Source organism: Tachypleus tridentatus, chromosome 8 (genome assembly GCF_004210375.1).
Source record: "Tachypleus tridentatus isolate NWPU-2018 chromosome 8, ASM421037v1, whole genome shotgun sequence".
Classification (NCBI taxonomy): Eukaryota; Metazoa; Arthropoda; class Merostomata; order Xiphosura; family Limulidae; genus Tachypleus; species Tachypleus tridentatus.
In genome coordinates, this window is record NC_134832.1 from 59,929,284 (window position 1) to 60,147,100 (window position 217,817).

At 32.3% G+C, this 217,817-nt stretch overlaps 4 protein-coding genes across 16 annotated transcripts; 3 read left to right on the plus strand and 1 right to left on the minus strand.

Moving 5' to 3' along the window:
- Window positions 1-5,461: 5,461 nt before the first annotated feature.
- Window positions 5,462-31,364, minus strand: LOC143222466 (calexcitin-2-like). Of its 5 annotated transcripts, none has more exons than XM_076449025.1 (7): window positions 31,214-31,364; window positions 30,174-30,308; window positions 18,166-18,218; window positions 16,664-16,801; window positions 14,910-15,021; window positions 11,495-11,592; window positions 5,462-8,549 (listed from the first exon to the last, which is right to left on the minus strand). In XM_076449025.1, exons 2-7 carry the CDS (start codon window positions 30,268-30,270, stop codon window positions 8,436-8,438), a joined length of 612 nt encoding a protein of 203 aa, XP_076305140.1. In that variant the 5' UTR covers window positions 30,271-30,308; window positions 31,214-31,364; the 3' UTR covers window positions 5,462-8,435. The 5 variants fall into 5 exon arrangements, with proteins under 5 accessions (XP_076305140.1, XP_076305138.1, XP_076305142.1 ...); XM_076449023.1 differs by having other exon boundaries at window positions 30,174-30,330; XM_076449027.1 differs by lacking the exon at window positions 31,214-31,364 and adding an exon at window positions 30,975-31,181.
- Window positions 31,365-46,804: 15,440 nt separating this feature from the next.
- LOC143222467 (uncharacterized) lies at window positions 46,805-114,214 on the plus strand. 2 transcript variants are annotated; one of them, XM_076449029.1, is made up of 17 exons: window positions 46,805-47,019; window positions 52,324-52,400; window positions 62,795-62,933; window positions 64,336-64,437; window positions 65,214-65,267; window positions 76,383-76,451; window positions 78,156-78,444; window positions 89,965-90,019; window positions 92,983-93,067; window positions 96,293-96,469; window positions 96,620-96,663; window positions 107,955-108,022; window positions 108,258-108,328; window positions 108,814-108,915; window positions 109,368-109,472; window positions 109,936-110,011; window positions 111,806-114,214. In XM_076449029.1, the coding sequence occupies exons 1-17, from the start codon at window positions 46,942-46,944 to the stop codon at window positions 112,024-112,026; spliced, it is 1,812 nt and encodes a 603-aa protein (XP_076305144.1). In that variant the 5' UTR covers window positions 46,805-46,941; the 3' UTR covers window positions 112,027-114,214. The 2 variants fall into 2 exon arrangements, with proteins under 2 accessions (XP_076305144.1, XP_076305145.1); XM_076449030.1 differs by having other exon boundaries at window positions 47,002-47,138.
- Window positions 114,215-117,461: 3,247 nt separating this feature from the next.
- LOC143222468 (uncharacterized) lies at window positions 117,462-130,243 on the plus strand. The gene is made up of 8 exons (XM_076449031.1): window positions 117,462-117,750; window positions 117,934-118,049; window positions 119,752-120,694; window positions 121,644-121,745; window positions 122,703-122,875; window positions 125,199-125,439; window positions 125,930-126,155; window positions 126,638-130,243. Exons 1-8 carry the CDS (start codon window positions 117,624-117,626, stop codon window positions 126,717-126,719), a joined length of 2,010 nt encoding a protein of 669 aa, XP_076305146.1. The 5' UTR covers window positions 117,462-117,623; the 3' UTR covers window positions 126,720-130,243.
- A 5,684-nt stretch (window positions 130,244-135,927) lies between these two features.
- LOC143222469 (mothers against decapentaplegic homolog 3-like) lies at window positions 135,928-211,036 on the plus strand. Of its 8 annotated transcripts, none has more exons than XR_013012251.1 (10): window positions 135,928-136,566; window positions 149,424-149,504; window positions 179,422-179,615; window positions 193,176-193,313; window positions 194,628-194,696; window positions 196,917-196,952; window positions 198,525-198,737; window positions 201,845-201,982; window positions 203,996-204,362; window positions 209,985-211,036. XR_013012251.1 is itself a non-coding variant. In XM_076449033.1 (10 exons), exons 1-9 carry the CDS (start codon window positions 136,370-136,372, stop codon window positions 204,262-204,264), a joined length of 1,335 nt encoding a protein of 444 aa, XP_076305148.1. In that variant the 5' UTR covers window positions 135,928-136,369; the 3' UTR covers window positions 204,265-204,312; window positions 209,985-211,036. The 8 variants fall into 8 exon arrangements, 7 of the variants coding, with proteins under 7 accessions (XP_076305148.1, XP_076305147.1, XP_076305151.1 ...); XM_076449033.1 differs by having other exon boundaries at window positions 203,996-204,312; XM_076449032.1 differs by having other exon boundaries at window positions 203,996-211,036.
- Window positions 211,037-217,817: the final 6,781 nt, after the last annotated feature.

A 217,817-nucleotide genomic window follows, 5' to 3' on the forward strand; every position in this document is an offset into this window, starting at 1 on the left:
AGTTTTGAGAGAATGCTTGGAATTATGCTGATTGGTTCACTCGAATCTAATAATTGAGCGCTGGGAACTGACATTCAATCGAAGGTAGGATGAGGGCTCCTAATCAAAAGGGTGAATTTCATCTGCAGTGTTTCAGTTCCAGTATGTACTGAATATGTAACAGCAGGTCTCGTCACCCACTAAGGTGACGGATCAACCCCACAGTTTTGTAAATAGTGTGAGGAGGCCACTTCTCACAGAAAGGCAACATATCTACTCCATTGGTAGTGAAAAATAATAGTAGATGGCTGCGGTAGGGTAAATGTTACAGGGAAGCCAGGTCCGCTTGTAAAGTGACGGGTCTATTTCATTGATCAATGATCAGGAGACTACGTAAACCTGTAAGGAAACAGATCAACTTCATATATTGTGATTAGGAGGTCTCGTCTATCATCGAGGAAATAGATTATCTACGCTAGCACAACACCAGTGTCATACTCTCACTTGAATAGTGAAAGTCAACTTTTAGTGGAGCCCTTTCAGGAGGGTATCTCCATGATAAGCCACCTCAGTGGCTTAGAACTGGAAAATGGTAAAAATTTCCATGCTTCATTCGAGAAAAGAAGTGAGAATACAATGGAGAATCTAGAGGAAAGTTATCACTGGAGGCAATGCAATGGGTAACAATAAAACCCCAGTTGGAAAAGCAGACCATACTAGGTTATTCACTCAAACCATGGCAGGGGCAGGCAGCTATGTCCTTCTGCTTTATTCATGCCAGAACAGACATGTTTTATGAAGTAATTATTACGAGATAGATGGCTTTTCAGCAATCATATGGAACACACCATCTCGATAGTAAGCGTGCAGAGCCATGGGCAGGAGAGCGTGAATCAACGTGACTTATAGTACAGAGTTAAAGTTAAAGAATAACTGATGAGGCACCATTTGCCACAAAGTGGAATTCGTGGGATAAAAATGGAAGGAAAAGGGCCCTCGAAAAATAAGAAAATGGATAAAACTGACAATTTAAAGTCACATGAAAGTCTAGAGTATGGCCACAGGTGGAAGAGAAAACACGACGCAGACAAAAGCGCGATGATATGAAGCTAGTTGGAGGGTGTGGGCCACATATCAGCTTGTAGAATCTCATCCAATGGACGACGACGAAGAGAAGTGATGGAAAATGTTTGTTTATTCGTTTTTGAATTTTGCACAAAACTATACAAGGGCTATCTGTCCATAATTTAAGTGTAAGACTAGAGAGAAAGCAGCTAGCCATCACCACCTATCGCAAATTCTTGTGCTACTATTTTAACAACGAATTGTGCGACTTACCGTAATATTATAACGTCTTCACGGCTGAAAGGGCGAACATATTTGGTGTGACATGGATTCGAACCCGCGTCCCTCAGATTACGAGTGGAGCATCCTAACCACCTAACCATGACAGCATAAAAACAGAGAGCCCTGACTGAACACAGAAGTTTACTGGAGTCCAGATGAGAGGAAAGATGGGAGATAGAAGGAAGGGTTTGTTTGTTTTGAATTTCGCACAAAGCTACTCGAGGGCTATCTGTGCTAGCCATCCCTAATTTAGCAGTGTAAGACTAGAGGGAAGGCAGCTAGTCATCACCACCCACCTCCAACTCTTGGTCTACTCTTTCACCAACGAATAGTGGGATTGACCGTCACATAATAACGACCCCACGGCCTGGAGAGCGAGCATGTTTGGCGCGACGGGGATGGGATCCCGCGACCCTCAGATTACGAGTCACACGACTTAACACGCTTGGCCATGCCAGGCCAAGAAGGAAGGGGAAATAAGAAAGAGGGAGGACAACCTCCTGAGCCACCATGGTATAAGGGAGAAAGGAATGATTGGGATAAAGGAAAAAACAAGTAGGGTGATAAAGTGTATGTGAAGTATCAACAGCAAACAAAATCAAACTGCCAATGTCCACAGTCCAAGAGAAGAAGGAAATATGTATTAAGTGACACATGAAACAATGAGAACAAGTGGTTTAAACAGAGGTAGTAAGGGCATGATGGACCACATTAATATCCCAATCTCAAAGGGCAGGATGCCTTGATTGCCTCTAAATCTATAAGGAACTAAAGAACACTGTAATAACAGGGGAGGTAAAATTCCTACGGTATAAAGGAAAGGTATGGTAGAGAGCCATCCAATATCAAGAAAGCAAGGAGACTAAAGACATACAGTGAGAGCCAGATAAGAAATTATCCCACCCCAGTCATAAAAAGCTTGTCTGCAGGCATTCCCTTTCAGCAGACCAATAGTGGAAGACTTTTCACTTGCACTGATACACTTCCATGGAAAAATGGGCATAGGAAAGTAGCTAACGAGTAAGCAACTCTACATGTGAAGCCAGATATTCTCGCCAAGGACCAAACAAAGGTTAGACATGAAGATGCAGGACAGGTAAATTGGGATGTAGAACAGGGAGCATGAGGTTGATGAAAAAGGGAGAGAAACAGTGGAAGAAGGACAGGTGGTGAGACAAACAAGTACTGTAAACTCAAAAACCAAGGTTATGTTGGTCAACAGGGTGCACTTGGGAAGACCCAACAAAAAGTGAAGTGTAACAGAGTAATCACCCAAGAAATCAATCAGATGTGAAGGTACACACAAAGTTATTTGTGAACACAATCCTGGCTGAAGACATCGACAGCCAGAGCCTTTGAATGTGGCACAAGTGCCAAAAGAGGGGCAAAACTTGGTATTTGGGTCAGTGGCAAATGCATTTTAGTTGGGGAGAACTGCACTGAAGGTAAAAGTATCTATAAATGAATGAATCTAATGACTAGTCCATGAGATAGACTTGGTGTGGGTGTGAAAGACGATTTGTGAGTATATTGAAAGCACCTGGAATATGACATGTGATAAGACAGATGTGATGTGCATGGGCCCAGTATGAAAGATCCAAAGTCAAATAGAGAGATCTCTGGGAGATCTTGGTGGTTGATATGAGCCACTTTGTAGAACCGAATAAATGAACCATATAGGATAGACAAGAGTGCTGAAGTGAAGTAATGCCAAATGAACCATTAGAAGTTCAAAACCTTCATCTGCAGACCAATGGCCCAAAGCTTCTTAGTGGCTAATTGAAGCCACCATCTCTGAGTGGAAGCATCTGTGAACAGATGTATATCCAGATGTGAGGGAAAAAGTGGCACATTCATTGTCTTATGAGCTTTATCTAGTCACCTCTGCAGATCATCAGGGAAAAAGATGGAAAATGGTGGCATAAAGTGGATCCCATGCAAAGTTTCATCATTCGTGAAGTGTCTACTGCAAGGATCTCATGCAGTCAAGAAAGTCTTTATGTTACTTTTGCTCTAATTATTCGAAATACAGAGATTTCTTCAGTGGTAGGTCAAATGATACTACAAGGTTACAACATTCCATATTTTCTAATGGGAATGACAAGTCATATGTGTAGTACTTTTGGTTCTGGGAAAGTATGTTGTTATAGATTTTAAGTATCAGCATAAAGCCTTCTCAAACTGAAAGAGATTTCCAGATTTATGCACATATTCATAGATTTTATACCAGTATATAAAGCTACAAAAATCACAAGTTAACATTTTCCTTGAAAAAAATAGAAAAACCTGAACAAACAGAAGCATGGTTTGTTAAAACTGGTAAACTAAGCTGTTAAGTTTAATCCTTCGATAAAATGAGACAGTATACCATTCATCCTAGTGATCTTATATTGTAAAAAAACAATCCCTTTTCAAAGACACATGGAATGTAGGTTTGTTTGAAGCCATAAAATGTTTTATAAAAACTAAATTTGGTTAAAAGACTGGCTGGTTAGAGTAATAACCACTTTGGTGTTAATAGGCTGGTTAGACTAATAACAAAAAAAATAAATTGTACTTTATTTATAAATGTGTAGTATAAAACACACAGAATGAAATCGCACAGTTTTAATAAAACAACACTTTTACCAGTATTAATCAGCTAATGACAAATAAAGGAAAACAGATAAATATGAAAGAAAATGATATTCCCTTTAAAAGTTCACAATTCTCCCAAAGTTTAATGGAGGTTTAGGATCAGGTGTGTAATCTCTTTCATTTTTTGGTTGGTCAATATACAGTTACTTGGAGAACTGGAGAGTTGCTACATTACTCCTTTCCTTAAAGGAAGCTATAAAGAGTTGCCCAAAAAATTACAAACCAGTTAGTCTTACTTCTGTAGAAAGGTAGCAGAAGCTTTATGAAATCTTTTAGGTAAATATGATATAAACAAAAGCCACAAAGATTCACCAAATTTTCCTACTAATGGGTTATAAATTTTGGAGAATGTCACTTGTTATCTGAATCTTATAAAATTAATTTTCATACAAAACTAACTGAGGGTTACCTGTACAAGCTGTCCCTAATTTTGCAGCAATATAATAGAGAGAAAGCAACTAGTTGACACCATCTACTACCCACTCTTTAGCTAACTGTTCTAAAGGATAATAGGTTGACCATCATACTGTAATGCCTCCATGGCTGAAATGGCAAGCATATTTGGTGAGAGGTGGGGGTTGGTTTCATGTCCTAACTATCAAGTCATTTTCAAAAACATTTTCAATAAGGTGCTCCATGAAAGTCTAGTTAAGAATACTGCAAAGTGATTTGATGGGAGAAACTCAAAGATTGTTAGTGATAGGTCTGGTCAAATTGAACTTTTGTTACTAGAGTGCCTCTATATTCAGCATTTGTGGCTTTGCCTTTTTGTATTTACATTTATGATATTGATAGGAGGCACTGTTAGTAAATTAGGAAAGTTTGCTGTTGGGCATTTCTAAATATGATGTGGAAGCTAAAGGTATTAAATAATTATTTGAATAAACTGAACACATTCATTGTAAATGAACTTTAATTATAGTAAGTATAAGGGTTATAATTTGGACCATATATTTAGTATAGACATGAACCCAATTAACACCATGAACTAAGAATATCATTCTTGGCATAATGGTGGTGAATAATTGAAACAGTTGTGTGTTGCTTGTAGTAAGACTAATAAAAGATTTATGTATTTAAAATATACCGATTACAACTAAAAAATGTAATTAACCCTGTATACAAATGACTAGCTAGGCCTAACTTGGAATACAGTGTACAAGTCTCTTTATCAAATAAAAAAAATACTAACTTATTGTTAAAGGTTTAGAGATGGATTACTGGTATGAATCTGAAGATGAAAAAGGTTACATGGAAATGATAAGTGGTGATTTTTAAAAATTTTCTCTTAAGTAAAAAAAAAAAAGTAAGATGTGGTATAAATTGAAGGATATCAAATTATCATTAATGTTTCTATTTCTTTATACTATATTCTCAAGATAAATGGATGAGAAAAAGATGGTTAAGGTAGTTTTATTTTTCTAACAGGGTGACAGCCCAGTTCCAATTTTAATAAATGAAAAATTTAAAGGAGTTTTAAGAAAATAATTTCATGAAATTTCATCAGTTTATTTTTATTTGTAAGAGATTACAACAGAATTTCAAGTGAGAATTTTACTTGAAAATATATTACATGCACTTAGATACTCTCTCATTATGAAAATATATGAAACTCTCCAACTAGATTTATAAAGATTTCTTAAGTTACTTTTGCAGGAAATTTTGAAAGTTTTTTCTTTTACAAAAAGAATGTCAAAGACAGAACCTACACCAAAATAACAAAAACTTTACAAACATAGATTATATAAAGTCCCTTGAAGTGATTTTTATTCTCATCATATGATGTGAGTAAGCTTACTATGTTAAATATATTACAGATTAATCACATCGTTACTTGGTTTTAGTAAATAGATCTAATATAGCTAATGGTTCTGGATAATAATTTGAATAAATACTTCTTTATTTCAGTAGTAAAAAAAACATGATATTAACTTTAATGTTTGTGAATTATAATACAACACAATTTTTTCTTCATAAAAAATCTGAATTGAGTAAGTAGTTTTAGTACAAATTACATAAAGACTAAAATATCAGATACTGCATAAAACAATACTTAACCATATTTGAAAATTATCACAAAAAAGTGTATAATAGAATTATGATGACATATTTCTCATAAAAGTACATCCATGATTACACCTGTATGATCAATGTGATTAATAAGTTACTTCTGAGCTCCAATAATGTTGATTAACATTAGGTAAAATTAACAATGTTATCAAAATGAGAAGTAAATGGATTAATACAACTAAAATAAACAACTAATCAAAATTAGCATTTCCAACTGTTATTTTTTATAATTATTTCTAATATCCAAGTAAATGAAATATTGTCATTATGATTTCTTATTAATATTTTGTAATAATTAAAAAGTTTTTCAATTTCATGGCTCATAAAAAATAATCAACTAATCAAAATTAATATTTCAGGTTATTATTTTCAATTATTACTATTTAAGTAAACAAAACTTTGTCATTATAGTTTCTGATTACTGTTTTTCAATTAAATCTTGTTTGTTCAGCTTTGGACTAGAGTGAACTGGTAATCGAGAGGTTATATCATTACCTGAGAACTTAAATCTTGCTGTTACAAGCCGTGATTGCCCTTTCAGTTACAGGAACATTACACGTTTCTTTTTTTTTTGCGTTATGGCAAAGCTACTAAAGCTGTTTAGTACTGTCCCTAATGTTGATTGTTTGTTTGTTTGTTTTTGAATTTCACGCAAAGCTACTTGAGGGCTATTTGCACCAGCCATCCCTAATTTAGCAGTGTAAGACTAGAGGGAAGGCAGCTAGTCACCACAGCCCACCGCCAACTCTTGGGCTACTCTTTTACCAACGAATAGTGGGATTGACCGTAACATTATAATGCCCCCACGGCTGAAAAGGCGAGCATGTTTGGTGCAACGGGGATGCGAACCCACAACCCTCAGATTACGAGTCACACATCTTAACCCACCTGGTCATGCCAGGCCTCTTAATTTTGAATTGCTGACCAGAGGGAAAATAACTTGCCAAAAAAACCTCACTGCTAACTCTTGTGCTAGTATTTAAAATGACTAGGACTGACTCATAACAGCACCTTAATAGCTTAGTCTTAACTGAAACACATTTTTAGCTTTGAATACATGCCCACTGAGCTCATGCAGAACAAGAGAACTAATACTACATCACAAATACAATTTATAAATGTGAGAACGTGGACAAGAGACTGCTGGTTACAAAACTAGCCATACTGATGCCTACTGTTTGTGTTTATCTGTTTAATTAAACTAACTTTACATATTGTTCACTTATTATAAACTACAAACAGAATGAGTATCACTTTGGCTAAAATTGCTTTAATAAATAAAAATTACAGTAGGTTAATATTCATTATTCTTCACTTGCTTAAAAAAATTGATTGTTTACTTAACCCTGTCCAGACCAATAACAGTCTAACAACATATAACGTCTATTTTAATTATTGACTAGCTCTAGCTAGACTGAAAGCACTGAAAAAGAAAATGCAAGCTCAACTGACACCACATGCCTCTCTGTCTACTTGGTATGATAAGTTTTATGCATCTGATTTATTTAGTTCTCAGCATGCAGGTGTATTTCTCTAGTTTCTTCCAGCCTGTAAATATACTAATCAATTTAAGGTATTCTTTCTAAGTGTCTATCATTATCAACTTCTTGCTTAAGAGCACATTATTTTGTTTTATACTTAAGAAGTTGCTAATTATTTTTGTGCTTTCCATGCTGATGACAGAATTAGAAAAAATTATGAAATGTTGGGAATTAAATGTATCTTTTCCCGACTTTATAATAATTTTAATATTCTGTAACTTTTATTTCTGTCTTAAGAATAAGTTAAGTCTCTGCAAAAGTCATCTAGCATAAGCACAAGCTTTATTGTGAAATAATAAATGATTTACTATTTTTGTGGGATCAGAGTGAATTTATTGAGTTACATTACCTATCATACACTATGACAAAAAAAAATACTAGCTTTATCAAACGAAATGTAAAGGCAATTACTTTTAATCAAAATTAGTTTATTTCTAATAGAGTAGCCTTGTGAAAACTTGTAGAGAGAAGTTTGCAGCCCAACATCAATCCTATTACCAGCTTGTTACAAATTTTGCACTAGACTGCCTGCATGATACACTTTAATATACAACAGTGTAAAAATAAAAATAGCTTAATCCTAACTTGTTGTACATGAAGATGTTTATAATATTAAATGAAGGTTAGTTTGTAAATGTCTTTAGAAAATCCAACACAAGCTAAAAACTAGGAGGAATAGTCTTATAAAGACAACTGATTAAAGTAATCAATTAATAAATTTGATGATTAAATTAATTGCAATATCAAAAAATCATCCAGGCTTCTCAATGATATTGAGTAAAATAGTCTATTAGAAGCTATCTTAGTAAAGATATTTTTTTAGGCTTAGCATACTGGACGACTTCAAGTAAACTTCTATTTTTAAAAAGTCAGTCTACCCGTAATGAAGTTTCCCAGAGCACTTGGATCATCACTTCGGTAATACTCTCCTGCAAGTTTGCAGAAGTAATCAAAATTGAGAGGTTTAGTTTCATTCTGGAAAAAAAGTTAAAAGTTAGTACAAACTCAAAGAAAACTAATTAACAAGTACAAATTAAAATACAAGTTATAAATATTTATTAAATACTTAAAATAACTAAAGATATTTTAATCTGACCAGCTATAACAGTCTTCCACTTCCATCCTAAATATTGTTAAACCTGAAGGTTTCAATTATTTTTTCACCAAGTATTCAGAAGTTGAATGCTTTATGTCAACACAGTTATTTCAGTGATAACTTTTTAACGTCAATTACCCATGATTACACTTCTATCATATTGCCCTTTGTATCTTATTGTGATTTACTGGACACATATCTTGCATAAACTTTGCAGAGCAAAAGGGCAAAACAGAACAAAAAGTACAGGGTAAGAAATACTGGGTACTTGATACTGGGAAAGAAGACCCATGGACATGGATACCAAATAACTAAAATAGATTGAGAATCATTTGATGAAAAAGCTGGTAAGAAAGGTAAAAAGGTGATATACAGAATTACCACCTGTATAGTTAATGTTAGAAGACAAAAGGCTTTTGAATAAGAGTCACAAAGATGGTTAGAGCAAAGAAAGGCTAGGGAAAAGACTGAAAGGAAAATAATCAAGTGAACTGTCAGTTGCACCAAAAATGGGAACACGCCTGATAAAGAAAGAAACGGTCAACCACGTTGATGGGGAGCAAATACTAATCCAACATACAAATGTTGTAAGACTTGTCCCACAAAAAATATACCTCAACCTGAGAGAGAAGCATCGAAGAACTGAGACATCTGGTTTGAGATATGGTAAAATAATGTAAAAAGTAAGATAGGCATGGTCCAATCACTGTGGTAATTTTCAGAGGAGATGCTCACAAAAGAGGAAAAAGGACCTCAAGAGAGAAAACTCAGACTTTGTTAGGTCTGTAGAGATATATGAAGACATGCCCCAAATTTGAGAATGGGTTCTGGAGAATGTAGGATTCCTAAAAGGGAAAGAACCTGTCAGGTAGGTAGAGAATAAGAAGTGTAAAACTCATTGATTAGATAAGCTAGAGAAGCTGAAACCAGTTGACAAGATAAGGAAATATCCAAAAGCACCCAATATCAAGTGAGTGGGAGAAGGATCCAGATTCCAAGACAAGTTGACTTCTCATTCCCAACTAAGCAGCTACTATAAAAAAAAAGGGGTAGGAGAAACGGAAATATTCCAGAATTGGTTAACAGATATAAATAACTATAGAAAATAATGCTAACCAAGAATCATGAGTACGACAAGCAAAGACCCACGTGATAACAATGAATATGAGAGGGGGATGATCTGAGGCAAAGGGAAAAGCAATGAACGGGAAGATGCAAGAAAAGATCAACGGGACAGAGAAAACAAACAAAGGACAGGCTACAAGAAACAAATAAGAAGGTGTCCATTATATTAATCATGACTAATCATAAACCAAGTGAAACACACTATAGATAGAAGAGAAAGGAAAATGGAAAGAAAGGCAAAGAAAAGAGGAATGAGTAAAGATACCAAGGTGGAGAAATGGGAAACAGCTGTTGACAGAAAGTGAGAACAACAGCTACAGGAGGAGGCAAAGAGGAAAGAAAAAGTGTCATCAGAATCATACATGTGTGATAATCATTGACAAAAAGAGTAATTATCAACACTACTGTAAGATGAGAAAAAGATGTCCTGCAATGGATGGGTGAGAAGTCTTATCTAAATGATGAATAGGAGCAAACAGCAACATTGAGAAAGGAGAAACAACCTTGGAATAAAATAAAAGAAAATGTTATATTATCATACCTAGTCATAAGGAAAAATGAACACCACAGCAGATGCCAGAGCAAAGAAAGAGAGCCAGAGTAATATATACACACACACACAAAGGAAGGGGTACAGTTAAGAGAAATTAGCTCAATGAGTCATGACAGCAAGAGAACAAAGTATGGAAAAAGAGAGTGGTAGAAGTGGAACAGACTAAACAGAAAAAAGTATTGAAAAATTTCTAGAAGCTATCAGAAGCATGAGGTGGCACAGATAAAAGTTAGAGGTAAGAAAGGGAATACAGAAAGATAAAGAGAAAAACCTGATCATATAAAAAGCAATGACAAGAAATTTTGGAAAAAGAAGGAAAGAAATTCAACAAGTCTTGACAAATGTGGAAGGAGATGAGGTATTTGTCATGAGAAAAAGCTATTACAGAAAGGAAATAGTATGTATCCTAATGAAAAACAGAGAGAAAAAAAAAAGATAAACCCAGGAATTGTGGGTCATAAAGAGAGAAAACATAAAAATAAAGAACATATCCGAGAAAGAAATCCAGAGAAAGGTGGAAATGTTATGGTCATTTAACAAATGATAAAACAAAACAAAGTAGGTGGAGGATATGCATCATTTCCAATTGAGGAGATCCATTAAACATGTAATATTCCACAATACAGTGAACAATGATTACTAAGATCCTGACAGTTAAAAGGCCTCCAAAAATCACAGAGGAATAAGGCATGGATGTGAACATCTCACACTGAGAACTGAATATAAAACACTGTCATTTTAAAAGTCATGATAAAGTGTTAGACTTTTTTAAACAAATGATAAAGAAAACAAAAATCAAAGTTGTCATTCATGATGCAAAAGTTCATTAAGTTGAATACAGGCAAATAATTTAAACATGTCTGGTAAATACAATGTTGAGAAGAACAATGAAGGTTCACAAGTTCAAATGTATAGGGGGAGTTGGTGTACATGGAGGTTTGTTGCCCTCCTGTTGGTGGAGGTATTTTGCTGCATGATGGAAGTCTTCATAAAGTTAGTGGCATATGGATCTCTTTGACAGAACCTGAGGAAGAGCTGAGGAAAATATCTAAACTGTGTGCAGGAACAAACATTCATTTTGTAAACTATTGTAATATTTAATAGTCAATAAAAATGATGATTTTCTTCCATAACGATCACACTCACTTGCGTAATAATAATAAAACACTGGCGTGACTGGCGTTCCGAGATTCCAAAGCTCTCTAAAACATAACAAAATTCCTCCACATCAACTACACCATCACCTGGAAACATGATAATAATCATTAGGTTTGTTTTTTTACAATATAATTTTATTTATATTATTTTGAAGTTCATAAATAAATACTATGTGTCAGTTCTGTCATGCCCCTCCCTAGCTAAATGATACTGTATCCCCCTGAAAACTAAAATCCAACTCCATGGAGTAAGTTTTAAATACAGCTAAAGATTTATTATCTTCAACTCTCATCATAATAAAAGCCTCACTACTCTAATACTTTCTAGAATGATATGACTAATTAAAATAAAGTAAAGGCTACAGTAACTGAAAAACTGGATAAATAAATATCCAAAAAAAAATCCATTCAAGATTTTCTCACTGCAAATGGTTTGTGCAATAGCTTTTCTATCAACATGGTTGAAAGTCATGCATCAACCACAGAAGCAGTATGTAATCTGTTTATAACAATTTCTAACTTGCTCAAGTACCTCTCCATAGTACCAGTAGTTATTTTATGAGTTAAAGTTCTTATCGAAAACTCGCAGTTTCAAAATCTTAGATAACCAGTGAAGAAGCATTGTTGGAGCAAATATTTTCTTGATTCACTCATAGTTACAATATCCTCATCATTACTGTCACCTCTGTCTTCTGCTGCAATATTTTGCCCTTTCTGTTACAAAAGTTAAACACTGTCCACAGATATACATTTTCTCCCAAGTTCTGTATACTACTTTATAACTCTACAATTCATTTGCCTAATCTATTAGATCTGAGCCCATAGGAAGCAACTAACTTTTCAGTGTTGGTGAATATTACAAGAGATGCAACCAAAATAAAGTTTCTTGATGTGAATTTGACATTGCTAACACAACATTGTAAAGAAACTTGTCTACAAGTTGAGTTCTTTTTGTTAATTTTTAAACCCTTCCTGCCACTTCATATAGTACTTCCACTAACATATTCCACTGTTTGACCAATCAAAGCTTTTGAAACACAACTTGTCACTCCTCTGGCTTCAAACTGTTATAGTTTGTTTCTTTAGTTTCCATTTGATAAAATTCATTATGATAAAAACACACATTGTTGAAATGAATGGTTTAAAATTTATCACCTTCTGATGCAACATACATCCTTTTATAGAATGAATTTATCAAATCTCAGGACTTAGTGTCACTTTTGATATTTGTCAACAATCATAAAATACTACCTTTTCAAAGTATGAATACCAAAATACAGTTTGAACTTTTGAAATAAGTTTCAGTCACAGCTTATGAAGTGATACAAGCTTTTCTTCTCTAATATTCTTACTACTAAAAGCTACATTTTCTCCTGACAGAACTGGCAAAACTTAATAATGACACTGAATATTTCTTGACAATGTTTCAATAATCTTCTTAACTTCCACATTCATTTGAAATTTGCCACAGCGCTTTGTTGAACAATATATTTTTCATCCCAAATAATTTGATTGTGAGTTATTTTATTTCTTGGCAATTGCATTATGCATAGTTTTTTTTACATGATAAATAATGGGGAAAAGTTAGTGATTGTGAAACACAGACACATGGTAGGGTGTTGTGCAGCCAAAACAATCTGCAGGATACACTATGCATTCCTAACAGGAGTGATAGTTTATCAATTTTTTCACTTTCTGTATCTCAAACTGTGGTAATTAAAACTATCACATATTTTCAGTGTATGTATTCAACTGAACCATCAGTTTATGTAAGAAACTTAAAAGCAATTCATAAAGAAATACAGGAGATATAAATCTTTATATTTGGTTAAATTTCTTCCCTTTTGTTCACCTAAAGTACAGAAACTGTATTTGATATAAAAACATTTTGCTGTTGTAGATTTATTTTCAGATTTGGCACACTGATAGATCTTAACAACTTTCTGTTAAGTGTCAAATTTGCTCTAAATATAAGCCACATGTACAAATTTTTAAACAAACATTGCTTAATTTTGACCAAATGTTTTGTGCAGACCAGCACAAAATAAGTCTGAAATGTTTACTACAGCTTCACTTAAGAGAAATGATGAACCATTTTTAATTTGTCATTTGTATTAAAGACATCTAATTTAGAGCAGTAAAATTATAGGGTGAAAGTACATGCAAATAAATAAGTAGCAGTTAGGGCAAGCAAACTAACAGTTCCTAATTCCAGTTTTCAAAAGAATCATAAGGGTGGGGAGTTATTGTTCATTGCGAGTTTTTAAGCACACATTTGCTAAATTTGAAATTTTCCTAATTAAAGACCATTTTGAATCACTTAATATTAATTTAACTAATAAGTGTAAATAATGATTCTTGATATGACTGTACCAAGTGTATGGGGTGATGAAGAGAAACTTGTAATCTAGTTTCTATGAAGTTACTATAAAATAACTTATTAATACTGTTTTAGAAAAGAAAAACTAGCAACATATATTTTAAAGAATTTGGTTGGTTCTGTAAAGTAAAGGTCTATTCTGAATAATAGGGTTGCAATCAAGTGTTGTTTTCCGACTTGCTGTGGTTTGTGTGGATTGATAAAAAGTTACAATATTGAACTAAAACACCTTAAGGGTGAAAAAAGATACAACCAAAAAAGTGAAAAAAGAGTGTGTGTCTTAAAGGAATGACAAAGTGGTAGCTACAAAACTGATGATAATTTTACACCAAATATTTATTGGTTAGCTCACTAGGCCTAATATTGTTTTACCAGTCATCATGCACAAAGTTAAACAAAACATGTAGCTTCCAGTTTGGCTACTAGTTTTGGTTTTATTCCTTTAAGTTCCACGCTCAAACCTTGTCCTCCCCCCTCCCCTTTTGTTTTTTTTACACCTAAGGTGTTTTCTATTAGGTGTGATACACATTATGTTCAAGTATTTGATATTGTGGCAGAAATATCTTCTGAAATACTAAATGGACTGTTCTTGTTTACTAGTTCTGGAATCATGACACTTGGATCAGCTAACCAGAACAGCAAGCAGACAACTTCTGGAATTCATTATCTAACTTTTTAAATTCTCTGAACAATAATATTATTGATTTTCTTTCACTGCAGAGCACCTTCCACTAGCCACCATGTAGTTCCAAAAAGAAGAGGATCAAAATAGAAACACTTGACCTCTCACAATTGTAAAAAGGTGTGCATGATGCTCTTGTAATTCAAGTGAAAGAGCTCTTAAGCTTTTCTAAATGAGAAAATAAGCTTACAAAATTTAAAATACTTCAAATACTTATTACTACAGTACTTATGACTTTATACAAGAAAGCACATTCTGATGAAAGTTGTTATAGCATCAGATCTGTACAGAGAGTTTTATGCCCTTTCATAATGCTGGAATTATAACAACCATCATACTTACATGTTCTGTCATACATGTTAAACCTGTACCATAAATATGATGTTAGCCAATGGGGAAACTTATTAATTTTCCCTTGAGACTCAGCTTCATTTATTTGCTCCCACATCTTAATCTGAGAGGAATAAAAAAAACAAAAAAACACTTAGTCATCTGAGGCTTCCAACCATTTTTTTTCTTCTCTATAGTAACAAACTGAAGAAGTTTAAATGTTTTAAAATATTTTAAGATAATTTTCAAAGTCCAGCAGAACAACTGGCTGAATTTCCACTTCTTTCAGTATCAAAAACATAAAATCTATTTAAAAAAAACAAAAGACTTACGATTCAAAAACTTAGTTGATTATAATTTAAACAATCAAAATTATATAATCTCCCCATGATTGAAGCTAAATCTATCCCTCAATAATTTATTACAACTTTATAAAACATTTCTGGGTAAAATGCAAACTTTAATTATTCATTTGTGTTCACAAGTTACTCTTTTAATGTCTTGTCTTTTCCCAAAAGTTTCTTGAAAAGTTCTTAGAAAGTCTTGGAAATTAGACTTAATTTATTGAAAACATATGTATGAATGAAACAAAATATAAATATTAAACATTAGCATCATAGACTTAAAAGCTTAAAAAGACACAGTCAATGTTTTTGCTTTGTTACTAATAAGTGTACTAGAAGCATTATTTAAAAAAAGGTATACATAAAAGAAATTCTACAAGCAAAAAATTATCACTTCAGCTGTCAGTCTTTGTAACCTTCTTTACATAATCAGTAAAAATCAAAATCTGACTTCAAAAATAGAAAAAATAGTTAAATATTGAAAGTCTGTAATTAATTCATCATGATTAAATATGATGTTCATGCTGCATTTTAAGTTAACCTGTTAAATTCAATATATAGTAATTAAACATGTATTAATAAATATATTATTCTGTGGACCTAGAATGATTCTAACAAGTAAAAAACAACATTCCATAACATTACTACTAACTTGTATATTTATTCTTTTTTAAAGAGGGTTAATTCTGAAGTGACACACAGCATGTTCCAGAGCTACTTAACAATTAGCTGTACTTAGTGTCAACTCTTATTAAATTGAATAGTAGGATGTGATTATCAAAAGACACCCACAAGCTAAGAATCTATATTGTTATTTTTTTTCTTTGGTAATGGGATGAAATAAGGAAATTTTGATCCATAATCTGACACACTAGACACTTTGCTATATCTGACACATTTAAAAAATGACAAAGCATGCAGAAAAAAAGCATTATTTCCTGGCAACTGAATACTTTTCTTAAATCCTTTTTAGTTTTAGTTTTATGAATTGTGCTTAGAAAAACAAATTTTAAGAGCAGGTGAGTAATATTGGTGAAGTTTGCTTTTTTGAAGCATACTGCCCAAATATTGCTCAAATTTCAATGAGTTTTCTTTCTTTGAGGTTACTTATTCATTTCACAGTATATCAAAAAACCTTTTATCAATTTTCTTCATTTATTTACATAATAAATGTTCAAATTTTAGTTTTTACTCCCTTCTAGTTAACTGTACATGTCAATTATTTTCCTACCTACCTTCTCTAGTTTTTTTCTTATCTACTCCAATTAAAAAATTAAAGATATTGTAAATGCATACTCAAAATATTTTTAAGAATCATCTCAGTCATAAATGATCTCTTCTGGACTAAAATATATATTTTTAAAGAAAGATAATATTCCCTCCACATATCTTGGATGGAAGAATCCATTTTAACAAACTGACCCATTCATCTTGAGTTATCTTGTTATCTTGATTAGAATCAGCCTGCTCCTTAAGTGACTCCCAAATTTCACGAAATAATTCCTCAGTCTTGTCATACTTGTCACTTCCTGGTTTCCAACCATTTAATTTACAAATGTGCTGCATAATTAGAAAAATAATGGAAAGTGTACAACATAAAAGTTAATTTCAAAGGTTTATTCACATAAGCACTTTCTTGTGTGCTTATTTTACTTCACAATTTTAAACATAAATGAATAACATTAAACCAAAAGGTATTTAACCCTAAAATTATCCATTTGTAAATTCTTACACTTTTCACTATAATCAGGTTTGTTTGTTTTAGCATATAGCTACATGTAGGGCTGTTAAACACCAGTAAATGGTTACTGGAATAAGTTGGTGAAATCATACATTTTCAATTTAAAATATCTACATAAACCATTATGGATCATGTAGCCATAAAAAGTTACAACTCACAAGCAAGTTCACGCATATATAGTTAAGAAAAATCTATTTGAAAAGACAATATCATGAACCCTATTATTAACACTACAGTAAATGAGATGAAAACCAAAAAAATGTTTAAAATTAATCAGTATAATTGTGTTTAACTTCTTTACAAGCATAGAATGTTTATTAAATATCAGTTTTCCACAGTGACTCACAAGGCTTCTTTCAGTTTACTTCTTACTACACATATTACCTTATTTGAAATGTTTTGTTTTACAACAAAAGAAATTAAATTATTTTAAGTTTAATCTATACATAAATAGTAATGTGGCTAATGTCTGGCATTAACCTTTATAGTTATTTATATAAGCCAACTTCTGTGTAGGTTTTTATTTGTAGTTTTAAAGCATAACTTTTGCATTAACATACACTATTCGATATAGGACATGTTTATAAAATAGTCAACTTTTACCACACGTTATAAAATTCCCACTATAAAATATCATTGCTCTCAAATCTGACAAAGTTTCAGAAATATTCATTATATTAATCAGCTATCTGAACTAGAATGGTGAATAAATCCATTTTGTGTCTAGTCATCCTAACATTAAGATACTAGAAAATGAATTTATTCTCAGTTTACTGTGTTTAACATTAAATGTGTGAAGCTTATATTTAAAATTATCTAACTTGTGCTCATAATATCCCGTTTCCAAGCAACTGGTTGCCTTAGCTATCCTGTTAATTTATTTATTTTGAATTTCCCAAACTCCCTCATCACTATTCATATTTAGTTTAAGCTATCTTTAATGAATATATTTACAGTTTCCTCAAACATTTGACAACCTACTTGTTTAAGTTTCTCTAACATATGATATAGTTTATAGTTACCTTATATCACAGGCCAAAAATAACAATCTGTTGCTCAAACATCACATTCGACTTATTTTTACTTTAGGTTGATATTGAGAATGAAACAAAGTAGTCTCACTTGTCATAAAGTATTCGTATGTTGAGATTATTTATTCAAATGAATAATAAGAAAAACTTACCTCTCGAACACTATGAAAGTCACTCAGAGTGATGACACCATCTTTGTTAAGATCTGTTAAAAATTCCAGATTGTCCTCAAAAGATATTTTTTATATATTAATTATAACATAAAATCAATACGAATTCATAACTTGCTTCATTATTTGTTATGGTTGTCTAGTTCACAAAGTATTTATGTACACTAAATTGGAGCAAAGTAACATTTTTGAATAAAAATTGGGACAATAATGTCCTTTAACTTAAGTCCAAATAAACTAGTTACCTATAATTTCTATGTTTTTAACACATAGATTTTCTTATGGTATTAATACGAATAAGAATATAAGATGGAAGTTGAAGGCCCACCTGTGGCACGGTGGTATGTGGACTTACAATGCGAGAAAGCAAATCTTGATACCCATATTGGGCAGAGCACAAATAGCCCATTGTGTAGCTTTGTGCTTAACTTCAAACAGAAGTTAAAGTGATAGTTTTAAGTTTTATTTTTGTACATATTGATATCCAATAACTTTATTAATTTTATATAATATACAAGTTTGGTTTATGAATATTACTTAAAAACAGTGTCGTTGTCAAACACTGATGAGTCTGGGAATGTTTTTTAAAGTTTCACCACGTATTGGTTTTTTATTATTTTTACGACCTACCTGGAGTACCCGTCCACTGGATGGATAAAATAGAAACTCGATTGTAACAAGGGATAGGAAATTGTGCTTTACTAATTATTTTTTAATATAGTTCACATTAAGTGCAATAAAAATATATATAAAGGTACCAATACTAAAAATTAAGATGTATTGTTTTTAAAAATTCTAACACTAATGGATATATTCTAATATTGAGGGATATACAACATTGGTAATTCTTCCAAAATTAAATATGAAATTAGACTGTTTTCCTATGGTTGTTCATGTGATATATACATTCATATGCATTGTAATTGATACAAATGACCATCACATGCTACGCCTACGTGACTGTGGGTAGATACAATATTTCTTGTAAACTGAGGAATGTTGCATTTGAACAGGTCGGTAAATAATTGCAGTTTGCTTGGTTAGAAATGGAAGGAAACTGCCAATAAAAGATACAGTCCTGGGTAATTTGTAAGGAAATAGCGAGTACACATACCAAGTCTGTTTCACAGCAATAACAGAGTGCATTTTGTTTTACATATTGTGTCTTGCCTTGTTATTATATCCCATGTGCAATTTTGTGCCAAAAATGTCAACAAACGTTAAAATTTCCCTAAATTGAAAATGTATTTGTAATAAATAATATTTACCTTCACTGACATTTATACATATTATCCTAACTCTAGAATTTCTACTTCTCTGCCAATCTACGGATTAATCCGATTATTTTCTAAAGTTATCTAAGCGGTCCAGTCTTTCATAACCTGCTCGATAAATTACCCTTACCGATATACTTCATTTACATCAATGCGCTCTCTATCCTATTATTGTATATTTTGGTTTGGTTTGATTAGTTTTAAATTTCGCGCAAAGCTACTCGAGGGTTATCTGCGCTAGCTGTCCTTATTTAGCAGTGTATGACTAGAGGGAAGGCAGCTAGTCATAACCACCCACCGCCAACTCTTGGTAAAACTCTTTTTAACAACGAATTGTGAGACTGACCGAAACATCATAACGCCCCCACGGCTGAAAGGGCGAGCATATTTGGTGTGACGGGGTTTCGAACCTGTGACCTTCGGATTATGAGCCGAGTGCCTTAACCACCCGGCCATGCCGAGCCTTTGTAAGGTGGCGAGGCCAGCGAGGGCATTATTTGTACAGAAAGCGTCAGCGTAGATCATGGGTACACTAATATAAGTGTTACACGAGTAGGGCAACTACACTGCATCGAAGACATGTATGCTCTTTAGCTGTAAGTTAGTTCCTGTATAAGGAGTGGAATATAACATGAGTAATTTCACTACAGACCAGCCCCAGCCGAATAGCTATGGTTCCACAACTCGAGGTTGGAATTAAGGAGTCTTGATACGTACATCCCACGTTTGTAGCTTGGGTAACTAGACTGCAACATTATACACAGATGTATTTTTGATTGGATACTACCATGTAACCATAGAACGCACCACAGTGGTAAAAGACAACATTCTAGGCTCAGAATGACAGAACTCTGTTTGCCTTACTCAACCAAAGGAAGAGAACTTGTTTAGTCTGAGTTATGAACATTCATCTTCACTTCTCAATCAAGTGGAAAAGGAGCATTCCACTTGCCCTCGAAATTGTGGAGAGGATATGGAATACTGTACTCAACCAAGGACCAAGGAAGGGACCACTTTGTATTCGGAATTATAAAGAGATAGTGGACCGCCCCTTTTATGAACAATATACTAAAATGTGATTGATAAAAAAAAAGCTAGATACACCTAAACCGGAAAGTATAGTGTAAAATCTAAACCAGTATTATGAATAAGCTCCCGAGTAGACTTATACTCTCCAACTTGCATCTGGGAAAACATCCAGGAACCTGAGTAGGAGTGTTCCAACTTTACCCACGTCTTCAAGAGTGGATAAATTTATTTGAACACTATGGATAAAAACCTTTGTTCAAGATCCCAATGACTGGAATCTGGGTGTGATGAAGCCTCCCTCACTCCACTAGTAGAATCGAAGGAAGGGGAGAAACAGTGTAATAGGTAAACAAAATTTTCTATATTGAAACAAAAAACAAACTGGCCCAGACTTATTTGATTTGATGCTTGGCAAAAATGGGTTTGATTCATTTTAGCTTTACTCGTGATAGTCCATGAGTAGCTGTCTGGCATGAAATAGTAATACCACCTGGTGAGCTCCTAGGTGACCTTACTGAACACATCATTTTTACACAGTCTGTTGCAACTGGTACTAATAATGTTTGTGTTTCAATTTCGCGCAAAGCTACACGAGAGCTATCTGTGCTAGCCGTCCTATTTAGCAGTGTAAGACTAGAGGAAAGGCAGCTAGTAATCACCACCCACCGCCAACTCTTGGGCTACTCTTTTACCAAGGAATAGTTGGATTTATTGTATAATTATTACGTCCTCATGGTTGAAAGGGCGAGATTGTTTGATGTGATGGGGATTCGAACCCGCGATCCTCAGATTATGAGTCGATCGTCCTATCCCTCTAGCTATGCTGGGCCAGTAATAGTGAAAAAGTGGATGTTAGTGTGGCTTTGCAATAATGAAAATATACCTGCCTGGGCAATACTCACTACAGAGTGAGATCCAGTGAAAAAATAAATAAAGTGACCCTAGACAGTAAAAGATACCATAGTAAGAAGAAAATATTCATTTCTTGTTATAAACTAGCAGGCATGGTCAAAGCAACCACAAGGGGTAGGCAAAAATTCTTTAGAGGAAACTGTCAGATGATGTAAATAATGAAAGAAAAGTATTGAGAAAAGTCCATACACCAGCCAGCACAGTGTTCTCCAGTGGGCAATTCGAAGAAGCAGCTAATGATACAAAAATATGACAAATCTGATGACATGAAACTCATAGCAAATTACTCTTCTACAAAGATATCTAGAATAGGCAATGTGGATCAATTTGCAAAGCCATCTTGTCAAGGTAATTGGAGATTCCTAGTATTTTAAAAGAAGGTAGTGTGAGCCACATAACATCTGAGGGCCCTGACCAGACATAATAAACACTGTAAAGGTAAGAAATAGCCAGCAATCAGTATTTGGAAAAAATAATCTATATTGGAATAGCAGAACATAGGTAGAGTAATAAAGTGTCCTCTGCACATGAAGTGCAACAACTCAGACTGACGACACCCACACTCCAAACACAACAAAAATGCACATTAAGAAAAAGGTGACACGCAGAACAAGAGGCTAAAGGCTCAAATGGATGACTAAAATGATGTAAAATTACCTTACAATCCCAGTTAGGCAACTGAGAACCCCTTTCGTGCTAAAAGACGTAAAAGACTTAAGTGGGTTAGATACCACTGGGATGTCAGAAATATTTCAATGTTTATAATACCAAAAAGTAGTAGATAAAGACATTTTATATAAGGCAACTGTTGAAGAAGCAAGACCTTTTCCATAAAGCCAAATCAAAAAATGGAATATGATAGACACATTAGGCTGAAATGGGTTTAATTTTTTTTGATACACCACTTGTGAAAATGTGCAATTTACATTAATAGAGGGACAGTGATTTTATGGAGAGATTTAGCCAAATAGAAAACAACTTTAGAAGTTAAACCCTATGTCTTCCAAGCACGAAGTTTGAGCTCTTGAATAAGGAAACTGGATGATTCAGTGGAATGTATCTAATGATTCATTGGTTGTGCAGTGCCAACTGAAAATATTGCATATGTGCTCATCCCAAAGGAATGATAGATTAAATGGATGCCTACAGCCACATAAAAGGATCATCCAAACAGTAAAAGAAGAAGGCGTGAACAAAAGCCTGACTACTTATTCCATAGCTTGGAGCCTGATTAGAGTTCGATGAGTCCGACTGAAGTACATGTTGAAATTATTCCCAAATTAACAATATAAATTAGTTAGGAAAAGAATGGATTTCCTTGTTCTAATAAGAAAAAATGCCTTGGTGACTTCTGAAAGGATAATCTAAGTGTGTTGTTCCACAAACCAATGAGATGGTGCCAGAAATAACCAATTGTCCATATAATGATGCATGCATAGATCCAAATAATGCACGTAACGATAAAAAAGCCTGTAACCCTTTACAGAACACATACAGTGTGTTTGATGGGCCAATAGACAGAACCCTGAACTGCAGAACCTGACCCTTGTGAACAAAATGTAAATATTCATGAATGATTCATTATGGGAATGTGGGGATATGAGCTGGTAGCATTGAAGCTAGTCATCCAAAGACCTGGTGAAAATGTAATTTTAGGTTAAAAAAATACTACATCATGCACCGAGAAGGATCCAAGAATTGGTAGCTGAGAAAGATTGGTTGATTGTCAATCTTTTATTTTCTTGGTCACAATAAAAGATTGGAATAAAATCATAAAAGAATAGGATTGACCCTCTGTAATGCACTTTGTGCAACAATTCCCTTATAGCCTGGAAACAAAGATCCACTCTCTGTAAATCTGTTGGAGGTGGAAACGACACAGTTTGGAAGGATAATAAAGATAAAGAAGTGAACTGAATAACTAACTCGAATGCCAGAACCTGGAGTACTCATGGGTCAATGGTGAAGAAATTCCAAATCTCCAGAAATGATGTAATTGTGCTTCCACAAATCCTAATGGCATAAAATAGTCACCGATACTTTTAACGCCTGTCCAGCTAAGCAGAGGAACCTCAAGAATAAGGAAGGATAAAACTGTGAGAACCATTAGTTTGAGGCATTGAAGTTGGAAGTCAGGACACATGACGAGCTGACACGTCAAGACTTCCAGCTGGCACAGACGAAAGTTCAGAGGCCAGTGGTAATAAGGAATAATGTACGTGGACAAGAGCAATATGCTATTACAACAATTTTGGTATGCCAGCAAACAACAAGAAGTGGGGAAGGGGAACCTCTCGTAACTCGCAGAAGGCGACAGCAGGTAGACAAACTCCTTCTAACAAGGGGTTTTTACCCAATAAATCTCAATAACATACAAACCAGGTAACCAACACAAGAACAAAAGACAATAATCTGACCATAAAATAAGTCTGCAAAGGCGCCAACTCATTCTAAAATTGATACGGAGAACACTGAAAGGCTCCTGACAAAAGTTGAATGGAAGATAAGTACCTCAGAAACCTTTCAATGTTCTCCATATCAATATGAGAACAAGCTGGGGCTTTTGCAGACTTATTTTGATCTGTTGAAAATGATTACAGTTTACACTCTGGAACCCCACATTTACAAAGGGAGGCCCAGTCCTCTTGGCGGTGATAAGCCAAAGAATGCTGTTCCAAAAACGTTGGGAACAATCATAGTCATTCCCTCATATAACTGAATGGCAAACCCTTTTACACGAACAGCAATATCAAGTGAATGAGGATAAAGTAAGTCGTCACACTCATACTTTATACTATCAAGGAAAGAGTAAACTTAAAGGCAATTAGGGAAATCCTTCACACCTCACAAACATAATTCACGAACTGGAGGTGGTGATCACAATTGCCTCATGAGAAGCCAACATAGTAAACAAAGTAAAAATTTTCCCCAGGATCCTCTGGATCATTGGCAAAAGCTGTCACAGAACATAAGTCCAAAAATGTCTCTCTCTCATAACAAATCAAACTATGGACAATATTAATTGAGGTGGGTGTGAGACTGGAGCAAACTAAAAAATCGGACCTATGCTTAGATGGGCTAAGAAATAGAAATGATAGAGGTCGATTTAATAATTGTATCATCATGATAAATATGTTTAGGAAAAGGTTATCTCATTGTACAGAATATTTTTATATGGTTATCATGCATCACCTTTAAAGATTCTTTTAGTAATATAGGGTGATATGTATATAATCACTTCTACCAGAAACCTCATAAGCATATTCAATAAAAATTACAATTAGTAACAATCAGTTCTGATAACACAAGCTGCAAAGGCTTTATTATCTTGATTGCTTTTCATTTTTTACACTAATTCCTGTACGCTGAATCTATATCCCATTTTCTCCTCCACTTACGGTTCGTTTTTTGTTTTTTTAATTTCGCGCAAAGTTACTCGAGGGCTATCTGCGCTTGTTTAGCAGTTTAAGACAAGAGGAAAGGCAGCTAGTAATCACCATCCACCGCCAACTCTTGGACTACTCTTTTACTAACGAATAGTGGGATTGACCGTCACATTATAATGCCCCCATGAGCATGTTTGGTGTGATGGGGATTCGAACCCGCGACCCTCAAATTACGAGTCGAACGTCTTAACCCAACTGGCCATGCCGGGCCATCCCACTTACATATTTTTCATAAAATGTCATATGTACTTTCACACAAGTGAGTAATTTTCACTGAAATCGAGTCACATTTTGTCGTGTTTAAAATGTTGGCAACCGTTCTCTATACGATTTATTTACAGAATACTCGCAACCTGAGGCTCACCAGTGGCGGGCTGGGCGCAGGTGGCCCACTGTGTGGCTTTCTGCTTGGTTCTAAAATATAAATAAATAATCGTAACTTTCGTACCTCGCTGGGACAGCGGTAAGTCTATGAATTTACAATGCTAAAATCAGCGGTTCGATTCCCCTCAGTGGACACAGCAGATAGCCTGATGTGGCTTTGCTATTAAAAAACAACACGCAAAGTGAGTGGCGTATCGATCGTTCTAGACTTGAACGTAATAGTAAATGTTTATTGTGGTGGTCAGTTTTTTATCTTCCCGATTTGAAAAAAAACGTGATAGAAAAAAGTATATAATTTTCGAAATCTCTATAGCTGAGTTATAGAAAATTCATTATTGAAAACAAAACAATTTTTATGAAGTTTAAATTCGCAGGCCAATCAGTGACAATTATACTACCAAAAGCCTATATGACCAGTCGGCCTTAGGTTATTAATTGGGTATTCTCACTGTTAACAGTGTTTACTGCCATGGTTACCTAAACCAAAGTTATTCAAAGATCCTCGGCCCGGCATGGCCTAGCGCGTAAGGCGTGCGACTCGTAATCCGAGGGTCGCGGGTTCGCGCCTGCGTCGCGTTAAACATGCTCTCCCTCCCAGCCGTGGGGGTGTATAATGTGACGGTCAATCCCACTATTCGTTGGTAAAAGAGTAGCCCAAGAGTTGGCGGTGGGTGGTGATGACTAGCTGCCTTCCTTCTAGTCTTACACTGCTAAATTAGGGACGGCTAGCACAGATAGCCCTCGAGTAGCTTTGTGCGAAATTTCCAAACAAAGATTCTCACTATTTAAAAATATATTTCAGGTGTAGGTATGAGCGTATAATTCAGTTTTAACTAAAAATTACAATATTCAATGTCTTCACTTCACGAGAAAAAGAAAATCCTACAAATAATCTCCATTATACATATTTTAGTTATACTTTCGTAAAATGTTTTTAATTTTAATATGTGGTAGAAATAAAGGCTTGTACATATACTATTTTCCTTATTTAAATTAGCACTGAAGGTATGAACTATATGTACATGTAATAACATATATGTATATATAGGATACTGTTGTGATGAGGTTCTTTCAAATTCTCAGGTCAGAATAAATAAACGTCTAGCGAATCCACTTAAATCATTTCTTTTTGACGTTATTACAAGCTCTAAAATTAATTTGTAAATGTCCCCTGCTGGTACAGCGGTAATTCAACGGATTTACAACGCTAAGGACAAGGGTTCGATTCCCATCGATGGACTCAGCAGATAGCCCGAGGTGGCTTTGCTATAAGAAAACAAACACACACAAATATGTAGATCTGTTTCAGCCTTTCTTAGTATATTACATACTGTAAAACAAACTCGTGAAACTTACCAAGATAGCTAACACAGATTCACATTTGAAACAACTCTCTTTCTATTCAATTTAAACTCTAAAAACAAAAAGTATTAACATTTCAAGAAATGTTCTTGTATAATCTATGTTTGAATATGATAGAACTGTACATCATGGTCTCAAAACGTTTCAGATGATTAAGATCACTAGCGGAACAAGCTGTTCATGGCCCTCAGGGTAAAGAATCGATCTGGGCCTGCATTAGTTCTACCCCTGAGTCAGGCCTATATTAAGTTAACATTAGGTTGACGATGTTAATTATTATTATCAACGACCCTCAGCACCTCTAGCTAACAAATAATATTTTGAAAAATGTATATCTTACAACATTACTCCTTCCTGGATTGTGAAGCTTGTTTTACGATCACAATAAACGATAAAACACTGCACTAAGTTGGCCATTTACAAATTATTTTTGATAGGTTATATGTGGATCGCGGATTCGAATCTCTGTCACATCAAACATGCTCACCCTTATAGTCGTGGGAGCGTTATAATATGACGGTCAATCCCACTATTAATTGGTAAAGGGGGAGCTCAAATGTTGGCGGTGATGACTAGCTGCTTTCCCTCTAGTCTTACACTGCTAAATTAGGGACGGCTAGCGCAAATAGCCCTCGTGTAGCTTTGCGCGAAATTAAAACCTCTTCCAAACCCATGATATATATTGACAAGATAACATTCTCCCTTGTTGTCAATGGTCATTCAGTCGACGAGGAACTCCTTGCTAGATAATTGGTCATGTTTATCCATTTATGGTCTAGTTTTGATCTTCTAGAAGCAGTGTCATTAAAAATATCAAGGTCTTCTGCAGGTTGAGGTTTAGCTAACAAGTGTTTATCTGTAGCAATCCAGTTGGCCTTTCTTTCTTTGTTGTACCTCCAAAGATGATAATGGTGAATGACCTTTGGTTTGTTGCATCTATTTTTTGAAGACCTACTTGAATTTGGAGCTTGTGTCCCCTCTCGCAAGAAGAACTGTCAAGATATATCAGTTCAGCTTTATGTAAATCCATTTAATCAACACTCGTAACATTATTTTCTTTTATTTTGTTTCCAACTGATATTAGTCTTTTCTATATACTATCTAACATATCCATGAGTGTTCCAACCATCAAATCCTAAAAACATTTCAGAGTATTTTATTGCACTACACTTCAGTCATTAGATGAAAAATTGTTCGTGTTTCGCTTGTTGTTTTTGTAATGACTACTGTCCCTCTTTGCAATGAAAGTTTAACTTTTGTTGTAGTAAGTGCCATGTAGTACATGGGAATTTCTCAACCACTAACTCTCAAGCTATCTGAAACTAGCCTAACTCCCCATTAATGTATCCTCTTGAAATCATTTCTCAAGATACACTCTTCTTCAATGCCAATCACCAACACATAAGGTGTATAAATGTTTTCTTTGGTAAGGGCAATTTCCAACTTTCATTTTGCTGAAACTCTGTGTTCATCTGTTATTCACATGAATCCACATTCTTTCTTTGTATTTGGAGACAATTTCTCATATTTCGTTACCAAACTGGATCAAATAAATTATTGTAGCTGTTGAACCAATGTCAATCGGTATACTGAAAGATTTTACATAAATAAGCTCATGGGCTGGTGTACAATTTTCCTCAAATAATAAGCTACTCTTATTTGGGATAGATGATGTATTATCAGCTCATGATTCCTTATAATGTTAACTATAGTGGTCATTTTCCTAAAATTATAAGAGTTACTTCTTCCTAGTATCCTTGAAATTGGTTCTTATTCCACACTGAGTTTTGTTTGCAATTCCTGACAGTATGTCCCTTCAAGTAATACGTGAAACATGTTTGTCTTGTGGGCTATTTCTTCTGTTCTGTTTAACTAGCTTGTTAATATTTTCAAATATTCAAGTATATCTTTAGGAAGAGTTGATGTTTCAATATTACAGCATCTAATATGCCCACAACCCCTAGATGGCCTCATTAACAGCTTAACTGCAATATTAATGTATTATAGCTCCTTTGCTAAATGCAGATCTACCTTTAAAATGTGCATTTAATCTGCTTCAGTCTAATCCTGATATTCTTTTCTTTTAACATCTATAAATTTATCACAGTTCATCATCTCATAATGACCATTTGTGTGGGACAGCCGGATAAGCCTTTTCATATCTTCTACAAGTTTAAGATCTCTTCTTTCCTCTACACTCCGTTCTAGAATTTTGCTCTTGATATTTTTTTTCTGGAACAACACTCTGAACCTGTTGAACAAGGCAGCTAATAATGGTGGATATTTGTTATGACTTCAGTTGGCTGGTTATTATCAAAGTTCGTCTTTTTAGATGGCATCAAGATGGATGGCATGTTATTCACTATTTCACTCCTTCATTTCGGAAATGATTTGAAATCGAGTCTTGTATGACTCTTGTGGTTTTTTTAGATCATAGTCTGTTGGTTCCTCAATTTGTCAATGTTAAACTGGGCTGAATCTGTAACTGGATTTTGTAATGTTATAGCTGGAGCAGTTGAGGAAGGTCCTCATTCTGTCTCATTCTATTTTATCGTTTAATTTTCTATCTTCTTCTTGGTTTTGTCATCATCTTAAGTAATACCTGAATTTCTCTACTTGACTTCGAGATCGCCATCTTAACAGGTGAAGTTTAGTCAAAATTATATTTTACTTTGACTTTATTTTCACCGGATGATCCTACTGCTGGCACATAAATTTGTAATGTGGTTCTTTCTTTGCAGTTTATTTCAAATTATCAGGTGAAAATACTTCAATGTCTAGTTTGTTTTTTTGTTTTTTTGGAATTTCGCACAAAGCTACTCGAGGGCTATCTGTGCTAGCCGTCCCTAATTTAGCAGTGTAAGACTAGAGGGAAGGCAGCTAGTCATCACCACCCACCGCGAACTCTTGGGCTACTCTTTTACCAACGAAAAGTGGGATTGACCGTAACATTATAACGCCCCCACGGCTGGGAGGGCGAGCATGTTTAGCGCGACGCGGGCGCGAACCCGCGACCCTCAAATTACGAGGGTAAAACGAAAACATTTGACTATTTCTTTTTTTAAGGTTATTTTAAGATCGAACGAACACTTTTGAATTTTTAGGCCTAAGTTTCAACCACTCTAACTAAACTAACTTTATATTTGTACAATAACTAACATAGATTAACTATTGAAACAACTTGCTTTCTGTCTAGCTTCAACACAAACGCTTCAAGGAACGCTACTGTTTAATCTGTGTTCGAACATACCAGAACTTTACACTTATGTTTACATTACATCCTTACAAAGTTCCAGGAGTTCCCAAATTCATTATAACCGATATCCCTCTAGCTAGAAAACAACTTTAGAAATGTATAGTTTTAAACAATATTATAAAGTTATTCATTGAATAGAAAAACGTTATCTATTATGTGGTATTTGCAAAATAAAAATACTAAAATATTTTTCGTAGAATTAGTTATAATGTTTGTGTAAATGTGTAGTATATAATGTGTATTTCAATCTAAAGCACCTATGTGTTTACTTGCCTAATAAAATATATATTATTTAAGGGCTTTTAGTAACATAAACATATACTTTACCAAAAAATGTGTTGAACTCACAAAGGAGTTTCTTTTTCCTGAGCTGTGACAATTGAAAGGAACTTTTTTCCGCTTGTCTGTCCAAGTTCTGACCCATGTCGAAGCTTCAAAGAGATGTAGAAACGCTTACACCATCTATGTGTTGGGTAAGTTTCATCTATGAACAGTTATGTAAAATAAAGAAAAACAGAGATTGTTTTTCTTTTCTATTTTGAAAATATTAAAGTAATAACACCATCCAACAATAGCAATAATTATTATTTTAAAAAATATTACTCATTTAATTTCAAGCAGTAATTACAGAAACAACAGTTGCAAATACGAAATGACATACATACACGCATACACACAGCGAGACAAAGATAAGGATCTGTGTTGAAGTAAAACCTCAGTAATTTCGGATGTAAAACAATGACGGAAATGTGTTCTTATTACATCATCAGAAACAGCTACATTTCTAAAAATTTTATACAATATACGATAGTATATGATCGAAGCTAATAATTAGTATTTATTTATGTGTTCCGTAAATAAGGTATACTCTACTTATTATTTTGTCTTTTAACGTTACTTTCATTTAATTTATTTATTTAAATGTTTAATATAGCTACTTTCGTTTTATTTGTCTTACATAAACTGTTAGCTTAAGTAAATGGATTTAGAACTAACTTAACCTCCTAAACTATTCGAATCTAGTGAATTATTGAGTTTCTAATAATGAGGGTACCTAACTAGTGAAACAATGAAGAATAATATTTATAAAAAGAAAAAAAGGAAATGAAAAACGGTATATGTAATTACCTCTACTCTCTACCAAGTTGTTTATCAGCTTTAATCGAAATATGTAGCTTGCTATAATCCGGAGTTAAATATAAAACTCTGCGCAAAATTATGATATTTTTGCATTTGTTCTTTTCTAAGTAACACTAAAATGTAGATTTCTCTCTAAAAACGCACGAAAAACACGTTAAAATGTCAGTGAAACTGAACTACATATATAAAATTATAAGCACAAGCACCTCTCAATATGCTCTACGTACCTCAGTTCAGCAGCAAGTAGTAAAATTACACCTGCAGCAGATAAACGTCTCACATTCAAGCAGGTGGTGTAATAACAGATTCAAAGCAGGTATTGGCTAAAAGCCTCAGTAAAACAGCTGTTCCTTCCAGCTTCTCTTTGAAAGGTACACACACATAGCTGAATACACAGACAAACAAACATATATGTACAAGTATTATTTATGTCAGACAGAAACATTACATAGTTTATTTTTTTCAAAATTAAGGTGCTAAATATATAACAGAATTCTTCTATTTTTTTCCAATTTGCATTGTAAAATACAGTTTTATAGTAATAGCTAACAATGGTGTTTGATATATTGAGAATGTTATATGATTAGAATTGGTTAGTTTTCGTACGTTCTTTATTTAAATAAAATTATTTATATTGATAATTATAATAGATATTATCACTGAATAAAGGAATACTTTTGTTTATTGGATAAAGATTCGATTATATTAAGTGATTAGATCGAAGTATGTATTAATTATCATCTTTATTTTTCTCCAATGAGGTGTACTTAGATGGCTCTGACACACATCTGGGTCACTCTAGGCTTAGCCAGTGTTTCTCAGACTTTTTCGCTACAGCGTCAACTTCAGCTAACGATGGGCGTTCACCTGCACCCTTCTTATAAATTTTAGAACATTAAAATATTTTATTAAAATTAAAACAAGAAAATTGTAGAACAATAATAGTCAATTTTTATTATTTAATTTAAACAAAACTTTGAAACATTCAACGTTTTTCTACGACACCTGCCGTTCTATTAATTCTTACTGCCCCTGAATCTTAAAAACGCACGAGCGAACACTGTCTTCAGAGATATCAGGAACATCATTTCCATTGAGCATTACAACAAGATAATGGGAAAAATTTGAGAAGCATCCAATACAACTGAGAGAGAACAATTAAATAAACAATGAAAAAATTATGAATCTGGAAAACTGAATTGGTTTTTATTCTTCTACAAAGTAGGGCAAAGAGTGATAGATAAAAAAGCTTTGGTATTGTGAACTCCCTATAATATTAATAATATATTAGGTAATTTACCTATGTTATTTTAAAACTGCTTTATTTTGTGCTATAGGCAAGAACTGGCACGAGAGCAAACAGTTTTCTAACATTAGCTAGACACTAGGTCCTACAGATTGACTACTAATAACTTGTTAACCATCGACAAAGATATCCATAAGTTAACAAAGAAGCTAATAAATGCAACAACATTTAAGTTTTGCATAAAATAATCTAAACTAACAGTGTGAGACTAAATGGAAGACAGTTACTCTTCACCACTCATAACCAAATCTTGGGTTACTGTTTTAATAAGAAATAGTCGGACTGACCATCATATTGTAACGTCATCACGGCTGAAGAATTTGTTTTTGTTTTTGAATTTCGCGCAAAGCTACTCAAGGGCTATCTGCGCTAGCCGTCCCTAATTTAGAAGTGTAAGACAAGAGGAAAGGCAGCTAGTCATCACCACCCACTGTCAACTCTTGAGCTACTCTTTTACCAACGAATAGTGGGATTTACCGTAACATTATAACGCCCCCACGCCTGAAAGGGCGAAGATGTTTGGTGCGACGGGGATTCGAACCCGCGACCCTCAGATTACAAGTCGAACACCTTAACCCACTTGCCATGTCGGGCCTTCGGCTGAAGGAGCGAGCATGTTTGGCGAGACGGGGATTAAAACCCGTGACCCAGAGATATTTGTTCTTTTAGTTCAGTTGGAACGCAAAGAGTCGTATTTCCTTTCTCTAGAGTATAATACACGTGAATTCACTAATTAGCAATTAGCCACTTTTCTTACAGGAAAGATAACTTCTGACGTTGTGAAATAGTTATCTCTTCCGTTGACAAATCAAATAATGGATAGAGGGCTAACATACCCCTGGGTTCGGATTTCAGAGTTTGGAGATCGAGTGTGCAAGATGGAGTTCTGCATAAACTTGACTTTGTGTAATAGCATGTAAAACATAATGGCATGTAAAAACCAGGCTTGAGCATATTAAAGTAACTTTAACTTTTCAACCTCTTAGAGCTTTGGTAATATTTTGGCTTTTGCACTTAACATTTGCTACATCAGATAAATGTTGTTTTAGCGTAACTGCAATGTTGAAGACTTTACAATTTTCAAAAATATAAACGTTTGTTTAACTTAAGAGTTTAAACAGTTGGAGTATTTTCCGTATTTAAACTTAACTTTGGTTATTATTTTAGATTTTACTATTTACATTTAACTTTCATGTTACTGCAACTATAGCTTACAAGGAGAACACACTAAACTGATAAGAGAAACTACTCAATATTTCTCTTCGCATATCAATCTGACACATCCACATTAAACATTTGTCCTTTTATCTTGTTGTTGATCTTATGTATAATAAAGACTTGAAATATGTATTTATGTACCACTCTTTTTCTGTGCAATAAACTTTGTTGGAATTCAAAGAAAAACAATGCATATTCCACGGCTTGATATTTTCTGACTTTGCAGTTAGCAGACTCTAACTGCCTAGTTTGAGACGAATTCACTAGCTAGAAAATACCACGCCGGTTAGACTTATGATGTTCTTTACTTTCTCCAAAACTTGTTTTTCATTGATACATTCAGGTGAGTTTCGAATTGTATGTGAAACCAAAAAAGCTGACTGACTTGGTTACCCAGAAAAGGTTTCCAAGGTATATTTTTGTGGATTTGGGGTGAACTGACTTGGTTACCCAGAAAAGTTTCAAGGTATATTTTTGTGGATTTGACGTGATTTTAGAAGTTTTCGTGAAACATATATTTTTGGCAATTATTTTGATGTGTCAGTTATTTCCCCAATCCTCTTTTGAGTTTAAAAAAATTAGATATTTGAATATGTTATTGTTTTGTTAGGGGAACTCTTCCGGATAGCCACATCTTTACAAATTGTGAGGAGATGCAATTATTTTACCAAGCAATAGCATAGTGCTTACCAACATAATGAATAATACAGAACTAACCAGCTCTCTGTATGAGACACGTGCCTTTGGACAAGAGAGCTCTGAAGTGTTTTCCACATTCACTCTAATCTTCCTGTTGTATAAAAAGTTGGTAATCCAATGTGTAACACCCAATGATGATTTCCTATGGAACATTTGAAGCCGAAGATTATATTATATTACAGAATGTTAAAAACAACGTTTTTCTACATCTAAAAGATAAGCATCTGCATAATGATTTTTATTCAAATTATCAGTTATATATGTAAGTCTTGAGTAATACAAGAAGAAAACAGGTTCTAATTTACTGCCAAAATTCAATCAAAACATTGAAAGTGTAGTTTATAACAACCACTGCTGCATACACCACTAACTATTTCAAACAATATTTCTTGGGTTGAAATCAATTGAGATGTCTTGATACTTCCGAGGAGGGGCGGATATAAAATCAAACTAATATGAATTTCCTTTAACTAAGCCCCTATAGAAGGTTCTTCAATGCAACTGTCAAGATACTGCTGGCAATAATTATCTGGTAAGTGATCTATGTAGCCCTTGCGAGAGCCTTCCAAATGAGAGCCAGATTGAAAAGAAATCTGTAGACCTCTTCTTCCAGATACAAAGGGGACTTAGATGTTTCAAGAGGTAGCCTTCCTTGCAGTTGTTAAGTGTCCAGCCTTTTATCTACTTGGTAGCTTGTTCTTTACGGTGGTGTTTTAGGGATTATATCTACTGAAACGTAAAGTGGTATTTTATCTCTTGCTGTAGGAATCTGTAGTTTTGTCAGTGTTAATACTGAATATGGGACGTTAAGTCGGAAGTAGAGTAATAGTAGTTAAATGGATATGTTATGGAAGCAAAATCTGTACACATGACTTGTATCACTTTTAGTTGGAGATCATTTTTAATGATGGTTAATACTCTTACTTGTTACAGGTGAATTGCTTTTGCCATTGGCATTTGTGTTCATAAGTTCTTACGTTTTGGAATGAAAAACCCTTAATTCATAGTTTTGCACAATAATTGAGTGAAGGTGTTAATATTACCAATGGTACAATTATTTGGACTACTATTCTCATGTTTTTTTTTATGTGTACTATTACTTTTCCAATGTGTGGACCAGTGAATTCTGTAGCTATCATCAGGTGTAATTTTAGACTTTTTTATGTATCACAACCAGAAACTTTTTGTGGAATTACCAAAATTGGAACCTCCGAACCCATGACTCCTAATATTGGCATTTTAATTACTTTGGTATAAGTATGACGCCTTTGAGCTGTTCTGGGAGCACTTTTTTATGTCTAGTATTTTTGTCCCAGTTTTTTTCTTGTAATACTGGGAGACATATCAGGCTTATGTTTATACTTGGCTTACTGATAGGATTAGCAGTTAATGCTATGTGTGCTACTTTCTTATTTTCCAATATGGCTCACTGTCGATGATTATGACTTTGTATATCTACCTTAATCATAGTGAGGAACGGACTGGAAATGGATGGTACTCTACTGGCAAGAACACGCATCGCAACTGATAACATCATGAAGTTGCTCACGTTCTGTGCAACCACACTGCCTTCCAGCTCCCTGATATGTATTACAAACAAATGTAATGGATAGTTATGGCCTCACCATTGTCACCTGTGAGTGCCATCATCTATATAGAATACTTCAAGAATCTAGCATTGAAAGCTGCAACTCTCATACCAGTAAGGTGTCTTTGATACATTGATGACACATTTGTCTTACAGCAACATTAAGAGGATGTAATGTCATTCCTGGATCATATAAGCAATCTTCAACCATCAATCCAGTTCATAATTTAAAACAACAACGTACTACCGTTACCAAACGTCCAAGTGGAAAGAGATGAAACTGTTTATAAGATATTTTGTACTATAAACCAACAGCCACCCGTTGCTACCTCAATTTCGAGTCACACCATCCATATACTGTTAAGAAAGGCGTAGTGAGATGCCTACAATATCGTGCAAATGTCATCAGCACTGATAACACAATAAAAACAGACCTGGACCAGTTAACCAAGACATTCCAGAGAAATGGATACCTAAAAGGTTACACAGAACAAAAACGTACAAGACAAACAACAGGCCTAGTTCCTAAAGAAACCAATAGCAACTGTGTCAGCCTTGGAAAAAGTCACTATCATTGATACGGAGCCATATTGGAAAATGAGGAAGATCAAGGAAGCAGCACACATAGCATTGGCTATTAATCTCATCAGCTGGTTCAGACATAAGGCAAGTGATATAATTTCTAGTTGTTGGTATAAATCAAGAGGTTCTCGAAATGTTTCAGGGAGTTCTCAGAAAGAATTCTGAAATGACAAAAGCAAAGATATTTGCACACATTAATTACACTGACTCCTCATGTTTATATAGTAACGTATGGGAAGGTACAGCCACATATCTTTATTGAAGTGCCAACAGTAAGTCCCTTAATGCAGCACTCCAGTTGTGGCTAACTATAGTCATAGAGTAAAAGATTTATTTCGCCCTTGTAAAAGTATCTTTGGTCTGAGATTGCACAACTCTTCTTCCAGCTACAAAGGATAATCATTATACTTCATGAGGTGGTTTTCTCTCTATTGTAAAATATCAAGGTTTTCATCCATCTGTCTGCTTGTGCTGTGGGGCTTTAGAACCAATATTTGTTGAAACATTGGGTGATCTCTAATCTATGTTGGAGGCGTTGTGGCCAACTGTTGTTTTAAAAGCACTGATGAACATAAATATTTAGCTAGAAGTGTACAAACAGCACTTTAACAGATATTTATGAAAGCGACGTTTGTCACTTTTGCAAATGAAAGTCTTTAATTCCGTTGCATATGAATGGCTTTTGCCCTTATCTTTATGCCTAAGTATTTTTACAGAACTACACTGAATAAAATTAAAAATCTTTTTAAATTGCTATATTAATAAAAGATAGTACAAAACAAATGATATATCTGCATATCACAGCTTTTTTCCTTATTCCATTTGAGATATGTCCTCAAGCTGACAATTAAATTCATTTATAAAACCAATTATCTTTAAGCTCGTGATATAACCAATAATCACATTAATATTGTCTCTTTTATATGAAAGCTTAAACGCCACGTGAACAACACAACTTTTAAAGAATCATAATTAATATTGAATACTTATTTAAGCATACATCTTTCTTTACAAGAAAGCTCCCTTAGTTACAATTCAAACTCCTGAAAAAGAATATTACTTAATGAAGTGATAAATGAAAACCTTGAGAAATACATTAACGTAAAAATAAAACACATTTAATATGTAAGTTATATATACAGGGTGACCCGTAAGTCCCTACCCGTCCATATGTTATTATGTTATATTCAATAATACTAATGATGAGTTGAAGGCAGATGTTACCGCGGCATTTGGAACAATAACCCCTGCTATGTTGAGGAAAATGTCTGACAGAACATGGCGTCGCATAATATTATGCAGCGAGAATGAGGGACAGCATACAGATACACTGGATACATAAGATATAAGAAGGGGTAGGGACTTACGGGCCACCCTGTATATACATATTGGTATAAAAGCTCATTAAATATGATGTAAACCTTTATCGAATGATTAACGAAAATATATAATTAAACTAAAACGAATTTCTCTGTATCTTTAAAATGAACCTACTCTTCACTTATTTATTCAGTCATGAAAAATTCTTTTATCATTACATTTTTAAAGCCAAGTAGGTAATATATGTGTTAAACTATGAAAATAATATTTATTAACTAACACTTGTTCACCACTTAAAAATGTTTTAAACACTAGGTCTATGTGTAATCTAAATTAAACATTAGGCCTAATACATAAACATAAGGTAAGGTTTTGCAAAAACATTACTTGGTAAATTTTATTTTGCTTTTGACTAAAACTCAATGTCATAAAACTTATTAATTTAAATTATTTTCCCAATATATTCCCGAAGTTATCAAAAAAGTTATTATTTATAAAAGGTTTGTAATAAAAAACAAAGATTTCTAACAAATCAACATGAATATTGAGAATTGAACATAAATACCATAATTGGCTTAAGAACAATCAAGTCATACTTTTTATATGCAAAAACGGCTCGTTTGGGTTGAGAAGAAGGTCAAAACGTTGTTCGCTCTTCTATGTAAAATATTTTCTCAACCCAAACGAGCCGTTTTTGCATATAAATTTCTCAACAAGTGGGTTTCTCGACATCACTGATTATCAAGTCATACTTTAGCTGCTAAGCTTGGAAGCATTCTCGATAGAGTGACAAGGGGAATATGCCTTTTTTGGATAGTGATATAAATAATACACTTTTAATCATAATACATAATGTATAATGTATACATATCTTTAAAAGATGGAATAGCATATGAAAGCCCTTTTAACCAAGAAACTACATAAATCATATCAAAATTTAATGAAGAACAGACATAAATATAAAATCTTTAACAAAGAATGCTAGTATACACACAGGTATAAACAAAATATATTTTAAGATGGAAAATTACACATAGATAAAAACACAACTGATAAAGATTATTTACCCTTTGGAAATTGTAGTTTGACAAACAAAAACAACACAAGAAATAATAAAAACTTTGACACTGATTACCTGCCCCTCTTGAAAGGGGCAGTCTAACAGACTATGCGTTATAAGCAGGGGCTTAGATCCTGGGGGTATATATATACAGTTATATATAGAGGGGGGCCCGTAAGTCCCTACCCGTCCATATGTTATTATGTTATATTCGATAATACTAATGATGAGTTGAAGGCAGATATATATCCCTTCCTTCATTTTAGGTGGGGTATGGTGCATACAATCATCCCCCCTTACAGTTTGGTCTGTTGAATTGTTTCATTGCATCATAGGCCTACAAATTGTGTGTTTGTTCTTGTGATTCTCGTGTTCTTACCAATCGAATTACATTATTAGGCCTAGATGTAGGCTTTTTCAGTAGCCGAAATGTACATCTTTAATATAATCATGCTTCTAAGCTTTTCGATCTAAGCGATAGTTTGTAAGTATCAGTCAGTAGGCCTAAGTATACATGCAAGTATCGTGACTGCATGTTTACAGCTTTCAGGTTCACGTAATCAGTGATTACCAATTTGCAATTTGAACAGTCCACATAAGTGGTTGCAAAAATCATCTCTCCCCATCGAGTGTAAAAAATCTACGCTCCTGGTTATAAGAGTAAATGAAAAGTCCTTTAAATTAGACATTAAAATTTCGTAATATAATATAATAAAAACCCAATTTATAACATAAAAAAGTGCAAGTGATGAAAGATAATGATCCGTTTTATGAAGTAAATAAATATCTCGACTTCAAATTCATTAAACAAAACAAAAATCTAAGAAAAAAATGAAACTTTTTCTTCCGTTTTTATATCAAATATGCTGAATAAAACAACATATGATAAAATAGAATAAAAACTTTAAAGTGTGCTCTTTTACACGCCCTAGAGACTTACAATTCTAGAAACTGGGTTTCGATACCCTTGGCAGGCAGAGTACAGATAATCCATTGTGTAGCTTTGTGCTTAATTCCAAACAAAGCTCTATTTTACAAACATTCAAATTGGAAAAAGAAAGAAAATACATATATATTTTTAATGTTGTTGAGAAGTTAAACATATGTAGTGAGAATAAAAGATACATTATATGTACTCTTTATCATGCTTTTATATTATGATAAATAAATATTTTTGCGAAATATACAACTTCCTTAGAGTTTGTCAAAGCTTTGCCTCCAATAACTTTAAACACATCAGTAGATTATCCATGTCTGCCATTGTTTTGCAACTGAGTATCAAGGTAATCTTAAAGTTCACCCTGGCTTTGACAACAGTACTCATCTGTTTTGATCAAGCTGACTCACAAACAGCACAGTGCTTTTTAAAACTGCGATGGAGATGTTACCGTCTGCAGCAGCCAATCTTCCTCTCTGTTATAAAGAATTCATAGTTTACTCCAGTTTACAGCCATTTGCTGACAGTGTCTTTTGAACACCAGAATCTGCTCCAACATAGAAAGGCCTCTATTGCTTCAGGTTGCTTGGAGGGGAGATTTTTTCTTAACATTTCCTAGGACTACTTCCAGGGTCATATCATCAGTATAGCCTCTAATGGTGCCAAAACATAAGAACTTTTCTGTATCTGGATGCAGGTTAGCCCTGTCCACAAAAATTGAAGTACTTCACCTTATCTATTGACATAGTGGTTGTAACAAAGAAGATTATATCCAAACTGGCTGTCTTGTGTGCGTTGTTGTCTTGGAAGTGCTCAAAATTATAGGGCATTCACTTCGGTAGTCACAACTTCAATGGTGGTTCTCATAATTTAGGAACATGTCTCACCTTGTCGTCTCTCGAGATAATTCAAATTCCAGAAATATTTTCTTAGGCTTAGGCATATAATGCTTCTGTTACAGGTGATAACACATTTGATGTTGGAGCTGGCTCTGTGTGGTGATAAAACTCCCTCTGAGGGGATATCTGATCATCGTGTCCAATTTCTTTTTCTCCATTCCTGACTCCTCCTTTAAAAGATTCAGCACAAGTAATTATTAAATATGTTGGGTCACTTGCAGTCTGAACTTCTGCATTATTAACATTGCAGTAATTGATTTTATATTTTTTAATACCACGACATTCTCAATTTTAGCACCGGCAGAAACTTCAAATAACAAATATTAATCAACAAGGCAAGCTCTTCCGTGTTCGATGCATCAGCAAGCAACATATATTCATTCATGAGCTCAGCCATTGTAAACACCAACCCAACTCGTGGAGTTCTAGTCTCAGCAACATCATTAGTTTCCTTGTTAAAACAAAACTTCTAGGTACTTTGAAGATATCATTTGGTTTTTATAGATAGGCTTCTGAATATTTTGAGAAAATTAAAGGCAGGATAATCACTGGCAGTTGAGTAGCGAAATATTTGCATGTACTCATGTACTATATCATCTATAATTTCATAGACAGTATCTAGTTCCAATAAAAATGAATAAGGTCGAGACTGCAATAGGTTCCTACAAACTCAAGCTGGCTTCAGTCAGGTGATGTTAAGCTTTACCTTTGACTGTTAGCTTTCATCAACGCTTTCATTATCCTTTCTTTGAGACTTTCCTTCAAATACGAATTTATTACTAGTTTTTAGCAAGACTTACAAATTTTGCACCATGTGAGTGTTACTTTGCACCTTGCATACTATATTCATACCCTGTACTTTCATGCTTTAGTATTGCACCTTGTATTGAAGTTATATTAAGAAAACTATGTACTTATTAAAATATTTCATTTTGTATGATTGACAATATTCTGTTACAACGAAATAAAACACACTGACATTTGAATGTATTAATGTCGCTAAGTCTATTCGATTCTAAGTTGATCGAGTTTTGCATTAGATTAACTTGAAGCCTCAACTTTCAACTCTTTGATAAAGACTCATAAAGTAATTCCTTCTATGTTTAAATACTAAAGATTGTATTTTGAGCTAGAATATTTAAAAGAAGAAATAAATAGCATGTATTTAAACGAAGTACAAATTGAGAGCAAAGCCGTAAAATTGAATCTACTGACAATGTGCACCTCTGAGGAACCATATACTACACAAAATCTGATTTAACCATTCCAAGCTTGGGAAATCAGAACTGCATTATAGAAAATCCAGAATACAATGACATCTCATTAAATCCTGCTATTCTTCGACTGGCCTACACACAGATAATATGCCTTACCATTAGTATTTTAATGTACATTGTTGTCCGGTACTATAGCGTAATAATTCATCCCGAAAATAATTATTATCTATAATAGATACTTAAGTACTGCACGTCGCGTAGGTATTTTTGACAAGATCCAATGAAAACACCGAAAACAATATATTTCTCCTTCACGTGTACTGGTTTACTCTCTTCGAGAGATTCCGCCAAAATATCCCCAAATCTGATAAGACGTAGTAACAACACGGACGATCCCAAAGTTGTTGTAGATGTGTAAACTTTTCACAAGATGTAGGTGTTCGTTATCAAGTACAAAGCTATATGAAGGGTTGTCTGTGCCCTGCCCACCACGGTTATTTAAACCTGGTTTCTAGTGGTATATTTTATTACATGGAAATCTTACTAATGTGAATTTTAAAATATTTAACCTTTTAAATTTGATGGAAGTAGTTTGATTTTCTTTAAAATAATCTAGTCTATCATCACACATCATACCATCCAATAGCTATCAATGACATTTTGTGACAAAAATTCATTCTGATTCTATAAAATAATTTCAACGGGTTGTTTATCTTAGTTTGATTTCAGCATTTTGCACAAAGCTGCTCACGATTTACCTGCACTTCATCTTCCTCAGGCCCGGCATGGCCAAGCGCGTTAAGGCGTGCGACTCGTAATCTGAGGGTCGCGGGTTCGCATCCACGTTGGGCCAAACATGCTCGCCCTTCCAGCCGTGGGGGCGTTATAATGTGACGCTCAATCCCACTATTCGTTGGTAAAAGAGTAGCCCAAGAGTTGGCGGTGGGTGGTGATGACTAACTGCCTTCCCTCTAGTCTTACACTGCTAAATTAGGGACGGCTAGTACAGATAGCTCTCGAGTAGCTTTGTGCGAAATTCCAAAACAAAACAAACCATCTTCCTCACTTTAAAATTTATTTTATGTAAGAAAAGTAATTAATCAACAGCGACCTCTCTCTCTCTCGCCAACTCTTGTCTCATTGAGAAGTATGGTTTTGTCGTGTGCAAAGTGTGTTTTTACTGCAACGTGTTCCAAATCATGAATCCTTTGTTTCACAATTTGAGCATGAGTGACACGTGGCCTTTTTATATAAGCAATAAATAATATTAGAAACGCTAAACTGTATCTCAGTGCTATGCTCGTTTATTCAGAAACATGTTTGTGTGTGTTTTTTATGTCTTGCTACGCTACCTATACTGTTCTCCTTCCCGATTCTTGTAACTTTTTAAAAAAGCGATGAGAAATGAAGTATGTTTCAAATGCCTGGCTAAAGTTACACTGTTGGAATCCTTTAATGGATTTTATTAGTCACAAGGCCTACATACTGATGTCAAATTAGAAAAACACACGTTAAGTTTACGATAAACTGAATAGTATGTGAAGAAATCCACAAGTGATTGTGCTTCCGTAAGTAAGCCATGCTCTATTTTTTTCAACATTACTTTCATTAACAGTGTTGGTTAGAATGTTAAATGTATATAAATATACATACATATATCGTTTCGAATTTTTAGTTGATGTATTTTTATTACAAAAGTTATTGCACCGTTTGTGTAGATTATGGATTTAGGACAAATTTTAGTGTCCTAACACTGGTGGATTGGGGGTGGTGGGTATGTATCCAATTGCACCTTCAACTCCCAACACCATAGGGAGTATCTTGCGATTTTTTTTCTTCACGTGATTTTCGTTGGTTGAAGAAATCTGTATTTTTGTTGTTTCCCCAACTTTTGTTTTCTGTATATCGTAATCCTAATATTCTCGTTAGCGTTTCGACTTGCTGGAAGAGATACTGGAACACGGTTGTATAAACGTACGAAAACAGATAATTATGTCATAAGACGATTGTACAGTGATTACAGTGAAAATGATATTTATACGCCACTAATGGTGAGGAAGGCTGCAAGTTATTTGAGGGAAATAAAAATAAGTGGTACAACAGTCGTAAAACACAGACAAGCATTCTTTCAACTGTCGCTACTCAACTTCTGGGGCCAAGTGGTTTATGTTAAGTGTCAGAATTTAAACTTGTATTTATTAGTTTTTCTAACTACTGTTTGCAATATTGTGAAAAATGAAAACAGTATTTCTGCTCTTTATTTGAATCAAAAGATATGCAAAGATTGTTTGTTTGGTTTGTTTTAAAAATCACGCAAAAGGTACTCGGGAGCTAGCCATCCATAATTTAGCTATAATAATCTGGAGGGAAAGTAGTTAGATAACAACACCTATAACCAACTCTTGAGCTAGTCTTTTTACAAATGAGGAGGGGAATTGTCATTTCATCGCTCTCGAAGCTAATAAGGCGAGTTTGTTCGGTGTGACCGTGGTTCAAACCCCCGACCCTCAGAAAATGAGTCGAGTAATCCTAACCACCTGGCCATGCTGGGTCATATGGCAGTGAGTACATATAATGGCTAAATATGTCTCTCAAGCTATGTTTCTCCTGAATGGTTAAGTTAATCGTATTTGTATTTTGAATTTCGCGAAAAGTTACATGTGGTCTATTTGTGCATGGCAAATCATACAAATAAATATATACATGTATATGTGTGTAGAAAATGTATACTAAGATATATTTACACCTGCCTTTTGTTTAAATTCGTTGAAATGCGCACATTTAGATAGTAAGGTGCGTGCGCATTTACAGGACGGACAAAAACTCGGTATAATTTTGATAGTTTTACACTTGTGCCAATACAGCGTACCACAAGTGAATTTGATAAATACCGTTTAAAAGTATTACATATTAATGTATACTGCGTATACCTGCAAAAGTACATGACCCAGATAGTCTATTGTTTACTTCTTGATAAAGGAAGTTTTCAACAAACCGACAAGCAAACTAGGGAATATTTCATAATATGTGAAAATAGATACGATGTATTAATTGAGTAATTCTTTAAAAGGGCAAACAAAGATATAAATGTATTGATTTATTAGAAATAGGGCGAAAACGCATTTGTATAAGTAGGATATAAGTGTTATTAGGTAATTTTGTAAAGTTTTTAGTGCCGATTGGTTGGTTAGTGGGAGATTTATGGAATTCCAACGTTAAAATCTGGAGTTAGATTCTACAAGTTGTCAAACAGAGCACAAATAGCACATTGTGTAGGATGTGCGCAAAAAAAAAAAAATTCAACATTGTTTACCATTTTAACTATACCATGTGTTTTCTAAAACTTTCTATAGGTATTTGGTTTACTGAATCAGTTTGCTATGATTGTATTTTTAAGTATTTTTGAATGTTCAAAATAACTTTTTCTCACACTTGCGTTTAGATGGACTGACCCACATGTGTGAAACATATTGGGAACATCATTGCATCACATTGACAATTGCACACGTTGTATTTATAATTAGATAACGCCAGGAATCTGTTTTACAAGTTTATATAAACAAATTATTCCCTAGATGAATTTTTCTTGTTCAAAAATATTTTTGCACATTATAATTAAATTCTTGCAAATGTACAAGCGACAATTTCGATAGACTTAATCAAAAATAATCTTAAAGCAAAAAACAAACTAAAGCTTTGAGGCATACATTGACATATTAGGTGAAGTCAAATAGTGTAGATAGAAAACATCAGAGTGTCATTAAGTGATGACATAGGGGATACCCAGTGGCATAAGACGGAGTTACAAAGTAGAGGTGCTTAGTATGCCATCCCCAGGAAATTAATATTGTAATTTACAGTTGCTATATAGTTCAAATATATAAAAGTGAGGGCACTCTATTACTTTTAGTTCTGACACCTGATATGTAACACCCGCCACCAGTGTTATTCGCCACTAATAAGAGGTAAATGATCATAAATGGGACAGGGAACCCCATGCTACAATTATACATGTCCAAATATAAGGTAGATAACACAGTCCCATGAACTTATAATCATATGTATGAGATAGGTAATGGTGTACTGTAAGGTCATACACGGGATAAATAATAGTGTAATTTATACTTTTGTTCATTTATGGGATGGATGATGACGTATCATTATCCTTAATAACCACATTCAGTTCATTATAGCCCATTTATAGATTAAACATTATGGCGCCACTGAGCTTAATGGTTCTAAATGGAATACGGAACCTCACAAGAACGAGTGGTATGGGTGCACTTATTCCCCTTGCTGTGATGTGATATATATCTTCAATTTTTATCAGTAGCTTTCACCACTCCCAGTATAAAAATTGTTTCAGCATCAATAGGAGCCCATGCTACCGATCTAACGGCCGTATAAAGAAAATAGGCAACAGTTGGTACCACTAGCCTAAATCATTATTTATGAGATAGGTAACCATATGCTGTTAGTTTGACTAGTCTTACAAAAGTTAAGCACCATTCTAAATAACCATATATAATCAACTGATAACTAGTACAGTACTGTTCATTAATATATTTTCCACCTTCATCAAAATTCCGAAAGCGGCTTTCTTGCCCACCTTAGCCTTCATTCAAAACCTACTCCAATTCTCTTCGATTCACTCATCTACTCTTATTCTTTTTTATAATAAAAAGTAAAACAGTTAACCTGGTGTAATACCTCCAAAATGGTAGCAATACGTTACCCAATGCCAATGAGGTATTCTCAACTCGTAACTTGGGTTGTAAATGCATACAATTTATACATCATTGTGTATTGAATATAAATCATTAACGGATATACTAACCCATATATACAAAATGCTTTCGAATTCATAAACATAATTGTTTACGAATATGGTGATGCGTGTTTTTTATTCTTATACCAAATGTAATACAATTTATTTTAAATTGAACTGAAGGTTTTATTACTCAAGTTTTAAAAATGATTTTCACCATCACAACCTTGGTGTCGAGAGTATGCCAAGTGTGTTAAGTTAATTTCCCGCGTCTGAATTGTTATTTTATTTCAACTGTAACCTAAGAAAGAAGAAGAAAAGAGAAGTTGCATTCTAAGTCATTTTTCATATAAATTATCAAATGAGTGAAAAAATGCAATATAAACCGGGAGATCTGGTATTTGCAAAAGTAAGAGGATATCCACCATGGCCAGCTAGGGTACGTTATTTATATCGTTCGTAATTTTGAGTATACAGTCATATTGAGTGAAATTTGTAATTATGATGTTATAAGTTAGGCCTAGGTTGATGGTGAATACTGATTTAGCCTTTCAGATCGTGAGTTTTGTTTTATTTATTGTGTGTGTTTAGTATCAGTTTCAGAATTAATAAATAGTAATTGTGTTTGATAGTGATCTATAGAAACATGTAATATGTTATTATGGTAACATATATATACTAGTCTGACGGGTTCTTAAAAATATGGAAATGGGAAGAGATCAAATGAACATAATCGAAGTTAAAATATATGTGGTAAATATCAGTTTGTATGTAAAAGTTATATTTTATAGTTTGAACAACATCATAACTGTTCTGTACTTCATGACAGTTTTCTGGGAGAAAAATGAGTCTATACTGTATTTAAAAAAGCAGTTAAAATAAGTGTTACAAAACATATCAATAGCAGATCTCTATGATTAACATTTAAAATGATAAAAATAAAGAAAAATTAGTCCATTCTGGAAGATCAATGTTAGGCATTACAACCAAATTGTTTATAAAGTTTTTATGAAATTTTAACCACATGACATTTTGTCATTGTAAAAATGTTTTACTTTTTTAATATTAAGTACTCTATGTGGAGAACAACTCTTAAGCATATAAATTTCATAAGAAGCAGCCATAGGTATTATTACATCTGCCATTTCAATTCAAAATGATGAAAGTATTTTGTGTGATGTCTAAAGAGTGTTTAGTGGTTTCTGTAGGTATGAAATTCTGGTATTGACATAAGTTACTATGTTACTTTAAACTTTGAGATCTAGTTGATTTAATGCATCTGTTGTATCATTTATTAAATTGTGAAACAAAATTAGAACATGAGAAGCTTGAAGCTTAGGAATTGTTTTCTGTAGCTCCTACATATGTGTGGTTTTTGTATGATAGTTTTATCCAGTTGCATTTTTGACATTTGGAAATATTTTATATAAGTTTTTAAATCTGCAGCTTAAAACACTTACCTTTGTTGTGGATTCTATTTATTGATTGTGGCTTCCTTATTTATATTTATAAAACTTTTCTATTAAGATTTTGTTTTGTAAAATTGTAAGTTTAATCTTTATTTTGACTCAAAAAAACAGTGTATGAAGATTGTTCACAGTTGCAGACATACAGTGAAAATAATTTTCTTACCATATCCAAATTATAAGCAAACTGACTTAGTGAATATATATATATAACAAGTTTTAAGCCTGTTTCATATTCATTTATTTGTGTATTTTTTACATTTGCTTTTGTGGATTTTCTTTTGCCCATTCAAAATTATGTAAGTCTGTATGTCTTAATGCATACAAGATTTAATGCAGTGGCCTTGTTGAAAAAATGAAACTTTATGGTTAAGTGCTGAAACATTTAACTAAATCTAACTTATTTTCACCTGTACCATACATTATTATTGTAATTCAAATAAATTGTAAAGTGATAAAACATGCTTTTCACAAATTTAAAAAAACAAAATGCAATTCTGGTGAAAGTTGTTCATAAACATTTATTAGTTTGAGAGACATCACAAAGTTGAGCTGTTATCAGTCTTCTTCCATTTTTGGTATAAATCCACATTGAACTGAGAGTTTTTTGCTTGTACACTTGAAAAAGAATAGAAAGAGTTTTCATAATTGGCTTTGATGAGTAAACTATGACTTTTTGAGTCTGAGTCACAGGCATTTAAATTGCATCATGAACAAGTGAGCTGAGAAATGGTGATTGTTTAAAAATCATATTAAAGTTATAAGAAAATATTAGTGCTATTTGTTCAACACCATTGTGCCAAAATATATTCAAGAAAATGATGAACATTAATGATTTTGTTGGAGGAGCACTAAAATTAAAATTTGATATATATGTATGTGTGTGTGTGTGGTTTGTTTTGTTTTTTAATGTATAAAAGTAGCTTTTTTTTTAGGAGAGAGATTTAACTGGAAAGTATTTTTTATGTGAAAAAATGCCTACAATTTTTTCAATATATATATATTTTTAATTCAACAGTACAATTAAGTAAGAGATGAACTACACCCATCTGGGCATGAAAGGGTTAATGTTTATGGAATAAGGAAATATTTGGTTATTGAATTTAATCAGACCCAAAAGAAATTTTGTAAATGTATCTCAGAATGGCTGGTATAGGTATTAACACTTTTATTGATAAGGTGAGCCCAACGTTTCGACCTTCCTAAGTCATCTTTAGGTTAAGAAAGAGAGAGTTTGAATGTGACCGTTGATGGACCCATGTCTTAGAGATAAGAGTATAAACAGGTATGGGATTGTAGGGGGCATTGCAGTTGGGTGTTAGGTTATTAATTGGTACAGTTATAAAGGTGTTCCTTTATTTTGGTTTTAGTTGCTGTATAAGTAAGGTTTCTTTGATTTTGTATTTGTTTATGTTTGTTTCCCTACTTAATATCTGGGTGTTTTCTATGGTTATGTTGTATTTATTTGATTTGCAGTGTTCAAAAATGGGTGAAGGTGTTCTTTTTGTGTTCTTTGACTCTAGTTTTCATTTTTCTGCTTATTTCTCCAATATAGAAGTCATGGCAGTTGTTGCATTGTATTTTGTAAATTGTGTTTGTTTTATGTTTGTCAGTGTAGTTTTTACTTAGTATGGACTTGAGTTTTGTACCTGATTTTTGAATTTATTTGATGTTTACTAGAATGTTGATTTTTGTTACAAGTTTTTTCCAAATGTTGGTTATTTTTTCACTGATTTTTTCTCATCATCGAGAAATTTTGTAATTTCATTTCCAAGGGATATTTGGTGTATTTTGAATATTCCACATTTTACTGGGCACCATATACCCTACCACATATAGAAATCTCTTTTTCTCGCATCAAACTTTGATCTATAAAATATTCTTTCAATCTAATTTAAAATTCTGTCAGTATCACAGAGTCTACCACATCTTAAGGCAAATTATTTCATATTTGCACCAACTTGTCAGGAAAGTAACATTTAGAGTAATGTCTGACATTCTGGTATCTTGAACTTTTGCCCTCTAGTCTTATTGGCTGGGGAATATTGGTGGTTAAAGTTAAATATGGGGTTTTATGAAAGATGGGTTTATTTGATATAAAATGGTTGGGTGAGAGATAGAAACTACTAGATATTTAACACCATTCACAGTGCTGTCAAAATGCTTCAGTGTCTAAGGATTTATCCTGGTAAAATAAACACCTGGACCCATCTACTTTTTCTAAAGCAGTTGAGATTTATGCTGTTAATAACTTCATAATTAAATTGAATTTACATACAGAGCTATTTCCCACATGTTATTTTTAACATACTCTCACGTGGTCATTGGCAGAAAACTTTATCAATTTGTTTACTCCCTCTAGTGTTAGAATTATTCGTAATTATGGAATTAATTTGAAACCATTTTATTTTGGTTGTGCAAATTTTTCTGACATGGAAGATAAAAATAAATTTGAAGGTGACTTAACAAGGTTTCAGGTTCTTGATGAGAAACCTATATGAAATAAAAATGCATCTCAGAATGGTATTAACACTTTTATTGATAAGCAGAGAACAATGTTTTGACCTTCCTAGGTCATCTTTAGGTTAACAAAGAGAGTTTGCAACTTTACATTTTCTAATTTTTCTCTTTTTCACGTAACTCTATTTCTGCTTGACTGGTCGCAGCTATTTATTCATTATAACTTAGGTCTTCTAGAAATCTCCTTAAGCTTGATATCAGTGGACCGCAAACATGGTGTTTTATAGCCTTAACACCAGGGAATTACAAGTATGAAATCAAGTAATTAATAATACTACCTACACTAAGAAATGTATAAAATCTGACACACATGACAAATGTAGGTGACAGAAGAAAATAGCAGTGTGTAACTTCAACAAAAATTTGTGTTTATTTTCACTGTATTCTGTTTGAGACACTGAAGCTTCTAAAACATCTAGTGGTCCTTTTAATTATGTTTTTTACATCAAGTAATATTGTATTTGATTCCATTGTATTTTACATGGTGATTTCCCTGTAGTTGTTGAAACTTGAAGTTTTATCTGTTATTTGTGGGTTAAAATGTTTTTGCCATAATGGAGATGTTGATGAAGCTTATTTTTATGCCTTTTGCTGAATTTATAAGAGATTGCAAATTTACTTAAAATATTAAGTACGTTAAACAATGATACTCCTTAAATTGTCCTAATTGAAATCATAAAGAATTCAATAGTCATTCTCACAGTATGTAATCATACCAATTTATTTTTAGTGTATCAGTCCATAACTAACACATGTAAAATAATAAAATTACACTCATCTCTCCAGAAATGTTTGTTTTACCATGGTGCATTAGCTTATTGGCTGTCTGGAACACTGCTTTCAAATGTATTAATGAATTAATAAGCTGCATATTTTCCATAAATTTCATGCTAGTGACACAGTGTAATTTATTTCTATGTGTATGTAGTCTTTTTTTTTAATATATAATTTAAATGTGGTATGTCTATCACTGTTGTGTTTTATTAAAATAACTCAGTATATCTTTAAATGTAATTGTAAACATTTTATCATTTCTTTATTTCTAATATATAAGAAATAGAAGTTAACCCTTCAATTGCATCTGTTTTAAATGCTTGTGAAAAGTTTTCCATGTCATATCCTGTATACAGCACATTAACTTTCAGTTGCTGAAGGTGGACTGTACACTGTAAGGTTAATCAGCAGTATGTTAATAAACAGCTGATTTTCTGTTTTGCAAGAGTCATGGATGCTTTGTTTCAGAAAATTACTTATGAAAGTACACATGTGGAACATAAATTTTAAGTAAGATTCAAATAATTTCCAAATGTATGTTTTAAGAGAGATGCACAAGACACTTATAATCGTATACAGTAAAAAAATGGGTTCAAAGGCAAGTTACCTAATAATCCAAGCAGGTTTGGAAGTTGGACTTTTTTTAAAGGAAGGAAGAAGAATGCTTCCTGAAAACATTTATTTTATTGGGTTTCTTGTTTTTAAGAAGGATTTGTGTTTAATAAATCACATTTTAAGCTAACTACTTTTGTTTTACTTTGTTTAAAAGGGAAAGATGAATTTTTAATCAGTTGTTAATTTCATCAACTGGCTTTCTAACCCAATAAATTTTGTCATTGGTAATGCTATTCAGCTGTAAGTTGTGAGGCTTTTTATGTTTCCATTAGTATACGAATGGAATTTGGAGAAAAACTGGTGTATAATTGTTTTCAACAGACATTGATGAAGTACCTATTTCAAACTGAATTTTTAAAAATTGTTAGGTTGAAGAAAAACCTCCACCAGGGAAAAAAGTACCACCAAAGAAATTTCCAATCTTGTTCTTTGGAACCTATGAAACGTAAGTTTATCTCTTGCTTGCTTTTCTGAAGTTATGTAAAACTAATTCTTAGTTATAAATCTGTAGATAGACTGTACATTAAAAAATGGATATATATGAAAAAGTTTAATTCTATGACTAGGACCTTGTCAATTAAATCGTTTTATTTGCAGTAGTTTTTCTTTATAGAATAACTAGGTCATGTATAGAATTTACCCATTGAAAAAGGTAAATAAGTTGATTTTGTCATAATTTTATTAACTTGTTTCAAAAAGCATTTAATTCAGTGAAGCAAATTTTTAAGGTTCATTTGAAGGGGGGAAAAAACCAATTTAAAGTGTTAAATTTAGATTATATGTTGAACATTACAAAATTATTTTTAAGTTTGTAATAAAGCTAACGTCTTGGTATGGATAATAACAGTAAAAACAATTAAAGAGAGGGTTTCATCATATTCAAAATAGAAGATAAACATTATTAAAATAAAGAATGTGTATGTGGTGTGTGTGTATAGCATGTCAAGCACCTGCCACAAAAGGTTAAATATTAAACTTTTAGTAATGTTCAGAGATACAGCTAGGCAACACTAATTATTGTTTCAGATTATTAATGTTTTCAAGTATTCTGACAATCAGACCTAAATTTGGTTTCCGTAGATTCCAACTACCTAAGTAATCAAAATATTACTATTACTTTTGTAAGTTCCACTTAGTAAGGACCAGTACAATGATATCAAGCAGTTAAGTAAACGAGAGGATTGTACAGAAATATTGTTGGTCAAGCTAAGTACAAAGTGAATTTTGGAATCCATAACAGCTCATCCTATATATTCTACACTGTATAACACTACTGTACATGAGATCTGTTATAACAATAACTACATGAAAGACATTTTTTTTGGAGTTTTACTTCACTGAATTAAATACTTTTTGAGACAAGTTAATAAAATAGACAAAATCAACATATTTCCCTTTTTCAATAAATAAATTGTATACATGATTATGTTAAAAGGTCAGGAAGACTGACAGTTATTTTACTAGTTAATCAAGTAACCTGTTATTATGATGTCATGTTATTTCTATTTGAAAACTTGTTCAATTCTTTTTTCCAAATTTATTCCCCTAATGTGAAAGAATTTAACTGTTTTGGGGGAATTTTGTTGAGATTACACACTGCTGTTTTCTTTCATCATCTGCATTTGTTACTTGTGTCATATATAAAAGACTTAGTGTCGGTACTTTTATTAATTACTTAATTTTTTATTTGTAATTACCTGATGTCAAGGCTATCAAATGTTGTGTTTGTAGTTCATTGATGTCAAGGTTAAGATTTCTATAAGGCCTAAGTGATAAATGTATAACTAGCTGCAACCAGTCAAGCAGAAACAGTTACTTGAAAAAGAGAAAAGTTAGAAAATGTAAAGTTGAAGTTGGTGGGAGTGAATGACTTAATGATTGATATGTTAGAGTGAGAAAATTAGTTTTAAAGAGATAGAGAAATTTTTTTTCTTTTTAAGGGATGTTCTGATTAATTGAACCTGCCTGTGTGGACTTTTAAAAAGGCAGACAAAGGTTGTATGTTCAATCCTTTTTTGGTTACACTTTTTTCACACATTAGGTGTTTTAGATTAAAAGTCATACGTAATAGGACACAGCAGATAAGACAGTGACAGCCAATATTAGCTTTATGATCACAACCATACTATTTGAAACAGACATATATATACTGTATATAACCAACCAGATTCTTTAAAATATGAGGTGGTAGTTGTTTTGTTTTTTCTTTGAAACAGTGTCAATAACTTGCTTTATAGTACTGCTGTGGGATGTTGACTAACAGTTTTTCATCACTAAGATGTGGTTTGTATTTATAACAAATGTGAAAACATTTTGATGAAAGTTAATATATTTTTCTGTCAAAGTTTCCATCCTTTCAGTGTGAAGAAACACAGGATGAAATTTGGTAAAAATGTGAGATTTTATGTATCTTGTGTATTTCTTAATAAATTGCTTTGAAATCTATTGTGTAAAGTAAGGGTCTGCTAGAGCACATTCACTGAAAATATGATAGTTTAAATTACCACAGGCTGAGCTGCAGAAAATGGAACATTGCTTCTATTTGTAATACACAGTATGTCCTACACAACATACTGCCATGTGTTTTGACTTCACATTAACTAATTTTTCTAATTATTTATCCTGTCAAAAAATTCTACATAATGCAGTTGCCAAGAAATAAAGTGACCTACAATCAGATTATTTGGGATGAAAAATATATTGTTCAACAAAGAGCTGTGGCAAATTTCAAATGAATGTGGAAGTTAAGAAGATTATTGAAACATTGTCAAGAAATATTCAGTGTCATTATTAAGTTTTAAATGTCACTAGTTTGTCAGGAGAAAATGTAGCTTTTAGTAGTAAGAATATTAGAGAAGAAAAGCTTGTATCACTTCATAAGCTGTGACTGAAACTTATTTCAAAAGTTCAAACTGTATTTTGGTATTCATACTTTGAAGAACTTAGGTTAAAGTCAGTCATGGCTCTTCAAATGTGATTGCTAATTGGTTGGTTTGCTTCTTAATAAGAAAAACTAGATATTTTGGGTTGTTTTTTTTTGGATAGGAAGCAGATAGTTCAAAAGAAGAATAGCAAAGGTGAGTAGTTGTTGTAACTGATTGTCCATTGTATTTGTAACTATACATAGAGTATAACTGATTGTCCATTGTAACTAAACATAGAGTATAACTGATGTAACTAAACATGAGTATACATGCTTTTATTGACAATAAAAGGTAGTATTTCATGATTGTTGACAAATTTCAAAAGTGACACTAAGTCCTGAGACTTGATGAATGCATTCTATAAAAGGATGTATGTTGCATCAGAAGGTGATAAATTTTAACCATTCATTTCAACAATGTGTGTCTTTATCATAATGAATTTAAAGTTTTCATTTCTTTTCTTTTAATACTGGAAAGTCTGTCATTATGTACACAATAAAGATACAGTTAAGAGGATTTTTAAAATATCTGTCAGAAACGAGTTGGAAAAATTCCTCTCTTTGTGAACAAAAACTTTCTAAAGCTGTCACTGTGTATTTCATTTGGGTAGAGTACTTTGTTTACAAAGCATTTTACTTCGAAAATATGTAAAGTGAAAGTAAAAGTCTCAAAGTATGGCAAAAGCAAAGGCAGTGAATCACAACAATTTGTCCTTTTCAAGGTTCACATAATGTTGTGTATCTATCATGTATTGGTCAGAGTCAGTCCCCATTATCATGTTTCATTTAATCAAATAAAAAAAAAAAAGCAGGAAAAATATTTGGAATTTTTTTGCATGACACATTTATTGATAACTTTAACCATTTCAAATTTAATGAAATTTCAAACTACATTTGCTGCTGTTATTAAAATTTAGGTTAAACTGTTAATGCTACATAATGACATTATAAAGCTTTTACATAATTGGAATCAGCTTGAGCATGTACTATAATTATTGACAGTTGGAGACTTCTTATTGTGACATGATTGGTAAAACAGTAATGTATGTTGTTGTTGGTGTTTTTCCTAATGCAGTCTTCGAAGTTGGATTTAAAAGTGTTTGCTCTAACACGAACAATATGCATACAGTAATGTAGGTTTTTCAAACATTTTATAACTTTGTAGTTTTTACTTGTCTTTTTTTTTTTTAGGCAAGTGCTCACAAAAAAAACTTGTGTACATCTTTTGATGCAAACTTGGTGTTGGCCAGGCATGGCCAGGTGGAAAGGCACTTAACTTGTAATCCAATGGTCACAGGTTCAAATCCCTGTCATACCAAACATGCTAGCCCTTTTAGCCATGGGGGCATTATAATCTGATGGTCAGTCCCACTATTTATTGGTAAAAGAGTAGTCCAAGAGTTGGCAGTGGGTGGTGATGACCAACTCCCTTCTATCTAGTTTTACACTGCTAAATTAGAGATGGCTAGTACAGATAGCCCTTGTGTAGCTTGTCCAAAATTAAAAAACAAACAAACTTGGTGTTATGTATAAAAAGTAGCATTCTGGTTGAAAATAGAAGTTATATTTATGTATTAGTTCTGTTACAATGATACAAAAAGTCAGAATGTTAAATGAAATGATGCATTTACTTTGAGTACAATGGACATTATGACTGACAAATGTTTGAAAATTTTGGAAGGTCTGTTCATGATTTATTATGAGTTCTGCTTATTTAAGAAATCCTTAATCAACTGATGTGGAGTCAAAGTTTTAATGGCTCTTTTAATTTTAAGGGGGCCACGTGGGCTGCCAAGTAGACATTTTCAGGGGCCTGTAGATGCACAGAAGACAATAAGTCTTGCACACCATAATATTAACATTTATATCTGGTATATGTATGAAACATCTGCTAACATTCCTAACTGATTATGAACTTTTATACTACATTTGTAAGTGTTTATTGTAAGATGAAAGAAAATCGGTGGTGGTGGTGGTTTTTGGTCGTTGTATACTTATTTTTAAGGTTGTAGATTAGTTTAAACAAATTATATGTACATCTTATAGGTAGAATTAAGTGAATAGTACTGTCCACAATACAAAACAGATCATAGTTCATTATTTTTTAACCCTCGTGGTTCTTGAATCTTTCTGTTCATAAAGATTTTGAACAGATAGTCTTGCTGTGCCACGGAAAGCAAAAGCAAAGCCTTGCCGACATTGTGTGTGGGAGTTTCCATGCTGTGTGCGATGAGCTTTTACATAAAATGCTGTATTTCCTGGCACAAGTATTATGTATATTTATCAGTATCCTACTTATTTTACCAGCTAAATAATTCAGTATTCTTTTGTTTTAAAGATATCTAAAGTTTCAAGTTTTATTTGTACTTGTTTTGTAAAATTTTCTTTTCCTTTCTTCTGAGTTATTTGTAACTTTTAATGTTTATTACATTTGTAAAAGAATTCCTAATGCTTATTTAAATCATTTCAAACACTTAAAGGAAAGTGAATACATTTTACTGTTTACTGAGAACACTTGCCTATAAATGGTTACCTGTATAGTCATGTGTCTGTTTTCTTCACATATCAAAGCAAAAAACATTCAGCTGTTTTAATATTATATGCTTTCTGCTCATGAAGGGACATCTAACAAACACTGAAGCATGATTTTATAACAATAATTACCTTTCCTCACATCTTTTGCCTTCAGAACAGTGGGTGGTATCGTACTGAACATTTATTTTTCTTTATTATTTTGTTATTAGTCAGAATTGAAATATTTATTTACATAAATTACAAATTTAATCGTGTATCAGAATGAGAAACTAACGAGATTGTTAATAAGAATGTGGAATAAAAATGATGTTTAGCCTTCTACTGAAACAGGATAATGTCACTTGAGAGGTGACAGTGCAAAAAAAAACAATGTATGCATATAGTATTTTGGATGTCTCAAAGTTTTTGACTTATGTAAAATATATATATATATATATATATATATATATATATATAAATAAAATATATAAAAAATAAACACAAAATGTGTTTATATATAAATGGAAATGTGAGAAAAAGTTTTTTTTTTAACTTTTTTTTTTTATGGGGATCTAGGCTACAAAAAAAAATTTGGGAAAAATTCCAAAACATTTTGTGTTGTTGGTTACTCTAGTAACATAAAAACAAATGATATGCTTGTTTAGATGAAGTTATAAACTTGTTTAAACCATTGTTCACAAATCTAGATGATTTAAAAAAGTAATATTCTGATACTGTGTCCCATTTGCTATAAATGGTGAAGTTGAGAGATATGTGTATATGTGTGTGCCTGTGTTAACTCTGAGTGCATAGTTATTTGTTGTTTTTTTCTGTATCAACCATTAAAGATGTTGACATTAAATAGTCCATCTCAGTATTCTATAATGGCATAACGGCACAAAAATGAAAAACTTGAAAAACCAATGTAAATCAATATTAAAAAATGAAAAGGGTGCTGGTTACAAAAGGAGTTACACCATGATCCCACTGATGGAAAAAATGCTGCATAATCATTTACATATGAATATGCAAAAGTGATAAGTAGAAGACTAAGGTATGCACTTGAAAATTTGCACTGATAAAGAGCATAGCTAGTTGAGAAAAGGTTCTTTGAGTAAATAAAAACTTAGTATACTAGAACCATCATTATTTGAAAAAGTAGGCTTAAATTTAATCAGCAACCAACAGCAAAAAACAAGAGATCAGAGGTAAGTTCCATATTTCTTAATTTTCATGTATATTTTTATTTATTGTTGCAAAAGTAACTAGAATATAAAAGTTAGAAACTTATTAAGTACCTTAATGGGGAAAAAAAATTACGTAGTGGTATATTGCAAGCAGCTCTTATGTCATCATTCAGTATGGTAACATGAGATGTTTGTTGAGTGATGTGATTTATAACTTGTGTGGTAGGATTATTAGTCAAACACTGTTTAGAGGGCAATAAACTTAAGTATAAACAATTTAAGATAAACAGTTATAGAAGGGAAAGAGAAGTAATTGAGATTTCTTTCTTGTTTTTATATAATAGTTACAAGTTCTGTAAAATAAATAATCCCTATAGTATGTGTAGAGAAAGTAAGTGATAAAATATAGTTTTACTGAGAAAAATGTTTTATATAAAAAGTATTTTTAATCTTACATAAAATCACTGCACTCAGAATAATCAATGTCAATTCCATGTATTCACAAACAAATTATTAGTAAAAATACTGTTTACACACACACACACACACACACACACACACAAAAGACTTGTGTTTACTGAAATTGTACCAGTTTCTGTTAAGATACACAAAATATGTTAAAAGTTAAAGTATGGAAGGTTGATGCAGCATTATTACAATCAATTTTTGATAGGTGTTACTCTGATACATCTTTATACAGAGTATCTTAGAGCTTCGAAATTAACTTGATTAATTAATACAATCATCTATCAACATCCATTACTTTGTTTAGTATTACATAAAATGATAAGCTGGCGTTTCCGATTATTATTATCCCAACTATTCATTAACCAGAAATTATGATGAATAAAATTATAGTCATAAAAAGTAATGAGATTAGTATTTTATTGTTTGTTTTATATTATTGTCATAGTTATTTTCCATTATTATTGCAGTTAATTCATATTTGTTATTATTGTTAATGAGCCATAAATGACCATCAAATAATTTTCTAATTAGTAATCTTTTTATTATTCCAATTTTTCAGTTGATCAAAATATTACTCTTTATGTTTACTTACTAAATACAAAGATACACAATGGATCAACTGTGCTTAGCCTGCCATAGATAACAAAAACTAATTTTTAATATTATAATTTTTGGGCCCTATTCTTTAGGAATAATTAATTAGTTTAATGTAACTGGTTAATCAATTAGAAATTTCCACCAGTTAGCCAGCTTTTACCTAGATGCATGTATATTGTTGCTGTAAGTAATATTTAGTAGATACTAACAAGGAATGTTGTATTAAAAAACAAAAAATTGATTTTCAGTTATATCTTCTTTTCAGTACACAGGATATTTTATGAAATTACTTTATATAGTATTATTTCTATTTAATTATTATTTTTAAAAAATGCCATTTTTGAAAAATTATCACCAGTTATTAGAATTAAAAATATACAGTCAAACATTTAAATATGTGAGCCTTTTATGGGACCATTGTTTACACACACACACACACACACACACACACACAGAATACATAAGTTATGTGTTTTTGTGTACAGTGTTGGAAATAATTAGAGAAACATGGGTCACACAGTTACAGCAAACATAGACAATAAAGTATTACAGAAAATACAAAAACTAAGTTGCATAGTGTATGAATGCTTGGTCAACTTTAAACAGAGCCTGTTTTTTATGCTACTATATCAATTTGTAGTAGTAAAATATACTTCTAACTGTTCTATATTACTCTCCACAATTCAGTTAAGCTGTTTGGCTGTCATTTGACATTTTTGTACAGTTTAATATTATTTATCTTTGAACTTTGTGCAGGCCCAGACCTACGAGGTCTGTTCAAAAAATACGCGGACTGTTTGAATTGTGCGGCTCCAGTTGGTCACCTTCACACGTTTTCGAACACTGCAAGTCAAATAAACACAACATAACCATAGAAAACACTTAAATACCAAATAAAGAAACAAACATAAACAAACGCAAAATTAAAGAACCCTTACTTATACAACAACTTAAACCCAAAATAAACCAATATAAAGGAATGCCTTTATACCTATATTAATATAATAAAATAAATAAATTATATATTCAAACATCTAATACCGCCCTCTACATTCCGACACTCGGTTACACAACCCCTTTCAAACATGTGGTCAGCTTCCGGTCAGTTACCTCTTTCTTTGTGAACCTGACGATGACCGAAGAAGGTCGAAACGTTGTTCGCTCTTCTATGTAAAATATTTTCTCAACCCAAACAAGCCGTTTTTGCATATAAATATCTTCAACACTATATGCCTTTAATTCGAGGGCTGTTAAAAAATTACGCGGACTGTTTGAATTGCGCGGCTCCAGTTGGTTCAAGGAGAATCCGCTAGGTTCGCACAGATCAGCTGATTACGATGCCATTTCCCAATTGCAGATATCTTCATTTGTGTATTAGCTACACGGTTTTAAGTGAAGTGCAATTTTTTCGTTTGGCGGATTTCAGAATGAATGACCTGAAGGAGCAACGACTTGCTGTGAAATTTTGTGTTAAACTTGGAAAATCTGCGACTGAAACTTTTGCTATGCTTAACACGGCTTACGGTGATGTTGCTATGAAGCGTACGGCATGTTTCAAGTGGCATGAACATTTTAAGGATGGTTGACAGTCCATTGAAGATGATGAGCGTCCTGGACGTCCTTCCACGTCGACAAAATCAACACCCTGGTGCAGGCAAATCGACGTCTGACTGTCAGGGAGCTTGCTGAAGAGTGTGGGATATCAGTTAGATCTTGTTACGAGATTTTGACCGAAAAATTGAAGATACACCGCGTTGCTGCAAAATTTGTTCTTCAGAACTCGTGAGTTTTTGGCCAAACACTCGATCACTGTTCTTCCCCACCCCCCTACTCACCTGACCTTGCTCCTTGCGATTTTTTCTTGTTCCCCAAACTCAAAAGACCCTTGAAAGGAAGAAGATTTGAGACGATTCCCGAGATTAAGGCAAATGCGACAAAGGAGCTGGAGGACATTACAAAAGAAGTGTACCAGGATTGTTTCAACAAGTGGAAACACCGTTGGGATAAGTGTGTGCGTTGGGGAGGAGAGTACTTTGAAGGGGTCCCAGACCTGTAACTTCTAAATAAAGTACATTTTGTTTTATGACATCAGTCCGCGTATTTTGTGAACAGTCCTCGTAGTTTCAAGAGTTTCTTTGGCTTCAATTTTCGTCCCAAGCATTATTTGACCACACTTTACTGAAAGATGAATCCCACTTGGTTGGTCCTGTTCTTGAGAGAATGACATAATTAATGACAATCTGCTTGTACATATCACCATTCAATGTGCCATCAGTTTTTGTGTAGATTTCCAATACCACTGGCTGAGGAGTAGCCAACACTTAATAGGTCCTACCACCATTTTTCACTGTTGTTGTTGTACATAACTGTGATATAGTTTTTCTTTTTTGCTATCAAATAAAATATCATTGATTGTTGCAAACAACTTGAATTTGGATTCTTCTGTAAAGAGCACTGATTCTCACCCTTTGACATACCATTTTTTTAAGTCTGATGCTAACTTCAATCTTTTGTTTTGGTTGTCTCTCCTAAGTAGTAGTAGCACATCTGTTGAGGACACTTCATACTAGTGTGTACCTCACTGTTCGGTAGGTTGCTGGCACATTCTCTACTGGTACTTTGTGTATTATATAAAGAGAAACTGAATTATTTATAATTAGTTTTTGAAGGGTTTCAGCTTTCTTTCTTGACCAACAGTACTAGTTTCTTACACCTGCCACAATGGGGTGCTAAAACTTGAAATTTAACTTTTGACTGTTGAATAGTATCCTTAATTTTCAAAAAACTTTGGCTTCTGTGTATATGTCATTTGACTTTTCTTTAAGTTAATTCATCATGTTGCTATTAGGAAGAATATGACTGCCTATATTTTAATAAGCATTACACTGGTGTGACATTACCTGACTGGCTGGGAAATTGCCAATTATCCTGTAATCTTTCAACCCACTGTATCTGGTGCCATCAGTTGAAAACAATAGGGGGGGAACAAAACCATAATATTTGCTTTTTAATTGTTTTATAGTTATTTCTAACTGTATATTAAAGTCTTCAAAGCAGAGGTTTAGCCAAATTTCTCAGGATTGCAATTTGCTCTTGTAGGTGAGTGTTGTTGGTTTTCAAATATATACTGATGACCTTTCTAATTTTCAGTGCCAACCTTGGAACCAAAGATCTTTATCCTTATCATAAGTTCAAAGAAAAGTATGGAAATCCACAAAAAAGAAAGTTTTTCAATGAAGGTTTGTGGGAGATTGAGAATAATCCTACAATAATACCTCCATCACAAATGGTAAGTATATGAAATAATAGTACTGGTATACCTGATGTTTTTGTTAATGTTATACAAATTTATATATTGGCCATTTAAATGTCTTGCTAAGTAATATTTATCATTTGAAATATAAAATGTAAGGGAATTGTAAAATTTTAAGCAGGATTACAGGATATAGTGTTATATACCAGAATAGTAACATGTCATGAAACCAGTTGGTAATTAAATATTTAATTGAATCATTTTAAATAAGAACTTTGGTTTTGATTGTATAATAAAAGTATTTACATTTGTTAAGGGAAAGGAATGAAGTTTAGCATTTTTTTCTGTCCATTGAAGTTAGAGTTGTATTCAATTTAGTTGTGGCTAATGGCATAACTAAGTATTTCCACCACTACCATTACACACTCACTTCATATAATTATAAAGCAAAAACAGTCATGTTTATAATGATGCATATCAATGAAAATTTTCCCAAATCACATTATCTTGTTTAGTCCTCAGTCAGATTTTTGTTAAAGCAGCTGGAGGCCTGTATCCCTTTTTTGTACTGTGTCCAGAATAGCTGCCATACTTGACCCTTCTCTCTTACACTGCTGGTTCTAACATCTATCTGTATTAGTCTTATTAAAAGAAAATCAGAAAAAAAGAAAATTAGTCTTATTAAAAGAACCAAAAGGATGTTTTTGAAATTGTAAAGGGAAATCCACAACTTTAAAACTATTCTGTGCAGGTCTACGTGATATAAAAATTTTCAACTTACAAAGAATTAAGTTGGTATCTAATCTTCAAATCACGAACTTTTTTCTATGCTGTTTACTACTCATGGGATCTGTATGTTACATTATATTCCATAATTTTATATTGTTTGTTATCACACTCATCATAATACAAAACCAAAAAAATAATAAAATTACTAATTGTCTGTGAAAAATGTATAGAGAACCCTAGCAGCAACATTCATGGTTTTTCTAGTTTAATTTTTTTGTGTTGTGACTCATTAGGGATTGTGTACAGAAGAATGTTTAAAAAAAATCAAATGGATAATATTGATAATTGTAGAATTAACACTGATGTAATATTTTGTAGTGTGTGTGAAGTGTTTGTTTTTATCTAAATGAATGCTTGAGATATTCATGAAGAGAACTTGCATTGCTTTAAAAAAAAGTTAGTATTTCTAGTCTCATTTGCTTAAGTCTAATTATCACTTAAAATAATATTTATTAGTTGTTTTTTTCTATTTTGTACTGAATACTAATACACATTCACCAAAATGTCATTAAGGCCAGACAGTTAAAAAATAATTCAGTAACCATGTAAAAGTAATTTGATAAATGATCAGATTTTTCTACTTTTAACTTAAATAAAATCTATATATTAGATGGAGCATAATTCAAGTGTATAATTCTAACCACTACAGCCAATTGAACCAGATAATAATGAATTGGAGACAGGTGCAAGTCTAAAGGAGCCTCCTGGTGGCATGGAGAGAAACTTTGATACTGAAGAGGAGTTGAATGACGTATGTATTACACTGTAATGCTTATGAAGAAAACGTAATTGTCGGGCATTTCTATGAGCTGAATTATTCACATTATTTGTCATGTTATTTTTTTCTTATTTGTGATCATTTTAGTAAGTTTAATCTGACCAATTGACAGATTACCAGTAAGTTACAATAAAATATAATGTTTGTATTGTAATGCCATGTCATCATGTATGTTGTCTTGCAATCAAAATTTTATTAAACTATTTACAAATCTTGTAAGTTTGGGATCATATTGTAGATTATATTTATATATTTGTTAATTTCTTAAAAATAAATATTAAAAGAACACACCTAAACTTTGATTTTTGTGTGTCACATGATATGTTGAATGAAGCATTGGTTGCAGTATATCTTTTGTGGGGTCAAAATACAAAGTCTATAGTTTTGTACAAATTACATACTCAAATTATCAACATTGACAAGCTAGAACATAAAATAAGAATGTAAAATGTTTTCTATGAACCTCCATAGAGGTTTTGTTCAAAGGTTTGTACCCACGACATGTCACAGTAAGGTTAATAAAAATAAATTTGTAGTGATGCACTTTTAGGACACCTTGCATGCTCTTTTGTAATCTTGCAAAATTGTGTCCATTTATTATTCATCTTTGATTATCTATATTCCACCCATATACACACACAACTCGTTATGGAAAAACAACAAATCAGAAATGTCTAGCATCTTGAGATGATTGCAGAAAGATACAAAAGAATATTTTGTAATGGTTTTTGATATTTGTTTCTTTTCAGGATAAATCTGTACCATCTAATAAGAAGAGAAAGGCAGAGTACAAAGAAGAAGAGGTACATTTCTCTTGTATCTAAAGATGTTTAGTAGTTTTTTGTTAGTAATATATTTCACATTATCTATTAGTTAATTGTGAAAATGTAATTGATTAAAGCATATAAATGACTTTCATTAAATTATCTACTGATAGAAATGCATTTATTTTTGTGTAAATCAATAGAGGTCATGCTCATCAAGTTTACCTGAAGTGGATTTTCAGCCAAATTGTGAAGTCACACACAAAAAATGTTTAAAAATGAAGATTATATTCTAAAGAAGTAACAAAAAGAAAATAACTAAAAAGTGTAACAAAATATTTAAAAACAAACTAACTTAAGAGGGTAGTTTTAATTTAATACATTAAGAGACTTTGCTGCAGCAATATTACTGAAGGTATCTTAAAGCTTTATTGTTACAATTTTTTCAGTCTGAACAGGTAACTTCCCATCAGTTAAAGTTTCAGTAATATTCATTATATTTCATACAACAACCAATACAATATCAATTAGCACATTAAGTGAAATATGCTCAGACTTAACTTCCTTACTACTAAACACCTTACATCTAATTCATGGCTACGTTATTTGACTAAAAGAGATAGCAGTAATTACTTGTGTGGAGATTAAGCAGGGTAAGTTTTTCAATACTTGGTAGAGTTGACATCTTCATTGGTGGTGTTGGTTCACGATAGACTGGCAGCAGGAGTATTGACTTGTTAGGTATTGCCAGACAACTCTCTTTTAGTCCAAAAACATGGGTTTTTATAGAATTTCTTTGATATTTGTATGATTCTCCAAGTAATGTAGGTAGATCTGTCATGTTGTTGGATGAATTATGTTTTGGTCAAGTATCTTTGTGTAATTTTCTTACATATTTTTTTACACGTGCAACACTTTTCTTCAAATTACAGATATTGTATCATACATGGAATTTCATAAAATTATATTTCTTGCTCCTTGAAGCATTTAAGAATAGTACAAATGCCACAGATATTTCACTTATGTTGCAGTGCATCTATCAATTTGGATTGATTGAAACATTTAGGGAATCATGATAAACATTTTGTAATATAAAATGTATAATTTCTTTTAAAAGAGAACTCTGTGTGGTTAATAATTCACTCTTACGGAAAGATCATACATTTATGATATTTCTTTAGAGTATTAGTTTATTAAAATAATGCCACAAAGAAAAGGTCAAACACTGAAAAAGGTCTTTCAAACTAGATACTTCAGAATTTTTAAAGAACTTGGAATAAATTTATTTGAAAATAATTTCATTTTTTTATTTGCCAGTGTTATAACTATTCAACCCTGCAGAGGTATCCTTTATTGTCCATGTCACAAGGTTTTACCAATTTGTATTCAGAATGTAATTATACTACTTATTGTTTGTTATACCAAGTAGTACAACATAAAATAATAACATATAATCCAAAATTTAATAGTATACAAGTTTTAACTTCTTAAATTTATGAAGCAATATTTAAAAGATGCTGACTTTATTTTAGTATGAGAAATGTGACATGTTTTCTGTAGGCATCCCTTCTTCTCTGTTTTATTCACCAACCCTCCAGTCTAGTGTGAAATTTAATGCTGAGGCAAATCGTAATGTTTGTAGCTTTTAATCTTGTTTTGTTACAAAACCATCAAATAGAAAATCAGCTCCTCTCTTATCACATTCTCTCTTTTAGGATTTGTTATTAATGCTCTCTTACTCGTAATACTATATTATGTATGACCAATAGAAATCTAATGTTTTCATCTATCTAATGACATATTATAGAACATTGTCGTTTTCTCTGTTAGTACAAGCTTCATTCTCACGGGAAGAATGATGAGCTTGGATGAACTTGTTGCATTGTTTGAAAGCCAGAAAAATTGTGGTAGTTAGGGAAAATTGTCTGCTTTTTGTATGTTATTTTTATGTTCTTTGATGCATTATTTAATTAAACAAAACATTTAGTGCATTACTACCATTAATATAAAAAGAAAAGTAGTGTTAAGTGCCAGCAACAGCAAAAAACACCAGGTAAGTACCTTATTTCTTGTTTTTCATGTTTATTCTCTATTTATTATTATAAAAATAACTAAAATGTAAAAATTTGGATATCTTTAGGTTAGTTTGTGAGATTAGGTAAAATAATAATAATATGGTAGTTTGTTGGTAATGTAATTTGATAGTTTAGCTTGAGCTCCATGTTCTTCATATGCTTTAAAGTTTATAATGACATATAGTAATAGTTAGACATGATCCAAAGGGCAATAATATTGTTATCAGTTCAAAGCTTAGAATATAACGTAACAACTTAAAGTATTTCTATAAAGAAATCAAAAGTAATTTTAGATTTAATTATTTCTCTTTTTAGGGTAGAGAAAATAACATAAAATATAAAGTTCTGCTGAAAACAAACGTTTGAAATGTATTTAGGTGGTTTTAGAGATTGTACAAATGAAATTGGAGATTTTTCAAATGAGGAAAAGTATTTTACTCTTAACATAAGAAATGATTTACATGTGGAGTTGGCAGAAAAACTTGACAAATTCATGGATGTATCCTTATTTATTAAAAATATTTTGTATGTGAAAGACTTGTAATGTTTACTGAAAGTCCACCAAATTTTGTGAAGATATACATACTATATTAAAATGAGTAGTATTACACCTATAAAGATTAAATAGTTACAAAGAGGTCACGTGGTCGGTCATATTGACCAAGCCAATGTTAAATGTTTAACTTTTTATTCAAATAGTCAAGTGTATATAAATATGTGCATGACTGGTAAAGTAACTTGATAATGATTATCAAAAATGTAATTCTGAACTGTAGTATGTTGTGTGAAATGAAAATTTATATGTATGTAAAAAATTTTGGTAGACATGTTTTTTTTTTAATTAGTTGCAATATTTTTTGTTCCCTAATTTAGTGAAAAATCCCATCATTTAACTCTATGGGCTGATTAGGATCCTCCCAGCTAATAACTGTTAAAGTAATTATGAAAACAATCATGCTATTAATTTTTATAGCACATATATTTTCACAAAATTTTGCTTGTTATCAGTAGACTTCAATGTTTTGTGCATAAAATATTAGATTTTTAAATTGAAGGTTTGCGTCTGCATTTGTCTTTTTAAATGTTGATTCTGTAACCCACAATGTAACTTTGATTTTAAGATTAAGAATACTTTTATGTATCAAAAAATTCTCAAATATCATTTGCAAAATCTCTGTAACCTCCAGATGACTATCAATTTTTTCAACCATTTTATTTTATCTGTCATTTGCCGTGTTTCATGTCTGTACAAGTTTTTTTTTTCAAATTCACTAACTTGGTATATACCAGAAAAATTAGGAAATGGATATAAATTATATATTTTTCTTTCTCAGATGACCACACTGTATCAGAGGACCACAGATTTTTTTACTCTACATAGCTTAAAGCTCATTATATATTTATTTTATTGACCCTTCAGTCATGTGTGAATAACATTACAGAAGTTGTAATCATTTGCTATACATGCATCTCATCTTATTGTATCCAGTTGTATAAAACTGACCTCTACAAACTGCAACTATCTTAGCTTTGTTCTAGTAGACCAGTATTTTGTAAAATAGTCAGGTTTCAGTTATATGTTATATATATTATTACTGTTTACATATTAGTTCAAAAATTGGAGTTAATTTACTTAGAGAATAGTGAGCAAAGAAATATAGAACCAATTATCTTTACTACTTATAATTGTTACAACAGTTGTAATTGCTTGCCAAGCTTTGTAAAATTGTGTATGTGGAGTATTTAAAATAAAGTAACATTTTTTTGTTTTATATATGCATTTTGAAACAATAAAAAATTATAAATTACTCTCCCTATTGGTCCAGCATGGCCAGGTAGTTAAGACACTCGACACGTAATCTGAGGGTCACAGGTTTGAATCCCTGTCACACCAAACATGCTTGCCTTCTCAGCCATGGGGGCATTATAATGTGATGGTCAATCTCACTATTCATTGGTGAAAGAGTAGCCCAAGAGTTGGTGGTGGGTGGTGATGACCAGCTGCCTTCCCTCTAGTCTTACACTAATAAGTTATGAACTGCTAGTGCAGATAGCCCTCAGTTAGCTTTGTGCAAAATTCAAAACAAACCAAATTATCCCTATTCTGCTGTAATTTATTCAGCTTTCTAACTGAGATGATTTGGGTCTTTAAAAAAAAAAAAAGGTTAATCACCATTTTGTCTTGCTTCCTATTTTAAGCTTCGAAACAAAGGTTTTTTTCATGTCTGAACACGTTACAAAGGCCGAGAAACCACATGGTAAAACATCTGAACCTCTTAATGGTTAACGTGATAAATGAAATGGGTGTATATAAACAAGTACATCTAAAAATGGGAAAAACAGGCAATGGAACTGTTTGAATCACTAAATACAGTGATATCTTGATGAACAGAAAAGATAGCAGATTCTTATACTCTATCAATGTTGGTAATTTGAGTTTCTGTTTAGTAAGAAGCTAATGACTTTTTATTTGGATGTCATAACATCTGGTTTGAACTAAAGTTGCATTCAACATACGCTGTGACATACAGAAATAAATACTTAGGAATTTTGTTTTGATATTTACTTTTAAATTTAAAAAATAACTGATGTGTAATACTGATATTAGAATTATGATCTCCAATTTAATGCCAGACTTATTGCCATACATTCATAAAATAGTAGCTCAGTAAATTCTTGAATGTAAGTCTAACATGTACAGTTACCTTTATATTCATACATATTAAACTGTTTCTATCCCAAAAATATCAATAAAAAAATTTTTGTATTTTGGTGGTGGAATAATTTTGGAAAATAATTTTCTGCAAAATCATAGAAAATTTAGGAACTTCAATGATATTTGTGTGATATCCCTTGTGTTACTGTTCAGTTTAGTTACTTCCAATGAATCATAGTATCCCGTATTGTTCTAAATATTTCAGTTTCTAAGTTCCAAAATCAAGTCAATCTTATCTTTTTCTGTGGTAAATGAATGCACTGTGTAATATATAAAATAACTTTCCTGGAAAATTTATATTACCAGGGAACGAGGTAGCAACCTACGTGTGGGAATGAGTCTGATTAAAAATGGTATTCTGTATGTGGCACATGTGTCACAAATGTCAGAACATTAGCAAAACTCAGCCAAAGGAGTGGGACCAAAAATACCCTAAGCATGTACAGAGTAAAGTTGAGCAAATCTTCCTTGATAAGTAGAAAATGGGCCACAAAAACTTAATTTTTCTTATTTGCCTTCTATCTTCTTCTCCATCAGCTATAATTCATAAACCAGTGTGCCTACAACTATCCTTCACACCAAAACACTTCATGACTTTCTAAGGTGTGCCTTTTCACATGTAGAACAGCAAGTGATCCATGATAGGTTAGTTATAGTCCAAAGAACTAATTACAATCTGATCAGTAATCCATTATGTGTTACATGGAAGTAGATAATCTACTGTATATTCAGAAATTTAGAGAATGTTTGGAATGGGTGGAAATTATGTATTACTCATTCTGCAGCTGCATTCCACCACCCATTATATATGTGCATCTATCGTGTGAGTGAAATGCTTGAGTTGTGATTTTCTTCCCATCTGCACATCCAAAAAGTTTTAAGAGAAAATTTTTTGTCAGTAGTTTCTTGAGCAGTAACATGAAAAAGAAAAAAAAATCAAGCTTGAATTGATGAGTATTAGAAGAAATGTCAGCCAGAGAGTGACTGTTTGTGATATTAATTACTGATCGTAGTATTCATATTGCCTTGAAAAAACTTGGGAAAAGGGAACATTTTCTAAAGAATGTTTATTCTGGGAAGTCCTGCATGGGTAAAGTATTTGGGTTGTCCTTTTTAGTTTTACAAAACTTATTAAACCAAAGTTATTCAATATACAGAGCTCAAAATTTTCATAGATTTTACTGATATGAACTGTAGTGTGTTTTATATATATTAAAATTACTACTCTTAATTGAAGAAATATGTTTTTTTGGTTTTTTTAAGAACTCAGTTTCTCAGCACATTTAAAATTTACTTCAGTAAAGATATAATCAAACCCTCACATACAGTCATGGAAACATGTTTTCATCATGGAAGAGTTTTATTTAAAATTGTGTTGCATTATAAAGAGATAATTGTTGCACTTAACATGATTATTGTTGTAATTGTTTGACTCTTTAAGTACCCAAAGTGTGAAGCTTTTATGATACCACTCAATAGATGGGAGATACACACTTTATATCCATTATAGCAAGAAAATGAACAAACTTTATTTTTAAAATACACAGGTAATGGATCATTCCAGAAATTGAGATATTTCAGACAATAATTCTTCAGAAAAGTATATTTTGTAGCTGACTTCTTTTCAAAACATATTTGTCATGTAGTTTGCCACTCTTGGAATGAGTGGACAGTATAAGCCTGTTAGGAAAGGGATAAATAGCAGCATATGCAAGAACCTGTTATATAGAAATGAGGTTTAGATATATTGTTCTCAACCAGAAATGGGTTAAGCTTATGGTCACAAGTTTTACATGATCTTGTAACTGTTATGAATGTATACATACCATAACCTTGAAAGTAGTTAATGTATCTACAACAGATTGGTCACCTTTAATTAAGTAAACATTAAGTGTTTTTTTAACACAGAAAAATCATGAAGATGTGCTCATGAATATATTGAGTCTGAGTGTTAACTGGTTTGAGTTACAAGGTGATTTCTGTATTAAGATTAAATTTGTTTTTCATTTAAATGTTTTCAGATTTCATTTGCATAATCTCTAAAAATATCCTAAAAATTTCAAGACTTGTTTTTCAGTTAAAACAAGTTTACCTGTTATTTTCTCTACCATGGCTATATGTGTACTCATAATAAGTAGGCATACAATCACTTATATAAGCATAATGAAAATTTTCATTAAAGGTGGAACATGCTACATGTTTCAACAGAATATTGGTGTCTTTTTCATGTATGATCAGTACCAATCAGTACAAAGTTTACATATTACAAAGACAAAGGACACAGGTGACAGAATATAGGTATAGGTCAAGTGTATGAGCAGTGAATAGTCCTTACCAAATATAGTTGATGCTACTATGGCCATTATCACAATTTAATGAGAGGTCAATTTTATAATTTAATGGACAGTCTTTTTCTCTTTTAATTTTGGGTCAGTGCAGGAGAAAAATTGTGTTCCAAAGTATTTTGTGACCTGTTTCATATTGATAATATTAAGATGGATATCTGGAATTCACCTCTACACGTGACCTTAGTGCTCTTTGCGTTTTATTTCTAAGGAACACATTTCCTGTGTATTTCTTTCCATCACATAGGATAATGTACATGCCTTGTTTTTGTTCTTTTAATATGAATGCTTTCAGATTAGGTAGTAAGATGTTAATTTTATGTGAAGGTTTGAATACAGTTTTTACACTAATGTCCAAATTATTAAAAAGGCTAGTAATTTAACTAGCAGTTTTTCGCACAAAAGAGAATGAAACAAACTTGTTACACTTTGTGTTGCTGATAGGTGAAATATTAGATTTAATGTTTTTCTCTGTTTTGGAGTTTCATACAAGCTGTATAATATTGGGGTTGAAACCTCTAGATCAGGGGTTCCCAACCTTTTGGCACTCGTGACTTGAAAATGTAATTGATGAAATAAAATTAATGTTATCCCAAGCTACTTCTAACAAGGCTACGCGACTACCCTGCCAAGGTTCGCGACCCACCGGTTGGGAACCCCTGCTCTAGATAGTGCGATGTTCTTTAGGTAGTTTAATCAATAAATCTTTGTAAGTGCAAAGTTTTACAGTATGACTTACACTATTGAAGTAGGAGTATATTTTTTGTGGTAATTGGTTATTATATTTTGTGTGGTAGCATGCTAACTGAAAGGGGGTTTTCTGTATATACTATTATTTCTCTCTTTACATTTATGTCTTTACTCAAATATATACATACTGGGTTGATTTGACCAACTTGTAACCACCCACAAAAAAAGTACAGAGTACATGAATTTTATTTTCTTCTTTTAGAATGACTGCAAAATATAATAGAAAACTACAACTGTTTATCATAAAGAGCTTAAGGCTTGTGACAATCTGAATCTCTTTCCACTTAATCACGTTGTTTTATTGTCTTTTGAACTAATCTCATAACACAAGTTGTAAATTACACTACTCAAGCTATGTTATTGAATGGTGTAATGAACAAGCTACTTATGAACATATTTCATGGAGAAAGTTTTTATTAATATTTTACCTAATCTGATTTAATACATTTCTACTTTTTACATTTACGTTACTTTTATAAAAACAAAAATGTACATAAATTTAGTACTCATGTTCAGCCTTTTGTTCTTTGTTCTCAGTTTGTTGATAAAATCTCAGCTTACTATTTTGTAATGATGGTGATAATGCATTAAGTAATTTTTATTTATCTGAAGAATCTACATAATAACATGGGATTATAATATGCACAAAGCAAACAGTGTCTTATAATTACCATAGTTAATTGGCTTTCAAACTAAGGCATAAGTGCCATAATAAAACCCTTAACTACTTGATCTGAACTTGAGGAAAACAACTTTCAATCTGTAGGTGAATTAACTAGAACTCTGTACTTTGTAAAATCTAGCATTATACATCATTTGGTTTGTTAAAACTAGTGTTTTTGTTGTTTATAAATAACATAATAGAAAATATGGAAGAGAAGTACTTGCAATTTGTAAAAAAAAAAGTGGGTGTGACTTAAGATTGAAGGCTTAGTAATATTGATAATATAATGAATGATTTACTTTAGAGGATGGGTAAGACATAAGGAACAAATTCTGTCACAGTTCTCTCATACAAGGGGGTATTGAATAATAATTACATATTTCCTTTTACAATTCAAAAAATTATAACTTGCACAGTGTTAAAATTTGAATTATTAATGTTTTTATGCTAATTTTGTATGAACATTGACAATAGCCCTCCAAATCACCCACCCCACCTCCTTTCAGACAAACACTAATAATAAAATACTTTAATTAAATTGTAAATGTTACTGAAAAAGATAATAATATGTACACTTTGACCTCCCATTTGTGAGTGGGTTAAAAAAATCAGTTGCATTTTAAATTCACAAATTAACTGAAATATTAAAAAGTTGTTGTAGAAAATTAATTTTGCCCCTTACAAACTGATGGTCTTTGAACTTTGTGTACATAGAAACGAGTGTCATTGACCTTCTTGTCTGAGATATGTTTCACTGTGCATAACGCTTAAGTTTTGGTGTCCTACATTCCAACTTTTATTAAACTACTTTTTGTTTGTTATACCAATCAGTATAGTATAGAATCTTAACTAATAATCCATATTTTAATAGCATACAAGTTTTAAGTTCTTAATTCTACAAGGCAGTATTAAAAAAAAAGAATTTCCCTTTGTGTGATTCACATAACACATTTTGTCGAAGCATCTGCTCTGTTTTATTGACCACCCCTAAAAAAAGATAAAATTGAGTGTTTAAGTATTCACTATAAAATCATTATTGCTTAGACAAATCATAACTTTTATAGCCTTCAGCTTTGTTTAGTTATAGAGCTATAAAATAGAAAATCAGGCCCTTCCAGTTGCACCCTCTGTTTCATGATTTTCTTATAGTTCTCTCTTACATATGATTATATATTACCTAAAACCAGTAGAAAGTCAAGATTTTCATTCTGAATAGATAATTGTCAATTTCACTCTTAGTACAATCTGCATTCCTGTGGAGAGGTTAACGAGTAGCTTCAATAAATTTGTAACAGCAAGAAAAAGTTTGAGAATTTGTGGGAATTGTCTAATTTTTGCATGTTATTAGTCTGTGTTCTTTGATGCAATATTTAATTAAATAAAAAACTTAGTGCATTACCACCATTAATATACAAAAGTAGGGTTAAGTGTTTTAGATAATTGACCATAAGATTGGTTTGTTTTGAATTTCGTGCAAAGCTAGACGAGGGCTATCTGCACTAGTCGTCCCTAATTTAACAGTGTAAGACTAGAGGAAAGGCAGCTAGCAACACTACCCACTGCCAACTCTTGGGCTACTCTTTTATCAATGAATAATGGGATTGACAGTTACATTATAATGCCCCCATGAGCATGTTTGGTGTGATGGGGATTCGAACCCACTACCCTTGGGTTACGAGTAAAGTGCCTTATCCATCTAACCATGCTGGGCCTCGACCATAAGAAAAATAAATATTGTGTAAGCATTGTATTTTTTTTTTATTCTTTATTGATAATTATAAAAATAACTAAAAATCTAAAAATTGGGATTTTTTAGATTAGTTAAGGTAAATTTAGGTAAAATAAATATCAATATAATAAAAATGTATTGTAAAGCAAGCACACAAGCAGCTTGTAGTAACTCATGGTTAATGTGAGCTGTATGTTTCCTGAGCGATTTACAACTTATAATGGCATGGATAGTAGTTAGAGTTCAAAAGGTAATAAAAACAATAAAATTTAATTATAAATAAATGTATATTGTTATGACCTTAAAGCTATTTAGGATAAACAAATGTGGTTACATTAAAATTTGAAATCGTTTTAGAAAGGGAAAATAAGTAATTTGGTTTATTTTTGTGTACAGGGTTACAAGGTTGGTTAAATTGACCAATCCTGTATAGAGATTGAGTAAAGAAAATAACAGATAAAATATAAAGGATTACTAGATGAAAAAAAAACAAACATTTGAAGTGTATTGGGGGGGGTTCTAAGAGTGACAGGAAGTTTGAATTTTTTGAGATGAAGAAAAGTATTTTTAATCTTAATATGAAAATCACTTTTCACACAGACTGTTCAAAACAAATACTCAGTATATTCATGGACAAATCATTGTTTTAGTTTATTAAATATACTTCACTAAAATGATTTTATAATATGTAAAAGACTTCTAATATTAACTGAAAGACTGACAAGGTTTGTGAAAACATACATAACTTTGTGAAAGTTAGAAGTATTAAGTCTGTAAAGACTAAGTGAATACAAAGAGGTCAAATGGTTTGTCAGATTGACCGAGTGTATGTTAATACAAAAGTCATCATGCTGACAATATATTATTTCTTTAAGATCAAGAAATCTAAATTTGATGTGGAAGGAGACCAGCTGTCTGATACTGGCCACAAGGTAGCTAGAAAGGTGAGCATATTTTGGTTTTATGTCGTCTTTTCGAAATTAACATTATAAAATCACAATGGTAAAACATTCTGGTATAAAATCTCAAAATTTAATATGTTTATGGAAATATAAAGCAAGGTGAGAAAAATAGTTTCTGAGTTTTACCATTGATGGCATCTTTTATGTATATATTTTGCTCAGTAACACCTTTTTTTCATATGTGAACACCTAAAAAACCCTTGTCTGTTTCTGTTGTTTTTTATTTGTTTTTTCAAAAACATTGTTTTGGAGTTTCTCTAGCATATTATTTATGTCAGTGTAATTAGTTTTTTAATTTTTGGATATTTAAAATCTAAATACTGTTTTATTGAGTTGTTTTATTTTAAAACTATGTCTTATGCTTCTCACAACATTGACAAACTCTCAGTTTGCACTGCCTTCTCTTTTTGTGTTAAATGCTTCATTCATGGGTTTGAATCCCTGTCTTACCAAACATGCTCACCTTTTCAGCTGTGGGAGTATTATAATGTATGGTCAATCCCCACTTATCACTGGTAAAAGAATAGCCCAATAATTAATATTTTGAAAATAATTTAATTAAGTTTACAAAATACAGTAAATAAACGTATTACTAAATGTGAACTTTTGTTCAAATGGGTATGGTATTGACAAAAGGAAATCCATAATAACCATATATTTTAGCCAACTCTTATTTTAAAATCAGTGCACTTTGCATAAGGCCATGGCATATTTATTCAAAAAACATTGGTCATTAATTTTGAGTTCACGTTATTTTTAACATTTAAAGACAAAATTTCTTTGAAAAATTTATACACTAAATCAATTCCTGATACAGTTTATGTGAAATCAGTTTTTGTGTTTTTTTTATGAAACAAAGTAGGAACATCAAAGGGATGTTTAAGTTTTTACATTAAACTTTTATTATTGCTATTCAGAATATATTTTCAAAATAATACATTGAAACAAGATCTAATTTACATACAAATTCAGATAAATGTTTGATTAATTACTGTAAAAGTCTATCTTTTCTTTTTTGTTGTTGTTTCTGTGTGTGTGTTTGTGTTTGTGAACCTGACAATGACTGAAGAAGGTCGAAACAGTGTTCGCTCCTCTACATAAAAAATTTTCTCAACCCAAACAAACCGTTTTTACATATTTTTCTCGACATCACTGATTTGTGAAATATTGTTTCATAATAAAATGTGTGCAACGACAGTTGACTGCATGGCAAATACCATGAAAAATAATTACAGGATTTGAATTTAAAAAGTATTTATTTATTGGTAAGAACCAAAAAACCAGTAGTAGGCTCAAATAGTGAGGGGAGCTTCATAAAATACTTGATAAAGGCACTAATAACTTTTACAAACTCCTTTTAAAGCCAATTTTAAATTTTAGTACGATGGTGCCTGTCAAATGTGAAGGACTAAGTTATCTTCTTTTTTTTTTTTTTGCTTTGTATAGTTTTTATAAAATTATTTTACATTTTACAGTTAGAAGAGGTTTATAGAAACTGCATTGTGATTTATGTATGTGAACACGGCTGGTATGGGTAGAGGAGCAAACAACGTTTCAACCTTCTTCATTACAATGGAGTTTTCTCTACCAACACCAGCCATTTTTACATATGTTTTTCTCTAGAAGTGGGTTTTCTCATCATCACGAATGCATTGTGATTTGTGTTCTTGGTGTTTCTCTAAGTAGAAAACTAAGGAAAAAGATGAAAAACGAAGAGATCCCTTGGAAACAGCAGTAGGAGAACAAAGTTCAAGTAAAAGAAAAATTAAGAGGAAAAGAGTTGGTTCTGAAAGTGAATCTGATACAGAGAAAGAGTCAGTAGAACAGAACATGCCATCTCTGACTGTTACGATTATTCCAATTGAGAAAGCTGTGGCAGAGCAGGAAAATAGTGCCAAGGAAGAAGGAAAACCAGGGAAAATTAAGAAAATCAAAGAAGCCAAATCAAAGAAAGAATCTGGGACAGAAAAAAGTGGTAGGTCATAGACACAGTTCTGCTCCAAATAGTGTTTTCTGTTCATCTGAGTATCCGTTTTGAGGGTACTGGGCCATCTCAGCACAAAACAAAACCTGTTTGAACTCTGTATACACTGAACAGGTGTGTATTCCTAAAATTAGCTATTAATCTGTGGGTTATAAATCATCGTTGGTAAATGTAGCTCAAAAAACTGTAAGGAATAATGGTTTTAACAATACGTTCATTATGCTTGTGTCCTTTATTGATTTCTTTTTAGTTCTGGCATTTGGCTTCCATTTTGAAGAGTAAATTTAAAAGTTAAAATTATTTATTGATGTTAGTCCATATGTATGGTAGGCCACATTCTTGGGTGGTACAACTATAGTTGTGTTATTGTTGGATTTCTTTAATTATATTAGAATAAGATGTAGGATAAGCTTTGTATTGAACTAGATTTATTGAACCAAATAACGTTGCTGAAACTTGCTTCTTTATTATTAAAATATTGTGTTCCTTATTTCATTTTTCCCCCACCCTCTTTCCTTTATCTTTTGTTTTTGTTGTTTATGAAGGCAATAATTATTATTTTTTGCTTTAATGCTCAAAGTTTACTAATCAGGGTATCAGCATAGCAAACCAGGTTATCCAACTTTGACACGTTCCAAAGTTCTCATTATCAAAAGGCAGATTTTTTTATTTTATGGAAAAAAAATTTTTTTTGTCAGTACTTGTTTATCACAACTTATTTCTCACCAAAAGTGCTATACTAGCATCTGGTTTTAAGCTGTGAGCTAACATCAAGTTAGTTAATCTTTACTTAGAATTTAGTTGAATTCATTGTGGATTAAATTGTATTGTCTGCACAGTCTGTAATTTTTTGTATAGATACATTAGCTGCAGATCTGCATGGTTTTACTTTTGTTGTGTTTTTTTCTCCATATATTTCCATAATTTTTTAACATATCTCATGCAGATGTATGCTTACTCTGTTTTTATTTCTTTTGTGTGTTTATTTGCTTGTGACATTTTCACACACAGTGTGTATTTGGACACCACTTTATGTTTTAACCTATGTAAATAATGCATGTATCTTTAGTATTACTCAGTTGTTTCTTCACATTTTCATTTTGCTGTTCTATGCAGTTTTATACAACATTGATAATTTTATGTGCACAGTTATCTTAAGGTGTAACTGCCTTAATTTTTTGTATCTGTGTGTTTTGTATTTTTGTTTTTATTTCACATTTAAAAAAACAACACTTTTCTCTGTAAATAAATGTGTGAATAAATTAGCTGGTTTTTGTGCAAATATTTATTTTCGATACGATACATATACTCCACTCGTGTATAGCTTTTTTGACTTGGTACTGGCATCTGTTTGCACACAATTTTTGTTCACCACTAGCTTTGAGGCTCCTATGTAAGCTTACAAGATTCCACATGATATTGCTACATTATTAATGCAAATAAACATGGGACAGATTTCCTACAATGGGAGTGTGACACACCTTTCTAGTACAGCTGATTCACTACATTGTGATATTTCAATCATCACTCCTCGATATGCCACTCGCATATAGTTGTGCCTTCTTTTCTTTTTTTTTACTCTCTCTCTTTCTCTTATTTGGTGTGAGACAACAAAACATTGTTCATTTTAGCCACAACTAGAATGATCTTAATTTCCTTTATGACTGTTGAGAAAGTGAAAGCTACTGTGTAATGTGCAGTGGTTCACATGTCCTCTACTTTTCTGAACCAAATATTCCTCTTCCTGTGAATCCTGTTAGGGACAAAGAGGATTTTGACAGTCTTGTCCCACATCTATTTTTTGGCAACTCTTTTACCACTTACATTATAGATTTACATTTTAATTTCTGAGCATAATTTCTCAAGTATGTTACCTTCACTTTCTCTCTTGTCTTATATTGTTATTTTCTTTCACTACTTAATTAATCTCTAACTTCTGACTTTTATGTTTTTCTTTTCTCTCCAGATATTCAAGTTTATATTAAACACTATCTCTTCTTCACTCTTGTTCAGACATGGCTTATACTCTTTGTGTGGTTGTCACATATAACTTGGCTTAATAATGAACTTTATTGCCTTTCTTGGACTTCCAGAGTCTGGAGTCTCTTCTTCAGGAATAGAGATGAGATCATCTAAGTTCTGTTTGACTTTGCCGAATCCAAATCTTGTGCTTCATCTTACTATTACTAATGCATTGTTATATTCTTCCCTTACCCTTCTTTTTGAGGTAATCCTTTATGCCCAGTTGGACTTTTGGTATCTTTTCTACATTGGCTCATTCTTCATTTTAGTTCCTTCTGACTTGTTGCTTTGTCGCTAGGATATGTTCAGGGTTGCTCGAGTATTTTTGTCTTCCTCTTATCTCTTAAGTTTTATGTCTGGCTCCTTTTTTCTGCCAAGGTTTATTTGCATGCTCTAAGTTTTATGTCAGGTTGGTATTCTTTGTTTTATTTCTCTTCTCTTTTATGGTATTATGTTCTAGCTCCCTTTCCATAGGATCTGGTGCCTTTTAGTGGTGGTTCCAGATATATTGAGCAGGTTTGTCATTCCTCTCCAGAACTTCATTCATCCTACTAGAGCATTCACAAACATACTCTTCTTTTTAAAAGTGGCTTATTTTGATTGGTAGGTCAGGCTGGAGAGGCCTCATGTAGACAACTCATACTTTTGTTGCACATTGTATCCATCAGTTGTGTGTGTACTACCTCTGGATGCTATTCTCCTCTTCTCTTACTGTCTCTGACTAGGCAAGTTATCTTACTTCTACAGTGCCCTCATGCCTTATGGGATCTCAAGAAATAGCAAGTATTGCCTGCCAGGATAGAGTTAACCCAAATCTGTATACTATAAAGTTGTCAAGGCTGCATGAGGCATTTCTGTAGTACTCATTCTCTTAAATAAGGCTCAGTTCAGTCTTCATCCACTTGTGAACTATCAAAAATTAAGCAGACAAGGGATTTCTCCCTACCCTCTACATCTAGTTTAGAAACTTGTGCTGATCTGCTTTAAAAATAGAATTTTTGTGGTAACTTGTTTCACTGTTTTATGGTGATGCACTCCTACAGACTTCAGTGTGCTTTCACCAGCTTGTTTTTTCTCTCTCTCCTAGTGTAGCATGGTAGTTCTTGCCACTCACCAGTTCCTAAAGACTAAGGTGGTTGTCCATGAAAGATTCCTCCTGAGTGTGGCCATTTCCACTCAGTAGAGTGTAGGACAGTAGTGATCTGATTCCCCCTTTTGTCTAGCTTCCCACCATCCTACCACTACCAGCATGTCAGGTTCATGGGTAACCTGGTGTTGAAGTGGTTCATGACCAGCCAACATAAATCATCACTCAGTTCATATGTTGCATTATTATCTCCACCTCATTTGGGTGGAGATGAAGATGGTAGGGACCCTTCTACTACATACTGAAAGACACATTCATTTTGTCACCTTGTTTTGAACTGTGGTTGACCCACAATGTACAGTCTGATGCACCCTAGCCACACTGCATTTATAACACTTCAGTTAGCTTGATGCAGGTTTTGGGCATTGTATTTTTCACCCATCTTACCAATACCTTTCTTTATGGGCAAAGTGTACCCTAGTACAGACAAGGCACAGTCTTCCATGGGTGTGCCACTGTAGTGTTCCATGTTATAGGGTATTTCACATGATGGGTTCCCTTTGGGCACTTTCTGAAGTGGAGTCATGTTGGTAAATTTTGTTTCAGTCTCTCCACCACTTCAGCATAGAATTCTACCTGTATATTGACAAAGGTTACAAATTGTATTGGAACTTAATGTTTTCCAACATGAACATGAATTGCCAATAGATAAATTCCTCTGTTCACATTTCACACCCATTCTTGCCATTTCTGGTGCATCTTTTATCACTTAATCTTGAAATGAATTAGAACAATCAGTATAGAGGGAGTGAGCTGCACCATTAGAAGGTATATCCTGTTGGAGGGTTGTTGCATGCAATAACATAGCTATATTAGATATAAAAATGTGAATTAAAGTGGGAACCTCAAGACTAGTGATGAGCAAAAGTGTTTGAATATTGAAGGCAGCACTGAATTGAAAAAGTAATATGTCAATGGAGGTAAGTATCTGTTGGAAATACATTTTCAGTTTTTGAAAGTGTTTATGGAGTTTTCCATGTACCTCTTTGTACGTTCATAATCTGGAGATGTGCATGTAGTTAAAATGCATCTTTTGGGATTACAATTTATCTAGATAATACAACCTTTAAAATAAAAGTATTTTCCAGAGGATTATGATATGTCATGGGCCATTTTTTGCCATTAAGAAATAAGCGTACTATTCTGTTACAACTTTGATTTTTAATTAAGTTGTTTTTTTTCTTCTGTATTGTTTCTACTAATATGTTATTATTGATTTACCATCAGTTTCTAAAGTGATTTTAATGAGACTCAAACTTTTTCTTTCTTGTATATTTATTTGTCAAAGTATTGATAATGTCAAAACAGCTTAGAATTTATTTGTATGATCAAACATCATATTAATTTTATTTTTACCTTCAAAAATGGTTCATTTATGATTTGTTTATTTTTAAGTTACAATTTTTTAAACTCAGAAAAGGCCAAGTTTAATAATAAACTGACAGAAATTATTCAAAGGTTTTGAATATAGTTTAGAAATGTAGTTTATTTCATAAGAATGACAATTTTTTTTTAAATTAAACTAAACTTAATATCAAAATACTGTCACAAAGTATTAGCAGATTATAATTAAAAGTTATATATTCTAATATTCATGGTTTCATTATTTGGTCTGAAAATTTTGATATTAAAAAAACAAGTTACATCATTCAAACAAATCATTAAAGTTTTTCCTGTTTTCATATGCAAATTTTTCAACATTTTCTTGATAGCCTGTTCTGTACCTAGAATGTAGAAATGTTCTTAACAGGTGTGTAGACAGTAGTTCAACTACACTTATGACAAATTCTCTTAATACATTATTTTAATTACAATTTTATTTTCTTAGAGAGTGGTTGTAAGCCTTATTATTTTATTTTTATATACTTGTTTTGCATATTGTGGTGAATCACTTTGGTTCTGGTTATGACAACATTTTACCTTTGACACTAGTGTGCAGGCTGCTTTTAGAACATTGACGTTCAACATGCCTAGTAGAGTGTAATAAAAACAGAATGGTTACTTCTGTGTCATGCTTCTGTCCATCTTGGTCAAACCAGGACAGACAACTTTCTGAGATGCGTATATATCAAGATAAGTATCTTTCAAAGTGAATCAAATAATTCCCCCAATTTCTTGGGATGGGGTGTGATGGCCCATAAAGATGGGTTTTCGATATGTGGTCTCTCAGCTCCTGAGCTTTATATCTTGTATGTTGAACTAGAAGCAAAACAAGTCCAACAACAAGAAATCAGCATGTATGGACTTCTTTTCATCCTTTCCTCTTGCTTGATCCAGCTACCCATGCAACCAACTTAAAAATCATGAAAACTATAGGCAAATCCTCAGAATTTTAAGTTTTAATTAACTTATGAGTTTACTTTTGTTTAAAACTACCAAACTACCATATAAACAAAGCAAAGGGCAAAGAAAAATACAACAAATTTCTGATCACTCCTGGATTATTAAATCAAAATATCGACCAGGATTGGATTGAATAATTCTTTGTTTTAGAACACAAACAAGTATTTGTGTGCATGTATGAAAAATCAGGATAGTTTTACACCACAGACTATATGGCATATAGTCTTTTTTAGCTTAGTTCTGGATGTTTCATGCAATGAGAAGAATAACCCTTATCTCTCACAACACGTATGCAGTTTGAACTTGTTATTCCTCCACATTTTGCATATGTAAGTGGAAGCATCTAACACATCTGTTGTAGCTGTGGCATAGATACTCTCTTTTTCCAATCTGCGTAGCTGTTATCCATTTAGTTTTTTGGGTAGAATAATCTTTCATTGTTTCTATCACTTTAATACAATAATCATGTGTTCTGGTATATTAATTTCATTTTCTTACATATAATTGGCTGTTGTGTCCTCATAATCATTTTATTATCTGTGCTTTACAGTAGTTTGTTCTGTAGTTCTTTAATATCACACTTTTCATGCCAAGTTCCAACTAATCAGGGATTTGATACCATATCAGTTTTTCTTACCCTAGTAGGAAAGATTATAAATTTAGAGATAGGTTTGTTTTGGCTTTTGCAGGAAATTCTAGTTTTTTATAGCATCTTTTTGTTGATTATCATTTTGTTATTTAAATATCTGGTAGAAATTTAACATTAAATAAGATTATTTTTGTTCATTTTGACCCAGTTTGTAGTATAAAAACAAATGTGGTTACAGTATAAATTTCACTTTTTGTATTTTTCAAGTTTTTTAATCTGTGAGTGTGGTCAATATTACTCAAGAAGCTTGTATTTGAATGTGTGTACATGTGTGACAGTTTTGGTTTTTTCTTTTGTAAGAGCAAAATATATTCAATTGTTTCAAAAACTAAATTTTGTTCTCCATACACATTTTTTAGTTTACTTTCTAATGTTGGAATTTTGCTGTGCTATTAGCTATGCATGTTTAATATCATTTTCATATCTTACTTAAACCATTAAAATGACAATAGTTTGACAATTCTGAAAGTAAATTAGGTGTTATATGACATGTACCTGCCAAATAATTAACAGAAATTGTCAGTGAAATAACAGAGTGTAAACAATTCAGATGTAAATTTTATGTGGCATACATCTCAGGATTAGATTTGTTTCTTTCTTTCGTAGATGAAAAAGCAGGTCAGTTTATGTTGTAATAAATAAAACACAAATGTAAGTCTCAACTAACAGTGTTGAATTATAAATATTAAATTGTGTTAAATCTTAGACTCACCTGACAGATGTTTGGCCAACGTTTTAAGAGATATATTTTTTTCTTTCAAAACTGTAATACATACTAAAATGTTTAACATAAAACCTGTGAATTTCTAGCAGATCGGTGAAAAACAAATCCACAATTTTCATTCTATTTGCATAATTAATAAAGAGATATAAGTAACAACACTATTCAAGTCTTGGTTGCAGAAATGTTTATAAAAATTAATAAAATGTTCACAGTTGCAAAAAAGGGATTGAAGTTAGGCCTACTACAAACACTATTAGGTAATTATGAATTGTCATTTTTCATTTTTAAAACTAATTTGTGAAATCTAACGAAAAACTTTTATGTTACATGCAGGACAGTTACATTGTTTACTATGAATATGATCTGTTGAAGTTTCTTCCAAAAGTTATAAATACTGTATCAACTGTACGTGTGCAATTCAATCATTCCTTAATATCGTTAACAATGCAAAGTTTTAAGTTACTGATCTCCATGGTTAAAAATATATATATATATATATATAAAACAGTAATCATTATAATGTTTCGTTCAAGAAATTCAGTATTAAAAGAATTTGTTAGGATTAAATCCTGCTTTCTTATTTTGGTGTGTGTTATTCTTCCATGTGCCATTTAATAGCACATGTTACCAGCATACATCTTTGTACTTACTGATTTGGTTTAAAAATTAAGAATAATTTTAGTTATGTCATTGTAGCTTTAAAAAAGCATGCGTGTTAATTATGTGAGTGTGTAGAAATAAAAGCTAATAGCACTGAGATTTATGATATACTGCCTTTTAACCAGCAATTTGTTGTCCTGTAAACAATATGCAACCAGTTATATTCACAGGGTGCAAAATTAACATGTGTTTGGGACTGAATACTTAATCTTATTGGGTGCATAAAAATTTACAAGGATGTGCCCACTGGACATTAAATATATAGGGTCAGTTATCTTATACAAGGTAAAAGATAAATAGCATTTCCAATTAGCAGGAAATGTACTTTTTAATAGAAATCAAGAATTGATATTTTCATACCATTAATTTATGATTTTGTAGTTTGGGAATGTTGCAAGTGCAGGGTTTATTTTTGTCATACTGTCTGTCAGCTTTTAGATCATTCGGCTCATTTATACACTGTGCTTAGTTATTAAATAAACTATTGTCCAGCTAAGATTCAAATTTGCTCCAGTCATATACAAATGTTATAGCTACACAGCCTATTTCAGCAAATTCAAATTAATTAAGGTGGTGGTTTATGTACTTTCCATCAAAAAAAATGTATGCATGTGTGTGTGTGTGTGTATATATATATATATATATACATGTATATATCTGGCACCTAAGCATTTTTATGGCTGTACCCAGATGACACTTTTAAGAAAGTTAATTTTATGCCCTGTATTTATATATGAAACTTTTTTACAAGCCTTGAATTGCAGGTTTAATTGTATGATAGCTATCAAATTATTGTGTACAATTTGTTTAAAGTACATATTTAAGTGTTCAATGTTCCAACTAACTGTTATCACTGTTTTTGTCAATTTTTACATGTTTTGTGCACATTTGACAAAAATCTTGTTGTAAGCTGACAGTTTTTTGTTTTGTTTTGTTTTTTTCCAAAATCATGTTCTGTGGCTTCAGATATGAGCATCAATTCATTGTGTTATTAAAGAGTGGTGTTTCCACATATTGGAGGGAGACAATTTTGAAATTACCTAATTTCTAGAATAATTATATATATTGAAATTGTTTTTCTTACAACTTGTCTTTATTTGCTTTCAAAAACATGTAGAAACTACAAAGTGTCTGAATGAAGTTTAGTATTATGTATACTTGAAGTACACCAATTTTGTCATTTTGGAAAATTGAGTATCAAATAAAGAGTTATTACTGAAATGTGTTGTATCTTATCTCTGGTGGCTTACAACAGCACTTTTGTCCATATGGCACAATTTTACAAATATATCCAACATCACATTCCCAGAAATCTAACCACTTTTATTTATTTTGGAGCATAAGTTTTAACAGAGACCATTATTAAGAAATAACAAGTAAAATAATTTGAATTATAACTTTCATCTCTACAGCTACAATTGCAAGAATTTTTTTTCTATTAAAATAACTCAAGTTCCATGATTAGCTGCATGTAAAACCAATACAAAAGATTATCAAATACATTTTTAAAAGGGAATACAACGTCAAGGAGATAGTTATTTTAGGGCAGTGGCAAGAAGTAACAATATATTTAAAAAAGGTGTGCAACTTTTAAAATGTGTAATTCATATGGTAGAAATAATTTTTAAAAGATTAAGGTGACTCAGTAGTAATGTGAGGAATATTTTTAGTTTTGTGGTATGTTACTCTTTTTATGATCCATAAGTAATATGTATGCTCTTTATTTGTAGGATGAAGATTTATATGCATTTTACAACAGTTTATTTCAATGCTAAAATTAAATTGAACTCCTGTGTAATGTATTTTAATTCTTGGTTCAATCTGCTTTGAACAAAACTAAATCTTGGAGAACAGCAGGGGTAACCTGGGTTTGGATTAACTGGTGGCAGAACTCACCAAGATGTTGAACTGGTAGTTCCAAGACACTAATGTAATAGAACCTGGGTCTGTTTATAGCATTGAAAATCATTAACACAAAGCTGCTCATTTCATTGTGGGTTGAGTCATATGGAGAGTGAACCTTAAGTGAGAAGATATGGGAAAGAAAAACTGTTTAAATATAAACGTGATAGTGAAGATGGATATAAGAATCAAGTTAGTAGTCAGATCTTACTTTGAGTTATATTGTGGGAAATTTTGAATGAAGGGAAAGTGAGACAGTATTAAGCATATCTGGAGTTGAGTCACGTCAAAACAAATTTATTTAAAAAATGTAGAAAAATTGATGATGAAGATGAAGCCATATGAAAAATATTTTGTCTCTGGTCATCACATGCATTACTTTTGTGCAGTGTTTCTGTTTGTTTTTAACAAACTGTTGGTTTGTAATAGAAATTTTTATATTCTATCTGGTGAGTAAATGATTTACTGACTTTTATATTACTTTGAAAGACAATTAAAGATTTGATGACAGTAAGTTTTAAACATTTACAATGTTGCTGTCACAAGTATCAGAAAAGGGTAATAAAAAATGTTAAGTGCATTCAAATGAAGTGACAAAAATTAAGTGTTTATAGTAAGCAACATATGTGTTGCTAATTAGTTAATATCTTATGTTTTATAAGAATCTTATATGGTTAAAAAGGCCAGGATCCACCATATACAGATTTTCACAGAACTTTCCTAATGATACTAGCATTTCAGCAATCATAATATAGGTTATAAATTGGAAACTAGATTATATCTGGAAACACAAAGTTTTTATCTAGAGCATTTTATGTTCAGATTTTGAATACTATTAACTGAAGCATAATTTAAGTATGATGTATGTTAAAACTGTCACAGGTGAAAAAAAATTAATTATCTTAATATACATATTTGTAGTAAGAAAAGTGTGATTAATAATTAGTATTAAGCAAATTACAGTAGGACAATGAATGGTCTAAGTAAAACTTGAATTTTGTGAATACGATTTTTGAAAGAATTTTATCATTTCATAAAACTTGTTTATCATCATAGTAAAAAGCTTTTAGATCAAACTTTGAATAATTTGTAATATTTAAAAATAACTTAGTAATTGGATAATATTCTTCTTTGAATTATTCAACAGTATAAATAGCTGTCTATTACTATTTAGGTAATGGAAATATATGTGCATGGGTGTTATATTGCCTACCCTATAAATTGACTGTATACACGGTTAGTTCTAATCAGCTATGTTAGAACACAGCCTCATAGTATATTTAGTGATATATTTTTGTCATAAACGGTTAATATTTTGACACCTTATTGCACTTTTTTGTTATTCCTTTAATTTGCATTTTTATCTTCAGAAACATTAATTTTATTTGTACTTTCTGTGCCTCTCCTTATTCATCTCTGTATTTAAACAGTGGTTTATATTCAAGTCATTCATCTGTCAGAGCTACTTAATTAGCTATCATTAGGTGTTAGATGTTAGGGAGAGTTATTTATAATTTTACACATACCAGTATTGTGTTTTTTAAGGGACATGGAACTGTTGGTAGTAGTTCTAACAAACATCTAAGTCTGTATGTAATATGCAAGTTATATTCTGTTCTTTAACAGTGGGAATGTTGTAAGTAGCAGCATTAGTTGATGATGGCTGTCTTTTAACGGTTAAAAGTTAATGAGTAGAAATTTCATTAAAATATTTTTTATCATATATGTGTGTCTGTATATATATATATAAATTTATAGTGTTTTAGATTGTCAGCATATAGTACATGGATTTTAAACTAACCTAAATCTGCCGAATTTTTCAAACCTTGTTAGATTTATTAGGAGTACAACTTAAGATAGTACTCATCTGATGAATTAGTGCATTTAATGCATTATAAGCCTCAGTTTTATGAAACTGTATACTCCCAGTTAAACCTGTTTATTAACATAGCTGTAATAATTACATTTTAGATCATTTGTTTTGGTCATAAGTTAATAATAATTATATAAATAAGAACTTATTTTTGTTGTGTAAGAATATTTTATCTTGGTTATGGAATGCAGATGATCAAGGGAAAAAGACCGTGGTTGAAGTTGCAGAGGATCCTCAACAAGAAAGGTAGGTATTAACATTGTAATCTGTGGTTGAACTAATCTTGGTAATTAAGTTCAGTATGTGTATATCATTTATTTGATACTGTGTTAATAATTTTATTGTTAATATTAATAACTTTGTTCATGTATGCTTCAGTCACTTTTTAAATAAGTGTATCAATTTTTTTTTTTCATTTGATTGTATTAATGATTAACAGTTATAGGAAATGTTATCTGTTTTATTACATTAACCTTCAGGATATGGATAGGTCAACTTCTGCATTTCATGACCTTTTTTGCAGTCTGATTTTAATTATACTACATTACACTATGTAACACAAATTTTGTTCCTGGATAGTATGTATTATTTCTTAATTGCTTATGTTGTAAAAGTACAAAAAATGGCCACTATTCCTTAAAATTTTGCTTTTGTGACCAGGATAATGAAATTTAGAGATTAATCTATTTTCTATGTAAAAGAGGCAAATTTGCACATTTTCATTCACATAAGGTCTGAATAAAACAACATGAATCAAAATTTACATGTATTTATATTAAAGTTATACAAAAATGTTTAGAAGTGAGTAGTTTTTCAAGATTTGCGACTGTAATGTAAATCACTTTCACGTGTCAGCCCCCAAATATAGTCTACCAACATGTTTTCGATATATGCTCCCAGCTCACAAAAGCAAAGTTGGAAGAGAAAAATGTTTTGTTGTTTTTTTCCATTTACTTTAGGCATAAGCAATTTGGAAATGACACTTTCTGCCTAGGAACAAGAAAAAGTAAAAATTTTGTTACATAGTGTAATTAATGTATGTCAATAAATTTGGCATCAAAACATAGTTATTAAAATTTTAATATCATGTAAGTTTGAATATCAAAAGGAAATATTTAAATATATTTCTCTTCAATGCATCAGATGGTACCTCTTTACTCAATATTGTGAATATAAGATTTTTTTTGTTTCATCCCTGTATTATTTGATAAGTTTTCAAAAACTTATGGCTTCTGTCTTCCTTGTTTTAGGCCTGTCGTGGCCAGGTAGTTAAGGCACTTAACTCGTAATCTGAGGGTCACGGGTTCGAATTCCCGTCACACCAAACATGCTTGCCCTTTCAGTTGTGGGGGCATTGTAATGTTATGGTCAATCCTACTTTTTTTGGGTAAAAGAGTAGCCCAACAGTTGGCAGTGGGTGGTGATGCCTAGCTGCCTTCCCTCTAGTCTTACACTGCTAAATTAGGGACGGCTAGCACAGATAGCCCTCGAGTAGCTTTTTGCGAAATTCAAAACAAACAAACAAACTACCTTGTTTTAATGAGTTATGTGCGATAAACTAAAATTCACGTGCCTAGGAAATACTAATTTTAAAAAATATGAATAATTTTCTGCCATTTGTTAGTAGATTATTTATAATCTGCAGAAAGAGATAATTTTAACTTACTGCTTTCTTTATGAGGTTAGCTAATTTTCAGAATATGTGTTGAGCTATTGTGCATCACTTTCATAGTTTGCTATTGGTGAAATAGCTTTGTGTAAAAAATATTTTTTTTGCACACATATAGCATGCTCGCCAGGAGCTCAGCAGTACGTCTGCAAACTGACAGGACTAAAAACTGGGTTTTGATACCCATAGTAGGCAGAGCACAGATAGCCCATGGTATAGCTTTGTTCTTAGTTTAAAACAACAACACATACAGTGTAGTTACGAAGCCAGCTAGGCTGTAATAATTTTAGAGCATTATTATTTGTTGCAAGCTAATATTTTGTGATACAAGATACATATTTAAAATAAATAAAAATTAAGTAAGGTATTATGGTTAGCTTTCATTGAGACTTCAAGAACAAAAAACACAAAACCCAAAGAACCAAATTTCCTACATTTATTTATTGTTATAAAAGTAACTAAAATGTAAGAATTAGAAACTTAAGTTAAATTAAAAAATACTCTATGGCACCAACAGATCTTGCAAGTACAGTGTATTGTAATTTGACCAAGCATGTTGGTTATGTAGTGCTGTGTTTACAGAAAGCTTTCTCAATATGATAATCAGCTTTGCCATAAATCTAAGAGGCAGTAAAAGATGAAATCTAGGTGGCCAAAAGGTTTGACTGTAAGAATAAATAATGTGTAATTAGGCTTAACAGTATGAAGTCATTAAAAATAATAAATGTTAGTGTAGCCTTTGTGTGTGTGTGTGTAATGCAGTTACAAGGTTAATCAAATGGATTTAGCCTGTATACAGCATTATGTCAGAGAAAATATAAAGTTTTACTGAGAAAATAATATTCACTTCTGAAATTATAGAGATAATGCAAATTAAATTTAAAGGCTGTAAAATGAAAATTACCAAGCATTCAGATTAGTCATGATCTGAGTTTAAACTCTGTGAATTCACAAACAAGTCTTTAGAACAATATTTAACTGAAAAAAAGGATTGATATTTATTAGAAAACCAGATTTCATGATGGTTACAAGGTTGGTCAAAATTACCAAGAGAGGGTTAAGCATTGGCACAAGACTAGTTAATAAAAAAAGGCTTAAAGAATGTTTTATGTAGTGAAGCAAGATGTTAACATGCTTGGCTGCAGCCAAATATTGACATTCAATCTTTTTATTCTGTTCTGTGTGATGTAATGATGGAACACTTAATAGCTGCCTTCCCATCTGTTCAGTAATTATAAATTTGGGATATTTGTGCCTGAAGTTCAGGAGCTACCATCATAACTTTTAAACCTGTGTTTCTACACGTTAAAATTTTTGATGTAAATTTTATACTTCTAGTATTCTGAAATAATTTATTTGAAAATGTTGTGTTTTTAAGACTATTTTGCAGTAATTTGAATCTATTTACTCTTTTAAATTAGAAAAGTAAAAAATAAAATCACTGTCATTGGAAGTTTAGATCTTTGATAAAAAGGGTTAAAATTTAAATATCTCTTGAAGTGTTTTCTCTGAATTAAAATTGTTTGATATTTTTACTCAGCAAGGACTTTGATTGGACAAGAAAAAAAAAGGAAGAATATTGGACCAAACATGTGGATGAGGGCAATGATAAGGGGAGACACAAGGTTAAAGTTGAAAGACCACTTTGTTACTTTCATGTTTAAAGGATTAGGAATAGCATACATATATATATATTTATTTATTTATATTTTTTCTTTAAGCTCCCTGATAAAGCCAGATCAAAGTGTTCATGTTGTGACTTTTTTTTTCTTTTTACAGAGTTTTGGGGTGGTTAGAATTAAGCAGTATAGCTGTATGAGGTGTGTAAATGATTATAAACATGTATATATATTATAATTATTATATAAGAATAAATTATTAGTTATTTTTCTTAAAATATAACAATAAATGAAATATACATAGAAGAACAATGATTTCTAGTGTTTATGACATTACAAAATTGATTTGTACTCATTCATCTTACTTGCTAAACCTCACTGTGAGTCTCATTTATTCTCTCAAGAGGAATGTGAATACAGATTACTTTTGTTGATTTCAGAGATGCAAAGAAAACCACAAAATTATCAAATTAATGATACATATAAAGCCATTGTAAGTTGTCTGGCTTTCTAACTTAGCTGTATGTTGGTTAAAATAAATCTTGCTTCTATTGAGAACAATGACTTAGTCAACAGATTTAAACATTTTTAATAAAACTCTGGTTTTCCCTTTCAAGCCAGTTACAAATGAATGCGTGATTTAGGTAGATTTTAAAGTTGTAGATGTAGGCATGAGAAACAAGATGTGTGAAAAGTATGGACAGGTTGGAGGGGCAACTGTAGTAAGTTTGCTAAATATATTGATATCTCAGCAAAAGTTAGGAAGTTTTATTTTGTTTCTCAAAATTTAGGTTTCTAATTTGTTAACCACTACAGACTTATTGTAGGTATAATGCAGTATAAACTGACCATTAAAACAAGAAGAAATGGCATGTGACACATACAAAAAAGAACATTTAACCTTTTGTTTTGATATTTTATTCTGAATTGAGCAATTAAAACATATTAAGATTTGATTCATAAACTGGAAACTGCATGAGGTGGAAACCTGTACAAGCCAGAAATGTCAAACTTTTGCAGCATTATCTTAAGATTTCTCTTATAAAAAGTCCTCTATGTGGCAGAACCTGCATAATGTGGACAGAAAACTATTTTTCATCTACCTTATCTATCAACAAGTAGGATTAGAACCTGAATAAGGTGGAAAATATGTGTTTGATTAAATATTAATAAATTCTCGGACATTTTGTTACAGTAAGTATTGGTAAAATATATTCTGTTCTTTTTTATGCCATCATTATTCCAGAGGTCGTTATTTGAAAGAACAGTTGACTGTACTTTTGGTTGCATTTGCTGATGGGAAAACTAGAGAAATCAGGGGTAATAGGTAAAAGTGAAAATCTGCTCTGTTTAAAAATTTAAGGAAAAATCAACTTCCTGTGGAATGAAAAGCGAATGATAAAACGTTGATGACAAGTGCTATATTCAAGAAATTTTTGAACAAATTAAACAAAAGAATAGAACAAGAAAATAGGAATATTTTACTTTTCCTAGATAATGCAACTCGTCACCCGAAAGTTCAACTTTCAAATGTTCATTTAGTCTTTCTATCTCCATGTACAACATCAGTTCTACAGTCACTAGATAATGGACTTATACAGTGTATAAAATTGAAATACAGGAAATTGATGTCTCAGCATATTATTGCAAACATGGATGACTGTAAGAGAGCATCTGAAATGACCATGAAAATTGACATGTCAGATGCACTTACATTTTTAAGTCATTTAACCAAATGTGTAAAAGGAAATTGCATAATGAAGTATTTTCAAAACTGTGGATTTATTTTTGATAATGGTGAAAATTGTGGAGTTATTTGTTACAACAGTTCTAGTAAAATCCAAACTCTGATTGAGAAGATTAATGCAGATGATTCTGTGAATGTTGACAAGAATGTTGTAACAGAAACTGATGAAATTAAGTTAAAATCTATAATAGAATCGCAAGATGGTAACAGTGTGAGAGATTCAGAAGATGAACAAAACAGAAAAGATAGTGAGGAAAAGAAATTCCTACTTCATTGCAAGTATTAAGTTATATTAACACTATCAAATTGTATGCAAAAATGGAGGGGGAAATGAACTTTATGGAAAGGCTGTAGAATTGGCATTCTCTTTTAACCACATGAGAAAGCCCATTAAAAAAACTAAACAGTTGAAATTGAACATTTTCTTCAAATAAATTTAATTAATATTTTGTGTACTTATCTATATTTTGAACGTATATTTTTGTTCTTATTCTAATAAATATATCATAAACAGTATAATAACTTTATTCACAAATGTCTTGCTTCCCTTGAGTCAAGCAAGTATAACGTTCTGCTCAAAAATTATATATAATAAGGAAATTCATGTTCACTATCTAAGCCGAAAATTTTACTCGTTTCCATGTGTTCTGCCTCAGACAGATTTTACTGTATATAATGTAATGCCAATTTTATAGTAAATTTTATAATAAAACTTTAATTAAATTATGAAAATAACTAAAATGTCAGGACAAACACTTTGAGCTGTCCATAGTAAGAAGGTTAATTGTATACTAGATATAAAAATAATTTTTTAATGTCCTAGTAAACAAGTTTAATTTTCTGTTACAATTTGTAGCCATTATAGAAATAGAGAAATTTAGATCTATTTCATATTTTTAAAGTAGTTTCAAGATCAATCAAAGTAATGAAGTCCATATAATGTTAGTATAGATAAAGTATAACATACACAAATGACATATTTGATATTCATTTAGGAAGTATTAGAGGTTAAACAAATGGAAGTTGAAATCTGGAAGTATTAGAGGTTAAACAAATGGAAGTTGAAATCTAAGATGGAATATAGCATGTTTATTCTTAACATGAAATATCATATTTTGCTCAGACATATCAGAAGTAAAAGTACTTAATTAAAAAACATAATTTTAGGAACACAAACCTTTGATGATTACTAAAGGCTTGCCAAAGTTTGTATAACTATGTTAAACATTTTATTATGGATACTTTTACGATTATCTGGTGGTTGCAAGGTTGGTCAAAATGACCCAACCCTCATAGAGAGAGTTTAATAAGAAGGTTTGTACCTTTTCTTTTATCATATGCCCACTGATATAAAGTTTTGTGACTAAATATCCATCCACTTATGATTTAAAAGTCATAAAGTTAATGATATTATCCTTTGGGGGGGATAAAATTAATTATTTGTACCAAAACTTTGTATTAATGTGACTATATTTATATCATAGAAAGAAGCTAAGAAGAAAAAGAAAAAGAAACACAAAGAAAAGAAGGCAAAGCACAAGCAGCACAAGTGCTCAAAAAGAGCACGTGTAAGTACATCCACAGCATCTAGTATTCGGAGCTCTGATGATGAAACTGATGAAAAAATTTGCCAACCTGGTAAACATGTGCAAAAGAAAGAAGTGAGTTGAAAGAGAATTCATCATAAAGACTTAAACTTCTAACAACAAACGTTGTTTTTATCTTTTCAAAAAGCATCTTAATTGGAACAATTACCCTAAATTTTGACATGTTATGGTTGATAATCTTCTACAGTATCTTTCTTATTGCAGGATGTACAGTTGGGTGATGATGACATAAATACAACACAAATAGTGTAAGTTTTTAATTTTCGTGCTGTTGTTTTGTTAACAGTATAGTAGAATCATGGAGTAACACAATGAAAATGAAGTGAATCCAAGACACATAAAACATAATTTTAATTAGAGACACACTTCACAGAAACAGCCAAAAGATATAAAAGATAAAGACTGAGCCAATCAGTTTGATCTTAGCTGACATCTTGTTTAATAGACTGAGCTAATCAGTTTGATCTTAGCTGGCATCTTGGTTTATAGACTGAGCTAATCAGTTTGATCTTAGCTGGCATCTTGTTTAATAGACTGAGCTAATCAGTTTGATCTTAGCTGACATCTTGTTTAATAGACTGAGCTAATCAGTTTGATCTTAGCTTACATCTTGTTTAATAGACTGAACTAATCAGTTTGATCTTAGCTGGCATCTTGTTTAATAGACTGAGCTAATCAGTTTGATCTTAGCTGGCATCTTGTTTAATTGACTGAGCTAATCAGTTTGATCTTAGCTGGTATCTTGTTTAATAGACTGAGCTAATCAGTTTGATCTTAGCTGGCATCTTGTTTTATAGACTGAACTAATCAGTTTGATCTTAGCTGGCATCTTGTTTAATAGACTGAGCTAATCAGTTTGATCTTAGCTGGTATCTTGTTTAATAGACTGAGCTAATCAGTTTGATCTTAGCTGGCATCTTGTTTAATAGACTGAACTAATCAGTTTGATCTTAGCTGGCATCTTGTTTAATAGACTGAGCTAATCAGTTTCATCTTAGCTGGTATCTTGTTTAATAGACTGAGCTAATTAGTTTGATCTTAGCTGGTATCTTGTTTAATAGACTGAGCTAATCAGTTTGATCTTAGCTGGTATCTTGTTTAATAGACTGAGCTAATCAGTTTGATCTTAGCTGACATCTTGTTTAATAGACTGAGCTAATCAGTTTGATCTTAGCTGACATCTTGTTTAATAGACTGAGCTAATCAGTTTGATCTTAGCTGGCATCTTGTTTAATAGACTGAGCTAATCAGTTTGATCTTAGCTGACATCTTGTTTAATAGACTGAGCTAATCAGTTTGATCTTAGCTGGTATCTTGTTTAATAGACTGAGCTAATCAGTTTGATCTTAGCTGGTATCTTGTTTAATAGACTGAGCTAATCAGTTTGATCTTAGCTGACATCTTGTTTAATAGACTGAGCTAATCAGTTTGATCTTAGCTGGCATCTTGTTTAATAGACTGAGCTAATCAGTTTGATCTTAGCTGACATCTTGTTTAATAGACTGAGCTAATCAGTTTGATCTTAGCTGACATCTTGTTTAATAGACTGAGCTAATCAGTTTGATCTTAGCTGGTATCTTGTTTAATAGACTGAGCTAATCAGTTTGATCTTAGCTGGTATCTTGTTTAATAGACTGAGCTAATCAGTTTGATCTTAGCTGGTATCTTGTTTAATAGACTGAGCTAATCAGTTTGATCTTAGCTGGTATCTTGTTTAATAGACTGAGCTAATCAGTTTGATCTTAGCTGGTATCTTGTTTAATAGACTGAGCTAATCAGTTTGATCTTAGCTGGTATCTTGTTTAATAGACTGAGCTAATCAGTTTGATCTTAGCTGGTATCTTGTTTAATAGACTGAGCTAATCAGTTTGATCTTAGCTGGCATATTGTTTTATAGACTGAACTAATCAGTTTGATCTTAGCTGGCATCTTGTTTAATAGACTGAGCTAATCAGTTTGATCTTAGCTGGTATCTTGTTTAATAGACTGAGCTAATCAGTTTGATCTTAGCTGGTATCTTGTTTAATAGACTGAGCTAATCAGTTTGATCTTAGCTGGTATCTTGTTTAATAGACTGAGCTAATCAGTTTGATCTTAGCTGGTATCTTGTTTAATAGACTGAGCTAATCAGTTTGATCTTAGCTGGTATCTTGTTTAATAGACTGAGCTAATCAGTTTGATCTTAGCTGACATCTTGTTTAATAGACTGAGCTAATCAGTTTGATCTTAGCTGGCATCTTGTTTAATAGACTGAGCTAATCAGTTTGATCTTAGCTGGCATCTTGTTTAATAGACTGAGCTAATCAGTTTGATCTTAGCTGACATCTTGTTTAATAGACTGAGCTAATCAGTTTGATCTTAGCTGGCATCTTGTTTAATAGACTGAGCTAATCAGTTTGATCTTAGCTGGTATCTTGTTTAATAGACTGAGCTAATCAGTTTGATCTTAGCTGACATCTTGTTTAATAGACTGAGCTAATCAGTTTGATCTTAGCTGGTATCTTGTTTAATAGACTGAGCTAATCAGTTTGATCTTAGCTGGTGTCTTGTTTAATAGACTGAGCTAATCAGTTTGATCTTAGCTGGTATCTTGTTTAATAGACTGAGCTAATCAGTTTGATCTTAGCTGGTATCTTGTTTAATAGACTGAGCTAATCAGTTTGATCTTAGCTGGTATCTTGTTTAATAGACTGAGCTAATCAGTTTGATCTTAGCTGGTATCTTGTTTAGTAGACTGAGCTAATCAGTTTGATCTTAACTGGTATCTTGTTTAATAGACTGAGCTAATCAGTTTGATCTTAGCTGGCATCTTGTTTAATAGACTGAGCTAATCAGTTTGATCTTAGCTGGCATATTGTTTTATAGACTGAGCTAATCAGTTTGATCTTAGCTGGCATATTGTTTTATAGACTGAGCTAATCAGTTTGATCTTAGTTGGTATCTTGTTTAATAGACTGAGCTAATCAGTTTGATCTTAGCTGGTATCTTGTTTAATAGACTGAGCTAATCAGTTTGATCTTAGCTGGTATCTTGTTTAATAGACTGAGCTAATCAGTTTGATCTTAGCTGGTATCTTGTTTAATAGACTGAGCTAATCAGTTTGATCTTAGCTGGTATCTTGTTTAATAGACTGAGCTAATCAGTTTGATCTTAGCTGACATCTTGTTTAATAGACTGAGCTAATCAGTTTGATCTTAGCTGACATCTTGTTTAATAGACTGAGCTAATCAGTTTGATCTTAGCTGGCATCTTGTTTAATAGACTGAGCTAATCAGTTTGATCTTAGCTGGCATCTTGTTTAATAGACTGAACTAATCAGTTTGATCTTAGCTGGCATCTTGTTTAATAGACTGAGCTAATCAGTTTGATCTTAGCTGGCATATTGTTTTATAGACTGAACTAATCAGTTTGATCTTAGCTGGCATCTTGTTTAATAGACTGAGCTAATCAGTTTGATCTTAGCTGGCATCTTGTTTAATAGACTGAGCTAATCAGTTTGATCTTAGCTGGCATCTTGTTTAATAGACTGAGCTAATCAGTTTGATCTTAGCTGGTATCTTGTTTAATAGACTGAGCTAATCAGTTTGATCTTAGCTGGTATCTTGTTTAATAGACTGAGCTAATCAGTTTGATCTTAGCTGGTATCTTGTTTAATAGACTGAGCTAATCAGTTTGATCTTAGCTTACATCTTGTTTAATAGACTGAGCTAATCAGTTTGATCTTAGCTGGCATCTTGTTTAATAGACTGAGCTAATCAGTTTGATCTTAGCTGACATCTTGTTTAATAGACTGAGCTAATCAGTTTGATCTTAGCTGGCATCTTGTTTAATAGACTGAGCTAATCAGTTTGATCTTACCTGGTATCTTGTTTAATAGACTGAGCTAATCAGTTTGATCTTAGCTGGTATCTTGTTTAATAGACTGAGCTAATCAGTTTGATCTTAGCTGGCATCTTGTTTAATAGACTGAGCTAATCAGTTTGATCTTAGCTGGTATCTTGTTTAATAGACTGAGCTAATCAGTTTGATCTTAGCTGACATCTTGTTTAATAGACTGAGCTAATCAGTTTGATCTTAGCTGACATCTTGTTTAATAGACTGAGCTAATCAGTTTGATCTTAGCTGATATCTTGTTTAATAGACTGAGCTAATCAGTTTGATCTTAGCTGGTATCTTGTTTAATAGACTGAGCTAATCAGTTTGATCTTAGCTGGCATCTTGTTTAATAGACTGAGCTAATCAGTTTGATCTTAGCTGGCATCTTGTTTAATAGACTGAGCTAATCAGTTTGATCTTAGCTGGTATCTTGTTTAATAGACTGAGCTAATCAGTTTGATCTTAGCTGGTATCTTGTTTAATAGACTGAGCTAATCAGTTTGATCTTAGCTGGTATCTTGTTTAATAGACTGAGCTAATCAGTTTGATCTTAGCTGGCATCTTGTTTAATAGACTGAGCTAATCAGTTTGATCTTAGCTGGCATCTTGTTTAATAGACTGAGCTAATCAGTTTGATCTTAGCTGACATCTTGTTTAATAGACTGAGCTAATCAGTTTGATCTTAGCTGGCATCTTGTTTAATAGACTGAGCTAATCAGTTTGATCTTAGCTGGCATCTTGTTTAATAGACTGAGCTAATCAGTTTGATCTTAGCTGACATCTTGTTTAATAGACTGAGCTAATCAGTTTGATCTTAGCTGGCATATTGTTTTATAGACTGAGCTAATCAGTTTGATCTTAGCTGGTATCTTGTTTAATAGACTGAGCTAATCAGTTTGATCTTAGCTGGCATCTTGTTTAATAGACTGAGCTAATCAGTTTGATCTTAGCTGGCATCTTGTTTAATAGACTGAGCTAATCAGTTTGATCTTAGCTGGTATCTTGTTTAATAGACTGAGCTAATCAGTTTGATCTTAGCTGGTATCTTGTTTAATAGACTGAGCTAATCAGTTTGATTTTAGCTGGCATATTGTTTTATAGACTGAACTAATCAGTTTGATCTTAGCTGGCATCTTGTTTAATAGACTGAGCTAATCAGTTTGATCTTAGCTGGTATCTTGTTTAATAGACTGAGCTAATCAGTTTGATCTTAGCTGGTATCTTGTTTAATAGACTGAGCTAATCAGTTTGATCTTAGCTGGTATCTTGTTTAATAGACTGAGCTAATCAGTTTGATCTTAGCTGGTATCTTGTTTAATAGACTGAGCTAATCAGTTTGATCATAGCTGACATCTTGTTTAATAGACTGAGCTAATCAGTTTGATCTTAGCTGGCATCTTGTTTAATAGACTGAGCTAATCAGTTTGATCTTAGCTGGCATCTTGTTTAATAGACTGAGCTAATCAGTTTGATCTTAGCTGACATCTTGTTTAATAGACTGAGCTAATCAGTTTGATCTTAGCTGGCATCTTGTTTAATAGACTGAGCTAATCAGTTTGATCTTACCTGGTATCTTGTTTAATAGACTGAGCTAATCAGTTTGATCTTAGCTGGTATCTTGTTTAATAGACTGAGCTAATCAGTTTGATCTTAGCTGGCATATTGTTTAATAGACTGAGCTAATCAGTTTGATCTTAGCTGACATCTTGTTTAATAGACTGAGCTAATCAGTTTGATCTTAGCTGGTATCTTGTTTAATAGACTGAGCTAATCAGTTTGATCTTAGCTGGCATCTTGTTTTATAGACTGAACTAATCAGTTTGATCTTAGCTGGCATCTTGTTTAATAGACTGAGCTAATCAGTTTGATCTTAGCTGGTATCTTGTTTAATAGACTGAGCTAATCAGTTTGATCTTAGCTGGCATCTTGTTTAATAGACTGAACTAATCAGTTTGATCTTAGCTGGCATCTTGTTTAATAGACTGAGCTAATCAGTTTCATCTTAGCTGGTATCTTGTTTAATAGACTGAGCTAATTAGTTTGATCTTAGCTGGTATCTTGTTTAATAGACTGAGCTAATCAGTTTGATCTTAGCTGGTATCTTGTTTAATAGACTGAGCTAATCAGTTTGATCTTAGCTGACATCTTGTTTAATAGACTGAGCTAATCAGTTTGATCTTAGCTGACATCTTGTTTAATAGACTGAGCTAATCAGTTTGATCTTAGCTGGCATCTTGTTTAATAGACTGAGCTAATCAGTTTGATCTTAGCTGACATCTTGTTTAATAGACTGAGCTAATCAGTTTGATCTTAGCTGGTATCTTGTTTAATAGACTGAGCTAATCAGTTTGATCTTAGCTGGTATCTTGTTTAATAGACTGAGCTAATCAGTTTGATCTTAGCTGACATCTTGTTTAATAGACTGAGCTAATCAGTTTGATCTTAGCTGGCATCTTGTTTAATAGACTGAGCTAATCAGTTTGATCTTAGCTGACATCTTGTTTAATAGACTGAGCTAATCAGTTTGATCTTAGCTGGTATCTTGTTTAATAGACTGAGCTAATCAGTTTGATCTTAGCTGGTATCTTGTTTAATAGACTGAGCTAATCAGTTTGATCTTAGCTGGTATCTTGTTTAATAGACTGAGCTAATCAGTTTGATCTTAGCTGGTATCTTGTTTAATAGACTGAGCTAATCAGTTTGATCTTAGCTGGTATCTTGTTTAATAGACTGAGCTAATCAGTTTGATCTTAGCTGGTATCTTGTTTAATAGACTGAGCTAATCAGTTTGATCTTAGCTGGTATCTTGTTTAATAGACTGAGCTAATCAGTTTGATCTTAGCTGGCATATTGTTTTATAGACTGAACTAATCAGTTTGATCTTAGCTGGCATCTTGTTTAATAGACTGAGCTAATCAGTTTGATCTTAGCTGGTATCTTGTTTAATAGACTGAGCTAATCAGTTTGATCTTAGCTGGTATCTTGTTTAATAGACTGAGCTAATCAGTTTGATCTTAGCTGGTATCTTGTTTAATAGACTGAGCTAATCAGTTTGATCTTAGCTGGTATCTTGTTTAATAGACTGAGCTAATCAGTTTGATCTTAGCTGACATCTTGTTTAATAGACTGAGCTAATCAGTTTGATCTTAGCTGGCATCTTGTTTAATAGACTGAGCTAATCAGTTTGATCTTAGCTGGCATCTTGTTTAATAGACTGAGCTAATCAGTTTGATCTTAGCTGACATCTTGTTTAATAGACTGAGCTAATCAGTTTGATCTTAGCTGGCATCTTGTTTAATAGACTGAGCTAATCAGTTTGATCTTAGCTGGTATCTTGTTTAATAGACTGAGCTAATCAGTTTGATCTTAGCTGACATCTTGTTTAATAGACTGAGCTAATCAGTTTGATCTTAGCTGACATCTTGTTTAATAGACTGAGCTAATCAGTTTGATCTTAGCTGGTGTCTTGTTTAATAGACTGAGCTAATCAGTTTGATCTTAGCTGGTATCTTGTTTAATAGACTGAGCTAATCAGTTTGATCTTAGCTGGTATCTTGTTTAATAGACTGAGCTAATCAGTTTGATCTTAGCTGGTATCTTGTTTAATAGACTGAGCTAATCAGTTTGATCTTAGCTGGTATCTTGTTTAGTAGACTGAGCTAATCAGTTTGATCTTAACTGGTATCTTGTTTAATAGACTGAGCTAATCAGTTTGATCTTAGCTGGCATCTTGTTTAATAGACTGAGCTAATCAGTTTGATCTTAGCTGGCATATTGTTTTATAGACTGAGCTAATCAGTTTGATCTTAGCTGGTATCTTGTTTAATAGACTGAGCTAATCAGTTTGATCTTAGCTGGTATCTTGTTTAATAGACTGAGCTAATCAGTTTGATCTTAGCTGGTATCTTGTTTAATAGACTGAGCTAATCAGTTTGATCTTAGCTGGTATCTTGTTTAATAGACTGAGCTAATCAGTTTGATCTTAGCTGGTATCTTGTTTAATAGACTGAGCTAATCAGTTTGATCTTAGCTGGCATCTTGTTTAATAGACTGAGCTAATCAGTTTGATCTTAGCTGACATCTTGTTTAATAGACTGAGCTAATCAGTTTGATCTTAGCTGACATCTTGTTTAATAGACTGAGCTAATCAGTTTGATCTTAGCTGGCATCTTGTTTAATAGACTGAGCTAATCAGTTTGATCTTAGCTGGCATCTTGTTTAATAGACTGAGCTAATCAGTTTGATCTTAGCTGGCATCTTGTTTAATAGACTGAGCTAATCAGTTTGATCTTAGCTGGCATCTTGTTTAATAGACTGAGCTAATCAGTTTGATCTTAGCTGGCATCTTGTTTAATAGACTGAGCTAATCAGTTTGATCTTAGCTGGCATCTTGTTTAATAGACTGAGCTAATCAGTTTGATCTTAGCTGGCATCTTGTTTAATAGACTGAGCTAATCAGTTTGATCTTAGCTGGCATCTTGTTTAATAGACTGATAATCAGTTTGATCTTAGCTGGCATCTTGTTTAATAGACTGAGCTAATCAGTTTGATCTTAGCTGGTATCTTGTTTAATAGACTGAGCTAATCAGTTTGATCTTAGCTGGCATCTTGTTTAATAGACTGAGCTAATCAGTTTGATCTTAGCTGGCATCTTGTTTAATAGACTGAGCTAATCAGTTTGATCTTAGCTGGCATCTTGTTTAATAGACTGAGCTAATCAGTTTGATCTTAGCTGGCATCTTGTTTAATAGACTGAGCTAATCAGTTTGATCTTAGCTGGCATCTTGTTTAATAGACTGAGCTAATCAGTTTGATCTTAGCTGGTATCTTGTTTAATAGACTGAGCTAATCAGTTTGATCTTAGCTGGTATCTTGTTTAATAGACTGAGCTAATCAGTTTGATCTTAGCTGGTATCTTGTTTAATAGACTGAGCTAATCAGTTTGATCTTAGCTGGCATCTTGTTTAATAGACTGAGCTAATCAGTTTGATCTTAGCTGGTATCTTGTTTAATAGACTGAGCTAATCAGTTTGATCTTAGCTGGCATCTTGTTTAATAGACTGAGCTAATCAGTTTGATCTTAGCTGACATCTTGTTTAATAGACTGAGCTAATCAGTTTGATCTTAGCTGGACTATCTTGTTTAATAGACTGAGCTAATCAGTTTGATCTTAGCTGGCATCTTGTTTAATAGACTGAGCTAATCAGTTTGATCTTAGCTGGCATCTTGTTTAATAGACTGAGCTAATCAGTTTGATCTTAGCTGGCATCTTGTTTAATAGACTGAGCTAATCAGTTTGATCTTAGCTGGTATCTTGTTTAATAGACTGAGCTAATCAGTTTGATCTTAGCTGGCATCTTGTTTAATAGACTGAGCTAATCAGTTTGATCTTAGCTGGCATCTTGTTTAATAGACTGAGCTAATCAGTTTGATCTTAGCTGGCATCTTGTTTAATAGACTGAGCTAATCAGTTTGATCTTAGCTGGTATCTTGTTTAATAGACTGAGCTAATCAGTTTGATCTTAGCTGGCATCTTGTTTAATAGACTGAGCTAATCAGTTTGATCTTAGCTGGCATCTTGTTTAATAGACTGAGCTAATCAGTTTGATCTTAGCTGGCATCTTGTTTAATAGACTGAGCTAATCAGTTTGATCTTAGCTGGCATCTTGTTTAATAGACTGAGCTAATCAGTTTGATCTTAGCTGGTATCTTGTTTAATAGACTGAGCTAATCAGTTTGATCTTAGCTGGCATCTTGTTTAATAGACTGAGCTAATCAGTTTGATCTTAGCTGGCATCTTGTTTAATAGACTGAGCTAATCAGTTTGATCTTAGCTGGTATCTTGTTTAATAGACTGAGCTAATCAGTTTGATCTTAGCTGGTATCTTGTTTAATAGACTGAGCTAATCAGTTTGATCTTAGCTGGTATCTTGTTTAATAGACTGAGCTAATCAGTTTGATCTTAGCTGGTATCTTGTTTAATAGACTGAGCTAATCAGTTTGATCTTAGCTGGCATCTTGTTTAATAGACTGAGCTAATCAGTTTGATCTTAGCTGACATCTTGTTTAATAGACTGAGCTAATCAGTTTGATCTTAGCTGACATCTTGTTTAATAGACTGAGCTAATCAGTTTGATCTTAGCTGGTGTCTTGTTTAATAGACTGAGCTAATCAGTTTGATCTTAGCTGGTATCTTGTTTAATAGACTGAGCTAATCAGTTTGATCTTAGCTGGTATCTTGTTTAATAGACTGAGCTAATCAGTTTGATCTTAGCTGACATCTTGTTTAATAGACTGAGCTAATCAGTTTGATCTTAGCTGGCATCTTGTTTAATAGACTGAGCTAATCAGTTTGATCTTAGCTGGCATCTTGTTTAATAGACTGAGCTAATCAGTTTGATCTTAGCTGGCATCTTGTTTAATAGACTGAGCTAATCAGTTTGATCTTAGCTGACATCTTATTTAATAGACTGAGCTAATCAGTTTGATCTTAGCTGGCATCTTGTTTAATAGACTGAGCTAATCAGTTTGATCTTAGCTGGTATCTTGTTTAATAGACTGAGCTAATCAGTTTGATCTTAGCTGGCATCTTGTTTGATAGCTCTTTCCCTCCTTTTCTTTCTTTCTTTTTTTTCTTCCTTCAGGTTGTAATATGTGTTTAATTCAAATGAGTTGAATATAGGTCATTGTTTAGCATGCCAGACTGATCTAAAGTTCTTTTGTTCATACCCTGTTACTGTTACAGAGCAGGAAAAAAAAAGTATCCTGCAGTTTGGAACTGTGGGTGTATTATAAGAGTGACAGTCAAGTCCTACTACTTGTTACAGTGGCTCAGGAGTGGTGTACACCAGCTGCTTTCTTTCCAGTGTGTCTCTTTAAAATTAGAGATGATGTTTGTACATAGCTCTTGAATAAATATGCATAAATTTCAAGAAAACAACAGTTAATTAGAATTCAAGTAATGTAATGTCTTTTAAGTTTGGTGTTTCATTATATGAAAATCCAAGTTCCAATGTTTAAGAATAACCTAATTTGTTAATTTTGATTTCAGAGTTCAAACACGTTCTAGAATATATGAACTTGTTTTTGCTGAGAAACTTTGTAAACTTGTTTAATTAAAACATCAATTTTGTAAATTGTGTAAATATACTTTAGTATTAACTACACAATTGAACTTTCTATACTTTCATTTTTACAGTGTGGCAGGGTATATTGGGATACTTTTTATTTATAATTTTTGTGCTTCTCATAAATAGACCCTTGACATGTGGAGCATGTCTTGTTAAATTTTCTGTACTTTGTACACTTCAGTATCATTGATGCATGTTTATTGTATTATAAGAATATTTCTGTGAATCATGTCAGGGAGTTTAAGCGATGTACACTGATTTTAAATTTCTTTATATTTTATCATATATATTTTTTTGTCAGATGACTGTTAAGCCATGTTGATGTAACTCATATCCTCTCTCTGTTCTTGTGGAATACTAAGCAGTGTGTTGTAATTTAGATTAACTTATACACTTTTTGTTTCAGTAATAATTTTGTGTTGTGGTATAAACAGTAACACAAGTTGTCCTATGAAACATGATCTGTACTGTGTTTATCATGTTTTCATACAGTGCCAGATAATTTTCAAACTTAACATGATTTTATTGTTTAGACTTAAAAATGCAGATGATGGAACAGATGAAACTTCCAAGAAAAAATGTAAAAAACTCAGCAAAAAGTGTAAGTTTGTTAAGTACATTCAGTAAATCTTTTTTCATCTCACAGATACAGTATAGTTGAAACATAATTTAAACCTTTTTCTCATGGTTTTTCTTGTGTGTGAAAAAATACCAAGTTTACTTGTATTATTTCTAGAAAACAAACAGATTTAGCATAAATATATTATGTAACATGAATACATATTTGTGAATATTGTGGTCAGAATAACATTCAATAATTTGTATTTATTTTTCAGACCAGTATGTAGGATCAAGACTGTGTGAAATTGATGAAACCATTAAATTCAGTCTAAGCTACACAAGTTTAGTAAGTGTTTTTTGCTTTTTTTTAACCTGTGGAATTTTAGCCAAGGTAAAACGTGTGTAATGTGCATTTTCTAAGTTTACTTTGTATCTGTGTGCATAATTTGGAGAAAAAAAAGCAAACTAAATTTTCACAATACAGTGGAACCCCTCAGATTCGGTCACCACTTGAAAGCAGTCATTGAATCACAGTCCCTTTTTTTGTTTACATAATCCCTAATTATGTACAGTGGAACCCCTCTAATCAGGCCAGTTTGTCTCAGTCCCAAAGGTGACTGCTATAGAGGGGTTCCACTGTATATCATTTTTATTCAGCTTGAGTGGTTGCTAAAAAGAGATGATTGTGAGAAACCTAAACTTTTTTTTTTCTAATTAACGTATAAAGAAAAATAGTAATGTTAATATGTTTAAACTGAATCAAAAAATAAAATATATTACACTGCTACTTAAAGAAAGCTCAGGACAAAAGTATAAATATTAACCTTACAGGATATAGAAGGATGTTTGGGGGCCATGAATGAACTTGATCAGTTACCTTTATCCCAGGTTATCTTGGCCAAAGAACCAGATATTGTTCAGACAGTTAGGAAAGTGAGTATTGTTTTGTATTTAATCAATAGAAATATAGGTTATTCTCGGAAACATGAAAACAAATGGAAAAGTTGAAGTAAAAACATGTAGAAGAAATTATATCACCTCCAATTTTGTTATTCAACACTTGAATATCAAAAACATGAATCTTCCTTTGGAAATGTAATTTTTTAACAGTGGCCTTTAAATTTTTATCATATTTAGATTATGTAATCTACATCACAGAATCATTCTCTAGTATATAAAACAAGACTTCTCTTGTTTTGTTTTATAAGGGTTTAAAGTACAGAACTTGTCTTGAGTCAAAATTTTGAAGTTAAGCATTGAAATAATTTCAAAAATATTTGGTTATGTTGTATACTACAAAGCAAACCTATGCATGATATGTTTTCAGTTTTATTATGTAATGAAAAAACATAACATTCCTACTTGCCATTAATAATCTCTTCTAGTGTCGCAAGTTTAAAAACAGTGCTGCCGTCCGAGAAAAGGCTGAGCAACTTTACCAGAAGATTAAAGAGTACTTTTCAGTTGATGAAGGAGAACATTTTAATGTGGTATGTATAAATGTTTCAGATATCAAATATTTATCTACTTGACTTGAGATTTCTAAGGATCAGTCCAGTAGTAATGTGTGTAAAATCACAATTTATTTTCTGGTATGTTTTTATTTTTTATTATATATATATATATATTTCTGGTTAAACTTCTCATTATAAGCATGTTTCTTACATAGATCCGAACTCAATAATGTTTTTACACTTTACCTTTAGTTATTATAATGCATTGTTTCATCAATTTAAGTACCTTTACTGTTAACTGTATTGTAAGTAGTAATCTTAATAACATTTCACACTACTCAGCCAGCTTTAAGAAACAGGTTAATCCTAAATCTATATACGAAGCTAACAGTGACAACAAGTAAGAATATTTAAATGTAGCATTTGATATGGTTTGCAATTTGATTAACATGTTTTAAGAACATTCTGCTACAGGCTTATATGTTTTTTTAATACCCAGATGTTTGAAAAAGAAGTAAAGAAACATCAAGAAGGAGTCGAGGATCTTAAGCAGCATGGTCAGGTTTCTACAACTTGTAAGTCAGTTTCACTGAATCTGTTCTTCAGTTCATCTTTTGACTGCTTATGATCTGTAAACTTTAAATGATTGATGCTTAAGAAAAGTTACCTTTATTCAGCAGTAAAGTCCATAATGTGGTACTCTTACTATTTGCATTCTGCTTTTGAAACACACACACAAATAATTGTTATATTCTACAGTAACCTTGATGTTTTGAAAGTAGCAGTTGTAATGTAAGAGTGAAAGCATAACAATATTTCATTATTTCTTTTGTTTTGGAATGTGATGATAATTTCAAAGAGTGAAACAATACTTATGATGTCTAATGTAGGTAACAACTACAAAAAAGTTGATTTAACTCGTTCCATGCAGGCTCAATCAATTTGACCGACCATGTAACATCTTTGTACTCATTTAAAGTCTTTTTAGATTTACTACTTCTATCTTTCAGTACAGTGTGAATATTTTCACAAAATTTAGCAGTCTTTCAGTTAATATTATAAGTCTTTCACATACAAAAAAAATCATATTTTTTAGTATTTATAATAAAATAAAGATTTGTCCATGAATATATTGAGTATTTGTTTGAATAGTCTGGGTATAAAATAACTTTCATGTTAAAACTAAAAATACTTTTTCTCATCTGAAAAATCTTAAATTTCCTTTGTGTTATTGTTAAGATCTCCTCAATACATTTCAAACTTTTTATTTTTACACTAAAACTTTATAGTTTTATCTGTTATTATCTCTACCCTATTTCAAAACAGAATGGTTCAAATTTACCATCCTCATAATCTCAAAAAAAAAAAATATATATATATATATATAAACAGTGTAATATATATATATTACACTGTTTCTTTTTAGAATGACTTGAAATTATAACAAGAAACATATTTATTCTAGGGTAGCTCTAAGCTTGTGATGGTATACATTTATTTATAATTAAATTTTATTATTTGTTGCCCTATGAATCATGTCAAGGCCAACAATGGCCTTTGAATCAGTGGCTATGCACAAATGGATTAGTACAAACAAATATGATATAAAAAAATTTATTTTTTCCTTTCTTTACCACTGAAATAACTGTGTTAATGTAAGAATGAAAGTCAGTTGCTCTTACAAAATGTTTTTGAACAGAACATAAAATAATATGATAGACCTTACATCAAGGAAGCTATTAAACAGGTTTTAACAAGATTCAAATAACATTGAAAAATTCCCTCTTCTGTATTTGAACACATTTAAAAATCCCTTTTTTGATTAAAGGATCAAGATTAAAGATCACTTGTCAGTGAACTGCTAATAATACATGTGCACAATTATATTTATCTTCTTGTGTTTTTCTTACTCAGTAATTGTTTACTCCTATTACATTATTGCTCAATGAAGTAATAGGATTACTGAACTATCTTCCATTTAAAACACTAAGCAAAATCTATTTGTGAGAAAGTTTTCTGGGCATATTTCCCTGTTTATATATAGACAGACAGTTACTGGTAGTTTTGATTTTAGTGTGGAAAGTATGCAATTAATTAATAATTTGGTGTTTTAATTAGCCATTTCATTAGGTACACAAAGTAGACATTGTAATGGCTCCAATTTAGAAGGAATCTTCCCAAAAATTAATTGAAATGCATTTTAAAGATTAAAGCATAACTTAAATGATAGTTTAGAGATTTTGATTTTTTTTTTTTATGTGTATGTTTCATTAGTTTCTTTATTATTTTCATTATTGAATTGTTTTATTTACACAATGTATTATTATTAAGAAGGCACACGAGTTTGATTCTTACACTGCTTCTTATAGTGAGTTCTTCCAGGACAGACTTGCACAGCAGAGTTAAAAGTCCAACCCAGAGACGAACAGATGCTCACACAGATAATAACGGGGCAGGTTGTTTGACAGATCCTTCTCACAGTGCTGAGGGAAAAGGCAACAAGGAACTCACAGAAAGTCTCGCAGCTGGTGGAGAAGAAAAAAGTTTACCTATAGCATCAACAACCACCACTAATAAAGCAGTTTCTTAAACAGCCTTTGTCATCTCTGCATAAAAAACTTTTAAAATTCTTCCCAAATTATTGTCGTCAGTATTTTATTTATATTTGTAGATAAAAAAGGTATCATTATGTCCATGGGACTTTTTGTACCAGTTATTACCTGAAGAAATTTGTGCAGTTCTGTAAATTCACGTGTAGAGTCATATTTCCAGAAACCTTGTTACTGTACAACTTGTCATAAACGTTCAATAGTATGTACATTTCTTCTGATGTGTCAGTTTATATCAGCCACTAACATTTTTTTATTAAATAAGACAAAAAATGTCTATTTCACATGTTGGGAAGGTATTCTACAGGAAGTCATTAAAGCTATTTAAAAAAAAAAAAAAGTTCATTTTGAATGAATATAAGAATTGGATCAGTAAACAGTTGAAGGATTCTGAATAAACGTGTAATCCAAAGACTCGCTGAGTCTTCATTACAACTTCTTGAAAACTTCCATTTTTTATGCGATGGAAGCATTAGCTCAATAAAACAAATTCTTGTAATGTGTAAAAACCGGTCTGTACTTCAGAATTACTTTGAATTCATTTCACCATATTTCACAGTTGTCTTATGAAAGTATATACATTTAGGTTTAAATGTTGCCATCTTGAATTACGAGTGACCATTTAATTTCTAGATTGTCCTCATCCTTATCTTTGTTTAACAAAATCTTCAGTAAAAAGTTCAGCTTTATGAACTATAAATGCAAGTTTTATTAACTTGATTCTTTTTCTTCTAAGTGTAAACCTGAGCAATATTTACAACTACATTAACTGACTGTTAATGTAATTCTCAACAGAAACTTTGTGTTTATTCATTCCAACTTTTTATTTAATCATAACAATTTTTGTTGTAATTTTCCATGATACTGAACTTGTATTGTGTTATTCATTTCATCCCACTATATTATCAGTAAAAGATAAATTTCTAATGCACACAATCAGCGTCTACTCTGACTTTAAACGTAACAAACAAAATATACAATATTTATATGAGAGCCACTACTCCAGTTGTTTGTTTGTTCTTTGTGGATACGCAGTACAAAGTTCAGTGCCACCAATTACAACTTAAAATGTTTTAGACACTTGAAATATTATAAATTAGTAAAAGTTTGAAATTCGTTGACTCATTTTCTGTGTAAAAAGTGTAAACCAACTAAGGTATAACTACTGAAAAAGAATACTTCTCATTTGAAAATTAAACAGAAAATATGATTTAATAACATAGAAGTTTTACTGAAAAAACAAGTATATCTTTGTCTAGTTTGTGGCATGGATATTAAGAAATATAGATGGATAAACTTACTTCAGAATACAAGTTTATAATTCACTTGAATAAATGTATCTTTCTTAAATAATCAGTTTCTTGTTATAAGTAAAATTGAATAATTTAATAGTCGATTTACGAACAGGAAAAATTTTTCCTTAATTATTGTGCTACGAAGGTTTTATGTAGTAAACTAATCCATTTAAATATAATTTTTAGTAAATTTTATTTTATAGGCTTTACTAATGACACACTTTACCATTGTTTATCATTGTGTTTAATAAAACCAAATTGTATTACATCTTGAAATATTCATTGGATCTTTTTTTTTTCTGTCGTCTCTTGAGCATATATGTACAGCAACCACAGATAAACGTTTTTTTCTTATTAATTTGTATTTTTCAGTGTTAAAGATCCAACCTTGACGACAAAATTGTGTAATCATGTTGAAATGGTGATTATAGAATGCTCAAACGATTTGGTTTTTCATATGTTGTTAACCCTAGCCAACTATGTGAGGCTTGAGATTATTAGTAAGAAAATGTGCTCATAACTACGCTGTTAAATTTCAGTGTGCAGGATTTTTTTTATCAAAATGTTGATTTATTGTGTATTCAGTTGCCAGAAATTATATGTATCCAATTGTTTATTATTTACATATATCAGGTACATGTTAAGATTTTAAAATTAATCTATATGAAGAATTATAATTATGTTGCTATTGTGCGTATTTTTATTTCAGCTATCATCGATGATGATGTAAAATAATTGTTTTATAATGATATATTTATTGCATGTTGCATGTAGAATGTATTTTGTAGAACTTGTCCCTTTGCTATTACATGCGAAGATTGGACATAAAATTGCACAACTCTCTTGTATCAATAAAACGTTATTATGCTACAAATGGAATTGTTTTTTTTTATTTTACTGTACATAATCTATTAATTTTATGTTATTTTACTTTGTAATATTTTACTGTTACTGCAGGTGAAAGAAAATATAACCAGATAATATTCGTTAAAAAGTTAATTCGTCTTGACACACTTATACTGTTTAAAAGTGATTAATTATTTTATCATATATAATTTTTGTTGGTTAATTAATTTTTTGTAATGTATTTTAATTATTTCGTGCGCTCAGTGTTAAAATTAACTATAAATAGTGTATGGAGTGGATCTGAGCGAAGTCACTTTATGGATTCATCTCGAATAATGACACCAAAATATTTTTTGAAAAAGCTGAAATTTAACTTCCAAATTAATTTTATATTACATAGATTTCGCATAAGATTCATAAAGCTTTCAAAACTTGTCTTATGAACAAATTTTTTGCGACGATTAAAGTAGGACTAGAATTTTCTTCTTTCAAGTAAACCTATGATGCTGAATATATTTTCTTCCATTTCAACGGTAGATTAAATAAAACTTCAATGTTATTTTGTCTTACCTTTATGCTAGTGAATTATTATTACTTTATAGTTTTTGTAATTTGTGCTTTTAAATGGAAAAACGTGTTATATTAATCTGAGACCTCACATGATCAAGCAAAATTTAAAAATTTATTGATGTCGAATTTTTGGTATAATCGATATCAAATTGAAAAAAACAAACGGTCGAAACGATAAATTACCAAAGCATGTTTATTGATTCCAGTTGGACTTACAGTAATTTACTGCAAATAACAAAAGAGCCTTCGATAAACTTAAATGGCGATGGATTAAATGCAAAATTATTTGTTACTAAATGTAAAAGCGATAGGTACAGTTTAAACTTGCAGTAGGTAAAAATTGAATAAGAGTTTCTCGTTATTTCGTTCAAGATAATTCCTCTAGAGCAATACTGCAGATCTTAAGAATAAAAGAAGAACTTGCCAAGATATTTATTGTGAAGTAATTCTTATTTTTCTAATTAAGCGAGTTCGTGAAGTAGAAAGAGATTGGACAAAATTGTAAGTTGCAATGAGCAACCTTTGTTTAAACACAGAACATGTACGTACTGATATGATAGAAGGTCGCTTTTACTAGATCTAAACTACTTTCTCTTCAAACTAACTTGGATTAGAGCCTGGCTAAACTTATGTTATTTAGTTAACTGGTAATGTCAGACTTGTTCAACTATTATTGCCCTTTGACTGATCACTCTCATTCAAACATAAAAGAGGTATAAATTCGATATATTACCTGACATGATTAGACAACGCTGTCTATTTCTACACACAAAGTGCAAATATATAGACATACCTTCCACAGGGTGTGTGTGTGTTTTTTCTTATAGCAAAGCCACATCAGGCTATCTGCTGTGCCCACCGAAGGGAATCGAACCCCTGATTTTAGTATTGTAAATCCGTAGAATTGCCGTTGTCTACAGGGAGCCCAAGTATTAACGCAAGGGTTTTTTTGTTGGTTTTTTTTTTATTTTGTGCAAATTGATAATTCTGTGTTTCGTTTTTGAATTTCGTGTAAAGGTACACGAGAGCTATCTGCGCTAGATGTCCCTAATTTTGCAGTATAAGACTAGAGGGAAGGTAGCTAGTCATCACCACTCACTGCCAACTCTTGGGCTACTCTTTTACTAACGAATAGTTGGATTGACTGAGACATTAGAACTCCCCCACGAATGAATTTAGTGTGACAGAGATTCGAACCCGCGACCTTCATATTAAGAGTCGAGCGCTTTAACCATCTGGCTTCAAGGGAATAATAAAGAACGAAGGTAGCTAGAATGAAAGCAACTCAACAACATTCATGACTACGTATTAAGTGAAAACTGTACATCCTAAAAGAAGAGAATAATTTTGAAAGGTCGACTATGCCACTGGGGTAAAGAATACACAATTGATGAATCAATACATATTTAATCATTAAGTGCTTTTGTTTTATGGTTTTAAATAAACCTAGTTATGATGTTTTATTTACTTGGTCAATCTTTGTTTCTCATTTATGAAAGTAGCTTGCTTTGATCAAACATTAATAACTATAAAGTGATATCATACTAATAAATAAGATATCATTATGTCTATTTAGAAAATATAGATATATAATTCAGTGTTTACTTTCTGTACTGCACACAGGTGTATACATTCTTTGTATTCTTTAAACTGAGACGCAAACAGTAACTGACAAGTGCAAAGCTTCAAATGATTTGAATAACAGACTCCAATCTATTCTATATCGTACATTTTAAGTATGTGTAGAGTTAAAGAATAATAACCAATTTTGGTGTTTTATGATTGTTTATTTTTAATATTAAATTGGTAATTCACTGTTTTGTTTTTGAATTTCTTGTAAAGCTACACGAGAGCTATCTGCGCTAGCTATCCCTAATTTAGCAGTGGAATACTAGAAGGAAAGCAGCTAACCCACCGCTAACTATTGGACTATTCTTCTTACCAACGAATAATGGCATTGACCTCAAATTATAACGCCCCCACGGCTGAAAGAACGAGTATGTTTGGTGTGACGGTGATTCGAACTCGCAACCCTCGGATTATGAGTCGAGTGCCTTAACCACCTAACCATGTCAGGTGTGTTTGTGTGTGGTTTTCTTATAGCAAAGCCACATAGGGCTATCTGCTCAGCTCACCGAGTGGAATCGAAATCCTGATTTTAGCGTTGTAAATCCGGAGACATACCGCTGTACTTGCGGGGGGCACCATATCAGGCCTCAGTGTTTTGGAATAGTGCTGCCACATTTAATATTTTGAATAAATCGATATGTACAAGTTCCGTTTAAGGAAACTCAAATTAGTATTTAATTTCATGATGACCAGAAAATCACTTAAAGTAGAAATGTATTCTAAGGACGGCTGGTATGGGTATTACATTTTTAATTAAATTTATTTTGATTAAAGTTTTAATATCCATATCATCCGTTTTTGGAATACCACTTCTTTAATTCATGTAGTGCATAGAAATGCACAAAATTAATTTTAGTACCACAAATAAACGACAGTATAACACCAACTTAAAGAAAAATAACAAATTTGGTGTTATTATTTCTATTAAATAAAGTCGTTTATTTCTAATACTGAAACTCCAAGAATGTCTAATAAATTATTGCTCCCTATATGAATTTAGTTTGGGTGTTGTATATTATTGGCCAATGAGAAAGTGCTATATTTTTGAAATGAGCCAATGATTAGTTGACAATAACGCGCAATGTACGAATTTTTGAAGTGGTAGGGAGGTACACATACTATTTCAAAATCAACAAGAAATATATGGATCTAAATCAAGACAGTCTTTCGATAAATATATTTATAAATTAAGTTCGAAGAAAATTTGCTTGCTACGTTATCAGGTTATAAACAGAAAGATGATAAAAGAGCTGCTAAATAATGTGTGTTTAGGTTTAGTTTCTAAAGAAGATCTTCAGCAATTGAAATATTCGCAGCTTCGTAAACTTGCTAAACTGTTAGGCGTCAAATCAAACAAAAAGGCAAGTTATGTTTCAGGTTAATCTTTAATGTATAAGAGTATTTATGTTATAACAAACATGGTAAGTGTTACATTCATTTAAGATATAAACTTATAAAAACAATATTTTTAAATCCGTTATAGAATTTATTGTTTAGTTTTGTAAAAAGGCCCTGTTTAGTAATTATTTTAATTTTTTTCTTAGGCAGAAAGACTAATTGAAAACATCTTATTAGCTGAAAAACACCGTATTATATGTAATAAAAATGAGGCTGGTTCGGATTCTGAATATTTGGACGAAAATTTTCCTGAGGAAGATAAGATGGTTTGTCGGATGTCATTAATAACTGTTTCGTCATATTACTTTAAACTTTTGTTTTATGTGGTATTATTGGGAGAAAAATAAATTATACTAATGCATAATAATTACTAATTATGGTATATTGTCTGTAGTCGCGTAATTGTTGGCATCTTAAAATTACACCTATTGTGTAATAAGGTTATCTTATACGTTTGTCTGAGATTTTCACTTAGTTTTATAAGGATGTTATATAAAGTTTGAACAAACTCTTATTAATTATTAGACAGAATTTATGATTTACACACACAGTAATAGTGTCCCATTTATAATAATTAACTCCATTGGCTTTCAGTAAGTTTAAAACAGACTTGATGGAAGTATCATCAAAAGCCTGAACATGTAAATGTTGTGTGGAAGATGTTAATGTCAGTTCTGAAACACTTTGTGTTTAACTCTGTAACAGTTGGAAGTATTTCAAAATCACTGCATAAATTTTTGAAGTGGGAGATGAAGGCTTGTTGGAGGTATTACCTGTTTCAGTGACTGTTTCATTATTATACAGTAGTGTTGTCAGTCAGTAGACACTGAGATGATGTTTCACAATGGGGCAATTAACATTGCAGTTTGTACTATAATGACATGAATCATACGAATTATGTACTCTTTTTTAAGTTCCAACACATCATGACATTAATTTTGGTTCCATTTACTATTGAAATGGAATACTTTTGGGTAGACCCTGTGGAAGTACATTTTTTACAGTTACTTTTGACTGCTACTCTGTTTATATACTTTGTGCAGTCTGTGTTCACACTTTTTAGTTTTACTGGTTGCTTGGGTACTTGCTTAAATTTAACATATTGCCAAAAGTTACTTAAAATGAATATTTCAGATGTTAATTTATACACAATGTGATGATGAAATTTCTTGTAAAATAAAAAGTAGAAATTAGAACTGTCTTCCAAATCTGTACAGCTAACACTACATATGAGTAAAACTACTAATTAAATCAGTAGTTAAGGTAGCAATGGTATTATAAAGTTTTATTGTCCACTTTCAAGCACAATATTATTGATTTCTATAACAAGATTCATTGCACTAATTGTTTGGTTAAGTGCATTCTAGTAATTAGTTCAGAATTAATTATTAGTTTTTGGTTTTTTTTCACACATCCAAGACATAATGCTTAAATTTTTAAGAAATATACATATCATTTTGGTTAGATACATTATTTTAATAAAAGTTATTAAACATTAGAAAATATTTGGACTAAATGTTTTTCAAACCTTTTACTTTTTTTTAAATAAGATTATACTCATCTGTAAATGTAGTAATGAATGTATATTCTTCCAAGAATTGTGTGAAGTGTGACAACTTTACCACTACATACTTCTATGAAATCAATTTTAAATCTTTGGTGATTTTGCATCAAGGAAGGAGATTCTAACCAACCAAATCTTCATGTCTATGTGTAAAACTTAATTGGTTATATATTTCAATTGTAATTTATTAAATACATGCAGTTATAGGAGTGATGTAACAGCTATGATTTATTTGAAGTTTGAACATAATGGTGTCCCTTGCAGTACTATATGTTGTTTTTCTTATGCTTGGTAGATGGGCAATAAATATTCATGGTTCAAAACACAATTTTTTTTTTATTTTTTTTTCAGTTTCTGAATTTATTTGCTCCATCAGAAGTATAGGTACTTTTATCATTTTGCAGGATTCCGACAAACAATCTAAGGAGTCAGTAGATGGAGAGGATTTGCAGGGAATGACTGATAATGATAAAATTGAAAATCCAAAAGGAACTGTAAATGAACTTTGTCCAAGAAGGTGCCTACGTTTATCTCCTAAAACTGAGGAGGGAAGTGCTCGTAAAAATGTCTCCAAAACTAGTGTGTTAAGACGAAAATCTATGCCAAGTTCCCACAACGAGAAACTAGAAAGAAATAATAGTAGATTTTCAAGTGGTCGTGCTAATTTACTGAAGCCCCAATCAGGAAAGAGTACACCACACATCACTAATACATCACGAGAGACCTCAAAAACACCAAGATTGTCTAAAGTATCAACCAGGTCTTCAAAGTTTTTTAAAACCCCAGTAGGTTTTAAAACAGACTCATCCCACAAACAACAGGGCCCCAAAACTCCAATTTCAGGCAAGGCACCTTTTGTTACTCGGACACCGCAGTCTTCTAAATTTCTGTTGAAAAAACAAGGTGATGATGATTCTCCTCGAACCAGGTTGAAAAGAAAACTTAGTATTCCATCAAGGGAGACACCAACTGATCAAAGTACAGTGACGTTAAGAAGCAGTACTGTAAAAACACCGTCTTCAACACTTAAAAATCCTACTAAAAAAATAAAATTTACTGTTTCATCAGTAGAGAAACCATCCAGTAAAAACATAGTGCTTACCCCAGAGCATACTTCAGTAAAAATACCGTTATCTACAGCTGAAAAACCTGTTAAGAAAAGAAAACTTACTATTGAATCAGGAGAGACACCAGCCAATAAGAGTACAGTAGTAACTCCAAGAAGTATTACAGTAAAAACACGGTCCTCTGTCGTGAAAAATTCCATTAAAAAACATTCATTCCTTAATTCTAGTTCAGATACTAATTTGAGAGAATTGGAGTACGAGAATTCTACAGATAAGAAAGGTACATTCTAGAAATGTATAGAAAGGTAGCGATAACTTATGATTATATTATTAAACAAATGAAATATTTTAAATGTTCTAGAAGTTCAGTTTATCTTATAGTCATGGTTGAATCACAAGCATTGTATCAGTTTCAGCAACATTAGCTACTTCTTGTAAAGATATTTCATATTAAACATGGAAAAGTAAGAAAGTAAATTGACGGACACTAAATCTTTGTTATACAAATGTGTTTCTTCAGATTTTATTGTAGCATTGTTGTCAATTTTTGTTTCTGTTACCAATTATGATTGCAATTGATTGTTTTAACATTTCATAGTATTCTGGATCTTATCTCTAAGTATATGTCCAGAATATGCTGCAGGTGGCAAGATTTATTGGTGTGAAATTATAGAAAAGATTACAAAAGTCTCCCCTGTTTTGAGCTAGTGTTAGATCATAAACTGTTTTGATGAAGAGCACTATCTTGTAATTTACTTTAAATACAATATATGTATTGAAATATAGTAAGAACCAAAATATTACACTCTTGGAGAATTTAACTTAGTTTGAGAAATTATATCTTTTTAATTAGATTTCCCACTTGGAAATGTTGGTTAAAGAAAAATGAAATACATCTTTACCTAACTGATAGCTTTCTCTGGAGTGAATATAATTTTATTTAGTTATTTTTATTGTGCATACCAATTTTATTTCATAATTTTGTTATTTCTGTACTTTCATTCCTATGCGGTCAAGTATATTTGATTTAGTTTGTAAATATGAAAGTTGGGTAATCCCATATTTTAGTTTTTAGTTAAAAATGTATATGTATGAATGTTATAAAAAGCATCCAAGCAAATTAAAACTATAAATTGAATTATTGGAATAAATAAATTTCTTTATAAGATTGATTTACTTCATGTAAAAATCTATTAAGTTTTAGTTTGATTCTTATGTTTGTTCTCAAGAATCCTCACAAGTGGAAGTGAAACTACAGAGTAACATCCCTAGATTTATGGCTTTTGCTTCTAAAAAGGGGGGATTTCAACCAGGGAGGACAAGGACCCCAAGTGAGTTATATATGAATTTGTTGCAACCTTAATTAACATCTTATTTTTATTAAAGATTTTTAGGTGCCTTAGAAGTCTTTTAAGACAATAATTGAAGCAACAAGTAATATAGCTTTAGGATAAAAATTATTTAAAACATATCTCACTCATAACTTTCATTAGTAGAAAGTGTAAGGTATGTATTAGTAACATATAATAACTTATTTTTTCCCATCTACTCTTGTGCAAATAATTTTGGAACAGTTGGAATGTAAATCTCGGATTTAGCACATTGTATTTCACTAACAAAATATTTTCCAACTTCAGGAGCATAATACTAAACATTCATATAGAAATGTAAAAGTATATGGTATACCATTGCTTTTATTTTTCATATATTAGTACTAACTGTTGTTTCATACACTAATTATTTAATTTATTATTGCTGGTTCATTTCACTTACACAAGACAAATGATTCCTTATCTTTGATAGATTGTATGAAATGACAAATGTGCCTCACTTGCAATGACTGATAGAATTGAAAACAGTATATTGTGCTGGTTTTACATTATCTCTGCTAACATTGTGCTGGTTTTAAGTTATCCCTGCTAACATATCCAAAAGTGTCCTCTGAAAACTTCCAATTTTGAGCAATCCTTTCTTAACTTTGTATTTATGTATTATATCTAAAAGTTAGATTTTTGGGTGTTTGTGAAAAGAAAGTTAACGAACCTTGTGTAATAATTTTATGTCAAAATTCTTGTTTTTATACATCAATTATCATAATTAGTTTAATTTCATGCATGTATAATATTGAAATTCACAGACTAACACTCTTTATTTGGAGTACAACCCATGCATTATGTGCCATCTTTTACTTCTGTTCAACACATTTTTATTTGCTTATGTTTAAATTTAATATCAGTATATTGAAATTAACTTTGATAGGCTGCTTCTTTTTAAACTTTTTATATCAGATTTTGCCCGTATACATCAAAAGGCATTTCAGAAAATGGATTCACTGGATGATTACGTGCAAAAGAAAAAGATGAGGAGCCAGGACATTACAAAATCATCAAAAAAAACTACTGGAAGAATGAATGAACCTAAAGTTGCTAGTAAATCATGTAGTGTTCAATCAGTGGAGCCAGTAAGTAACTGTATAATAAATTATTATTTACTTCCATAAAATTAAAATACTTAAAGTAGTAGTAGTATAGGCTGGAAAGATGGAAATTCCAAAACATGCTTACCATCCACTGACACTGTAACTATTTCTCTACCTCCAGGCTTTCCACTCTTTGCCAGTCTAAGTACAGAAAATGCTTGCCACAGTCTTTTTTATACCACACTTGATTAAGAAGTAGATATATTATCGGTGAATTCCAGAACTCTGGTTGAAATTACTGATTACCTCCAGTTTTCAAGCTATGATAGATTTATTTAAAATATTGTTGTATACCATAAAAATAATTTTATTCATTGAAAATTACATTTAGGACTCTATAATCAGTAGGAGTCCGTAGATTTGTGTTCTCACCAGGGAAGAGTACAGCTTTCAGACTGACTAACTTTAGATGTTTAAAAAAAAATCAATTCATTCTTGAGAATGATGTTTAATACCTATTTCTTCCATTAGTGCACCAATATTTGTACAGAAAAACAAAATATTTTGCATGTTGTAGTGAGAAGAAAAACTTTAATAGGGACTTCAGTAAATTTAAACTTGTCTCTATAACTAATACATTCTGTTGGTGTAAACAAGAATTAAAAAAACTTCCCCATCTTGCTTTGATAGAGACAGGTCACAAATCCAATCATTTAGCTCTGATGTGATCAGATGAGGTTGCTCATACCAAGATTTCACAGAACAGAATGACTAGATGAAGATCTTTTATTGTCTTCTTCACAAGATAACTATTCTGTTCCCAATTTGCTGGTGGATGTGACACTGGAAGACCATCCTAATGAGATGCTAGTTTCATTGCAGATGCAACATCTATATATTTGTATTGTTTAGTTTTGCCTGAATATCCAAGAACATTAGTGATGTAAAAATAACAGTAAGTTAGATGATGTTTGCTAATCCCACATCATGGGAACTGTAAATAGTAAACTTGCCCTTTTCTTATTCAGCCATTGTGTCAAGCAAGATGTACAAACTGTACAACATACGTGGGGAGTCCAATGTTTTTCTTAGTCACTAACTTTACATCTAGAATAGTAAGCTACCTTTATAATGTGTGATGTTTTTCCTTCATGAAACAATAACAAGTTTTATTATCAAAATAAAACAGTTTTAACACTAGTTGTATATATATATAAAACTAAGAAAAACCACTTTCAGCAATGCTGAAAGAAAGAAATTTGCCATATTGGTTGATTAGGATGGCTTGAATTTTGGCAGCTTTGAACTTTGATTTGCTTGGCTCTCACTCTGTTTCAGGCTAACATGTGTTTTGAACTATTTCTTACCACTTTGTTTTGGTTACTCTTTCTTTCTGATTGGTTTAGTAATTTATCACTTTGACAGAGAATCAAGACAAGAGACTCTTCCCACTATTCTGTCAAACATGGATAGAGCTGTTCACTGATGGACATAATTGAGGAAAATTATATTAATTCATGATCCTTATGCAGATGTCTTCAAAAGACTTACTTTTGAACTTTTACTGCCATGGCTGTGTTCAAACCTAATGATTGTTGTTATCTGCCCTTGATCTTTATGGCTTGGTTCTGTCTCAGTTAATGCTTGTACATTAGTCTTAGTTTTTCACTACTTTCTTTATCATACTTCTTGAATAACAACATAAATACTTGGTGTTTTTTTGTAACTCGTAATTTTGAGTAAAACTGTTCAAATGTTACATGGACAAGTGTTTAAAGATTCCATTTGGAAGAAACTTTGGTTTTATACTGTTTCTTCAGTTTAGGGGAGTTTGTTAGTCCTTATTTTTTTGGTATGAAAAAAGAAATTACTACTGTTAAATTGTTATTTTTATAATAACTGTAGTTGTTGGTTCTTATGCTGTCAGTGGCCATTACCTTGATAGCCAGTAATCCAGATTTTTACAAAATTGGTTTAGTTTTAATTCATGCGAGTATGAAAATGGAAACATATTTTTTGTTTATTGTTTGTGAATGTGAAAAATTGTTGATAGTTTTGGTCCATCTAAAACAATTTATAATTTACTGTGCTATTGTCAGGTTATAATTTACTATATTACTGCCAGGCATCTGCTGTTAAAACATGATACTTTAGCCTATTTCTACCGATCTGTAATCGACATTCTTTCGATAGCAGTTATAAAAGCTGTGAATATTAAATGCTGTACAGTTGTCTTTCATTTTTTTTCTTCTGAAATTCAAACATTAATAAACAAAACAAAATGACTAGCCTCTTAATTGCTTGTAAATATTATTGTATATTTGTTATTAAAAACAATTTAAGAATATTTTGATACTTGATATAGAGCAAAAAGAAAGTAAAGAGATGCCTTGAGGAGAAGGAAAACAGGAAAAAAATGTTGAGAGACAAAAGGTTTGAATTTATTGAAAGTCCAATGGGAACACCAGTTAAAAGTCCACAAACTGTTGAAAGAACTCCCTTTATTCCATCCATCATATCTGTAAGTCATATGAAACTAAACTTTGGCAGTCCATCATTCTATTTACAACAAAAGGAAAAACAGAGCACTTCTAAGAAGCAAAAAAGTAAGATGGTATTGATTTTTGTAAGCTGTGTGATACTTGTTATTAATAGGTTATTACAGTTTGAAATATGCATATTGGTTTCTAAATATATTTTAGAAGAATAAAATTCCAGTTGTATTTTAATATTCTTACTGTTTTGCTATTTATATAATATTGATATAAAATACACAATACAAATATGCTGAAATATTGTTTTCTACCCATAATTATTTTTGTTGTTAAAGGTACATTTTTTTTTTTCACTTTTTACTTCTGTGGTACCATAAAACGTTTTTGTTTGTACATTGCTCTAAATATCTTATACTTGGTAATCTGTCAAGTTTTAAGACTTCATTATAGTGATTTTAAATAGGATTCTAAACAAAAACTTTAACTGAAAATATTTATAGAAGATAGTTTTAAAATGTGATGTAATTCCCTATTCTGGTTTCAAATAAAGTAGCTAAAAATGTTGAATATATTATTGCTATATGGGGTAATTTCCTTTTAGATTTCAGAGCACCTGTCTACCATTTTAGAAAAGCAACCACTCCTGTAAAATCCATAACAAAACAGAACAGTAAGCATACTACTTTTAACCTGAAAGCCAGCTTGTCTAAGAAATTGTCATACCGTCCTTACACTGGTCCTGTTCGGCCTCTCTCACAGTTCAATGCTTCAACATCACATGGTGAAAATGTAGCTGAACATTGTTTTAAGCATACACAGAGACTTAGGTGAGTTCTAGTTCAAAATAAATGTCAGTATCAAATGCTGTAACATTAAAACTAGAATCATAAGCTGCTTATTTAGTTAGTAAGGATTTTTTCAAAGGTTTAAAACCTTTTCTTGGTGATTTTACAGATAGTAATTTTATGGTTCATAATTCATGAAATTCATATTGGATTATCTGAAAAGTTTTTCGTCATACTAACTGATACAGCAACTTTCACATCAAATTAATGTTAGAAATGCATAATATAATTATGTATGCAATATTTTTATGTTTTGTAGATTTACCTAAATTTAGAAATTAATATTTGTCTGTTGACTAGAGTAACTAAAGGAAGGTCTGCCCTTTCGTATTGATGTTGTTGATGTAGTAAAAATTAGATAATTATAAACCAGGTACCGTGCTTTGCTGTGAACTATGAAAAAACTAACAGAATTCAGTACAAAAATTAGAAAGTAATTATTCTGATTCTTTTGTCCTAACCAGAGAAAAAACAAAAACAATGCTCCAAGGAGTAAGACGTGATCGACGGTTTGAGTTACAGATGAAAATGAGGGGACTAAACTGAAGTCAGAGTCACACATTTTTATTACATGTCAAAAAATGTTGCTGTAAATGTTCTTTTTATTTTTCGTTATAATTTACAGAACACAGCCTGTGAATTTCTTTAAACTTTATCAAATTTCCTTGTTAATTAAGAACCATTTTTCTGTCCTTTTAAATTTCATTAAAGGATTTTAACCATTGTATACATTTTCTCAATTTCTTCTCAGTTCTCAATTTCTTGACAATTTTCTCACTTTTTTGCTACAGAAAAATAAATAATTTTAGTCTGTGATTGGTATAAAAAATAAAGTATTGTTAGTATCGTTTTTTAACATAAACCCAGTTTTTGAAATTTGTTGAATAAATATGCAATTCATTTTTATCTTGAGATCACACGTGTGTGTGTGTGTGTGTGATTCAAGGTAAAGTAAAAATACTTAAGTGTTTTTTAACTAGATTATTTGGTAAAGTAATGTATATTTTATTGCTAAAACAATATTAAGAATTATTAACTAATAACTTTGTGAGCTTTTGTGTTTTACACATTGAATTCTATGGTTTGAAAAGGATGTAGACGTTTTCTGAATTAAAAATAATTATGTTGAATACGTGTAAAGTTGTTTTATGTAAAAAATGGTATGTTTTAGTACATCATAATTAAACCAAACTTCTTGGTAATTTTGATTATTAATTACATTGGTAATGATATAACACACCAAAGTTTTCTTCTCTTTTTCTATAATCTATTGTATTCAAGATTCCAAACTGATAGAGATTTTATTATATTATTGATAAGAGTAACAACTGTAAATCGTAATTAACTAGATTATAAACAAATCTATAAAAAACAACAACAAAATAAACTGTTCATGACTGATATTTTCCAGAATTTGAAGACTGTAAGTTTAAATAAATTTCTAGGCTGGTTGTTTTTTGTTTTGTTTTTTAAGCATGATAATGGCTTGTAAAAAATTATAATCTGTGTAGTATTAATTTTTTTGTAGTTCTCTTGTAAACTTCAAAAGCACTTGGAGTAATAAGCTTTTTGAGATATTATTGTTTGTATTGTTTTAAAATAAGGTTTGTTATCTGGAAAATGATTTATTATATTTGGGATTTTTTTTTAACGTATATTTTCAGGAGTTGTATTTGGGTGTAAAATATCTAGTGTCTGGAGAAAAGCAGTGTGATCCATGCTACAAGAATATTATGTTTTATATATACGTAAAAACGGCTGGTTTGGGTTGAGAAAATTTTGATGTAGATGAGTGAACAATGTTTCGACCTTCTTCAGTCATCGTCAGGTTCACTGACAAAGAAGGTTGAAACGTTGTTCACTCCTCTACGTAAAAATTTTCTCAACCCAAACCAGTCATTTTTATGTACATATTTTTCTACAAGTGGGTTTTCTTGTTATCACTGAATATTGTTAGTGTTTTTAAAATTTCAAGACATAACTTGGATAATTACTGTCAACCCATTGTTTTATTCTTCATCTTATTTATTCTAAAAGCTGTTTCCTATCAGTTTCTCCTGTCATTGAACATGCTTGCTTTCTCATCCATGAAGATGTTATTATGTGACAATCAATCTCACTGTTTATTGATAAGAAAGTGAGTAGCCCAAGAGCTGGCAGTGAGTAATACTAAATAGCTGCTTTCACTCTAATCTATCACTGCTAAATTGGGAACAGGTAGTGCATCTAGCCCTTGAGTAGCTTTATGGGAAATTCAAAACATATTATTCAGTTTTTGTGTGTATGTAAACCATTATTGAAGCTTACTGTCTTGTGATCACACAAAATGTTTTACATTATATATTACAATATTTTCACAAAAAATCGTATAAAAATAAGTCCAAATTTTTAGGAATAAATAGACAGATGGATTAAAAGACAGGTGTAAATTATAACATTATTATTATTATTACTAAATTTGTGGGATAGTGACAGGTCATTTAATTTCCAACACTAAAATTGGGGTGTTCTGTTCTTCTCAGTGGACACAGCAATGTAGCTTTTGCTATTAAAAAACATACAAACATTTTATTTTAAGACTACTGTCTGTGAATTTGTTGGAGGGATAAAATGTTAACAAACTACAAATAAATTAGAATATTGAAGAAAAGTTCAGAAACCAAAGTTAAATTCTTTTTTTCTTTTCTGTCATCAAGCACAGTTGCACTGATTGTTGTTAATGGTTACTGTTTTTCTTAACAAAAGCATGTTTGGCTTAATTGTACAAGAGTGAAAATAGGCTAGTTTTAAACCAGTACAAAACTTTGTTTTATGAATAGTACAGTTATAGGACTAGCAATAGAAAAATTAAAAATGTTTTGAGGTAGATAACATGTCATGTAATCAGAAGGACCAAATAACACTTATCTTTTATGTAGTGTTACTCAAACATGTTGACTGAAAAAAAAAACAAAAATATTGCTTATTAAAGATAAAATTTCATTGGCTAGAGGTCTGGTTAATTCATGGACCACTTTATTATATCCTTTCCTTTTCTAAAAAAAATATTTTAAAAATACAATAAAACATTGTTCATCAGTGGAATGTTGTGTATAAACATATATGTGAGAACAAAATTATGTGTAGAAAATAAATTTTTACAAAATATTTATTTCAAACCTTATTTATAACATAGGTGTTTGGTGTGTTTTGAATTTCAAGCAAAGCTACACAAGGACCATTGGTACTAGCCCTAATTTAGCAGGGTAAACTAAAGGGAAGGCAGCTAGCCATAACCACCTGCAGCCAACTGTTGGGCTACTATTTTAATAACAAATAGTGGATTGGCCATAACTTCATAACACCCCTACAGCTGAAAGGGTGAGCATATTTGGTGGGAGGGGGATTCGAACCCATGACCCTCAAATTGCGAGTCGAGCTCTCTAACCACCTGGCTATGCCAGGTCAGCATGAGTGTTAATCACTAATTTAGTGAACTGTGATTATGTAGTGATAAAAGGTAAAACCTTTTGAAAGCTTTACAGTGTACTCTATGAATTTAATGAGGAAAACAATATTTTACTGTCTTTTGCAACCTACTGGAAATATCTAATAAACATCAATATTTAGTGATTTACTCCAAAGTTATTTTTGATTTTACTCACTTTTTATGAATACTAAAATTAAAGAATTTTCGTTTTAGTGTAGAGAGTAATTATTTTTAATAGTAGGTTGTTTGAAATGTTTTAACAGGATTGAAACTTCTTTTAGAAATATATGTTTGTGTGTATATATAAAAATGTTTTTATAACCACGTATTTAAATAATTTTTAGGATGTTATTGCAATTTCTTGATTTTAAATTTTATATTCTTTTGATTTAAAAAATGTCCGATAAGATCGTAAATGTACTGAATAACCAACCATTAGTACCTAATATCGTGTTTGAGTTAAGGTGTACGTAGATGTTACTATTAACTTCTAGCTCTTAAATGTATTAGTAGATATATGAAACTTTGTATTCGTTTAATGTATCATCTTGTAAGCTTTAAAAGCCGTAATAAAACTAATTTTTTCATTTTTGTTATAAAATGTGGTGTAATACAAAATGTGTTTTTGCACGGAAAAAATGGTCTGAACGTGATGGATTTTATTTCAATATTTCATTGTTATACATGAGATGAAATTGAGAAACCTCACTTTTTTCCACTGTTACTTATTTATTTAAGACAGTGTTATTAACAGCTTATGAATGTTTGTTTCTGCATCTTATAGCTACAATAAGACGATAAACGTTTAGTTTATGCAGTGTTTGCTGTATAATATTACGAGTTTTGGCGAGTCGGTGACTCAAATAAACCAAGAGTCAGGTGCTATGTTGTTGAACTTGTTGAGAACCGTTAAATTAGAACTGTGTTAAATGACACACATCGTATAAATGAGAGTTCTGTATTTATTTAAAGTCGCTAGTCCAATAGTATAAACCCTGTTTGTTTTGGAATTTCGCACAAAGCTACTCGAGGGCTATCTGTGCTAGCCGTCCTTAATTTAGCAGTGTAAGACTAGAGGGAAGGCAGCTAGTCATCACCACCCACCGCCAACTCTTGGGCTACTCTTTTACCAACGAATAGTGGGATTGAGCGTAACATTATAACGCCCCCACGGCTGGGAGGGCGAGCATGTTTGGCGCGAACCCGCGACCCTCGGATTACGAGTCGCGCGCCTTACGCGCTAGGCCATGCCAGGCCAGTATAAACCCTATCAGGGCCGTGTCTGTGTTCAGTTTTTGCACTGACACACTTTGCTGCATTTGGCATCCTGACGGTCTTATATTACATAAATATTCCCATGTTTTAATGCTTGTTGATTCACACTGATATATTTAGTATGTATTTAACATTTATGTCATCTTAACAATGTATAGTGAATACACCACACGAATGGTATGGTTAAGTAAGTTTAGCATATATTTATAGCGGAGTGCGCCTTAACTTAATTTCCATCATGTATAGTGTAGTGAATGTATTAGTTCGTTTTTAAGTTTTCTTAGAAGTAGACGAATGATTTGTACAAGTTATATGTGGGGTGACAATAGATACGAAGAAACATTAACCGTGAAAAACGTAAATAATTCATATAACACACACGAAGATAAATAATTAAAAATTGAAACAAAATATGCAAATAGATCATATAATAATTATACCGCGACTGATCAAGTTAAATATTTCGGTTAAAATTATAAAATAAATCAATTCATCAGAAAAGTGGTATTATGAATAAACAAAAGTGTAAGTTTACAAGTTATTTTTTTAATTGTGGGAAAACTTAAAACTAATTTTTTGGACTAAACTTTGCGAACTCTTCGTCAGGTTTGGTTTGTTTTGAATTTCGTGCAAAGCTACGCGAGGGCTATCTGCGCTAACAGTGTAAGACTAGAGGGAAGGCACTAGTCATCACCACTTACTGCCAACTTTTGGGCTACTCTTTTACCAGCGAATAATGGAATTGACTGACACATTACAACGCCCCCACGGCTGAAAGGGCGAACATGTTTGGTGTGCCTTATCCGCCGGGCCTATAAAAAGAATTAAGTAATTTGTGCAACACGATAAATGTTTGTAGAACTGAAGTATACATTACTAGAACAATATATTTTTTCCAAACATTCACTTCTTTTTTTTTTTTTCGTTCTTCTACCATAGTCACGATTCAAGAAATGTTTTAATCCAGAATTTCTTATTTTAACATATCTTCTTTTATACGTCTTGTCAATAACCTCTATTTTGTTCTATGGGGTATTTTTTCTTTGCAATTAAATTGATGTTTAGAAATAACTGATCTGTTCCGAAGTTGTTCAGCATTTAGTCTGAGGATTTACGACGCTAAAAATCAGTTTTCGATTTTGGTAGGCAATACACTTGTCCACTGTGTATCATTGTACTAACAAACAAAAAATCAATTTATCCATTGTAAAAAGTAGTAGTAATGTTTTGTGTTCATTAGTGCGAACACAAAGAGCTTTGCCGATTTCCCGACCATACATATACTTTTATTTGTACAAGTCGACGTAATTTTAAAAATCCAGACCTCTAACTTCTGATAATTTCTATCATACAACTTTATACAGTCTGCATTCTGTACTAAGAGGTTCCGAAAGAGCTTTTGCTAATCACAATTTGAAGGTTCGTACATTATATTCTTAAAATGTCTAAACATATCAATTAATAGGGAAATACTGAACTCGTTTTTTTATATTAATTACAAACGTATTTAAAATAGTAACTTGACAATTATTTTTCTGGAATGGTATTAGTCGTAATATTAAAGGCATATAGTGATGAATATATTTATATGCAAAAACGGCTCGTTTGGGTTGAGAAAATATTTTACATAGAAGAGCGAACAACGTTTCGACCTTCTTCGGTCATCGTCAGGTTCACAAAGAAAGAGGTAACTGACCACATGTTTGAAAGGGGTTGTGTAACTGAGTGTCAGAATCTAGAGGGCGGTATTAGATGTTTGAATATATAATTTTATTTATTTTATTATATTAATATAGGTATAAAGGCGTTACTTTATATTGGTTTATTTTGGGTTTAAGTTGTATAAGTAAGGCTTCTTTAATTTTGCGTTTGTTTATGTTTGTTTCTTTATTTAGTATTTAAGTGTTTTCTATGGTTATGTTGCGTTTATTTGACTTGCAGTGTTCGAAAACGTGTGAAGGTGACTTTTTATGTTCTTTGAATCTGGTTTCCATTTTTCTACTTGTTTCTCCAATATAGAAGTCGTGGCAGTTATCACATTGTATTTTATAAATAATGTTGGTGTGGTGTTTGTCAGTGTAGTTTTTATATAGTACAGACCTCAGTTTTGTGCCTGGTTTTTGAATAAATTTGGTATTAACTGGAATGTCATATTTTGTTACTAGTTTTATCCAAATGGTTATTTGTCTGCTGATGTCAGGAATATATGGTATACAGCGGTATATGGTTTCGTGATTTTTTGATTCGTGAGATATATTTACTTTTGTTGGTTGATTTTGCTTTCTGTCTAGGTGTGTGCGTATAATGTTTTCTACGGTTTGTGGAGGAAACTTGTTGATGTTGATGAAGTATTGTTTTATTTTGTCTAATTCATCGTTAATTTTATCTGGTGAGCATAGTTTTATGGCTGTGTTTATTTGGTTTCTTAGTATGTTGAGTTTTTGTTTTGTTTCATGTGCTGAGTCTCAAGGAATGTATAGTCCAGTATGGGTGATTTTTCGGTGGATTTCTGTTTTGAATTGTGTGTCGGTTCTTGTAATTTTGAGGTTAAGAAATGATATTTGATTGCTTTCTTCCTGTTCACATGTGAAGTTAATGTTGGGATGTGTAGAGTTAATGTGATTGAAAAAATTAAATATGTGTTCTGTAGATTTGAATCCTGCAACCGTGTCATCTACATATCTGTACCAGTATAGTGGTGGATGTAATGCTGTGTTAATTGCTTGTGTTTCAACTTGTGTCATAAAAAATATTGGCTAGAACTGGTGATACTGGATTACCCATGCTAAGGCCATTTGTTTGTAAATAGTTTTGGTTGTTGAACATGAAGTTTGTCTTTATCGTGGTGAATTCTATGAGGGTTGCTAACTGGTTACTGGGAATTTCTATAATTGGGTTAGGGTCTCGGATATAGAGTTCTGAGGCTATCTTGCAGGCTTCAGTGGTTGGAACTTCTGTAAACCTGACGATGACTGTAGAAGGTCGAAACGTTGTTCGCTCTTCTATGTAAAATATTTTCTCAACACAAACGAGCCGTTTTTGCATATAAATTTCTCAACAAGTGGATTTCTCGACATCACTGATTAGTGTTGAAGATAATTATGGATACTCCTAGATGGCACACGTACAAAAGTCAAACACAATGACTAGTTGTAGTGAATAATTGGCCAAAGTTCTACGAGTTTAATATGGAAACTGAAAAGGTCAAAAATAAAATCTGTTGGGAGATGATACATGATTTACATGATAGGTAAGAACTTGATGTATTTATCACCGGTCAGAATACCATCCGTTTTGTGTAAATTTACAACAGCATTAGTTGAGGGCTGATACAGAGTCCACGCTTGAACTGACCCCAACACTCTTCATTGTGGATGTCGTAAGTTGGCTGTTACACATTCGTCGTTCTCTCAGTGAACAAGCTATCACGGACTGTTGCCGATTAATTTAGATTTGGATTCATCTGTAAAGAGCATCCTCCTCTGGTTTAGTTCATCTTGATGTTCACATTGAATCTTTCAGTTTGTATATCACTCCTGAATAGTCGTTTTTGACGAGCTACAGATCCACTGAAACCACTTGTGCTAATATATGTCTCAGTGTTCAACAGATAATATACAGTTGCGGATTAGCATGGTAAAGGGTGTCGTGGGAGAGTTATAAAATGGCATCAAGCTGTTTAAAAATACAGACAGTAAATTTTGTTCACACATTATTGATGTAAATTATTTATGTTAAAATCAAGAAAGTTTCCAGATCTTGAACTACGCCATCTTGTAAGGCATGTATTAATTTCAACCCCAATTGTTTTATTTACTTTGATTTTATGTCAACCATATTCTTCAGAACCTTTAGTGACCACTTTTGTATATCGTGTTCTGATTGAAACAAATGTAGCGACAATTGTTCTTAATAATAAATTATGGCACTCGATTATCAAGAAAAAGGAGTGGTTTAATTATTGTCCTGAATAGCGTTCTCCTAGTTTTATACGATTAAAATGGTTTTATTCGTGTCTAAACACGTGCCTTTGATGTGTGTTTTTTGTTTTTGTTTTTTTGGGGGCCTGGCATGGCCTAGCGCGTTAAAGCGTGGGCTTCGTAATCTGAGGGTCGCGGGTTCGCGCCATACATGCTCGCCCTCCCAGCCGTGGGGGCGTTATAATGTGACTGTCAATCCCACTTTTCGTTGGTAAAAGAGTTGGCGGTGGGTGGTGATGACTAGCTGCCTTTCCTCTGGTCTTACACTGCTAAATTAGGGACGGCTAGCACAGATAGCCCTCGAGTAGCTTTGTGGGAAATTCCAAAACAAAATCCTTTGTGTGTGTTTTCTTATAGCAAAGCCACTTCTGGCTAGTTGCTGAGCTCACCGATGGGAATCGAACCCCTGATTTTGGCGTTGTAAATCCGTAGACTTATCGCTGTTCTAGCGGAGGGTCACGTGCCTTTGCAATTGCTTCAAAATATGTTCCTAAAAGTTAGAATTTAATAGATAAAGGTTTCGTGCCTAAAATTTATTCTTTATTCATTTCAGTCTTTATTATCACTATTTTTTTGCTTATAAATCTCGTTAAAAACCTAATATAAACCATGTTTAAGATGGTTGTCTCAAACAAACAATCGCGATAAAAGATCTTTTAACACAATAAATTATTTTAAATTTGACAAGTTTAGTCGCATGTTTAGTTATAAAAATATTTGTTATATATCATTGTAGCATTTGGCATGTACTCTTTCAAGATATATTTTATATAATATACTGGCTACCACTAGTACAGCGGTAAGTCTCCGGATTTACAACGCTAAAATCAGGGGTTCGATTCCACTCGATGGGCTCAGCAGATAGCCAGATGTGGTTTTGTTATAAGAAAAACACACACATATAATATACTGTAATTACCAATTGTATGCGACACAAGTATTTGTACTTACTTTATTTTGTTATTGTTGTTTTTTTCTACAAATTGTATTTATTGAAACAAAATTGCAGCGCCATACCGTGGTCGAACTGTCACTCCCACTGAGGGAGAGTTAATAAAATCTGATGTATTTAGGCGCTGTTATTTTACATTTGTGTTATTATGAGAAATGTACTTTTACGAGCTTGGAGTGAAAATAAGTAGTTTTGTAAATGAAAATTTCAGATATAAACGTACATTTTTCGTCAGTTTTTGCAAACTGGATGCGTTTAATTTTTAAAAGCTTTTCTAATAGTAACTTGATATTTGTGCGGTAGGTGAGTCTAATATTTGGGTGTGATACGCCAGCTTATTTATGGTGAATTGAAAACCGAATGTTGAGTTGGATTGATAACGTGGGGTAGGCTTTTATCTGGTTGGTTATTAATAGTTGAAGAACTTTTGAGTTCGTGAGTCTGGTAATGAAGATTTGACGTATTTAGACCGCACTGTTTTTATATATCGGGGAAAACTTAAACAAATACTAGAAAAAACATGACATCAATTCTTCCAGTTACTCCTCCTGTTGTCAAACGACTTCTCGGATGGAAAAAGGGAGAAGGTGAGGACAAATGGAGTGAAAAAGCAGTCAAAAGTTTGGTCAAAAAACTTAAGAAAACTGGAGGATTGGATGAACTTGAAAAATCTATTACAACTCAGGATTCAAAGACCAAATGTATTACAATTCCAAGGTACAAAAAAGCAACTTTATCATTATTGTTAAGTAATTGTCACATATTTTCTTGCATGATATAGATTTAAGTATGTTATTATTATTATTATTAAGGCCTGCATATATCGGAGAATCGGTTGACTGCAAAAAATCAAAACAAAATACATCTTACCTGACATTGAGGTAATCAGTTAATTTCATAAGTATCCAATTATACCATATTTTTGCTAGCAAGAAATAAGACATTTCATCCGTAACTTGTTGAGTATATATTCGTTAGTTTTTTTATGCTAAAAATCTTTGATTAATCATTGCATCACCAAAATCAATATTGGTCCAAAAGTTTATTATTCAAAGAAAGTTGGGTTGCTTATTTAAAGTGAGGAGAGAAAATAGTTTCATTTAGGTTTATTGGAGTTAGATAAATGAAAATGCAACTGCATTGTCTTGAGATGTAACTAGCATAATTGAACACTTCTATTTGAAAGATAACTCCCTTCTGCTTCTGGTAATATGTAAAAGAAACACTAATGTATTGTGTGGCATTTCCACTCTAACTTCCTAAGGATAAGTAATCAATTAGGATATTTTAATTTTAATTAGGTAAGTCAGAGTTATTGTTATAAAAAAACTTATTTGAAATATGCTAAATTTAATATAAACCATCAACTTAAAATTCCAAAAGTGAATTATAAACTAGTGATAGTACTAATTTTAAACTAGTATAAAATAAGTTTTATGTTTTGATATTTCAAATCATTTGAACATTATGACAGCCACATTGGAATGGTGTTTCAAAAAATAATCAAAACTGCCTTATTCATAATGATTTTTATCAGTAGGATTATAATTTCTGTGTGTAATTATATGTAAGTTTGTATTTCAAAGTGAAGCCATTGTATACATCTAGTCTGTACCAAAATGATAATTAAAGAAATATGAAGGATAAAATGCAGCATATCAAGTTTTGGATGTTGACATGGAAGTAACATAGGTGACTTGAGTGATTAAATAAAAAGGTTGAAATTGTAAATGCGAAAATTGAAATATTTATGGTTAAAGTTTGGAAACATAAATGCAGACATGCTTTTTAGCTATAAACTTGTATAAGAATTTATATGATGACATGGTTTATGTTCTTAAATTATTCAAAATGTTTTTTGATCACTTTTGTTTTTGTTGCTTTTATTAGTAAATTGTTTTATCAGTTGTTGAATATTCTTCTGATGCCTTAGTCTTTCTTATGTTATTTAACTTTCTGTCAACAACCACCATAATTCTGCTATTAGCAGTAAGTCCAATGAATGTTTATTTTTTAGGTTATGAGTGAATTATATGCTAGAGATGGACTATAGTTAATTGAGCTTGGTATCAGAGTGTTTGGGAAGTTCTAAAGACTTTTATGTGCATAGTGGTGTGTGAGTTTGGGATATAAACATTTGTAGGATAACAAGGGCAAAGAGGAAATTGAAAACGTTTTTTTAAACAGGTCTCTCAAATCTAAAGCAGTAGAATAAAAAATAATACCAAAATATACTTGCTGTCTGCTGACACCATTTTGAATTTTATTAACCAAAAAAATTATAATATCAAGCACAAATTAAAAGTTATGAACAAATGAGTTATGAACAATTTGATATATACACTACACAAGTTAATAAAAACATGACAATGAAAATGATAAGCTTACTGAATAAGGAATTTAAACAGAAATTTTTAGAACATTAATGTAACCATCTTGTTATCAATGGTACATGTAGGCAAGACATCAGGACACCAATGGGGAAAATAGTCCCACGTTCCCAGTAGCTGGTAGTTCGCTTCAAGGTGGAGTAACAGCTTAAACCTAACATTAGATAATATGTCACAGGAACCTGATCATACACATTGGTTTCTCGTGAGCCAGATCATGTATTTAAACATTGATGGTATAATGAAACATGTCGAAGTCGGGTGATTGGGAACCAGAAGGGGGATATGATACAGTATGGTATTGGCATAAATCACTGGATACAGATGAGACAAGCTACAAACTCCCATATCCTGCCCAAAATCTGACACAGGACTAACAAATGGAAAACAGACTCCACTCGAGCATGACACAATGGACATGACTCAGTTGCACTGATGTTGAACAGGTACTGATGTTCTCACTGGTAGGATATTGTGAACAACATGGCAGTTGAAGGCTTTTAAATGCCTATCAGTATGGTGCACTGTCATCTGGCCCCAAATATAACACTCCATGGGAGACCAGGATGATGATGATTTATCCTGCGAGTCTGCCTAATGATACTATTGTTATTCTTTGATGGTGTATTTGTCTAACTAAGTATTGGTCTCAGTCTTTTATATCTAAGTTGTATACTCTTGGCAATATTTAATTTGCATATCTCTTCCTCCCCCTCGTCATGGTGCCATCTATCCTGGTTATGTATATAAGCACCTCACTTAGATAATGTGATCATTTTTTCTTGACAAAGTGTTGGTTACAGTTTTCTCTGGGTGTGTTTGGATCCTTAGTTTCCTGAGATGCTCCACAGTTTCTTAGAGGTGAATTCATATATTGTATGTTCTGGTCTCAGGTGAAAAATCTGCTGGGTTGCATCTGAACAGAATTAGTACCTTTGTCTTTTGTTGCCCCCTTCATTTATTGAGTGTTGCTCACACAAATATAGTTTTATCAGTCCAATTCTACACTGTCAAGCAATATGATGATTATTTCCTGATTGCAACAGGTATTCAATAAGATCATCTTAGTGTTTACCAGGTAATATTATCATGTTATCATGGACTGCCACTTGTGGACTGTCATGAGTAAAGCTAAAGGGGATTATGCCTGTCCCTGCCAATCTCCAGGTTGAATAAATCTGGGTCAATTTTCTTTTCAAAATTTATGGAACTTAGTTCACCTATTGCATGGTTTTCAAGCACTATTCTTTAGGGCTTCCCAGTGTGCATTATACCCTGGATTTTACAAGTGAAGATAAGGTATCTTTACCACATTCAGTTTCCAATCACTGAGGTGGGGGACAGAGTGTTAGTGTGTATTCTACTCTTTGAGAAGAAGGCAAAGTTGGAGGCCATCCCATCCAGGTCCCTAGATGTTTTTCTGGATGTCAGTAGGAGTGGTCCATGGGAGTCTACTCATAATACTGGCTTAGATTTGACACTACACTGTCTGTTTATGGGCATGTATGGCTCTTCCCTTAGTTCCAGGGGCAAGTAGAATGCTTTTTGTTTACTTGGTTGGGAAGTGAGAACGAACGTTAATAATTCCAATCCAGATAAGTTCTATTCTTTTGGTTGAGTAAAGCATACATGATCCTGTCATTCTGAGCCTGGGGTGTTAACTTTCAAGCTTCTTGAGATAGAAGAGAAAATTTGCCAACTTTGTTGCTTGTGATTCCAGTGGTTTGGAACACACAACCATAAAACTACAGGTTAGGATCTTTAAAAAAAACATAATAGCACCACCAACATGGGATATAGGGTCAAAGACCCCTTAATTGTAAGCCTAAGTTGTAAAACCTTGGTTCTTTGGCTGGGACAGGCCTGTAGTGATGGTTACTTACAGTCATGTAAAAAAGTTAGGACACCCTATGAAAGCCTGTGTATTTTTGTAACATTTTTGGATATATAGATATTTAATCTCAATTTCAACAATACTGAGAGATTATAGGAATATAACTAAACAATTAAAACTGAAGAAAAGACTTTTCAAGATCTTCTGTAAATGTAATTCTACAAAAATTCATATTCTAACTGAAGGAAAAATTAGGACACCCTACCCCCTAATAGCTAGTGTTTTACCCTCTTTGGCTGAAATAACTGCAGTGAGATGCTTCTTGTAGCCATCTACCAGTCTCTGATATCGGTCTGAAGAAAGTTTGCCCCACTCCTCAATGCAGAATTCTTTCAGCTGTGAGATGTTTGTGGGGTTTCTTGCATGCACAGCCCATTTCAAGTCTCACCCCACAGCATCTCAGTGGGATTAAGATCTGGGCTTTGACTTGGTCATTCCTGGACTCTCCATTTCTTAGTTTTCAGCCAGTTCTTCGTGGATTTACTGGTATGTTTTGGGTCGTTGTCGTGTTGCAGGGTCCAGTTCCACTTCAGCTTTAATTTTCATACAGATGGTCTCGCACGATCCTCAAGCACCCTCTGATACACAGTAGCATTCATGGTGGATCCTATGATTGTGAGCTGTCCAGGTCCTGCTGCAGTAAAGCAGCCCCAAACCATGACACTTCCACCTCCATGGTTCACAGTTGGTATGAGGTTCTTTTCCTGGAATGCTGTATTTGGTTTACGCCAAACATGTCCTCTGTTCTAGTGTCCAAATAATTCAATTTTGGACTCATCTGTCCAAACAACATTATTTCAGAAGTCCTGGTCTTTGTCTACATTCTCTCTGGCAAACTTCAGTCTGGCCTTGATGTTTCTCTTAGAGAGCAAAGGTTTCCTCCTTGTACACCTCCCATGCAAGTTAAACTTGTGCAGTCTCTTTCTGATTGTAGAGACATGCACTTTCACATCAACAGTAGCCAGAGCCTGCTATAGGTCCCGTGATGACATGTTAGGGTGTTTGGAGACCTCTTTTACCATCTTGCGGTCTGCTCTTGGGGTGAACTTGTTTGGATGACCAGACCTGGGCATGTTGGCAGTTGTTTTGAAAGCCCTCCACTTGTTGACTATTTTCCAAACAGTGGAATGGCAGATTTCAAAATATTTTGGGATCTTTTTAAATCCCTTACCAGACTAATAAGCTGCTACAATTTTCTTTCTGAAGGCCTCAGACAGCTCTTTTGCTCTCACCATGATGCTCACTCTCACTTCAACAGTCAGGAGCACACCAAACTAAATGTGTGAGGTTTAAATAGGGCAAGCCTCATTCAAGATGCTGAGTAATGATCTTCTAATCATGTGCACCTGGTGTGATACACCTGTGTGAGCCACTTTAAGTGGGAATAAATGTGGGAGTGTCCTAACTTTTTCCTCAGTTAGAATATGCATTTTTGTAGAATTACATTTACAGAAGATCTTGAAAAGTCTTTTCTTCAGTTTTAATTGTTTAGTTATATTTCTATAACCTCTCAATATTGTTAAAATTGAGATTAAATATCTACATATCCAAAAATGTTACAAAAATACACAGGCTTTCATAGGGTGTCCTAACTTTTTCACATGACTGTTTGTTCTTGTTCTACTCTTGATGGAGGAACTAACTTCATGGTGAAGAGCATACCTGTTCTGGGTGTAGTGTGGTTCTCCCCTTGTGTTCCATTCTTATCTTTATACATCCCTGTTCTCTGCAGATGCTTTCTGTATGGATAATGCCTGTGTTGACTTCCTCTATCTTCTCAATGTGGGATTATAGGTATCACTGAAGGTGGAGGTAAGTATGTTTTTGAAGTTAATATTTTTAAATTGGAAATATATTTCAAATAATACTTATCTCTACTCATACTCTCTCACCCTTCCTTCGCTCCTAAGAGCTGGTGTTAGAGACTAGGGTGGTATCAGTCTTAAAAAGTGATTACATTACCTGCATGAGGTGCTTGTGTACAGTATCAGGATAAATGGCACATTGACAAGGGCAGAGAGAATTGCATGTTAGATACTCCCAAAGGAATATAAGTGGGGTATAAAAGACAGGATCATGCAAGATCACTGCTGAGATAGGTAAAGCCAGTGTTGAAGAATAATTATAGTGTCAGTGGAGGTAAATATTACTGGAAATGCTTTTTTAGTGTAGGAAAATGTTGATGTTTAATTGCTATTATTATAATGTCAGGAATATGAGAAGGAAGACTGATATGATGACACTTACTGAAAATTAGTTTGAAATTCAAAGTAACTCTAACTGTTTGACAGAAGAGTTAGAGTGGCCCTCTATATACAGGATGGATTGTGGTTGATGGTATAAAAAATGATAGTTGAGAAGTTGAATCTGTATTGGTTACAGTTGGAGGTTTCAAAGGCATAGTTTTTTGTTTTTTTTGCAGTTGTTGTTGTGCACCTGACTAGATGCATGATGTTAATGAGAAATCTGAATGAGGTTGTGGTTGCTACTAATAAGAATATTTAAACACAAGAAACCTGTTGGTCCATCTAGGTTGTCACATCTACTGAACTGTATATATAAAGTTTCTCAAAGCCATCTACCATATTAGAAAAAATGAAACTGTTATAGCTGAAGATGACTTCTGCCCTGCCAAAGGTTACATTTGTGTCAAATAGTCCTTTTTCTTTTCCACCATTAAGTATGAAAAACATTGAAGCATCAACATTATTAATTCTCTTCACGATCTTTAATACCTCAGTCAGATCTCTTCTAACTCTTTATTTTCAAGAAAAATAATTTTAGGAATCTTTTTTTCAATAATTATGGGGGACTAATTTTAGACATATTGATTAGGGCTGTATGAAGCCAAATTGTGAGGTAGTTTTTTTTTGTTTTGTTTTTTTAAAGGGATTCAAGATAGTTTTCTATATATCAGATGGTCAGGAACCAGATATATTGTTGGACTGAATGTGCTTTATAATCATTATGAGAAACCTGTGCACTGGATAGGTGAAGTTGATAAAAAAAATGTTATTATGTTTGGTACTTTTCAATATGATATAGGTTCAGCTCATCTCTCTTTTATTAACTTTTGTTTAGAGTTATTGATGAGGAGTGAAATTCTTCAAAACTGATATATTCCAGTAACACATGTTGGTCAAAGTATAGATTGAACTGGACCTCCCTTGTACTTAGACTTTGAGATTAAATAGTTTTAAAATACATTTATTTATTAAATGGTCAGGGAACCAGTCAAAGGAAATCGCTTGTGTTAGTAGTATTGTTAACCACTAATGCTGAAGTGTAACATGTTTGGGGTAAGTGATCACTGCATAAATAGGGTTGATATTTTGTTATATGTTGAGATAAGAAATAAAATATTAGTTGATAATTTTTCAAAAAGTCAATTTTGAAGCCATGAGATAAGATTTATCATTAATGAATTATGATAGTAAATTGAGTGGTGACATGGAGCAGTTTCAAGGTTTTTTTTAGTAAAAACTTTGATTCAAGAAAAGCATTCTTAAAAGATTACGGATAATTGAGAAGTGACATGAAAAATTCACAGAACTGTAGGACAACTAAGGATTTGATTTTTCAAAAGTATTTACTTCTATGTACAAAAAGTTATTACCATGTGACACTGGAGTGAAGATTTTTGGGCATGCCACAAGCCTTGGTCTGAGCTACTGTCCCTATATGTGATGATGTGTATTGTATCAGTCTGTGATGAAATCATTATTAGACCACAGTCCTTCATCAGTTGGGGAGGGTAAGAGGTACTTCTTGTGCAGTAATCTCCATGAACACTAGCATATGAACAAAGGCTCATTTTCATGTTATCACTGCATTGTTTAGATATATTTTGTTCATAGGAATTAACAGCATTTTAAAGCTTATTATTTGAAACATTTGTTACCACTTCTAGGTGTTATTTCCTTTTTTTAATGAGACAAATACTAAATTGAAAATGTTTACTTTAAAATTTGATTTGTGTTTTTCAGTGTGTTCTGTTTTCTTTTAATCAGATTTGTAATCTTGGGACACATGTCTAACATGATATAACAAGGTTTTTTTGACAGAACTATTTCCAGTTGTTTTCCTGCAGTACTCTTCAGTTATGTCATTAGGCTAATAATGATCTAGGCCTGCCTTATGCACCTTTGAGATATTAGGCTAATATTTATATCTTAAAAATAATCTGGATTATCTGGTTTACCATTCATGTTCCTTCATTTCTGTTACTTCACAATATTCTGGAAATCCTCAAAAGGAGTCATCCAATACTGTAATGGCACCTATAGGCATTTTGACACACTGTGATATCTATGACATTGTGCACCACATTGTTGGTTCTGTTCTTCTCTTGGTTCTGTGATTCCTTACTTCATGTTTTTGTTACATCTGCTGAACCTACTCCATCTTTTGATAAGTTTCACCACTGTTCTTTCCTCACCTGCTTTTTCTCTTGCTTACCTCTTCCTGACAAGGATCAGGTAATCCCACCTTAATACTTCACTACATAGATTACTCGAGCACGTTTTTGATTTTTTTCATTATCCAGTTTTTTTAATGAATATTGGTTTCTATTGTTGCATGAGCCCATCATCTGAGTCTAATCTTTCAGCTTAGGGTTCTATCCTTTTTTTTTACTTCTCTCTTACTCCATCTGTCTGTGCTTCATCTTATTTTAAAGGCTTTACATTGTCACCCTGTTAGCTTTGCTGGTGGAATTTTCTCACACCTCATTTTTCACCTTGCTCTTGATTTTCACCTTTGTTGTACCCCAGTTACCTTTTCTTTGTTTTTGAGATGTATTTTGTCAGTTGTCTTGTTCTGAAATTCACCTTCCTCAATTTTCTCTTGGAGTCCTGGGTGTTGCACCCTTTTTTGTGGTTGAGTTTTATTGTATGTTTCTATACTTTGTCATCTTGAGCTGATACACCTTTTCTGCAGTCATCCTTGGTAACTTAAGTTTCTTTCCTCTTGTTATCCAGGGGCCTCCACCAGGTTTCTTATCTTCTACAGCCTTGTGGAGACTATAGCAGGGGGAGTATTTATTATTTTGTTTCTTGTTACTACTCCCGTATTTCCATTATTATGTACTGTATGTATGTGTACTCAATAGGTTTTCCCTTTCTAAAGCATAATTATCATTAATCATAGGTTGGCACAATATGTATTAGTATGCATGGTAGAAGGATCTTTGTTCAAGACTTATGGGGTTACAAAACATTTTCGTGACAGTGGTACATAATAATAGCCCCTTGTTTTGTGGAGAAGTAACTACATTTTCAGGTAAGGAAAGTGTAAACTCTATAACAAATAAGAAAAAGCTTATGGTAAACATCTGGTTGATAACAGCATGGATTTCTTAAGTATGTTAAAGATGCACAGATATTAAAACAAAAATTGGGCCATTTAATAATGTTAATGTCAAGGTTTTTGTTTACAGTTGTAAGGTAAAGAAGCTTTGAAACTTTTTTGACAAAAGTGAATGTTACCAATACTCATAACTGGGCATTCTGAGGAAAGTATTGTAACTGACTTGAAACTTGTAGTTATTAATTACTAGATGGTGAGTAGTTAGATTGAGAGATTAAAAATAAAGCACCATTACCAGACATTGTTTTCTTAAGGGTTTTAAAGAAAGCCAAAGAACATCTGAGCAAGCTCTCTTTCATTTGTTTAAAAAGTCAGTAAAGGTGAGTAAGTGTGAGAAAGATGTCAGTGTTACTCTGGTTTTTGAAGTGGGCAATAAAAATTGTCCTCAAAATTGAGTCAGATATTTTAATAAAAAGAAGTTTTAGAAAAGCACTTAATGAAATATAAATGAAAGATTCATCAAAGAAATCTTATCTTGTTATGTTGTTGTTGTTTTTTTACTTTCAGAAAACTTGTGATAAGGTGCTACACAAAGTAGCTAACAAAATCATATATTGGTACTAATGAAATATTAGTGTCATAATTGGATTGTAAGATGGCTGAGTAAAGGAAAGCAAGACATTTTAATTAATTAACTACTGTCAGACTAACCTTTTTTATTTTATTGGTGTAGTGCCTCAGAGAGGTCAAATATTTTTGTATCTGTAGTGATGGGACATACTTAAACCAGTAAGGTTTACTGAGGACATCAAGTCCTTGTTTATTTCTAGATGTGTTGAGGATGTTGGGTTATTAATAAATGACTGATCAATTAGTAATTTGTGTAAATTGCTTGGAAATGCTATTAATTATAATAAGTGCAAAATAATGCATTTGAAATATAATTTGGATCACACCATTACATGCTTGCTATGGATGGGAACCCATTCAGTAGTGTGATTGAATGAAAAGATCTTTGCAAAATGATAAATAAGCCATTAAAGCAGTGGTTCTTAACCTTGTTGGAGGTACTGAACCCCGGAAGTTTTGTACTTGCAATCACTGAACCCTTCGTAATTGGAAAAATAAAATATGATTTTTTCAAAATCAAAACATAAGTAGATATATTATTAGTGTACAAAATAAACCATGCATCAGTTGCACACAATATCACTGTGTTCAAAGAACAAAACCAACAAAACATGAATTTCACACAAAAATAAAAGCATAACTCGATGAATATTTACTGCAAATCAATGTGACTTTTGCTGTTGCCTTTCAGAGACAAGTTCAGAAATGCATGGCATCACCTTGGCAAGTACCACTCTCATATTATTTTTGCAACAAAGTCTGTTTCTTTGTTTTTATGTCTACTATCCTTGAAAAGGATTGCTCGCAAAGATATGTTGTAACAAACGGTATGAGTATCTCAAGGACTTTCTTAGCAATAAGAAGGTACTCTACGATTTGGTGACACCAAAACGTTGAAAGCATTGTTGTTCTGAAAAGTTGTTGTTGAACTTGGCTCTGCTGAAGTTCAATGATTTTGTTGAGGTATTCATCATTGACATTTGCTGTCGCAACACTAAACGTGAATGGCTGTCTCACCCATGCTTGATATGACTCTCTGGTGGGGAAGTATCCATCGAGAGACCTTGCGAACTCATCTAAGTGCTTGGCAATTGCTTGCTTCAGTTCCCCTGGTACAGAAATGTCTCCGATTTCAGACGCATCTTCGATCTTACTTGCACAGTCGTCCAGCAGGGGAAGGTTTGCGAAGTTATCATTCTCTATTCATTGTTTCCATAATGGTAGCTTTTTTTGAAAAGTCTTCAGGTTTTCTTCTGCTTCGATGATGTTGACTCCACTTCCCTGCATCTGTTGATTGAGAGCATTGAAGATATCGGTCATGTATGCCAAAATGAGAATGAACTCAGATTTTTTAAAGCAATCTGCATGACAGTGTTGGTGCTCTCGCAAAAACAGCTTTCCCCAGGATAACCACCAAACATTAGAATGGTACAGAAGTACCTCAAATTCAGAGCCCATTTCATTACACAGCTCTTTGAAGATGCAGTGCTTCAGGGCACCATTTCGCACAGAGCAAAGTTTACACGTTCCACTACAATTTTTAATACTTCTGCCAGTTTTGAAGGCAAGGTTTTTGTTGCCAACACATGCCTGTGCAGAACACAGTGCATTACATTGATGTATGGTGCATCGGCTTTCACCAGTGCACCAAAACCAGAGTTTCGTCCCAGCATGACTGGAGCTCTGTCCGAACAAACTGCAGAAACCATATCTCACGAAAGATTGTTGTCTCTGAAGAAATCATCCACAAGTTTCTTCACGTTGGCTGCCTTAGTTGTTGTTGAAAGAGGCTTACAAAATAAAAAATCTTATTTTATCTCGTCATTCTCCACATAGTACACGAATACAACAAGCTGGCTTAGGTTGGAAACATTGGTGGTCTCATCGAGTTGAAGACTGAATTTTGTTGGGCTTGAAATCAGATCTGCAACTACTTGAGCTAAGATGTCATTGCTCATGTCATTTATTCTGTTGCTGATGGTGTCATTTGAAATAGGATGTTGGGATAACTTATTTTCAGCAGCTTTTCCCAGCATGATATTCGCCATCTTTAATGCAGCTGGTTTTATGAGTGCTTCATCAGTGGTGTGTGGTTTATTCTGCTTTGCGATCAAGTATGCAACTTCATACGATGCTGTGAAGATCGGTTTGTGAATGGGTGCAAAGCTGAGAACATGCAAAGTAGCATTTTCATCGAACCTGGCTCTCTTTACCTTGAATTCAGCAAGCATTGTGTTCTTGTATTTCCCATCTCCATGCAGCTTTAGGGAGTGTTCACTTAGTTTTGCCGGTGCAAGACTAGAATTGCCCAACTTGGCATTGCAAATCATGCATTGAGGACACTGACTCCCATTAGGTTCTGTTATGCACGTGAATCCATATTGTACATATTCGTTCGACCACTTTCTGTTTTTGCTTGACATAGTTAGTGTGAAGGGATTAAAAGATCAGGAAAAACATCACAAATGATGCATGATTACTACAGTCACATGTCGACTGCTAAGTGCATGAAGTTCCCTGCAGCACAGATATTAAGGCCAAGTGATGTGACACGATCAACGGCAGCCAATGATGGCCAAGTGGAGCATGTCATCACAATTCATACAAGTTGAGTGAACGGAACGGACACACACACATTGTGTGTGTCTTGACCTCTGCCAAACCCCTGAGACTGACTCATCACACCCTTGGGGTTCAATTGAACCCAGATTAAGAACCACTGCATTAAAGCTAGAGAAATAATTTGTGGAATTTGGTAACTGTATTAATGTTTAACTTATTAATCAATTACATTCAGTTAAGTGGTTATTAAAATTTGAGACTTCGTTAGCTTTAATAATTGAAAACACTAATTTGGAGTAGTTTATTTTTGAAAGTTAAGACACCAGTGAAGTGAGCTGAACAACTTGAATTAATTGAAAATAATATGAAAGAATAATACTGGAAATATTTTGATTTCTTTGATAGTTGGAATAATCACAACAGCAATAATTGGAAACACTACTTTGGATGAGTCAATTATTTTCATGACATTAATTAATTTAATCATAAGTTTTAGTATTTTTAGTTTGTGTGATACTAGTCAAAGTAACCAATAGTCATAGATTATTAATTAATTGCCCAGCTGTTTAAGTCTCTTCAACTCAGTATTCTGTTATTAAGATCTCTAAGCATTTATTGAGAGAAGAATAAGATGTGATTTTATTAAAGTTTACCCAATTATTTGGGTGGGATGGAGGGGATTAATAAAGGCTTTTGATTTCTTTGTGCTGTATTCTGAACAATAAGATGCAGGATGAAGATTTATAAGAGAAAAGCTAGGCTTCACTTAAGAGAGTTTTATTTTTTAACAGGGTATTAAGCTTATGGAATGAGTTACCTTTGGCAGTATTGGAGGTTGGTACCTTAAGAAAGGAACAGATGAAAAATGGAAGGTGGATTTAAATTTTTATCTTTGCTCAGGATCATGTGTGTCTTGAAGGATGAAATGTTTCCTTGTTATTTGTCAATAAATTATTGCATGGAAGTATAGAGATATACTGTGTGTATTTATAATGCAAGAGAATTTAACATTCTTGAGGTTATTTTTACTTCCATGACTTTAAAGTTATCATTTATGTATTGAAGTGTTTAGGGTAATTTAAATTACTGATCAAATATGAAAACATTTTTATGTTCAAGTTCTAAGGAAGAAAACAAATTAGACCAAGTTGTATAAGCATGTATCTATTATTTTCATTATGTGATTCCAACTGTGCTGTTTTTTTAAATTTGAAAGTACAAGTTTGAAAGATTGAGCCTCTAATGTTTCAAGTTATGTATTTACTGCATCAGTCCAAATAAATGATTACTTTATAGTACAGATGTATTAATTATTATTGACAATAGGTCAATTGTAGGCCATAAATTTTTAGTGGCCAATGAGATATTTAAAATTGAAATTCATGACCGAGCTCAGAAAGGTGATAAAAAGCCTACAGTTTGAGGATAAATTTGAGGACCATTGTTGTTATGACAATGAAAAGATTAATGAATCCTGAGTTATATTTAATCTCAGTTTTACTTACAGTGCAAAACTTGACAGCTTCAAAGGAAGCATCACATCAATTTGATGTATGACAAGCAATATTTGATGTGATGTTCCTTGTTCTTGGTGGCTCATGTTATTTTGCTTCAGTGGAGAGCCACTTGGTGTTAAATCCCACTTGCTCTCTTGTGTATCAGGAGCATAAAAAACATGTACAAAAAAAAGGTTAACTATGAAAGACGCATCTTTAAATCTCAAAATACTTAAATTTGTATTTCCGAATTTGCTAACACAAATCTACCTTGTATAATATAAAACAGTGGTTTGCTTTTTTGAGTTATACTAAACTTCCTTTGATAAAAAGTTATGTTTGCACACTGAGAAAAACTGTTTAACACTCCTACGAAAAGTGGGGCCTAATAATCCCCAGAGCAACTTGAAAGGTTATTAATATTAGGCTAATAATTTTGTATTTAAATGAAATTGCCATTTAAATCCATTAATGAATGGATTAACAAGATTCCCACTGTCCCTATCTACTATCTAGCGAAACCACAGCCAGGGGAATGGGCTTGGAGAAATCAGGACTAGAAACGTCTTTTCGTAGGAGTGTTAAGGTAGACTTAGCTGTATTGATATATTGTCTTTAATTTAAATTGGTTAATCTCTCAACTGACAATATATATTAGTCATCATATGTGTGACTTATGCTTAGAATTGAATTAGGAAGCTGTAACCCTGAAACCAGTGACTTGTTTTTATTTTTCACTACTAGTGAGGTTCATTTATTCTGTCATATTGCATAGTTTTATTTTTTACCTGTTAGAGTACTCTGTGTAAAGAGCTGATTAGAGGAAAAAAAATGTAGTAGTTTTTTGTGAAATTTATACTTGGGGCAATTCAACAATATCTGACAGAATCATTTTTGATAGACAGGTAATATTTTTTGTTGAATTTTTCTTTGTACATCATGTTTATTAACCCTTTTTATATCTTGAGAAAGGCTAAGCTTTGAGAAAAAAAAGGTTAATTTTGTTTCTTTTTATAGCATTTTTTAAAAATATGTTAGAAAAAGGCAAACAACAGATATTTGGGGAAAAGTTTTGCCCAATTTGACTGGATAAATATTTTCTAAAACATTATGAGTGCCCAAGTTATTTTGGGTTATTCATGGAAGATGTTGAAGGCTCATTAAGAAGTCATAAATTCAATGTAATATAACCTATCAATAAAAATTGACCAATACATACCTACCATTTCAAAAATTAAAAAAATAGTGCAAAAAACCAGATGCCTTAGCACAAAGAAACTAGAGGTCTTAGTCCTGTCAATCCCTAGATAATCTTAAAGTTTTTAATATCATCTCATAATTTTATTTTCTGAAGGTGAAAATAAGTTGAGAGATTTTAACCCTTCTCTGAAATCACTCTTCCATATCTGGAATACTCCTAGAACTATTAAACTGTTTCCAGTAAGTTAGTAACTACCCTTTCTTAGATAAGGAAATTAAAACTGTACATAATATTCCAAGTGAAGCCTAACTAGTAATTAATATGTAGATATTTACAGTTTTCAAGGACTGCTTTAATGTCTTGAGTGATATTTCTACCACTATGTCTTCTGTCATGCTTTTGGGTCTGTTTCCATCCATATTAAATGTGTGATCCAAATTATCATAATGCAAGAACATTACTTTACATTTGCTATAAACGTTTCAACTTAGTATAAACATCCTTATTACATCTAGAAAAAGTTTAATGTTATGAGCAGACTTTTGTTAATTTACTTGTTATACAATATCATTGATGTAAATAAGAAAGAACAAAGGCTCAACTACTGCTCCCTGAGGTATTCTACTGTAACAAGGCAGGATTTGTGATAGGACTGGAGGTACCAGGCTATCAATACCATCATTCAATCATCTGAAATATGATTTGAGCAGTTAGAAATTCAACTATCCATCCAGTGTGTTTTTGTGGAAAAATTGTTTTCTCATCAAACCAAACTGTCAATTATCTGCAAGCCCACTTGGTATGGTGACTATGGCAATACATCTGTTGAAATCTAGTCTTACTATTGGTTATAAATTCGGTAGAAGTCGGCCTCAGAAAACTTGTTAGTGGACTATAAATTAGAGCACATTGGAGGTAGGAAAGAAAAGTGGTTTCTAAATTTTCATTGGTTGTTTTTTAGCCACATAAGATGGAAGAATATAAAAATATAGCTTCAGAATGCTGATGACAAAATTATATAAAGTATTCCATGTTACATTTTATAGTTTTCTTAGAAGTGGACAAAATTTCAGGAAAGGAGACAGCTAAAGAACAAATATGCTAGTGTGAGAATTTGAGGTTCTTTTAAAATTTGATATGCCTTCCCTGGTTTTGTGTGATGTTTGTTCATGTGCCATGATAATTAATATGTTCAATTAAATTTTCAATGCAATTCACTAAAACATTGTGACATGATCAGTTTGACCTGCCTGCATGCCAAAGGTTAATCTTGCACTGACTTACATAATGTGTGTTCACTTACGTAGCACATTTTTGTTCTCTTCCACAGTATGGGAGTTGCCAGTTTCCCATATTTCATGCTGTTGTTGATTTTCACAGTGAGATTTGCTTATTGATTGAAATCTGAATTAAAAAGTACACAATCAAATATTTATAATTCTGTGAAATACCATAAGAAGCATTCAGTTAAAACTCCAAAGCTAGGACATTATGGTTGATATTGGTACTAACTGCAAACCCTGAACAAGTCTAGTTTAATTGGACATCATTAAATATATCCTCTTGCTTTTTCTCATCCAACAACCATGTATCTCTCCTAACTAAACTTTCCTTCACTCCAGCAATATGATTTTTTTAACTAATTGTTTGTATAGCATCACATCGAAAGCATTTTGAAAATCGAGTATATACCCTTTCCTTTGTGTAGATAACAAATAATTTCCTTGTAAAATCTCAGGTTGGAAAAACATAAGTAAGACTGAAACTACCATTAGAACTCATTGGTGGTTTCAAAGTTACTCTATTTGAGGAAAGTTTCATGCACTATAAGGATTACTAGAAGGTCACCTTTTCTGCAGCATGAACAAACCATATTTGATGTGCAAACAAATCTCAACATAAATTCCTGTTTGATTCTGCTTATTTTTTACAATTCTAGACAGAACATTAGCTTATTGCATGTGTGACTAATGTATAAAAGTTAGGTTATTTCCAGGGAAGTGTTTAGAATTACGTAACAAGAACATAGTATTTTTTTATACAGATAATTTTTCTTAAAAGCTGAAGGAGATTTTTCTGGGGAGGTCTAGTACAGGGTGGTGGCCTCATCAGCAATGGATGTGGCAGATATAATGTGATTGATATGTTCTTGTACACTTTTCTTTAATTTTACTAAAATTCCTAACAGAAGTCAACAAAAGTGCTTGAAAGAATGTATATAAACTTCATGATATGGAATCTACAGTGTTCACTGCCATGGTCACGTGTATGTGTCCCTCATGTTAATGATTTAAATTAAAATGCTCTAAAGAACCTACTGGCAGCTGTTTTTAAAGATAGTTTTCTTTATAAAACTTCTGTGGCTGGTACTGGGATTAATGACTACTTATCAACACTTGAGTTTTTACTAAACTCAACTTTTAGTTTGATGTTAGTACACCCAGGTACTTTAGAAATCACACTGGAACTTCTCTCAGGTTTGCCTTGTTTTATGTACTTTGTGTCTACTGTAAGAGCTGCTAGAATATTGGAAAATCTTACCTGTTTTAATCTGTTGGTAAGTATTATAGTATTTATTTAACTGATAGGTTATGAACATCTTTTATTCCTTGTTGACATTAACTAAACTTTAGGAAGTTTTCAGAGTACAACTATACCAAATACCAATCTGTGTACTTAGTATCAGGATTTACCCAGTCTTGTATCCTTCTGAGCCACATTCCACTTCAGTAAAAATATGTATAGACTTCAACCCATTCCCATACAATACTGGACTTGATATCAACCAATTCCTATACAACAATACCTATAAACGTGGAGGAGACTTGATATCAACCTGTTGATATACAATAGAACCTTTAAAAATGGAGTAGACTTTATCAACCCATTCCTCTACAGTAATACCTATAAACATGTAGCAGACTTTATCAACCCATTCCTCTACAGTAATACCTATAAACATGTAGCAGACTTTATCAACCCATTCCTCTACAGTAATACCTATAAACATGTAGCAGACTTTATCAACCCATTCCTCTACAGTAATACCTATAAACATGTAGTAGACTTTATCAACCCATTCCTCTACAGTAATACCTATAAACATGTAGCAGACTTTATCAACCCATTCCTCTACAGTAATACCTATAAACATGTAGCAGACTTTATCAACCCATTCCTCTACAGTAATACCTATAAACATGTAGTAGACTTTATCAACCCATTCCTCTACAGTAATACCTATAAACATGTAGCAGACTTTATCAACCCAGTCCTCTACAGTAATACCTATAAACATGTAGCAGACTTTATCAACCCATTCCTCTACAGTAATACTTGTACACATGGAGTAGACTTTATCAACCCATTCTTCTACAGTAATACCTATAAACATGTAGTAGACTTTATCAACCCATTCCTCTACAGTAATACCTATAAACATGTAGCAGACTTTATCAACCCATTCCTCTACAGTAATACCTATAAACATGTAGTAGACTTTATCAACCCATTCCTCTACAGTAATACTTGTACACATGGAGTAGACTTTATCAACCCATTCCTCTACAGTAATACCTATAAACATGTAGTAGACTTTATCAACCCATTCCTCTACAGTAATACCTATAAACATGTAGCAGACTTTATCAACCCATTCCTCTACAGTAATACCTATAAACATGTAGTAGACTTTATCAACCCATTCCTCTACAGTAATACCTATAAACATGTAGTAGACTTTATCAACCCATTCCTCTACAGTAATACCTATAAACATGTAGTAGACTTTATCAACCCATTCCTCTACAGTAATACCTATAAACATGTAGCAGACTTTATCAACCCATTCCTCTACAGTAATACCTATAAACATGTAGTAGACTTTATCAACCCATTTCTCTACAGTAATACTTGTACACATGGAGTAGACTTTATCAACCCATTCTTCTACAGTAATACCTATAAACATGTAGTAGACTTTATCAACCCATTCCTCTACAGTAATACCTATAAACATGTAGCAGACTTTATCAACCCATTCCTCTACAGTAATACCTATAAACATGTAGTAGACTTTATCAACCCATTCCTCTACAGTAATACCTATACACATGGAGTAGACTTTATCAACCCATTCCTCTACAGTAATACCTATAAACATGTAGCAGACTTTATCAACCCATTCCTCTACAGTAATACCTATAAACATGTAGCAGACTTTATCAACCCATTCCTCTACAGTAATACCTATAAACATGTAGTAGACTTTATCAACCCATTCCTCTACAGTAATACCTATAAACATGTAGTAGACTTTATCAACCCATTCCTCTACAGTAATACCTATAAACATGTAGTAGACTTTATCAACCCATTCCTCTACAGTAATACCTATAAACATGTAGCAGACTTTATCAACCCATTCCTCTACAGTAATACCTATAAACATGTAGTAGACTTTATCAACCCATTCCTCTACAGTAATACTTGTACACATGGAGTAGACTTTATCAACCCATTCCTCTACAGTAATACCTATAAACATGTAGCAGACTTTATCAACCCATTCCTCTACAGTAATACCTATAAACATGTAGTAGACTTTATCAACCCATTCCTCTACAGTAATACTTATAAACATGGAGTAGACTTTATCAACCCATTCCTCTACAGTAATACCTATAAACATGTAGCAGACTTTATCAACCCATTCCTCTACAGTAATACCTATAAACATGTAGCAGACTTTATCAACCCATTCCTCTACAGTAATACCTATAAACATGTAGTAGACTTTATCAACCCATTCCTCTACAGTAATACCTATAAACATGTAGTAGACTTTATCAACCCATTCCTTTACAGTAATACCTATAAACATGTAGTAGACTTTATCAACCCATTCCTCTACAGTAATACCTATAAACATGTAGTAGACTTTATCAACCCATTCCTCTACAGGAGTACCTATAAACATGTAGTAGACTTTATCAACCCATTCCTCTACAGGAGTACCTATAAACATGTAGTAGACTTTATCAACCCATTCCTCTACAGGAGTACCTAAAACATGGGGTAAACTTGGTATCAACCCATTCCTCTACAGCACTACCTTTAAAAATGGAATAGTCTTCATGTCAACACAATGCTACACAGCACTACATTTAAATGTGGAATAGTCTTCATGTCAACACAATGCTACACAGCACTACATTTAAATGTGGAATAGTTTTGATGTCAACCCACTTATATACAGTAATACCTATAAAAATGGAGTAGTCTTGATATCAACCCATTTCTATAAACATACAGTAGTCTTGATATCAACCCATTCCTATTAACATACTGTAGTCTTGATATCAACCCATTTCTATAAACATACAGTAGACTTGATATCAACCCATTTCTATACACCAGTACATTTAAATATGGAGTAGGTTTGATGTCAACCCACTGCTGTACAGCAATATGTTTAAACATGGAATAGTTTTGATATCAAACCACTGCTGTACAGCAATATGTTTAAACATACAGTAGACTTGATATCAACCCATTCCTATACACCAGTACATTTAAATATGGAGTAGCCCTGATATCAACCACTTGCTATGCACCAAACCTGAAAACATGGAGTAGTTTTGGTATCAACCCATTGCTATTCAGCAATACATTTAAACATAGAAAAGACTTATTTTCAATCCATTCCTATACAGCAACATGTATAAAGATGGAATAGACTTAATATCAACTACTGATATACAGTAATACCTTTAAAAATGGAATAGTCTTTATGTCAATCCACTTCAATACACCAATACCTTTAAAAATTGAATTGTCTTGATATCAATGCATTCCTATACAGTAATACTGATAAACATGAACTAGACTTGATATCAACCCAATTCCTGTACAACAATGCCTATAAAAATGGAATAGTCTTTATATCAATCACTTGCTATGCACCAATCCTGAAAACATGGAATAGTCTTCATATAAATTCACTGCTGTACAGCAATACATGTAAACATGGAGTTGTCTCGATATAAACCAACTTATTTTATAGTATACCTTTAAAAATGGAATTGTCTTGATATCAACCCAGTGCTATACATCAATATATTTAAACATGGAGTTGTCTTGAAATCACCCCATTGATATACAGCAATACATTTAAAGATGGAGTAGACTTGATATCAACCCATTTCTATACTGCAGTACCTATAGACATGGAATAGTCTTGATGTAAACCCATTGCTATACAGCAATACATTTAAACATGGAGTAGACTTGATATCAACCCATTCCTATCCTACAATACCTATGGATATGGAGTAGACTTGATATCAACCCAATGCTATACAGCAATATGTTTAAACATTGAGTAGTCTTGATATCAACCCACTCCTGTACAGCACATTTAAATGAAGAGTAGTTTTGATATCAACCTATAGCTATATAGCAATACATTTAAACATGGAGTAATCTTTATATATCTCAACATGGAGATATACCTAAAGATATGGAGTAGACTTAATATCAACTTATTGCTATACAGCAGTTCCAAAAGACATGGATTAGCCTTGATATCAATCTATTCCTGTACAGCAGTTCCTATAGACATGGAGTAGTCTTGATATCAACCCATTCCTTTACAGTAATACCTAAAAACACGTAGTAGACTTGATGTAAACCCATTGCTATACAGCAATACATTTAAACATGGAGTAGACTTGATAACAACCTACTGCCATTCACCAATACCTTTAAAAATGGAACTGTCTTGATATCAGTGCATTCCTATATAGTGATACCAATAAACATGGAGTATACTTGATATCAACTCAATGCTATACAGCAATACATTTAAACATTGAGTAATCTTGATATCAACCTCTTGCTATGCACCAAACCTTAAAATGTGGAGTAATATCAACCCATTCATATTCACCAATACATTTAAACATGGTGTGGTCTTGAACTCATCCCATTCCTATACAGCAGTACATTTATACATGGAGTAGTTTTGATATTAACCCATTCCTATACAGGATCACATTTAAATATGGAATAGTCATGACATCAATGCATTGCTTTACAGTAATGCCTCTAAAAATGGAATAGTCTTGATATTAACCCATTCCTATACAGGATCACATTTAAATATGGAGTAGTCATGACATCAATGCATTGCTTTACAGTAATGCCTCTAAAAATGGAATAGTCTTGATATTAACCCATTCCTATACAGCATTACCTTTAATCATGGAGTAGTCTTGATATGAACCCATTCCTATACAGCATTACCTTTAATCATGAGTAGTCTTGATATGAACCCATTCCTATACAGCATTACCTTTAATCATGAGTAATCTTGATATGAACCCATTCCTATACAGCATTACCTTTAATCATGGAGTAGACTTGATGTGAACCCATTCCTATACAGCATTACCTTTAATCATGAGTAGTCTTGATATGAACCCATTCCTATACGGCATTACCTTTAATCATGGAGTAGTCTTGATATCAACCCATTCATATACAGCATTACCTTTAATCATGGAGTAGACTTGATATCAACCCATTCATATACAGCAATATTTATAGACATAGAGTAGTCTTGATATCAACCCATTGATATACTGCAATACATTTAAACATTGAGGAGACTTGATCTCAATTCTTTTCTATAAAGTAATATCTATATACATTGAGTAAACTTGATATCAATCCATTCCTATACTGCAATACCTATGGACATGAAGTAGACTTCATACCAACTCATTTCTATACAGGAATACCTATAGACATGGAGTATACTTGATATCAACCAGTTCTTGTGCTTTGAAAATGGAATAGTCTTGATATAACCCACTGCTATACATCATTATATTTAAACATGGAGTAGTCTTGATATCGACCCATTCTTATACAGCAATACCTTTAATCATGGAGTGGTCTTTATCTCAACCCATTCATATACAGCATTACCTTTAATCATGGAGTAGACTTGATATCAACCCATTCATATACAGCAATATTTATAGACATAGAGTAGTCTTGATATCAACCCATTGATATACTGCAATACATTTAAACATTGAGGAGACTTGATCTCAATTCTTTTCTATAAAGTAATATCTATATACATTGAGTAAACTTGATATCAATCCATTCCTATACTGCAATACCTATGGACATGAAGTAGACTTCATACCAACTCATTTCTATACAGGAATACCTATAGACATGGAGTATACTTGATATCAACCAGTTCTTGTGCTTTGAAAATGGAATAGTCTTGATATAACCCACTGCTATACATCATTATATTTAAACATGGAGTAGTCTTGATATCGACCCATTCTTATACAGCAATACCTTTAATCATGGAGTGGTCTTTATCTCAACCCACTGCTATACATTAATATATTTAAACATGGAGTAGACATGATATTAACCCATTCCTGTACAGCAATATGTATGAACATGGAGTAGATTTGATTTCAACCGATTCATATACAGGAATATCTATATACAGTAAGCAAACTTAATGTCATTCCATTTCTGTACTGTATGGAGTAGACTTGTTATCAATCCATTGCTGTACAGTAATACCTTTAAAAATGGAATAGTCTTGATATAAACCCACTGTTGTACAGCAATACATTTAAATATGATGTGGTCTTGATATCAATCCATAGCTGTGCAACAATACATTTAAGCATAGAGTAATCTTGATGTGAACATGGATATATACCTATAGAATACTTTAAACCACTACTATCTTTATTGAACAGAACAATGCATTACAAGTAGTTTACTCTGGGTATTCACAGCTCAAACTTATTAAGTTGTACATAATGTTTTCTTTTTGGCATTTCTCATACTCTGTAGTTATGATTTAGAAATGTGGCCTATAATGAATTGATACATGTTATGTAAATATGGCTGGTTTTTTTATACTTATGGTTGGAAAGTGAGAGTCACTGAATTCAGTTTCCAGTTATTTACAAACCACTAGATGACACTGCTGTAGTAGAATAATAATACAAACATAAATGGTTTACTGCAGAAGAGATTTGTGAAAATTATATACACAGATTTTGCTGCAATTTAATAATTTAGGTTTCTTGTATAAATTATTTTATTCATATTTGAATTAGCTGCATGTAAAAAAACAGTATAAAATATCCAATCCCACCATATCCACTGTGAAGATTATATATAAGTATATATCAGAATCAAGCTCTCACCAACAAAAATTTCTGTGAAGGAAGACTAGTGAAACAGAATCTTAAACAGTGAATAATAGTTACCCATGTTAATTTGTGTATTAACTGGTTCCCTAAACCTTTCAGTTTTAAGCACGTATATGCCATCTGCAGATTAATTTCAGAATTACATATTGTGTGTAACAGAGCTAGAAATGAAATTGACAAGTTTAGTGCTTTAGTTAAACACCACATGATTAGTTGTAGAAAGAATAAGAAATTAATGAATACTTGGACCACATATAGCTTTACAGGTGTATCTATACTTATTGTAAAAAGAAAGAAAGGAAATCACTATCATTCTGGTTGTCAGTGGGAGATACATTAATGAAAGAGAAAATGAAGCCATGAAAAGGGTAAGTAATCAGTAATCAGGAGTATTTGGGAGCTTGTCTTTCCTTCAAAAAATTTTTGAATCAAAGGAAGTATTTAAACAAATTTCATGCATTTTTAATGTGATAATTAGTATTTATTTTATGTCCTGAATTCAGTATACTTTTTTATTGTTGTATGCTAAGTATATAACGATGCAAAATAATAAAATTATTAAGCAACATTCTTGCTTACATAAAAAATACCCGTCTCACTTCATTCACACCAAATACAGAAGCTTTCATTACAGCTAATGTAATAAGCAATAGAACACAATACAAAAAAAAATATATATATAAATATAACAATTATTTGAAAGATTTTGAATCAGAATTTAAAACTGAAGAAGGTTAATGTTTTGTTTTGTTGGAATGAAAGTTGTTTTGGAACTGTGTTCACTTTTTCTTCTTATGGTTTAGTTGGAAGTTGCCTACAACCTGAGGCCTAATCAATTTATTAAATGTAGGTTGAAGCATTTGCTAATAGTGGTGGCAATTTGAAAATGGTTGTATTGGTTTTTGCTTGAGCTAAACAATTGAAGGTGACATTGTTATGTTCTTAACAGCATGTATTTTACTCTTGGCAACAAAATTAATGCAGGGTTAAAGATAACTACTTTGAAGTAATTTATAATTATTAGAATTTCAATACACAATGAATGATCATAATTTGGGAAGAAGAAAAGTTATAGCCACTATAACAGCTATGACTCCTATGTCCAGTATTTGTGTTCAGAACAAAATGCACTTTGATTAAAAGGAATAAACTTTGTTCACAATCTATAAAGTATAAGTTGAATTGTTTACAGAATGGTACATAAGTACAGAAATACAATTTCTAAGAATAAGATGATAAAAGGTGAAGTTAGATGTAGTAAAGGACAAACAAAACGATGCTTTCATCAGTGGCAGTGAAATATGGAGCATCATGTTTGTTTATCAAGGTTTCTTATTTTATCTATTCTTAATATCATTTTCATTTATTTGGAACATGTCTTTATTGGTGATGGTAATGTTACTTGTACAAAATATGAAATGCTTGGTAATAGCTCATTAGTGTAGTAAGTTCATATACACTACACTTCACCAATTCAAAAGTTTTAATATTATAAAGTTCACTACACCAGAACTTCTAGGCAAACTAAAATTGACAATACTGTGATATGTATGTTTAGTTATAGTGCTATAAAAATAACACATTAAAATTAACTGTTATGAGGAGATGGTGATTTTAGTTTTTGTAAATGTTGCTAGAAAGTTGAATGTAAGTTGATTAAATATTTTATGAGAGAACTTTTATGCATGAATAAGTTTGACAAAGAACCAGATGTCTTCTGTTCTTTTACAAGATGAATCATCATGGTCTACTGTTTGTTCATTGAAGTCAGTTTAGCCTGAATTAACAAACTCCTCAGACTTCTGTTTGTTAGTTTGTATTACCCGTTCTGCCCACCTACCAGATTGGGGATAACTTGGTCTTAATTACATCCAGTACTGTGAAACTTGGAAAATATATATAATTGACTGTTGAAATTAGTGTCTTATTGGGTTTGTGTTAATTTCATCAAGTGCTCTGAATAGTACGATCCATTGTCCAGTCAACACATCAGTGAGAGGCTGTGCCAGTGTACTGATCAGTGGATAAGCTTTGGCCAATGTGGGAAGCAATTAGTAATAACCAGCACACATCATTTACCTTGTTAATTTTTTTCAGAGATGACCTGCTATACTCAGGGCTATTCTTAGCAATTGAAAAACCCAACTTTCTGCTGTAGTTTATCATTGTTTTACCAGATTTTATCTTTGGGCAGCATGTAATGTACAGTGTTTACATCATTGCTCAGTATCTTGATATGACTGTGGCCAGAAAAACACATTTTTTTGATTAGCACATGTACATGTAATACCTGTGTAGCCTCTGGTCATTTTGGTATGCAGAGCCTTCAGTATTTTATACCTAGAGACTACTAGTTGCATCAAAAATTGGGAACTTTGTCTCAATGGTACAGTAATAGACTTTATACTGGACTTGTAACCATTTGCACTGCCTTCCTCCATATGTGAAGACTAACTTCACTCTGCTACATGGCAAGTAACATGCATACTAGATCTGAATCATTTAGCTGCTCTTCATGGAGCTTGTGAACTGTCAATTGTGGTGCCTATTCACCGGTGTAATCATCATGAAATGCATTGCATGAAATCATTACTACTGCAATGTCTTTCACTTCTGCACAGTTTTCAGGATCTGGACTGTTAATAAGCAGACAAATTCTTTCAACTTATTGGCTTTTCTGTGTTGTAAACATGGGTGATGCTGTCATTTTTTGCAATGTTTAATTCAGGGTGCAGTTATCCTTTCTGGATTTTTAATGCTCATAAACTAGTTCAGTGACATTTATCCTCCTCCTTTCTGATGGTCACATTTGGTGAAGACCAAGCACTTTCTAAAGGCTGGATGATTTTGTCCTTTAGCATCCACATTATTTCAGTGTTGATTAGTAATCCAGGAAGTCCTGCTCAGTGGTTCTTTTATTAGGTGTGAGACCTGTCTATATAATGGTGAATTGATTGTTCAGCCCAGTTTTCCATCTGGTTATACAAACACATTAGCTTATATGACCAGCAATTCACCACATTCCTGCTTCTGTGTTGAATCAAATTTCCTACAATTTTCAGTAAGCAACATTATACATTCTGGCAGCCATGTTTCTATTTTTGGATGTAGCTTGACAGAAGTAAATCTAGCTGTACAACTAGTAAAAGCTACCTTTCCTTTGCTTACCACCCTGATAACCATACCAGCTTGAAGCTGGATAAACTAGAATCCATAATTATAGAGTATCACTGGAATTGATACCATTTAGACAGGTAACAGTTTTAGCAAATGTTGTCTGATTTCTGGATGGGAAATGGTGTATTTTATGTATTGATTTAATCACTGAGACAGATTGTGATAATGCACTAAATTTTATTTTAACACTGTGGAAGCTACTTGTGCATTTGGATATACTCTGACTCTTCTTCCACATTTACTTGTGTATTATATTGTTGTGTAGCCTTTAGCAGAACTTTAGCCTTTAATGGTGTGGGCACCTCAGGAGGAAGATGTCTGAGGCACATCTGCTTTGGACATTTGCTTTTCCTGCAGCCTGCTTGAAGTTACCATTTCACATCGAATTACTAGACTGTTTCTGTTGGAGTTTTGAATGTACCTAACATTGAAATTATATTATACTTTCTTCGTAGTTTCTTTATGAACTTATCAATAAGGATAACCTGGCAGTATTCTGTTGCCATTTTAGATTTACCTTTTTCATGTAGGCAATATAATTATTTGCATAAGTAGAAAAGAGAATATAGTACCTCTGCAGTTTGATCTTCGTAAACAGTGAGAACAGCTTGAAACTTATGTTGATTATCAGATTTCTGATGTAGTCTTAAAGTATTCCTGACTACTATCATGAAAGAGTTGTAGAGCAAGGTTAGTGTCTGTAGCTACTTAATGGGATGTGATGTACCTTTTAACACGTTGGATCTCACCCAGCCCACCTGTGTGTCGTGCTCTATTTTCCTTTTAAAGGGCCACTTATTGGCTGGGACACAGCAGCTATGTATACACTCTTCCTAAAAAACGTAACTGTAAAATGACTAGTGGGACCCTGGAAAGTATCGATCAAATAGGCTTGGGATCCAGTGTGTTAAGAGTATCTCAGACATCTTCATGGGATTGAAGTATGAACAGAAAAGCCACGTCTTTTGGTCAGTTTTTCCTTCTTGAAGGAATGTGTCAAACAATCAGTGATGATGAGAAACCCACTTTTAGGTTCACAAAGTGAACATGACAATGACCAAAGAAGGCCAAAACATTCTTCGCTCCTCTACATAAACAATTTTCTCAACCTAAACCAGCCGTTTTTACACCCTTGTGCAAATTAATTGAAACAAGACAGAAAATTACGATTTTTTCAATTTTTTTGCGTTTTATTTCTGAGAATCCAAAAATTACTCATAAATTAATACATGATATGACTGCCTTTATTTTTCAGAAGATCATTAATTCGCTTTGGCATCGAATCCACGAGTTGACTGCAATCTTTACTTATTTTTGGATCGCAGTACCACACCTCAATTATGGCCTCAATTAGCTTATCTTTTGTAGTATAGTCTTTTTCCCAAAGTCTTTCTTTACAAATCGCCCAAAGATTTTCAATAGGATTTAAGTCTGGAGAGTTTCCACCCAATCCCGTACCTTTATTCGCGTTGTAGTCATAAAAGTCTTCACAAGTTTCGATGTGTGGCACGGAGCCAAATCTTGCTGAAAAATGCCAGATCCATCTGGAAATCTTTTTTTCAATTCTGGAACGACTCTTCTCTGCAAAACTTCGATGTACTGTGGTCCTCGCATCATACCTTCTACGATATGTAAGCCTCCGACGCCATAGTAGCTGAAAAATCTCCAAAACATCTTCTTCAAGGAATGTTTTACGAACTGATTGATGTGAAATTCTCGAAGTTTCTCACCTGGAGATCTGCGAAAACGCAGACTTCTTTGACCCTGTACGAAGAAATGAGTCTCGTCACTGAATAACACCTTTCCCCCATTGTTCTTGCGTCCAGTTCTTGTATTTCAGACCTCATTGATACCATTTTTTCTTCATTGAGTTGGTAAGAAGTTGTTTTTGACTGGTCTCCCTGCCCTTCTAACGCAATTTCGAAAGACGTAATATTCCTCAAAATTTCGTCATATATCCCAAAAATAGATCGACCGTACTGTAAAACACAGCTAATGACGCCGTCTGTGTGAAAAAATGACTATTAAAGGAAATCAGCGGGTCCAGCGAGCCTACATCGGCCGCCATGCTGAAAATATTGTAAAATGACCATTTGTTTCAATTAATTTGCACAAGAGTGTACATATATAATGTGTCAAACAGTTTAACTTGGTAAGAGGTGTTATCCATTATACTTATGTCAGGACAGTTGCCAGCTTATGGTGACACAAAGGTTAAAAGGATGTGGTCTTTATAAAATGTGTCATTTTTGATACCATTCCTCATAAAGTAGAGGTTTGTACGTCCACCATCACTTTCTGCCAACATTTTACTTTTACTGCTACTGTATGCATCATGTTTATACATGAAAATAGATTTGTATCTGATTCTTTCCAAACATGTCTGTGTATGTTGGGATATCCACAAGCTTGAAAAACATAGAAAAGAAGGGGAGATGATGGAAAATTATCTCCGAAGTCTGAACCCTTGTACAGGGTGGCCCGTAAGTCCCTACCCATCCATATATCTTATGTATCCAATGTATCTGTGTGCTGTCCCTTATTCTCCTGCATAATATTATGCACAATACGCTCTTCAAGTGTAAATGGGCTTACATCGGCCATATTTCTCTGAAAAAAAAGAAACAAATTTATAATACATGCGTAATTGAATATAACATAATAACATATGGATGGGTAGGGACTTACGGGCCACCCTGTATAAACTGTGGTCTTGTATATGCTCCGTTATAGCTATATTTTAACATAGTCTTGGTCAGGCATAACTTGTTTTTATCTGGGTTAGATATCTCTATAGAATACATTTTCGTTAATAGAAAGACATTTGGCCTGGCATGGCCAAGCGTGTGACTCGTTATCTCAGGGTCGCGGGTTCACATCCCCGTCGCGACAAACATGCTCGCCCTTTCAGCCGTGGGGGCGTTATAATGTAACGGTCAATCCCACTATTCGTTGGTAAAAGAGTAGCCCAAGAGTTGGCGGTGGGTGGTAATGACTAGCTGCCTTCCCTCTAGTCTTACACTGCTAAATTAGGAACGGCTAGCACAGATAGCCCTCAAGTAGCTTTGTGCGAAATTCAAAAACAAACAAACAAACAAAGACATTATTCTTGACCATCACGTTGCAATGACCTTGTGTGAATACTTTTTTTTTTTTTGTAGTACAATAACCTGAAGTATGCATTTCGTAAAGTTTTTATTATTGATGCATTTTATAACAAGGTAAAATACTATTAGTTAGGTATGTGTATGGGGAAGATCTGATAAAATATCGGTGTATTATATGTTCTGTGAAGGTGTGACTTGAGAGTGAGGAAAATGTCTTTGGAACGAATGAAACCTCTCTGTCTTTTTTTTTTTTTTTTCCAGTGTAGTAACTAAAAGTTTTTTTGAGTCAGTTTGTTGGGCCACCCTGAATTGTAGAAGGAATGTTTACTGTAATTTCGAACTTACCATATGAATTGACTTACACAAAATGTGGCAGTACCTTAGTAAAATATACAAGTCTATTCTACACGGATCTAGGTCCTCACGTTTGACGGGTGCTATTACATTGACACTTGAAAGTGCCCTTGTAACAAGTTTTTCTAGGGCTTATTAGAACCCCCTGTCTAGTTCGTCATGACGCTTGCTATTTTCGGCCCACTAGCGGTTCTTTTATTCTTACCAAGAAATGAATACTTTTGAATCTAGCTCATGTTATTATGTGTCAAAAAAAACTGGCTTAGTAATAAGCTTACAGATAATCTCGTGTATCTTAATTGACGATACTTCACTTTTAATTGGCTTAAAGTAATGATGTTGAACGCGCAGTAATACATTTTCAAATTATTTTGTCATGTATTTATATCAAATATTTGGAGTCAAGAAGCTAAGGTAATATTTTTAAAGCTTAAATTACGCACTTGGCTACAAATTATTAGCAAAATCCGACTAACAAGTTGGCACAGATAGCCTAGTTGCTTTGCGCCGTAAAATGCCAAACCAACCAACTTAGACATGTTCACAGCGTACCACTGAATTATAATGACTTCCAATCAGTATGGTAGACCTTACGAACTTATAAAACATTTCAAAGTTTAGTCGGCGAAACTTTGTTTTATTGATATAAGAATAGCCACATTTAGTCAATACAAATTAAATTTGTTGTCCAATTTTGTAAACAAAGAATCGAGACAGGAATCGGCTTGCTAACAGTTACTGTGGATTGTTCAGCGGCAGCTGTGTACAGTTACTGTGGATTGTTCAGCGGCAGCTGTGTATAGCTGTTTTGTCGTTTTGAAATGAGGATTGTGTTATAGTATTTTCACTCGATATTTTTGTGTACCAACGTCTTCCGTCAGGCTCGGACTATATGTGAAGTCGGAGTGCAAAGTGATACTGATTGTTTTTCTTATAGCAAAATCACATCGGGCTATCTGCTGTGTCCACCGAGGGGAATCTAACCTCTGATTTTAGCGTTGTAAATCCATAGACTTACCGCTGTACTAGCAAAGGGTAAGTGATACTGAAATGAAAAACAAAAAAATATTTTGTAAATCGTACAGTTTTCTCATTCCATTTACGTAACTTCTCTAATCCTTATTTACAATTTTTTTTCCTTTTCACTATCCTATTATATTTTACCTGGTATTTACTTTCCAGTGTCGGTATATCCAGTGGAGTAGCTTGGGTTTTCAGCACCCGGGGTCAAAGTCAGTTTTCGCGCCCCCTCGTGTCGAAATGTAAGCCATAATTCCTAATTACAGTGGAGCGCTATTAAGCCGCGGACCAGTAAACCGCGAAATCGCTTAAGCCGCTGTAGCAAGTCTTGTCACCGCTAATTTAAGAACGTGTAAAAACGCGGATTACGAATTTAATCCTGGCTTTATAACTTCAAGGGGATATTTTAAAAGGATTTGCTTTAATTTGGGAAATAAATAAAATATATTACAATAGAAATCGAGCGTTAATCTACCTTATCCGCTCTCTATGTCAGCTTTATGGAGGTCGCCATTGTTACCGAATCACAGCTCTCCATACATTAAAGTTAATCCGCGGTAAATCCGTGAAAAAAGTGATCAGTAATTAAAGTATTATTTTTATTCGATAATCCGATATAATGATCACGCAATGGCCCGGATGAGGCTCCTCGGCGGAGCTGTTGGCGACTTCGGCTTTTCAGTCACAAAGGTTTAAGCCGCGGTTAAGCAGGTTGACCCCCCAAATACCGCGGTTTAACGGCGCTCCACTGTATGTCGCATCAATTTGGCGACCCCCGATGCTGTGCCCGTGGACAAATGTACCCCTTGCCCCTACGCCACTGGGTATATCAGCAGTGTAAAGTAAAATAAACAGTTGGTAACTCCAACATCAAATACTTAATATATTAAATGTGAAAAATTGTAGCGTATGCACTTTGATCTCTAACCTTGCACGTAAGGTTAACGTTCATCTACAAAAGGTTGAAATTCATCTTGGTGCTAGTATTTTTCTGAATTTCTTACAACTGAGGCATTGTTTAATTTTATGCTATGCCTAACTATAATATTTTTTGCGCATGTGATAGTTAGTGTGGTGATAAAGAATGTTAACTGTAATCACAATTAAAACGATACATTGAACTTTAAATGTACCTAAGTACCTTGAGAATTCCAAACTCAGTAATATAATTGCTAACTGAACGTTTGAGACCGTAAAATGAACTCAAAATGCACGTTTAATCCATGAGCTTAGCCTCAATTATGTTCGTATTGGGATTTGTGTGGTCAAGTCATGGTCGAGAGTGTTTCATTGATCATTTTATTAAGATATTGTTTGATCACATTATCTTTCTGTAAGATGAATCCGTAAATAATGAGTTTTTACGTTCCTGAAGAAAAGCACAATCGATCAGAATTTACCTACAATTGGCAACAGTCAAGATACTACTAATAGTAAATAGTTCATCGATAATATTGGTTGAAATGCTGTCCCAAACTCGTACGGATCCTGACCATGCTCCATTAGAGATGTTGTACCTCGACAATTATGTCGTATTAATTTCTGGCATTGATTGTTACCCTAAAATTTAAACTTGGATTAAACTACAAAGATCGGGTCTTTATCTTTGCGTGTTTTCTGTGGTTCGGTGCCCTCTGCCACACATTTTTCCAGTGTTTTTTTTTAAGCAGCAGTACATTAATTGAGACCACTTCGTGCTAATGTGTATCTTACAGTTTTTTGAAGAAACATTCACAGTTGTATTTACGTCATGTCTATTCGAAAGGTGTGTACTTTACCATCGTAAAGAACATAGCCCAGAGAGAGATAAGTAACGTTACTTTTGGATAGTATTTTCTACTGTGATCATTTCTATGAATAACTACTGGTTTCATGTACCCTGTTCAATCTTGAACACAGTTACTGCCCACTTTTCACTTTCAAGTAGTTTGAGTACTTTCTGGGGGGGGGGGGTTTGGAAAATTTGTAGCAATGTCCTGAGGGGAAATTTTTTGCGTAATTCCAGGGACATCAAATCTGGGTGTATTTTCGTGCAAAACCAAAGACGTACAAGGCAGGAAGATTTGCAGTTTGTTTGTTTTTAATTTCGCGTAAAGCTACACGAGGGCTATCTGCGCTAGCCGTCCCTAATTTAGCAATCTAAGACAAGAGGGAAGGCAGCTAGTCATCGCCACCCACCGCCAACTCTTGGGCCACTCTTTACCAATGGGATTAATTGTAGCGTTATAATGAGGAGCATGTTTGATGCGATAGTAATTTGAACCCGCGACCCTCAGATTACGAGTCGATTGCCTTAACCACCTGGCCATGCCGGGCCTGGAGATTTTGTCGATATGTGACTCTACCATTTTGTTTTTACAAGTGTATATATCGTCACATATCACCCAACTTTAACTTCGTGCGATCTATTCTCGATTAACAAAAGCTTTTGTTGCTACGTGCTTGTATGGGTTGAAATATTACTACAACTGGACTTTGTAAGACTTCCAACAGATAATGGTTTGGTACTTGCTGGTACATATATCCTGAGTTGTAAATTGTCACATTTCTCCAATATATTCCTTTTATGTTCTGGTTTCTTGTAACTGCTGTAATTGGTTAGAGAAGTACCAAGTTGAGAAAATTTATGTACACACGCGCGAGGGATCGCGAGGGAGCTTTCACTCGCACATTTTTAAACAAGCACTTTTTATCCTGTAATTAAGGTCAATCGTACAAGTAGTCAGTGTCGCATTTAGGTAGGGGCAAGAAGGAGACTCAGTCCCAGGGCCCATGGTCTTAATTGGGGCCCACTGATAATTATATTCTATAGGAAATTGCACTGGATGTAGGGCTTACAAAAATTGTTTCCCTCTGCCCACCCAACTTTAAACCTGCCACTCTAAGTAGTATAAAGTGTTGTGAAAGTTGCGGGACTTGAATCTCCATCCTCAGAAGAAAGTCCTGGATCATCATATCACATAACATGCTTTGGGAATAATAGCATCGTTGTTTATCTGTGTGATTATTTCTTGGCAACTGATAGAGTTATTTATATATACAGGGTGAGCCAAAAGTAGGTGGACAGTAAAAAAAACATTTATTTAGAGATCACGTATACGTACAACTATATGTAATAAGACAATTATATTAATGAAAATAAAATGTTATTATTAACGCAAATGCTTAAATTGTTTTCCTTCTTGATTTACACAGCTTTGAAGTCTATCTCTTACGCTTCGACAAACATTTTTGCACAAGTCACTCTGGGCATTAATTTCTTGAAATGCATCTCTTATGTAATTTTTTAAATCACCGACACGTCTTGGTTTTTGACTATAAACTTTTTCCTTGAGTACTCCCCAAAAGAAAGAATCCATATGGGTCAAGTCCGGTGAACGTGCCGGCCAATCGATTGGACCTCTTCGACCAATCCATTTCAATGGAAATGTTTCATCAAGATACTCACGAACTCCTTTGGAATAATGTGGAGGGGCCCCATCTTGTTGAAAATAAAAGTCATGTAAATTAGGTTGTTGCTGTAACTGGGGAACAACTTGATTCCTTAGAATTTCGAGATACGTATCTCCTGTAATTGTTACGTCCAAAAAAAATGGTCCATAAACACCAGAACTTGAAATACCACCCCAAACATTGACACCAGGCTGATTTAGCTGTTGTTCTAATGTTAAATGCATGTTCTCACTATACCAGTAAACACAATTATGTCTATTGACATGACCGGATAATTTAAAAGAAGCTTCATCACTCCACACAATGTTATCTAAAATTCCTGGGTTTTCTTCAATCTTGTTCAGCATAATTTCACTAAATTGCAGTCGCCTGTCTGGATCATCCTCCAATAAGCCATGAATTAGTTGTGGTCGATAGGGTTTCAACCCAATTTGCGTTATAATTCGCCTAATAGAGGTTTGTGGTATGTTCAATTCCATAGAAGCTCTTCTGGTGGATTTTTTTGGACTTTGAACAAATGCATCGGCAACACGTTGCTTATTATTCTCTGTACAGACTGTTTTGGGTCGACCAGTTTTAGCAGCATTAAGGATTGAGCCAGTGGCGTCGAATTTGTCACGGATACGGTAAATGGTTTGTCTTTTTGGAGCTGGAGTATCAAATGTTTCAACCCACTTTCTCCTTACGGTTTCAGTATTTTGAGATTTCCAATACTCTTTTAACACCCATATTCTTTTATCTATATTTAAAGTATTTGACATTATGGGTACTATTAACAATCTAAAAAAAAAAAAACAGATTAAATTAAAACAAATGTAATTATAAAATTGTAATTATATAACACAAATAATATAGTTGCAACATAGTTATAATATACAATTGCATTAATATAACCGATACATAAACCTATTCCAAATGCTGTCCACCTACTTTTGGCTCACCCTGTGTGTTTACCAAGCTCAGCTTTCTTCTGCTAGCTCTGTTTAAACACTTCTTTTCGAGTTGATGTTAGTACACCAAGAGTTACTCGTTTTAAAACCACTAGACAACTTTAAATGCAAATTATACTTGCTCTAACCAGCGTCTGTCTTACCGTTTCAAAATGAGTTTTTGTGTTGTCTAGTAAGATATATACAAGCAAGATTTTATCAGACGTGGAGTACAGTATATTTTATGAGCAGACCGATGTTTTTATAAAAATACTTGCAACAGTAAATAAACATAAACCTAATTTTTCATTATAGTTATAATTAATTCATTTAATTATATAATACAGTAAAAGTGCATTATTATACATACTATTAGTAGTAAGTCTTTCGTACTTGTATCACGATTATATATGCTTAATATACTGTGAAACATAGTATACAGGTTTCATTGTACTTAAATATGAATGATTGTTATAACATCTGGTTGCGTCTAATTCATCACATTTTAAATAAGTGTTAACTCCAGTTTATCTAGGCTCTGTACTTTTATATATATATATATATGTATATATTTTAGTGCAAGTAACAAATATTATTAAAGGACTTTTATTGTCAGTATTCGAAATCTCGCTCTATAATTTACTGCTATAAACTTCCGACTTTCCCACGCCAAAAGGAAGCAGTTTATGTGCGCCATAGGAGTTGTTTCATTCATTATGGAATAAACACGACACCAATCGCGTGAATGTATACCCGCACGTGTGTATATTATATTATGTCAGACTAGTCTCGACTGTATTGCAGACAGCTAGCTAACTCTGTAAAGTGTAGCCAATACCCTGTTGGAGAAAATGAACAACGCAACACTCAGCTGGGGGTCGTTTTTCGGAATATGTCTGAATACATCTAAACGTCTGGACTTGTCGTTACGCGGGGAACGTGGTGAATAGGTTCCTAACCTTTTTATCCGTAGACCTAACTAGACCTAACGTGCATTGGCTGTTGGAAGTCGTCTATCCTTCTTCTGGCTGGTGCTGTTGTGTCTCGGCACATCCACTACTAGCCAGGGTGGAATTGGAAAAACTTACGTAATTAGTCATTCTTGGAATGACACAAATAAAAGAAAGAAAAGGGATAAGTCACTTGTGTCAAGTCAACAAAAATAAGTCACAGCTTAAGATAAGAAATATGAAAATCCAAAAAAATGAAACAATAAACTAATTTTTTGTTAGGTTGTGTTATTTATATATACGTGATACCGGTGTCTTAAACTAAGTGTGGAGTGCGTCATTAAAGATTATGGATTCCGTCTACTGTGCATGTCTCTCCCATATATTCATTTTTAATTTAATAAAATTTGAAATTATTTTTTCTGCTATTTGATATATTTTTGTAAATTTATTTCTATTGATAATAATAAAGCCACTGGTATGTTTTTTTGTTATTGGGATGGAAACGTATATTTGTGTGGCGTGTTCTGGTACATTAAATATACCTTCAGAACGTTGCTTTACGTCTACTGCGTTGTTAAATGAACAGAATTTTGACATTGCACGGTTTTCCTGCATTGTTAAAAATTTAGTCAGCTATGAAAGTGAAATGTAGTGATTGCGGTGTATTGTTTTTGTTTTAGTTATTGTAATTATGTACAGTTTCTATCACGGCCTTAGTTCTTGTGGTAAAATTTATTGCGATTTGCATGTTCATTTATACCATTATATCACAAAATGTCCGTGCACTTTGCCCGCCTATAACTGGCGAAGTGCTGGACCCATTGTCACCAAACTTGGCATATACTGTAGTAGCCCCCTGGGAATTTTCAAAGGTGTCAGCGTTCAGAAATGAACTCCATATATTACTTCCAGTGGTTCGTATGTATTTCCCATGCGTTAGACAGGTATGTTAATTAGTATGGTTCAGGGGCGGCGCCAACTTCTTCACAATGGACGATTTAGACGGGCTAAAAAAATAAGGGGTTGCACACTTCATCTTGTGAGCACAAATGTTATAGCATTTAGGAAGTGAACCAGTTTTAATAGTGAACATTGTTCGTTTGTTGGAAGTTTTACTACGACACGTTTAGGTAGCTGTAATCCCGGGCAAGCTGCCTCGATATAGACAGACGAATTTTTGTAAAAAAAAGTGAAAACAAACTGATATCCATGATAAAAAATACGTTAACCCGCAACAGTACATCGTAAGGTTAAAAAAGAATATGTCCGAAAAAGAGCCAGAACAGTAGTTACGTTTAAAATGAATAGAGAGATGGAAGAATTATAATTTTACAGTAATCTGTTCCTTATTACGCTTTCTGAAATTATTTTATATTTTTAATGAATTTTCTATCCTTAATGTACATTAACAAAACAATTTTTATTGGTATTTTATTTACGTTCAGTGTTTCATTTTTAAGTATTAAACATTACGTATTACGCGTGACACATCAGTCACGTGCATATTTAGAATGGAAATGTATTAAGGTCAAATTTATTTTACTGTAGATGTTCCATATCATTTTTTTTTCATTTTTTTTTGTAAGATTTAGCCATACCTCGATTTCTCTTCTGTGATTCAACGGTGGATATGAAGAACTGCGGTGATAAAATTCACTGCTCGAATAAACCCACTGCGCAGGTTTACACTTTATGACAAATAGACATTATACGTTCACTACATTTGATATCAGTATTGTGTGTCAACGATGTTTTAATGGCGGAAAATTTTGATTACAAGAAAATGACTTTTGCCCGTTACCAAAAGAAGAGAAAATTTTCAGTATATTGTGCTATCGTCGCAATATCTGTTGAGATACGATGATGTAGAATGTTATCACGTTCGAATTAACGCTAATACAACGAAATATAAATTACAGATGTCAGACTTTTGTATTAAGGTTATTAGTACAGACGGTAAGAGAACACATACAACAGTTGTTAAGTTCGTGTGTGTTTGGTATGATGTTTTAAACGGGTGTGTTGGCCAAGAATTAACAATAATGGCAAAAACAAACAAACAGTAATTGTTATGTTAGGTTTTAGTGTCAGTTCAGATTTAACAATAACGACAAAAACAACTCGGTAATTGTCGGGTTAAGTTTTAGTGTCAGCCGAGAATTATGGGGAGTAACAATAATTAGAGGCCCGGCATGGCCAGGTGGGTTAAGGTGTGCGATTCGTAATCTGAGGGTCGCGGGTTCGCATCCCCGTCGCACCAAACATGCTCGCGTTTTCAGCCGTGGGGGCATTATAATGTAACGGTTAATCTCACTATTCGTTGCTAAAAGAGTAGCCCAAGAGTTGGTGGTGGGTGGTGATGACTAACTGCCTTCCCTCTAGTCCTACACTGGTAAATTAGGGACGGCTAGCGCAGATAGCCCTCGAGTAGCTTTGCGCGAAATTCAAAATCAAACAAACAATAATTAAGTAATTGTAAATCTATTATATAATTGTTTACTTTCTGTAGTGCAAGATGTTTTAATACTACAAGTAAACGACTTTGTAGTATTAAATTTTTTTTTTTTCAAACGGACACAACGTTTAGCCTTACATCTGCAGGAGCGTTACGCTAAAACACAAACCGTGACCGATTTGAAGCTTTGTACTCTGAGTTATTGTTTGTGTTTTAATGGATTGCTTCTAACTGAGTACCTTGAGTGCTCAGTTAATACAACAATTTGGCGTTTTAGGTCATTTATATCTACAGTTAAATATTAAGCGTTACATTATTTAACTGAACTATTTTGACAGTATGGTACTTATGCAGGCGTTTTCTTTAGTTGTTACAAAGTCAATTTTATACACACATACACAGATAGGCTTCGTTACTACATGTGGCGTTGTGCCAGTGGACGTAGACTTATGACGATCTTGACCCTTAAATGAAAAACTATTAACGGTCAGTCTCCCCACGTTCTTAATGGATCTCTCCCACCGGCGTGTCCGTATCACAGGAGCGCAGCGTCTGTGACTATATGTGTACGTGTATGTTTGTGTCTCACATTGACGGGTCCAACATGTACCTTCTTTCTAACGAGAAGGGGTCGTGAATTCCTGCCGCGGGATAAACGTTACATGCGCTGCGCAATTTCGCTACAGTGAGAATCTTGTTTTGTCAAAAGAAGAACAACCTATACATTGTCATTCTTAATTTGTGTAGATATTTGTACGAAAAGGTGAAGAAGTAATCATAACTGAATGATTTTCATTCTATAGTTAACTAATAACTTAAGTAGGGTCAGTTGAAAGCGTTGAAGGCCCTAGATATTACTATTAGGCCTAACGGGATCTCAAGGTACTCTGTGCTACGGTAACTCTTACCGGTAAGTTATGGAACCCGTGTTCGTTGGGTTCTTTTTGCAGCGCATGTGACTGACTGATGAATCTTGGAAGGAAACAGTTTTTAGTGCTCAGGAAAAGTTGTTGTGTTACGTTATCTACAAATATTACACTGTGCATATCTTATTAAACATAATCGATTCTATCACTGGGATTAACTGCACGTGTCGTATGTTTACCCACTGATGCCTTTTTTTGTGTGCAAGTTTTATTTTTGTAGTTCTTTTTTATGATAAGAGATTATCTGTTCTTCATTATATTTCTTGTAAGCAGACGAACTAGTAACATTTGCATTGTTTTCAGTTTTTATAATCATCAGATGAACCATGATTTATATTGTACTTTTGTAGTTTAAAATACCTAAGAAAATAATCAGCTGTGTATGTTGCTTCTTTTACCCCATTTTTTAATTAGGTAATATTTCAGTTCAGCAAGTTTATACCTAGATTTAATTACCCAGTTTACATACATAAACTAATCAATGACTTATCTTCCAAAATATTAATTTCATATATTGTTATTAAACTTTTGTGTTTATTTTAAAAAGTTAACCTTTCTCATTGCAAATTTTCTTCAATATACAAGTTTCTATAAAAAAATATATTCTGTATTATAATTACGAAGTAAAATTTACAGAAAGATAATAAAGTCACATATGTTTTATTTTGTAATTATGTGACTTGCAAGTTGTGGCAAATATTTTGTCTTTCAGTCAATGACAGTACCTTTCTTGTATTAAGCCTTACCCCTTCACCTTTCCCTGGAATTAGCTATCCTGATTAAAATCCATATTTAGTTAGTTTGTAGAAATGAACAACTTTTATTTCAGTTTAGGTTATCATATGGTTCTTCAAGCAGTTAACTTCACTCCCCTTTTGTTGTAGTTCATGTTATTACTGTTGGAACTTTAAAATTGTCAGGTTCATTTAGTGGGGGGTATTTTTGTATCTGCTGAAATCTTATGAAAACCTGATTAGTTTAAAAAAGAATACAAGTTGGACCATGTAGGTAATGAAATTCTTTTTATCTTTGTGAGAGGTGGTAAGTAACAAAAGCTTTCTAAAACTATTCTAGTTATATAAATACCTAATAAATTATAACTAAAGTAATGTAATGTTTCAAATGTTAGGAATTAGGATTAGATTTAAGTTATAGACTACCCAAATATGTAGTATAAATTTGAGTGAAATCTGGACTCGTTATGTATGTATATCACAACTGTAGTTTGCCCTCTGATTTTAATAAAGGTCAACATCAGAGCATGGGTTATCACTGATGGTTACAACATACAATGAAAATAAATTAGATATTTAACACAGGTCAGTGTAAGTTTGCAGTATGTACATTTATATAAAAAATATAAGTGTGATGAATAATTTGAGAAAAAGCTAACACCTTCAGAAAATTAGAGTTACTGTAATTATATCATTTTTGTACATTAAATTTATATTTTAAGAGAAAACTACTATGTTTAATTACCATAGAAACGTGTCTCAGAAAGGCAAGGAGTGCCAAATTCTTGAAATTGTTGATATTAAGTGATTATAACAATAATGGAACAAAGATTAATATGCAGTTGTTTTCTATTCTTTTGAAATTAACATAATAAAGGGAGATTAAGCGCTTTTATTGTCAGTTTTAGTAATAAAATTAAACGAACCTTATAAATATGCAAAGCATAATTTTATGGGTTTTCCTTAGTTGCTTGCTTGCAGAGGAATTGTAGATTAAAGTTAGTGTTATTCAAGAGAGGTTCCTTGGAATGATGGTGTTTTTACAGTTAGAAATTATGGGGGACATGCAATTAACTAAATTTTTCATAAAACAGTGTGTGGTAGGATTATTTAGCATAGAATTCTACCCAAATTATGTAGAATAAACGTGTTTTGTTATAATAATGGAGATTGTGTTAGTTTTGGAAGTGAAAATTGAATGTTATGTTTTAGTTACTTCTTTTTGTGATAAATATAACTGGTTAAATTGACATGTATGGTTAAATTTGAACTTGCCATCTTTCTTTTTAAAATTGTAGTCTTAAAGTTATGGTCATGCCAAGAATAGTATACAATATCATATACAATAATCTAGAAGATTTAATATGATTTGTTAAGCATACGTTTTAAGCCACACTTAGCATCTGATGTAATGAGTAATTTTTGTTTCTGAGAATTGCTGTTTCTAACTTTGTACATATATATCTTTTGTCACCAGCTGTTTTTCAGAATGAGATATAAATAAAATAAATACTTTTTTTTGTTTACCAAATAAGTAAAAACATATCTTTTCAGTCACAAATTTGTAATATTTGTATTGGTAAAACGTTATACAAAATAATTTGTGTAAGTTATGTTTGTGGTCTACTGTATTCACTGTATATCAAGTACACTGTTGTTTGAATGGATAAATGTGATCTCTGTTATATATACCACTTTAAAATTTTGTATATTTAACTTAGATCTTTAGATGGGCGACTACAAGTATCGCACCGTAAAGGACTGCCTCATGTGATCTACTGTCGATTATGGCGCTGGTCAGATCTCCAGAGTCACCATGAACTGCAGGCTGTTGAGAACTGTGAATATGCTTTCAATTTGAAGAGGGACGAAGTGTGTGTTAATCCTTACCATTACCAGCGTATTGAAAGTCCAGGTATTAAAACATTATGTTTCATTTAGTTTTACCTTAACATGTAGTTAAAGATCAAATCCAATACTCCAACATATAACCAAGCGTGAAGTCAAATATCTTAACATTTAGCCAATCATCAACTCTAATTATACAGTGATTGCTCTCTCAAACTTTTCCCTTATTTTTGACTCTTGCAATAATCTTTTTAGCATTCAACGTTAAATTTAAGGTGGTAATCCTCATGTTTGACAATATCCTATAAAAAACTATAGAAAAACTCCTCTTCCTTACTGTTTGATTTCATACAAACCCAAACATTATGTATAAAGTCTCCATAGTTGTTGTGTTAGTATTCTAACAGTTTGATCTCATTACATAATTTTTCAGTTACCCTATATATCTGATCAGGACAAACCATAACAATTGTCTATTAAAAGCTTTCTACCATTGAATCGTTTGATTTAAACTCATATAGATTCAATATCCTCACAACCATTTTTTTATCTCTAAAATCCCAACAGGTTGCATTCATCCCTTATGTTAAAAAAACAAACACCCTTTTCCTTCAAACAGTCTTAACACTATCAACCAACACGTAGCCACAAAGACCACCCATCAGTTTCTGTTATAGAGGTTTGAGTTCTTTATAGTTTTTAAGCATCACTTCTGATTTACTTTTTCTAGCATAATTCATCCCTATATTGTTTTTGACACTAGTAACTAAAGTGTCAACACAATGTGTAAGGTCCTGTATTTAAGCATCTGGAAAGTAAATTCTGCTCTAAGTCTTAATTTCCTGTTACCATTACAAATAAATTTTATTAGTGTACTGAGAGAATCCCTTAATATGTAAACCTCTTGATTGTGTTCTTCATTGTAAGTAACCAGATGTTAAAAACGAGCAGAGACTGGTGTAATGTGATTTAGAGTTTTTGAAGTCATGATGTACAAATAAGGATTGTATCAGTTCATTAATTTTCTAAAAAAGAATATTACTTTTAGTTAATTACATAATAGTTTTCCTTATTAGTATTGTTGATATTATAATTATAAAATATGAGTTAATCAGTACACTGAACAACACACAATTCTTTGTAAATGAAATATTGAGTGAATAGTTTGTGAATTAAAATGTAAGTACATCAGAAAACACATCAAAATAATTTAACTGTGTAATTATATTAAAACAGGAGGTTAACACTTTTACTTGTGTAAATAAAGAATAACTCTGTTTACTTACATCGAAGTACAACATATAATCAACATCTAACAGAGATGTCTAAATTAAACTTATGAAAATTGTGTTATTTTGAGTAGCCCTAAATGAGTTTTTTGTTTTTGTATCATATTTAATACTAAGAATATTTACCACTATACACTATACAAAGGGTGTTTTTCAATTAAAAGCTGTTATTTTTGTGTACATTCTTTAATGCCAAGAATATTTGACCTTGGACAAAGTGTATTGCATTTCTTATCAGTATCACTGGAAATCTCATATCTGTTTTTAGTTGGAAAGTATTGGTGAAAAGTACAATAAATTTAACTTTCCTCGTGGTCTTTTTTAACATGTAATCAGTTTTTATACAACTGTGGAATTGTGACCATTTAATGTGAAACTATTATGTTATTATTGTTATTATAGATACTGTATTAAGTCTATTACTGTGACTTTAGTCTAGTTTAGAGATCTAACAGATAATGTTTGCTATCTACTGAATATAAAATATTCATCAAATTCATTTAGAAGAGTAGCTAAAGAAACAGTTTTATAAATTTTACAGGACACTTAAAACTATGTGGCATATAAATAAAAATGAGTGTCTGTCTCACCAAACATCAGTAAGGACTAAATCCTGTCAGTTGCCATGAATAATCTAATAATGCCTTGTCTTCAACTGTAGCAGGTTTTGAGGCACAGTTGAATGTTTATTGAACAAACATTAATATATTGTTGAATGTATAGGTCCTTTAGTAAATATAAATATAGGAAAAAAAATTGACATTAGATTTACTGCATGAAATGTTGGGGACCTGTTGACACTTGACTGTTCAGGTTTACAGACCTTTAGTCATGCTCTTCTGTCAAGAGAAGTTTTCAAGGTCTCATCCATGGATTGTGTTTTAATTTCCTTTCTCTCTTTTTCTTCCTCCACTCCATTTGATTCTCTATCCTCAATTTCTCTAGGAGGCAGTTTTAGATCTGTTGGAAAGATGGAATTTACTCATCTCTCTGTGGTCTGTAGAAAGACTTTCCTTCTCTCATTCACTTTTTGATCTTCAAAAACTTTTGTATGGATAATTTCTCTCTGTTGGCCTTTTTCATTTGGACTGTGGATGACTATGTTTTGATGCATTCCTCCATATTCTGAATACCCCTTCCTCCAGACTTTCAGAATGCTATGCCCACTGGTGTTGAATCTTGTGGCTTAGTATTGGCCCTTCACCTATTTAACTGCATCACAAGTGCCTTCATTCAACACTTTCATTGTCTGGGTCTACAATTCCATTTTTAAATGGATAATTGCCTTCTGCTGACTAATTTCCAAGAATAATCCTCCCTTTGTACTTTTCTTCAAGAGGCTGCTTGTTTGCTGGCTTATCAAGGTTTTCTAATTCCTTCTTACACACACTTAATATATTATATGCCTGGAAATTTTCTTCAAATCTTCTTTCAGCCACATCTAATCTTCTCCTCTTTGTCTACAAGCTATTGGGTTACCGATTACCAAGATTTGTATCTCTCCTTTTCATTCTGTGCAAGAGGTTCATTCTGTTTATGGGGACTCTAGCTTCCCTGTAATTACTCCTTCCTCACATCATGTACTCGTGTTCTATTAATGGATGTTGTCAGACCAATGTAATCTCTCATGGGATTCATTGTTCTCAACAGCCCACCTTCTCTTCTGCTTGAAGAACTGTCTTTGTGTATAGAATGTTAGAACTTCACCTCTGGAGTTCCCCTACCTTCTCTAAGACCATACCTTCAACTATTCACTGACACTTCACTCTCAGGTTGGAGATCGTCTCTGAATGACAACTTGATTTCCAGTATTTGAACATAGGAGTGTTTTCTTTACATTAATGCACTCAAACATCATGATGTCCATTAAGCATGCTCCCATTTCCTGTCCCTACTGGTAGGTTTTTTGGTTATGATCTGTTCTGACAGTTTCAAAATTGTTTGATATATCAACAGTAAAAGGTACACCCAATCTAGAATCTTTTTATTTTAGGCTTTGGACTTCCTTTTGTGACCTTCTTTTTCTTGAAAAACATTATCAGCATGTTTTTCTGATTGCCTGTTATGTGCTGGGAGCAATAAACCTCATCGCAGACAATCTATCTTGGCTAGATCTCATTTTACCCATGGAATAGTCTTTCCACCCATACGTATTTTCATTGGATATGCTCTCAGTTACATACACCCTCATTTATGCTTTGCCACTACTTTCAACTCAGTACTTCTCTTTTGGTCTTCTGTTCTTCATGCATCAGTTCTGGTTTTTCAACCTGGACTGTTCTCACTTTTTTCTATATGCTTATCCACTTCTCCATTTACTGCTTTGAATTTTTGCCTTGCCTGGTCATCTTGGTGCTATGTGTTTGGCAAAGTCAACCTTGATTTCCTGTTCTCTTTTACCTTACAGGATAAATCTTTTCACTTCTGTGTTTGCTATACATTTCTTTTGAGGTTGGCACTAAAAGTTTTCCATATTTCTTCTAAAAATATTTGTCATTTTACTCATTCTCATTCTGTTCATTTTTGCCAGTAACTGGACAAGATACTTTAGATTATCATGAAGACTTTAGCCCCATACACCTTCATCACTTACTATCTTCACCATCTTGCCTCTTCCTCTGATTACAATTATTCAGTATACCCAGTACTTTTAGACAGGTGATTAAATTTTATTTTTAATAATATCTCACCTAAAATATGCATTGAACCAGGATAACAGAAAGTACTCATACCATCTGCCCTGGCTTTGCCTGTGTCCACCTTAAGATAGTGTTTTCTGTAAGACCAGTTATTCTTTTGGGGTGTGCATTTATACATGTGTATTTATTTGCCCTCTCACTTTGGGTATTCTTTACTTTGCATGACACAGAATTTTAGTGTCTTATATTGAAAATTTGATTAACCTATTTTTGTTTGTTATACCAATTAGTATAGCATAAAATATCAGCTAATAATCCACATTTTAAGAGCGTGTGGCAGTTGAATTTCCTCTTGTGTGACACGTGAAATATTTTCTGAGGCATCCTTTCTCTGTTTCATTCACCATTTCTTGTATGATATGTTTTGAACATAAAATTGTCAATTTCACTCAGTGTACAACCTTTGTTCCTTTGGGAAAATTAATGAACAAGCTTGGATGACTTTGTAACAGCTCTTGTTGCATGGTTATAAAGTCAAAAACATTTTGAGAGTTAGATAAATTTGTCTACTTTTTGCATGTTATGGGTAACTGTTTTGTTGCATTATTTCAGTAAATAAACATTTAGTGCATTACTACCATCAATATAAAAAAGAAAAAAACAAGGATTAAGTACCAAGAAAAAAGAAGTTTGAATAAATTCTTTATTATTCTAAAAATAACTAAATGTAAAAATAAGGATATTCTTAGGTTAGTTAAGATTATATTAGACAAAATAAGTAATAATAATGTTTCATGAGGTACACACACTGGGTAATGTAATTTGATGGTGTAATGTGAGCTGCATATTCCCCAAATGAATTACAACTTATAGTGGCAAGGATAATAGTTAGATGTGGTTTCAAAGGGCAATAAAACAATAACATTTTATTATAAATAGATGCTTACTATTACAAGCTTAGCTACTCAGGATAAAGAAATGTAGTTTCTTGTTACTATTTGAATTCATTCTAGAAAGAAATAGGGTTATTTAGATTTATTTTGATTATTATTATTTGGTGGTTACCAGGTTGGTTAATTTGACTGATCCCATGTAGAGATAAGATATAGAAAATAACAGATGAAATATGTTTTACTGAAAAAAAGTATTTAAGAGGTTTTAAGGATATTTGAGATTTTTGTGATGAAGAAAAGTGTGTTTAATTTTAACATGAAAATTACTTTGTACATAGACTATTCAAAGGAAATACTAAAAATTACTTTGTACATAGACTATTCAAAGTAAATACTAAAAATTACTTTGTACATAGACTATTCAAAGGAAATAATAAAAATTACTTTGTACATAGACTATTCAAAGGAAATAGTAAAAATTACTTTGTACATAGACTATTCAAAGGAAATAGTAAAAATTACTTTGTACATAGACTATTCAAAGGAAATACTAAAAATTACTTTGTACATAGACTATTCAAAGGAAATACTAAAAATTACTTTGTACATAGACTATTCAAAGGAAATACTAAAAATTACTTTGTACATAGACTATTCAAAGGAAATACTAAAAATTACTTTGTACATAGACTATTCAAAGGAAATAGTAAAAATTACTTTGTACATAGACTATTCAAACTAGTAAAAATTACTTTGTACATAGACTATTCAAAGGAAATACTAAAAATTACTTTGTACATAGACTATTCAAAGGAAATACTAAAAATTACTTTGTACATAGACTATTCAAAGGAAATACTAAAAATTACTTTGTACATAGACTATTCAAAGGAAATACTAAAAATAGACTATTCAAAGGAAATACTAAAAATTACTTTGTACATAGACTATTCAAAGGAAATACTAAAATTACTTTGTACATAGACTATTCAAAGGAAATACTAAAAAATTACTTTGTACATAGACTATTCAAAGGAAATACTAAAATTACTTTGTACATAGACTATTCAAAGGAAATACTAAAATTACTTTGTACATAGACTATTCAAAGGAAATACTAAAATTACTTTGTACATAGACTATTCAAAGAAATACTTATAATGTTAACTAAAAGACTGCCAAATTTTGTAAAGATGAACAAATGAGTACAAAGAGGTCACATGGCCAATCAAATTGACTGAGCCCATGTTAAAAGAGTTAACTGTCTGATCTGCACCATTCTTATTCCATGGACTATCATGTAAAAGCCAGAACTAGAAAGTGTTCTGACAATTTTTTTTTATTGTGCTTGCTGGTTTTTAGAAATAGGATTTTGTAGGTGCCCATTGCACTGTTTCCAGTAAAAGACCTATTTGGCTGAAGGTCCAGTTGGGGTCTGGATACTTTATCTGGGTCTCCCTTATGCAAATTTTCTCCACCTTTGTTGAGGCTTTTTTCCAGGTGAAGAGTATATCTGATTTGGTGTCCCACAGGTGTGTTCCTTTAGAATTCCTGCTCTCAGGTGTCTTGTTCCATGGGCTATCTTCAGGTTTTATGAGAAGGGAAGGTCTTCAAGATGAAGCTTCCACTTTCTCCTCCATCACTTAACTGTGGTATTTTAAATAAACTATGGGCAGAAGTGAGTTTACTTGGAAGGTAACAAGTTTTCCTGACAGCTACTTATCCCTTCACATATATATACCCATCATCTCTGTTTCAAGTGCACTTTTATTTTGCTTTGCTTATCAAAGAATGAAGTCATCATGTGTGTAAGTGCATAGAGGGAGTTATTTTGCATGGAGGAGGGTGGTCCTCTTATTGGTGGAAAGCTTTTGTTGTATGATGACATCTACAGGCAGCAGAGCAATTCACATGCAATTAGGTGGGAATTGTCTGAAGGCCAGTAACATGCAAATCTCTTTGGCAGATGTGAAGATGGCTAAACAGTGTGAGCAAGTGAAAATCTATTGGAAATACATTTTCAGATAAGTAAAGTTTTAATTATCATGCAGTGGCATAAGGAAAGTCACTTATACCCCAATTCAAAATCATTCCAAAAAAATAAATAAGCTCAACACTAGTAGAATTTGAAAAAAAACTTCAAAGTATGCTGGATCTGATATTGAAAGTAAAAATATAGACTTAACTTCCAGGGTGCTTATAAAACAACAAATTATTCAGTTCAAAAAATATAAACTATTGGACATTAATTGTGATTGCTCTAAAGAATTACATTGTTTAATCAGTGAAATTAATGCATTGCATAACCAGTGATTATTAATAAAGTCTCTTTCAACTGATGCTGCAGTCACTTGCACATACTAGGGACAAGGAGATTACCTCTTAAGTATTAGTATGTCTTTTACCCCAACCTGTCTAAAGAAACTTTGGTGAGGGGTAAAGCCTCATTGGTAGTGTGTATAGATTTTGTGGTTAATTTATAATTATACACACTTTTTACTTTCACAAAGAAGTTCTTGTTAGTAATGGTATTAAACTAAGATACCTGTTCTTTGTTTGGGTTATGAACTTAAAAGAAAAATGTGAGGGGTGGATGTTATGATAGCATCTTAACATCTTAACATACAGTTTGTTTTACCTCACAGAAAGATTTGTATAGGCTAATACAGTATTATATTGTTCTTAAGCCTCACACTTAAAACACAGTATACATTGTGCAATGGTCATGGTGACTTTGTAGAAATAGGTAGTGGCCAAATCAGTGGCAGTAGGTGTACTTTCTGTTTCCTGCTTTCAACATCTATTTCTTAATGTCCTTCAGCAGTGTTTTACATGATTGAGTAATTGTTAGTCATTGTTAAAGTAGAAACTTCAGTTGAGTGTATGAATCATTGCAATAGTGATGGCCTTCCCCTCCTAGAGTGATAGTGCTGTTTTCCCACATTGTGTGTAAGTTGTGTTATAGCAAATTTAATAATTGTTATTAGGTACATGGCACCATATATGAAATTAGTTAAGATGAACTTACATCAAAGATAATAAATGTTCAGTAAAAGCAGTGATGGGGTGGAGGGGTTTTATAACCCCCTTTAACATGCCCCTTTTTTTAAACTATCAACCCACAAAGTTTGGTTGAGATTTGTCCAGAAACCCAATAGTAGTTAGATAACAGACAGAAACAGATTTTTGTTCTTTAAATGTATAATTGTCATTGATGAGGAGTCTATTTACTTGATGAAGAAAGTACAATCACAGTTCATTTTACAACCAAACTCTTATTATTCTAAAAAACAAAAAGTGTCCAAGATGCCATTTCTCATAATTTCAGATATCTGGTCAGTCTTAATAACAAATAAGTTTCATTAGTTTCATGAGACCCTGGGTTACAGAATGTATGGACCTACAACATACTTTCTTGGGCTCATAATATGAAAGTCTTTGGTTCAATTCCTATTACCATTAAGCTTTCTAACCTTGTTTTGTTTATTGCAAAGATATTAAGGCTAATTTAAAATTATGTCTAGAGGGAAGGTAAGTGGCTAACAGGATCCCCTTCACTCTGTGGTTACTTTTAAGTGTTAAATTAAGGGTAAATTTACTGTTTTTTTTAATATTGTGTTGTGTTTCTAACTTAGAACTGTGTAACTGTAGTATTCTATAAGCAGCTGGAGAGAAGGCCTTACATGGAGTTGAAGCCTGAACACCCCTCCCATTTATTTATTTTTTTCAAAATTTGACAGTTTTATTGTTTAATGTAGTTTAAGTGGCCACAGTTCTAGGGGTGTAGGGCCAAATGGAATATGTTGGATACAAAATATGTTAAGTAATTATAATTCTTATTATTATTATTATAATACAGCCAAATGGAATATGCTGGATACAAAACATGTCAAGTAATTATAATTCTTATTATTATTATTATAATACAGCCAAATGGAATATGCTGGATACAAAACATGTTAAGTAATTATTATTATTATTATAATACAGCCAAATGGAATATGTTGGATACAAAACATGTTAAGTAATTATAATAATTATTATTATTATTATAATACAGCCAAATGGAATATGTTGGATACAAAACATGTTAAGTAATTATAATAATTATTATTATTATTATAATACAGCCAAATGGAATATGCTGGATACAAAACATGTCAAGTAATTATTATTATTATTATTATTATAATACAGCCAAATGGAATATGCTGGATACAAAACATGTCAAGTAATTATTATTATTATTATACAGCCAAATGGAATATGCTGGATACAAAACATGTCAAGTAATTATTATTATTATTATTATTATTATTATAATACAGCCAAATGGAATATGCTGGATACAAAACATGTCAAGTAATTATTATTATTATTATTATAATACAGCCAAATGGAATATGCTGGATACAAAACATGTCAAGTAATTATTATTATTATTATTATAATACAGCCAAATGGAATATGCTGGATACAAAACATGTCAAGTAATTATTATTATTATTATACAGCCAAATGGAATATGTTGGATACAAAACATGTTAAGTAATTATAATTATTATTATTATTATACAGCCAAATGGAATATGTTGGATACAAAACATGTTAAGTAATTATAATTATTATTATAATACAGCCAAATGGAATATGCTGGATACAAAACATGTCAAGTAATTATTATTATTATTATAATACAGCCAAATGGAATATGCTGGATACAAAACATGTCAAGTAATTATTATTATTATAATACAGCCAAATGGAATATGCTGGATACAAAACATGTCAAGTAATTATTATTATTATTATTATAATACAGCCAAATGGAATATGCTGGATACAAAACATGTCAAGTAATTATTATTATTATTATTATAATACAGCCAAATGGAATATGCTGGATACAAAACATGTCAAGTAATTATTATTATTATTATTATAATACAGCCAAATGGAATATGCTGGATACAAAACATGTCAAGTAATTATTATTATTATTATTATAATACGGCCAAATGGAATATGTTGGATACAAAACATGTCAAGTAATTATTATTATTATAATATAAAACATGTCAAGTAATTATAATACAGCCAAATGGAATATGCTGGATACAAAACATGTCAAGTAATTATTATTATAATACGGCCAAATGGAATATGCTGGATACAAAACATGTCAAGTAATTATTATTATAATACGGCCAAATGGAATATGTTGGATACAAAAAATGTTAAGTAATTATAATTATTATAATTATTATTATAATACAGCCAAATGGAATATGTTGGATACAAAACATGTTAAGTAATTATAATAATTATTATTATTATTAATACAGCCAAATGGAATATGTTGGATACAAAACATGTTAAGTAATTATAATAATTATTATTATTATTATAATACAGCCAAATGGAATATGTTGGATACAAAACATGTTAAGTAATTGTTATTATTATTATTATAATACAGCCAAATGGAATATGCTGGATACAAAACATGTCAAGTAATTATTATTATTATTATAATACAGCCAAATGGAATATGCTGGATACAAAACATGTCAAGTAATTATTATTATTATTATTATTATAATACAGCCAAATGGAATATGCTGGATACAAAACATGTCAAGTAATTATTATTATTATTATTATTATAATACAGCCAAATGGAATATGCTGGATACAAAACATGTCAAGTAATTATTATTATTATTATTATTATTATAATACAGCCAAATGGAATATGCTGGAAACAAAACATGTCAAGTAATTATTATTATAATACAGCCAAATGGAATATGTTGGATACAAAACATGTTAAGTAATTATAATTATTATTATTATTATAATACAGCCAAATGGAATATGTTGGATACAAAACATGTTAAGTAATTATAATTATTATTATTATTATAATACAGCCAAATGGAATATGTTGGATACAAAACATGTTAAGTAATTATAATTATTATTATTATTATGATACAGCCAAATGGAATATGTTGGATACAAAACATGTCAAGTAATTATTATTATTATTATTATAATACAGCCAAATGGAATATGCTGGATACAAAACATGTCAAGTAATTATTATTATTATTATAATACAGCCAAATGGAATATGCTGGATACAAAACATGTCAAGTAATTATTATTATTATAATACGGCCAAATGGAATATGTTGGATACAAAACATGTCAAGTAATTATAATTATTATTATAATACAGCCAAATGGAATATGCTGGATACAAAACATGTCAAGTAATTATTATTATAATATGGCCAAATGGAATATGCTGGATACAAAACATGTCAAGTAATTATTATTATAATACAGCCAAATGGAATATGTTGGATACAAAAAATGTTAAGTAATTATTATTATTATTATTATTATACAGCCAAATGGAATATGCTGGATACAAAACATGTCAAGTAATTATTATTATTATTATTATAATACAGCCAAATGGAATATGCTGAATACAAAACATGTCAAGTAATTATTATTATTATTATTATAATACAGCCAAATGGAATATGCTGGATACAAAACATGTCAAGTAATTATTATTATTATTATTATTATTATAATACAGCCAAATGGAATATGCTGGATACAAAACATGTTAAGTAATTATTATTATTATTATTATAATACAGCCAAATGGAATATGCTGGGTACAAAACATGTCAAGTAATTATTATTATTATTATTATAATACAGCCAAATGGAATATGCTGGATACAAAACATGTCAAGTAATTATTATTATTATAATACAGCCAAATGGAATATGCTGGATACAAAACATGTCAAGTAATTATTATTATTATTATTATAATACAGCCAAATGGAATATGCTGGAAACAAAACATGTCAAGTAATTATTATTATAATACAGCCAAATGGAATATGCTGGAAACAAAACATGTCAAGTAATTATTATTATAATACAGCCAAATGGAATATGTTGGATACAAAACAAGTTAAGTAATTATAATTATTATTATTATTATTATAATACAGCCAAATGGAATATGCTGGATACAAAACATGTCAAGTAATTATTATTATTATTATTATTATAATACAGCCAAATGGAATATGCTGGATACAAAACATGTCAAGTAATTATTATTATTATTATTATAATACAGCCAAATGGAATATGCTGGATACAAAACATGTCAAGTAATTATTATTATTATTATTATAATACAGCCAAATGGAATATGCTGGATACAAAACATGTCAAGTAATTATTATTATTATTATTATTATAATACAGCCAAATGGAATATGCTGGAAACAAAACATGTCAAGTAATTATTATTATAATACAGCCAAATGGAATATGTTGGATACAAAACATGTTAAGTAATTATAATTATTATTATTATTATTATTATAATACAGCCAAATGGAATATGTTGGATACAAAACATGTTAAGTAATTATAATTATTATTATTATAATACAGCCAAATGGAATATGCTGGAAACAAAACATGTCAAGTAATTATTATTATAATACAGCCAAATGGAATATGCTGGAAACAAAACATGTCAAGTAATTATTATTATAATACAGCCAAATGGAATATGCTGGAAACAAAACATGTCAAGTAATTATTATTATAATACAACCAAATGGAATATGTTGGATACAAAACAAGTTAAGTAATTATAATTATTATTATTATTATTATAATACAGCCAAATGGAATATGCTGGATACAAAACATGTCAAGTAATTATTATTATTATTATTATAATACAGCCAAATGGAATATGCTGGATACAAAACATGTCAAGTAATTATTATTATTATTATTATAATACAGCCAAATGGAATATGCTGGATACAAAACATGTCAAGTAATTATTATTATTATTATTATAATACAGCCAAATGGAATATGCTGGATACAAAACATGTCAAGTAATTATTATTATTATTATTATACAGCCAAATGGAATATGCTGGAAACAAAACATGTCAAGTAATTATTATTATAATACAGCCAAATGGAATATGTTGGATACAAAACATGTTAAGTAATTATAATTATTATTATTATTATTATTATTATAATACAGCCAAATGGAATATGTTGGATACAAAACATGTTAAGTAATTATAATTATTATTATTATTATAATACAGCCAAATGGAATATGTTGGATACAAAACATGTTAAGTAATTATAATTATTATTATAATACAGCCAAATGGAATATGTTGGATACGAAACATGTTAAATAATAATTATTATTATTATTATTATAATACAGCCAAATGGAATATGCTGGATACAAAACATGTCAAGTAATTATTATTATTATTATTATAATACAGCCAAATGGAATATGCTGGATACAAAACATGTCAAGTAATTATTATTATTATTATAATACGGCCAAATGGAATATGTTGGATACAAAACATGTCAAGTAATTATAATTATTATTATAATACAGCCAAATGGAATATGCTGGATACACAACATGTTAGTGTTAGTCCAGTAGATTGTTTTATCAGTATTGTTATTTACATACAGACCAATTACATAAACTTGATAAAATATATGTGATGTATGTCTTGTTGTCACTATGTTTTATGGTTTGGGTTCTTAGGGTAGTGTTTTATTGATGTAGGTGAAAGTTTTGTAATTGTAATATTTTGTCGATGAATATACACTTAAAAGTGATTTATTGTAAAGTATCATGTTTCATAAATGTTGTTATTTTAATTTTTTTCTATATTTTATAATAATGGTATTTTAGCACTACCTGCAATATTGGTGCCACGACAGACAGGAGACATTCCTGTTGATCTTCCTTCTCCAGATGATTACACCAACTCAGTCCCAGATAACACCGATTTTCCTTCTGGTTTAGAGAATCAGACATTCCCCCTTACAGGTAACATTTATTAATTAAACTAATACTGTATTTTTAGCTACTAATTAAAAAATGAAAATTGATATTTATCAGCTTATTACACTGACATTCTCGTAATTTCTGAAAATGGATTCTTCTTAATGCTGTAGAGAAAAACTTAGTGTGTGTGTAGGTTTATATTCTTATAACAGTAGTTAAAATTAACTGTTTTAAAAATAGCAAATACTTCTTTACTTTGATTTTGTAGATCATGTAAGGTACCTGAGCATATTAGAATTAAAAAATATATATCAGTACATCTTGTAATCTTTATTTTGAATATTTTAAGAGAGTTCAGTAATAACAATAATTTTTTTGAGTACCAAAATTTGGTATCAGCAGTGACTATTGTACTAGTAAATAATCTAACTTTAGAATAATGAAAATAACCACATTTATATAACCATGTAAAAATATAAACTCTTATTGTGATTTTATTGTATTTGCAACTGGTGTAAAAATAACACTATGTAACACAAATTTTGTTCCTGGATAGTATGCATTATTTATTAATTGTTTATGTTGTAAAAGTACAGAAAATGGCCATTATTCCCTTCAAACTTTGCTTTCATGACCTGGATAATGAAATTTAAAAATTAACCTATTTTCTATGTAAAAACGAGCAAATTTGCACATTTTCATTTACATAAGGTCTGAATACATTAACATATGAATCAAGATTTACATGTATTTATACTAAAGTTATACAAAAATATGTTTAGAAGTGAGTAGTTTTTCGAGATTTGTGACTGTAATGTAAATCACTTTCACATATCAGCCCCCAAATATAGTCTCACATCATGTTTTTGTTATATGTTCCGAGCTCACAAAAGCAAAGTTTGAAAAGAAAAATAGGTCTTTTCCATTTACTTTAGGCATAAGCAATTGGGAAACAACACTTTCTGCACAGGAACAAGAAAAATTAAAAATGTTGTTACATAGTGTAATTGAAACACTAACTTAATGAGTACTTGTTTCAAAATCAGTGAGAGCTTAAGTTAATTTGTGGGTAAATGTGCCATTTTAGTGAGGAGTACAGTGAGAAGTTATGAAATTATTATTGTATTTATGATAAATATTATGTTTCAATAGTTTATTTCAGTTTCTAAAAATTACCTTAATATTTCAGAATGTATTCTTTTACTTCAGTTGCATACTTTTGATAAAACATGATAAAGCACTTATTTTTATTTGTTCTGTTATTAGCATTTCTAAAAGGAAGAATGTCAAACACTGAATATTCATCCTAACATTAGTGAGCATTACCAGTGTTGTTTCTTTTAAATACATTTCCAGAGACTCCTCCTCCTGGCTACATGAGTGAAGAAGGAGATAGTCATGAGCAAAATGGAACTGACAGCATGGGTAAGTAACCAAGCTAATGGTGGTATGTTGCCTTCTTAGGTCCATGAACACTTTTCTGTCTTGAAAAACAAAATGGAACTGACAGCATGGGTAAGTAACCAAGCTAATGGTGGTATGTTGCCTTCTTAGGTCCATGAACACTTTTCTGTCTTGAAAAACAAAATGGAACTGACAGCATGGGTAAGTAACCAAGCTAATGGTGGTATGTTGCCTTCTTAGGTCCATGAACACTTTTCTGTCTTGAAAAACAAAATGGAACTGACAGCATGGGTAAGTAACCAAGCTAATGGTGGTATGTTGCCTTCTTAGGTCCATGAACACTTTTCTGTCTTGAAAAACAAAATGGAACTGACAGCATGGGTAAGTAACCAAGCTAATGGTGGTATGTTGCCTTCTTAGGTCCATGAACACTTTTCTGTCTTGAAAAACAAAATGGAACTGACAGCATGGGTAAGTAACCAAGCTAATGGTGGTGTGTTGCCTTCTTAGGTCCATGAACACTTTTCTGTCTTGAAAAACAAAATGGAACTGACAGCATGGGTAAGTAACCAAGCTAATGGTGGTGTGTTGCCTTCTTAGGTCCATGAACACTTTTCTGTCTTGAAAAACAAAATGGAACTGACAGCATGGGTAAGTAACCAAGCTAATGGTGGTGTGTTGCCTTCTTAGGTCCATGAACACTTTTCTGTCTTGAAAAACAAAATGGAACTGACAGCATGGGTAAGTAACCAAGCTAATGGTGGTGTGTTGCCTTCTTAGGTCCATGAACACTTTTCTGTCTTGAAAACAAAATGGAACTGACAGCATGGGTAAGTAACCAAGCTAATGGTGGTGTGTTGCCTTCTTAGGTCCATGAACACTTTTCTGTCTTGAAAAACAAAATGGAACTGACAGCATGGGTAAGTAACCAAGCTAATGGTGGTGTGTTGCCTTCTTAGGTCCATGAACACTTTTCTGTCTTGAAAAACAAAATGGAACTGACAGCATGGGTAAGTAACCAAGCTAATGGTGGTGTGTTGCCTTCTTAGGTCCATGAACACTTTTCTGTCTTGAAAACAAAATGGAACTGACAGCATGGGTAAGTAACCAAGCTAATGGTGGTGTGTTGCCTTCTTAGGTCCATGAACACTTTTCTGTCTTGAAAAACAAAATGGAACTGACAGCATGGGTAAGTAACCAAGCTAATGGTGGTGTGTTGCCTTCTTAGGTCCATGAACACTTTTCTGTCTTGAAAAAATATTTATTTAAATTTTAACTACCATGGTAAACTTTGCATCAGAAAGTGCTATTAATATAAAGAAAGGACATGCTGTGGATTAAGTGAAAGGATACAATTAAATGCCTCTATTGCCATATTTATTGCATGTTTTGTGTAGTATAAAATTGTAATTGCAATTTTTTTTCATATTAACATGTATATAAGATTGTCAGATTTACAAGTAGCTATGAAAGGAAGATAATGGTCAGTTATTTCTTTGGTATTTTATTATCAAATATCTTTTCTTTGAAATTTCCGTAAAATTATAATTGTGCTTTTAACTTATTGTAATTACCAGTTCTAACATGTACAAAAGTATATCCATATTATACAAGTATTTGTGTTTACATTGAAGAAACATTTTTGAAACACAGTTTCTGATTCATGATACCTTCATTCATAATTATTTTGTCAGTTCTTTAAAAACATAAGGCAAAGTTACACCACACAAATGTACTTGAGCCAGGCATGACATATTCCATTAGTCTTATAGGAATGACAGGGTGATATTTGTGTTATTTATTGGTAATAGCAAGAGAAAAATAATAAACAAATAAGTTAGGAGTCTCACCTGGGATGTGATCACTGAAAATTTGAAGATGATAAGACGTTTGAAACTTTTTATTTAAGACAGATATAAGCTGTTCTATAGTGTAAAATTTATATCATAACTTGTGATGAAATTTACTGATGCTTGAATATTTATAATAATTAAATTAATTCAGAAGAATCGTGTTCTTGCTCATTTACCTAAGTATGTTTACATGTATAATTATTTGAGTAGTATCTCATTATACATTTGATCATCAGTAATAACAAAGCAAAAAAAAATCCTTCATTCCTAACAGTAGGTGTCATAACTAAATAATCTGTTAAATGCTTTGTTAACTGTAACTGTTCTATTCTAAATATTGTTTGATACTATTTTCTTATGAATTTTAAAACTTTTTAATTTTTTTTAGATTCAAGTATTTTGTCATCACCAAGTCCCCCTCTTGGTGAGTTTAGAATTAGTCTTTGGACAATTTATTATTAAGATCTTCTGGTAATGCTTTATATTGTTCATAATCTTTCACTGTTTTCCTTGTTTTAATACCACCATTTCAAAACTCTTAAGCAGTAACACCCAATAATAGTTTGCTGACATACAAATTAATTTCTTTTAGGTTTTAGCTTAACACTTTATAGTTGATATTTACTTATGTTGTAGGTCAACATATTACTACCAGCTGTTTAATATACTTTAAAAATGTGAAGCTTCTACAACTGTTTAGTGTTTTTTAATTTTACAGAATTTATCAACTTTTTTAAAGCAAAGGATAAAATAATAATAATATTGTCAGTGTTTCTTTTGCAGAAGTGACTTTTTTGCTATTTGTAATATCTTTAATGTTCACTGAGGGTGAACTAATTGGTTAAAAGCTTAGGGGAGAGTATTTGCGGTTCTTTTTTTTATATATAAAGAAGTGATTTTGGTTCAAAAATAATTTTAATAATTTGCATAGAAGAAACACAAAAATTCCATTTTACAAAAGTGTGTGTATATATATGTATATATAATATTTCTATGTATATATTGAAAAAATTCATCAGGACTTTTGAGGAACCTAAGAAATGTTTTTTTAACTTTCATGTTGTTTTCAGTTACACTTTGAAATTTAGTGTTCACTTATCTCTGCTGTATTCAACACATTTTTGTTTTTGATACATTACTTTTTTACTTACTGATTTAAAGGTAATTTAATTATTTTTTTTATATTGATACAGCCTTATTTTTATATCTGGCACTCAATTTTGATTGCTTTTCAGAGTGAACTTGTCTACTTTCTGTAGATTAAACTTGAAAATAAAGCTAAAAAAACTCTTTGTGAAGGAGTGTAGTATTTATTTATAATGAATGTAAATAAGTTGACAAGGTGTTTTATTAATACCTTTTACCTATCAGAGCTGATCTTTCTCAGTTTTTTAATTTCATAAGTTTTAGCACCTTTGAGTGGTAAACTTTTATGTGTGTTATATTCATTGTATTCTACTAATAGAAATTTTAAAACGAGATTTGCTAAAAAACTATTTACATTAGAATATTTATTAATATACAACAGTAGTTATAGACATTTCCATATAGTCACTAGGCATGATTTAACATACAAAATATGTACTGACTTGGCTTGCTCATGGTTATTATAAAACAGATTAATGAACATAAAAGTTTACTCACAACTTGTTTTTTAATTATTTTAATTTGTTCATTCTTATTAAGTATTTTTTAATTTTAATATATGTATTGAAGGTGAACTGAATATGAGCATCTGTTTTATTTAACTAAGTACCAACAAATAAATGTTACCTTATAAACCCACAAATGTAAGTAACTTAAAAAAACTATATAATCTTTACAGGCATTTTGTAAAAAGCAACAAGTCTTTATGAAAACATGATTTGGTCATTGTTTATATATGCCCATAATATTTTTTTCATGATGCATTAGATTTCAAAAATTTCAACTAAGTTTGTGTAAAATAAAATGTGCTTTGAGTTAACTGTGTTGTGTTTTGGGTAAACTTTAAAAGATGTTCAGCCAGTCACGTACACTGAACCAGCGTTCTGGTGCTCTATTTCGTACTACGAGCTCAACACTCGTGTTGGAGAGACCTTCCATGCTTCTCAGCCTTCTCTAACTGTGGATGGCTTTACTGATCCCTCAAGTTCTGAACGATTTTGTTTGGGTTTGTTATCCAATGTTAACAGGAATCCTGTTGTGGAACAAACAAGAAGACACATCGGTCAGTTATATTTGGTTTAATTCTGTATTCTAGGAAAACACACACACACAACAACAAAAAAACATGAGGCTAATTTGATGTTTGTTCATTTCTAAAGTTTCATGACTGTTAAGAATAAACACCATTCTGAATGCCAGTACTTTAATAAAGTATAATTAGTTTCAGTGTCTTGTACTTAGTACATGTTTCAAACCTTGTTATACGGATGCCATATTTCTTATTTTGAAAATGTTCAATGAAGCATCATAAATATATGTAGCTTTTCTGTTTGGACTTAAGCACACTTTAGTGTAAAGACAAAAATAAGAAATCCTATAACTCTATCATTTTCAAAAAGTGGACCTTTGTTTGTACCAGGACCCCTTTGTCCTCTGAAGAAAAGTCTTCCTTTTAAAATCTTTCATGTTATAGGGTTTCATATTTTGTCTTTAATTGAATTTTTTAACCTAACATTATGAATACACTGTTATGTTAATGCAACTTAAAAAAACACTATTAAAAATATTAGTATATTTGGTAGAAATGATAGATATAAAAAATTGTTATGTTAGGCTAACATGATACCAAAGAAATCTGTTGAATTTTTTTATATTTATAGATTTTTAATAAGAAATTCACAAAAAAGTACAGAAACTTAAACATTTAGTGTTTACCAACAAACAAGGAATTGTTTAACCCTTACTGAGAGGTATTGTAACATGGTGTTACCCCGATTTGGTTTCTTCTCACGCTTTATTAAAATGGTTAAGTCACTCAACTTTTTAAAAGCAGAACAGGGTTAAGACAAGAACAACTACTTCCTGGATTTAAGTTCTGAGCCACCTTTCATTAAATTAGATTTTTGCATCAGAAATTTCTGTGGTTAGATACTCAGCAATGAAGCATGACTTTAATATTTCTTTGATGTTTTATAGTTACCTCCAAAATCATTTTATTTATGTTTATACCACTGTAACATAGTAGGTGCAATAATAAATTTTTCTGCCTTTTACATTTAACCTGTGAACAATCCAGTTTAGAACTATTCAAAGTGAAGCTTAGTTTTCTGGAGAATAGAAATCTGAAATTGAATGTTGCCCAAACCTAAGGGGTTTGTAGCTAGTCATTTATTAACTTGAGCAGAGTTTATGGGTTTTGCAGATTAAACAGGCCTGCAAAAGTTTTATTGTTTTGACATTTTTACATGTTGTACAGTAATTCCTGTGTGCTGAATCCAAAAATGATGTCCATTTTTCTCTATCAAGTGCAGATTTTTTCACAAAATGCTGTGTACTTTTACATAAGTGAATCATTTTAATTGAAATCAGGTAACATTCTGTTATGCTTAAAATGTTGACAACCACTATCTCTATATTTCTCTAGACCAGTTGCAACATAAGGATCTTATCAATTTCTATAATCTAAAAAAAAACATTGCTAGTATGTAAACAAATAACAGGCAATATGATGTAATTTCTGGATAGTATTTGTGCATGTACTTTGATATTTCTTCTTTTCAACATTATTTGTCACCAAAGCAATTAGAGGTTTTGTAAACATGTACTGTTACATTTGTTGTAAATTTGATCTTTTGAATTTGGGAAAGAAAAAAAAAAATGTAATGTTTATTTTTGAAATTTGCATACCTGAATTATGGAAAATCTGTTATTAAAACCAAAACAACTTCTATGAAGTTTAAATTCATTGGCCTGTGTAATTAAAAAAAAAAAATTGTGCTGTGCATATTAACTTGATTGTCAAATTCTGCTGTTAGGTCTGATGAAAAGTAGTCCAAGAGCTGGTAGTGGATAGTGTTGACTATCTCACTGGTCTGTTACTACAAAATTAGGAACAGATAGCCTGTTGTAGCTTTGCACAAAATTTAGTGAACAAAAGCATCTGCATTAAGATTTTTGATGTCATTTCAAGAAAATGTTGCCAGAACATTGAACATTTGTTACTGTGTGAAACTTGTAACAGAGTTTTTCATTCCCATTGCAGACCACAGAACATTGAATGTTTGTTACTGTGTGAAACTTGTAACAAAGTTTTTCATTCCCATTGCAGACCACAGAACATTGAATGTTTGTTACTGTGTGAAACTTGTAACAAAGTTTTTCATTCCCATTGCAGACCACAGAACATTGAAAGTTTGTTACTGTGTGAAACTTGTAACAAAGTTTTTCATTCCCATTGCAGACCACAGAACATTGAATGTTTGTTACTGTGTGAAACTTGTAACAAAGTTTTTCATTCCCATTGCAGACCACAGAACATTGAATGTTTGTTACTGTGTGAAACTTGTAACAAGGTTTTTCATTCCCATTGCAGACCACAGAACATTGAATGTTTGTTACTGTGTGAAACTTGTAACAAGGTTTTTCATTCCCATTGCAGACCACAGAACATTGAATGTTTGTTACTGTGTGAAACTTGTAACAAAGTTTTTCATTCCCATTGCAGACCACAGAACATTGAATGTTTGTTACTGTGTGAAACTTGTAACAAGGTTTTTCATTCCCATTGCAGACCACAGAACATTGAACGTTTGTTACTGTGTGAAACGTGTAACAAAGTTTTTCATTCCCATTGCAGACCACAGAACATTGAATGTTTGTTACTGTGTGACTTTTGTAACAAGGTTTTTCATTCCCATTGCAGACCACAGAACATTGAACGTTTATTACTGTGTGAAACTTGTAACAAGGTTTTTCATTCCCATTGCAGACCATTTCTAAACATTATTTGTCACAAAGATTATTCTTAAACTAGATTCTTTTTCATTTTTACAAGCGTAATGAGATTTATTACCTATTTGAACATTTTAAACTTTATATCACTTTTGTTAATTTTAAATGTACATTTTTCAAAAATCAGTTTATAGTTATGTTTTAGTTTATATTATTTCCACTTACCATATAAATGTTTTTCTTACTTTTTATGAACAATATATTAAAATTATGATGTCTGCATCTGTTTTGCATTTAATGTTTTTTTGTCATTCATCATATTTACAAACCTTATAATTCTGTTAAAAATGTATTTTAGGCTGTTCAGTGGTATTAGTAGTTTTTCCTTTATTAGTTTCAAATGAAGTATTTATTGATTCATATGAACAACTTGGGTAGGTCGAGGTGTTCGACTGTACTATATTGGAGGAGAAGTATTTGCCGAGTGCTTAAGTGACAGCAGCATCTTTGTTCAAAGTCCTAACTGTAACCAAAGATATGGCTGGCATCCAGCAACTGTCTGTAAAATTCCACCTGGTTAGTATCCAAGTTGTGTTAAATTATGGAAAAATACTCCTTAAATACTGCAGTTTTTATATCTGCCTGTGATTTGATTTACACTTGTCACTTAGTTACACCAGTTTGGGGGAGTTCCATCCCTCACTGTATATATAACTTTCACAGTTTTGTATGTTGTCCAAATATGTTATGTATATCCCTAATTAATCATTTTAATTCCTTGTTTTGTGATGTATGAACTTGTTTATATAAATAAGTATTCATTTTTTGTGTGCAGAACCTGAATATTCCATGTGACTTCACTGAGTGTTGAAATAGTGTTTTTAATTCAGTGTTTCACCTCAAGGTGTGTTTTAGATCTATCATTTTCATAATTTGTAAGGCATCTCTTACTTGCATCGTGTGGGTATATTCTTTATTGTTTCCTAGCCCTCAATTTTTGTTAAGCTTTTCTTTTATGCCCCATAACATCACCTGGTGTTCATGTACACTTTTTTTTTTAAACTGATTACTTCATCTGCTTCAAAACTACCTTTAAATTTTCAGTGTAATGTATTGTACTTTGAATATCTTTTGTTTTCCTTATGACATTACTTGGTGTTCTTTTATTATTTATTACCTAATAGCATCTTTTGGTTTACAAATATTCAATAATTTTCCATGTTTTTTGTTGATGTTTAAGCGTTGTGTGTCTTTTTCCTGAATCATATGGTGTTAAGGTCTCCTTTATGAATGTTCTGTGTCATATGTCAGTATGTAAACAACCATTATTTCTTCTACTTCTGCTTAATGGTGGTGTTTATTTTACTGAATTTTTATGCTTTTTGTAGTGTACATGTGTCTTCTATTTCTGCATGGCATCCCTTGTTCAGAAAAAATAATTTTATAGGAATTCACTTAACTATAAATGTTAATTTTAGTTTCCATGATCCTTTGTAGTTTGTTACTGTAAATTATCTGTGAAATATTCTTCATTTCACATCTCAGTATGATTTTAGTTAAGTATTGTCTGTAAATATTTTCTAATGTAGATTGTAATTTATTTTTTGTATATTAAAGAACACTTTACTTCCTAAGAATGTTAATCAAAATTACTTCTATTGTTTATGCCTAATTAAACTATTTTAGGCTCCATATCGTACCTTTACGGTTTGACTATACAATAATAATTTATCTATAAATAAATTTTATGGAATATTTAAATTGTTTCTGTTTGATATGTTCACTTACAGCTCTTAAATTTGGTTATATCTTATGAATCTGTAAAGGTTTCATCAGGTGTGCATTTTCATGTGATTATTTAAAGCTGGAAATTTAATAGAATTTTTCTGTATTGTTATCACTGTATTTTTTTAATAATCTATGTTGTATCAGGTGTATACAGTTGTTGGCTTACTTGTGTAGTTGATTTATCAAAACTGTAATTATTTGTGTTGTTTTAGTATTGCAACTACTAACAATATGGCAATACCTTTGTGTTTCTTTACCTCACATGGTTACTAATGATATAGAAATAACTTTGTTTCTTCACCTCACATGAGTACAACTAATTTAACAGTATCATTGTATTTCTTCAGCTCAAATGACTTGTTTGAAGAGGATATACAAAATGTTATTTGCTTTGATACTATAATGCATTTAGAAAGGTGGAAATTACTCATGCTTTCGAGCATTTTTGGATAGTTTTGGATTTAATCAGAGGTAAAGGAAATAGAAATGATATCTTAGAAAGCAATAGAAACTCTTTTGACCAATGGAGATTTATGCAATAAGTAGTAAAACAACTGAGGGCAATTTGTTTCCATTGTAGGTACAAATTTTATTACTTTGTTAGCATATAAATTACTGACACAACTCTGTAAATTAATGTTTTGTTTTTACTAATCCTCTCTAAATTATTCAGATCAGACTAAGATTGTGACGAGTCTAGTTGGACAACACTGTTACAAAAGATCAAATTTGTTTTTGTACTTTAAACATACAAGTTTGTTGTACTTGTTATACAAAAAACAAATAATGTTTTCTCATTAGGATGCAATTTAAAGATCTTCAACAACCAGGAGTTTGCAGCATTGCTAGCACAATCAGTGAGCCAAGGATTTGAGGCAGTTTATCAACTTACTAGGATGTGCACAATACGCATGAGTTTTGTGAAAGGTTGGGGAGCAGAGTATCGGAGGCAGACTGTTACTTCCACACCTTGCTGGATCGAGCTGCATCTGAATGGCCCCTTACAGTGGTTGGATCGAGTCTTAACTCAGATGGGCTCACCTCGTATACCTTGCAGCTCAATGTCTTAAATGCCTTTGTTGGATTTAGAACAAAATAAAAGAATGATACAATACTCGGTGAATAAAAAACTTGCTTCTGCGAGTCTGCTAAAGTACTGCTTTGCTGTGTAAGCTTTTTGCTCCTTGTGTGTTGTGTGTGTTTTGTGTGGGTGTATGTGCTTATATTTGTAGGCAGCAGCACAAAATACATTTTGAGTAAAATAGCTTGGGACTAAAACCAACAGCATAGAACCTGGATGCTGGTTTTATGCATTATTAAGATCCAGCATAGAACCCAAATGTTTATGAATTGTATAGATGCTGGTTTTGTGCATTATTAAGATCCAGCATAGAACCCAAATGTTTATGAATTGTATGAATGCTGGTTTTGTGCATTATTAAGATCCAGTTATTTTTAGGAAACACGTGAATTCTAGTTCTCCATAAACCTTTTAGTTCTAGGTTTCTTTTAAGCCATCTTTTTTTTTGTTCTTTATAAACCTTTTAGAGATTCCACTTTTGTGTAAACCATGTACAGTGAGATTTCTTTGTGCTAGTATTGCTGTTAGCAGCTGATTTATTTGTGACAAAAATCAGCTGTCCTTTTGCATAATGGTAGCTAAAGCTAAAAATGGCTTAATGCAATTTACATGGTAACACACTTTATCTGTTATTTTAACTAATATTCCAGCAAACACCACAGGTTAAAAAGTTGATGCTACATTACTGTTATGCTGAAAATTAGTACTGGTGAGACAATATTAAAACTTGTAGATCAGTAGGGGAATTTTTGGATGATTTTTTCTAACAGCTTTCTTCGAGTGTGGAGTACAATTTTGAAGTTTTGTTATTGCTTCAGTTGAATAATAGAATGCTAGGATTTCTTGTTATACATTCTTTAAGAGCTTTAATGTACAATCTCCATTTTCTTGAAACATTTCATGTTCTGGGTGGTATTCTGGGAGAAGCTTTCTTTAGAAACTGAATGAGGAAAAAGGAGCTGTAAATTTTCCGAGAGCCATGAAGCCTTTCTTGTTGTAGATCGCAGTCAGAGCTATGGACATTAGGGTGCATCAGCGGATAAAGGATAAAAATTAAAATGTCCCAATTTTTTTGCTCAGTTGTGCCACTGCATGAGAAAAGAACATAGATAAAGTTTCATTTCAATCGCGAAGTATTTAGTGGTCGCACATCCCTTGCAAAGTTCACTATTTTCCTTAAATTTACCCTACATTACATTGTTAATGGTAATTAAATTATTTAAAGAAATTATTTAATATTTATTGATTATACAATTAGCAAAAACAAAAACTTGAAAGAAAAATTTATTTCATTGAAGTTTTATCTTGCCTGCCCCCTTCGCATTATGTTCGCCGATGTTCTTCTGCCACCTGAATCATATACTGAAATTGATCTTCGTTCTTGGTGCGGCCCTTTGATGTAAACTGTTGAATTAAAGCTACTCCTCTTTCAGCTGCGTCATTTGTCACAAAAAGTTTCTTTACTCTGTCCTTTCCTTGTTTGTACTCTTCGGAGGTGCTCCACTCTTTCGGTGGTAATGATAAAAATGCACTACTAATATCCAGATGGTACAAAATTTTCTTTGTTGCCGAGGTAAAAAAAATCTGGAAGTTTTCTGGAAACAGCATTGCTTGCAGCATCAACTGTTAAACGTGGAGTTTGCCTAGGAGATCCTTTCACGGTATTCATATTTGAGACCATCTTGAGTTTGTCGCTATTCGTTACACCGTCATCAAAGAGCGCAAGCCCAACTGCAACCTCAGATAAATACCATAAATGCCGATTCATTGCCTTTGTACCAACTTCCTTAATCATATGATTTTCATGCAATGCAAGTTCCTTGAGTAGTGTAAGGTCCCTTTGAGCTGCCACAGAAGCATCCTTAGCTGTAAACCATGAGAGCAAGTAATGTTTAGTTATAAAGACACAGAAATTGCCAAGTTTGCTGCAGAAATGTGCGTCAAATGAAACACGAGATGAAGCAGGCCGTGGTTGCAGTCTACCAAACTCCTCTTGCAACATCCAAATTTTTAGAGAATATATTGCTCGAGCCATCTATCGTGCACGATGTACAGCACCAGAAGTACGGAAAGAAACTGAAGAACGTCCGTGTGGAAGAGATCCAAGGAAAATGACAGCTAATTCCAAGAGCTCTTTATAATCGTCCCGTGGTTGATGAGATTGAAGGAGATTCTGACAAAATTGAATAATATCATCCTTCCAAGGCTGTATTCGGAGTGGCATTGCTTCTACTGCTGTTATGTACTTAGTTTTATTAATTTTAGGCCAACAATCTCTAAAGTTTAAAAACAAAGTGATATCTGGACTTTTTGATGTCTCTATCACGAGAGTAGAGAATACAGCACTCAGAAGAATCTCCAAAATGTGGTGTCTACAGGCAAGGTGCAAGAGCTCACGTTCAAGTAACATTTCAATCCTCAGACAGATGCCACATTTGGATCCTGTATTGGTCGCCGTGGTGTCAAAGCAAAGCGATTTAATTCTGTCTTTTACATTCCATTCTACTAAAACTGATCCGATCTCAGAAGCTACTAAATTTGCATCCCCACTGTCAATCTTGGGCACTGAAAGAATCTTCTCTACACCTTCACCTGAAACTAAAATTGCCAAACGTTCGATCTTCTCTCTGCCAACCAAGTCAGGCATCAGCTTACCATCCCAATGTAATGTCAAAGGAACGTTTGGAGAAAAACTTTCCTTCAATTCAGCTGCTAGAAGAGTACGGTTAGTAATTCGTTTCCTCCTTATGGAACTTGGGCTAATGGCAAGATCCTCGATATTATGTCCAATATGAGCTGCAAAATAAAGCAAAATTTGCGCGGCTTTTCGGTCACTGATCTGGGTTCTGTCTAAAGTTGAAGCTAGCCTTTCACTAATGCCAACTTTTCGTTTGGTTCCGGAAGCACGTTGTTATTTTGTGCGCATTGCGCAACCCCTAAATATTAATGTATTTGATTGATTTTTACGCTAGCATATTTTTTTCATTGAATGGAATCAAATTATAAGCGAGCGACTGAGTGTCACAACTTTTTGTTTTTTGACGCACCCTAATGAACAGTCTCTGAAGCAACACCACATCAAGTTGAAAGTTTGAGATTTAGTTGCTATTATTTTTAAACATTTTCATCTCTGCTGTTGTGATATAGTGTGTATTGTTCTCCTGATTATGTCACATGATTGCTAACATAAGATAACCATGATTATCCAGTTGATAAGAATAATTTTCTTTCAGTATTGCATAGTTAGTAGTCTGTTTATACCCAATATGGAAGTACTTTGGTGTACCTGTTTGCTGAATTCTTAATACTGAGAGTTTAAAAATATTGGATATTAAACCTAATATTCAGATTGTAATTGCATAGATATGTACATTTGAATAAACTTGAAAATTAGCTGTTTTATAGCTAATAGCTGCATGAACTAGGGAAATACAGTTCATTTTTTGTGTAGGTTTCAAATCACACATGCAGAAGGAATAACTGAATATCTTCTCATAAGATATATTTTTATCGTAATTTTCCATATACAAAAAAATATTTATGTATTGAAACCTTCGCAGTAATCTGTTGAGAATCTTGCACCTGCGGACTTACTGCATAAGGTGCCACTTTATTAGGTGTCACATGTGACACCTTCAGTAATTTCAGTATGCATCATTTAACAAATATTGAAGTGATAAATTATATTTGCCGTGATTGCTAATATCAAAGTAAAGTTGTCATGTTGCTAAATGATTCAGATGTTTGTTTAAATAATTTTGTAAAAGAATGTAAATGAAGCACAGTTGGTGTACTAACAAGTTCATAAGATTAAAGTCTTTAAAAGATGGTCTTCTAGGGTGGATAGGCCCTCTAATAAACATTTCCTGGTGGGCTATGGAACATCAGGGCTTCAGGCTGGGAACAGTTATGTGAAAACAGTTCTTTATTTCTCCCAGGTCTTTGTTACAGTGCCTATCCATCTTTCATGGTACTTGGCTGGAATATTATTAAATAGTTTGTACGTTTATAAATTTAAAAGAAAAAAGAAGGATATCAAAGAAACCTTTAATTTTTTTATTGCTGCTAAATACAAGTGTTGGCATTTCCTTAAATTTTATGTACGAGATGTTTCAAATTTTTACCAAACTTAAAATTAAAAAAAAGACATTTTTAAATTAAAAAATGTGATGTTATTATAATTTATGATATTTAAAATGGTTTAGAAGAAATGATAACTATATGAAAAGTACATTATGTAATTGTAAAAATGAGTAATTATTGAAGTGTGTGTAATTATGATATATACTTGTTCCTGTTAAGAATTGTACTTTGAAATGATTGTGCATTTTATTAAGAATTAAACATAATTGTTAAGCATAATTCTTCCAGTTATATGTACAAGTGTTTTTGAAATTTATATTTAAGGTATGGCTCTATTTTTAGAATTGGTTCTGTGTGATTGAAATACGTTGCAATGTTGTTGCCTTGAAGAAATTAGGTGAATAATCTGGAGGGTTACTTGTAATATAGCAAAAATTATTTTTAATGGATTTAATGATATGATCTTGAAGTTTTATCAAATCCATTTTTGGTTCTTCTGATAACAGCTCTTTGAAAGTTGTGTTCAATTGAGTGTATATTGTTTTTTATGAATAAATAGTAATGAAGTAGTAGCAATCTTACAGTGGTTTGGTAGACCATACTTGTAGAATAATGTGGGTGGTTACCTTTTTTTTTTTGGTTTTAATATAAGAACTTAAAAATAAAAAATTGCCTTTTTAAAATGCTGATATGAAATTTTCATTTGAGATATTTTCCATTTGTTAAAAGTGTTAATTCAATACAAAACTATGATAATTGTTATTTAATAGTTACTTTACTGACTATTCCAATATTTTATTTTTTAGTTTGAAAACAAAATGTCAAATTCCTCTTCTGTAAACATGTATAACTGATTCATCACTAATGAAGATTGTTAGTTCTGTGTTGTACTTTATGCCTTGGTGTTCCAGTTGTACAGTACGTCATCTGAATTATACGGAAACTAATTTTATGTCTAGCATTATAACTATCAGGACCATTTCTTTGAATTTAAATCTAAAGAAAAACTGAATGGTACTGATAGTTTAAGTTTATTGTCATAGGCATTAAGATAAAATGGGTTTACAAAATTGTTAATAGGAGAAAAAAAAATTATATGATTTTATTAGTGATTTTGGGCTAAAGACTTTGTTTAGTTAATCCATAATTTTTTTAATTACACTGTATTACAGTGTATTACATAATACACTGAGTATGCAAATTGAAGAACAAATTTCATTTAAATTATTATTAATTGATATTTAGATTTACATTGAATCTCTAACTGTGGAAATAAAACAAATTGGTTAGATAAAATACATGAACTTCATTGAAAATCATTGATGTACAAACCATACTCTTATAACATTTTCACTAACTATTTATTTTTTTGGAAAAAGTGGCCCAAAACTCATGGAATAAACTTGTTTGGATTTAACTTCATTCACCTTAGTAATATCCTGTCTAGTAAAACTTGTTGAATTTTTGTCATTTGTAGTTTTTGGTGTTCTGTCCTTCAGATCATTGGTACATTATAATTCATCCAGCATCAGAGATCTGCATACTGTTAAAAATGTCATTTTAAATATAATTATTTCATTTTCTAAATTGTTTAGTTGTTGGAATAAGCCTGTTAAAACTTTTCAGTATCAGGAAGACAGGGTGGAAGTTGCTCTTTCTGTCCAGTACTGGAGTTCTGGAAGTGCTTAACATTTGTACGTTAGCTAGACCACAGTCATGAAAACATTTGGGATCAACTGTACAGTGTGAGTAATATCAGTGACATGAAAGTAATTATGGGTTTTATTATGGTTAGGACAATGGAGGCATTGGGATCTTCTGTACATCTAGTACCATATGTCTGAAAGTATTGAGATAGTTCATCCTGTGTTCCAGTATTATTTTAAGATCAGTACATGTAATTTTGATAAAACGGAAGAGATGAGAATTGTAACCAGTGTCAGACATGGAACCAAAACTAGATATCACCCAGGATCCCATTGATTCTTCATGACCTACTTTTATCTAGTGTTAAGACTTCATTGATGGAACAAATTCAACTGTTCTGAATGTTTTGTTTTGAAATGCCTGTTACTAAAGAGCATGAAGAGAAGATGAAGTTACTCGTTGAGTCTTGAAAGCTTTTTAATGCTTGACTAATCACCTCGCTTTTAAATTCACCAAGACCAGAAATATTGAGTTTCATATTAAACTTGATATTTTAAGAAGAAAATACCTTGAATTATCACACAGGTTCTTACTTAAAATTAATATACTGTGTGTATAAAAACTTTCTGATCAAGTGATAACTTAAAAAAAAATTTGAATATTAAATTACTTTCATTTAACAAAAAAAATTCTTTGTCAGTGATGTCAAATACCATAGATATATTCCAAAATCATATTATTTCCTTTGGTATGTAAAGTGGGTGCTAAACATCTTAAATCACATTTGAGATTTTCTGTAATATGTTATACATTTTCTATTTCACAGTTGAAGTAGTTAAATGAAATTTCTTTATTAGAATCTATTTTACTACATGTTTGTGTATCCATAAGTATTTCTTAGAGAACTGGAATTTTTATTATAATTTTTGCTGATATTCAATATTTTGGGGTTTCATATCTTGCTGTAGCTTATAAGATCATACATCTTTGAGGATATTATTTTGTTAAAATAAAAACTTTATATTGAAAAAGGTGTATTGTATTAGCTTCTACCAAAAGTGTTTGGTTTACAGATACTGATAGTTTGTGAGAGTGAGTAAACTAACAATCTGATGTATAAAAGTAATGTTAGTTACTGCTTTATAATTAGAAAAAATAATTAAATGTGTATATATATACCATCAGTTTCAATCGGAATGACACAGCTAATCTTCACTTTGTTTTTAACTGTAGTAGTAAGAACTGCCCTAAATTGTGGTTCTTTCTCTTTGATTTGGTGTAGCTTGTTGGTCAGGTCTCTTGACTTGGAACATGCAGGTCATGGGTTCAAATCCTGTCACTGAAAAAGTTTGTACTTTTATCTGATGGGGACATGACACTCAATCCCATTTTTTGTTTAAAAGAGTATCTAGTGCATATGGCCCTTGAGTAGTTGTGGATGGGTGGCTAGTGCACAAAATTCAAAAGAATAAACCTTATTTTTCCATCTAAGCTATTACATTTTATGTTTGAGTGTGTGATTGTGTAATTCCTTGGCACAGATTGGTCCTATATTTCAGATGCTGAAAAGCCAAGTTCAAACCTGCATAGCACCACAAAACTCATTCTTTGAGTAGTGAGTGCATCATAAAGAGTTGCAGTCAATCTCTTAGCATGAATGGTTGGTGGTAGGCTGTTGTTGACTGGCTATCTTCACTGTGACAAGTACTTCAGGTTTAGAGATTACACAAGATAATTTTAGTAGCTTTACTATGAATACATAAATACAAAATTCTAGTTTATTTACAAATGTGCAGCACTTTACTTAGTTATTTTGTTCTGCCATCAAATACGACAATGAATTAATGTTATAATTAGTAGTACTCAGGATGATAATTACTAATGGTTGTTAAGTTCAACATAGTTGTTGTGGATCATGTGTAAAGTACTGTGTTTTGTTTGACAATGCTAGTAAGCTGAGCAGTTGTGAAACTGCAAATCTCAATATACAAATAGCATATTTTTTATTTACATGTGATGATATTTTACTAGTTTGCAAAGTTTTAACTGTCTTTGTGCAATGATAAAAATGCTTTGGTTACTTCTTTTGTAATAATAATATATCCATACATCTTTTTGTACATCCTCAAGAAGAAACAATCTGTGTTCCAAATTATCACGTAATAACTGTTCTCATGGTTATATTTTAATTTACATTAAAGGTACATACAGTAATTTGTTCTAGTGAAAATTGTATTAAACTTGTTTATTCTAATGATAGTTTAAGTTCATTACTTCACAAAAAAACATTGCTACTAAAACTCATCCCATACAGCATGTAACCTGTACACTATTGTCAGTGATGTCGAGAAAACCCACTTGTAGAGAAATATATATGCAAAAACAGCTTTGTGAACCTGACGATGACCGAAGAAGGTCAAAACGTTGTTCCCTCTTCTACGTAAAATATTTTCTCAACCCAAACAAGCTGTTTTTGCATATATATGTATACTATTGTGCCTTTAGTATCTGAACAAGTAACCATTAATTAAGGTTTTAGTTATGGCTGTTTTAATTCAGTGTAGAACCACTTTTTCTCAGAGACTTTGGGTAAGCTATTCCAAGATGATGATATTGTTACTTGGAAGCCATGCACAGGATGTAAATGCTTTGTGGCAGAAGGTGTATTATCTTGATGATCAAGAAACAGTTTTGTGACTTCTGTAATGTGCTTATTTTTTATCTCTCTTAATAGAAGTAAGTACAATCCTCAACACAGAGGTTGCATCATAACCACCACCATTGTTCTTTTAAACTTCACAAAAAAAACAATTATGATTATTTCAATTTTTTTTAAATAAAAAAAATTAAAACTGATAATCAAAATTAGAGTGCCATGAGGCTTTCCCTCATGTCAATGACTTCAGACATTCTGGAGAATAATTGTACAATTTGCATGCCCCATCCATTTCCAAAAACCCCATGTTTAAGGAGTGTGTAATACATAGATCTTGAAAATGCCATACTGTTCACATTTGGCTGTAGTAAAGTAATTGTGAATTCAAAGGTAAGTATTTTTATAAATAAATGTACAAAAAGTAATGGAATAATTTTGATATTTTAAAAACTTAAGTTCAGTTATGAATCATGGGGAAAAATAAAAAAAAGTAACAAGGGAGGAATATAAAAATTATTGACTGTTGGTTTGTTGGTTTTTTTTAATCCGTGCTACTATGACGAAATTGTGAAATGGTAAGATGGTGAAAATTTAGTGAAATAATTTTTAGAAAGAATACTTAACTCTGAATTTATTACAAACATTACTATTAATTATGTAATAATTTCTACCAGAAGAGCTGCTGAAATTCTACAAAAATAATTACAATTAAAAAAAAGTTTGATCATGAGCAACAGACAAATTGCAAACAAATTAATTTTTACTGTTTTTTTCTTCAGTTTGGGTGTTCTCACTGCTTGTTGTGTTTTTGGTCTTTAACCTAGGAACACCAGACAAAGTTGGGTCTGCATACTGATATTACCAAGAACTGAATCATAATTGTAACATGTCTTTAACATTAAGCTAATGTAATTATTTCTTTCTAAGAAATTTAATGTTAAGTGTCAGTGATACTGTAACAAAAATACATTTTGAATAATTAAAATATATTACTACAAATAAAGAGGAGCATCCAATGTTTAGTTTCCAGCAACTAACAATTAAGTGTCCACAGAACAATAGCATAGCCATACAACTACTGGTATAGTTTGGTATAAATGCAAACCCCAGGAATTTCCAACTTAGTTAAATTAGTGTTGAGTACCTTCATAGTAAATTTGGTGTGTTGCAGAATATTTGTACTGAAACAAAATTGATGCATCTGTGTCAGTACTTTAACTATCAAAGTGTATTGTAGCATTACTTACACAGATTCCTATAGAGATAGTTAAAATGATAATGTTATCAACTTAGATCAAATAAATTACTAGAAAAATATTGAACACTAATTTAATGTTCCTGAAAACCCAATAAATATCAGTAACTTCTGGTCAAAGCAAACTGCCTATATATAGATCAACTCCTCACCCCGTGACACAGAGACTTAAAACTGAGTGTCAGTACCCATGATATGCACAACATGGATAAGATAGCCCGTTGTGTAGTTTTGCACTTAATAATAAACACAGCTAAATTAAATGTTTGCAAAAGTTTTTATTAACTATGATAAGCTATTAAATAGTCCAATGTCAAGTCACAGTGCCAGCAGTTCTGATTTGTTTTTTTCCTTAAACCACTCTTAAATGTATAAATGCTCCCAAAGTGTGTGTTTTCCTTCTTAGGAAATAATTTGTAGCTTGACTTGATACCAGTTTAATACTCCAATTTTCACAGGGAATACTGATTTTATTTTAAAACATCATTTTAACTGGAACAACTGAAAATTAAAATCTATTACCACTTTGCATATGTTCCTAAATTCTGATTACCAAAATGAAAAAAACAAACAAAACAAAAACATTAACTACTTAGAATATTCAAGGTTAAGCAAGACCTTGTGATTGGGGTGCTCAATTTGCATATTAGATAGCAACACCGAAACCTTACGCTGAACGTGCTTCCTCTTTCTGCCATGGGAGGCATTATATTGTGACATTTCAGCTGTTAAAGTAACCTGAAATTTGCCGCGGGTAATCATGACCGTCTTCTATTTATTCTATCACTTCAAAATAGTTTGGATGCCTAGTGCGGATAAATATCAAGTAGGTTGTTTTTTTATAAAGAAAATTCAAGCTACGTTTTACAGATGTTTAATCAAATGTGGTCCAATAAAATGTTTCTTTATTCATTCAATTGTGCGCATTGCTAAATACTTTTGATCAAAACTAGCTTAACATACTCAAAAGTTGAAATCATTTTTATACGAATCTAGGAACATTTGAACTCTTATAACACTCCTATAAAGTTTGCGTATTGTGTACATAATACAGAAAGGTGAAACGCAATAAAATATACTTCGCTGTAAACACCATGATTTGAAAACAGTCTGAGGACTGAATTTCCTTTATAAGTAAGAAAAGTCCCACACCTGATTATTATTATTATTACATTAACTCTTGGTTTAAATATTTAATGTTAACTTATAGTTTTAATTCTCTAAATTAAAAATAAACTTAGTGAATATATTAAAACTGCTACGAAGCATCTCGACTACAGCTTGGTGAATAGTGTGAAAACTCGATTGTTGATAGCAATGTTCAACGAACTACAAGCGCCACACCACGAATTTAGTATATAATATAAATAATTTTTGTCACTGGTAGCAGTGTTTACATAATTAGAATCACCACTTTGAAAGAACTGTGAATACTATTGACTACTGGCAGTAATGTTCATTTGTCTAAAACCACTATTGCCAAAGATATGGTTTCAAAAGAAATCGCATACCACCGAGGAAGAGCTGTCAACCAAACGTAATTCATAATCCTGGGTTAGTGTTAAATATCAAAGACTGTTCTTAATACATCGTGTTTTGTACTATACAAGTACTTTTGCTGTTTAAACAAGGCCCTAGCAGGGAACTGTTCGTCTAATTTTAATCTGTAATGACTATTTACATAAACTGAAACAAGTATTTGGAAACGCTGATTATGAGGTGGAGGTTATATGGAGCGAATAATGTGAACAAGTGTTGCTGTTACTAAAGCACCATCTAGTGGGAGTTCCAGAGGTAACGTATCAATAATAGAACAATAACTTCATATTAAATAATAATACCTATGAGATTCCAATCAGAGCGGTATTGTTGTAGTAGCAGGATGGATTAACATACTTACGATTTATAGTTCCACGATCACGGATACCATAAGAAGAAAAAACTTGCTATTGTAGTCTTCTGGAAATACTAATTTTATTTGTTTGACAGAAAGCTCACCATTTAGTGGACCATTGACTGCTGAGGTGGATTACGAACTTTAAAAATGCAGAAGGGAAGATTGCACGTTAGATATGAATGTTCCAGGAGTGTGACTTGATCATGTACATCATCCGCTTCGAGGCGCGGGAATTTATGGGTGTTTCAGTATGATGTTAGTCATGATTTTCTGTTCTGATTTTTCAAAACACCAACAGGGGATTAGGAGCACTGTCAACTATAATTTGGGCGTGGATACCATGTAAAAGAGCCTAGCGACGCCTCTTCAACAAATTCTGTCCATTTTCGTTTTCATAGTGTTCTTCATGGTTTTAATAAAGCAACAACAACATATTGGTGTAGATCATGCTACTGATGTTTAAGGGTTCAACTTGTATGTAATCTTCAATGTGGATGTTATAATATGGTGTTCTATCCTACTATTAGTTTGGTAAGGAAGGTCCGAAGAGCAACATTGAAAATTCAACACAGAAACGAAAAATCTAAGTTAGAAATAAATGTATAGATTTCAGCATAAATCTGCGAGTAGTAATTTATTGTAAGCTTAGTATAATGCATTTTTTGTGTACACAACAAAGTTTTTTAAAAAGTATACGTGTCTAATCAGACACTTTGTTTTTTAATATCTTTTGATTATTTCATTAACAAAACAACAATTAATTCCAAATAAATCATCTGTCACTTACAATGCCATCTTTTTTGTTCTTGTTAGGGTTTTATGTATGAGGAGGCTGGGATTCTTTTATAGTAAATGCCTGTGATTTGTTGGCGATAAATTCGAACAATAAACGGACAGCGCACAATCCATTTGCTTTGAAATGATATATTCAAAACAATTCAAACGTACGTACAAAAACAATCTTTACACTATAGGATATCACAGTTGTATCTAAAACTAAATAATTCTCCTCCTCCCTGTTAAAAGTACACACGAGCTGCCTCAATTACTTTAGAATCCAAATGGCAAGACGATTTTTTTTAATTTCACGCAAAGCTACTCAAGGGCTATCTGCGCTAGCCGTACCTAATTTAGCAGTGTAAAACTAGAGGGAAAGCAGCTAGTCATCACCACCCACTGCCAGCTCTTGGGCTACTCTTTTACCAACGAATAGTGGGATTGACCGTGACATTATAACGCCCCCACGGCTGAAAGGGCGAGCATGTTTAGTGCTATGAAGATTCGAACCCGCAACCCTAAAATTACGAGTCGAACGCCTTAACCCACCTGGCCATGCTGAGTCATTATTTTTCTCTACTCTCTTTCTTACTGTACGATCTGCGATAGATTCTCTGGCGTTACTCCATTGGTTACCACAGCTATATCTTTGTTTCCCTTCAATTAAAATCCCCACAAACGAATTAAATTACTTCGGAATATCCTTTAAGAAGATAAAGTATTATTCTTATGTCTGTTAAATTATGAAACTCGGTTTACAATATTACTTCTTAGGGCTAGACTAATAATCATGTAGTTTAACTTCACTTTCACTAAGCTTTTTCTGACTTTCCTGTTTTTGTTATCACAGTTGTATCTAGAACTTTAAATAACTGTCTTCTTTTTGCCAAAAGTCCACACAAGCTGGTTGAATTACTTTGGAACTCAGTTGACAAGAAAAATTATTTTCCGTAGCTCTGTTGTTACAATACAGCTGTGAAACACAGTATAGAAATCAATCATAAAGGCTAATTTCACGTTTTCTAACTTTTCTCTGACTGAGCTTGACTTGCACCCACGTGGCCGTCTATATATATATATATATATATATATATAACAACTAAGACATAGGATTTTCTACAAGCTAGAAGATACTCTGATATAACAATACTCGCATAACGAGAAAACTTAAAGATTTTTGAGACAGATGATGTTAACAATTTTACAACAATTGAGTTGAATAAATAA

Coding starts and splice junctions, on each gene's coding strand:
- LOC143222469 (XM_076449032.1), top strand. CDS start 136,370: ATGACATCAATTCTTCCAGTTACTCCTCCTGTTGTCAAACGACTTCTC. Junction 179,616..193,175: donor CCAGCGTATTGAAAGTCCAG/GTATTAAAACAT, acceptor ATGGTATTTTAG/CACTACCTGCAATATTGGTG. Junction 201,983..203,995: donor TGTCTGTAAAATTCCACCTG/GTTAGTATCCAA, acceptor TTTTCTCATTAG/GATGCAATTTAAAGATCTTC.
- LOC143222468 (XM_076449031.1), top strand. CDS start 117,624: ATGATAAAAGAGCTGCTAAATAATGTGTGTTTAGGTTTAGTTTCTAAA. Junction 118,050..119,751: donor TTCCTGAGGAAGATAAGATG/GTTTGTCGGATG, acceptor ATCATTTTGCAG/GATTCCGACAAACAATCTAA. Junction 126,156..126,637: donor AAGCATACACAGAGACTTAG/GTGAGTTCTAGT, acceptor TGTCCTAACCAG/AGAAAAAACAAAAACAATGC.
- LOC143222467 (XM_076449029.1), top strand. CDS start 46,942: ATGAGTGAAAAAATGCAATATAAACCGGGAGATCTGGTATTTGCAAAA. Junction 62,934..64,335: donor TAATACCTCCATCACAAATG/GTAAGTATATGA, acceptor TAACCACTACAG/CCAATTGAACCAGATAATAA. Junction 110,012..111,805: donor TGGTCAGGTTTCTACAACTT/GTAAGTCAGTTT, acceptor TGCTTCTTATAG/TGAGTTCTTCCAGGACAGAC.
- LOC143222466 (XM_076449025.1), bottom strand. CDS start 30,270: ATGGGTCAGAACTTGGACAGACAAGCGGAAAAAAGTTCCTTTCAATTG. Junction 15,022..16,663: donor AGATAACTCAAGATGAATGG/GTCAGTTTGTTA, acceptor TATTCCTCTCAG/ATTAAGATGTGGGAGCAAAT. Junction 11,593..14,909: donor TAACATGTATGACAGAACAT/GTAAGTATGATG, acceptor TCATGTTTCCAG/GTGATGGTGTAGTTGATGTG.